General features: G+C 42.4%; 3 protein-coding genes and 1 long non-coding RNA gene across 9 annotated transcripts; 2 read left to right on the top strand and 2 right to left on the bottom strand.

Annotated features, from left to right (window-relative positions):
• The first annotated feature begins 80,001 nt into the window (after nucleotides 1-80,001).
• Nucleotides 80,002-104,979, top strand: NINJ1 (ninjurin 1). Its single transcript, XM_083603161.1, has 4 exons — nucleotides 80,002-80,457; nucleotides 92,204-92,435; nucleotides 98,475-98,630; nucleotides 101,694-104,979. Exons 1-3 carry the CDS (start codon nucleotides 80,383-80,385, stop codon nucleotides 98,618-98,620), a joined length of 453 nt encoding a protein of 150 aa, XP_083459287.1. The 5' UTR covers nucleotides 80,002-80,382; the 3' UTR covers nucleotides 98,621-98,630; nucleotides 101,694-104,979.
• A 4,190-nt stretch (nucleotides 104,980-109,169) lies between these two features.
• On the bottom strand, nucleotides 109,170-146,969 carry CARD19 (caspase recruitment domain family member 19). Of its 6 annotated transcripts, XR_014545358.1 has the most exons (7): nucleotides 146,472-146,969; nucleotides 130,861-131,003; nucleotides 127,001-127,154; nucleotides 123,733-123,869; nucleotides 120,185-120,244; nucleotides 117,652-117,723; nucleotides 109,170-115,292 (listed from the first exon to the last, which is right to left on the bottom strand). XR_014545358.1 is itself a non-coding variant. In XM_083603151.1 (6 exons), the coding sequence occupies exons 1-6, from the start codon at nucleotides 146,485-146,487 to the stop codon at nucleotides 115,177-115,179; spliced, it is 561 nt and encodes a 186-aa protein (XP_083459277.1). In that variant the 5' UTR covers nucleotides 146,488-146,739; the 3' UTR covers nucleotides 109,170-115,176. The 6 variants fall into 6 exon arrangements, 5 of the variants coding, with proteins under 5 accessions (XP_083459277.1, XP_083459279.1, XP_083459280.1 ...); XM_083603151.1 differs by lacking the exon at nucleotides 123,733-123,869 and having other exon boundaries at nucleotides 146,472-146,739; XM_083603152.1 differs by lacking the exons at nucleotides 123,733-123,869; nucleotides 146,472-146,969 and adding an exon at nucleotides 139,658-139,902 and having other exon boundaries at nucleotides 115,012-115,292.
• A 4,338-nt stretch (nucleotides 146,970-151,307) lies between these two features.
• Nucleotides 151,308-204,899, bottom strand: SUSD3 (sushi domain containing 3). Its single transcript, XM_083603127.1, has 5 exons — nucleotides 202,093-204,899; nucleotides 176,154-176,342; nucleotides 172,458-172,605; nucleotides 168,938-169,099; nucleotides 151,308-152,034 (listed from the first exon to the last, which is right to left on the bottom strand). Exons 1-5 carry the CDS (start codon nucleotides 202,358-202,360, stop codon nucleotides 151,818-151,820), a joined length of 984 nt encoding a protein of 327 aa, XP_083459253.1. The 5' UTR covers nucleotides 202,361-204,899; the 3' UTR covers nucleotides 151,308-151,817.
• A 4,747-nt stretch (nucleotides 204,900-209,646) lies between these two features.
• LOC310757704 lies at nucleotides 209,647-213,667 on the top strand. Its single transcript, XR_014545432.1, has 2 exons — nucleotides 209,647-210,063; nucleotides 213,018-213,667. It is a non-coding gene; the product is annotated as an uncharacterized lncRNA (long non-coding RNA).
• The last annotated feature ends 357 nt before the right edge of the window (nucleotides 213,668-214,024 follow it).

Here is a 214,024-nt window from a genome sequence, read left to right as displayed (position 1 = left end):
ATTTTATTACAAGGACCTTGCTGGTCAAATTTGTTACAACTTGATATAATTTGTTAAGACTTGAATACAAAATGGCGAAAATACGGAGAACAATCGGATTTTTGGAAACAAAGTTACAACAACCCCCCTAGAGGAGTTTCGGGACATTACAAAGATGGGCGTAAGCCGGGAAAAATACAACACTCCGGAATTTCACAGAACTGGTTATCTCCTGGGAAAGCTGCAAAACGGAAACTGAATCTTGTCTACAGGGTGTTTAGACTAAAAGGAGACAACAGAATAACTTACTGAAGAAGGAAGGGACTGAACGCAAGTTTTTGTTCCTGAATAACAACAACCCATGTAGAGTTACTAAACTTCTGAATAAGAAAGTTTTAGCAGCGGAACAAGAGGAAGCTGGACTATAACCTTGAAAGAACAATGGGGGGAATTTTATAATTTGACATTTTTAAAGATTTAGGAATTAATTTTTAAAGAAAGTAATCCTAGAAATGGGAAATAATTCTGCAAGGAGTTGGGGGAAAAATGGGATTGATGGACTTAAGATTTCCAGGCTGGAAACATAGATTGGAGGATAAGGGAAATTAAACCGGGGAAGGGGAGGGAGAATTAGAATCCAAAGGCTTGCAACTATTTTCTGAATTGGTTTTCTTTTTTCTAATATATTTTTATTTTTTTATACTTTTATTCTGTGTGCTTTTACTTTAATGGGAAAAAAGGGGGACATTGTGGAAAGAAAAGGGGGTGGGCTATGGGGAGAGATCTTTTGCTTTTTTTTTATCAAGGGTGTTGCATAAGGTTTGTATAAATTTAAATTTGAACAATGGGGTATATAAATTGTGCTTTAAATCAGAAATAGAACTTGTGGAAACAACAATATGAAAGGGGAATACAGTAGGGGTGGGGGAAGGGGGGAGTCCCAGAAAGTGGATGTTTGAAAATAAGGTTCTGAATGTATCTTCATAATTTCTTTTCTTCTCTTTCTGTATTTTGGAAACTTCAATAAATATTATTTTAAAAAAAAAAAAAAAAAGGTTTGAAATGAATAAAGGTAAATGAATAATGGTAGCAAACAATATCTGAGCCAATCTGTTTGAAATGAGGACTGAGACTGGAAGTGACAACAAGGATATTCATTCTCCGTGTAAAAGAAAAAAGAAAAAGAAATGTAACAATCCACTGAACATATTTTCTGAAAATTAAAAAAACCCCATTACCTAGGCAACCACAGCTTTATTTTTCAAAATATACAACTAATTCTTCTTTTTAAATGAAAAACTTGAAGTTTAATCCGACAGATGGCTATTTTAAACTGTGTGAAAATTCTGGTGATTTCTTTGTTAAGAAATATAATTGATGTATTTGATAATGCGGTGTTAATTGGTGCACTGAAACTTGTTAAGGACCAAATCATTTATCATTATTATTTATAATTTAATATGAACCTTTTAAAAATTGTTTAGGCTGCTCCAGAATCCTACAGATTTTTGGTCGTTAAAGTTTGCTAAATGAGAAAATTAAATGCTTGGAAGTCATAGGCTGCCTTTTTCAATCCACTTATATGTGGGTGCTTTCATCCAACTTATATAGTGTACACTGTCTGGAAGCCTGTTTGTCTGCACAGCTGTGTTCTCCTGAACCACTTGACTGGTTTAGGTAAGAAAAGCATCATCAGAACACTGAAAAGAAAGATAAGGCTCTGTTTGGAGGACCTGTGACTTTTAGTCTAGCAAAAAGAGTCATAAATAACCTGCAAACACTCCCTTTCTCTTGGGACTACTTCCATCAGATTAGATATGCATAGGATTGCACTGTCAATCTTTATTTTTCAATGATATATGCTATCCTTGTCTAAAATGGCAGCTCTCTACTCCAGCCTCACTGGGCATAGGGTCACACACATGCCCAAGCATCTATTTTCCAAGAAACAAATAGATTTGTCAATTATTGAATAACTTGCCTGTTCCCAGTGGGCAAACATTCTGGTGGGCATTTCTGTATCGTATCCTGCAAAATTTAGCCAACTTCCTGTAATTTTGCTGAATGGCAATATAGCATTTTATTTTTGCATTGGCTGGAATATTTTCTGGCCTTGGTTTTCACAAGGAAATAAAATGTACATTTATTCACCTGTATTATTATTGCCTTCTCTTTGTCTGCCTGAAAACCCACATGGATGTTTTCATACTTACCTAGGGTTTCATGTGTGGTTCGCTGCAATTCTGTGTCCCTCCTCAGCACTGCTGCTCTCAGAAAGTGATGACTGTTTCTGATTCTAGTTCTGAGCCTCTAATTCCAAAGTTCACTGTGTCTATTTCTGTTTTATGCAAAAGTTTTTCGAGTTTCTGTATAAGATGCTAAAAATACCTAAAAGCTTATAATATTCCTTGCTAAAATTAATTTCAGTCTGATGTATGAATCATAGGACTTTACATATATACCGTATTTTTTGTTCTATAAGACTCACTTTTTCTCTCCTAAAAAGTAAGGGGAAATGTGTGTGTGTCTTATGGAGCGAATGCAGGCTGCGCCAGAAACAGAAGCCAGAAACAGCAAGAGGGATCGCTGCTTTCACTGCACAGTGATTCCTCTTGCTGTTTTGGCTTCTGAGATTCAGAATTTTTCTTCTTCTTATTTTCCTCCCAAAACTATGTGCGTCTTATGGTCTGGTGCGTCTTATAGAGTGAAAAATACGGTAACTCCTTCAACCAATATGTTGGATGGGCTGTTATAACTAATAGGAACCCAAAGGGCTCCTCAAGAGATGCCAAGTGAGTGGATTACATATTGAAGTCATATATATTCCTTATCCAGCCTAAAAAACAGCCTTCATGTGCTTTCTTATGTTGTGACTGGGGAGCAAAATGATACATTACAAATGAAACATGTGGGTTTCTAACCACCAAGTTTCCTCTGTAATGCTCGTGTGGGTATAGGTGGCATTTGCAATGGCTACTTTCCAGTTCATGCTTTCCAATGAAACACCATTTTTAAATAAAATGGATCCAGTGAGGATCTGGGAAATTACAGGCTGCTTAACCTAGCATCTGCCCCAGGAAAACCTGCAAAAAGTATGGTTAAGGTGACATAATCAAGGCATACGGAAGAACGGGCCTTGCTAAAGCAGAGCCAACCTGTCTCATGTTGAGAGTGTCAACAAGGCTATAGATAGTGATGATCCAGTTGACACGGTGAATTCAGACTTTCAAAAAGCTTTTGACAACGTACCTCATGGCAGACCCGAGTAAGCTTAGCGGTCATGGAATAAGAGAAGTCATCTTGTGGATCAGGAATAGGCTAAGGAGCAGGAAGCAGAGACTAGAAATAAATGGACAATTCTCTGAATGGAGAGATGTATGAAGTGCAGTCCCCCAAGGACTGGTTTGGGACCTGAGACATCCAATGAGACTGAATGTGGAAGATTCAGGACAATTAAAAGAAAGTACGTATTTACGTAGTACATAGTTAAACTATGGCATGTGAGCCCACAAAAGGTAGCGATGGTCATCAGTCTTGGAAGTAAACTTGGCTAGGGTAGAAAATGGCCTTGAGGATATTTGTTAAGGATAATTTACCGTATTTTTTGTTCTATAAGACTCACTTTTTCTCTCCTAAAAAGTAAGGGGAAATGTGTGTGCGTCTTATGGAGCGAATGCAGGCTGCGCAGCTATCCCAGAAGCCAGAAACAGCAAGAGGGATCGCTGCTTTCACTGCACAGTGATTCCTCTTGCTGTTTTGGCTTCTGAGATTCAGAATATTTTTTTTTCTTATTTTCCTCCCAAAACTCTGTGTGTCTTATGGTCTGGTGCGTCTTATAGAGCGAAAAATACGGTATTCAATTTATTGCACCAAGCGGTTCAGGGAGGCATACATAGTCCCCTACCTCAGCACTCCCATTTTATCCTCGCATCAGCACTGTAAGGTAATACAAGCTGAATGACTGACCCGGTTCTCTTAAGCTTCATGGCTGAGTGTAGATTTGAACTAGGGTCTCTTTCAGTCCAGTAGTCTAACCACAGCAGCACACTGGCTCTCTATTGCTGAGTACTTACAGGGTTAAGTAGCCCTCTCTCTCACCTGCTGATCTTCTCCTGCATTATATCAGGAAATGTGCATTTGCGAAGGGATATTTGCCAAGATACAGTGTAGTTCTGTCCTGTGGCATGCATCTATTACTATCAGAAACAGTGACCATCCTGAGATGCTGTCATTTTCAGTATCTATCACAGGAAAGGCTACAACATTCTCCCCTAGAAGATCACCTCAATTGGAGATGGAAATGTGTTTGAAATATTTCCCCCTCCCCAGGATATGTATCCTTTATTATGTATTGTTAGCCTCGCTGGGAATTTATTTGAAGGGCAGGGTATAAATTTATCTAATTAATGAATCAAGATCATTCATTGATCACTTAAATACAAGCTTTATTTGTGTTTTCAATCTGGAGGCCAATTTTGTTTTGGCCTGTATCACTGCTAACTTTTGAAGTGGTCTTATCAGTCATCACTTATCAGATGTTCAGCATGCTCTTAGGCAATTTTGTGAGAGTGGGGCATATGCCTCTTGTGTATCAGAGCTAACCGAAGTATATCCCTGGTGTGCATCCCAGTGAAGTTTAAATCCCATATGCTTATTAAACACAAATAATAGATCATTTAATAGATGAGTGACAAAAACTGCAATTTATTTGCCACTTAGCCAGGAATAGACTCAGAGAGATGTATCCATAAGACAATGAGTTGTGACTTGGAACCAATTTATTAGGCAGAAACAATCTTTCTTATAATGTATTGATTGGCTGCAGAGTTCTGGCTGTTACATTTCCTAAATAAAATAGCATAGCAGGTTTAAATATTTGATGTCTTCTAGACTAGGTGGATTTCAAAGTAAAAATATTTCATCCTATGTTCTTACTTTATCTGCATATTCAAACGCGTTTCCGGAGACTCCTGCTGTTCGGTAGATGGCATTGACAGCAGTGGTTCATTTGGGATAAATTTTATTCATTAATTCATTTAAAAAAAATTTTTTTAACCTGCCTTTCAACATAAGGTCCTCTGGGCAGGTTTCAAATGGAACAGAACCAAAGCCAAACAGGTGGGTCTCCTAAGGAAAATACTTTAATTGTTAAATGCCTTTATGGTGAATAACTATGAAAACACCTAGTGATTCTGGCTTACTCAGTGACCTCTAGTGGTCAGGGCCTTGAGCAGGACACCAAAGGATGTCATCTGCAGTAGAGCCAGCCACATTGTTCATCCAGCCAGCCCAGTTCCGCTTGCTCTGAATGGTAACAGTTCTCCGTGGTTAGAGACAAGAGATATTTTGAGTCCTTGTGCCCAACATCCATTGCAACTGAAACTAATCACTAATCTAGGGACTTTGTGTAAACAAAGTATCTAGCGCTAAGTTATATGGTCCTTCCAGTTCTGTCTGCTTCAATGGATTTTACAGGAAAAACGATCCTTTTAAGCAGGGTGAGGATAAAGTAATTTCACGTAGCTGTGCATTATCCACAGGTGAACAGCCGCATTGCCTTCACATGAAATGGGTAGTTCTTCTGCATGCTCAGAGAGATATGCACCCTACATTGAAATGAACAGAAAGCTCTGGTGGGTTTTGTGTGCTTAGGAAGAGCACTAGAGTATTATCCTTGAGCTATGTGCTAGGTTGAATAAAACTGAACGTATTCTGTAAAAGGTTTAATGCAACCTTGAACTGGTCTCCTATATTTTAAAAGATTTTACAAACAGAAATTGTATAGCACATGCTATTTATAAAGCTACAAACAAGGACAAGGCTGTATACCACTATTTTAGTTCCCTTGGTCCTTTAGAAAGTAAAAGCTAGCTTTGAAAAAGAGGTGATCCGGGGATCAGGAACCTGGTTCCTTCTCCATGGCAGCATCATATGCATAGATAATGCCCCAGGTATTTCATATTAGAAGGAAATCAGGAAGCTGGGCTTGGAAAGACCTTTAGCTGAGAGCTTTTGGGAGCTGAAATGGACTATTAAGATCAATTTTGGGCTGTTTTCCATTGCATTGCAATTACATAATTTCATACACACACACACACCCCACACACTCTCGGCAGCTCCCAACAGAATATTATTAATAATGATGATGTTTGATAAAACATCAAACTTTAAAACTTCCCTAAACAGGGCTGCCTTCAGATGTCTTCTAAAATTCAGATAGTTGTTTATTTCCTTGACATCTGATGGGAGGGCATTCCACAGAGCGGGTGCCACTACTTAGAAGGCCCTTTTGCCTAGTTCCCTGTAACCTCACTTCTCGCAAGGAGGGAATCACCAGAAGGCCCTTGGCGCTGGGCCTCAGTGTCCGGGCAGAACGATGGGGGTGGAGACGCTCCTTCAGGTATAGTGGGCCAAGGTCGTTTAGGGGTTTAAAGGTCAGCACCAACACTTTGAATTGTGCTTGGAAATGTACTGGGAGCCAATGTAGGTGTTTCAGGACCGGTGTTATATGGTCTTGGCAGCCACTCCCAGTCACCAGTCTAGCTGCCGCATTCTGGATTACTATTCATGCTGCCAATATCATACTTAAAACCAATTGTTTTGACAATATATTTACATTGGTATCATCAAAAATATCCAGTAGCATTAATTTTGGACCACAAACACTAGTTTCTTTAGTAATATTTATCTGTCAAAATTAAATTCCAGAAACTTTGCATCAACTGACATTTCTACCATCAATGATGCACCAAGTTTATTGCAAGATACGGCAACCATGAGTGAGTTTGCAGATGGATTCCTTTTGTTCTCTTCCCAGTGCCCTCCTGAGTTCATGAATGGCTGTGCATCCTTGAGCGTCTGTGAGAGACTCACAGGTGTGCATCACTATGACAACCAGGTACAGAAGACAGTGGTGGGCTTGTCCCATCATGCGCACCTGCTTGGGCTCCTCTTCAGACTGTACAATGGAAATGCAGGAAGTGGGAGTACCAAGAATGCATCAATTTGCCATGATCTGAAGGTAATCAGGCAAGAAGATCCTAAGCATGTTTGTAAACAGGACTTGCTCTCAAATAAATATTCCAGCCATACAGCGTGTTCCTGTTCACTGTAGGGAAACTGCCCTGGGTCTAATGAGATGTACTCCCCAAATAAGTGTGGGAAATAGATATTTCTTGGGAAATATTTATTGGGAAGTAGATAGGTTACTCTGCATTTCTTAAAGGCAGCTTTCTCGCTGAAGCACTAAGGGACTATATTAAGGGAATAGCTTATTTTCACAAATCCTCATTTGAAATATTAGGGTTGAACTGAAGCCAGTGACACACATGCACGCAGGTTCCATCATGACAGAACTAGTGTCATTGAACACTAGGATTTTGGTATGTTACTGTAAACATAACAGGACAGATAGGATGATCCTGTGAAATATCAGGCTGGCTATTTACAGGCCTCCCCAGAGACTCAAATATTATCTTTTGGTTACACTAAGAAAACCATCTGGAAGTTACAGATTTTTTTTCTCATGACACAGAGTCTCTGAGCAACCAAAGTGTTATTTTTTCTCATTCATCTGTGGACTGACCAGACAAAATTACTATGAAGCAAAGTTAAACCCATAACAAAAGGCAACGTGTTACGCTCAGCTTTTAATCGCTGTAGAGGACAATGCAGGGCTATTTTTCCACCCTCTCCCCCCACCCCCCATATGGATATGTCACTGTGGATAATGACAAGAACGTCACCACCACAGGAAACTAAAGCTGTTTTCATGTTATAAAAATTGCGAGGGGAAATGCTTTTCAATATAAAGTTCCCATAGCAACGCATGCTCTCCACTTCCATTTTATGCCAATTTCCCCCCGCAATGATGTCATATTAGTATTGCGTCAACATACCTCAGTGGCAGAGTGCATGCTTTCTATGCAGGAAGTCCCAGGCTCAATCCCTAGCAGTTGCAGTCAAAAATATCAGGTAAAGTGAAAGACCCAAGGCTAGCAGAGTGGACAATACAGTGGTACCTCAGGTTAAGAACTTAATTCGTTCTGGGGGTCCGTTCTTAACCTGAAACTGTTTTTAACCTGAGGTACCACTTTAGCTAATGGGGCCCCCACTGCTGCTGTGCTGCCGACACACGATTTCTGTTCTCATCCTGAAGCAAAGTTCTTAACCCTGGGTACTACTTCCAGGTTAGCGGAGTCTGTAACCTGAAGCGTCTGTAACCTGAAGTGCCAGTAACCCGAGGTACCACTGTACTGGCTTGGACTAAGAGTATGGACCTTGCATAAGGTAGCTGCCTGCAAACAATTTTAAGGGACAGCCAGTATGATTTACTTTTCTTGCAGACTGATCTTCTCTTGTGTACACCTCTTTCCATATGAACCTACCCGGTCCCTGAGATCATCTTCTGAGGCCCTTCTTCGTGTGCCTCCATCTCCAGAGGTTCGGAGGGTGGCAACACGAGAACAGGCCTTCTCTGCAGTGGCTCCTTGTCTGTAGAATGCTCTCTCCAGGGAAGTTCGCCTGGCGCCTTCATTATATACCTTTAGGCGCCAGGTAAAAACATTCTTTTTTAACCAGGCCTATGGTTGATCCAATTTACATCCTATGCCCTTTTAAAATGTGTTTTTTGTGGAGGGAGGGGGTTATTGGGTTGTTCTTATTTTTATTAGGTATTTTGTGGTTTTATATCTTGATTTTATTCTGTGAACCGCCCTGGGTATAGGGTGGTATATAAATTCAATAAATAATAATAATAATAATAATAATAATAATAATAATAATAATAATATCCATGATTACTAAGAAGTAAGTGCCACTGTATTCCTTGGGTTGGCTTTCAGGTGGTTAGTTAGGATCACAGCTTATTCAGTGATCCTTCACACACTTTAAAAACTTGTGTCATTCTAGTCTGGGTCTAGGAAATCAAACACTAGCCCCACTTTTCTTAGAAAGAATATCTATATACTTGTTCCATCTATACCTGCAGTTCTTGCAGATAGTTTTTGCTTGCTTAATCCATAATACCTGGCAGGGGTTTTTTGGGGGGGTGGCCCACCAGATGTTGCTGGACTTCAGCTCCCATCCTCCTAAACCAGCATGACCAATGGTCAGGGGCGATGAAAGTTGTAATCTGTCAACATCTGGAGAGCCACAGTCCCTACTCCTGCCATAATATTTCTCTGAAAAGAAGGCATTTTTGTAGCTCAGGGTGCTAGAAAGCCAGTGTGCTTGGTAGTTTAGTTCCATGACGCTCGCTTAGCCCAAATATTTGCAAATAAATAAGTAGTTGCCAAAATATCCTGAGTCTCCCATGCTCTGTGTCCCAAAGGAACCTCATTCATTGTAAGCTGTTAGGTGAAGGGGAAACCTGACAGAATATTGAAATGTTTTATACACTTCTTCCTAAATTTGAAATGTGTCAGAATAGGATATAAGTGTGAGATAGTTAGGATCAAATTAATTGTGAAGAGAAGTGATCTTGTACTCAGAAAACAGTGAGGGATCCCTTTGCAAAGTATATGTTTCCTGCAGGGGGAAGTTTGCAATTCTCGTAACCTAGCTGGTGTGAGGAGCAGTTCTGATCTTTGCACTTTAGAACAGGCACCCCCAAACTCTGCCCTCCAGATGTTTTGGGACTACAATTCCCATCATCCCTGACCACTGGTCCTGTTAGGGATGATGGGAATTGTAGCTCCAAAACATCTGGAGGGCTGAGTTTGGGGATGCCTGCTTTAGAAGATTTCAGGCATAGAGCAGTATGGAGTAACCAGGACTGAGTATCAGCTATGTATATGTATGCTGGGAGACTAGAATGATATTTACCTTGTAGATGTTAAGCTGGCTCAGTAGTCCAGTATGCTGGCAAGTCCCTGTTTTCTTTTAGCTTGCTTTGAATAGAAGCACTCAAGACTTTAGAAGAGTACTAAGATGACCGCAAGAAAGGCCAATTGTATGCATGCATGTGCTAGTCATGATGACTATGCTCTCCTACCTCTGGTACCACGTGCTGGGCAACTAGAGCAGGAGAGTGCTATTGTCCTCATGTCCCACTTCTGGGGATAAACATAGACATCTGGTTGGCCACTCTGGGACTAGAAAGGTCTCTGGTCAGATCCAGCAGGATTCTTCTCAGGTTCTTGCATTCTTATGTTCACATATCTGCAGCAATGTGAGCATTAATTATAATAATATCATTACAGAATAAATCCTGTCCAATAGGCTTGTAATGAACAATGAGAGCATTTATGGGGAATGAGATTCATTTATGGGGAAATGAATAAGCCTGGGCATTCCATGGAACAAAAGCGACAGAAACCTTTTCAAGCTGGTTTCCTCCTGGCTTAGGGATAGGACTAAAGAAGATACAGAAAGGACCGATGGAATTTCTTGAAATTGTCGGTGTCACGTGCCAATTAAGTATGAAAGGCCCTGCTTGCATTATCAAGGAAGTCCCAGAGGGAAAACACAAATAGGAATGAAAGGAACATTATGAGTTTTTCCTCTGGTAGCCTCTTTTATGAGAATGTACAACAGCAGATCCACAAAGTCTCTTTCTGAGCTCTATGGAAAGGGGATTGGCCTGGTAAACTTTACTTGAGGGATTCTCAAACTATTTTTAAGCAATGACAATTCCTATAAAAAGAACACATGTTTGCCTATGTTTCCTGACAATGTCCATTATTCTCTGTCTCTTGTACACTGCCTCTTCTGCGATGTCCCTCCTATAGGGCTCTTGCCTCAGATTTAGCCATTTTCAGTAATAAAATCATCCTCATGATGCATTTCTTTGCATAAAAAGCTATGGTTTGCATAGAAAACATCTATTTGCATGGAAAACTGCATGGAACATAGGTTAAAGTGTTTTTTATTATTATTGCTGAAAACAAAGCAAATGCAACTGCCTTCCAGCATATCTCAGCATGCAGCACCTTTTCCAGTGGTCACAGTTTACAGTCGATGTGGCTGCCAGAGAGGGGGAACATTCAAGGGCTTGGGATTGAAGATCCACCTGCTTCATGCAGAGCTCAGGACAAATCATTCCACTTCCCGCTTAATTTCGCAGCATCTCCACAATGGGAGAAAAGCCACCAATAAACTTATTTTTCCTGGGTTGATATACAAATACCTGATAGGTCAGAACACAACTCATTTAGGTGCATTTGGCTGAATGAGTGTTCATGATGGGTTATGCCAAAATGGCGAAGATGACCATGAAGATCAGACACCAAGATGATTAAAATTTAGTCAAGAGTGGGGGGGAAATATAGAATACCTTAAAGACCACTGTAGATTTTTTAAAAAAAAAAATAATTAGCAGGATTGTGATAACACTTATAATGTATTATGATTTAAGGTAAAAGAAAAGAGGACAAAATGGATTAGAAAAATGCAATTAGATGTAATAGAAGGAATAAAAGAAATGGAAACCGGGGGGTGGGGGTGGGGGAAAGCCCAGGGATCCAAGTAATCCCAAATGTGTAAAAACTGAAAATGATTTGAATGTAAAAGAATATTGTTGAAAAAATGAGAATATTATATATAGGGTGTTCACATGTGGTCTAAGGGGAAAGTTTCTTGTGGACCACCAAGTGTCAAACCAATATAGGACATACTTACTACACGCCAAATATTTAGGGAAAATAAACATATTGATTATATGTATATATTGATGCAGTGTATTGCAGTGTTGTTGTTGTTTAGTCGTGTCTGACTCTTCATGACCCCATGGACCAGAGCACGCCAGGCACTCCTGTCTTCCACCGCCTCCCGCAGTTTGGTCAGGCTCATGTTTGTAGCTTCGAGAACTGCAGTGTAGTTCTTTACATTTAAGTTGCATACACTGATAAAACACTTCAGGGTCATGTTGCTGCAATTAATTCTAACAGAGGTGCTTTTTTAAAAAAAAAATGCAGGTCAGAGTGCACACAATGTAGCTGAATGGATGCAGCTGTGAAAGCAAAGCTTTTAAGTCTCCCGACTCTTCAATATAATGGCTAAATTGCTATGCAGAAACATTATATTTTCCCACCTTGACTGTCCTTGATAAATAGATTGGAGTAAAAGAAAGTGCATTTGATGGTGCCATTCAATGGCATTCACATATTTAGCTATAGGACTGCTTGCATGTGGATTATTCAGTGAGAGAGCTCCAGCCAGCGTTGTTCTATTCTGCTCCAAATTTCATTAAGCTCAGTGGAACGTGCAAACGTCTGCATCAGGGATATGGAATCTGTGCCTCCTCCCCCGCCAAGATGTTGTTGAACTCCAGCTCCCATAATCCACTGGCTATGGTGGCTGGGGCTGATGGGAGTTGGTTTCCAACAACATCTGAAAGGCCAAAAGTTCTCCACCTCTATTCTAAATCATTAGGAGCTGAGCAGAGCTGATCCTAACACACTCCACCGAAACAGCCTGATGTCACTGCAGAAGATACTTCAAGTCAGGGAACGGTAAAACATGCCAGTACGTAGTTAAAAGCAAAAACAACAGTGGATGACATGCAACTATAAAAGGAAGAGACCGTGTTGCCATTGTTGGAGGGTTTTAGATGTTGTTGTATTCCCAAGCACAATTAATAACTGCAGCCCAGTTAGAGGGTGTACTTTGAAATATGTCACTGTGGAGGAGGCGGTTGTCTGCAGGGAAAACAATCAGGAGGTATAAACCCACTCAACAGTTTTTGAGAACATGTAATTCCTAACAAGAGGCAATTTGTTCACTCCACTCCTTAATTGTGCTACATTGTCTTCCCTTTTGGCAGAAGATAGTGGCTTCTTCAATAGGTTTCCTTCCTCTTCTTAGTATTATGAAGCAAAGATAGGAATACTACCTATTCCCTCTCCTTCAAGTGCAAAGTAAAAAAAAAAAAGAAATTTGTTGAATAGATCTGCACATTTATCTAGAAAATTAACTAGCCTTCATTAGTGCCTCCCATTCTTCTTCCCCCTTGAAGTTTGGGAAACGTTGGGTAGCTGTGGGCAGATGCATGCCAAGTGCCTCTAATTCATGAGTCCCACCTACGGTTAGCCCCAAAAATGTCCAAAAAAAGAGGCCAGGAAACCCAGATTTGCTCAAAGACATCGGTTGTTAGGGTACTGCTACAGCACAGAAGCTTCAAAGATCCCAAGGGATTGCTATCTTGAGCAGAACAGGATTGGAATGAAAGGAAATCGAGGTAAATCAAGCATCCATTGTAGTTAGGTCATGTAGTGGTGTTAGATCTGCTTCTCCTTCAGTTCAAACCAATCTTCTCCCCACAGAGGCCTTCAGAGTCAGAAGCATTTCCAGGTGAGGGGTGAACAATGGTGGCCTCATTGGATCAAGCTATGTATGTCTCAAGGCTTGGGACGTTGCAGGCTGGCTCCCACTAGTGGGACAACATGGTGTCTGAATGCCTTTCTGTTTGGAGTCCATCCAGTCCTGTCCCCCAGGACTGAGTAAGAATTGACCCTTCTAGCTGGAGGTCCAGCTTGAGATCACATTGGAAAGTGTTAAGACGTTTCCTGTGACACCTTGGAGAAGGTAAACCCTTTCCTCAGCTCTGCTAGGGAAGACTCTGGCTGGGTGGTCTTTCTGGGAGGAAACCCCTGTTTCCAATCCTGGTCCCTGTCCCCCCAGGCTGCAGTCTCCAACCAATATTCCTTAGCCAACACTGGAATATTTTGCCCCACTTCCTAGTTCTTGCAGTTGTCTTCACTCATTGGTACCAGCTGGACTTCTTCCTACCCAGTGGGCTGTCATGCACAGGACAGCCTTGCTCCTCTAGTTGGGCCTCTGTGGTGAGACTGCATTGGCTACCTAAAGGGCCGATCATAGTCTTTTAAAAGATGCATTTCACATGTGCAGAAGGGGCCAAACCTGGCTGTCCTCCACAGACAGTCATGCAGAAAATGGGAATTATTGAAACAAATCCTCCCACTGCCAGCATCCAAATACTTTCTCATTATTTTACATGAAAATGAGTGATAATGGATGCGCCTCTAAGTGCAAGGCATGCTTCTGGATTTTTCCACCAAGAGAAAGGGGTTGATACAAGTGCTGTGGAAATTTCTCATTCCCTTTCGTAACTTGAAATCCGTACCTGGCCTGGTAACATCATCTGTCCATCATTAGAAAAACAGCTCATTATTTTCTCATTATGTATGGAAGGAAATGGCTGCAAAAGACACTAAGGAACCTCTTGTAGTGAAAAACTCAGCATTCATTTGGAGTGAGAAACAATCTGGCCACTTCCTTGCATGCTTCATACCTTCTACTTTTCTTATTTTTGAAAGACTGCCAAAAAAAAAGGCTTGCACAATGACTTGACTTTGTTCCAAGTATGCCAGCCTTAAACCTGGCAAACAATAGATGACTCTTTTAGTCTCCTTATTTTGTTTGTTTGTGTGGACTACTTTAGCTAGTCATGATGTGATGTGTATCCTTCGCATCCACATTTGGTGCCTTGAACAAATCAGGAGAATTAAGAAAAGGCTTGCAATGATCCTGTGCTTCAGTTTCTACACGTTTGTAGCATTAGTGGCAATATCCCCAGTTACGGTGGAGGTGGAGGAATGGGGGGGAAAGAGTGCAGCAAGCAAGAAAGGCATGGAAGCATTAGTAAGAGTGTTTACAGAGGCCAGTGAGTTGCTTAGTTTGTGAACGAGTCATTAGAATATTGCAAACAGGATGTTTGTTTCTTACTTATTGGATTTCCCCCGGAAAAGAGTAAATCTGGATTAAAGGAGGTGATATGTTCTGGCATTTCAGTGCCAATGACATTGCATGGGCACTGCACAAACAGCAGTAACCCCAGTCAAAAAATGAGCCTGAAAGTTGCTGCCTCAGCCAGGCATTATTTCACCTCAGAGCTTTTAGCATTTGGGATACAGTTCATGGCCTCTCAAATATACTCGGAGTCGAGAGTGGATTTCATGCTCTTTATTCAGCTCATAGTGGTGAGGAGGAATCGAAGTTCCCCCACAATATCTGCTTTATATACATTATTTACACAATGGGCTGCACGTGATTGGCTAATTCTGGGATTCTCCTGTAGGCCAATCAGGTTGTGGATTCACTTCCACCTGGAGCTGGATTGGGTGGCTCCTGCGGACCAGTCATACTGCTGCATTGTTCTAGGACCAATCAGACTGCTGCATTTTGGATCCTATTCAACTCAGTACATAACAACCTCTTTCTCAGAATTAAATTGGCCACATTTTGTTTCTTTTCTTTCTTTCTTTGGTTGCATAGTTTTTATTCCTTTTCATCCCTCCAGCTGCAATTCTATGATTCTGTGATCTTTAAACTGTTTGACATGGTTGCATGGAGATGTATTTTTGTTTACATTAGAGCATATGGCATGCAACAATTTCATAAAATTAAAATCAAAACAAAAATCAACACTCAGATAAGCCATTCCAAATATATTATCAAAGTTGTGCCAAAGTGTATATACCAATATGATTGCATTTGTCACAGATATGAAATGGCATATAGTAAAGTGTATTGCTTAGACTGGTCATCATAAGCAGTGCTTTTTTTCTGGGGGTAGGCAGGGGTAAGCATACCTCTGAACATTTTGTGAATCTTTGTACTTTCATCCATGTACTGTATTTATTTTTCCCAATTTGAACTATAAAATTTTGATTTTCTTGAGTCAAAATGAGAGTACCCCTAAACATTTTTTAAAAGAAAAAGAGAACTGAGCATAAGTAAAAAGTAATTTGTATCAATAACTATTAGAATTTATAGGAAGCAGGGAGGGAGGGTAGAAGGAGAACAAAAATACAAATACTTCAAGCACGCCACACTGTGCTGCAGACTATGGGTACTATTCTACCCCTATGCCTCATTATTTGCAGAATCAACAAACTCACACTAGACTACATAAAAATTGTCATGCTTTTTTTGGTCTCTTGCTACTTTTAATTTTTGTGCCTGTTTTTCCAACTGTGCTGTTTGCCAAATGGCATTATCCCATTGGTCCATACCTAATAATCATAATGGTTTGGGCACATTTTGTTGCTATTTAAAACAACAGCCAATATCTGTAGGGAGGAAACGAAATGGTAATTGATGCTACTATAATCCTATTGACTTCAATGGTATGGCATGAAGGTCAGTGCACCAGTGCTCTGTACATGGGCCTGTGCAGTATATACAGCTGGTGCTATAGCTGTTCAAACAATAAAAACCTGCAGCCATAAGGCTATTCCTAACACTTCCCAAATCCCTTTTCAAACAACACTTGGTTATTTCTAAACACTTTTCAGATCACACCTGGTTACAGTATTTCAAAACACTTCTCAAATAACACTTGGTTCTTTGCAACACTTTTCAAAGCCTATGAGAAACTCACCCCAGGCATTCCACAACCTCTCACATCATTTGGGAAGAATGCGCCCCGATGGTCCCAGACTTTAAAAGAACAGATATTTAAGTTCCCTGCATATTAAGGCTGCATTTCTTATCTGCACAGAGTATTTGCTATTTCCCATTCTAGTTATATGCGTATAAGCAATTCATGCAAGACACCCAGTCACTTTAGACTCAAACACTCTTTTCCATTGAGAAACTAAAATAATAGTCACATCGCAGGGAGCTTATTTCCATTTGCAATTTTCACCCGGCATGAAGCATTTAGATTTTAAATTAGAGTCGAGAGTAATAGGATATCCTAATCAAAAAATCCCAATTAAAATACCTGAAGTATTTTATTGATCCTGCCTGGGTATAATTTCTTATATACAAAACCATCTGCTTTCATTTCTCTCTCCTAAATGAAGCCGTTTCTGCAACACTATAGGCAGGGCAGTTTATATAAGTTTCTGAAAGCTAGGTCAAACGTAGCACAGTTTTCTCTCTTGGCCAATTTTTACATTGCACTTCATACTCTGGCATGGATAACTAAGTACAAAATCCACACATCTCTCCCCAAGTCTGAAAGGTGTGGGTGAGTGGGGGGGGTCGCTGGGGGGGTCGCTGGTACCTTTTCAATGATTAGAAGTGGTGAATAGGAAAGAATAGGATCTGAGTCCTTTTGACTTTATCTTGAGCCACATCTTTGATACACTCTCATTTCCTAGCTGTAAGATTCTTACCACAAAGTTGAGTTCATGCCTTTCCTTCAACCCACATTTTCTTCTGGCTGTGGTGAGAACCCTGAGGATCTCTTGCCCTCAAAGGCTTTCTGAAGCTTCAGCACATATTGAATGTTTGGCAGCAACGCCTGATCTACCTGGCATACGCAACCAGTCCAGCACACAGAAGCAGCATGTTGGAAAAGCCAGTATATTTTGCATAATAATGGTTCATAGCACTAAACAGCACATCCACAGCGCCTCCCAAATAATCCAAAGACTCTCCCCAACCACACAGAACTACGCCCTACAAATCTGGTCAAAAATTCAGAAGCGAATCACACACATTTGGAACGCAGAGCTGCACACGTGCACAAACGTCTGCTCTTTCATACACAAACATGGAAGATACAGACAAGATGCACATGTCCTGGTGACTGTGAGGCTTCATTATTCTGGACCTTAAACATGGAAAGGGATAGCTTGAAACAACTATTGTGCTTTAAACTGTTGCCTTTGTTTATTAACCAATGTGTGTGGACTGATTCATTATTGCTAAGATGCTAAGATGGACACCTATGAACTTTCTTCTATTACAGCATACAGTTGTACCTTGGTTCTCAAATTTAATCCGTTCTGGGAGTCCATTCGACTCCCAAAATGGATCAGAAGCAGTGGAAGCCATGTCGGACATTTGGCTTCCAAAAAACATTTGCAAACCAAAACACTCACTTCCAGGTTTGTGACATTCGGGAGCCAATTTGTTTGACAACTAAGGTGTTTGACTACCAAGATACGACTGTACTGAAGATTCTCAGGTAGCCTCTTCTCTAGGCACTGACCAGATGCAGATTTGTTTAGCTTCAGCAAGCAATATTTTACATCATTGGTCCTCAACTGGTGGGCTGAGAAGCATTACTGGGTCACAGCACTACACTATACAAATATATGATAACAAAAAAAAACAGAAGTTGTTCCCAATACATGTTTGGTTGACTCTAAAGATAAGAAACAAGAGAGGTATTGAGAAGACAGAAGTCTACTGCTGTAGGCCTTGTCCTGTTATGGATATTTTGGTCCATATGGAGCTATTATGGTTTCATAATGGGATCATAGTTTCATCTTTTGTATTAATTCAAATGAATATATATTTTCAGCTAATCAAGCACTGCATAGTTATCTGAGTAAGAACCTTCAGAGTTTGACTCATATTTTGCTTCCTAGACAGGGCATTATGACCTTTGGGCGAGTGCCCTATAGTTGGTAACACTGAGAAAGAGAACAGAATTCATTTCTTCAGTTTCATATTCTTATCATGGGTATTTCCACAACAGTCCTGCAATATTTCACTTCACAAAGTCTCGCTTTGTTTGTCTTTGCTCACTGTCAGTGGCCAGAAAGATGGCACGGTATCCTTTCACTTTATTTTGAGAAGGGCTGAATGATACACTACCTAACATGCACAAACTTTCCATTATTCAGTATGGCATTTGATACACAGATAAGGAGGACTGTAAAAAAAGGTGGGTACTCTTCATTCCTTTTTTGAAGGGAAGGATGAATGCATCCTTTCTGGAGCTACAGAAGATCCGACTTTTAGGTGGCAGGCTTTCAGTAATAGGCTGAAGGATGTCTGCTTGATTAGAAGAGCAACGCAACAGCTGCATCACAAGCAATGTTCTCTCCAGCACCCCTTATTCCTTGTCACTCTGTAAAAGCAAGAAGTTTAACCCTAGTTCATCCCAGTGTTGTAAATCTGTTGCAGCTAAGGCAGAACCTCTTATGCTGCTGTTGATTCTCTCCCACAGTGTATTGGTTTACTTTTGCTAACATTTATACAAAGGAAAGAAGAAAATGGCCGCATACACCACCACTCTAAACACAAAAGCCATCTGTTGATTTTATATCTCTCCCTTACTGAGCCTTTATATACAGCATTTTAGGCTGTTGAAAGCAATTTGTGTATACCAGCGATGGGAAGGTTCAGTCCCAGAGGCCAAATGCCTGCTGGCCGGACTCAAAGGTCACAACCTAGGCCACACACCCCACCAACCCTGCACTATGCTCTTCTTGAATGCTTTTGCCTGGCTGGAATGTGTCGTTGAACTGTGATACTGTTTCTTGCTTGCCTGAATGGAAGATGGAGATTATATGTGTGTGTTTGTGTAGAAACCTCCGACTGGCTGGCATGGAGCCTACTGTACAAAGGTTTTGCCTCTGGCCCTGTCCACCACAGGCTTGGAAGGTTGCCCATGAGGAGACCCAGCCCCTGGGCTGCAAAAAGGCTTCCACATCCCTTTGAACACTCCTGTAAGGTACTGTCATACTATATTAATCATCACCATCCCATTTTATTACAATGACATTTGAGTCAGGAACTTCCCAGCTCACACTCATAGTCACTTTGCTGCAATAGCTCCAAAGGAGGCCACTAATTTGTTGAGATAGCCATGTAACAGTATGCTGACAGAGTATACTGTCTTCTAAACCAGGAGTTGGGTATCTGTGGCCCTCCAGATGTTATTAAATGCCAGATCCTATCAGCCCTGGCCAGCATAGCCAATGGCCACTATTGATGAAAGCAGCAGTCCAGTAACTTCTGTAGGGGCAAAGGTTCCTTATTCTGTTATAGACCATCAGTGCTAGAATTCATACAGACTGCAACAAGCAGAACTGTGTGCGGTCATTTCAGAGTTGGTTGGGTTTTATTAACCCTGGAATAGGTGATTTTAAAGGAGGCGGGGAGTGACATTCCTATGATGCCATCATAGAATTTCTGCAAGCAAGAGCAACCTTAGTCTTCCAAGCCACACCTTGACTACACCACCTGGAAATTCCTCTATTGCTTTTTATAGGCTTATCACAGAATGAGAGACCAGATTGTAATTATCAGAACTACAGATTTAGAGGGAATGTTCTCAGAGGAAAATGTGAAATGTTCCCAAAGGAAAATATGCTGGATCAGTATGGTTGACTTAAATTACTTCACCATCTTTAAAACAAACAGGACCACCCCCTTCCCCCCCAAAAAAAGCAGTGTGCAAAGTTCAGTCTGGATTTGGTAAGCAACAGGTGGCTTTTACATCTATGATTTCACTTTTTGTAGTTATTTTCTTTTTTTCTTTTATTTTAATGAACATGATTCCCAGATTGATCTATATTCTGAGAGGAATTCCAGTTCACATTCGCTGAAAATATTTCCAAAAAGAAAACTCCTTATTAAGGAAATGCCTATGGGGTTTTTCAGCTCCCAGATTATCATTATACATACATACATATATCCTAGGGCTGCCATATCGAGCAAGTCAATTGAACTTTAAAAAGCTCAACAATTTTGGGGTATCCTGGGGTTTATTTAAACGGACATCATTGGGATCAAAATCCATTAAAACCCAGGGTTCACCTGAAACAATTTCATCAGTAAGAAAGATATGTAACATTATGTATTTGACCAAATTTCCCATGCTAAACTGGGGGAATCCTATTTTAAAAGTTGGTGGTGGATGTAGTATGGAAGAATTGGATGGATGCAGGTAAACTAACTTTAGACCAAGTGATAGATGAGAATGACTAATTCTATACTACAGGTATATTAAAAGAAAAACACCAGTTATCGCATTTGGCCCAGTGGCAATATTTACGGCTGCAACATATGTTAACATCTTTATTTGGGCCAGTAGCTTTTTTTATATATATATATAAATTTTTATTGGTTTTTTAACACATATTAAAAGACAATACAAGACAATACATAAACAAACAAACAAACATATAAACACGTATAATTTCTTAACATTTTTTTCTTAAACCTTCTTTCATCGACTTCCCCATACCTCCCTTTTCTGCATCCCTGTTTTAAATCTTTCCAGCAACCCCCAATTTCAACTTATAACACTTTTTTTCCTTTAAATCCTTTTTCTCATATCCAATTGTTTGTCCCTGCAATTCTATTTTACATGACCCAAGACATTTTAACACTCATTAATTTTGCAACAGTTCTTAAGATAAGCTTTAAATTTCTTCCAATCTTCTTCCACCGTCTCTCTCCCTTGGTCACGGATTCTGCCAGTCATCTCCGCCAGTCCCATGTAGTCAATCACCTTGGTCTGCCATTCTTCCAGTGTGGGTAGTTCTTGTGTCTTCCAATACTTTGCTAAAAGTACTCTTGCTGCTGTTGTAGCATACATAAAAAATGTCCTATCTTTCCTTGAGACCAATTGGCCCACCATGCCCAGGAGAAAGGCCTCTGGTTTCTTCACGAATGTGCATTTAAGCACCTTTTTCATTTCATTATAAATCATTTCCCAGAAGACCTTGATCCTTGGGCACGTCCACCAAAGGTGGTAAAAGGTACCTTCAGTTTCCTTACATTTCCAACATTTATTATTGGGCGTGTGGTAAATTTTTGCAAGCTTGACTGGGGTCATGTACCACCTATAGATCATTTTCATAATGTTCTCTCTTAAGGCATTACATGCCGTAAACTTTATACCGGTGGTCCATAACTGTTCCCAGTCAGCGAACATAATGTCATGACCAATATCTTGTGCCCATTTAATCATAGCTGATTTAACCGTCTCATCCTGTGTATTCCATTTCAACAGCAAGTTATACATTCTTGACAAATTTTTAGTACTGGGTTCCAAAAGCTCTGTTTCTAATTTTGACCTCTCCACCTGGAAGCCAATTTTCCTGTCCTGTTTGAAAACTTCATTTATCTGGTAGTAATGTAGCCAGTCTCTTACTTTAGATTTCAACTTCTCATAACTCTGCAATTTCACTTTTCCCTCCTCATGTTCTATAATTTCCCAATACTTCGGCCATTTGGATTCCATATTAAGTTTTTTCACTTCCTTAGCTTCCATTGGTGACAACCACCTAGGGGTTTTGTTTTCTAACAAATCTTTATACCGAGTCCAGACATTGTATAATGCTTTCCTGACAATATGGTTTTTAAAACCTTGATGGATTTTGACCTTGTCATACCATATATATGCATGCCAGCCGAATCTATTATTAAACCCTTCCAAATCCAAAATGTCTGTGTTTTCAAGAAGCAGCCAGTTTTTCAGCCAGCAGAAGGCCGCTGATTCATAATACAGCTTTAAGTCTGGCAGGGCAAACCCCCCTCTTTCTTTTGCATCAGTTAATATCTTAAATTTTATTCTGGGCTTTTTGCCCTGCCAGACAAATCTAGATATATCTTTTTGCCACCTCTTGAAACAATCCATTTTGTCCAAAATCTTCAATGTTTGAAACAAAAACAACATTCTCGGCAAGACATTCATCTTAATAACAGCAATTAGGCCCAACAAGGAAAGTCTTAAATTTGACCATATTTCTAGATCTTTCTTAACTTCTGTCCAACATTTCTCATAATTATCTTTAAATAAGTTCACATTCTTGGATGTCAAATTAATCCCCAGGTATTTCACCTTCTTTACTACCGTTAAACCAGTTTCACTCTGAAACTTCTCCCTTTCAACAGCTGTTAAATTTTTGTCCAGTACTTTCGTTTTCTGTTTGTTCAGCTTAAAGCCTGCTACTTGACCAAATACTTGTATTAGTTCTAAAACTCTTTTCGTACTAGTGTCTGGCTCTTGCAAAGTTAAAACTAGATCATCTGCAATATTTGGGCCAGTAGCTTTTAGCTGAGAGATTAGAACAATTGGCTAAATCCACTGAGACTAAAAAGCCAGCAATTGTTTATTATAGATATCTGGTTTCAATTAATCGATTTGATGTATGAAACCTAAGAAATGAATGGAATAGAGAACTGGAGATTCCTATTTTACCCATTCAGTGGGACAATGTTTTAACTTTGGTAGGCAATGTGTCATTAGATTATAAACTGCATATTATACAACAAAAATAGTATTTAGAATACATTGGACTCTACTACGCTTGTACAAAAAGAGACTGTCTACAACCACATGCTGCTGGTGATGTAATAAGGAAAATGCTTTTTTGAAACATGTTTATGCAATGTCCGATGCTTACAATTTTTTGGAGAAAAGTATTAAGATGTATAAATACTACATTGGGGGGAAATTAAAATTGTCAGATGATAATATTCTCCTAACCCACATAACAACTATATGTGGTTTGACAGCAGCTCAAAGTAAATGGACTCTCCTCACCCATAATTCTGCTAAAAGACTGTTGATACATTGGAAAGATAATACCAAGGCCTCCTTTGAACAATGGACAGAAGATATGACTACTCTTGCAACAGATTGCTTTTAGATGTAGATTGTGTGGACAAATATAATGATATTTGGAATGCACTTATGATTCTAATATATGATCCCTTAAACAAAATAAGTTAATTAATATTTAAGCCATGAATTTGAAAAGAATGACAGAAAACTGTGTTTGCATTTAAACCATTGTGTTTAAAATGTGTTATTTAGCTTGTCTATTATATAATGTGGAATTGTTTCTTGGTGGTGGTATTTTTAGAAATAAGCTGCATCAAGCAGTTACTGAGTCAATTCATGATGGGGGCTGCCAATGCAATGCCCTCCAGGATGTTGCTGGACTCCAGCGCCCATCAGCCCCTGTCCATGTGGTCAATGATCAGGGATGATGAGAGCTGCATTTTCCTGATTATGCAATTCCACTGATAGGAACTGGACTTCCTGTACTATTTTTTCTCCCCTAATGCGCAGGCTGATGCAAAGCCAAGACCCTGGAAATTTGTCAAATTATATCTACGGTACCTATTTTCCAGTTTGGAAAAAAAAAAGCTCAGGATTAAGTCTCCTAGTTTATGTGAAATCAGGCTATCAATATTAATCATGGATATGACCCTAGGGCTGAAGAAGGAAAGGGAAACTTTTTATTGCATATTGAATGAGAGATCAATCGTTTGTGAATGCATCCTCCTCCTCAGACAAGCTGGGCTGCAGCCATTGATTATGTCAAATGATGTACACAGAATTTATTATTCACTGAGTATGTAGGTGACCCGCTTCCAAGAGAGACAGAGAAAACATCCTAGTGCTTCACCACCTCTCGTTGCAAGTCAAAGGGCAGGGGTGAGCGACCTTTCAAAATTGTCATGGAGATAGCTTGAGAGAAAACCTGCCCAGGCTTCTCTTCTGCAAACACAACACAGGCTTAACTCTGTGTCAATGAGATTGTCCGCAGCCTGAAGTTGAAAATGTCTGTGTTGGCAGATTCAGAGCCCAAGAGAACAAATCATATAGGTGTCAGTATTATTAAACAATCAGGGCAAAATGTATTACTGGACTGGGCTAGGGTAGATGGCTTATTTCTAGATGAATCTTACGCACATCTCAGTGCATTTGTTAATGAACTGGATCCCAAGGACAGACTGTACATGAATTGTTACACAATGATATACAAGTGACTTCCTAGCTTTTGTTAGGATAACAATTGCAAAAAAAGCATCTATTTCTCACTGAAAATTCACGAGAAGCTGGTGGGATTTAATGTATACATGTACTTGTGTTTTAAATGACATAGCCCAAACCTGCATATGAATTGTCAGGAAGAATCGACATACTGCATAGTTGCTAAAATTTGCTGGCATCGTGAAATTAACAGGGCAGTCAACAGTTAACGAGTGTCACAATGCTTCAGCTGCATTTTAAGCACCGGAAAGAAAGTGGTTTAATTAGTCATTATTGAGATAAGTGGCCTTGAACTCGAGATTAAAGGGATCATTCTGCTTTTAAATGAAGGGTGGTAGTACTGGTTAAAGAAAAGCACCTCGAGCTACAAAATAGGACTGGATGTATATATTCACAGAACTAAAACTGGAATTTGCTTCCTACCACAAAGTGAGTTCTTGTGTTTACCTTGACTGCATAGTTGTAAGTACCAGGGTCTTGTGAATGTGTTGCTAGAGTGGGATAGACTTGAGTGTTTGTATCCAGAGTCTCAAGTTGTCAGGGTTCTAGGAATAGAAATGTCGGCACTGTGCTCAAGTTTCCTCTGCGTATGGTTGGGGAAGAACTGGAGCTCTGTGATACAGCATCTGTCTTGCATGCAGAAGGTCCCAGATTCAAGCCCTAGCACGGGCTTCCTCAACCTTGGCCCTCTAGATGTTTTGAGACTACAATTCCCACCATCCCTGACCACTGGTCCTGCTAGCTAGGGATCATGGGAGTTGTAGGCCAAAAACATCTGGCGGGCCGAGGTTGAGGAAGCCTCCAGATATGCCTGGAACACTGAAGAGCCACTGCAAGTCAATGTAGGCAATTCTGAGCCAAATGGACCAATGGCCTGACTCAGCATAAGGCAGCTTCCTATGTTCCTATGTGTTCTGAAGGAGAGCTGGCCCAAGGCATTTTGTTGTCTGAGGTGGTGCAACAAATGCCTCCCTGCACACATACACATCATGGTGCCTGGTACCTAACGCTGGTCAAGTTATTTTGACACCTGACACAAAACTTCACAACGCCTGGGAGTAAAAATGCAACAGTAATGAAAAGCGAACAAGTTCATGGCACCCAAAATCTGCTGCCTGAGGCAGCTTCCTCACTCTGCCTAATGGTGGTCCTGTTCTGAAGACAGGCTTATTTTCAAAGGTTGCTCCCTTTTTGTGCACTGAGCAGCCTGTCCCCATAGTTTTCCCTCGTCACAGTTGGGAACACTAGCGTGTGTGAAATGAAGTCAGAGTGACACCACTGCATGCTGCATGCTCTATCGTTAAGCGGTGGTCTCTCTGCGTGGAGTTTTATACACCGGCAGTAGTGTGCTGTGATTGGCTGCTGAGCTAAACTGTATCCTACTGCTGTGGTGATATCGAAGAGTAGCTTGTTGACTTGTCGGCAGCTATTTTAAAATTCCCCTCCCACTATTGAAGTTAATGAGGACTGAAATCCTTTGTTCCCATATCTAGAGCTGGTGTAGAGTTACACAATGCTGGTGGCATAGCTGGCATTTCACTGGCATAGTAGGGCTTCCACCAAATCCAATAGACCCTCAGCTTGTGGATCTGGAATGTGAGATTGGACCCGAAGTTACTGATAGCTAAAGCCTTTATCCTAGCCAGACATGCTTACATTATCAATATTGTAATCAGAAACAGCAACAAATGTATTATACTGAAATTGACATGGTGCAGTAGAAGGAAACTTGATTTCCCATTAAATCTGACCCCAGGTTCATTTTCCTCATACAACAGGTGGGCATATAGTTACATATTTACATATTATTTACATATTTACACACATGCATGCATACATACATACATACATACATCAAGTCTTGCGGTTTAACCAGGGGAAGAAAAATTATTAGCAATCATGTGTGGTTCTTAAGCGCTCCAAATGAACTGATTTTGTACTTTCTGAATACCTCCCTTTGTTTTCTTCAGCTGGAACTTTCTGTAAAGGACTGCCCTAAATAAAGGCACATTGCAAATGTATCAAATCCCTCATTATACACTGAAAAGTAGTTAAGTCCACCCGGGCCATAAATCAGTGCATAGCAGAAAGAACTGACCCTTTTATTTCCCCCCCTCCTTTTTTGGCAGACTGTGATAACAAGGCAGGAACCATTCATGGCTACATTTCCAAACAGGGCTTCCACGCAACCAAAAACACTTCAAACATATTTTTAATCGTGGGGATTTACATGTGAAAAATGTCAGGATAACACTGAGAAGCTGTACAGATTTTCAACTGCAAAAAAGAAATCTGTTGCCAGTTGCAAAGTAATAAATAGCTGAGAGCACAATTCTTTTATTTTTATCAGTGACAACAAGGCTTTTCAGGATCATATGCATTTTCATTATGACACTCAGATAATTCTGTAAACTGTGGTTGTATTTTAATCTTGTTTTTAAGTTGTATTCATTCAACTTGTTTTTATTATTGCTTGTTAGCCGCCCTGAGCCCGGTCTTGGCTGGGGAGGGCGGGGTATAAAAAAAGTATTATTATTATTATTGTTGTTGTTGTTGTTGTTGTTGTTGTTGTTATGTTGAACTGCAGGCCTGTGCACTACCGCCTCCCTTCTCTTCCATGGCTTTCTTCTCAATCACATGTTTAGTGCTAACCATAGTTTGTCAGCCATTACAGAGCTGACCAATTGTGGTCAGAAGCCCTTGCTCTCTAAACTAGAACCAGAACCCCACTTCCAAACCATGGTTTCTACTTCTAACTGGTGCAGGGCTAGCACAGGCTCTAGCGAACCAATCACTTTTGGCATATTCAGAGAAAAGCCAAGCACCAAAGGGGTAGAAGGAGAGAGCAGAGATCTCATTTCTGATCTCCAGAACCGAATCTTATTGCAGACTTTAAAAACAAACACCCCTAAAATAAAAATGAAAACTAACATTTAAGAATTGCTCTAATATCAGCTGTAAACCCAGTTAACCAACTTCACCTATCTATTTACTGAGCTATAAACACTATAATTATCTAATAGATACAAGATATAGAAATATTCCTGGTTGTTCTGTCTGAAAATATCTCCAGGAAAGGGTGTGCATTTTTTTATTGCTGGTTTGCTGGCTTAGATAACATGTTTACATAGAAGTAGGTTGGGTCTGTATTGCTTTTCCAGCTTGACAATATATTTCTAGGATAGCTCTTTATTATAACACACACACTCCCAAACTCCAGCTGTAAAGACAAAGCCTTCGCTGCAGTAGAAACCAACTATATGACAAACCACAATTGCTCTCCTACTGTGGACACTCAAATTCATAATAAAGCCTTTCTTTGTGTCTCTTTCTTTATGTTTTATTGAAGAGAATCAGGATACCTCAGGGGACATCCATTCCAGAGATGCCATTTGGGACAGAAAGTGTGCGTGGAAACTTGCTAGCTTACGTAAAAAGATTCCAGATATCAATTAAGAACTCCACGTTTGCATCAGCAGAGAGGATTCAGGGAAAGAAAGGAAAACCTGGTGTCTATTTTCATCCATTAACATACATAAATGCAATTATTAATTAATTAATAATTAATTTGGATCCCTTCCAGTCGGGATTCAGGCCTCATCATGGGACTGAAACTGCCTTGGTCGCACTGGTTGATGATCTCCGGCGGGCTAGGGATAAAGGTGAGAGCTGTTTCCTAGTTCTGCTGGATCTCTCAGCAGCGTTTGATACCATCGACCATAACATCCTTCTGGACCGTCTTGAGGGGCTGGGAGCTGGGGGCACTGTCATACAGTGGTTCCGCTCCTTCCTCCTGGGCCATGTTCAGAAAGTGGGGGGGGGGGATGAGTGTTCAGACCCCTGGGCTCTCACTTGTGGGGTGCCTCAGGGTTCTGTCCTCTCCCCATGCTTTTCAACATTTACATGCAGCCGCTGGGAGAGATCATCAGGAGGTTTGGGCTGGGTGTTCATCAGTATGCGGATGATACCCAGCTCTACCTCTCTTTTAAATCAGAACCAGTGAGGGCGGTGAAGGTCCTGTGTGAGTGTCTGGAGGCGGTTGGAGGATGGATGGCGGCTAACAGATTGAGGTTGAATCCTGACAAGACAGAAGTACTGTTTTTGGGGGACAGGAGGCGGGCAGGTGTGGAGGATTCCCTGGTCCTGAATGGGGTAACTGTGCCCCTGAAGGACCAGGTGCGCAGCCTGGGAGTCATTTTGGACTCACAGCTGTCCATGGAGGCACAGGTCAAATCTGTGTCCAGGGCAGCTGTTTACCAGCTCCATCTGGTACGTAGGCTGAGACCCTATCTGCCTGCGGACTGTCTCGCCAGAGTGGTGCATGCTCTGGTTATCTCCCACTTGGACTACTGCAATGCACTCTACGTGGGGCTACCTTTGAAGGTGACTCAGAAACTACAACTAATCCAGAATGCGGCAGCTAGACTGGTGACTGGGGGCGGCCGCCGAGACCACATAACACCGGTCTTGAAAGACCTACATTGGCTCCCAGTACGTTTCCGAGCACAATTCAAAGTGTTGGTGCTGACCTTTAAAGCCCTAAACGGCCTCGGTCCAGTATACCTGAAGGAGCGTCTCCACCCCCATCATTCTGCCCGGACGCTGAGGTCCAGCGCCAAGGGCCTTCTGGCGGTTCCCTCATTGCGAGAAGCAAAGCTACAGGGAACCAGGCAGAGGGCCTTCTCGGTAGTGGCGCCCGCCCTGTGGAACGCCCTTCCAGCAGATGTCAAAGCAATAAACAACTACCTGACATTCAGAAGACATCTTAAGGCAGCCCTGTTCAGGGAAGTTTTTAACGTGTGATATTTTACTGTATTTTTGGTTTCTATGGAAGCCGCCCAGAGTGGCTGGGGAGGCCCAGCCAGATGGGTGGGGTATAAATAAATTATTATTATTATTATTATTATTATTATTATTATTAATTGGATTTTATATGCCACCATTCATCAAAAGATCTCAGGGTGGTTAACAAGATAAAATCACAAATAGTTAAAACAGAAAAAAACCAAAACAATAACTCCGCATCCCACAAGCACATTTAAAATGTTGTTGTTGTTGTTTAGTCGTTTAGTCATGTCTGACTCTTTGTGACCCCATGGACGAGAGCATACCAGGCACTCCTGTCTTCCACGTGTTAATCAGCCAAATGCACCTATAACCTAGCAAAACAACAGAGCTTGATCTCTAAAGCATAGCATGGAAGTACCTAAAAAAATTGTCTCACCTATTATATACCCAAACAAGCATTGCACTCCTGCAGATGCAATGCCACCAGGACGTCCATTCAATACAATGCCAGAATGGGGCCTTTAAAATGGTGGCACCGATCCTTTAGCACTCCTTCCTGTTACATATATCTGTTGTTGTTTTTCAGTGCCTATTGAAGACCTTCCATTTTCAACAAACCTTTTAAAGTGGAGGATCTTATCTGTAGCTGTGCAGGATTGGAAATTGTTTTCATATAAGTTTTTATTGTTCATATTTATACGGCTGGGTGTTTTTTTTATTGTTGGTCACTGCAGAATGCATCATGGGAAGCAATACCGGCGGCTATTTGGAAGCAGCCGGGGCAGCTTTCCGCCGTTGCTGGAGCAAATGTTCCCTCTTCCCAATGGGTGAGCCGGCCCCCCTGGCTCCAAAGCTGGTTGGCTAGGCAGCGTGTCTAGGAATTCTACCTTTTGTTACGGTGCCAACCAGGCTGCTTTGCCTTTCTGCACATGAAAGGGAATTGAACTGAATTGGGTGGGGTGGAGGGGAGAATGTTCCTACCGCTGCTGCTGACACAGTCAAACATCAAAGGGAGAAGAGCACAGTGTTTTGTTTGTGTGTCCAGAATAAAGAGAAATTGGCACTGAGAAGCTGGGGGTAAACATAGACACCTACAAGGGCTTCTTCTTCTTTTTGTTCCAAGGCTGAAATCTGTTGTTGTTCTTAGCAGAGAATGCTGGGCAACAGGTAGTAAGTTTGCAATGGGAGCAATAGCTTCGGGACTCATTAACTTATTGTGTGCATGGCTGGCTAATGTTATACGCAATATTTTAAGCGTTGCAATATGGAGATACAAGTGTTAGGAAGGATTAACACAATTGGGTCAGGGTTAATCCTAAACATGAAGTTAAACCCCATAGGAATGGAACTTTAAAGTTTGCATGCATTTCGCTTCTCTGATGGATCTATATAAGTGTACGAAATCCTCCAGCTTAAAAAATATGTGTGGTAAATCCCATTGGAATTAATGGAACTTACTTATAACTAAACATAACATAGGATGTTATAAATTAAGTTGACCATTAAATGGATTTATATTTTTATCTCAATTTTGACTATGGTAGTCTCTGTTCTCTTTTTTTCTGCAGTGCTTTGGTATTATATGTCATCACAAAGAGTCTAGAGAAGTTTCCATCTGGTCAGTTTTTTAAATGTAGGGATAGAAATATGATTATATATCACTTCTATGGCAGGCTTTTCCTCCCACAAAAGCTAAGGAACCCTTGGAGATTCATTTCATGGTGACTGATGTGGAATACAAGTAGGCGTCTCAGACATTAATGAGCTCCATAAATTAATTATACATTTTGCAAGAGTTTCTCCTTTCAGTGGTTTTAAATATGATACTCTTCAGTTTCACTGTCTATGGGTCTTTATACCATGAGCAAATAATTTAAGGTGTGCCTGTTCTACTATATTCATCACAATTTCCATGTTAAAGTAATCTCACTTTTATGCTAAAAGTCTTAAAGCCTGAATCTATACATATTTTCTCAGATGTAACTCCAACTGAATTTAATGGGCATACTCCTAAGTAACAGTACAGTTATGGTTGTCATATTTTGAAGAGCAAAAAAGAGGACACTATGACAACTCTCATTTTGAATACCCCTACTATATGTAGGCTATAGAAGCTGTGATATATTGCTGAGGGGAGCAGGAGAAGAGAAGAGAAGAAGAAAGCAAGTCTTCAACTACCAGTTATGTCCATGTCTCATCCAGAAAGTACAGTCTGAGAGATTTTGAAAAATTTAAAAGATCTACCCGGACAGAAATTTTACCCTTGAGAAAGAGAACATGTACATTATGACCTTGATCATTTCATTTTTTAATGACATACCTTCTACAGAGTTAGTGTTTTCTTAATTGTTTTTACACGTATTTTCTGAAATGCATCTCATGGCTCTTTGGAGAAAATACAACTTACGCAGAACATCAAATAACTTTAGGCAAAGTTTAGCAGGTGTTTTCTTAAATAAGATGATTTTCAAGTGCTGCTCACTTTCAAAAGTGGCAGCATGTGGCATGGAGAACAAAAGGCCAAAGCTCCCTTGAAATATACTCAGAGTCGCAAAGTGATTTCATGCTCTTTATTCAGCTCATAGTGGTGAGGAGGAATGAATGAATGTCCCCTCAAAGTATCTGCTTTATGTACATTATTTACACAATGGGCTGCACATGATTGGCTAATTCCGGAATTCTACTGTAAGCCAATCAGGTTGTGGATTCACTTCTATCTGGAGCATGACTGGGTGGTTCCTGCCGACCAATCATACTGCTGCATTGTTCTAGGACCAATCAGACTGCTGCATTCTGAATCCTATTGTTCTAGGACCAATCAGACTGCTGCCTTTTGGATCCTATTGTTCTAGGACCAATCAGACTGCTGCAGTTTGGATCCTATTCAACTCAGTACATAACATCCCTTCTGCAAGGAAGAAAGAGAGCATCACAGTCCTTCGGATCATAGATAAATTAAGTCCCATTGCAATGACTCATGCCATTGGTGGAGAACCTTCAGCCAGGGAGCCCAGCTAGGCCCACAAGACCTTTTATTTGGATTACCAAGTCATTTTGGCCAACAGACCCGCCCTGTCATCATAACATGAGGTGATTGACAGGTGATGGCCCATGGGAGTTGGGGGACCTAAGAATTTGGCTCACCCGCTGAAGCTGGTTCCTGACATATACAATGGCAGCAAACTTTTAATTAATACCTTGTGTTTTATTGTCTATGGATTACTACAAATCTAATTACTGTGAGGAGAGGTTTCATGAGAATAAACTTAACAATATGAAAATATTTTACCTTGGTGCTTAGTTTAGAATGACACAATCTGACTGTGGTTAAGAAAGTGAAATACTTGGGGATTAACATGACAGCAAAAAATGGGAACTTATTTAAAGATAATTATGAAAAATGTTGGACGGAAGTGAAAAAAGACTTAGAAATTTGGTCAAATTTGAAGCTTTCCTTGTTGGGTCGAATTGCAGCTATAAAGATGAATGTATTGCCTAGAATGCTGTTTTTGTTTTAAACACTGCAAATTGTGGACAAGATGGACTGTTTCAAGAAGTGGCAGAAAGATATCTCTAGATTTATCTGGCAGGGCAAGAAGCCCAGAATAAAATTCAAGATATTAACTGATGCAAAGGAAAGGGGTGGATTTGCCCTGCCAGACTTTAAACTTTACTATGAATCAGCAGCATTCTGCTGGTTGAAAGACTGGCTGCTTCTTGAGAACACAGACATTTTGGATTTAGAAGGTTTTAACAATGTCTTCGGGTGGCATGCATATTTGTGGTACGACAAGGTTAAAACACATAAAGCATTTAAAAATCATATTGTCAGGAAAGCATTGTTCAATGTTTGGATAAGATATAAGGATTTATTGGAAAATAAAACCCCAAGGTGGCTGTCACCAATGGAAGCAAAAGCCCAGAAAAAGCTCAATATGGAGGCCAAATGGCCGAAATATTGGGAAATTTTGGAACAAGAGGGAGATAGACTAAAACTGCAGAGTTTTGAGAAACTAAAAAACAAAGTGCGAGATTGGCTTCATTATTATCAGATAATGGAGGCATATAATTTAGACAAGAAAATTGGCTTCCAGGTGGAAAAATCAAAATTAGAAACAGAACTGTTAGAAGCCAAAACTAAGATTTTGTCAAAGATGTATAACTTGCTGTTGAAATGGAACACTCAGGATGAAACGGTGAAATCTGCTATGATTAAATGGGCACAAGATGTTGGACATAACATTATGTTTGCTGACTGGGAACAGTTGTGGACCACAGGTATGAAATTTACGGCATGTAATGCCTTAAGAGAGAATATTATGAAAATGATATACAGGTGGTACATGACCCCAGTCAAGCTTGCAAAAATATTATCATTTGCCCGATAATAAATGTTGGAAATGTAAAGAAACTGAAGGTACATTCTTTCACCTTTGGTGGACGTGTCCAAGAATTAAGGCTTTCTGGGAAATGATCTATAATGAAATGAAAAAGGTATTTAAATATACCTTCCTGAAGAAACCAGAGGCCTTCCTTCTGGGCATTGTCGGCCAATTGGTGCCAAAGAAGGACAGAACTTTTTTTATGTACGCTACAACAGCAGCAAGAATACTCATTGCAAAGTATTGGAAGACACAAGATCTACCCACTTTGGAAGAACGGCAGACGAAGGTGATGGACTATATGGGATTGGCAGAAATGACTGGCAGAATCCGAGACCAGGGAGAAGAGTTGGTGGAAGAAGATTGGAAGAAATTCAAAGACTATCTACAGAAATATTGTAAAATTAATGAATGTTAGAATGATGTTGGATAGAAATTAAGTGGTTTCCAGCTGTAATGCTTTAAGAGAATATGAAAAAAGGGTTATAAATAGGTAAAAACTTAATGGTAAGGATTTGCTGAACCAACAATTTGAAGTGGAATACAAAAAAGGGAGGTATGAGGAGGTCTGGGAAACAAGCTAAAGGAAAATAAGCAATGGAAAATCTGTGTGTTTTTAACTATTTTTATTTTGTATTTTTGTTATTTTTTTTCATTTTTATTGTAATACTTTCAAAAATCTTAATAAATATCTTATAAAAAAAATATAGAATGACACAATCTAGTTCTTCCTACTATGTAAGTGTGTCTATATTTACACAATACTTCACCACTCCATGCATGCTGATCTGACTTAAGAGATAGATAAACAGACACTCACATTCTTATTACATAGGCTCATGAATAAACACTGCTGTGTCGAACTGTCTGTCAGATAACTATATGTTTCAGAGTAACAAACCTTCTATTGGATTATGCCTACCATTGAGGTGGCCATAAAGAGGAGAGAATTTTCTAAAGAGAAGGAAGAACTGGTTCAACCAGTTCCAGGACAGCATCTGCACAGGAGCCTCCTGGACAGCTGGAACGGGGACAAGAGCTGTTCATATGCAACCTGCTTCTTCCTTCTCCTCAAATGCCTTTTTTCTTCCCTTGATTAACACCAGGGAAATGTTCTGCAGAGACAGTTCTTCAAGAAAATGGGTATCCGAGATGGCTTAGAAACTAGACACCCAATTCTTTAGATGCCACCATATCCTTTCTCTAGCTATCACCCTAAACAGTACTTAAGTTCCATGAATAGCCTCTTTTGAGGGACTTTAATTTTACCCACCAGAAAAGCTGCTATCAAAATATCCTGGTTCTTAATAAAGCCCACCCTGTTCAATGCACAGTCAGAGTTGTGGGAGCCCGTAAACAATGAAATGTGCCTTCAACCATAGGCTAATATCTTCAAGAAGTCTAAAAGAAGTATGATGTTCCTCTCCAAGCTAAAGTTCATTTAAAAAGAGCCAATCTGAAAAGCTCTAATTTCCTTGCCTTTATCTATATTTCTGCAGCTGCTTTTGTTCTATTTGTGAGGTTAATTAGTAACTAGTCTCGAAAGGCAGTTTATAATTTGAAACACACTATCATTGCTATAAAACATGCCCAGACTTTTATTACATTTGGGAGGAGTGTGAATCTATTTATGGATAAGCAAAATGATCTGGAGGGTGTATCCAGCAATCCAAACCTTCCTTTAAAAGTAATGTTTTGTTTCAACATTATTTGACACACAACTAGCACCTGTATGTATGACGTGTGACATATACATCTCTCTCTCTCTCTCTCTCTCTCTCTCTCTCTCTCTCTCTCTCTCTCTCAGCAACAAAATGGAGCATTTCCTTACTAACACTGGTTGATATAAATGCTTTTTATAAGGATAACTGAAATAATGGTAAAATACCACTAATATAGGTAGTATTTGGCACTGTTGTACCGAAAAAAGAAAAAATGTAATTTCCACTTCTGCCTCCAGTACTGCATAGTTCTTCAGAAACTATGGCCACCTCCAAAACATCAGGACTTTGTGGAAGGGATTCAAGCACATGCTGGCAAACGTAGCTTCCTGCATTTAAAGTGGATTGAAGTGCTTTGTCACCCTAGTGCAACAAATCATGTTTTAGAAAAAGAAAGACTTTTGCAGTTAGGAAAGTGATGGGGAAATGCATTGGAAAGTGTAGAATGAACAAATGCTTGGCAGAAATACATAAACACCCCACAAACAAATCAGGATGAATATTCATTGTCATATAATCTCCCTGGTAACAAATCAGAAGGAAGGTTCAATAAAGAATGGATTTAATCTAAGCTCTGCATCGGATTTGGGACAACAAAATCAGGATGAATGCTCAATATACTGGCTGTCTGGAGAAGCACTATACCACCCTGTGCATTCTAGCCAGAGGTTTTTACTCTTGCCACGCACACATCCTCCTGTTTTAGATTAACAACATTCCCACAATGATTCCTTATTTATAGCTCTGCTTTGGAGCTTTGATGGGGTTTAACAATATTGGAGGGTTGTGGTGGCACATGCAATAACTTAGCTGGATACAACCTAGTATATTATTATCGTTGTGGTTATTATTAATGATAGAACTTACATATTATTATTATTATTATTTATTTGATTTCTTACCTACCCTTCACCCTAAGTTCCCAGGGCAGGTTACAACAATTTAAAATCCTAAAACAATTTAGAACACATTACAATCATGATGCGTCAAAGGCCAGGGCTTCTCATGTTCTTTCTTTGTTAAGCCTCCTTTTTCAAGTGGTTTTATAGACAAACACATGGACACACACACAAAGTGTAGCCATAACCTGCTAAAGATATGGCCTCCTGGGTTGTCTGGTAGCTGAATAATATCCGTCATGTGGCAGTCTGGGAGAGGGCTTGTAGCAGTGCCCTGTCCTTGGAATGCCCTTCCCTCCAACAAACAGTCAGTGAACCTTTGCTAAGCTAGCCAAAGAAACATCTTTACACCCAGACTTGTGGTTGAGGCCTGCATTCTTCTGTACGCTGCTGTCTGAACTGTGAATAAGTTCTGTTCGTTTTAATGGACCTCGCCCTGTTATCGTTTACTTAGTGGAGAACAGGTGATAAATCCTTTTTAATAAATAAGAGGAAATAAATAGCCTGAGCACGGTGCAAGAGTTCACATAGTCCTTTGATCAGCTTCTAATAACGAGAGGGGTAATTTAGAAGTTCACGCTAAAGGTATTTGCTGCTGGCAAAATGGCATTTGCTGAGGTGGAATGAAGTGGTTCTTTTAAAACACATGATTGCAGTAGGCAAGATGTATTCTCCTTTTTATGGACTATTAAAGTCGCTGGTCTATGACACCGAGGGCCTGAGAATTAAGAAACCCTTTGAAAACCAGAATTCCAGTCAGCCGAAGTCACCTGACCGTTGAAGAGAGCCACTGTGTGGGACACGGTGACCAGACTGCCAGCCTTGAATGTGAGCGAGCCCAGGCTGAAACCGCGGCTTCTCACAGGCACAAACCTCAGTGGGTGGCCTTTGGCTAAAGCGGCCTCCTGCGTTAATTGGGAAGGCAAAATGAGGGAACTCTGTGTACACCAGAGGAGGAAGGGCAGGATATAAACGCGAGAGATAAAAGAGAAGCCCTCATTCCGCATATAGCTAAAGGCTGCAGTCTAAAAGATCATATGCACACCATCTGCTGCTGCACCAAACACCTCTGCTCGGAGCAGCTGCCTCCCACAGAACCACCCAAACGAGGCTTCCTTCTATTTGGACTCATTTCAATAATTTGGATTCATTTCAATAATAAATACACGTCTGTGGTGGCTGCAAGAGAGATTTTGGATTGTATATTGCATTAAATAAAAAAAGTTCTCTCTCTTTCTTTTAGGCATCTGAACTAATAAAAGAAACTCCAGCCTACAGTATGTTTAAAAAAAACAGCTTGGAGATAAAGTGTGAACGTTGCGAAGAGCCATCTTCGCTTTAAGTTTGGGGGAGTTAAAAACAACAACAACCGTGGGGTGTTGTTCCTGGGAGGCAGATGCGGGGGAAACTTTCAGAAAAAAAAAAACTTCTGTTACTTATGCAGATGGAACATACATGCCTCCCTGGATTGCAGCCAATCAAGTCAGCTCTGGTAAAAACATAATTCTAAATTTAGCTTCGGTTGTAAAGAATTAGAACAAGGATCAAAGGAAATGGCAGTTTAATTTGGTCCCTTTCCCTTCCTTCTCAGGCCATATGATCTGTGCTTTCCATCATTGGTTACATGGGAATGGGGCATCGTGGGTGACTTTTGAGGCCAAAATGGCTACCTCTGGGCTTGCCCCCTCAAATATTTTATTGGGATGTGTGTGTGAAGACCCCTCAGCCCCTATGAGTTGGCTCCTATGTCTGAGCCCTGTTTCCCAGGACCCCTTTCCTGCAACCCAGCACTAAAGGAATAAACAAGAGAAAGCAGCTTTGGATTTTTTGTTTCCCAAACCCAGTGGACACAGAACTTATAAAACCTTGTAAAACATTCCTCCTCACATCTCAAGAGATAGCATTAATGACCATGCAGTCAGTACATGGGTAAAGATTTTAGTGAGAAATCCCAGAAAATTGCCTTTGGAAACCAAAGAAGCAAAATGTCAAAACATAAAAGAATTTTATTATGGGAAAGAGGGGAAAGGAAAGTCAACCATTCCTTTCACACACTTCGGTTTGCAAAGAAAATCAGTCTAGCCTAGCTTGCTACATTGTTAGCTGCTTGGGTAGAATATTGGGTTCAAGAGCATGTGCAGAGTTCCTTGTAGAAGAGAAATGCAGAAAGAAAAAGAAAATCTTTGGGTCCCTTGCAGTGGCGTAGCGTGGGTTGTCAGCACCCGGGGCAAGGCAAGTAATTTGCACCCCCTAGCCCGTGGATTTGCGCCCCCTAACCCGTGGATTTGCGCCCCCTAACCCTAACCCCCAGATGTTGCGCCCGGTGAGGTCGGCCCCCCCTGCACCCCCACGCTACGCCACTGGTCCCTTGTCAGTTGTTTGTTTTGTTTGTTTGTTTAACATTATCTAAGGTTGTATCCAGTTCTGCCATTCTGCTCATGCAATGGACTTCCTGCCTGCCCAACTGCCTCTGCCACCAGCGGAGAAGCAGTGCCAGTTTCCCGTGAGATCTTGCAGAAATCTCATGAGATCGCACCAGAACCCACTGCCGCCGCCACTTTTCAGGCACTGCCACACAACCCGGGTATGGTAGGCTTCACAGGGGGCGGGACAGGGTAGTGGCGTTTTCCCATTTTGCTTCAAGTGGGTAAACAGGACATTCCCCCCCCCCCACACACACAGATTGTAGCACATCAGGCCTCCTGGATCTTCACTTTCCCACTCTTTCTTGTTCTCACAAGATACAAGAGCCCTGAAGGGAGAGTGGTGTGTGGAATGAGAATTGAGTGAGAAATCTTACCAGCAGTTTCCCCTGGGATGCTAAATGCATGTGAAATAATTCTGCATACTTTAAGAATATAACAGAAGACAAAAACGGTACACTGTGTGTGTGTGTGTGTGTGAGAGAGAGAGAGAGAGAGAGAGAGAGAGAGAGAGAGAGAGAGAGATTTGGGGTCACAAAATGTTGATTGAAGACAAGGCTATGCCCCCTGCCACTCACTTTTTGATTGTCTCCAGTAGACACAGCCTTTCCCAATCTACATTGGCTGTTTCGTTACATGTCCTTACATGTAATGTGTACTACAGACCTTAGGTTTGGTTAAAATAAAATAAAATAAAAAACAATGCTTGCCCCCATTTTCCTTCTCTGAAGCAAAAAGGCTGAAATGTTCCTTTTGCTGCCTCAGGGCTGCCATTGCTTCCATCAGCAGCAACATTTGCCAAGCATTGTGTCACGAGCGAATTAAGTTGTGCTAAAGGTTATTGATTTTAAACCGGTTATCTTTTTTTAAAAAAAAATATTAAAAGAAGGACGATGGCAATGCGTTGGTTTTTAATAAGGCTCCCCCCACCTTCTCTGCTCAAACCAACAAGGCCAGATTAGTTAAATAAATGGTGAGATGAATTGTTGCCTAGTTCCATTTCATTCCTTGCTATTTAATGAATTATTAATCTTAATAACAGGGGATGCAAAGGACTGTTGGCAGCTTTTGCTGGAAGGTGTCGCAGTTCTCAGCTATCCCTGGTCTAATAATTAAATGGTAGCTTCTGGCACTAACTTGTACTTGAAGTAGAAAGTCCCAAGTTAAAAATATAGAAGTATAAAAAAGCGAGGTATGGGTAAGTGGGTGGGGGATACACAAAATTGACGGCTTTCATTCAGACTGGTGAGTTCCATTCACAGGTATGAGCATGCGAAAATACTCAACCACACAACCACATAGTCCTGATTCTGGAATTGTAAGTGGGTTTTTAAAACCTCTCACAGGTTACCACTTGTGCTTAAGGCTCATGGATTTCAATTGGATCACTATTAGGCCTGGGCAATGTACCCAGAACCGGTTTGAGGGCCAGAGCACAATGGTGTCTTCACTCAAGGGTATATTGAGAGTGGGGTTTGCCTGAGCCTGATTCCCCCCACTGCAAATGCCCAGTGTGTGGAGGGAAGAACAAGCTGCATTGTGAGGCACCAGGATCAAATTGCCCCCACTCCCACTGAGGGAGCTATAGTTTGCTATGGGTGCTGAGAGGTGTCAGAAGACCCCTATTCCCTTCACACAGTTACAGTTTCCAGAATGGTTTAACAGCCAGTCCCTCTTCATGGGAAACTCTGGGAACTGTAGGTCTGTGAGGGGAATAGGGGTCTCCTAACAAGTCTCAGGACCCATAGCAAACTACAGTTCCCATAATTCTTTGGGGACTGTTTAAAGTGGCACCAGAATGCATGTTGTGAAAAAAGCAGGTTCAAAGCTCCATTCACTGCAAAGCTCACAGTGCATGTGACCTCGGATTAATCACACAAGATTGTTACGAGGCTAGGAAGCGGTGGGTGGAAGACCTTGTGTGCTGCCTTCAGCTCCTCAGAAGAAAGTGGGCAGTAAATAAACAATGAGATTCCTCACCCCACCCCTGACTTTGGATTGATGCAGTATTTGCCTTCTTACCATGCTGTATTTGCTTCTGCTTGTCTAAATACAGCCTAGCTGTCATATGAACCATGTCTGGCATATGAACCGTGATGATGGGGTAGGGAGAGTGGGGGGTTCATAGGAAAGAGCAAGCTTCTTTTCTCCCCTGTTTGCTGACTTGAACCGCGGCCAGATGAAGGGATCTGACCAAACCCCTTCCCTCATTCTTCTCGGTTTATTCAGGAAGCAATAATTTGTCAGCAATAATTTGTCACTGGCAAAATGACATAATTGAGGACCGTGCCAGCAAATTCTCTCCGCTTGTGAAAGCTGCAGACTGTGCTCTCTGTGTTACAGCAGCTTCTCAGGGTTCAGAGCGTTAGCATAAAGGGAGAGTCCATCTTATGAACACATGAGGTTTCCATTTAAGCTCTAATGATCTAACGAAGGATTATCTGGAAGAAAATCCGATTGTCTCGAGCCCTTCAGTGTGGTAGGCGTTGAGCCAATTAATCTAGTTTATGTGTATCCTCTTATTTCTTCCTTCACAGACTGGCTTCTTTTTTTAGTATTTGTGCAAAAGAGTGTTGGTTTTGACAACACTTGTGGTCTGAAACGTGCTCAGAGTATCGCAAATGCCACTGCGTCACTCTGCTTGTGCATGAGATAAAATGAAATAATATAACATGAATAGGTACTTACTAAACTAAAGCTTTGTCCTCCCTCTATTCTCTGTGTTAATCCATGTCATGTGGGGATGTATATGCAATCCTTTATTATGCTTATTCAGAAAAAAGTCTTGCTATGCTCAGTGGAACTTATCCCTGGGTGTGTTATTTTATTTATTTATCTAGGAGCTCAAGGAGGCATGCATGGTCCCTCCCCCATTTAATCTCCACAACAAGCCTGTGATCTAATAATAAGGTGAGAGAGGCAGTGACTGGCCCAAGGTCAACCAGTGAGCTTCATGGCCAAAGTGGAGATTTGAACCCCAATCTCTTAGGTCCACTGGTTCACACAAATGTACATATACAAACAAAACCCAGCCTGAACATATTCTAAGGTAACAGTGGTACCCATTGGACATTCTCCAAACCTTATTGGTACCCTGCCCCTGCAATATATACTGTAGCATGCAGAGATAAGCGCCGGTGATTATTATGGGCTGTGATTATTATTTCTTGGAAACTTATTTATTTAAAATAGTTACTACCTGCTGTTCCTTGCCAAGGCAATCCTAGAGAAAGGTATGTTAAAATAGTAGGCTTGTATCCACCCTAAATATAATTCTAGGCTCAGGCCTAGCCCAATGCAGTTTGCTGACTGGCCACGTTATTTTGTCACCTAAAACCAACACAACCAACCAACCAAAAAACCTAGAAGCACCAAGAAATTTACAATAATAAGTAACAGGCAATCTGCAGCCCTTTCATGACACCCCAGATCAGCTGCTTCACTCTTCCTAGTGGCAGGCCTGAACCTGATTTCAGTTCATTTCTTTACAATTCTGGAAGGGGATGCCAAGTTTGTAAGGCCCTGGGAAAGTTGCCATCTCCAGTCACACACATCCCAAGCTTTCCAAAGGAGAAAGAGGGGTGGGTGGGTGCACGCCAGACAACAGGATGGATGAGCAGTGATGACTGTGTGGTCTTCTCCCAGCTTGGTGCTATAAAGAAAAGTAAATAGGCAAGGCACTCACCAGCACCCCTATCTACAGCAGGGATTGTGAACCTGAGGCCCTTCCAAGGCTGCTGGACTCCAGCTCCCAGCATCCCTCACCATTGGTCATGCTGGCTGATGGGACTTGGGAGTCCAACAAGATCTGGAGGGCCAGAGGGTTCCCATCTACATTACCCATAATACCTCTGGAAGCTGACTCCAAAAACCAGCAGGGCCCAAATATATTGGTTATAATGGCAGCTGCATCCACCTGGCCCAGAACTTCCCTTTATTGTAGTGTTTTTCCAGAAGGAAGTCAGCAGGTCAGACCCTCCAACACTTCTCCAATGAAAATAGGGTCGTCCTATTTATGATGATGAAGAAGAAGAAGAAGAAGAAGAAGAAGAAGAAGAAGAAGACCACCACCACTCTGGGCAGCTTCCAACACTTATAAAAACATAATAAAACATTAAAAAAAATTTAAAAACTTCCCTATACAAAGCTGCCTTCAGATGTCTTCTAAAGGTTGTATAGTTACTTATCTCCTTGGCTTGGGGGGTCCATACCCTCCAATATTTCTCTGATGAAAATAGGGATATCCTAAGGAAAAGTGGGACATTCCAGGATCAAATCAGAAACTGGGGTGGCTTCTGTAAATCCAGGACTGTCCCTGGAAAATAGGGAGATTTGGAGGGTCTGAGGTCTTGACATTTGCCTCTGCATTTAGGATGCTGATGGAAGACCTGTCAGAAGCTCTGCAGATTGCTAAAATTCACAGAGAAAGAAAACTGGCTATTTTTCTTTTTCATGTTAATATATTTCAATGCATACAATTTTATACACTGCCCTTCAACTAACATTGAAGCTAATCTAAAAATAAAATGGCTGAGTGACAGAAAAAAGAGAGGGGTGGGGGAGGAAACTGGTTTGGCTGGTTAAAAGCTGGACAGATGAGCCTTGCAACATCCCCTTTCATAGCCTTCCTCTGACAATCAACTTGGCCATGATTTTGTTCTAGTGGGAAAAGCCAGTTTTATTATTTGTTTTACAACAAATTAAAATACACACTATGACTATACAATGAAACAGATTATGCAACAGAAAAGCCAGAGCACAGCAGTAAAAAATTAAATACATCCATAAAACTGAGACCAACACAGAGATCTACAGAGCATTCTCCGAGACCAAAAGCCAGCCTATAACACAGTCAGAGGATTCCCAAAGCCCTTGGAAACAAAGCAGCCATTGTCAGGCATCTAAACACCAACAGGGGAAAAAACATCTCTATTAGAGGAGTCTCCGAGGTTTGGTACCACCACTGAAAAGGCCCTGCCTGCAATAGTCATTCATTTCACTGCTAGACAATTTAGCCAAATGTATATAATAAAGCTGTTTCATTCCCTCCCCGCCCCCCAAAGAAATACAGCCGCAGGAGTTGGACATTTTGAGGAGATGAATGTTGTACCGTATTTTTCGCCCTATAGGACGCACTTTTTCCCCTCCAAAAATGAAGGGGAAATGTGTGTGTTCCCCACTGGTTACTTTTCTTGTAAAATCACCACGTCTGTTTTCCACTCACCATGGTTTCCCATGCCAGACTTCTGAACTAGGCAGGGGAGCTCTCCAGACATGTCAGCAATCCAAGAGTCTAGTGCTGAGCAAGAGAGGAGCTGTCCAGACAACTGCTAGGCTAAGAGCAGGTCTATGAATGCTGTTGTATTAGCAGCTTCCAGGAAGTAACTGAGGAAATGCTGCCCCATCCTCCCTGGCTCCTCCTCCCAAGCAAGACACTAACAAGGGGGTGCCTTATATTGCCATGTGAGTGCTGACTGAGGCTCATTGCTGTTGCTGTTCTTCATGATCCATTGGTGGCTGTGGATCATACAGAGTTGGGGAATGAGCCCCGTTTGGGCGGATAATGTCCTTCAATTTGTCAGCTTCCCTGTGTGTTATTCTCTTAGGGTATTGTCTTAGAGGTTACCTTTGGGTCCTCTGCTTTCCCCTGCTCCTGGTTTATGCTAGGGACCCCTGGCAATTTCCTTCCAGGTAGAATCATAGAAAGTTTTACATACTTGACATCAAGGCTGCAATCCTAAACACACTGAATAGAGTGGGGCGTACTTCTAAAAACACATACAGGGCAGCAAAGTAAGGAAACCAGGGAAGTGGTTAGATTAAAAAGAATGGTACACAGCATAAAAAGCATTAGTTCCAGTAAAACGGGTCATTCAAAGCTTTCTGAAAATTCTTGATCAGCCTAGACAGCTGATCCTCACCCAGCAAGACGTTCCAGAGATGTGTTCAAAATGATTCATTTGCATCGCCTGAGAACGGTTGTGTGGGATACACACTATATTGCCATTTCCCTGTAGCTGCTGGGAAACTGCGGCTGGCTGAAGGATAATGGCTTTGCTGAGATCACATAGCTGAGATAGATGAGCAGATAACATCTCGACAAATATATCACAGTCTGTTCAAACATCCCACAGTCAGGAATGGAGGCAGGATTTCTGTTGTGGTGAATTATTCATCAGTTCCCTCTCCTAAGTCCATACCACCTACCTAGGCACATAGGGCATAAAAAGACAACTCTGACTTGCTTCGTTAGTATTAAAATATAATCTTTTGCAAAGGAGGGAGATTCGCTTCAGGCTTAACACCACCGCCACAAAGCAGAAACTCTGGGTGAAGAAATACACCCATTCTTACTTCTCTCTTGTCCAGGGTGTACACAAGGCTGAATTAATAACCGTGCTAAATATGTTACAGAGAAGGAATTCCCTGCCAATGCTTATGTACTGACCATTCTTCTGTATTGTTCTGTATAGTTCTGCAAACAGTGTATGTTCAGTGACCCCATAATCACAGCTGTGCTCATATTCCTACAGGTTGAAAAATTTCAAGTAGTCAGTTCATGAAGAATTGTGTTCAGTGTGGCCCTTCTGCACAGCCTGTACCATCACAAATGTCTGAGTTTCTTGTTTAAAAATCGCCCCCCAGGTTCCTAAACAGATCTTTTATTTCATTTTATTTCAAAAAAGCAGATTGGGGGAAAGTAAGACTGACATGAAATGAGGGCACCATTCATCAACTCCCTAATACCCCTCCCAATTTGTTCACTCCAGTATTGGTGGATTGGAGAGATTTAAAAAATGGCAATAGTTAGTGTCACTTTCTGAATTGGCTTCATGATGTCTCTACATAGTCAGATCTGATTGGCCACATGGTGTCATCACAAGGGCAATTCAGAATGCTGGCAAGGAACCTTGCCCTCAGTGGATCTGTCTTTTTTATGGTAGACAGACACAAAAGGCGGCTATGGAAATCCAAGCCTGCAAAATTAGACTTAAGACTCTCAATTGGATGAGAGAGAGAAATGCATGTAAGTGCTAAAGTGTATACAAGAATAAAATGCAACACTCATCCTACAAAAGGTCTGAACGTATAATAAAGATATGGATAAAGTTGCTAAAATACAATACAACTGTTCACACACACACACTTTAAACCAGGAGTCAGGAAACTTTTTCAGCAGGGGGCCAGTCTACTGTTCCTCAGACCTTGTGGGGGGCTGGACTATATTTGGGGGGGGGTGAACAAATTCCTATACCCCACAAATAACCCAGAGACGCATTTTAAATAAAAGGACACATTCCACTCATGTAAAAATACGCTGATTCCCGGACCGTCTGCAGGCCTGATTTAGAAGGCGATTGGGCCAGATCCGGCCCTGGAGCCTTAGTTTGGCTACCCATGCTTTCAACAATGTGATAAAAGCATTTAAAATGAATAAATATTTACTGCCAAATTCATTTTGTCTTGCATTATAAGTCTGTTTGAAGAGGTGTGCTGTTTGTCTGTCTGTGTTCACACATCAGCCTGTGCTGGGGGTTAGGGGGTTGGATCCATAATAAGACAATACAGGTCAGCATTTGCTCTTCACAGTGTCTAATGAAGTGCAGGCCATGCCTGTTCAGCTGCTTTTCATGCTTAAGGATCCAACCATCTTGGGAGTTTAATACAGGAAAACAGTATGAACCTCACTGCAGCTTAGCATATTTCTGCTTATATTTATCCACACATGTTCCAACAATGGAGACCGAATTTATATGCAAGTAGGAATGGAAAGATCTGTCAATTTCAGTTCTCTCCATTTCCCTGTTTTCCAGTCGTAAATTCCATTATCTGCTTTACTGCAGCAATTTGTATTTATTTATTTTTTTAAAAGTTCTCATTACCTTTTAGTGCAGATTTTTCCTGAAAAACACATTTATGTATGCAGTTTTGACTAGCGTACACATTTTTGCAAGGAATTTCACCTAATATAATGCATTTTTGTATTTAATTTTCATGAATATATACCGGTATTCCTTTTTATGCACACTTTCCCTAAATATATTCATTTTTTATAAATAAAAAAAATTGGTTGGGGAACTGCCATGCAAAATTCAAATAAGTTCAAATTTTGAAGGATGTCTGTGTTTTGGTTATCATGGTTTTCAGATTGTTTTGGAAAATGTGAATTTGATAGACTGATCATTTCCCCCCCTCCAGCTGCAAGACAAGCTTTTTCTACTGTGAAAAAGATCCTCCTGCAATTTAAATGTTTAAAAACACCAGGAAATTTTTAGTGCTGTCATCGATCAGGGTTGTAAATACTGACAGCTGGGTGATAGATAAGCATCTTTAAAGAGTTTCTGATTACAGCTATCTAGACAAGAGATGAATAAAATACAAAGTCAGATTATTGACAGACCATCTTTTCTAGCGTGGCTGTGTGACTATACTGACCATTGCAGCAGGAGTTTGATGGCTCAAGTAAGGCTTAACTGTTGCAGGATTGACAAGTACCTCCAAGCTACAAACTTAAACCTTCATGAGGAAATGAGACCCCATCCAGAACTGGTCCTATTCCCGGAACAGAAATTCTATTGTACAGAAATGCTATTTTGAGAGGGATTTTCCTTGCTCTTTGTTGCCATTGCTAGAAAAACAGATCGTGATTACCAACCTGATATCTTCTTCAATTCTTTGAACAAATAAATAAGGGGGGGGGGGAGATGCTATTAAGAACTGTTGTCTCTTTCGCATTCCAATCCCTGTTCTCTTCCTTCTAAGAAAATTATATCATGCCTGCTTTGCCAATGCCAATATTTACTTCTAAAGGCCCAAGAAATTCAAGCGGTTTATCCTGACTCTGTTTATTTGGGCAGCGTACCCTTCTGCTGCATAATCCACCTCTCTTCAAATTCTTGGAATAAACAGCAGATTTTAATTTTGTCTTCAAAGCCTGCACCTCCTTCAGTTCCTTGTTCAATAAAAACAATGCTATTTGCATTTGTTTCAAAATGAAATGTTGTGTCACCTGGAGCACCTAATCAGTTCCTCTGATGTTAAACTAGGCTTCCTCAACCTCGGCCCTCCAGATGTTTTTCGCCTACAACTCTCATGATCCCTAGCTACCAGGACCAGTGGTCAGGGATGATGGGAACTGAAGTCTCAAAACATCTGGAGGGCCAAGGTTGAGGAAGACTGTGTTAGACTGTCTGAAAATACATCACGAAAAGACAAAAGCAGCTCCCAAACTATGTAAATATATTTTTAAAAACCTATTGTTACTTAAAACATCCGAGAGAGAGAGAGAGCACTGCTGTCAGATATGCACATTTTTCTAGAATATAGCATTTTCCAGATGTACGGTGACTTCCCCACAAATAATGTAATGCTGACTGAAATATGTCAGACGCAAATGCAGCGTTTGTAACAATTGCATTTTGTGAATGTGTGCATAGTACTAGCTGTATGTGCTTTTTCTAGGACAAGGGATGCCAATGCGAGGTGGTCCCACAGTGTCTTCTCTCATTTCCAAAATTAGGCTTCAATGTTGCGTTCTGTTTGGCCTATAGAATAGGTTGTGGCGTGAACTTGGTTGTGGGTTTCTCTGTTTTGCAAGTTTCTCTGCTTTGCAAGTGGGCGCCCAAAAGTCTGGCAACCTGTGTTCTAAACCTGTTCTTGTTGTCATCCATCTGTCTTGAGAGACAGTGGAGTTGGTCTCTGCAGGTGAAGTCAAACCACTGTGTCAGCAACACCGAAATGGCCTCCCTGGGGCGCAAGCTTGGGCAGTGTGTATGGAGGTCCTGGGCTGCCCCACTCTCACCCTCACTGATGTGGTCCAAAGGAAAGCAGAGGAATACATTTGGCACCAGCTTGGCTGCAGGAGTTGACAGAAGGTGGCATACAAGGTGCTAGTCAACCGTCTTAGGGACTCCACTCTGGATTTGTGCAGAGTTTACTCCTTAACCTTTTCTTCTCCTGAAGATTTTCTGCAAGGCAGTGGAGGTTTAGGATCAGAGTTTTCCTTCTACTAGATGGACTACCTTCCCAGGTTGATGAGCCCCATCTGCCCCATAATTCCCTCTCCAGCATGTGCAGAAACCGCCTTCTTGACCGCTGGACCTACTACTGCTTTCATCTGCTCATTCTGCCGGAGCCTGTCTTTCCATGAAAGGGAAGTCCCTAACTTACCAAGGGCTTGAGACCCATCGGCTACCTTCACCCGGTTTAGCCAGCCAACTAAGCCATTCACAGGGTGTGGCCACTGTCACATGCTGAAAGCTTCTAGGAGCCACAGGTGAGAGCTGAGTGTAGGGTGGGGATCAAAAGCAGACAGACTACCCCAAAAAGAGCACGACGTGTCCCCCACCAGAGGTACTACCCTTCCCTTAAGACCCCATACACCCTGACTATTCTGATAGGATTAAAAATGTCCCCTGATTATTATAGAAAGAATATGGTGCCATCACCTGACTCCTATTGAAAGCAACAGGTCAACATACTGATAAGCAATTTAGGTCCCATAAATTTCAATAGGAAGAGGATGATACCAACATTCTGTGGATTGGAGTCACACTTCCCAAAAACCTAAGAGCCAATTCAAATATGTGATGGAACTGTAGGTCTGCTTCTTTGAAAACATACATATGTGAAAATTGCACCCCTCATTAAACCTTTCTCCTCTCAGGAAGAATGCTTTTAGCCAACTGTCGCTGAACCTTTCTGTTGGTTCTAAGCAACTTAATATGAGAAATCTGTTCATGAAATTGTCCGTAGATGATGGCATGCCTGTCATTCCTCCTTTGGTTACATTTTTATTCCTCTTTCAGTTCATCTTCAGTGATCCCAATTCAATACGGCCCTGCAGGCCACTGCAGACATTCTTTTGTATGGAATAAAGGATTAGCCACAAAGCTCATTTCCATTTCCTCATTATCCTATTGTACTAAAGTCAGCTAATATCAGCTATGGATGGAAGTGAATTTTTTTTTTTTTTTAGTTTATTAGTAACATGTTTTGGGCTGCTTAGGAATGAAAAGGAAAAGAAAGCCAAAGAAGCATACAGGTTGCAGTTAAAAAACACACACAAAAGCACCTCTGTAAGCAAAATCTGAACAAGATTAAAAACCGGAAGTGGAGGCCGGAGAAAAGCAACACAAAACTTTTCAGAATAATCCTATGATTTAACCAAAAATGCCTGGACTCTTTCTTTGTTTATTATTTCAAATGTGTAACCTGTTCGACCTTCCCAAAGTGGTTCATAATAATAAAATTACATTTAAAAAATTCAGAGCAACACTATAATATACAGTGGTACCTCAGGTTAAGAACTTAATTCATTCTGGAGGTCCGTTCTTAACCTGAAACTGTTCTTAACCAGAAGCACCACTTTAGCTAATGGGGCCTCCTGCTGCTGCCGCACCACCGCCGCACGATTTCTGTTCTTATCCTGAGGTAAAGTTCTTAACCCGAGGTACTACTTCTGGGTTAGCGGAGTCTGTAACCTGAAGCGTCTGTAACCCGAGGTACCACTGTACTACAGGCAGCAGCTGAAACCAACAGTGTAAAACAAAAACTCCATAAAACTGCCTGCCACCTGCCTGGATAAATAAAAAGACCTTTAGATGTTTCCTGAATGCAGATGTACAGCGGAACTGCTTGATTTCCTTTGGGATGGAGTTCGCATAGCTGGGGTTTGGTCAAATGAGCAGATTGCAAGAACAGGACAAGCCCTACCATTAGCCAAGGTAGTGAGGTGATTGACTTGGCTTAGCAGGTGCTGAGAGTCAGGCCCTGGGTTTTCCTTCTGAGTCCCCAAACCATACCTCTCTGTTGCCACTTGGCCGGTACTGAGCCTGGTAAACTGGGTCTAAAAAGGTAAGGAAGCATTTCATTCCTTTTTCATCAGAACAAAAAGTAGTTTCTGATTGAAACATAGATATTGTCGATCCAACTGAAAAATAAGGTATTGTAAATCCTGGAAATAATGGTCATTGTTGGCTGTACAATTGAATTTCCAACAGGGAACGTTGCCTAGATACTTGTTGAACCAAAATGTAATTGTTTTGCAGAAAACTACAGATCTGGAAATACTCAGAAGCGACCAGTCTTCGTAGCTTTCCATATAATGGTATAATTGGACTCAACTTCGCTCTGAACAGAAAGCATTTTTCAGACATTCTTCCTATTTCAGCTCACACTTTTTGCTCTACATTTGCTTCAAGATATGTCAGGGCCAGAAAAAACTAGGTCCTTTTTGTTGAAGTGCCCCGTAAGAATAGAATTGCACGGTGAGGGCAAACCACTAAGCATGGGTAGGCAAGAGGCATATAGTAGGCTGCCATCAGAAAAGAATAAAATAGTTTGATAGTTTAAATCAGCAGTTCCCACCACCTGCTTGGTTCCATAAACTCATCCGCAGTACCCCTTCTCTGTGAAAAGCCTTATTCAGAATAGTGGTTTGCATGACCCACTGAGGAAAATAGTAACACAATAAAATTCAAAACAGAAACAATTAATTGCACATTTATTCCAAATCCCATTAAAACTATTTCATTTAATCAGCAAAATTGATGAATTTGATCAGTGATAATCCTGCCATCCCCGAAGTGTGGAGAATCACTGGTTTAAGTGTAAACCTAAAATAGTGGCCACAAATCAAATCCATGCAAGGACTTCCGGGACAAGTTTTGGTGCACGGGTTCAGTGAACATAGGACAAAGTATCACTTGCTAGTAGTGAGATAACTTAGCTTCAATCTGCAGACACCCAGAACCAACCTGATAGCTTCTCAACTGCCCTCTTGCCGAGTATTTATTGAATTAATTCCCATGCTTCCTAAGCAGTCAGATCCATAGTTAGTTTCCTGACTAAAGCACTTGACACATCAAGGACCTGAACATACTAAGTTTGATCTCGCAATACGCAGTTATAGAGACGGACAAATCCATCAATTTCAGTTTCTCTTGTTTCTCATTTTCCCAATCTTAAATTCAGTTCTTCACATTACCGCAGCTATTTATTTATTTATTTATTCGTAATTCTCATGAGAATTCATCAGCATTTAATGTGTATTTCTTGTAATATACACATTTTGTTTTCAGTTTTGACTAATACAAACTTTGCAATATTTTTTGTTTCCCCCCCCAAAATAATAAAACTTTTAACAACAATAACTGTGTACAAGTCTAGTTATATAATAAAATATTCACAAAAAGAAACAATCTTCCATAATATTATTCTATGTGATTTTTCACTAATGTATGCAATTTTACGCATGTTTTCCCTTAATCCAGGCACATTGTTTGGCTGGGCAATACTGCATCACAACATTCTGAGAAGTGTGAATTAGGTAGTTTCTCATTAAAATGCAAACAAAATCAAATTTATCCTCCATCCTTAGTTACTTACCATATCTGTATCTCTTCTAAAAAGCTCAGCATATATCAGATTATTTCCTTTTTATGCTAGCAGGAGCTGGACATTTTCCCAAACTTTTGAAATCCCACACTGAACACAGAACAGTTGTACCTTGGATCCCAAATGCCTTGTGAGTCGAACTTTTTGGCTTCTGAACGCCACAAATCCAGAAGTGAGTGTTTCGGTTTGCGAATGTTCTTTGGAACCCAAATGTCTGATGGAGCTTCCACGGCTTCCGATTGGCTGCAGGAGCTTTCTGCAGCCAATCAGAAGCAGTGCTTTCGTTTCCAAATGTTTTGGAAGTCAAACAGACTTCCAAAATGGATTCTGTTCGACTTCCAAGGTACGACTGTAGTCCTAAAGCGGTTGTCTGCATGCTCTACAATGGGTTCAGGTCCCTAATTTAGCTATTCATGATCCTAATCACATCTCTTTGGGAAGGTTTTGCAACACTGTGACACCTTTTTGGGTGGGGTGGGAATGGCCTTGTAGTAGTTCTGATGAGCATGTCGCTACCTAAACCTTCAATCTATACTGTAAAACAGGGATCAGCAACCTTTTTCAGCCATGGGCCAGTCCACTGTCCCTCAGACCATGGGGGGGGCAGACTATATTTTTGGGGGGGAATGAATGAATTCCTATGCCCCACAAATAACCCAGAGATGCCTTTTAAATAAAAGGACATATTCTACTCATGTAAAAACACGCTGATTCCCGGACCATCCATGGGCTGGATTGAGAAGGCGATTGGGCCGGATCTGGCCCACGGGCCTTAGGTTGCCTACCCCTGCTATAAAAGAAAAACTATGATTGGAAGAGAAGGGTAAGGAGTTCCTGCTATGGAATTATGTGCAAACCATAAAATGTATATCCGAACTGATATCAATTATCATTCAATGGCACTGTCTGGGGACTTATTACCCCATAAAAACAAGCAATATCAACAAAACAGAAAATAGCAAATACTTTTAAATATCAAGGGCAACATCCAGCAAAAGCTATTCATTAATCGACTAAAACCTCAATTGCCTCGCTCTATTTGGAAGCCATGCCTACACAAGGAAGCCTACAAGTATGGGGGCAGGATCCTCTCTCTCCCCAAACCTTCCACCCAATGTCTGGATGGGGGTGGGGACAGTGGGAGGGAGATTTGACAATGGGGCTGGCAGGCTCAGCCCGGTAATTAGAACCACATGAGGAGATAATAACCAATTAAGGCTTCATGTTTCCTGGACTCTGTCCTTCCACCCCCCCCCCAAAAAAAAGTTAAAATAAAATACAATGTCAACATTTGCAGTATGTGTTGTAAAAAAAAAAAAGCATTATATCTGGCTTTCTAATGTAAACACACATCTCCTATTTAATTCACAGGCTTTCTTCAGTTCAAATTTACAGAGTCATGCAGGAAACACATCCGTACAGTTAATTTGTGCCTTTGCCTAGCAACCAGTCTTCTCGGTGCTCAATCCTCTGAAGAATGACAGTTTCATTAACAACTGGGATTACAGTCCCTTTAAAAGAAAAAAAAAATCCCCACCACTGATGACAGTAGAGAAAATGGAGTAAGTGTTCACAGGGAAGGTCATATGAAGTTTATAATGTATTTTAATTGCTGCTGTGTGAACTAAATCACCATGCCGTACTAATGACCTAATCCTCAGTGACATCACCAACTATATAAAAAAAACACCTGTTCCATAGTACACTGTTTTTTATTGCTCTGCATTAGGTCAGAATGAAAGTCTATAATACCAAGTCTCCGGAGAAAGTCATATTTTAAATGATTTGCATTTAGAAATAATGAGAGGAATTCAGAGTCACGTTCTTCTGATTGTTCCATGAGCAAAAACATTGCAGCTTGCCTGTTGGGAACATACACACCCCTTCTCCACCCATGCGCTGCTCTGCGGGTTCACACATTCCCCCCAGAGCCAATTTTGGGGGGTGGGATGAGGGGAAGAATTCCTGTTGCACAAGCAGAAGTCCATTTTTGTAGCTTGAGGTATACTTTTAAGTGTCAGTACCATAGCCTTTTATTCACATGTTGGTATGTGTTAGCCCTGACTCTTGAGAGTTTCCCATAGTTCCGCAGGCAATATAATTCCAGGCACTTTACTACACCCTAAAATAATTTTTTTTTTTACACCTTCTTTTCCTTTATCCACTGCTCTAAAATTTTTAATATATTTGGGCATGGTTCTGTTTTCTGGGAGGGATAGGGAGACATTTCAGCAATTGGGCAAAATTCTTGGCAAGATTAAATTGAAAACAACCAGGATTTTTTAAAAAAATAAATAAATCCCTGCATATGCTAAGGAAACAGCAACAAATTACACCTTCACATATTCAACAGTGTTTTCAAAATGTCTACCTGAAAATACATTCAGTATCTGTACTTTACTGAAATAAGACTGTAAAAATAGATATTATACCTTTTTGAAGCACATGACCACCATATATATATATCATCAGCAAAATTTCTTGTCTAACATTTTCTCGAGGTTTAATACTATTATGTAATCCATTAAAAGAATGCTATTTTTCTAGCAAAGTGGTGCTTCTTTTAATCCTTCCCTCCCGCAGCCATTTACAGAGCAACCCTACACTCCCATTACACCAGATGGAGAGATACTCTGCCACTACGCCAGCACATGGATCTTTTAACATAAGGGCACAAAAACATCAGGATACTGTTGCTGGATCAGGCCAGAGGCCCACCTAGCACACAGCATCCTGTTCTCATATGGCCAACCAGATGCCTATGGGAAACCCACAAGCAGGAGATGATTACAACATTTCCCTCTCAACTTGTGGTTTTGTGGAGGTAGAGCATAGCCATCACGACTAGTGGCCATTTTAAAGAAATCCAAGTTGATTGCCATCACTACATCCTGTGGGAGCAAATTCCATAGTCTGACCCTGTGTGAGGAAGTTCCTACTTTTGACTGCCCTGAATCTTCCAATATTCAGCTTCTTTAGATGGTTTGAAGAATCCTTGGAATGACTGCTGGACCTTGCATGGGTAAGCTCAGCTTGAGGCCAAACTATTGCTGAATAAATATGAATCCTCCACTGACACAGAGTAAAAGCATATGGCAACTTACCAAGTAATAACGTTGTGTTCATGTAACCGTTTGATAACCTCATCGTTGACAGCTTCCCGTCAAGTGGTGAGGAAAATCTTGCTACTCCCATGATTGCTTGGGTAACTGCTGAGATTTCCCTCGCTACGTGGATGGGCAATACAGATGACCAATTTACCAAGCGGCTACATTCTCAGCATGCTAATTTACCACACAGTAAAGCAAGAGGAAAATGGCTGGCCCTCACACTGTCGTTTCAAACATTTCAACTGTCTTTTTCTGCTTTCTGTGCTACCTTGATTTCATTGTGGGTCTAAAGTTGTTGTTTTTTCCTGGCAACATCCCCCTCCCCAGCAGTTGAGTGATTGGTATGCGGTTGTGACATGCTCCTGATGCAGAAAATCTTAAGAGCTGCCTGGGCTGGAATCTGTGGTTGCTGTTGGGTTCTGAATCTCGTCACTCCCCATCAGGAATGAGGGGAGTTGTAGTCCAACAATATCCGGAAGACCACAGGATTCCCTCTTCTGTTTCAAGCCATAAGAAAGCTCTCAAAATTCACTCATGTGTCATCACATGCAACCTGGAAAGGTTATATGCCCATATTCATTATAAATTTCTCCCCTGGTTTTAACAGGCCTGATAGGACTTGGTTTTAGGATTAGGCCCAGGATGTGTGTGTTGTGGTTTTTTGTTGTTGTTGTTGTTTATGTTTGTTCATTTGCTTTTTTTGTTTGTTTGTTAATAGCAGTGATGAAGATAGGAAAGGGTACTGCAAAAGAAGAGGTGTAAGAAATGGTGAAAAGAAAGGGAAGATAAACAAAAGGGTGCAGTCACACAGAGCCATTTCCCTGGGCGATTGTTCATTGGCACTGTAGCCTTTGCAGGAACTCCAGATAGCACAACATCTTATTGACAGCACCACAGTGTGAAGGCAGGGGGACAGCTCAGTGCAACTGCTTTGAAGGGGATGCTGCTGCTGCTGGGGCGATATACTACTGCTGTCATCACTAGCAGCAGTATAGGATGGAGTTGGAAATGGACTTGCTGTCAAAAAGCAGGTGTGCTTCTCTTTCATCTGAATATGAGAGTTTATGTCACTTTGCTTATGCTCAGCAGTCTGAAAATTATGCACATGTTGACAGAGGCATTTGCATTCTTTGACTGAGAGAGTTTTGACTCACTTGGTGGTATTCAAGTAAGTTTTGCTCAGAGTTAGATCTGTTGAAAGTAATGGACTTAACTTGGGGCTCATCCACACTTGTCATGTGCCTAGAAAGCACAGGTTCAAGCGGTTTTCTGTTTGTCCCACTACTTTCCCTGGGGAAACCTGCTCATTTGCTCCAATTCAGAGTTAAAGAGCAAGTTTTCCCAGAGAAAAGCAGCAAAACACGTGCTAGTCTGGATAAGGCCCCAGTCATGTTCATTCATTTCAGTGGGTCTAACTCTAAATAAAATTTGGTTGAATGCCATCCTCTTTATAGATATCAATGACACACATAATGTCCTTTTTCATAGCTCATTTGAAAATACAACTATTGATGGTGTATTTAAAAACAATCAGGCTTGTGATGTGCTGTTTGGCCTTTTCTTTTTATGGATCTATTGTTTAGGAACTGCGGTGATCCAAAGGCCTACAAAAGCTATCAATATGAAAAATTGCCCCTTTTTTGCATTTTTATTCATGGGTTATTAACCTTAAAGGGAGGTACATTTGTAAGCAACAGAGGAATCTGTTTTCCTCTATTAACAAAGCACGCACACACACCAAGTTGTGACAAAAACATGTCCACAGACTGCAACAGCATTGTTCACTCTCCACAGATAACACAGCTGCGGAATAAGCTTGAAAGGATTATGGACTTGTTAGCACATTGGAGACAAAAATTGATGGAACAATGGAGCAGCCAAAACAATGATAAGCAGAGGCGCATTCACAGGCAGCTAGAAAGAATCAATTCACACACATGATCATATTGCCATAAAAACAGAATAATGAAGCAGAGGATTTGCTTCCCTTCCCCACTTTCCCTAATGCCAAAGGAATCTTGTTTTTGTGTACAGTGAAGTAGAGTAGACTTCACTGTTAGGACTGATAGTGCTTCCTCAGCAACCTGCCAGAAGGAAGAGGAGGTTTGTACATTTGAGGGGAAAGTTGTTGTTAATATTACAGTGGTACCTCAGGTTAAGTACTTAATTCGTTCCGGAGGGCCGTACTTAACCTGAAACTGTTCTTAACCTGAAGCACCAGTTTAGCTAATGGGGCCTCCTGCTGCTGCCACGCCGCTGGAGCACGATTTCTGTTCTCATCCTGAAGCAAAGTTCTTAACCTGAAGCACTATTTCTGGGTTAGCGGAATCTGTAACCTGAAGCATATGTAACCTGAAGCGTATGTAACCTGAGGTACCACTGAACGTTTATTTGTGTTAGAGCTGGAATGCTAGTTGATTCATTAGTCAGTTAATGAATCGGAATAATCAAGCAAAGCTTTTTGACTAAAATGGTGCCCCCAATTAATGGATTCAGACTCTTGAGTTTTTGGTTCCCCTGAAGGAGATATGGATGCAGACTTCTTGTTTCAGCACAGCGGAAGTCATAGAATCATAGAATCATAGAGTTGGAAGAGACCACAAGGGCCATCGAGTCCAACCACCTGCCAAGCAGGAAACACCATCAGAGCACTCCTGACATATGGTTGTCAAGCCTCTGCTTAAAGACCTCCAAAGAAGGAGACTCCACCACACTCCTTGGCAGCAAATTCCACTGTCGAACAGCTCTTACTGTCAGGAAGTTCTTCCTAATGTTTAGGTGGAATCTTGTTTCTTGTAGTTTGGATCCATTGCTCCGTGTCCGCTTCTCTGGAGCAGCAGAAAACAACCTTTCTCCCTCCTCTATGTGACATCCTCATAAGGCATCGTTTCCAGGCCTTTGACCATTTTGGTTGCCCTCCTCTGGACACGTTCCAGTTTGTCAGTGTCCTTCTTGAACTGTGGTGCCCAGAACTGGACACAGTACTCCAGATGAGGTCTGACCAGAGCAGAATACAGTGGCACTATTACTTCCCTTGATCTAGATGCTATACTCCTATTGATGCAGCCCAGAATTGCATTGGCTTTTTTAGCTGCCGCGTCACACTGTTGGCTCATGTCAAGTTTGTGGTCCACCAAGACTCCTAGATCCTTTTCACATGTACTGCTCTCAAGCCAGGTGTCACCCATCTTGTATTTGTGCCTCTCATTTTTTTTGCCCAAGTGCAATACTTTACATTTCTCCCTGTTAAAATTCATCTTGTTTGTTTTGGCCCAGTTCTCTAATCTGTCAAGGTCGTTTTGAAGTGTGATCCTGTCCTCTGGGGTGTTAGCCACCCCTCCCAGTTTGGTGTCATCTGCAAATTTGATCAGGATCCCCTTGAGTCCATCATCCAAGTCGTTGATAAAGATGTTGAATAAGACCGGGCCCAAGACAGAACCCTGTGGCACCCCACTAGTCACTCTTCTCCAGGATGAAGAGGAACCATTGATGAGCACCCTTTGGGTTCGGTCAGTCAGCCAGTTACAAATCCACTGAGTGGTAGCATAGTCAAGACCGCATTTTACCAGCTTCTTTACAAGAATATCATGGGGCACCTTGTCAAATGCCTTGCTGAAATCAAGGTAGGCTACATCCACTGCGTTCCCTTCATCTACCAGGCTTGTAATTCTGTCAAAAAACGAGATCAGGTTAGTCTGACATGACTTATTTTTCAGAAATCCATGCTGACTATTGGTGATCACAGCATTCCTTTCTAGGTGCTCACAGACTGTTTGCTTAATGATCTGCTCCAGAATCTTCCCTGGTATTGATGTCAGACTGACTGGGCGGTAATTATTTGGGTCCTCTCTTTTCCCCTTTTTGAAAATAGGGACAACATTTGCCCTCCTCCAGTCTGCCAGGACTTCGCCTGTTCTCCAGGAATTCTCAAAGATGACTGCCAGTGGTTCTGAGATCACATGTGCCAGTTCTTTTAATACTCTTGGATGCAGTTCATCTGGCCCTGGAGACTTGAATACATCTAGACTAGCCAAGTAGTCTTGTACTATCTCCTTAGTTATTCTGGGCTGTGTTTCCTCTGCTGAATCATTTGCTCCAAATTCTTCAGGTCGGGCATTGTTTTCTTTATCGGAGAAGACTGAGGCAAAGAAGGCATTGAGGAGTTCAGCCCTTTCTGTGTCCCCTGTTTGCATTTCACCATCTTCTCCTCTGAGTGACCCCACTGTTTCTTTGTTCTTCCTTTTGCTACGAACATACCCATAAAAGCCTTTTTTGTTGCTTTTAACCTCTCTAGCAAGCCTGAGTTCATTCTGTGCTTTAGCTTTTCTGACTTTGTGTCTATACATGCTGGCTATTTGTTTGAATTCCTCTTTGGTGGTTTCTCCCCTTTTCCATTTTTTGTACACATCCTTTTTTAATCTTAACTCAGTTAAAAGTTCTTTAGATGGCCACCCTGGCTTCTTTAGGCACCTTCCATGTTTCCGTCTCATTGGTATTGCCTGAAGTTGTGCTTTTACTATCTCCCTCTTAACAAACTCCCAGCCATCATGAACTCCCTTTCCTTTTAGTATTACTGTCCATGGGATCTCACCCAGCACTTCCCTAAGTTTTATGAAGTCGGCTTTCTTAAAGTCAAGAAATTGAGTCCTAGTATGCTTGGCTGCTCCTTTCCGCTGTATAGTAAATTTCAGAAGAGCATGATCACTCGCGCCTAATGATCCTTCCACTTCTACCCCACTAACCAGGTCATCAACATTGGTTAGGACCAGATCTAAAATGGCTGTTCCTCTTGTTGCTTCTCCCACTTTCTGGACAATGAAGTTGTCTGCAAGGCCAGTGAGGAATCTGTTTGACCTTATGCTCTTGGCTGAGTTTGACATCCAACAAATATCCGGGTAATTGAAGTCCCCCATTACTACTATCTCCCTTCCTTTTGCATGCTTGGCCATCTGTTCCAGGAAGGCATCATCTATATCCTCCGTTTGGCTTGGGGATCTATAGTAAACTCCCACAATGAGGTCACTGTTATTCTTCTCTCCCTTAATTTTGACCCAAATGCTCTCACTTTGGCTTTGAGGTTCTAAATCTTGGATCTCTTCACAGGTATACACATCCCTGACATATAACGCCACTCCTCCTTTCTTGTCTGGTCTGTTTCTCTGAAATAGATTGTATCCCTCCATTATTACATTCCAATCGTGGGACTTATCCCACCAGGTTTCAGTGATGCCTATTATGTCATATTTAGTTTGCTGTACCAAGAGCTCAAGCTCATCTTGTTTATTTCCCATGCTTTGCGCATTAGTGTACAGACATTGAAGTCCATTAATCATTCCCCCGTGTCTCTTATTTAAGGATTTTTTCCTCCCACCACTAGGTCTGCGTGCTGCTTGCTCCATTTGGTCTATGACATTTGGATGATCATCTTCATCAATTGATAGACTACTACCTTCAGGAGCACTGTCTCCCTCCCCCACATTAGTCAGTTTAAAGCCCTCCTGATGAGGTTTCTGAGATTTTTGGCAAAAACATTCCTCCCAACCATTGTGAGGTGCAGCCCATCGCTTGCCAGAAGTCCATCTTCAAGAAACTGCAGTCCGTGATCTAAGAATCCAAACCGTTCCTGTTTACACCATTTGCGAAGCCAGTTGTTCACTTCCACTATTTTTCCCTCTCTCCCTGGGCCACGTCGTTCAACTGGGAGGACAGATTAGATGACAATTTGTGCATTTAATTGCTTCAATTTCCTGCCCAGAGCCTCGTAATCTCTTTTGATCTTCTGGAGGCTATTGCTTGCAGTGTCATTGGTTCCCACATGAACCAAGAGGAAGGGGTATTTGTCAGTGGGTTTTATGATTCCTTGCAGTCGTTCAGTTACATCTTGGATCTTAGCCCCGGGGAGACAGCACACTTCCCGAGACATCTTGTCAGGCCCACAGATCACTGCTTCTGTTCCCCTCAGTAGGGAATCCCCTATCACCACTACACGCCTCCTCTTAGGTCTGGTCGGGGTTCTTCCATGAGCTGTCCGTTCCAAGGTCGCCTGCACATTCCCTGAGGACTGACTTTGCTGCTCGTCTTCATATACCTGATCGACTGTAATGAGGGAGAGATCCTCAAATGGAGTCTGCTCTTCGTCTTCCATGCTAGGGGAGAGGACCTCAAAGCGATTGTGTATTTCTAAACAATCAGAGCGAACCCTGGGCCTCCTACTTCTTTGAGTCACATTTCTCCATATATTTGGCTCCTGTGTTGGTGAACTAGCCTCCTTCTCAGGGGAGTCCCCTGTCTCCTCCTTGGTGGAGACGGTGTGCTCTGTTGCTTCCAAGAAGAGCTCCAGCTCTCTAATTCTTTGGAGCGTAGCTACACGTTCCTCCAGTTGCTGGACTTTGTCTTTTAAGAGGGCAATCAACATGCAATTGCTGCAGGTAAAGCTGCCTGCAACCTTTGGCAAGATGGCAAACATTGCGCAGGAACCGCAGGCGACTGCAGCTGTTCCCTCACCCTTCATCTTAAGAACATGTCGTTGGGGGTGACTACAGTGGTCCTCCATCATAAAAAGCATGAAGACAGGACAAATAAATCCCCCCCAAAAAACCTAGGTCTCCCCCAACAAACGTTTGAGACTAGCTCCCCTAAATCTAAAAGATGGATCAAACTGCGCGTGCCGCTAGGCGCGCGCCGCTGCCCTGCAAGCTCTGATAAGCTCCTCCCACAGCTAATCACCTACCTCAACAGAAACCCTGCCCCCTCTGACCTTTGCACAGGGAGAGCAGCTAATCAGCCACAAGAAACACACACAAGAAAACCTTTCTTCAGCTGCTGCCTTGCAAGCTCTGATAAGCTAAGCTCTGATAAGTCTCTTCACTGGAGCACTGGTGTCCAAGTGTATCGGATAACCCCTGCCTCAAATCGGCTCTTTGTGCTTGTTACTACAGTCCATCTGAAGTCAGCACACAATAGGCCCTGTGGTAAGGCTAGCTCTGTATGATGCCTTGTTCTTTGTTTTGCCTTCTTCAAGGCAGAGTTTCAGGGTTTTGTTTTGGAACTTGATCCTGTAGCACCCACAGCACTTGTATAAGACACAAGGAAGGCATCCAGAAAATAGTACCTTAGTCACTCTATAGAAAATTATCACTTGGGGGCAAGGGATGGGCAAATCTGTCAGTGTTGGTTTCTCTCAGTTTCTCATTTTTCCAGTCTTAAATTTGATTCTCTGCATTTCCACAACATTTTGATTTATTTTTTCAAGTCCTCGTGAAAATTCATCCCATTGTCGCATGCACTTTCCCCTAATATACACATTTCGTGCAAAGTGGTTTTTTTTCCTTATGTAAAGTGTTTTTGTATGTTATTTTCACTAATATATACATTCACATGAACATTTCACCCTGGTTTATGCATTTCCGTGTACGTTACTTGGCTGGAGAATTGTGTTACAAAATTTGGAGAAATGTGACTCTGGAATGATGGCTGTGTTTCAGTCGGTGTTCTGTTTCAGAAAGTGGAAATTCACTAAGTTTGCCTGTGAACTAGTTTTTCCACCATCCTTGTTGGTGCACAATCCACCAGCACAGGTCCCATTGAAATACATGTGCAAGAGGACCACCATGACCTACCCGTTACAGAACCTACCCTGACATTCTGTAACGCAAGATGCAGTGCAGTAAATAGGACCTGTACGAAATGTCAGTTCATGGAGCAACTTTAAGTTTTTGCTTGTATTTGCATGTTTATTGAAAAGTATGTATAGTCTGCTTTTCAGTTTAAATACATTCTTGCAACCAAAGACAAATCCTTAAAATATACTGAAGGCAATAAACTATAACAATATACCAGCCTTCGCCAACCCGGTGCCCTTCAACTGTTGACAGGGGCTGATGGGAGTTGTAGTCCTAAACATACGGAAGGCATCAGCTTGGCAAAGGGTACAATACTCAAGAGGAAGAAATGCAAACAATACATGTAAGCTTTCCTGTAGCTTTTTTTAAAAAAAACCTTTACAAAAAATTCTTCCCGTATATATATATATATACTGCAGCTTGGCTGCAGGAGTTGCTGGAAGGAGGCGTACAAGGCACCATCCAACCTTCTTAGGGACTTCACTCTGGATTTGTGTAGAGTTTATTACTTAGCCCAAGTACACAAATAAAGAGAGTAAAGAAAATAGAATTATCAGGCGTAAGACCCATACCAGCAATGTAATGAACATTATTCATGGCATTAATCACATTGTTTGCCCTTGGGTGCAATATTTTTCTTTCACAAACAGAGCCAGAGTCCCTTCCAGATCAGGACCTTGGGGTGAGAAGTAAAATCATCATTTTTACTCAGTGTATTTATAGACTTCAGGATCACAGCACAATTTTCAATCTTCATATTACAACAATGTTGTTGTTTAGTCGTTTAGTCGTGTCCGACTCTTCGTGACCCCATGGACCAGAGCACGCCAGGCACCTCTGTCCTCCACTACCTCCCGCAGTTTAGTCAAACTCATGCTGGTAACCTCGAAAACACTATCCAACCATCTCATCCTCTGTCGCCCCCTTCTCCTTGTGCCCTCCATCTTTCCCAGCATCAGTGTCTTCTCCAGGGAGTCTTCTCTTCTCATGAGGTGGCCAAAGTACTGGAGCCTCAGCTTCACGATCTGTCCTTCCAGTGAGCACTCAGGGCTGATTTCATTAAGAATGGATGCATTTGATCTTCTTGCAGTCCATGGGACTCTCAAGAGTCTTCTCCAGCACCATAATTCAAAAGCATCAATTCTTCGGCGATCAGCCTTCTTTATGGTCCAGCTCTCACTTCCATACATCACTACTGGGAAAACCATGGCTTTAACTATACGGACCTTTGTTGGCAAGGTGACGTCTCTACTTCTCAAGATGCTGTCTAGGCCTGTCATTGCCCTTCTCCCAAGAAGCAGGCGTCTTTTAATTTCGTGGCTGCTGTCACCATCTGCAGTGATCATGGAGCCCAAGAAAGTAAAATCTCTCACTGCCTCCATTTCTTCCCCTTCTATTTGCCAGGAGGTGATGGGACCAGTGGCCATGATCTTCGTTTTTTTGATGTTGAGCTTCAGACCATATTTTGCACTCTCCTCTTTCACCCTCATTAAAAGGTTCTTTAATTCCTCCTCACTTTCTGCCATCAAGGTTGTGTCATCTGCATATCTGAGGTTGTTGATATTTCTTCCGGCAATCTTAATTCCAGCTTGGGATTCATCCAGCCCAGCCTTTCGCATGATGTATTCTGCGTATAAATTAAATAAGCAGGGAGACAAAATACAGCCTTGTCGTACGCCTTTCCCAATTTTGAACCAATCAGTTGTTCCATATCCAGTTCTAACTGTAGCTTCTTGTCCCACATAGAGATTTCTCAGGAGACAGATGGGGTGATCAGGCACTCCCATTTCTTTAAGAACTTGCCATAGTTTGCTGTGGTCGACACAGTCAAAGGCTTTTGCATAGTCAATGAAGCAGAAGTAGATGTCTTTCTGGAACTCTCTAGCTTTCTCCATAATCCAGCGCATGTTTGCAATTTGGTCTCTGGTTCCTCTGCCTCTTCTAAATCCAGCTTGCACTTCTGGGAGTTCTCGATCCACATACTGTTTGAGCCTTCCTTGTAGAATTTTAAGCATAACCTTGCTAGCGTGTGAAATGAGTGCAATTGTGCGGTAGTTGGAGCATTCTTTGGCACTGCCCTTCTTTGGGATTGGGATGTAGACTGATCTTCTCCAATCTTCTGGCCACTGCTGAGTTTTCCAAATTTGCTGGCATATTGAGTGTAGCACCTTAACAGCATCATCTTTTAAAATTTTAAATAGTTCAGCTGGAATACCATCACTTCCACTGGCCTTGTTATTTGCAGTGCTTTCTAAGGCCCATTTGACTTCACTTTCCAGGATGTCTGGCTCAAGGTCAGCAACCACACTACCTGGGGTGTACGAGACATCCATATCTTTCTGGTATAATTCCTCTGTGTATTCTTGCCACCTCTTCTTGATGTCTTCTGCTTCTGTTAGGTCCTTACCACTTTTGTCCTTTATTATGGTAATCTTTGTACGAAATGTTCCTTTCATATCTCCAATTTTCTTGAACAGATCTCTGGTTCTTCCCATTCTGTTGTTTTCCTCTATTTGTTTGCACTGCTCGTTTAAGAAGGCCTTCTTGTCTCTCCTTGCTATTGTTGTAATAGCAAGGAGATTACAACAATAAAAACATCCATAAGCTAATAACTAAACCAATTCAACAGTTAAAAACACTGTGTCAAATGCAAAGCAGAAAACAGCGTTTCAGTTTCATTGAACAACTCAACTCAACATGCCCCCCAGAGGCCTAAGTGAAATGGCAGGTGTTAAGGCCGTTACAAAACCATACTAACTAAGGTATCCTATGTAGGCGGATGGCTCGAGCTGCTGTGGAGAGTAAGTGGAGGATGAAAGGGATACAAGACAAGAACATAATGTGCACATTTTGCAGCTTCATAGAATAAAAATGCCCTTTATAACTTACCAGAGTTGCCCACTTAAGTTTCCATGAGATCAAAGGACCTGGCATGTGAATGGAAGAGGGGACTGTTGTAGAGGGAAGATGAAGAGTGTCTGGTGTGGTGTCTTTGATGGAGTACTGCCCGGTCCCCTGCACAGGCAATGGTTCACTTGGCTGCAGGCCTCAGTGAGTGAGTGGCCACTGCCAAATAAAACACAAATGTCCACATGGGAAGAAATCTATTTTCCTGCTGCATACAGTCTTACGTGCAGGTTTGCTCCATCTGCCCAGTGCCAGATTTTCTCAGTCACGCTGTGCATCAAAGCAATCCATTAATTTTCAGGTATACACCAGCAGTTCTGTATGACGAAGCATTTTGGGTTCTGCAATAAGCAGGAGTTCAACTTGCTATTGCAAGTAGAAAGGTTTCAACCTTTTGCCCCTCCTGCAGTCCTGGTCCAGATCAGGCCACTCTCACCTGCTGCTTGCATCGGGGAAGGGGGTAGTTCAGGTGAGGGAAGTTCCCAACGGGCAATGTTTTCCCATGCAAACAGCAGGCATGAGGGATCAGGATCTGGAATAGGATCACAGTTGGTGCAGGGTCTAGTAGAGGGTCTCGGTCCAGATCAGGCGCCCTGTGCTGGCTGCTTGTGGGAAAGAAAAATACTGCATTCAAAAACAAGCCACATAATTAATGTGGCATGGAGCTTGGTCCTGAGTAAGGCTACATTAAACCTAACAGTAAGAATAAGAGTAAGGCTGACCTAGACAGCATCTTAAAAAGCAGAGACATCACCTTGCCGACAAAGGACCGTATAGTGAAAGCTATGGTTTTCCCAGTGGTGACGTATGGAAGTGAGAGCTGGACCATAAAGAAAACTGATTGCTGAAGAATTGATGCTTTTGAATTATGGTGCTGGAGGAGACTTTTGAGAGTCCCATGGACTGCAAGAAGATCAAACCTATCCATTCTTAAGGAAATCAGCCCTGAGTGCTCGCTGGAAGGACAGATCCTGAAGCTGAGGCTCCAATACTTTGGCGTGCTCTGGTCCATGGGGTCACAAAGAGTCGGTCACAACTAAACGACTAAACAACAACAAGGCTACATCCACACCATGTGTTCAAAGCACACTTATGCCTCTTTAACAATCATGGCTTCCTCCAAAGAATCCTCCAGCCAGATGGATGGGGTATAAATAAATTATTATTATTATTATTATTATTATTATTATTATTATTATTATTATTAAGCTACAGTTACCAGCACCCTTAACAAACGGCAATTCCCATGATTCTTGGGTGGGGGAAACCATGACTTTTAACCTGATTTATATCAGTGCTTTGGTTGTACTGTTGTACCTTGGAAGTCGAACGGAATCTGTTTCAGAAATCCGTTTGACTTCCAAAACATTCGGAAACAAAAGCACAGCATCTGATTGGCTGCAGGAAACTCCTGCAGCCAGTCAGAAGCTGCGGAAGCCCTGTCGGGTATTCGGCTTCCAACAATAGTTCGCAAACCAACAGTCACTTCCAGGTTTGCGGCGTTCGGGGGCCAAAACGTTTGGGAACTAAGCTGTTTGAAAACCAAGGTACGACTGTATATGATTCAGGACACTCTCTCAGGTGATGCTATGGCATAGTTTCACCAGTTGCCCACAACTGTGTATACAGGATCTGAAAACTAACCCAGGCTGCATCCTCAGCAGCACTGCTATGGATGCTGGACTGCCCTTCACAGATGCCACATGACTTCGCTGGCACCCCTAAACATACTGTCCCCTCCTCGTGGAGTTGCTGAGGCCTGGCTTTTGTTTTGCACCCTCCTCTCCTGAGGCTTGTGCCCTTTCATTTCCGCTGCCTCACAAAAGCTGCTTTTTAATCCACCAGTTTAATCCACTTTGGCCCAAGTTATTTATTTTCTTAAAGCTCTTCTGAAGGAAACTGTAGAAACCTTTCTGAACGCCTAATTAAATTACTCACGCCAAGTACCTCTTTATCAGCTGATTGGAAATCCTACCAAAAAATGTTAATATACTCAAAGAGTGTGCTATGCTCCCAGTTATGCTACTTTGTCACCCTCCTCTTAGGTTTATTATGCAGCTATTCGAGCCTCATGTTAATCTCTTCTATATTACACGTTTAATCAATTTCACAAGTGGAGCTAAACAAACTGCCCTGACAAGCAGGAATCTTAACTGTAACCAATGCAAGCCCAGGACCCTTAAGCCAGTTTTATGACACATCATGGTGAGTCTTGGGCGGCAGAAGAAACTATTTCGGTACCAAAGAAAGTTGTGAAATTATGGATGGAGGGCAGTTCTTTCCTTCTTCCCATCAGTGAGAAAATGCCTCATTTTATTTTTATTTATCAGGGACAGAGCCATGTGTATGAGCCTTCCCAGCCTTCAATCAAGTGGTGTATAATTTTTATGAAACAAACAAACCTGGTGCCCTCCAGATTTTGACTGAAGCTAATGGAAGTTTCAGATCAAAATATCTGGAGGGCACCAGGCAGGCAAAGGCCACCATCCATGGAAAAACACACCATCCATTACCACTTAGTACGCATCCGTGCCCTGATTTTCAAGGGACAGTCCTGGAATTACAAAAAACCATCCCAGCTTCTGATTTGATCCTGGAAAGTCTACTTTTAAGGACTGAACCCTGACAGGTATCCTGACATCTTTTCCTTTTGCTAAGAGGTGCTGTGGGATGTGTATGTGTGCATGTGTCTGATCTGGATTGGGGCCATGGTGCTGGGAGAGAAGGAGTCCAGCATTGTCCCCTGATGCAAATTACTCCGTGAAGTTGCTGTTAACTGTGGAGGGGGGAACATGCAGACATAGTAGGAGTATTTGCATCTGTCCTGAAACTACTGTCATTCGCTTTCATCGGTGCTCTCGTCCTTTGCACCATGCATCATTTTATGAGCCTTTATCACATTATTTATTTACTTTCTAAACTGAAAAGCCCCTGGTGCTTTAGCCTTTCCCCATGAACGTAAGGGAAACATGAGCTGCTCTGACCTAATCTAAAACAGGAGCAGTGTTACACTGACACTGCATAGCACAGGGCAGTCAGGACTACGTATGTGAGGCCTATTGCAAGTGCTGTCTTCCTTGCTGCTGCAAGTTTATTCCATCAGTGCCATCAACGCTTCTGTGGCATTATTTCCGCTCATTATGTTAATTACACATTAGACGGGCTAGAGGGCGCTATGTTCTTTAAGCTGTTTTGCTAGCACTGCAGAAGACCTTTTACAAAACAACGGGGGAGAGAAAAAGAAAATGTTTTAAAAGAAATGAAAAGCATGCTTTTAACTTCCTCATTCTAGCGGGCCAGCTGCACAGTTGCAGGCTATCTAGTGTTCATCATGAAACACAAAGGCAATATTCAACCTAATAGTTTGTCAATAAAATTGGCAAAGCTCAGTCTTCCAGAGACACAGAAAAGAACAGCCAGCTTTTTCTAAATGGGTTCCCACTCCTCAGACACCTCTAGAATGACAAGACTTCTCTAAAAACTTGGGCGATAAACACAAAGTGCTGTTTGGGACTCCAAATATTTAAGCGCCAATTTTAAACCTTATAAATAGGATTGACTAAAACCCACAGTGAAGGAGATATCTTAGTTGCACACCCTCCAACATTTCTCTGATGAAAATAGGGACGTCCCATTCCATAATGAATTTTTTTCTATTTATACCCTGCATATATTACTGAGTTGCCCCAGCATTCTGGGCAGCTTCCAACATATATAAAAACATAACAAAACATTAAACATTTAAAAAACTTCCCTATACAGGATTGCCTTCAAACGGCTCGAGGGTCGGATAACTCCATACCCTCCAACATTTCTCCAATGAAAACAGGGACATCCTAAGGAAAAGTGGAACATTCCAGGATAAAAACAGAAACCGGGACAGCTTCTGTAAATTAGGTATGTTCCTGGAAAATAGGGACACTTGGAGGGTCTGTAGTTGTAAGGGGCAACTAGAATGTCACACAGGAGTGGAAAAGATTTTGAGGTCTCCAGAACTTTTCTTCAGCTGAATGTGAAGTCAAACAAGTAGGCTGGGAGAGTGAAAAGCCAGGAGGCATGAGGTGAAACCTCCACACTTTGCTGTTTTGTAAGAGTCCTAAGATGGTGGGTTGAGAAGTTGAATCCATTTCACATTTAAGGGAGAATCAAATTTAACACTTTCTGAAATAATAGGGAAACCAAAACACTGCTGTCCTTCAAAATTCATGCTGCTCTGCATTTTTCAATGTGGCTCTCGAGCCAAGTAATGTTGACAAAAATTCATATAGGAGAGCAACATGTGCATTAAAATGCTTATATTAGTAAAAAAATAACATTCAAATGCATTAAATTAGGTGAAACTGCCTTGCAAAAAAATGGATGTATTTGGCAAAAATGCATACAAGCCTTCGAAGGCATTTGATGATGATTTTTCATGAGGACTATTTAAAAAACAAAAAGCAAAAACCCAAACTGATGTGAGCACCCCCAGGGCTCTGTGCCCAGTGCAACCAAACCAGTCACACTCCCCTAAATCTGCCTCTGAAGCTATGCAGAGATGGGCTGGCTGTCAAGAGACTGCAGTTTTGGTCCAGGGTAGGGGCTGAGACAAAAACATGTCCCTGTTCCAGCTACTAGGTCACATAGTGGCTCACGTGCACCCTTTGTGTACACGTCTATGTTGCCGCCATTTGTTCCTATGTGGAAAAGTAACGTACTGCACTTGAACACAGGGCTGAAACCATGCCGCTTCCCACAATGACACTGACAAGGACCCGGCAGGGTGGGTGTGCACTGTATCGCTTTGTGCAGAGTGCTCAGGCCACCCTCAGGGACTCCCCCCAAATATACCTCGCTGCACATCGCCTGCCCCTTACAATGCTGGTTTGTAAACAAAGAGCCTGACTAGCAGAATACTTTTGCCAGCACTGCACAAACGCCCTTGTTTGCCCCTTGTTTGCCACTGCTCTCTGACCGAGCATTTTCCATCCCACCCACCCCCCCTTCCCATTTTGTTGATGTGAAGTGGCTGTTGGCAGACAGCTGAAAGAGACCTTTTCTTTGAAACTAATGAAGGCTTGGATGAGCAGGCACTCTTCCCCCTCTCCTTTCAAAGTGAGACTTGAGTCCAGCTGATGATTTCTCCCTGAAATCCTCAAAGTGCTTGGTGGTGGTGGAGCTGTCTGTAGCATTGTCAAGTGCCTTCTTTTCACTGGCATTCCTTCATCCTTAAAAATGTGGAGCAGTCGAAAGGCTGCGGTGGACGGATGGCTATTTATATATAGATATGCACTATCAACATGATGGCCCTCACAGAAACATGCTGTTGATTAAAAGAGAGCAAAGCCCAGGGGATAGAGACAGGCAAGGCAAGCACTAATGTTTGCAGGAATGCAAGTTCATGCAAGGACAACTTTCCCGGGGCAATGGCTGCTTTTTTGCTCGGAGAACAGGCTGCATTATATTGTCCTGTTAAATAAATCAAAAAGGCAGCGTCGTGAAGATAAAACCCCTGCATTCGTCAGCTTTGCCACAGATGGGTCTTCTCTATATACCTGGACAGTTCAATCTGATGGGCTACTTCTGGTTTATAAAACATGTAGCATGGTTCATTTGCTGCCTGCAGATAATGGCATCGATCCAACACAAGCTGAAAGACTAACGTTGCTGGGGGCAGCGATGGGAAAGAGAAGAAGCAGAATCGCGACCCCTGTGGGTATGTTTCATTTGTATCACCCATCCTGGGAGGAGGGTAAAGAAAAGACTCAGTCCTCCTGATTTTTTTTTAATTTTTATAACACAAATGAATGGTTATATAACAAAATATCTGGGTATTGTTGGAATGTAGGAGAGCTGATCCTTTGTCCATTAGTCTTCTTTTCAGAAGGCCAGCAGTTTGAAAAATAGACAGGGAAGAATCCATTTTATGAGATTGAGACTTTGTCTCTAACATTTAAGCACCACACTCATCCCAGTTTGAAGCTGTAACTTTCATTTTATGTTCTCAACACAATTTGATGTAGTGATGCTAAACACAACACGAGAGAGAGAGGTTGCAGGAACTTGTCCCAGTAGCAAGTCACAGAAATGTATTTTGTGGATTCGTGTGCTATTTAGTGATCTTCTCCTGATTATTCTGTCCACACCACTTCAATTACAGCATATGATTTTTTTTCATTTACTGTTCCAACTGCAAAAAAAAAAAAACAGAAAGGAGGAAATAAGATCCGGCTTTACGTTTTAAGCAACAGCAGGAAACCCCAGTCAAGCCGAGAGAAAGGAAGGAAAGGTTTGTTGACCAACATAGCTTGGCTTTTGCTACGGAGTGTCACAATGCATTACTATGGAGGAGGAGAAAGAAAGTGCTCCCAAAAATCCCACACCAGAAAAGCACACAGAGGCATGACAGGAAATCCATTAAAGCAATTTGTATTCATACTCTTACAGCCCCAAGGATATATAAACTGAACTGCACAAGTGCAATAAATTTCAGGGAAAAGGTGAAAGCCCTGAAGGAATGGCAACAGTTACTGACATCAAGCGTTGGATTTGTAATCTCTGTTCCCATGTGAATCAATGCTCCCCTCCACTTTCTTTGTATATCTATTGCTTTGTTTCTGTTGTGCATGAATGGGTGACATCCGTTTTTCCAAGTGAGAGAGAGTACTGTATCACATCAAGTTTGTTTAAACTTGTGCACTTGCTTGGAATCGCCAACTTATGTAACAAGCTTTTATAATGACCACCTAGGTCAACTTTCAACAATGTTCTTTTCATTTTGGGAATCTCTTTAGACACTTTCTCCAGCCGCAGACGATTACGATTTAAAGAAGGTTTTAAAGAAGGTTTTCAAAAAGGAATAATTGGAGAACTATTTTTACTACAGCACCATTTTCTTCCCACTAAATAACCTGTCCTTTCATAAGAACTGTTGTCTTCATTGAAACCTCTTCCTCCCCAAACCTCAAAAGCAGATGCGGAGAGAAGAAAAATGATGGTTTTAAACAAAAGTAGATGTTTGAGTAAAGCAGGGATGGAGGAGCCCAAGGCATAGGAACAACTGCTAGGCTTTGGCCCCCACAATAAAATATTGAGGGAGCTGGGGCCCCCCAAAGTTGATGGGCGTTCCAATTCAAATAGAGTGTGCGCGCTGCATCATGTGATTGATTATGTGGGGCAGGGCTTACCTGGGTCCCCACAATATTTTTTTTCAAGTTGGCACTCCTGCCCCAAGGTGTTGGTTTTTTTAAAAGAAAACAAAGAAACCCGTTTTAACAAGGAGAGCTAGAATAGATGGGTATAGCATAGAAGATAACACAGCAGACCCTTTCCAACTCCCTTCTCGCTGTACAGTGGTTCCTCGGGTTAAGTACTTAATTCATTCTAGAGGTCCGTTCTTAACCTGAAACTGTTCTTAACCTGAGGCACCACTTTAGCTAATGGGGCCTCCCGCTGCTGCTGCACAATTTCTGTTCTCATCCTGAAGTAAAGTTCTTAACCCTAGGTACTATTTCTTGGTTAGCGGAGTCTGTAACCTGAAGCATATGTAACCTGAAGCGTATGTAACCCGAGGTACCACTGTACTCAAATCTTGTTTAAAACTGCTACTTCCCCCCTCGGTGTCACCCCTGCTCGCTCTATGCAAACTCCCGCAATTGTTTAAAATTGCCACTTTCCCTCCTGTCAGTATCTTTCCATTCCTGCTTTACTCAAACCTCTGAGGTTGTTTAAAAATGCCATTTTCCTCTTAGTGTTACTCTACCTCTGCTCTTCTCAAACTTCTGCCTTTGTTTTAAACAGTCCCCCCCCCCTTTAAGTATTTGTCCCTTCTCACTATACTCAGGTTTCTCTGTCGTCCATTCCTCAGCTGCCAAATGTGAGGGAGATAATAGATGCAAAGCCCTCAGTATTCCATAGTGCTTCACTCAAACAACTGTTGTTGATTAAAAGCATCCTTTTCCTCTCAGTTCTTTCCATCCCTGCTATACTCAGATATCTGCCATTGCTTTTAACTACAATTCCCGCCCCCTCTCAGGGTTTCTCCTTTTTTAGTCCCATGCTATGGCCACTGCTGCTGTGCCTTCACTCTTGCTTCCCTGCCCTACCCTGATTTCATGCAAATCCAGAATTGTGACACAACAATGACATTATTTCACTTTTATTAAATAGAGAGAATTCCTCTACTATTTCTTCATCTGATCTTGTAAAGCCTCCTTCTTCCTTTCTTGGAAGACTTCTTTTCAGCTGTTAATCTAATAATCTAATACTTACTAGCCCATTCATAGGTTTTGTTTCATCAAGTTGAGCTTTCGATATGCTTTATGTTTCTAATTAACTGAGTATGTATATATATTCAGCATTTCAAATGCTATGTTAGCATTTGTTTCATATGCTCTTTTTTTCTAATTTATCAGCTTCAGTTTGTAGCACTTAACAGTCCCCATACCCCCTTTAAAAGGCTCCAGTCCCCATACTCCCTTTAAAAGGATCCGAAAGAAATCGGATGTCCCTTGATAAATGTTTTGCTAGTATCTGAAACTACGCCTTCTGATACCTCCTGAGAATCATTTATAAGAATGAGTACATTATAAATGGTTTCATTTATAGGAATAACTTCTGGGTTCATTGATTAAAAATATTCAGTTTCCACTGGCAATCCCTTCCTTCTCCAAATAATTCCATTGCTACAAGGTTATGATCAGCATGTGCACCTGTTTCAATACTGATGTAATATCACTGATGTAACCCAGATCAAATCAGCTCTTGAATACAAATCATGTAATATTGAGTGCAATGTATAATCTCTCTCTTCTGTGTTAAAGTATCTCCAAGAATCTATTAGCAATCAATCTTTCATGTTTATACATGCTTTTTTTTTCGGGATCCCAGCTTGTTTATGTTTCCTTACAGACTTTCTCTAGGCTCTGTGATCTGTCTACTTTAGGATTTTAAATGCCATTCATATCTCCTGCTAATAGGTTTTCATGTAATGCAAACTTTTAAAATTTAGTTTGATCATTATTCATTATACAGAGCACAAATTCTGCAGTAATCATACCCAGGGATAGGCAATATAACATATATCTTCCTTCTGCATTCTTCTTTCCATTCATTATTTTGCAAATATATAAAAACAAGTCTCTTGCTTCTTTTGTACCATAGGCTTTGGATTCTGTTCCAGCTATTCTATTTTAAAGTACATGGTCCTTTCATTTTCTTACGTGTCTCCTGTAAGCAATGTATAGCTGTATTTTTTAATTTCAATTTAGAGTATACTTGCCTCCTTTTAATCATATCATTAATACCTCTGTTGGCAAAACAACCACCTTATTTTATACACTTTCCCTTTGTTATATACACTTTCCCTTTGGAAAAGCTTCAGTGACAGAAATTCCTAATGTTAGAGATCATTCAGGCAATTAGATATTAGATTAGATATAAATGAAGATAAAGCAGCTTTAAATTAGTTAGGATGCTTTTTGTTGGCTAGAATGGTACTTTTATAGAATTGAGCTAGAAAGGTAGGGTAACAATAAGAGAATGTGCTGACCTACTAAATAGTTCATTCTCTCTTTGCTTGGTGGGATGGTAAGCATCCATGAGTAGAAAACATTGAAAAGAGTGTGTGCATGCAATGCTAGATTTATGCTTTTTCAGAAAACCAGATATTATTGTACCAACATCCTGGATTTTTTTTTTTAAACAAAACAAAAAACTCTTTCATGTACCTTGGGTTACAGACGCTTCAGGTTACAGATGCTTCAGGTTACAGACTCCGCTAACCCAGAAATAGTACCTTGGGTTAAGAACATTGCTTCAGGATGAGAACCAAAATTGTGCTCTAGCGCTGCGGCGGCAGCAGGAGACCCCATTAGCTAAAGTGGTGCTTCAGGTTAAGAACAGTTTCAGGTTAAGAACGGACCTCTGGAACGAATTATGTTCTTAACCCGAGGTACCACTGTATACATCTTTTAACATTTGATGGACCACACAGAGAGTTTGTACTAAGGAAAGTTTACCCAAGCACAAGAAGTGAGAATTGGCTCTATGACTTCATTTAAAGACTGGTGCCTTTAACCTTTTTAGTAAACCATTTAAAACTACAAGTTAATACTCACATGTGGACCAGAAAGATAAATGTTTGGTTTTAGGAATAGTTGGAAAGTGGAAACTATATTTAACCCTATTTTCAAGCAGCCCTGTCTCTATGTAATGAAAATCCTAGCACATTCACCTCCAAGAAAACTTGAGACGAATCCACTTGCAAGGTGCAGAGAATAGCTATTTATCTGTTTATGTGTGTGCTTTGGGAAAGATTTGTGTGATCTTAATGATGTCAGAGTGTTAAATGTCAAGGTTGGAGACCTTCTGCTGTTACCATGTTGTCACCTTGGTAGCTGCTTAATGACAGGTTCTGGAAGGCACTCTCTTTTAGTATACAGTGGTACCTCAGGTTACATATGCTTCAGGTTACAGACGCTTCAGGTTACCGACTCCGCTAACCCAGAAATAGTACCTCGAGTTAAGAACTTTGCTTCAGGATGAGAACAGAAATCGTGCAGCAGAGGTGTAGCACCAGTGGTAGGCCCCATTAGCTAAAGTGGTGCTTCAGGTTAAGAACAGTTTCAGGTTAAGAACGGACCTCCAGAACAAATTAAGTACTTAATCCGAAGTACCACTGTAGTAATAAGAGCAGAAGCAACCCCCATCAGCCACTAGGTGGTGCTGTTCTATATTCCTAGTGCTTAGCTAAGGTTCTTCTTGGTGTGTTGTCTTAGAAATGCTCCCATAAGGATCAGTGTTGCGCTAGAAGTCTGTGCTGTCAGTTTATCTGCCAGATAAGTAATAAAGTGTTTTGTTCCAAGCCAATATCACAGTATTTATCAGGGCCGGATTTAGGTTTGATGAGGCCCTAAGCTACTGAAGGTAATGGGGCCCTTTATATGTCCTGCTGTCCTTTGTCAACAACAAATTATTGCTGTTTTTGTGCTGAATATATGTTATAGGGTAATTTATGGACCTAATAGGTATCAAAGCCATTTGCAAATAATAATAATAATAATAATAATAATAATAATAATAATAATAATAATAAATTTTATTTATACCCCACCCTCCCCAGCCAAGGCTGGGCTCAGGGCGGCTAACAAGCAATAATAAAAACAAGTTGAATGAATACAACTTAAAAACAAGATTAAAATACAATATTAATATTAGATAACAGGTACAACAGCTTGACCTACATTCAACCGTGCTGCACTGCAGTCTGCAGCTACATGCTACATGTTGCCATGCAACTAGTCCATGCAGAATGTAGGCACCATATATATAGAAATGAGCAAAGCAGTGATATTTTAGGGAGCAGGCCAGTAGGCAGGGCCCATTACTAGGGGCCTACACAACACAAAACACTGTTGCTATATGTAGGTTTTATTTTATTTGTTTTTTATCTTATATTTTGGAAATGTACATCCAGGTTTTTTTCCCTTTAATTTTTTTTGGTGCCCCCCCAATAGAGTGGGGCCCTAAGCTATAGCTTGTTTAGCTTCTACGTAAATCCAGCACTGGTATTTATAGATGGGGCCTATGATTTAGGTGGACTCATTGTTATTGGTCTGGGAAACAACAGATTCTGGCTGGCTGGAGGTTCTGCTACTATGTGAACAGTAAACTCAGCCGAAGTCAGCTACAGATCACATGCAAGCCTATTGGTAACTCCAGATATGGTCCATTTACCCGAACCCTACACCATCCTAAAATCAAGGACGAGTTCCCTAAAGTTCAGCATCCCTTTATTAAATACATTTAAGTAAAGGAACGTGATTGGCAGTCGCTCTATTGTCATGGATTCCTTTGGGAAAACATTTGTGCTTGTGACGGAAAACTTTCTGGAACTATAATGCTGCTTTGGGAATACTACCACTCCTTCCTTTCTCGCACCCTTCCTTTCTTGCTTTGAACTTTGATCTTTATTGTTGTTATTACGTATTGCTTTTTGTTTTAGAAAATGAAAACAATTACAGAAAGAAAGAACAGTAAATGGAGGTAAAAAAAAAACAAAAATACAAAAACCATTCAGTTTGTTGAAGATGGAGGTGTGAATTAAAGACCAGGGAAGTGAAGGTGGGTAGCTGAGGCCTGAATATTACGCAAGTTTAGGGTCACCATTTGGCCATCGTAAACTCTGTCTGGATGGAAATAGCTGAAATGTCTGCTCTTGGAGGCAGCTGTGAGACGATAGTGACGATGACGGGGACTTGAATGTATGGGAAGCCATGTCTGTAGTGTACTTTTTCCTGTGAATTTGCTTAAAAATAGCTCAAAATCTTCATTATAGATTTTTGAGATTTCACAAAAAAACTCAACAACTTTGGAAAAATACCCAAAGAAACTTTTTTTGTCCTGATTTTTGCCTTTGGAAATATGGGAACCCTATTTAAGCTATTCCTTCCCTGTGCGATAATCATACTTTGTTGCTGGTGATCAGAAGGGGTGGGTGTGTTAGGCTAAGAGGCTTTCTTACCAGAAGAGTGCACAAGCAGGCTTTTAAATGCAGGCCTTTCCCTTCCTGCCATTCGCCCACTCAAAATCACCTTGCCCAAGCTACTTTTCTCCCTGCAAAGACAAAGATACGGAGATCCCATATTTCTGGGATGCTGCCTCACATCTCTGATATGCTAAGCGAGCTGTAATCCAACAGACTCCCATCACTTCATGTGTTTAGGAAAGCCCAGAAGACCTGCTGGTCCCTGCCTTCTGCTGATGGCTTTCATTATTGCATACTGTAGTTTGGTAACTTTTGGGGTACAGGATGTTCATGGTTTATTTTAAGTAGCTTTTCGTGTTTCTGCTGTTGTGGAATTGCATTGTATTTTCATTGTACGCTACCTTGGGAGTGTTTTTCTTTCTTTAACAATGTCATTATAAACGTTCAACTAACAATTAAAAATAAAATAGGGACGCGGGTGGCGCTGTGGGTTAAACCACAGAGCCTAGGGCTTGCCGATCAGAAGGTCGGCGGTTCGAATCCCCACAATGGGGTGAGCTCCCGTTGCTCGGTCCCTGCTCCTGCCAACATAGCAGTTCAAAAGCACATCAAAGTGCAAGTAGATAAATAGGTACCGCTCCGGCGGGAAGGTAAACGGCGTTTCCGTGCGCTGCTCTGGTTCGCCAGAAGCGGCTTAGTCACGCTGGCCACATGACCCGGAAGATGTATGCCGGCTCCCTCGGCCAATAAAGCAAGATGAGCGCCGCAACCCCAGAGTCGGCCACGACTGGACCTAACAGTCAGGGGTCCCTTTACCTTTTTTTAACAATTAAAATACATAAATAAATACATGAAACAATTAAAATACATAAATAAATACATTTCCCCCCCCCCCCATGCCAAGCAAGCAAATTGGCAAATTGTAGGTACTTTTGACTGGACAAAGGGCAAGAAGACGTTCAGCTAAGAAGATCATCCCACTGCTATTTCATCTGCTCCCTTATCAACCTCTGATAAGGGTTGATTCAAAGTGTTGGTGCTGACCTTTAAAGCCCTAAACAGCATCGGTCCAGTATACCTGAAGGAGCGTCTCCACCTCCATTGTTCTGCCCGGACACTGAGGTCCAGCGCTGAGGGCCTTCTGGCGGTTCCCTCGCTACGAGAAGCCAAGTTACAGGGAACCAGACAGAGGGCCTTCTCGGTAATGGCACCCGCCCTGTGGAACGCCCTCCCACCAGATGTCAAAGAGAAAAATAACTACCAAACTTTTAGAAGACATATGAAGGCAGCCTTGTTTAGGGAAGCTTTTAATGTTTAATAGGTTATTGTATTTTAGTGTTTTGTTGGAAGCTGCCCAGAGTGGCTGGGGAAACCCAGCCAGATGGGTGGGGGTATAAATAAATAAATAAATAAATTATTATTATTATTATTATTATTATTATTATCTGAGGCTGCTTCTCAAGTAAAATAAAAGGTGGGAGGAACTGTGTGTAAATGTGTAGCTAGGCACTATGAAAAAATATCCAGACAAGAATAAGCAACATGTCAGGGTGCGTGTGTGTGTGGATTTCTTCTTGAAGATCTAGTCTGAAGAAGAGCCCTGTGTAAGCTTAAAGCTGTCTTAATGCATTGTGAAACGTGAATGGCTACTTTGGGACAGAATATACTTTGATCTACTGTCAGGGTGTCTTCCCATCTCGCCATGTGGACTGCAGCATTGTTAAAGAGCGCGCAAAATCCACTAGGATGATTAGGGAGCCAGCTGTCGTCTCCCGCCTTTGTTAGACGTCGAAGGGCTTAGCCGCCATCCTCTGGCAAGGAGGGCGGGCCGCTTTCCTGGAAAATAGGTATCGCCGCCGGCTGAAGTCATTCCCTGGCAAGGAGAGCCCGACGCGCCAGGCCCAGGCTGCACCAACAGCAGCAGCAGCAGAAGAAGAAACTGCCCTTTGCAAACAGGAGCAGCGCGCCGTCGGCGCCGCCCCAGCAGGCGAAAGGGAAGCATCGCGGACCGCTCCCCATCTGCAGCAGCGCCCGGCCCTCGGAGGCGGGACGGGGCTTTCCTCCCTGCAAGTCTGCGAGGCGGGAAGGAAACCCAGCGCTTCAAAGTGCCCGTAGCCCTCAGCGCGAGCGGAGCTCCCGGGCCTAGCAAGGCGGAGGCGACGTCCCGGGTTTGCGGCTCCCATTCCAGGAAGGAAGGCAGGAAGGCGGAGAGGGCAGCTCCCGCAGCAGCAGCGGCGGCAGCGACATGGGCTCCCCCATCGACACCCACGAGATGAATGGGCTGACCGCGGAGAACGGCGACGCGACGCCGCCGGAGCAAGTAAGGAACGCCCCGGGGGAAAGGGAGAGGAGTGCGCGCGCGCGGAACGGCTTTGCAGTAGCCGCGGGCTGTTGAGCGCGCTTGCCGCGAGTCCGAGGGAGAAGAGGAAGGCAGGCGACGGGGAGCTGGCGTTTCAGACGCCGTGCGCCCTGAGGGGCCTTGTTTGTTTCCCGGGCGGCAAAACGGGCAAAAGTCCGCTCTGGGAGGCAGCTGGGGGGAGGACGGGGACGTAGAGGGGACCTGTCTTGCCTGGCCGAAAAGCCTTTAGGAAAGCGGTGAGGTCAGTGCCAGCCTGGCTGCTGCTTGGCAGGGATTTCCCGCAAATCTCAGCCGGCCTCCCACAAATCTCGGCCTCCAGGGAAGGGCAGGGAGTAAACAGCGAGGGCGGCTTCTGGGCGACGGAGGAGGGAAGGAGCCTCTGGGCCCAGGCAGGCAGTAGATTTGTGTTCCCTAGTTCTGCTGCGCTCACAGCTGCTTTTGCATACTGTAGCTGGGGCAACCCCGGCAGACGAGTGGGGTACAAATTATTATTATTATTATTGCCCATCACTGTCACAGTGAAGAGTGTTGGAAATGAAAATAGCCCTAAAGATGAGGAGCCAGAGGATAGCTTTCTTCTACTGATCTACAAAATAATGTAAACAAGTGATCAGGTGACATGTAGACTTCAGAATGAGCAGGGAAATGCATCAGGCCAGGAGGAATTCATGTCCTTAAGCTGAGGGCTTGCCAACTGGAGTTTACTTGTGTCTCCCCCATGACCCACCCAATTACCGCCTTAGAGACAAAAGGTGTGGAGCGGTATACGTGGCAACAGAACCTGATTTCACTGAAAGTCTGTTTTGAAGCACTGGCCCATCCTCCTAGATCAGGGGTCAGCAAACTTTTTCAGCAGGGGGCCGGTCCACTGTCCCTCAGACCTTGTGGGAGGCTGGACTAGATTTTGGGGGTGGGAAATGAACAAATTCCTATGTTCCCCAATTAACCCAGATATGCATTTTAAATAAAAGGATACGTTCTACTCCTGTAAAAACACACTGATTCATCCATGACAGGTGGCCATCCAACCTCCAAGGAAGGAGAGTCCACCATGTCTCGTGGGAGCCTGTTCCACTGCTGAACAGCTCTTACTGTCAGAAAGTTTTTCCAAATGTTTAGTTGGAATTTCCTTTCTTGCAATTTGAAGCTATTGGTTTGAGTACTACCCTCCAGAGCAGGAGAAAACAAGCATGCCCCCTCCTCCATGTGACAGCTCTTAAGTTATTTGAAGATGGCTATCATATCTCCTCTCAGTCTCCTCTTTTCCTGGCTAAACATACCCAGCTCCTTCAAGCGCTCCTCATAAGGCTTACTTTCCAGCCCCTTGATCATCATCGTTGCCCTCCTCTGCAAGCATTCCAGCTTGTCAACAAATTTTATTATATTACATTGGTACTGTTTGCCCTGCCCTGCTCATTTTGTTTTGATTTTCATACAAAAGCTTGCCCTTCCTCTTCTCAAATTTCCTTAGATCCAATTTCAGTTCCCCTTTCCCTCTGATGTGAGATATTGCTGGATGGGAAGCTGGTATCCACTTGTTCATTGGAGCTGTTTGTCCTGCCTGAAAAGGGCAGGAGGTCCTTTGTGCTAGGGTGCACCAGGGCTCAGCCCTGGCATTTATTTTAAGTGCCACAGCTCAAAGCAGCACACAACAAAGGTGGAACAGATTCAAAGCCATAGATTCCAAGGCTAAGGCTTTGGCTTCCTAGTCAGCTCCTGCTCCCACCACCAACTTCCTCCCCTCACCCAGTTCCACTGGCAAGTGCAGAAGACTTGGGAGAGGGAGGTGAGGATTTCTCTCATTTGTGTTGGATTTTAGAGAACATCAACAAGATGTTCTCTTGTTCAAACCTTAGAAATAAACCCCTGTTTGTCTCCCAAGTCATCTGCTTTTGCCCTAGAGTTTGGAAGAGATTTTGGGGTTGGGGGGTGTTTCTCATGTTGTTAGAATAGGGTAAGAATACTCCAAGGAGGGGATATGTGCTGCTGGGTTCTCTTCTTCAGAAGATTAGAAGCATTTGTCCCTGGTGATTTGTTGAGTAGATTTGTGGACACTTGAAAATGCCTCTAAGTCACAGAATGCATTTCAGTTACTACTGAGCAACTACTGAATCCCCCCTCCCCCATCATAGATTCAAGAGAAGGGCTTTCAGTTCATAAGCGTGGTGTTTCAAGACAATCTCCTCTTTGTCTAAGAAAATTTAAGCAAAAGCCTATCAGAGTGGGAGTTCTCATCATAACCGCCTTGAAAATGGATTATTGGCTGGTGGCGAATCCTCAAATTTTTGATTGGTTTCTTAGTTCACCTTTTTTGGGGGAACATGATTGAACTTGTAGTTTATTTTGCAACTATAAGCAACTTTGGGTGGTAGACATTTTTTTGATATGCTTTAGTCTGGTTTCTGGTTTGGCCCTCAGACTGAGATTGCTTTATTTGCCATGGTGAATGAGTGGTGCCTGGAGGCTGAGGAGTAGTAAAATGTTTTTGGTTTTAATGGACCTGTCAACAGCTTTTGATCTAGAAGACCATGGCATTCCACTTGAGTACCTGATCGACCTGCCAAGAGTTAGGGGACTGCTTTTAAGTGGTTCCACTTCTCTCTGATGGGACAGTTTCTGAAATAGCCACCGGCCAACTGTTATTTTTAGTTCTCTGCAACTATCTGCACTTAAATGGTTTTATCCCAGCCATTTTTAACATCTGTATGAAGCTGTTTGTAGAGAGAGCCTGAAGTTTTGGAGTGCAATGTTAGCAGCATTCTGTTGACACTCACCTCTATATTCTTCACACCCAGGAACACCAGTCTTAGAGCATAAAATGAGATTTGGTGGTCATGGAAAATTGAATGAAAGCAAATAAGCTGACACTGAATTATTGCAAAGAAGAACTAGAAGTAGTGATGGTTTGAGAATTCTAGAATCTGTGGAGATCCACTGGTGAGCACTAGAGTTGTAGCTCTGGTAGTGATCAAGTACAAAGCAAGTGTCATACTGCAGATCATATTGTCCTAGGATAAAGAAGTACCTGTTCAGCATTCCTGAACAATTTACAAGGTCCGTGGTACTTTAGGGATCACCTGAAACCTTATATCCCAGCTCTGTTGCTGAGATCACTGTTGATTGTGTCCTGAGTTGGGGAGGCTCATCTTATGTCGATATGAAACCAAGTCTTTGTGTTATCATCCCAGTCCTGTGGAAAACTCTTCCAGTAGATATTCGGCAGGCACCTTCTGCATTAACTTTTAAATGTCTGCTGAAAACTTTGTTATGCTGCTAGGCTTATGCAGACAATTAGGAACAATATTTTTTTTGGAATAGCTAGCTAGTAATTTGTGATTTTAATTTGTGAGGGGATTGTGTGGTTTTATTTACAACAGTCTGTATAACAGTTGAAAACTACTTTTTAAAATTAAATTGTGGCATATAAGTATTTTTTTTATAAACAAACTAATTAAAAGGCAAGGGTCAAACTGGCAAGTGGTAGCCCACATATCTCTAAGCACCCTGTTCACACCCCCAAGCTCATTTTTCTTCCCCTGCCCCACATGAGTGTTTGGTATGAAAGTAAAGAATGGACAGAGTGAGTTAAATATATTACTAAATAAATAAATAAATAGGAAGGTTTAGTTTTGCGTTCCACCCACTCCCCCCCCCACCCCGCCCAATACTGAAGGCCAGTGGTAATATTAGTTGGGCCAGAAATGCATACTTGCATACCAAATTTATCATGCAGAATTAAACAATTAGGCTTACTAGCTAACCATTTTTATTATATATACATTTTCATAAGGCAGCTGCACACAGTTCAGTGGTTCTCATTTGTATGAAAGCAATCGCTAGCAGCACAGAACTGCTAGTCTGGTAGAATGTGACTTTCAGCTAATTACTCCATGCGTGAAGGCATTAGAAAATGCCTGTGTGTCATAACATTAATCCCATGACTCAGATCCCTGTTTATATTCTGAGCTTATGCAAATGTAGGTCTATGTGCAGGCATGAGTACTTCTGCAACATAATAGTATGCCCACAAGCCACAGCAAGATTCTGCTGGATATGATTTTTTTGGAACATCTTCCAAGAGAATATTCCTGAGTAAATTAAGACCTTGACATATAGACAGGATATAAAATGTAAAGGCCATATTTTGAGAAACTGCCATTCATCTCAGAAAGTCTGACCCACAGATGGGAATGTTTTCACATGTGGATCTACTATAATGCAAGGACACAACTGCACTGCTGTGAGTGTGAAATGCAGCAGTTTCCCTGCAAACCTTTCCCTATTTCTTAGTACAAGAGCTTCAGGAGTACTGTTTCTGGAGTTTGCATAATCAGGATCCAAATCTCTGAATCCTTTAAAAAAAAAGGTTTTGTTTGCTTGAAATTTGTTTCAAAAAAGGAGATTTTTAAACATGTACTTTTAACGGAATGGCACAAGTCCTCGCTATGTTGAATCAAATGTTTGTTATAACAGGGTGGGGTTATTCATTTAAAACCACTGAGCTTCACATTTGAAGGCCAGGTGCAGCCTTGGCATAAGCAAGTCTGCAGCTTATACTTTTCCCCATGAGGTCACACATGCAGGATTTTGGAGTGAGAATGTCTACATGTTACCTTCCTTATAAAACAGAAGCTGGAAATGGTCTCCATGTGATGGGAGTCTTCATGTACTGTGTGCAATCATCCATCGCATAATTATTCTGTAGTGAGTTTCTGTCTCAGCACCGGCCATAATAATGTGTTGCTGGCATAGAAACTCTCTGTGTGATGTGAAAGAATCAAAAGATAGTTAGGTACTGGTGTGAATGGTCCATTGTGTCACAGCTGCTTCTATGTACCTTCTTTGTGATGAAGCTATTTTGTAGACAAGTCCTCTAGAGTGGTTCTGCACAGTTTTAATGGCCTAACTATCTGTTACTTTAAATCTATGGTTTGGCACAGCATCAGCGTTACAACCATTAAACGTGGAAGTCTCCATGGGGACCATGTAGAGAAGCGGGGAAGTGGGGTATGGTCCACATTTCTTCTAGATTCTAGTCAAATATTTTAACAGGCTTTATTTATAAATGAAAATCTTCTCATTGTAGTATTTTTCCATGTATAAAACTAGGTTTTTCCCTTAAAAATAATGTCAAAAATTAGGGGGAGTCTTATACATGGATACATCTCCTCACATTTTCTTAAATCTGAGTCTCCAAAAATGGGGCATCTTATAGATGGAAAAATACGGCATTTAAATCATACTTTACCATAGGCCTACTAGCTTCCCTAGTGCAAATTCCTATCAAGAGTCTTCTTGTTGTTGTTTAGTCGTGTCCGACTCTTCATGACCCCATGGACCAGAGCACACCAGGCACTCCTGTCTTCCACTGCCTCCCGCAGTTTGGTCAAACTTATGCTGGTAGCTTTGAGAACACTGTCCTCTGTCGCCCCCTTCTCCTTGTTCCCTCAATCTTTCCCAACATCAGGGTCTTTTCCAGGGACTCTTCTCTTCTCATGAGAATTGGAGCCTCAGCTTCAGGATCTGTCCTTCCAGTGAGCACTCAGGGTTGATTTCCTTTCAGGATGGATCGGTTTGATATTTTTGCAATCCATGGGACTCTCAATAGTCTCCAGCACCACAATTCAAAAGCATCAACCTTTTTTATGGTCCAGCTCTCACTTCCATACAACACTACTGGGAAAACCATAGCTTTAACTATACGGATCTTAATTCTGGCTTGGAATTCATCCAGTCCAGCCTTTCGCATGATGAATTCTGCATATAAGTTAAATAAGCAGGGAGACAATATACAGCCTTGTTGTACTCCATTCCCAATTTTGAACCAATCAGTTGTTCCATATCCAGTTCTAACTGTTGCTTCTTGTCCCACATAGAGATTTCTCAGGAGACAGATGAGGTGGTCAGATCAAGAGTCTTAAGCATTACTTAAGAATACAAAAAAAGATCTAAATAGAATATGGATGTTAAAAGACATGTATTCTGGGAAGCGGTTTATTGTGGTAATTAAATGTTTGAGATTTCCAATTTAATTCTAATAAATTTGCATTTGCTACAAGTGAATTGTTTCTTTATGTTGATCTGTACTATGTTTTTCAGACATGCTTTTGGAAAAAGTCACTGGTTTCTGAAGAGGCAAAGAAACACATAGCTAGAGTTTAACTGTACATCTTAAAAGCAGTTCAGGTCTTGATTCTGTTTAAGCCAGGGCTTAACTTATAGATGACAAATATTACACAATGCTTACTTAGGGCCATACTACCTTGAGGAGCCATTTCACATCCCAATAATATAGCTCTGCCTTAGCTCTTAAATGCTCGAAGTTGGGAAAGTGAATAAGAAGCAGATGAGCGTGATAGTAAGAAAAAGCTGCATTCCTCTTTTTCTTCCAGTGTGGAATGGCAGTATTAAAGAGGGAGTCCCCTTCCCCCTTTTGCTTCTTTACCTACATTTAAACAAATTTATTGGTAGAGTTATCAACCAAAGACAGTGTGGAATTTTGAAAATACTAGAAAGTAGTGGAACAAGGGGGAGGAAGGTGGGAAAATTCCTCCTTGCCCCCCATCCCCCCCCCAATCCAATGCATGCTTCTTATATTTTTTAAAATGGGAAAGCTATTTTCAACTCAATGAATGATTAAGATTTTTAGTGTAGAAATGATCTTGTGAATTAACTGCACATATTCCTGTGAGTGGTTCAAATGAACACATTTCATTTAGGTTTTTGAAGGATCCGATGCCAATTTTATTAGATTAAATGTTTTTAATTCTATCCTCTTAGAAAACATATGCTTGATGGGAACAGAGCATAAGATGCTAACCAGAACAATACCCACCCACATCCCAAGATTAAAACACCACTTTTAAGTGCTTAACAGATGTAAAGCTTTTTCTAGAAGAAAAAGCAAGTTAAAAAGAGAACAAGGAAGAGCCAAACAACACAGATCACAGTTTCAAAGCTAATAAAATAATTCTGTACATCTCATGGTTCCAAAAACATTATAAGTAAACAAGGTGTCTAATCCACCAGAAAAGCAGTTAGTATTAAAATGTATGTTTGCTAATCATAGGCTTATAATTGTGAAGACCAACATACAGCCCCAAAATAAGGAGTGGGAAATGATTTTCTTTCAGGTTGAAATGGGCAGCTGCATTGGAGCTGCAGGGAGGCACCTCGTCCTACACTCGAGTAGGACCCTGGCACAGATACATGCCCGACTGGCATATTCTCTCCCTCCTCCCTGTAATATCTCCCTCAAACAAAAGTCTCAGTTCTTTCCCCCACTACCCCGCTGTTTCAGCAGTTTTGATGCAAGCAATCAGAAATGAAAACATTTTCCTGTTCCGGGAATTAGGCAGGAGGGAGATGCCCAGCTCTGCCTCACTTCCTAAAAAAAAAAAAAAGTATCTCAGTGCTGGACTTTGTTGTTTGCGGCATTTAATTTTATTTCACTTCTTGTCCAACAGTTAATATTTTCTTCATGTATGCACTTGTTTATCCCAAAAAGACGTCAGAAATGTATATTCCTGATAGAAACCTGGATAAATACTATGAAGGGTCATTTACAGATCTCTAAAAAAGGCAGGGCAGATTGTGTTCATGAGCCCAGAGGGGGCAGGAGGAAAAGTCAGTGTGGTGCAGTGGTTAGAGAGTTAGACTAGGGAGACCCAAATTCAAATGAGACCTACTTTGCCATGTAGCTTAATGGGTGACCTCATCTGGCCTAAGCCATCTCACGGACTGTTATCAGGATAAAGTGGATGGTGTATGCTGTCTTGAGCTGCTTGGACAATGTATAAATATACTAACAAATCAAGGCCCCTGACCTCATTTTAACAAGGAGTATGCCCCACCCTACACCATCCCATATGCACAGATGTGCAAAAAGATGGTATTCAAAATTAGGGGAATAAAAAGTGGGTGTATTTGCACAAAAACCAATGTAACTTGAAAAAAAGTTCTAATAACGGGGGGCGGGGGGCAGGATGGGGCAGTAGCAGGGAGGTGGGGAAAAATGCATTTAGTTATAGCAGGAGCCAGCAAACTTTTTCAGCAGGGGGCTGGTCCACTGTCCCTCAGACCTTGGGGGGGCGGACTATATTTTGGGGGGAAATAAGAACAAATTCCTATGCCCCACCAGAGATTCATTTTAAATAAAAGGGCACATTCTCCTCATGTAAAAACACACTGATTCCCGGACCGTCCGCGGGCTGGATTTAGGTGATTGGGCCGGATCCGACCCCCAGGCCTTAGTTTGCCTACCCATGGTTTATATTAACAAGAAGACTTGTACCTCTTTAGTGAGGCAAGAAAGCAAAAATGAAGTGGAATGCTAATGGCTGGAAAAAGACAATATATTTTCCAGATGGCGTCATAGAAGCTTTGTTGTCTTCTGTGTTGTGTCACCCTCATCCACTGCTGTCTGTTCACAGATTTTAATGTTTTTGTAATGCTTCAAAACTCTGCAAAATCTGTTTCACCAGAGTCAATAACGGAACAAGAGAATTTCTGCATCCTGTTCCTATGAAACAAGATAACATCTGATTTTGTCCAGCTCCTAAAACTCAACCATAAAACAATATTCTTTTCCCCCCACAAGTTCTTCATAGGCTTGAAATGTTCAATGAGATTTTGCTGATCTAGGGCCAGTGTTTACCAGATGACAGTAGGATGAAAGTACTGTACATGCTGCACATATGTGTATCTTGGAAATATATATGAAAGTTTTCAGGGTCCGGATATTGGGGTCCCCTCTTAGCCTTAGATATTTTGATTGCAGGGAAGGTCTGCCCAAGTGTGTATATTCTGCAAAAAGGTCCGAAACCTGTTTATTAAGTAAATGTTGGGAAATGCTTGCCAAAATATTGCACATTGAAGTTCTACTTCCCCCACAACTCAGAGCTTCCTTGCTGGAGTAGGACCAAAAGTTCACATGGCACAGCATCCTGTTCCCAGCAGTCTCTGCTTCGTAAACGCCCACAAAGTTCACCACTCCAGCTCTGTTCCTTTGGCATTAAGCTCTCCCATTCCTCCTCTCTGCAGAGCCAATATAACTGCTTCTAATCATTTCCTGTCTCCTCTCCTAGCCCTGTCTTACCCCATCCTATTCCATTCCACCCATCAGGAGGTGTGTTGGGCAGGAAGAAATGCAAAAAAGAGAGCTGTAATGACCAGAGAGCTATTGCTTCTTTTCCACCCAGTGGCTTGCATGGGTCAGGGGAGGTACATGTGTACTCCTTCTCCTACCACATATACCATTCCTGTTTTCCTGGCAGCCATGTTCTTCTTCCTTAGACTAAATGCATGTGGTCCATAGGGTGGGGTGGGGCACAGGAAGCAAGTGAAGCCTCTGCCTGCCCAGGAAAAGATGCACTATCTGTCCATGCCTTTAAGAATGTGTGGGATGTTGCTGTCCTCATTCATGGAGGTCTGTGTGGAACTGACCCTTGTTTAATGGCAAAAAGATCCACTGGCAGCAGATAGGCTTCCCTCAGGACAACTTGGCTCCCATGGTCCCCTCTCCTCTCACACACAAATGCCAAAGTTGTTCCCGCTTTGGCCAGCTGCGCATGTGCACAAGAGTGCTAGCGTGATGAAAGTCATACGTTTTTATGTATTTAGGAAGATACTCTGAAATTAGGGCAAATTTACCCTATTAAATCATCTTTTTTTCCATTAGTGTGAAACACTGACATCTTTTATGTTTTGTAACTAGTCATATAACTTCTTTCTGCACAGAAAGTATGTTCTTGTAAACTGAAAAGCATGAGTCATACTGGGAAATTTCCAAAAACACACACACAAAAACCCCCCTCACTGCACATTGCATTGCAGCAATACTGAAGTGTCACGCTTCTCAAGGAGAGTTCCTTACCCCTAATTTAGAGCTCAAATAAAAGTGAAAGAAAGGAGAAGGGGATGTTGGAAGTCAGCAGGAAAAAAAACCCATCAAACTGATTTATGCTGTTAGGAAAAATCTCCAACTACATTTTACTGCAAATACATGATCTGTGGTGACACAATTAACAAGCTTACTGGATGCTTAATTGCACACCTTGTTAACTTTTTGCTTGGTAAACTGAAATTTACCAGCTCATGATGGACAGGTCAATGTTCCATTTCCCATGAGCACCTTCCATGCCACAGTGAGGGAAACCGCATTTGCCTCAAGCAGGTTGCTGATGTGTTGGTGAGGCCCACAATATCCTTTGATATTCAGATATTCAACAGGGGTAGAGGAGCAATGATTTGTGAGCAAATGCTTCTGATCAGCCATTGTTATTTGATAGGAAGTCTCTCATTCAACCTGATTTTAATTCCACCCTGTGCCAGGAATTAATTTACCATAAGTATTAGAACAGACCCAAACTACAGTTTCTTCCAAACAAATGTCAAGACACTGGGATAGGGAAAGGATGCTGACATGACTAGTTATAGGAAGCAGCAAGGTGGCATAGATGCTGGGGCATAGAAGCACATGAGAGAGGGAAGGGCTGGTGCTGCAGCCCGACACAGACATGGAGGGGGCACTCTTCCCTTTGGAATAGGCAAAGTGAGGGGACAGCGAAGGAAGGGCCATCTGTCTTGGCACCTGGGATGGGACGAGCTGACAAAGGCAAAAGTGAAACCACTTTGTATGTATGTGGGGGTGGTTGGGCTCACCACAGATTGGCTGGCAGGCTGAGGGCATCCATGGCGCAATGTGTGGCTCTTTAGAAACCCAAGGTCTGATGAAATGTATAACTTAAGGAAGATTTCATCAAATATCTGAAAGGACAAATCTCAACACTAATAGGGTTGCCATACATCCTATTTGGCATACTGTAGTGTCTGGGCTGAAATCGGCAAAAATGTCCAGGAAAATCCGGCCACATGGCAGCCCATTAAAATTGCCAAAAAAAGGGAAGTTTTCGCCAGAAAAGCTTGACAACTTTGAAAGAAGAAAAAAGCGCCACAACTTTTCTGTCCAGATTTTCACTGTTTGGAATATGGCAACCCTAACTAAACTTGTTAGTGTAAACCAAATCGTGGTAATAAACTTCATTCTGCTATTGTGATATAATAATAATAATAATAATAATAATAATAATAATAATAATAATATTTATATCCCGCCCTCCCCAGCCGAAGCCGGGCACAGGGCGGCTAACAACACTAAATAGTGCAACATTATAAAAACATTATAAAAATTAATTAAAATCAAAATTGATGGCAATTTTGGGGCATGCCAAAATTGATGATGATGGGGCATGTTTGGTGATTTAAAAAATAGCTACAGGCAGCAGAGTATAAAACTTATCTTTGTCAAACAGTGCAACTTTCTCCAAGTAGTTTTGAAGCTCTTACTTCCTACAGTTTAACCAGGACTTTACACGAATGTCCATCTTACTCACATTTTCCTAGAACATAACTTTTCAAACGGTGAAGGAGAGCTGCTCTCAACCATGAAACAACCATGACCAGTTGGTGTTCTGTATTTATGTCACACTGTCCTGCCAGAGAACACTGAAGAGCTTATATGGGGTCTCCCGTCTCAGCACTGCTCAAAGCCAGGCCCTCTTTCTTGCTTAGTTGAAATGTATTCTGTGCAACCTGCTTCCCATCCAATGTACTTTTAAACACAGCTGTAGCTGATAGGAAACAGGGTATTATCACACTCTGACTATGCTGCCTGAATCATGACTCTTTGAAATGTTGTGCCTTTCAGCCTCGAACACAATGGCTGCAGAGAAACAGACAAATCAACATCAACCATTATGCCAATAAGAAGAGTGCGGCAGAAAGTATGTTGGACATTGCTTTGCTTATGGCGAATGCATCCCAGCTCAAAGCAGTTGTGGACCAAGGACCTACCTTTTCAACCTATGTTCCACTTGTTGTCCTCATCGGCATCTCGCTCTCGCTTCAGATCATAGTAGGCGTGCTTCTAATATTCCTTGGTATGTATAGTCACATGAATTTCTTCTGATTTTGTGCCATGTATAGTATTCATTTCTCTGTTTCAAAAGAGGCATGCTCATATTTTACAAAAAATAATTGTTACAATCTTGGTGTTCATTTTTCTATTTTAAAATGGGCATGTAAAAAGAAACGTCTTTTAAAAATAGCTATATCCTACTCTAATAACAAAGTTCCTTTAAATAGTTCCATATAAGTGGATGGGTATATTATTATATTTTATTATTATTATTATTAGTATTAGTATTTTCTTATCAGATTCTGTGCACTACATGAGAGACAAAATGAATACATATAATACATGAATAAATTCAATATAGGACCAGTTCTCTTTGAAGAAGAATATTATTGATTAGCCCCTTTCAGGTGTTATTGATGTTATTGCAATTGTGTCAGTGGGGAAGGTGGAGCCAACTGCTAGCCTAATCCACAGGTCCCTCACAGGTCGTATCCCCACACTTTGTGAAGGACATCAACAAAGGAAAGCAGACTGTATGCCCTGTGTGATCAGGTTTCCCATTCATAAAGAAAATAGGCTTCCATCAGACCACGAACATGTGCAGGTTAGGAAATATACCTATGTGCAAATGCTACAGTAACTTTTGTTGGGTTATTTTGCAAGGCTGCCATGGAATTACTTACATGAAATATTTACTGAAATAAGATACTAAATATATTCTTTTCTGAAAGCTTTCCTGAATTTTACCATTCATGTTGTGGAAAAGAAGTATCTAAAGACTACAGTTATGACATTTGTTTCTGAGGAGTAATTTTTAGCTCAAGAAGTATATAGGAACTGTCCTTCCAAACCCTGAATTTATGTAGCCTGAACTATACTTTTCTTCCATCTGAACTATACTCTTCTTCCATGCTAAGGAAGTCATACTCAGTATTTTAACTACTCTGTCATTTTCTCAGATCTATAAATAGTTTTATTTTGGCTTATAGCATTACAACACTATAGTCTCATTAGGAAATAAAAGTAATTGCTTCAAAAGCAAGCCTTCCAAGGTTTTGAAAAGGAAAGTAGTAAATATGGCTTGGAAGCCAAGGACTTGTGACTGGAAAACTCCAAAGCTTGTATAGCCTTTCACCACAATGGGTTTATTATATAGGATTCCCTTGGGCATCTTATCAATGGCACAATAGTTTTCTATTACATAATGTTCCAAGGTACTTACGAAAGTAGCTAAATGACATTTCTGCTTCTGCAACAGGAGATAATCAGTCACTGACCACATTTTGCTTTTACTTTTAAAGAATATTTATAAACCACCAGCTCATAATAAATATCATGAAATATCATAATTAAAAATCATAAAATATCATAATTAAATAATTATAAAACCAAAAATGCACAACAAGTGACCAACACTGAATAAAACTCATTCTCTAATGAGGAAAACGAAAATGTTTTAAGCAGGCAACAAACTATCCGGATTGTAGATGCTTGTCTGATTGCAATAGGAACATTGTTCCAAATTACTAGTGCTACTATGGTTGGTTTACGCAGAAATGAAACAAATGTTCATCTGTTTAGAAAGTGTAAACATGAGGTCAATTTATAAGGAAGAAAAGCAGCTTAAGATGCTGTCCCCCTCCATGTCAGCTGGTCAGGAAGGGGATAATGTTTCTCAGACACCTTGTGGAACGTTGAGTTAGATTCAAATTTGCTCAGAGCAGACGTCTCTGAACTAAATGCTCCCAAGAGCAAAAGCAGAGAAGGCAATATCTGGCAATTCCTCTTTCTCCATACAGCCACCTAACCTCCCTAACCGCCCCCCTGCCAAAAATCCACTTTTCGCAGAAGAGTGAGTCTATACCCAACCAGAAGTTTTCATCAAATGCTGTGATTTTATATTTTGTTTGTATGAAATGAAAACATGTTGTGAGGGCTTGGCTTTAAAAAGCACTTTTACACTTTTAAAAAAATAGATTTTAAATAATGTTGGTGGAGTATGAGATTCTTAATCCTGGCATCGTGGGTTCAAGCCCCACATTGGGCAAAAAGATTCCTGCATACCCATCCAGTACAAAAGGCAGGGTTGAAAACATTGGTTTATTGGCAGCCTCAGTTTCACCTCAAAGTTTGCCTTCCGTAATAATTTTTCATGATTCAGGGTAGAACTGGGTAGTCCAAATGTTGGGCTACTTTTTCCCCTACCCACACGGGGAGGGGATATTGAGAGGTTTATAGGAGCAGCTCACTTTGCTTGTTATCAGGCCTGTTCATTTTAGGGCAGAAAGGGAAGGAAGGAAGTGGTCAGAGAGCCAGAGAGATGTTTTGTTCCAAATGTGGCCTGGCAGCTTCTCTTGCCAGATTCCAGGCCTATATTTTAGCAGTAGGACTCTTCCCCTCCCCCTTTACAGTGGTACCTCAGGTTAAGAACTTAATTTGTTTTGGGGGTCTGTTCTTAACCTGAAGCTGTTCTTAACCTGAAGCACCACTTTAGCTAATGGGGCCTCCCGCACCGCCGCTGCGCGATTTCTGTTCTCATCCTGAGGTAAAGTTCTTAACCTGAGGTACTATTTCTCGGTTAGCGGAGTCTGTAACCTGAAGCGTATGTAACCCGAGGTACCACTGTATCTGTCTTTTAAATTGTGAGAGCCAGAGAACTTTAAATCCTTCACCCCTGTGTCCTGTATTGCCATGCTGCAAATGAGAGCCTAAATTTACTTTCCTTGCTCCAAGTTGAATTGGGAATTGAGCTAAAGCGAACTATTAACCTGTTTTAAAATGCCAAGATTACCTGCCCAGATCACACTTTAAAAGAAAGAGAGAGCAAACGCTCTGTATGTGGAATGTCTCCTTTTGGTGGCACTGAAGTTCAAATTTATTCATAAGGCAACCAAATACAGACATTCATCCCATAGATTCTGTAGTACCAAAAACCCTTTTGTAAGACCTTTTTCATTGGCAGGGGGATGAAATAGATTAGGCTACATGAAATGACAGTGGGATTGGATTACTATAATAAAATGCTTAACAATACCTGTACTTAAGAATGGTTTCAAGTTTAGCTCTATTGTGCAGTACTACAATAATGAAATAAGATTACTGCAATTCCCTCTGAAAGCTCGGAGCCTGGCTTTGTTAATAGACAGTGTTGCATTTTAAAAAAAATAATCAAACCCATGCTTTATATCTCCAGTGCTGGTGAATCATCTGAAACTGGGTGATATCTGAATGCATAAACCAGAGAGTTACACCCTGAGCTCACTGGTTTCTTTCCTGCCAGCAGCCCACCTCATTGATTAGAGCATTACAGTATTATTATTTTCTAACAGCTGTGTCAGCTCTTAAAAATCATGTTGTGTAATAGCAGTCACTCTGGACTGCTTGCATTTCTTGGAATCATATTATTGGGATTTTAGAAGAAAGAGGATAGCATCCACATGATTGAGTCTGTACACCAAAGTTAATTTTAGGGCACGCATTTCCCACAGAGAGCAGCTCTTCCCATCATACAAGATATTGCTTTTGAAATTTTGGGGAGTTTCCAAAGCTGATAGTGATGTAATATGGGAAGTCTTCTGTTCAAATAAAGAAAAAGAGATTTCGTTGAACCTGCACATGCTTCAATCTGGCATTTCTCAATAGGTTCTTTGAATCGTGGTTCATATCATATCAGCTGCAAACTTTATTTTGAAAAGTCTGGATTTAAAATTAAGCATTTTTTAACCCTCTCCAGTCGCTTCATGGTGCTTTTCTCTGTCTCAATATGAGGCTATGTTACCCATCCTACCTAATGCTTTTGAAAAAAGTATCTTGCTCTTCGTTGATTGAACTTTGTTACTATTTTTTTTCATAGTACTCTGCTCTGTAATAAATTGATTGTGCTGTATCAACAGCTTATCACATCTGAATACTGAAATAACCGAGCCTCGTTTCTCCCTTATTACTCCTAATTCCTCATAGAATGCAGTGTTCTGGCAATTAGGAGAGCCTGGTCTGTTGCATTGTTAGGAATTTGCTTGTGGAGAAATGTGGCCGGGTTTAATTTTGGAGGACCAGGAGGTTCACATCATATAGCACCCATGGGTCATGGCTCACTGATTCTTTAGATTCTGCCTCATGTCTGTGCAAACTTTATTTTTAAAACTCTGAATTGAATATTAAGCAATTTTACATTGTTTCCAGACAAGTGAGAGCATTTTGAAAAGCAGTATTTATAAAACATGAAGAATCTGTGTAGTTGGAACTTTTATTGTGCTTCTTATTTTGTACAGGCCACCTTAAACAATTCAAAATAAGAGGAGACTTTGGTGCTAAGTCTTTGCTAATGCCAATTTCTCCCATTCATATTCTCACAATAGTTTCTGTCTCACAAATTTCTGTGGTAGGAAAAACAAGACAAAACCATCACTGCTCAAGTTGCCCTAGTCATCTCCTGCCTTATGGAAAATCTGCTCATAGAAGGTCGTCTGAGGAGAGCCTTCACTCTCTCCAAATGTGGAGCAGTTCCTTCAGACTTCATGCAATTCCATACAAGAGCATGCATATTTAATACGGCCCATTTATACATTTTTCAAAACCTGGAAGTAAAAATAACACGATGCAAATCCCATCTCTCTTTTCATCCTGCTCTCTTTCCACCTCAGCCACTCAGGCAAAGAAAAAATGCAAGAAAACAGCAGGTAATTGTGATTCACACAACTGAAGCCCATCGCTTGCAAGTCCATGTCATTTAGTTGAGCAGGCATAAATGTTTTCTTTAGTAAAAAATAAAGCAGTAGGAAGTAAGCAGTGAGCTCATTTAGAATTCAAAGGTTGGGGAGAGGAGGAAGAAATCTGTGGTAGAGGCTTTTAAATAATCTTAAGCAGCACTGCCTCTGGTAACAAGGTAGCAAGAAATGGATAAAGCAAAGCAAATGACAAAATGTCACATAAAATTAGGGAAACTCTAGAAACATTATAGCTTAGGATAGAAGACCTCAGGCCTGGTGCAGTGAGGTTGAGGGAACATTCTTTCATATGTGGTGGCCCTGTAAAAGGGTAAAAGAGTATTGGGAAATAATCCATAATGAATTGAAAATTTAAAAGTACTTTCCCCAAAAAACCAGAGTCCTTTTTGTTGGGGATAACTCAGACGGAAATTCCCAGGTGTCAAAAAAGGTCATTTATGTATGCCACTACTGCGGTCCGTGTTTTGTTAGCCCCAAAACTGAAAATGAGCGAGGTCCCAACTAAAGAAGAGTGGCAACGTAAACTCATGAAAGATGCACATCTTGGTGACCTAACATATAGAATGAGGGGACAAGAAGAACATACATTTAAAGAAGACTGGAAAATGTTTATTGAATATATAGGGAGGAATTGTGTACACTTGAAATCGTTGGCAGCATTAAGATAAACTCAACAGTGTAGACAAGTTTTGAGGGATGTAATAATGGAATACTGAGTGGTTAAGTTTATGTAAAATTTGCAGAGATTTATGATATGCAAAATGAACCATGGAAAGAGAAGGGAAGTCACTGATATTTTAAGGTTTTTAAATGAATATTTTAAATTGTAAAACATTTGATGTTCTCTTCAGGCCATGTCCTGTCAAGCCACACCTCCTCACTAGGCCTGTTCCAAGAGCTTGAAGGTGTCCTTGAACTGTGGCAATGCTTGCCTGAATGGAGAACAGGGACAGGTGCATGTGTGTGAGTGTGTATGTGTAGAAACCTGGCTTTTGTGGCTGGAATGTAGCCCACTTATGCAAAGAAAAGCGCTCCAGCAATTGCTCCACCCACTTTGCCTCTGGCTTGTGGCCTCTGAAGATTGCCAACTAAAAAATAATGTCCCTCAGGCTGAAAAAGGTTCCCAAGAATAATGTTTTTTTGCTTTTTTATTATTCAAATAGTTGGCGCACATATCTCTCTTGAGTTCTAGTGGCACACAAATTTTGTTACCTTCCCTTGCTGATATCTCCCCCCCCCCAGCAGAATTCCAATAATAACAACAACATATCTCTCATAGTTGTGCTTGTTTCTCATTGGTAATATTTCTTTTGTTATTCCCCCCCCCCTTGCAGTCAAATATGACCTTAATAATCCTGCAAAACATGGCAAGCTGGATCTCCTCAATAATCTGACAACTGGACTGGTGTTTATTATAGTGGTTGTGAATATCTTCATTACGGCCTTTGGAGTTCAGAAGCCAATGGACTCAAAAGTATAGGTCAAAGAAGGTGAGTTCCTACCCATAATATAGTTTCCCGATTATTTTTCATCTGTGATGTGGGCCTCTGTGTCTGAGGAACATGGAAAAGTCCCCAGATCTGAGGCGCTGAGGGAGCCCCTCCCTTGAATGGAGCAGCCCGTATTTCCTCCTCTTCTGTATTTTCCTCACGATTTTCCTGCCACGGTTGTGGTAGGCATGTAGTTTAGCATTCCATGCACAAACCTGAGGCTTCTGGGCTTTCTTTTCCCACAATGAGACTAGAAACTTTCCCTTCCATTTTCAGCTACCCTTGGTTTGTTATTAGGGCAAAACCCTAACAACAGAGTTGTAATTATCCAAACTGTGGTTTAGGGAAACAAGACAGGCTTGGAAATTGTGCCTTGAGGGTGGCTTCTTTCACTAAACCGTAGTTAAGTTTGACTAGTGTTGTCTGGGTTCACCCATAACAACAAGCTGCAGTTAGTTGAAAATGGAAGCAAAAGCTTCTGAACTGTTCACGGTCCCACCAAGTTATAAGTCTGAGGCTCGTTTGTGTAAGTTAAGCTATGGTTTAGCATTGTGTTCGAATGCAGCCACTGAATCAGGATGTGGATAAAGATTTAGAATGCAAAAAGGAAGAATAACTAGTGGTCTTTTAGCCCCTCTTTTTCCTCCCCTTGTCATAAATGACATTCTCTCAGAAGCAGAAATGTTTTCTCTTCACTGTTGCCCATGAGTGAAATCACAGTAGAATTAATGTCCTCTGTCATTATATTATAATAAATAACCTTTTAATGCAGTCATGAATTTGCATTAAAACACATCTGTTTTATGGGAACAGTCTTTATATGGAAGACTAATTCTGACGTAACCTAAATATGCAGTTTTAGACTGGACAGTGTTTCCCCCTGCTCAATACACTTCACCTCGTCTCTACAGGAAACCCAGCCTAGGAAATTCTGAACCACAGTTTGAACCACATATTTGTGGAAACTTAGAACTGTTTGGGATTTTTCCTCACTAGATCACTTTAAGAAAACCAAGATGCCTCAAAGCACCACCCTCCCCCCCCACCCCGCTTGTAAAGGGTCAAAGTCAGTGCCTGGTTAATATAAGAAATCATTATGGAAATTCACACCTTCCACAAATACTCATTTACTACCAGCGCTCCACATTTAGCCCTTCCAAAGGTAGCAGAAAGGCAGAAGTGCAGAGCAGGCAGCGAGCTGATCAAGTATGAGAATGCTAAAGGAATGGAGTCAGCAAATTGTTAGAAAAGCAGAACCCAGCACTGTACCACTGTGAAGGAGGAAGTGGGACAAGGGGGTGGCGGGGATGTAGACAGACAGACAGACATTCAGAGAGAGAGAGCAGCCATGAGTGGAAAAGACCAACCAGTGGAAATGGGTGGCTCCTTGCTTACACAATCTTCTCATTTACAGGGAGCTGGTAAAATTTGGGCTCCTCCCTTGAGGGACTGTGAAGGGTGTCTCCGCACCCCTCACCCTTGTTGACACAAACGTTAACAAGTTCAGGTTATTTTGGAGCAAGATGGAATTTCTAGGCCCTCTGACAGTACACGTACTCTCAAATGCCACATTGCCTTGTCAAAATACTAGCACCAACATTTGCTGACACCATCTATCAAAGTGACAGGAGGAGAAACCGTATTTCAGGTAGCATGTTATCTGGGAGACATTAGCTTATATTAAGGCAAATGAGTTGTAAGGAGCTACTGGGCCACCTGGAGAGCTCTGCATTCTGGGGTGTGCCAGAAAGGGTGTGGCGAGGCTACATGCAGGAAAGAAGAAAGACATGTAGTCACCAGCCAACCTGGTAACTGCCTGAAGCAAAAACACTAGATACAGAAGCCTGGTCATGAGATAGTATCCTCATCTGAGGCAGCAGACTAATTTAGAGGGGTAGGCCACCTGCATGCCCAGTATTAGAACATAAGAAGAGCCTGTTGGATCAGGCCAATGACCCATCTAGTTCAGCATCCTGTCCTCCCTGTGGCCAACTGATGCTTGTGGGAGCATGAAAGCAGGACCTGAGCTCAACAACACTCTGTCCACCTGCAGTATTCACACTTCCTCTGACAGTGATGGAACATCACGGCCAGTAGCCATTGACAGCCTTATCCTCCGGAAATTTGTCTAATCTCCTTTTAAAGCCATCTGGGTTGGTGGCCATCACTGCTTCCGTAGTTCCATAGTTTAACTACCCATTACATAGAGAAGTAATGTATTTTATCCCATCTTGAATTGTCAAACATTCAGTGGCATTTGGATGTCCATGAGGTCTAGTGTAACGAGATGGAGAATAGCTTTTCTCTATCTGCTTTCTTCATAGGGGAGTTGTTCCATCCCCTTGATCATTTTCACGGGTGACAAAAAAGATGAATGACTGGGGAGGAACAGCTGGAGGCTGTTGCCATTCTCCCCAACATCTGTTGCCTGGGGTGCTTGCTTACTCTGTCTAATGACAGGTCCAGGCCCAACAATTCTGATTGGAAGCTCTTCCTGTAGAGACCTGTTCTCTTATACTTTGTAAAATGGCATGCCCATTTCTAGTTTAAGGAAAGTGGTGGTGTCACTCCTGCAATCTATTGGGGAGCACAGCGTGACCTAGTTGTGGGTCATGACTCACCAACTGAAGGTCAATAGTTTTATATACTTATCCTCGTATTTAGCATACTCTATAGAACAGTAGGAATCAAAAAGGACTGGAAGGTCATATGGGAATTTTGGGGTGAAATGGTGAAGTGACTTCAAAAGGGAATGTCTGTTTTACAAAATAGTCACCATTCTGATAATAATAATAATAATAATAACAACAACAACAACAACAACAACAACAACAACAACAACAACAATTCATTATTTATACCCTGCCCATCTGGCTGGGCTTCCCCAGCCACTCTGGGCGGCTTCCAACAAAATATTAAAATACTGTAATGCATCAGACATTAAAAGCTTCCCTAAACAAGGCTGCCTTCAGATGTCTTCTAAACGTCTGGTAGTAGTTGTTCTCTTTGACATCTGCTTGCATCCTTTTAACTACTTTCTTTTCTTTTCTTTTCTTTTTACAGAGACCCAAGATCTTAAATGTTGGGAGATAAATGTTACGAACTTGAGCCAGTATCTCTTAAATGGAAAACATGAAGAACCTGAAGCAATTCAAAAAAGCATTATTCTCTTTCAATTGAACTGTTTCTCCAGGAACTGTTATCCCATGCCTCCACTGGCAGCTCAGAATTCCTTGCTCTCTGTGCCTTATATGTTGAACAGAGAAAGAGGTGATTTCTACACTTGAAAGTATGGGCTTCACAGAAGTAGAAAGACAGCTGAAAATTCTGCACTAAAGGAAGGCAAGTTCATCTTGCAAAACTCAACTTTCTGATCCCAATATTTAACACAAATGAACTAATTTTTGTAATTTTTTCTTTACATAATTCTAGCCATAAAATGTCTCGTATTTGGAGCTTTTTCTCTTCTGCAAAGGCCATTATACCTCATGCTCCTTCAGAACTCAATTGTTCCAAGAAACAAGGCTTCAGCCCCCCAGTTCTTTTTAGAAATAATTTGCTGTACTTCTTTCTGAGTCCTTACAGAAGTGTTGGCGTAAACTCTACTGCTTTGAGAGCAGTATCTTAAAATACAGCCCGTAGCATACACTTCTCAGTGCAATCCCAGCTTATGATCAGTCATTTAACAGTGTTGATAGATAATAGTAGCATACTTAGCTGATCACAGCTCTAAAGAGATATCCCCAGCCATCCTCTAGATTTACTCTAAGGACTGCACACATCACATTTATAAAGACATGTATGAGGGAAAATGTGTACCCTAGTGCTCTGTTGGATGTGAAGATGCCACATGGTTGTAGACTCGTGCTCACTATGGACATGGCTTTGTGGTTTTTTTACAGCAATGTGGGAGGATATTTATTTGAATTTATAGTTTATCAGACTTGAGGGCTCAGGTGGCCACGAGTTTCAGTTCTGTAAAAGAATGACAATAAAAACAAATGATATAAGGAGATCCAGAAGGAGAGAAAATTAAAAAGGGGGAGGCAATATTCCCAAACCCTCTCTAAATATATATAAATATCATATGTCAAATAACCCTTATTGGGGAGGAGAAAAGGCTAAAGAGTAAATCCAAAGTGGTCCCAAAGGCAGTTGGATGGTGTCTTGTATGCCCCCTTCTGGCAACTCCTGCAGCCAAGCTGGTGCCAAATGTATTGCTTTGCTTTGAACCACATCAGCAAGGCCAAGAGGCGGGTCTTGTTGTCTGGGCAGCCCAGGCCCTCCATGCAAACGGCCCGGACTTGCACCCCAGAGAGGTTTCCTTTCAGTTCTTTATTACAATAACCAAAAAGTTTCAAATTCAGACAGTGATTCTAACAATGTCGACTCATTGAAGGCTTATTGAATTCAATGGGGCTTACTCCCAGGTAAGTGGAGTTAGGATTGCAGCATTATTCAACATTAACTCTCCACTGAAAGGTCCTCTGTCTTTTGATAGCACTTCTCATATGATCCTTGTTGTACAACGATTTTCGCAGAGGACTTCTTAGAGGAAAGTCTTAAAGCTTTCCTTATTTTTAGTACTTCAGGGGGGAAAGGCCAGAGAATTTTCATTCCCTGACTCTGTATTAAAGAGGCTCTGTTCAGACCTCTTTGATTCTGCAGTGATGTACTTGAGACATCTACTTTTATTTGAGTTAACTCTCAGGTTCACTCTACAAAAGCCATGGTGCATTTATTCCAGACTTCCAAAGGTAACTCTCAAATTGTAAGCAAAGGTCATCTTCAGTAGGAAAGACAGTTATGCATGCTTACCCATCGAAATGGGCTTTAGGGCTTCTAACTCTCTGCTGGACTATCACCATTCCCCCCCCCCCCAAAGTGATTTCTTATTTTCAGTGCTTTTTCTGGGTAATTCTGCATGAACACAAGAAACAAAACTATTCTTGAATATATACTGCTGCTGGCAATTGTATGCATCACACATATTTTCTATAAGAAAATATATTCAATATTTTTCTTAATGTACTGTATGTTAGAACCTGCTCCTAAGATATGGCTATGTAATTATTGTATTCCATTATTGTTTTCATTTATTATATGTATAAATATTTAAATGTACATAGAACTTAAGGTAATTAGTCAGAAAGTGTGGCATTTTCATTTACCATTTCAGTTGCTATTTTCCCCCACTGATTGTAAGAATAGCAGATTATTAGGGACTAATTTTTGGAGCAATATTCAATGGTAGGCATCCTCAGAGTAGACCCACTGAAATTTGTATACTTACTTAAGGTTATCGATTTCACTGTGTGTACTTTGAGGATGACTGAAGTTGGCTATCAACAAAAGAATTATTATTATTTTTCTGTTTTGCCAGTAGGAAAATAGAGAATAAGAAGAGCACAGATGTCTCTTTGAGATGAGGTGGTTCTATTTCAGTGAAAATGGTTGGATTTTTCTAAAACTGTATGTTAGTGAGAAGAAGAATGTGTCGTAAGACATGCAATGTGCAGGTTCTTCTTGTTAGAATATAAATGTTACTTAAAGGGCTGCAGAATTAAGGAGTGGTTTGGCTAACATGTATTGTGCTTTCTCATCCATTTCAGCTGCTTAAATAATGCAGCACAATATTCAACCCTTGGGGCGCAGTGAATGGTGCAATAAAATAAGATTTCTCTTTTATAGAAAAGTGCAATGCTTTTTTATGATCTCTTGAGGTAGTGCAGGTTTTTTTGTGAACTTTTTCAAGAACAGAACGTATAGCACTGATTTTACAGATTTTTAAAGAAAGCTTTAGAAATATAGTTACTTAAACTTTTGTGGCATTAAGGATGCAATCTTAAAGAATACTTACTTGGAAGAGACTTTTAAGCAGATATGCTTAGCATTTGCCTTTGTCTTCCATGCTCCTGGTTGCTTGCAATTAATGTGGAGTGGAGTGCATTTATTCCCATAAGCTTAAACATGCTTTTTTACACAATATTGTGTTAAGGCTGTAAGTCCTGTACTGTAGTCCTGGACTATTAAACTCAATGGGACTTTCTTCTGAGTAGACATATAGAGCATAAAACATATACATACAATTTTTAATAATGGGAGAAATGTGCAGGGGAGGAAGGAGAATGCTAATGACTTCTAAGCCATAGAGGACCAGATTTTTCTATCCTGAGTGCCTCATCCCAAAGCTTGTAAATGCCCACTGCTGGAGGCAGGAACTGCAGTGCTTCCGATCCTTCTTCTCAGGTTGGGATCTTTATTTTTTCACTGCCGCTGAAACATGTTTTCCAGTGATGAAGATGAATTTTCTTTCTCTGATAAATAAAGCATTTTTGTTCATTGTGTATATCATTTGTTTCATTTCATCTGCACTGACCCTCTGATCTATTTGCAGTACTTAAAACATGAATCTGGTGTGAATGAGGACCCCTGTGAGTGCAGGCGGAAACTCAGTTGAGTGCTCCAGGCATCTCTCTGTCCCTTGCAACTCTCCCCCGGCAAGACACCCTCACTGACCCTGCTCTGCACCCTCCTCAAGTGTTTTTGCCTGGCTAGAATGTGCCATTGAACACTGACAATGCTGCTTGCATGCTTGGATGAAGAGTGTGGGGTGGTTGAGTGGGTAGAAATTAGCCTACTGTACAAATAAAATGGAATGTGCTGCTCTGCCCACATTAGCCCCTAGCCCTGCCCACCACAAGCATGTTCCACCCCCCCCCAAGAATGTGGCCCTTGATTTGAGAAGGGTTCATAATGCCTGGAGTCCAGTTTTATTAACCTTCCTATTAACCTCATCAGGTATTCAAGGAACTGGCTCTTTCCGATCGACTTTCTCCACAAAGTGCGGTCTGGTGAGATAGAAACACATTTGGTGAGGAGAACAAAGCTTTAAAATGCTCTCATTTGTTTCCCATTCAAGGAATTATTGCCTTGCCTTTACCCTGTAACTTCTCCATTCCCCCCACCCCAATGCCAGAAACTGTGCTAATATGGCCCACTGAAGCATACCTTTGTTCTTTTCTGTAATCCCTTCTCAGATGACCTTGCTGACTTTACGCATGATCACAGAGTTGGGACTTCAGACTTCATCCAAGCTGCCCTTGCTTGATGAAGGCTGCACCTACAGCATCCCTGATAGGCAGCCATCCAGCCTCTGCCCAAATACTTTCCGTGAGAGAAATCCCAGCACCTCCCAAGGCAGCCTGTTCCACAGTCCAACTACCTCCTAATGCTTGAGATTTGCCTCCATGTAATTTCTGCCCTTCCTTTTAACATGCCCTGCGGCTGGGCCTTCGATAGCAGGTTGATCTAGGATATACAGCAGTTAGCAAGTCGCTCTGTGGTTGTGGTTTTCTTTTTTTTATCTTCCTATTATGAAAAGCCTCATCGCCTGGTGGCTGCAGTCTGTTGTAGGCTGCTCCCAGCTCCCACCTCTTAGTGATGCCATAATATGCAGTTGTGAATGTTTCCTACACAAAGACCACTAGCCTAGTACAATCCCCAAACTTACCTTTATTTAAGCCAGCAATGGACTGGGCCCTGGAGCTGGCACAGAGCTGTGTTGCTTACCTCCCTATGCACACCTGGGAGAAGAACACAGACAGGTGCCTGCATGCACCTGGAACCACTGAAGCAAGAATTGGGAAATCTCTGTTACTAAGCTGGCAGTCGGACTAGATCAGGTATGGGGCTCCTGTGTCCCTCCAGATGTTGCTGACAGCTGCCATCATCCCTGGCCCTTGGCATGCTGGCTGGGGCTGATGGGGTTGTAATTCAGCAACATCTGGAGGGCCAAAGATTCCCCACCTCTGGGCTAGGTAGCTGACAAAGCCCCTCAAGCCCTTGTGATTTCATATGGCGAAGGTGACCAAGATTATAGGATTTGTTTCATAATCCCCACTTCCCGAACGAGCACTAAAGCAGCCGCAATAAGCTGCTGCTAACACTGCTAAGAAACCTCGTTTTACAGGAATCTGCACAGTAAGTGACTTAAGGGTTGTATTGTTTTGCTTCCCTTTACAACTTTTTTTTTGTTTAATCTGCTCTCTACATTATCGCTGTTTCCACATTTGCGCCATTCCTGCTCACTATGCCTATCTCTCATGTTCCGTTTCCTTATATCTCCCCAGAATATCCCATTCAACGCCTCCCATTTCCTTTGCGTGGTCATTTGAGCCTCATAAAACGAAATTCCGACTATGAAGAAACACGATTACCCAAAAGGAAGCACGTTTTTCTTGTCAGCATTTCCTGCCTCAGGGGTCAATGTCCTGGTTATGGGAGACACCATTTAGCACTATCTCTTGACAACATGAAGTACACAAAAGTCACTATACATTTTCTTCTATTTAGTGCCAAGCTAAAACTGGCCTAAATTCTGCACACAAACCCCAGAAACATACATTTGTAAATTGGCGACAGGGAGGAGGATGCTATGGCATACTGCAATTTAGGAGCAAAATCTACAAATCCTTTTTTAATGTTGTAAATTGTTTTAATATTTTTATCGATAATTGTAATATTTCTTGCATACCGCTTAGGGTTTTACCACAATTAGGCAGCATACATTACTTTGGTTAAATGCAATAAACATTTTTTGTTTAGGCAGGCCTTCTCGGTAGTGGCACCTGCCCCGTGGAACGCCCTCCGATCAGATGTCAAGGAAAACAAACAACTATCGTGACTTTTAGAAGTCATCTGAAGGCAACCCTGTTTAGGGAAGTTTTTAATATCTAATGTTTTTCCATTTTTTATGTGCTGTAAGCTGGCCAGAGTGGCTGAGGAAACCCAGTCAGATGGGCGGGGTATAAATACAAAATATTATTATAATTATGATTATTATACAAAAACTGAGGTGTTGACCTGTTTCAAACGCTTTCACTGTTAATTTTATTTATTTTCAAATGTTTTTAAAAAACAAATTTAGCATTTCTTGTAAACTGCTTAGAGATTTTGTGACAATCAAGTGGTATATAATTGTGCTAAATCACTCAATAAAAATATCAGATTACTCTTATATCCCATTTAAAGCCTGCATAAATAGGCATTCTTAGTTGGCATTTCAACACCACGAAAGAGAGCATTTTGGTGACTAGACATTTTTTGTGGGGTGAGGGGTGGAATGCCACAGACAAGGTAACACAAGTGTAATGGGACCGTCCCTTACGACCAGCCACCTCACTTCAAGGGTGGAGAGCTTTAATAGTAAGGCAGATTCAAATGGGAACAGATACCCCAATCTCAAGCTATTTAGGGCTTCATTGGTCAAAGTCGCCACAGCGAATTGTGCCTGGACACATAAAATGGAGGTCAGCGAAGCTCTTTTAAGTACTGGCAGGATACAAGCCCTGTTGCCAATACTACTTAACAGCTTTGCCACTGTGTCCTGAACGAAATGAAGTTTTGAAAACAAGTCTTCAGAGACAGGGAAGTGCCTTGCAATAATTTAGTCTAGATGTGGTGAGATCCTGTCTTGAAAGAAACAGGAAGCCTCAGCTGGCATAAAAGGTAAAGGTAAAAGGACCCCTGACCATTAGGTCCAGTCGCTGACAACTCTGGGGTTGCGGTGCTCATCTTGCTTTACTGGCCGAGGGAGCCGGCGTACAGCTTCCAGGTCATGTGGCCAGCATGACTAACCAGAGCAGCACACGGAAATGCCGTGTACCTTCCTGCCAGAGCGGTACCTATTTATCTACTTGCACTTTGATGTGCTTTCAAACTGCTAGGTTGGCAGGAGCAGGGACCAAACAATGGAAGCTCACCTTGTCGCAGGGATTCTGATCAGCAAGCCCTAGGCTTTGTGGTTTTACACACAGCGCCAAACTCCCTAAAGGTATTACAGACCATGGAGAATATGCAAGAACCCATCTGTAAGGCTGATGATTACCTAAGATGACTGGGTCTTCACCCATCCTTGTTCTCAGTGAAATGTTGGGAGGCTGTTCAGTCCCCTCTGATGCTTGCTCCAATGCCTCTTACTCGCCTCCGCGTCTTCCATTCAGCACATATGTGCTTCCAACCCCTGAGTTTGTTATCCTGCCACAATTCAACCACCTCCACCTTTGCCTGTCCCCCCCCCCCTTTTATTCCCTTCAAACTGACTAGGCTTTATTGTCATTCCAACAGTGGAGAATTATGGCTTGCATCCATTCTTTCAGATCTCTAGCTTAAACCCGACTCCCCAAACCCAAGCCCTAGTAAACTTTAAATAAATACATAAATAAAGTAGTCAGCCCTGTATGAAAAACCTGCTATCCAGCAATGCTATTAAATACAACATTCTAAAAAGCAGATTCCAAAGAGAGATTATTTTCAAGATTGAGACATTTTTATTTTGCTTTTAACACAAATGTTCTTAAAGCCACACAACCATGTTCAGTCAACAATGCTTTTTTTTAAAAAGAAAGAAGCATTTTATAGTGTACATTACACAAACTTGGTTTTTGTTTTCTTTCGCTCATACTGGCCATACACTTAAGAATGTCATTATCAGAAATAAGTAAAAATTCCAAAGTGTCAAATGCTTTGATTATTATATTTTGGAAATTTGTGCACACAGAGACCCAAAAAGCTGTATAAGTGATATTTATATCTAAGGTTTCTTGGGTGTGTTTTTTTAAAAAAATAGACATAACCCTGGGATTCATTTTAAGAAATGGAATCTGATCCCCAAAATCAAGTCAAATACTGTAGGAGCTGCAGCAGATACCTGAGAGAATCAGAATCTGAGAGTGAAGATACTCATAACAGTGAGGCTTCCCTGAAAACTGCATCACTACATTCACTTAATTTATACTCAGTCCTCCTTAGGGTCCAGCTCAGGGGGAGAGGCTCTGCAAATTCCAAGCAGATGAGCCTGTGATGTCACACAATCATATAATTTTAGTGTTAGAAGGGATCCCAAGGGTCATCTAGGCCAACCCGCTGCAATGCAGGAATCTCAACTAGATCATACGGGATCACCTTCGCCAAGAACACTCCCCAATCCCTATATTAAACATGAACAAATAATAGGTACAGGAAGGTTCACATGGTACTTTAATAATAAATAAAAAGTGAATACCCTAGGTGGAGAAAATAAGAGGATCAAATATAAAGGCTGTGCCAGCATTTGATTTGCTAGCATGCACACCTATCATTTCGCTGCGAAGGCATCCTTGCAGAGCTACTGGAGAACTTGCTGTGAATTCTGTTTTTATGTTATGACTATCTTCACCACTAGCATATTTATTGATAGCGAAGACATGTTTACATCAGCGTAGTGCCCTTATTCAACCTGAATTGGTGCAAATCCAACTGTAGGCCTGCCATTTAAACATTATTCCCTTTGCATGTTCATCATGCCAAACCATCTATTCATATGAGCTTCTCCAAGTCAGCATATACAACTAATATGTGCTGAGAATGCGAGTTGAACAGCCCTTTGGGCTGGTCTGAAAACACCTTAGGCCAACAACGAAGAGTCTATACATGATTGATTCAGTTGAGTAACATTTACCACACCCACTTCCAATGCACTTAAAGAGAAGCTTTAGAACAATGTGGCAAATATGAGTGGAGAAATAAGCAGGCAAATAAATACTGCATGGTGAAGGGATGGTGCGAAGCTTCCTTAGATTTTTGAAACCCGCCACCTTAACACACCAATTTGGTTGTGTGAATTCATCTTCTAAAGCTCTTTACTGTCCTCTAAAGGATTTTGGTTAGAAGTTGTTGTTCTTCTCCTTTGGAAGCAAGTCAGTCGGGGAAACAATAGCCCAGCATTGTGAGGCACTTTGATTGTTACATTAATAACAACACACAACATTTTGTACAGAGCACCGCTAGCGGTCAAATCACGACAGTAATCTAAAATTTAACCAGGGACAATGCGATTAACAAAATGAGTTGGTTTGGACCCTGCCTTCATCCTGCTTGAATGCACACAAACACAAGTCAGTGGCAGTGCTCCTCCAGCAGCAACATGCAAGACACGGAAATTGTGCCAAGAACACAGAGCTGGCAAGCATTGCTGAGCAGCTATTCCACAGAGAATGGAGAAAGGGTAGCTATATTCCAGGAGTACAAACCACAAACTGAGCAGAATAGAAACCTTGATGCTATAGGCAAGAAAGCCTTCCTAGGGTGGCCACTTGCTCATTAAAAAAAAAAAAAAAAGCATCACCAAAACAAGCCAGATTTGCATAAAACTGGAGAGGGTAGGGTTTTCCTTCCCCAGCAATGGATGGAATAAATTAAGAAAGCATTCACCAAAATCAGTATTAGTCCGTAGTTATGACAAAACTATACAATCAGAACATTTTAAGGTTGTCACTGACATCAGTGAGGCTCCATCTTGTCGTCTGGGCAACCCAGGCGTTCCATATCTACTGCCCATGCTTGCACCCAGGAGATGTCACTTCTAAGCTGCAATTGCAGTGGTTTGACTTCATGCGCAGAGGCGCATTCTATTGTCTTGAGACAGACAAATGCCAACAACGACAAGCTTTTATGGAGTGCAGTCCACTTCATCAGATGCAAATGTTATCCTGAGTTACAGGAATATATAATTGGGGCTGGTGGGGGGAAGACTTGAGGAAATGAAATCCAGAAAGTATGGACCTTTCTGCTAGGTATCATTTCACCTAAAGATTGAACCATGCATTTTGGCATCTTACTTGCAAGTAGGCTACAGAAACAACATGTTAAGTGAACCTCTGTCTGACACAATGCATAAAGGACCCAGGCATTTCTATGTACATATACAACATCAAAATGCTTTATTCCCTGTCCCTGCAAGTAGTGTGCGTGAGAGAGAAATCCAGAATTCTACCTGCTCTTTAACGCTTCTCGGTATTGCTCAGAGAGAAAAATGCAATTTCTCTTTCTAGATGCTTCTAGCATGATGGCGTGAGTTGTTTACTTTGGAGCCGGTTGATATATTGGCCACATAGCCAGTGTGACACTTTAAAACTACTTTCAATCCTCGCTGGAGCCATAGCTTAACTTTCAAACCTGATTTATTTGTCTTTAACTTTGATACTAAAAGTAAACTTTGAAGCTGCTCGAGATTTCTAAGAATTCTGAGGTACACACTGCCCTGTCGCAGCCTCCATTACAGCATGTTCTGAAACGTAAGTAAGTAATACCCTTTTTCTAAATAAATCCCCTGACTTAACTCCTAAGGTTCCACTGGTGGAAGAGTCCTGTAAGCAGCCGTCTGCTTACAAATTAATCCTATTAATTGAATGGGGGTGCAGTTTTCACTTATCTTCCTTTTTAACTGCAGCTCTTTTGTCCCTCAAATCTTCTGGGTCTCTTGGGAGCGACATGAGAAACGGAACAGGGAAGTTAAGTGAAAAATGCCATTCTGCCACAGGAGCCTCCACAAGACCCCAGTTTCCCCCGTGACTGCAAGAAGCTCTTTAGTTTCCAGATGGTCAAAATCTTTATTTCCAAAAAGTTAGGTGGACAATATCCTTTCCACACTAGGAATTAGATACTCCTATCTCAAAACTGTCGATTGTCTTTAAAATGACTAACGGCTAGGCACTTGACTCCTACTGCTGTGTAGAATATAAGTGGCTGATGCCTCGATTTAAAAGACATTATTTTGTAACTAAGACTCATTTATTTAATTGGAAAATCCAGGTAGCAATCAGAAACACAGCTCAGTTGACAGGTCTAATTCTTACTTTATAACATGGGGAGTATAGGGAGATAATTTTTTAAAACTCTTCCATACAGATTGCCTAAATCCTAAGCAGTAATTGAACTGATGTTTCATTTTAAATTATACTTGCTAACATTAAATTCAAGTGCCTCTCTGTTGGCATATCTGAAATCTCTGTGTTCTTTTTAATCCACACAGGAAATCCTAGAACAGGCATAGGCAAATTCAGCCCTGCAGATGTTTTGGGACTACAGCTCTCATCATCCCTAGATAACAGGACCAGTGGTCAGGGATGATGGGAGTTGTAGTCCCAAATCATCTGGAGGGCCGAGTTTGCCTATGCCTTTCCTAGAACATAAATCTGATGAAAGGAACATGTCTAACTAGAATTCCCCAGCACAGACACAACGGTGCTTCTCTTAGCCAAGCTAAGAACAAGACTGAATTAACAATCTAGCGTTTTTATACTGGCCTCTCTTGCTGTGTATGAAAAAGCTGTGTTATTGCAAAGTAATTCACATACAGGTTGTGGTGCTCCTGCTCCCTCTCGTGGTGATTCTAGGAAATGCATGTAGATAAAGCTGCTGCTGGGTGTGGTCTCAGCTGTTTTTGCTTAGTCTCTTTAGGTGGCCGTGATGCCTTAAATCTGATATATCTGTAAGGTAAACCCTGAAAAGAGGCTACAGCTATAGCCATAAAGTCAAATGCCTGTTCAAGTTACACAACAGTGCAGACATCTCAAATGAAATAAAACAACACAAGTGAGGCTAAATAAAAAAACAAAGTATCTATCCATCATAAACTTGATGATGTCATTTTAACTTTAAGCAATAGTGAAAATTGGTAAGTAAAAAGTTTTTTTGCACCTATGAATGGTGTTCTGATTTAATTTATACAAACAGCATGAAAAGCCTAATCCCACAGCCCCAGAGCTTCCTATGGCCATTCTCCACCTTCCCACATTTTATGGCCTCAACAATTACATGAATGAGTCTCAGACTCATCAGCTCGCCATGAGGAAACCAGAAGCTTCCACTTTCATTCATAACGATGGTTTATTGAAACAGGCAAACTTCAAACTATTGCTTATGAAATTAGTCTGTATACTTAAACCATAAAGATTAGCCAGATCGTATCAGAGGGAAAGCGTTAAGGGGGGGGGAGCACCTGCACGCCTAAACATGTTCACATAACAGTAAACCATAGTTTAGCATTGTGTCAGAATCCGGCCCTTAACAAAAGAAAAAACAACAAGGTGTCTACAATTCTATGATCGTGGCACATTAAAGAAAACAATGTATTTATTATAGCACAAGGTATCATAGACTAGAGTCCATTTCATCCGATCATGAAGTGGGCTCTAGTCCCAAAAAAGCTTAAGCCATAAATAAACCTGTTAACGTGCCACAATACCTCTTACTGCTTTTGTTTCAACAGACTAACGTAGCTACTTACCCTTCTGGAAGTCGAATGAAAACAGTCCTTAGAAACCTACACAAAGAAGGTGGAACCTAGCAGGGAATCATTTAGGGAGGATGAGAGAATATTTGCATGTACGTACGTACACACACACACACACACACGTTTCAGACCACAAGTTATGCTTTAGTAATCTTTCTATTTCTGGCCAGCTCACTGGTTTTATATGAGTTTTCACAAACAATGAAATGGTGCTATAGAATAGGTACACATTCCAGAGGCACCAATTAATCTGGGTCCCATCCAGCTTCAAACAAGCATGGGGGGTGGCTTTGGTTTAGGGTTGTGGTGGTGGCTGTTGTTGATGTTGTCTTACTAGTAACACTGTTATAGGTATCATGAGGTACAAAAACAAAAGCTCTTAAAATGCACAATCCACCCTCCTCAAATTAGCCTTGAACATATGCAGGTCAGGATTTTTGACCCTGCTAAATTTCTTCCCTCTCCCCTCCTACCTTAAACAGGGCACCTGGAATCTCTGGCCTAGGATAGGCAGTAAATCTTGCACAGATGGACTAGCAAACAAAAAGGCAGGCGTTTGTTTTTTGAATTCTTGCATACAAAGTACAGAAAGAACATGTGGTCTACCATTTAAAACAAAGAAGAAGAAGAAGAAGAAGAAGAAGAAGAAGAAGAAGAAGAAGAAGAAGAAGAAGAAGAAGAAGACGACAACCTCTATATCTTAAAAAGGTTTGGGGTTAATTTGTTTCAAGTGTTGCTCTAAAGTTAGCATTTTTTAAAAAAAGTTCCCTTGTCTGAAGCCACCTGAGTTTACAGAGGATCTCCCACCATTGCTAATGGATTAACTGATGCACCAAGCATGATGTCTTCTGGGGAAACTTCAACCAGCAGTAACACAAAGTTTACACTGATATTCAGGGGAATCCTTCTGTTTGTTCTCTGTGAAGCAGGGAAACGCAGAGGCCTTCTATGTGGATTTCATAGCTGTCTGGATAAAGATCGCCCGCCCCCCGCCAGCAGGTATTAAGGGTTCAAACACTGAGCAAAAGCTCTCTGCCCATCTTGGACAGGGAATCACTTTTTGGTAGGCCTCTAGACCAGAATAGAATACAAATACAGGACATGGGAGGACTTTTAAGACTTTGCAATGACTTAGGGCACATGTTTAAAAGCTTGCATTAAAAATTATTATTATTTTAAATTCAAGTGATAAATAGTTTAAGCTTGTACAAAAATAAAAACATCCACTCCCACAAGTAAAAGGCATATATAGCTGACCCTTGGAAAGGCATATAAAGCTGACCCTTTGAAAGCCCTTGGAAGCAGCAAATATACACTGCTGAAGCCACAGGTTGGTTATATCTTTGGTATAAGAAAATAGCATATCTTTTGACAATGTAGCTCTTCCGCCGGCAGGAAAATTTCATGCTAGACTGGTGAGCCAGTTTATGCTTATTTGTTTCTTGGTGCGTCTTCCATGTACAACATGCAAATATTCCTAACATGTCTTCCTATGATGATTGGAGAAAACCCCAGTATTTTCTTGGCTCCTCCTAGGACTTTTGAATCTAGAATGAAACATGAACAGGGGGAGGGGATGGAAATGAGAAAAAAGCTGAAGTAAGTCAGATTTGCAGCCATAATGGGTTTTGTTTCCACAACTGATATTTGACACACACACACACAAAAAAAAAACTTGCCGGAATTTTGGCCAAGGAGAATTGCTCTATTCTATGACTTGCAAATTATGTCACAGAAGAAATTGTGATTTGTAAAAAGAAGAGCTCTTCACCTAATTTTGAGTGACTGATTATTTTTGTCATGAATAAAATATTCATTCAAATCAAGGCTTCTGCTGAAGTCTACAATTAGCTATAAATCAACTCTGCAGCTTTGACAACCAAATTGTAGGGATAATAAAAAGTTTTCTGCATGTTTTATACCAGCCAGTTGATTTTGTACTATGGAGTATCTTTCCCACTGGTCTTGCCTCGTCAGGTTTGGACCCCAAAAACGCTTCATTTTCCATATTACCAAACTCATACAGAAAGCTTCCCAAGACTAGCAGTACAGGATTAAGGAATCACTGCAAAAAAGCCCAAATAATAAATGGGTCACAGGGTTAAACAAAAAAGGAACACTTCTGTTTACAAGGCCACACACGGTAGAGCAGAGGCAGAAAGAAGTGGATTGGAAATAGCTGGTTGATCCCTGTGTAATCTTCAGTAGATCAACAAGGGTTTCTGTGACTCCCAACCACCCAACAATAGACAAAAACTAACACACACACCCGCCTCCCAAGATTAGGTTGCTGAAAAATAATAATTGTGGGAGGAAACCAGGACCAGGGATTTTGTATGAAAGAACTTCCTCAGCTACTAGAGGAGCTCAATTCTATCTAGCACTGATCACCAATGTAGTGATCCTTAGCATATGTCCACTTGGTTGAACCACTAGGTAAAGGTAAAGGGACCCCTGACCATTAGTTGTCCAGTCGTGACCGACTCTGGGGTTGCGGCGCTCATCTTGTTTTATTGGCCGAGGGAGCCGGCGTACAGCTTCCGGGTCATGTGGCCAGCATGACTAAGCCGCTTCTGGTGAACCAGAGCAGCACACGGAAACGCCGTTTACCTTCCTGCCGGAGTGGTAACTATTTATCTGCTTGCACTTTGACGTGCTTTCGAACTGCTAGGTTGGCAGGAGCAGGGATTGAGCAACGGGAGCTCATCCTGTCGCGGGGATTCGAACCGCCGACCTTCTGATCGGCAAGTCCTAGGCTCTGTGGTTTAGACCACAGCGCCACCCGCGTCCCTTAGGTTGAACCACTACTTAGCACTATTTCTGCTTCAGTTTATTAACCCTCCTCCATTCCCTCACTTACTGCAGACACTGGTCCAAGACTTACACTGCCTCAACTTATTCAGATGTTACAGAGAGGTAGAGCTGAGTGTCATCAGCATACCTGTGACAACCTTGCCACAAATAGGTTTCATGTAGGTGTTACATAGCATTAGGGACCAGATGGCACAACAGCACAACTTTTGGGGGCATGAAAGACAATCACTGAATGTAACTACCTGAAAATAACCTGAGAGTTAGGATCAGAGCCAATGCAAATCAGTTTTTAAATACATTTGTAAATCACCTTGAGATTCAGGTAAAAGGCAATCCATTAAACGTATGCATGTATGTATGTATGTATGTATGTATGTATGTATAACCCAGTGAAAGATTAAGTAAGAAGAACAGGGCCCCTCTCTCAATAATGATCATTCATCAGGGAAAGCGAGGCCGATTCAGTCCCCATAACCAAATCTGAATGGATCAAGATAATTGGTTTCATTCCAGAATACTTGCAACAGTTGTGCCACAAATGTTGGGGGGGGGGTACTTGTTCTGGCAAACCAGAGTGGGACCTAGATGGGCTTTTTCAGAAACTGTCAGATCACCACCTCTTTCAAAATGTCCAGGGCCACAAAGATGTGTTGACCACATCCTGGATCTCCCCCAGCCATACCCCCTCAGCAAGCCAGGATGGGTAAGTGTCATCTGTTGGCTGTGTTGCTGTAGGCCCCTTGTAGACACCATCAGGCTACATCAACTGAAACTAATCCCATGACACCACACTGGAAACTGCAGTGAATGCACACGTAGTGTCAAGGTATATGACAAGAGTCATATCTTCCTCACCCAGTTTATATTTCTGACTTCCAGGCAGCTTATGAAGAACTTGTCAGTCTTGCCAAAATGTGTAGCCATTAATTATATAGCTGGGCCCCCACACATCAGCCTTTTCTGGTGTGTTCTTTCATGATCCTGATGCAAAAACACTTCCAAAACATGTTTTATGCCAAGATAAACAGGTTAACAAGACAACTACTAAACCTGTCCTCTCAGAAAGAAAAAACAAACGCAAGAGTAATTTACCTGAGTTACAGCAATACATGTAGAAGGCTAATCCTGCGGCGATGCTGAAGCAGGCAAGGAAGAATGTAGGACCTAGAGAATAAAAAACCGACAGAGGATTAAAATTATATGTTCAAATTAATGGTTCATCAGTTATCATTGTTGTTACTGTGACTACAGTGATTCAGATGTAACTGGCACAATTATGTTTGTTTTGGGCTTCATCTACTATAATATATAATCACCATTTCCTGCAGCAATTATTTTTTATTACAATTATTATTACCATTGTGAAGGCTTCTATTGCTTGTAGCCCACTTATTTTTCTTTTTTTGAAAAATTAATCCTTATTAAAAACTTGCAGGGCAAGAGAAGAAATTTTAGGGTGGCATTTAATAGTGTCCTTGTATAAATGGAGCAGAATTCCACCTGAGAATTGGAATTTCCCCTTCCTCTTCTCCTGTGCACATCTCAAAAGTGCTCTGAAGGGTTGTGAGGAACCTCTGGAGAACAACTGGTGAGATGCAGTGAGAGGAGAGGAAGGAGAAATTCTGCCTGCTCATGCAACAATGGATATAACCCAGAAATTTTAATATCTTTTAGCCTTTAAAATTAAATCAGGCTTGTCATTAGCTACTTATGTGTATACAGTATAATAATTAAAACATTATTCAAGCAACCAAATGATTCCTACAGAAATACCACAGGGCTTCTCTATGATGACCAGAGGCTAACTCAGTCAGTAGAGCACGAGATGCTTAATCTCAGAGTAATGGGTTCAAGCCCCACATTGGGCAAAATATATCTGCATTGAAGGGGGTGGCCTAGATGATCCTTGTGGTCCCTTCCAACTCTACCATCCTGTGTTTCAGTCTTTAGTTGTTTCTCCCTTCGCTCCTCCTTAGCCTCCCTTCTACCCTTAACTATGTGAGTTTTGTGTGCAAATACTATAAGGCATAGGGACATGGGTGGCGCTGTGGGTTAAACCACAGAGCCTAGGACTTGCCGATCAGAAGGTCGGCAGTTCGAATCCCCGCAACGGGGTGAGCTCCCGTTGCTTGGTCCCTGCTCCTGCCAACCTAGCAGTTTGAAAGCACGTCAAAGTGCAAATAGATAAATAGGTACTGCTCCGGCGGGAAGGTAAACGGCGTTTCCGTGCGCTGCTCTGGTTCGCGAGAAGCAGCTTCGTCATGCTAGCCACATGACCCGGAAGCTGTATGCCTGCTCCCTCAGCCAGTAAAGCGGGATGAGCGCTGCAACCCCAGAGTTGGTCACAACTGGACCTAATGGTCAGGGGTCCCTTTACCTTTATCTTACTATAAGGCAGTTAAACGCCTGCTCTAGCAGTAGAACAAAAAGGGATTCTCTCTTCCTAGCCTAAGAACCCCTAATATGCTATTTGGGTACAAATGAGGAGTCCTAGCGTTGCCCTCCACATGCTTAAAGGCACCCTTTGCACAGAAACTACATGCGTGCACCTTTCATTTCCCAGGGTCCTGTGTCATGCATACCTGAGCCTTCAGACATATGGGTGTGCACATGTAGGCTCTGTGAAAACAGCATCTCTAAATGTGTAGAGGTCAAGGCAGAGTCCATGGGAGCAGTGCTGATAGTACCCAAAATTTAACTTAAAATTAAAAAAGGAGGTTTTAGAACAAAAGAACCAAGAGCGTGCAGGTGATCACTGCACTCTGTATTTCCACGATGCAACGTTAACCGTAACCGTATGCCTGGTGTCCCGCCCTGCCTTCTGGCTTTAAATGTGCACAATGAGAGCCAAAGGGAGGAAGCAAGAACATTAAGAGGGCGGAACAGCTCGGCTGAGTGGAGCAGGCATCTTAAATATTATTTGCACTGCTGTCTTAAGCTTATCCACTGCACAGATCTGCAAACTCAGAAGCTCCACAAAACAAACCCAGTAGCTGTACCAAAATCATGGGCGTGGGTTAACATTAATATAGACTCGCCACTTAAAGGTAGAAACTTACTGAAGCCTATGCAAATGTTTAAAAATGCCAACACAAATGTGATGTAAAAGGCTGTGCCCCACTGTAGTTAGTACTTTAGAGATCAGGGACAGTTTTCCTGTGCATGCCCCAGTGAGATAAATGGGGTCAACAAGCTCTTGCACAACGCCTATTAACTGCAGTGGTGTCTAGATTGTTTCCTAAACACATCCCTAGAAAACTTTGGATTTTATATTATATAAAATGGAAAGGGGTTGTGGGTTTTTCTTTGTTTTTGTTTTATTATGTATTTTGTATTTTTATGTTGTGAACTGCCCTGTGTTCTTCGGATAAAGGACAGCAAGCAAATTTAATTAATAACAATAATCATCATCAGTTTGAACAACCCAGAAATTACTACTGGGGGAAAAATCTTGATTATACATGCATATCTTTCATTTATTAAAGCCAAAGCACATGCCCAGAGCAAACACACTTAGAATTAGTATCATGACATTCAATTGCAACATATATTTATATATATTTTCCTTGTTAACCTTACTGTCCAATATTGATTTAGCCAACAATACTTTACACGCATTATTTACCCCTGTCATTTAGAATACATTTCTCCTTCTCAGGGTTTATCCCTGTGGAATCTGAGGTTTCTAGAAACAAAAGCAACACACCAAAGAGTTAGTGTAATATTCAGCGCAACACACGTCTGAAGCACGTCATGCACAGTGGGAGGAAAGCAAGGACCAGTTTTCAAAGTACCGCATTTACTCGAGCCTAATGCACCATCAGATCTAATGCACACCTCAATTTTCAGAACCTTGAAACAAAACAAAACAAAGTATTTGCTGGCGAATGTCAATGTGCCATTGGGTCTAATGTGCGCCTTAATTTTCGCAACATATTTTGGCCAACAAAGATGAGCACTAGATTCGAGTAAATATGGTAATACAATAACGCAACATAAAATGGCTGCTAATTCCCCCATCCCAACTTTATGTGACGTTAGTGTTCAAATTATGACAGGAGTGGGGGTGACCTTAATGTAAGGTTACCAGATTTTTTTCAATGAACCCAGGGACACTATTCTACTTTCTGCTAAACAGATGGATTTTGTCAGGGGACTGATTTGTAAATCCGGGGACTGTCCCTGGGAAATGGGGACATCTGGTAACCTTGCCTTAATGACACCCGCAACCCATGCTCTCCCTGATTCCCTCCAGTTTTAGCCAAATAATGCTGTTCTCGAAGAAGCAAGCGGTTGTAAAAGGCGCCCATGGGTCCTGCCCCTCTCTAACTCACTTGAAACTGAGCAACCCATTCTACCCCGAGGGAGCCAATTGCACACAGGTTTGTCTACCAAGGGACTCCTGCACAGCTGACATAGCACCCCTCAGTGCGGCAGAGGAACAGCGAAGACAGAGGAGTATTCTAGGGGGACACTCCATTCACATCAGGCTCTGGGTAGGCTTCACCACTGGGTTTGTAATCCAAAAGTGCATCTAGATCACATCCAATATACCCCCTGTGGTTGTGCATTCTCGGGAAAGCTCAATAATGTCGGCTACTATTGATCTTCTCATTGGGTAACCCATGATGAATCAAAGGGGTCTTCAAATACCACTGCCATAATTAGGGCCATTGACATATGAACAAAAGGCAGTGGTAAAATACGTCAGCTTAAACATTTGTGTAGGTTGGTTTGCAAACGCAGGGCCAAAGGTAACCAACTTATCATCTTTCTGCGTTTCATATACAAAGTTGGCGAATAAACAACATTTCAAAGTGGGGTGGTAGAGAACTTTCATGAGAGGCCAAGTATTAAACCTATCTATTTTCTTTCCATGCTAAATAAGTTTTAATTACATGCAATGCCATTGTTTAAGTGAACAATTGTTGTCTTCCAAGGTCACTCAAATCTTTGTGCTCTTTACAGTCAATTGACAGCTTGTGGTATTTTCCAAGGACTTTTTCTCCTTAGTTGCACCTGCAGATCAACCTTCATGCTGCTCTCAGTAGAAGCACTGGAGTGCTGCGCACCAGCCTGCCACGTGGATCCCACCCTGCCAATTTCTGAAAAACGCTTTCAAGCACACTTTTCAGCCAACATCAGGAACATCTGGTGAAGCAGGTTGCTTGGCACGACAAAGATTAATTTAGCTGCAATAACGTGAGCGCTGATTTTTCATTCCACTTTCACCCAGCTCATGTGCAATGCAGACATCTCAAAAGTTTATGTGCACATCAAGGGTAGAAGATGCATAGCGGGATAAATGCCTGTGTTTAGAAGAATCTTGAGCAAACCTGTGTTTTTTGTTTTCTCTCAAACAGTTAAGCATTTTCCTGGCACGATTTGATAATACACTGGTTTGAATGTAGCTGGAACGTGCAATTTGTGCATCTCTCAAACATTTGTTTAAACACCAGTCACTTTCCCCATAAACTCCTCTTCCCTCCTACTTCTTTTTCCATGCATTTTCCCAGACCCAATTTGGCCAGGTAAACATGAGTCTGGAACGCTATAATACTAGCAAGGGTAAAATGCAGTTATGAGTGTGCATGCGAAATAGTATTAAAGGGAAAATAGCTGGTGGGAAGGGATCCAGTGTTCCTCAAACTTGGGTCTCCAGCTGTTGTTGGACTACAACTCCCATCATCCCTGACCACTGGTCTTGCTAGCTAGGGCTGATGGGAGCTGTAGTCTAACAACAACTGGTTTATTTGATACAAGTGGAAAATGGCCTAGAACCCAAGTTTGGAATGAAGCTACTTCACCTTAAAATATAGCCAAAAGTATCTGTTGCGACTGATCTTTTCACTTTCTTACTTGAACATGCTGCCCCTCAGCTACAGATGGAATCAATTAATGTTTGTGTTCTCACAAAGGCTAAAGGTTTCCAGTACTACATAGTTTCTGAAAGTCAGAAAAGCAGAGTTCTGGAAAATATGCCAGCTTTTGAAGACAGTTAACTTCTGGCTAGTTCAGCAATGTGTAATTGGCACAAAGGCTATCGCTGAAGAAATATGCCCATTAGCTGTCAACTATGGTCTTCAATTTGCAAACTGGGTTGCTAATGTATTGAGTCAAAGATTCAGATTAGCTGACACCATCCAGTCCGTGATATATTTCTAATATGGGCCCTTGGTGCTAAATACATTGTCAGCTCCTGAATTAATCTTTCCCATGACACAAAGAAATATATTTAGTGAACATAACTAGGTATTTTATAGCCACCGGTGTCAAAGCCAATGACTGATTTCTTCCCATGATACCGTGGTTCAATTTCATGTACAGTGCAATCCTATGCATGTCCACATAGAAGGAAGTTTCACTCAGGTCTGTAAGACTTGGGGCTTATCCACATTTCCCTTTCATCCACACTTTCCAGGTGCTTTAAACAAAACCTGAATTGTCATCTGTTGTGCTTCAGCTATAAAGGGTGGGTTTTTCTGCTGGGGGGGAGGGGAGAGTGCTCTGACATGGAGCTTTAAAAGCATGGACCAGTTCCTAGAATGTGCAGGGTAAAAGTTAAGTGTGGATAAGCCCTTACTCCCAAGTAAATGTGCGTAGGTCTTCACCTTAACTGCCCAATCCTATGCAGGTTGACTTGGAAGTAAGTTCCACTCAGCTCAATGAGGTTTGCTCCCAGGTAATTGTGGATACGATTGCAGACTTATAGCACCATCACAGTACAAGGTGCTTTATCAGAGGGGTGGCCAGCCTTTAACTCTCCAGATGTTGTTGGACTACAACTCCCATCATCCCTTTCCATTGGCCATGCTGGTTTGGAATGATGGGAGTTGGAGTCCAACAACATCTGGAGGGCTGCAATGTAAACAGAGTTACAAAAACGGGAAAAGCCAGTCTCCACAAGAAAGGCATCATAATTCTGGCATGACTTCCTTTGTTCTCCATGTCTGGTGTCAATGGCTAAGGAGCTGGGCTGGCAGAGGGGAAGACCAGCTTCAACTTTCTGTTCAGAGATGCCTCTTCTGTTAAATTCTTAGGCATAAACCTAAAACTTAAAATGAAGGGCACAAAGTATGTTTAGAAAATGAAGGTACTGTGCAGATATGCATATAAAAGGCAGCCAAGACTGGCTGCAGCTCCCTGTTAACACCTACACCTAACATCACAAACCTGAGTTTGCTGCCACGTAATGTGTAGAATGGCCCTGGGCTCACTGGATAGCCTTGGGCAAGTTTCTCTCCCTCTCTGTCTCTCTCCCTTTCTCTCAATCTTGCCTGCCTTACAGTTGTTGTTGCTGATCTGAATTCCTTGGAGAAAGGACAGAATACAAATATGATTATTAAATCCAGCTCTGAACATATTCAGCATGTCTCAGTGCAGGAGAAAGAAAGAGCAGTCCCAGAATGTTGTTATTTTCTTGCTGTCTATACAAGTGTTATGCGCTCTACTGTACAACAGAAAAGTATTTCCATGTAACCCAGTACATAGGGACATAATATAGCAAGGATTGGTTCCTATCCTCCCCCACTGCCTTTCTGGTAGAGCAACCTGGTACTACTAACCTTGATGCCATTTTAGCTAAAGAGGTATTCCAGGAACTAAGTCTATTTGATTCATGTTTTGTCTTAATCACCACAGGAGAGGGGAGCTGGTACAATGTAGTATGTGGCTGCACAAGAGGAAAGGGCACCAACTGGATGGTAGATACTGGCTTCATTCAGATCTAACACTAAACCATGGCTGAGCATTGTGAGAACAAATCTCCACAAACCTTGGGATCACATATTCCTCCCCACTCCAATGGTGCAGCTTGAGGAGATTAGAAGTTTCTACTTCCATTTTGAATTACCCAGTTTATGGTTCTATTTATGGACATGCTAAACTGTGGCGAATCTTAACTATGGTTAGATGAAACAAGCCTGCTTTATAAACTATGATTTGAAGTTAGTTTGCTTCAACAAGCCATCACTACGTTTCACCATAGATTGGATGACAAAGCGAGCTGAAGTGAAAATTTCCAAATTCCTCCTTACAGCTATGGAGAGAAGGAGAAAGGAGGGGGAGCACGTAAGGCAAAGGTTAATTCTTTTGATGCTAACCCATGGTTTAGTGCTGAGTCCAAATGAGACCATGATAGTGCTTCTTCACTTTGCCTGCACCATTTTGTGAATTTATTTATTTTTTAAAGACATTCTTTAGAGCAGGTGTAGAAAATCTGTGGGTCTCCAGATGCTGCCTCACTACCCCTCCCACCTTACCTGGTCACTGACTGTGGTGGTTGGGGCTAATAGAATACACTTGGGTGGGGGCTCAGTAAATCAAGACCTCCAGGTATAGGGCAGTATATAAATTGAATAAATAATGATAATGATAATGATGACATCCCCTGCCCCTTTCTTTTATGCCTGCTGAAGGCCCTCTGCCCCACTTTTTATCATGATTAACTTGGGCCTGTCCTATTCCTTTCCCCAGAATGCCTCTGGGCCCCACATGGAAGAGGACAGGGCTGTTGTAGGCCTTGGCCTTGCTTTCCAGCAGGCTGGCAACCCCAACTACCCTAAAAAGGAGGGGAGGGTGCTTCCCGGTCACTGCATGACAGCAGTGTCCTTGGAGGTTGGGTGTTCTTTCACAAATTGTCAGCATCCCCCCCAGTACACATAGGAACGCCACCACAGGGGTCTACAGGGGCTTTACCTCTTTGCCTGCCACAGTAATCTGCATTGAAGTAAAGGTACCACAGAATGGGGACTTTTTAAAATGCAGCTGCAGGGATGGGAGCCTCTAACTGGATCAGGGCCACAAGGGGAAACAAAGGGTTGCAGCCTTTCCACCCCTACATGCTAGGATCCTAGGATGAGACAGAGACACAGAGGCACAGAGGTTGTAGGCAGACAGTTAAGAACAACAGAACCCTGTCAGGTCACACCAAAAGCCTGTCTAGTCCGGCCTGCTGTTCTCACAGTGGCCCACCAGGTTCTTATGGGAAGCTTGTAAGCAGGTTCCGAGCACAACAACACCTTTCTCACTCATGATTCCCAGGAACTGGCATTCAGAGGTAGACTGCTTCTAACACTGGAGGTATAAGATAGGCAACCTTATCCTCCATGACTTTGCCTAATCTTCCTTTAAAGCCATTCAAATTAGTGGCTGTCACTACATCTTGTAAGAGTAAGTTTCATAGTTTAACTACGTGCTGCAACTACTTTTTGTCTGTCTTGAATCTTTCAGCACTGGATGCCCCCCGTTCTAGGATTAGAAAAGAGAAAAACACATCTCTATCCACTTTCTCCACACTGTGCATAATCTTATAGACCTCGATTATATGTGGCTCCCCCCGCCCCTCGCTCACTCACCTTTTCTCTAAATCTGTTATCTTTCCTCCTAGAGGAGTTGCTCCAGCCTCTTGGTCATTTTCTGCACTTTTTTCCTCACTGTGGTTTTGTTTGAGGAGTTTATGTCCCCACGAAACAGTTTTGCATGTTTCCAAATGCCCCCCCCCCCCGAAGAATCATAGGGCAGTTTCAGCAATGCAGTATGCCTAGCATTAACAACACACATACACAACCGCAAAACACTCTGAAAATGGCAGAACTGTCTAGGCCAAAAAGGACTAAATAGATTCCAGACCAGTCTAGATATAGCTGAGGTAAGTATGTCTCTAGTTGGCCTGTAACCATTTATCTTATTTGTCCAGAGTTGAACAGAGCACTTTCTTGCTTAACTTTCTGTCAGTTTAGAAACAAGGGTGATGCAGGACTATGTATTTAAATGTAACTGGCTATTACTAATGACTCTCAAAGTTGAAGAACTGATTGCAACTGGCTACCAAGCTGGGTAAAAACAGAAATCCCCCTGAAAGTTATTGGGAAATGATGTCAACCTCAGTTGATTATATGACTGGCTGATTATTTACGTAGCTACATTTGCCTTTAAAATAAATATTAACAGAAAACAAAAGCCTGGACCTTGGAGATATCCCTTGTGGAAGAAAAGTTGGCCACTGAAGTTTTGAGCTGACTACATAGAAAAACAAACTGGACTCAAAATAATCTCACATTGATCCTGTGCAAAAGTGGGAGAAAGACCCTGGATAGAATAAAAACACTTCAAGCCAAGCACTGAATCACTTTTCCTGGGCAACACCACCACTTTTTAGTCCGGAATCCAGCCTTTGCAGCTCATAAAGGGAACACAAAATATCTGAAAAGGTTGCAAAGCTGCCAGATTTATTATTCATATATAAAACAAAGATTCAAAATTGCCAGATTGGTGTGCAAGTACAGCTGCAGCAGCTATAAATAAGCATTTGTCTGCCACATATAATTTGGTCAGTTTTTAGGTATATCTAAGAAACAGCACACAGAAAGTTCCATTTAGTCCCTGAAGAGGCAGCATTGTAACAGGGCACCCAAAGAAATCTGTTAGCACTCTGACTTACTTAGAATTCTTCTGCTTGGCAAGTTGTTATACAGCTGTTCAGCATTGATCTGCAAAGCACGGTAAAATTCTTGACAGGGTTTGTCACCTTCCTTCTGCAAGTGGGCTAGAAGGTTTGACAGCCGACTATGAAGAGAAGCTTTGGGATTTCGGAACTGCAGGGAGGGTGGGAACGCATTTATTAGCAAGGATGTAAAAAACAAACAAACACCAATCTTAAAGCAACCTCTGCCTCCCTTCGATGGTACGTGAAAGAATACAAATGTAGCTTTATATTTTTGTTTAAAAGTTCTTTATAGCAGAGCGTAAGATTCTATCACGAATGTTTATGGTGCTTCTACGTCATGAGAGTTAGCTATTCCAAAGGAGAATAAATAACATACTTTCTCCATTGTACACAATAGGACAAACAAGCAGTGGTGTCCGTCTTTCTACTATTTGCAGAAGATCTAAAAGGCACTAAAGTTCAGCACTAAAGTGAAATCACATATGAATATTTTAGATTTTCTTTTAATCTCATCGGTCTTTGTTGTATGTGGCTTGTGCAGAGGGTGGCATATAAATAATATAAATAATATACAAATAAGCTTTAGAAGAGGATCAGAGGTCAGATGGACAGAGAAGGAATGGTGAAGACCGTCTCCCCAGCCTGATCCTTCTGGAGAAGAAGGCAGTTCAGAATTACAACAGGGGTTTGAGGGAGATCACAGCTCAGAGGAAGATGAGGGGGAAAGTTTGGAAATAATGGGAGAGGAGGAGGCGGCAGAGGCAGAGCAGCTGGCTGACATGTTATCACTAGAAAGCATTCCAGACCCACCATCTCCTAGAACTGGCGAGCCTTAAAAATAGGAGAGCAAAGGGCTCAGAAGCAAAGGGCCCTCAGTGCCAACCGCAGAAGGGGTGGCGCATAAGGAAGTGGGAGAGAAGGGGAGGGAAGATTTACACCATTATTCCAAGAGGCTGCCTTTCTAAGCCTCTGTCTGTGAACATTGAATAAAAGGCAATTGGCAAGAACTTCCTTGTCTTATCCATTAGAGGCAACCTCCCATGGGATTTGGATCCTCTGACGCTTGACATCAGACAAATTAATGAGGTGTATGACTACCCATGGCTACTAAGCCTGAGGGCTATGCCTTACCTGTACTGCTGGATGCAGTAATACTTCTGAATACCAGTTGCTGGGAAAATGCAGAAGGGGAGAACGTTGCTGTGCTCATGTCTTGCTTGTTGACCACTGTGAAAACAGGACACTGGACAAGGTGGGTCACTGGCCTGATCTAGCAGGGCTCTTATGTTCTTTTTTTATGTTCTTACCAATTCCAGTTCCCAGCAAGTCAACAGCTGCCTATGAAGAGCCCTACTGGATTAAATCAAGGGCTGCATCTCATTTCCACAATGGCCAGTCAGATAGTGCCAAGATTGGTATTCAGAAGTATTCTGTGACCAAGCATAGAGTCCGCATAAGGATGTTCCATGGACTTGATGTATACCGATCTATGGCACAGTTCAGCCATTTCCTTAATTCCAGTTTGGGTACAAGAACTTTTTGGTGATCTTGATCAATGCCACATGCTACACCTTCCTGCCTCTTTAACAGAAATTCCCAGATACACAGAGATCAGTCTAACAGGCCACAAATTGGACCTGCTCAGAAATAAGAATCTAAGATCGCGGCGGCGTCAGTCGTAAGCATTCACATTTGGAAGTGAGAAAAAGATTTATCTGTCTTTACAGCGGCACACTTTTTCTTAGGAATCCAATAGTTATTTCATTAGTGTGAAAATGCGTACTTGTCTGTGAATGCAAAAAGAGATAATTGAATCTGGTGAGACAGACAAAATTCTGTTCCTAACGGGATGTTTGGATTGCAAATAGAGGACTACACTGCCTCATGAATATGAATGAACACATGGAAATGTTTACTGTAATTTCAGAAGAAGAGTTCAAACGCTGTGGGTGTACGATCACAGCATTTTGAGACCTGGGGCTTGTTTACATAAACGTTTATGGTTTGTCTTGACAAAACAACTTTAGCTTAAGGTATTATAATAGGGATCTAGGAAGTGGGTGCCATTTTCCACCTTCTGCATAAAATTCCCTACCTATTTACGGATGTCCCTGGGCTTCATCACTCCTTGGACTGCAGATTGTAGCTACTCGTTAACTCTCTCCTCAAACAAGAGACAAGCATTACAACACAGAGCCCTCTTGAGATCTTCCCTCATTCAGATTTTAATTCAAACGAAAGAAAAACTCACATTTCTCTCCTTAACCCCCACCTGACCCTCTGTTCCAGTTCCACTCATGGGAGGAAGGAACCACAACAGCCTGTGAAGTGCCAGGAATGCAATAATTTTTTTCTGGAGCAGTGGAGAAATGATATTTCCAAGTTCTTCTGGAACTTGGCTTAGCAGTGCAAGTGCCAGCGAGCAGGGAGGAGAGGGAGACCTCCTCACCAACAGAGCTGGAGCCACAGCTGCTGCTGCTGCTGCTGCTGCTGCTGCCGCCACCCCCATAAGCAAAGTGGAAGAAAGGAGGCTAGAAGGAAGCTGGTGCAGCAATTGGACCTTATTGCAACTGATGGGATCCAGTTTAGCGCAGAGATGCTTAGAATTAGCCAAGCTATTTGCCAAATGGGAGACGGTTGGAACCATTCAGCTTATTCTAAGAAACTCTGAGAAGAACCAGGGGAGAAAGCAGTTTGCTCATTCCTCTCTCCTCATTTGCCACTGCATTTTGCCAAGGAGCTGATCTCAGAAGGATTCTCTATTTTTAAAAACCTAAATTATTGCAGCTATTTTTATACCACTTAATCACTTAAGTGTCTAAGTGGTATTGTAAGACCTTGCTGTTGGAACTGGTTTTAAACAACCAGAATTAAACAGATGTGGGGGATTTTTCTCTGCTCAGGTATACGTGTGTGTGCACATGAGAGGGAGTGCTACGCAATTATCTGCATAGGTTCGCTCACTGGCCATCAGCGTTGGTGTTCCTAAGCTATAAGAGGGTATAATCCTATACACACTTACTTGGGAGTAAGCCTGCTTAGATTTAACTGGACTCCCCTTTGATTGGTTTCTACAGATGATAAAGAAGGGGTGCTGGCATTTAGAATTCTCTGCAATGCCTTTACTGATTAAGAAGAGCTGCCATTTCCCAACTTCCCTGGCAAAAGAGACTGAGTGTTAAATCACTCTGAGAGTTCATAGAATCATAGAGTTGGAAGGGATGCCGAGGGTCATCTAGTCCAACCCACTGCAATGCGGGAATCTTAACACGCGATCCCCCATCCAATTTGAAACCATACTGGACTCTTGTTTAGCTTCACAAATGTGCTAGCAGTTGTAGTTCTGTGAAGGGAACGGTGGTCATCTAACCATTTTCAGCAACAAACTACAGTTCCCAAGATTCTTTGAGGGAAATTGTGGCCGTACGATACTGCTTGAAACGTATAGTACAGTCGTATGGGAAGTGTTTTCTGTGTGATTATTCAAGCGTACACTTCACATGTGGAGTCTAAACTTGGCTCATTTTCTTATCTGCTTGAACTTATCAGGTCCACAGTTTTGGTGTGGTTTGTGTTAAGAGGAACGTTGAAGAGCAGGGAAGGGCTGATATCATGTGCGGAGAGGATTTTAAGGAAGCTCAATGCTGTATACCTTACAGTTTTTCCTCCGGTTCCCATTGTCAGTCCTATTAGAGAAGACCCCAGAGCTGCCTTTGGCTCTCCTGGGTGCAACCACCCCTAGACTCAATGAGGTACCAGAAGTTTTGCATTTAAAAAACCAGCAATCCTAATCCTGGGTCAAATGAGCTACAGCAATAGCAAAGAAACACTGCAGGTGGGATTCCTTCAATTACCTTTTCTGCTTCTTTATTGGTAAGAATTTGAGGGTAAACTCTGTTCAGCTGAAGGATAATTTTGTCAACCAGCTGCTCGCTCAGCCTGCCGTTGCTCGTTAGGAATGCCATGTCCTGCCGTAAACGATCACAGTAAGTCGGATCTACAAAACAGAAGCAATACATTTAAAAACAGGCCCCTGGTTCCACAAAGACCAACTGGATGGAAGTGCCATATAATTCACATCAGCTACCAAATGTTTCCTACTAGGACATGAGCTTCAGGAACATCCTGGGAGCGCCATAAATGCTCTCAGGAACCATTAAGAGCGGCTGACATTCATGAATATACCGTATTTTTCGCTCTATAAGATGCACCAGACCACAAGACGCACCTAGTTTTTGGAGGAGGAAAAGAATAAAAAAAATATTCTGAATCTCAGAAGCCAGAACAGCAAGAGGGATCGCTGCGCAGTGAAAGCAGCAATCCCTCTTGCTGTTCTGGCTTTTGGGATAGCTGTGCAGCCTGCATTCGCTCCATAAGACGCACACACATTTCCCCTTACTTTTTAGGAGGGAAAAAGTAGGTCTTATAGAGCAAAAAATACGGTAATAATAATAATACAAATACTGAGCATTCATAGGGTGTATTTCACATACAATGCAATCTTTACACGTTGCGTAGTACAAGATCTCAGATAAAACCAACAAGCCACGAGGTCTCATCAGTGACAGTCCACCAAGACCGTGTGTGTGTGTAGCGAGGCATTTCCAAGTGGTTTAAATTTCAACATAGCAGCCCTCCCACTGCACTGCAAGCTACTCTCCCATCCTGCTTGTGGTCTCATGAGTTCCTTCACGTTCCTGAACTCTATGTGTGAACTCACCTCTTCCTTTTCTTTTCAGAGCCAACCATGGTCAGCATCATAGTTGCAGTTTTGCAACCATGATCAGAAGTGAGTTTGCAGGGGGCTGAGCCAGGCATCCCCAAACCTGGCCCTCCAGATGTTTTGGGACTACAATTCCCATCATCCCTGACCACTGGTCCTGTTAGCTAGGGATGATGGGAGTTGTAGTCCCAAAACATCTGGAGGGCCAAGTTTGGGGGTGCCTGAGCTGAGCTAATGGTTAGAAAACAAAGCTGCATATAAGCCTTGTTACCTTTGAAAATGAAAAGATACAGAGGAACACAGAGAGGGAGAGGGAAGACACAGACAAGCTCAGCAGAGAAATAACAGAACAGAGTTGGGGAGCTCCTGATCTCCTATACATGTTTAGGAGAATGGGCAATATCACATCTGAACAGGCCTCAGTAAAAAATGCATTTTTTTAAAGTTGGAATGCTCAATTTTTATATCTGCCTTCAAATCCTAGCCACTAAAAGGGAAACTGTGCAGTCTAACCTGACCTCAGAACAATTTCAATTGCTGTATTTTTATTGCTGCATAGCCGAGCATGGGATTTGTTTGCTAATCAGTGCTTCAAAATCCAGAGATTCTGCTATAAAAACAGCGGGATGGCCTTAAAAGAGGATGATTTTGCTGTTCAGCTTTAAACCTTTCATTGCCTTCAGATTCTGTCCTCTCTTTTTAAATAATGTGATAGTCCCCCAAAAATATTCATAAAAACCTCCCATGATTATTGTAATAAGCAAAGGCTTTTTGAGAGCCTGAGTCATTCCCATTAAAACGAAAAAAAGAAAAGCTTTCTACTGGCATTGCACAACTTTTGCAATTCCATAAGTATCAACTGGATTTCCAGAAAACTGTTACCATTCAACCCATAAAATTAATGGTTCAAATGGCAAGCGAAGCATCTTTTTCTGCATTGTCTCAATGCACCTCAATAAAATCCATGTGCTTCATTATACTGTTTGCTAAAATTCTTTTCCAGTTGAGATGTTATATAGTCTTCTTTTGTTTCAAGATGCTATGAGAAAGGAAGATTGAAGAGGGCGGAAGTCAAGAGCTACGTTTTGAAAGATGTACTGAGAATACATGGATGGGGATACGGAGAAACCGAAGACAAACATAGAGATGGTGACAACACAGCATATTAATGATTAGGGTTGTTTCACATAGGACATTTCCCACAACTATATTCTGTCCCCAGGGTGAAATTAGCAGTGGCTTGCAAATTAGTCATCTCCTTCCTATGCTGTCCCCTCACCCCTTGCCCACTTTGAAACCTAGGACTCAGCTACATTATTCAAAAAACAGTGTTTTGAATGCGTTATAAACAGACGCTGTAGAGTGTGTTTTTACATAGTGTTTTTTTTTTCTTATAACAATTTATGAATCATTTTTAGTGTTCCCCCCCCATGTGTAGACCCACCCCTAGACTGTACACTTCTGGAGGCAGGGAACAGCCTTTTTTCCTTCTGTATGTCAAAGTGTACAGTACCATTTCAGGAAACCAAGAACACCTGATTCTCCCCGTCAGAAACTTCCTAACATAATGAATGAAATGTCTTTGAAAGAGGCTTCACATGACATGACACAATTGTCCTTCCATATGAACTCCTCACAGAAAAACTCCGTCAAGAAAATTAGACATCGAATTCATGTAATTTTCCTGCATTGGGCATCCAGTGAGGTTTTAAAAATGAAACTCCTGCCATATCACAAACTTCATTTGACGCCACTCTAAGTTCCCTAAGACATTTGCTGTGCTGCTTAAGAAATCGAGGCCAAGGTACTCTTAAGAGTCTGGAGTTCTCTAGTTCCAAGGTTTACCTGTGAGAATGTCCCAATTGTAGAGGTAGAACTTGTGTCTAAGGCTACATACATACCACAAAGTTAAAACACATTTAATGCACATTCCCTCTTTCAAAGAATCCTGGGAACTGTGGTTTGTTAAGGGTGCTGGCTACACTGCCATTCTTGGGATTCTTTTTTTGGGGGGGGGAGCAGGGAGGAATGTGCCTTAAATATGTGGTGTGTATGTAGTCTAAGTGCTGTGAATGAACAGGAAAGCAAGGCGAGCTCAGGCTGGCTTCCCTCTCTTGGCTCTCTCCAATGTCTTCTGCTACAAGTCACATATGCAACAATATACAAGAGCATATTAGCAGCGAAGAGAGTTTACATCAGTTAAGCCTCTCTGTTTTTTAAAAAATGTATTTCAGTAAACTGGAATTCTGCCTACAACTGCAGCTCTTTAAATTATGCCTCCAAACAACTGTTATTATCTGCTTTGTGCTGACCCATACAAATCTTGTATTTTATGCAGCACACATAATTATGCAATGTAAGCTTCTCTGGGATTTTAGGCAAGGCTCCTTTTTATTTTCTTCAATCAATGGCAAATGCAAGGCAGCATTATGTAAAGGGCAAGTTCCCCTCCCCACTACGCTACCTTTCTATGAGTTCCGTCTGCTCAAAATCCTTACATGCAATTAAAATGTGTTAACCTTAACCTTGAAGCATCACGATAAATGTATGGTAGGGGTAACTAGCCTTTTCAGGCCAGTGGACACATACAGAATCCTGAAAAAGTGCTGTGAGCACTTGCTCTGTCCACCATTACTGATCTTCCTGTTGCAAACTTCCAAGGAACTCTACCTTCCAAAGTACAGAATTTGGATGTTTCGACTAAAGATGTTTTGACTAAACACACCCCAGTCCCATCAAGTGTGCTCCTGGACCTTTCACAGTTCCTTCAGAAATAGCTCTGAGGGTGTCAGTTACTGCATTAAAATCAAGTTTTGTCACTGACTTTATCTGAATACATCACAACACACAAGACAGTTTGCAAACAATGGCATGCCTAACACTTGGAAGATTTCTAATCAGTCTCTTATTATTTAGGAGCGCACAGAATGCAGAATCTCAAATTGTAAATAGGACTCCCATTGTACTGTTTTTGCCTATTGTATGTGCCAACAGCTAAATAAAAATGTGTTGTTGTTAAAAATCATTGTAGATCAACTATTTCATTTTTCTTTCTTTGACAACTGCTCTATCACCATTAACAAAATGAGTTTTTGAAAATATCCAGCCCGTAATCTTTTAATCCGGCCCTAGCTTTATTCCCTCAAGCTGTAACCATAGAAGATCACAGACTCTGAAATCGCTAGATGCTGAAATGAATTCAGCCTTATCTTGGACTCCACCGTGGAAACAGATATGCAAGGTAGACTAGACGTATTTCAATGAAACTTGACTGACATATTTTTTTTTAAGGCACTGGTATTTATTTATCAGAGAAAAAGAAAACAGCCTATAAAAATGATGAGGAAAGAAATTCAAGGCAGGAAGAAATATCAGTGTTTCATTGCACTGGAGAGACGTATACAGTCCAGTACTTTCCATGCTTCAGGAATGTTTACAGAATTGCTAGCTACAGACCTGAGTTTTGTCCCGCAGCAGCCTTACCAATTGTCAATGTTTAATGCTTTGTTCACTTGTCTTATTCTCCCATCTGCTGCAGGCTCCAGGGAGTAAAATGCCAGCAGTGAGCCCAGGGAATGCCGAGGTCACTAGTGCTGCACAAGGACCTGTCAAACTGGAACTATGGCTTCTCAGGACTTCCTTTCCCAGGGAAAAGCTTGCATCCACTTTGCTCCTAAACTCCGCAAAGCCAAGGTCTGGCTTAGAGTGTTGCCTGAAGGCAGTACAGTGGTACCTCGGGTTAAGAACTTAATTCATTCTGGAGGTCCGTTCTTAACCTGAAGCACCACTTTAGCTAATGGGGCCCACTGCCGCCGCGCAATTTCTGTTCTCATCCTGAAGCCAAGTTCTTAACCCAAGGTACTATTTCTGGGTTAGCAGAGTCTGTAACATGAAGCGTCTGCAACCCGAGGTACCACTGTATCATGGTAAAACTCATTACTGCTTAACCACAATCTGTAGCCAAGTTTTGTTCTTGGTTAAAGAGGACAGAGCACCAGAGGACACACCAAGTGAAACCTTGGCTTAGCTTCTATGGGTGCTAAGAGGACCCAGAGAAGAGCAAAGTTGGCACCAGGAGGTTCATGCTAAGCCATGGTTTGCCTTAGTGCTACATGCAAACATGGCCCCTGTTGTCATCACCCTGGAGCTCTTAAAGATACACACTCTGGTAGAATCCACATACATATAAGAAAACCGCTGTGAAAATGGCTTTTTTAAAAAAAGTTTTGAAAAATGCATTGAATTTGGCATAGCTCACTGTCGCCATCTAGTGTCACATTTGTATATTGCACTTTGTTGTTGTTTAGTCGTTTAGTCGTGTCCGACTCTTCGTGACCCCATGGACCAGAGCACACCAGGCACTCCTGTCTTCCACTGCCTCCCGCACTTTACAACACATTTAAAATACTTTATTTGCAGTTGTATAGCTGAGTCCACTGTGTCCAAGGCTTGCACTCTCCACCATTAATGCTTAGCACTTTCCTTGGCCAATTATGGCAAACTGGAGATATATATTGTATGTATATTACCATAAACACATTTATGTTTGGCATGTGTAAACATGGCATAGTTACCGTATATTTGGCATGTGTTAACATTACACTAAATAACTGCAGTATTGCCACACACAATTTTTTAAAAAAACACATGCAAAGAGCTCATTCAACATTTAATCCAAAGCCTATCCCAAAACAAACCACATCCCCACAGTTTACATCGTCAAAGCAATTCAGCAATACAGAAAACAATAATGCAACTATTTTAGTACACCAAACAACAAGCAATGCTAACAAAGCAAAATGCTCATCATTTTGGCCTTCAGGCAGATCATAAAATGAGAGAAGATTACTCTTACCACAAAGCAGGCAATTATAGCACTAACAATGATTGCTGAATGACCAGGTCATTATGATAACTGCAGATGGTTTAAAGCTTTCTCCCCACTTCCATTCATTCTGTTCTTGGAAAGAATCAAACAAATCCATAGTTTGGTGCAGATTCTGCAAACAGACTGAGGATTTTATTGCTGCTGGCAGCCAAACATAAAGAGGAGATCATTTTATGAAAGTAAGATGTTACAAAGCCATTAAAATTCAGGAGGTTTTCCAGATATAGATTTGGAGAGCACTCTTTGTTTTTTGTTTTGCCTCATTTATGTCCTATCTGCATTTTTTTTTTTTGGGGGGGGGGGGTCTCTCACGATATCCAGACACTGGAGGCAAGCAGTGGGGAATGGCTATCTCTATCTTGCTTGACTTAGGAACTGGTTTCCATTCAAGATGCTGGTATCAACTTTTAAAGCATCTTGTTTGGTTGGTGTGTTGCCTGCTTTTTTGGTCTCGTGTGTGTGTGTGTGTGTGTGTGTGTGTGTTAGTAGGGGGGATCTGAGCATCACCAGCTTTCCTTCTGTAAAACTTTTTTTGTGGTGTCCACAACAGTTTCTCAGGTTTCCAAATATGCCCCCAAATCCAAAAAGGTTGAAGACCCTGAAGGGTAAGTGTTCAGGGGTAAACACCTGAGGGAATTCATAGAGGTGCAAACTAGCTTCCCAACTTTCATTGGCTCCTTGGCTTCCCAACTCAGGGGTTGGTGGGGTTAGCAGACATCTGTTCTTGGAGATACAGTTCAAATGCTCCACAATTGCTTCGCATCAGGGAACAGCCGGCAGATGCTGATAAGTTTCAGTCTCCAATGATCTAAGCTGGATTTGAAGTGATGCCTTCTAAGTGAAAGGTCAAGCAACCAGCCATGTGAAACACGCAGGCATTAGCCTCTGATCATTGCAATCTTACGTCTGCTTAACTTTTGTCTCACCTTCACACAAGAGCTAAAATAAATGTTTCCATCTCAAGCATCCGCATGTTCAGATTCTTCTAGCATGAGCAACTTGAATATCACAGCTATTTTTGGAAAAGTAGTTTCTACAGTCTATTATACTAACCTGGCTCGCAGTAAAAGCTGCTGTTTAATATGTATATAACAGGTTACGTGTGTAACTGTCTCAAACCTTTTACATACACAACCAAATTATCTTGTTGTGTTTATTTACAAGATCAATTCCACCAAAGCTTCCTGTAGCTGTTATTGTGTGTGTTTTTGTACATCTGCGCAACAAGTGAGTAGCAAGTAAAATATTATTATTGTTATTAATGGCAATTCTAATGCTTTAACCAGTGGCATCACTCTAGTTGCATGATGACCAATGGCTATGTAAGCAGCATTGCAAAAAATAATGAATATGCAGCACCATTATGTGCAGAGCCTACTCCTGATTTAAATGCCACCCCCCATTTACCACATTTTCCCGTGTATAAGACTAGGTTTTCCCCCCTTTAAAATAGTGTCAAGAATGTGTGGGCCATCTCCCCCCCATTTTCTTAAATCAGAGTCCCCCAAAATAGGGGGTGTCTTATACATGGGGGTGTCTTATAGATAGAAAAATATTATATAATTATATATTATATAATGCAATTATTCATTGGGCATCTTGAGACCAAGCAACATACTGCTCAACAGATGATACCTCAGTAGTAGGGTTGGGGAAAACCAGTGGCACTCTAAATGTCGAATGGCTTTAAAAGAGAATTAGACAAATTCAGAGGAGAGGACTACTAATGGCAACTAGTCATGATGGCTATACTCTGTCGCCACAGTTCAAGGCAGCAATGCTTCTGAACACCAGCTGGCAGAAGCCCCAGGAGGGGAGAGTGCTCTTGTATTAAAATGCATTTTGTTGGTTTCCCACAGTACCTCCGGTTACAGACGCTTCAGGTTACAGACACTTCAGGTTACAGACTCCGCTAACCCAGAAATAGTACCTCGGGTTAAGAACTTTGCTTCAGGATGAGAACAGAAATCGTGCTCTGGCAGCGCGAGGCCCCATTAGCTAAAGTGGTGCTTCAGGTTAAGAACAGTTTCAGGTTAAGAACGGACCTCCAGAACGAATTAAGTTCTTAACCCGAGGTACCACAGTAATCTGGTTGGCCACTGTGGGATGCTGGCCTGGATCACTAGATTCACTGATCCAGCAGGGTCTTCTTAGGTTCTTATATTATTAAAGTTTATCCAAGTAGTATATACTTGCTTGCCCACAGTGTACTACACAGAGGCTGCCTGTTACCGGGGCTGATGACTCAGGCGGAGAAGCTGACTCACTTGGCATCAATTACTTCCATCATTTGAAACTCCTGCTCTGAAAAAGTGCCCTGCCTTGCCCATTATGTTATGCTGTTAGCAAGAGAACTCGACGTTTTTAAAGCGGGTGACAATCAAGTAATTCTAAAAAACACAAAGCTTGTAAACAGCAGCCGCGAGCAAACCAATGTCTAAAAGCAACCGTAACTGTGCAGTCCCATTAAGATCGACGCGGCTGGTAACAGGGTGTAGGACTGCAGACTTAAGACAACAAACAGAAATGCGGGTTTAAACAACTTCCTTCCACGGGAGAGGCATCTCCCCTAACATACTGAAGGCTGCCTTTCAAAGGGAGGGTGCAAAGTTGTGCAGGGCACATTCTTCCGTCGCCTTGCAAGGCAGTCGTGTGCTGATCTCCGCAGAGCTTACTTCTGAGTAAACATGTCTAAGATCGGGCTGCTTAAAAACGCACCCTCGAAGAGAAATGCCCCGAGCGAACATGCACAGCGGGCGGAGGCACTGCACGTCTGCAACCTCGCGCACGCTTCCTCGGAAATAAAACGCGAGCCAGCACCCACGGACAAGATCGGGATGCATAATGGTAAGAAGAGACCTCGGCTCCGGTGCATGCAAAAGCGGGGCTAAAGTCTCCTCTAGCAGCGCCTGGGGCTTCCTTTGATAGGCACACACACCCGCCCTCCGAGGTGTCCTTGCCGCCCTGCTCTGTGCGCCCCCTGCAGCCGGGACTTGGCGGCGGCCCGCCGTCCTCTCCCTCCTCCGAGAGGCGTACGAACCTGGCATAATGGCGTCCAGCGGGAAGGAAGGCCGGCCCGGCGAGGTTGGGAAGGTTCCTCGAGCTGCCGCCGCTGCCAGTCCCGCCCCTGCGAACTCTGGCGGGTGCGTCTTGCTCCTTCCTCTCGGGCAGGCAAGCAGGCAAGAGGCCTTCCGGACGCGCCGCTGCGCTTGCAGGTCGGCCTCGGCCACGCGGCGCTCGGGCAAAGTTGCCAGAAGGACCGCCGCGGGAGGAGCCGCCGCCCGGCTGACAAGGGGGGCAAGAAAGCGGCTTCTCCCTCGCTTCTCCTCGACGGAAGAGTCGCGCGCTTTCCTTTCTCACTTGTCTGGACAGGAGGAAAAAGAGCTGCCCCTCCATTCCCGTGCGCAGCGAGGAGCAGGGAGCTGCACACGCTGCTGCGATCCCAAGTGCTCTTGTTGGGGCCCGGGGCGCTGGGCTTCCTTTCTCCCAAGCGCCACGTTTTCCTTGGGAGTTCATCATGGTGCGGAGCAAAAGGGCAAACGGTGTGGTAAACGTAAAAAAATGAGCCTGCGCTGGATTCAGGCACACAGGGCGCCAAGCAAAATTGAGATGATAATAATAATTTATTGTTTATACCCTGCCCATTTGGCTGCGTTTCCCCAGTCACTCTGGGCAGCTCCCAACAGAATATTAAAAACAAGATAAAAGATCAAACATTAAAAACTTCCCTAAACAGGGCTGCCTTCAGCTGTCTTTTAAAAGTAAAATAGTTGCTTACTGCCTTGACATCTGCTGGGAGGGCGTTCCACAGGACGGGTGCCACTACCGAGAAGGCCCTCTGCCTGGTTCCCTGTAACCTCACTTCTCGCAGTGAGGGAACCACCAGAAAGCCCTTGGAGCTGGACCTCAGTGTCCGGGCTGAACGATGGGGGTGGAGATGCTCCTTCAGGTGAGAAGATCCATACCTGAGAAAATCCCATTTGGGAACTCCAGATTTTGGCCTCGCACAGCCACCATAATATGAAAGATGACCAAAGTCTGCCCCTGTATGAGCTACTGAGAAAGCCGCCTACTACCCTGTTTTTGATAAACTACCAAAAAATGTGTACGGTAAGTCCCCAACGTAGGCACATTGTGCACATTCAGCTTTATGCACTTGGCAAAAAGGGGGGGCAGGCGTCCAGGGAAAAAAGACTTCAGCAATCCCACCCACTTTAGGCATGGTCCCCAGAACGTAACCCCTGCCCATGGAAGTTGTGGGCTTACTGTATTGAGTTTTTGCTTGGGGGTGGATGCTGAAGTTAGGCCTGAGCCTAAGGGTGCTTCTAGGCTGTTCCTACTTTCAGGTGGGATTGTACTGGCAAATCTAAGTTGTGTGATCAAAGTTGATTTTGAGCTCTCGTGCATCGAACCCACTTCCTTGAAAGATCAAACTTTTTGCAGTAAGCAAAGTAAGGGAGAAATGCGCTGGAAAGTATGGGATAGTGCGTGCCTGCTTGCTTTTGGCACATCTCGCCTCCCCACAAGCAAATCTCTAGTGAATGTGCATTAAATCTCCCTGCAAACAAATCAGGGTAAATAAACAGATTGTCTGGAAGTGCCTCTGTTCTTTCTCAAGAATAGCAAATAAATGCTTCCTTAAAAATAAAAATAATAAACATGTCAGGGAAGAATCTGATAACATGTTGTGGTCTCCCAGTCTGGATAAATCAAGTGCCTCCTTCCAGAAGCAGCATCCATCTACACTTCCTAGATCAGGGGTAGGCAACCTAAGGCCCGTTGGCCGGATGCAACCCAGTCGCCTTCTCAATCCGGCCCACGGACGGTCCGGGAATCAGCGTGTTTTTACATGAGTAGAATGTGTCCTTTTATTTAAGATGCATGTCTGGGTTATTTGTGAGGCCTGCCTGGTGTTTTTTACATGAGTAGAATGTGTGCTTTTATTTAAAATGCATCTTTGGGTTATTTGTGGGGCATAGGAATTCGTTCATTATTATTTTTCAAAATATAGTCTGGCCCACTACATGGTCTGAGGGACAATGGACAGCCCACAGCTAAAAAAGGTTGCTGACCCCTGTCCTAGATAGCTGGACCCGAGCATAAAACTTGTACAGTCATACCTCTTGTTACATTCAGTTTAGGTTATGTTCTTTCAGGATATGTCCCGCGGTGACCCGGAAGTAATGGAATGGGTTACTTCTAGGTTTCGCCGCATGTGCAGATGCTCAAAATGACATCATGTGTAGAAGCAGCGAATTGCGATCCGCGCAGATGCGGGTTGCGTTCTGCTCATGTTGCAAACGGAGCTCCGGAATGGATCCCGTTCGCAACCAGAGGTACCACTGTAATGCTGTTAAAATGAATTGGGGGCAGAACCGCACATGCCATACCAGTCCCAATTGCCACAGCCACTACACAAAACCTATGGTCACATGCAAGCACGGGGGGGGGGAGCTCCAGAGGTGTTACAACCACCCAAAAACACTGAAACAAATCATCTTTGACTCCCAAGTGAAGTGGTTTAGAGCCCAATTCTCCCCAGTTTATAAGTTTATCCCCATAATTGGGTAAACCTGAATTTACAGGGGGAAAGCATGAAGACTGGTGTTTGAGGGTAACAACATCTGGATTACCCAAACTAAATAGGAAGGCAAACGCTGTAGGTCTCATTGAAAGCAAAAGGTTATAAATGGCCAGTGTCGGGTTCAACCTCAAAGAATTTGCACCATCTGCTAGCAGTGACCTTTCTTATATAGGGGGTCCTCATGTGTGGGCTATGTCCAAAGTTGCTCTAAGTGCACTTTCATAGAAGAAAACTGGAAATCATGTGACTGCGTTTCCCAATGGCATATGAGGATTTATTCAAATGTGCCTATGGCAGGGATTATAATCTCTACATAGGTATCCACACACACATAGGCTGTCACAAAGTGAGCCACTTCAGTGCAATGGATGGAGTATTTGATTCATTGTCATTCTAAGTCTCCTATGTACAGTGCTTTTTTTCTTTAAAAATGTTTATGGGGTACTCATTTTCCTACTTATCTTGAAATACTGCTCCTCAATGAGGCCAAACTTAGATTCACAAAATGTTTAGGGGTATGCGTACCCCCAGAAAAAAGCACTGCCTATGTGTATTTACTTCCCAAGTGACATGCATGGAATTGCCCTGTAAAACATTATCTGTAGTAATAATTATTTCTTTCTAATGGTACAATTATCAAAGCTCTAAAAGGTTAAATTTGTAACCAATTTGAAATGCTTAGATAGGAACAATATTGAACCGAAGGACAAAATTCTGTCAGCGTTTCCATTTCCATTTCTTGTCCTGTGAATTGAAATATAATTCATGACTATAAATAAGAGCTGATGGCACATTTAATTTTCTTGTAGTTTGAACAGTGAACATAAATTTAGAGACAGAAAATTAATTGCCACTTTTGGAAACAATTAATTGTACAATTTCAAACAACATAATTTATTTTTTCACATAAGTTCTCAAATTTAAAAAATTCTACATTTTTCTAATTTGCATATGCAGTTTATTATTTTATTATTAGAAACATGAGCTCATCCATTTGTGTGCTGCTAGGAAATAAAATGCATTTTGATACGTTTTGTAGTATAAAAAAGCACTTCCCTAGCTAGGATTTGATGCTGCGATCCCAGGCCTCCCTTCTTGTAAGTAACCTTCATTACAAGTAAGCAGGGTGTAATTCCATCTGCACCAGTGTCTCTTTAGATACACACAAAGTTTGCAAAAATGCAGATAAAAATAGAAACTTAAAATACAAGTTTGTAAAATAAATCCGTATGGATTATGGCGTATATGAAAAAGTGTTGTGTAAGCATTATTTAGTTATTGCTAAACGGTATAGGCTGTGATCATAGTGTATATATGCAAACCCACAATACTCCACTGTCCGCCAAAAATATACATGCATGTATCATTGGGGCAGTGCCCCATAGGCAACAGTGGCTAAATACAGATCTAAGATTGAAAGCAGAAATCACACTGATCCAACACTCTAATTTCCCATCCTGGGCATCTGATTAGCACTGTCATAATTAGATCAACATTAAAGATGAAACTAAATATTATTTTAACTGCATAAAATTGACCTGTTGCTGACATGATTGACAATCTACAGCTCAGACCTTAGGGTAATAAAATCAACTGTTTCTTAAGAAACTAGGCATCTATATCTTCTCACCTGGGAGTAAGCCCAATGGAATTCAGTGGGACTTCCCTCTGAGCAAAGAATTATTCTATAAGTCTGCTAGGGAGTGCAACGTATTTGTCTCAGGGCTGGAAAGCGATTTGTGATAATGAGGGATGCATAACTTGGTAAGGAATGATTAACATTTGCTCATCTTCATTCTTCAAAATGAGTCCTGAATAAACTAACCAAATGAACCACCCTGGTTGTGAGTCCTTTCAGCTGAGAAATCCTCAGAGCTTCTGAGAACCCTAAACCATTAGGATGTGCAGCAGAAACTATTGAAGGCCCAGCAGCCAATTTGGGGGCCATACGTGTCACCCAGGCCATTTGTATTTAAAAATTGTCATATAACTAGAGCTATACATGCTTTGCACTCTAAGGGATCTTCATTGGGGCACAACAAATTTTTGGACATATAATTGAGATATTAAAATGTTAGGGCAGTATCAAACTAACATACCCCCATCACTGCAAGGATTTTTTCTGCTTGCACAGCTGGACTCATCATCTCCCTCTGTGTACACTCTGTGTCCTTCCCAAATCTGCTCCGGAAGGTTGGCAAAAACCCCTAGAACTGATTTAGGAGGCACGTGGAGGGAGGAGAGGGGGAAAGTCCCACAGTGCAGGCAGAAATATTTGAATGGATGGGACAAACCTGTGCTACTTTGGATACAACTCTTGATATGTTAAAAACCATACTGAGCAGGTAGTTAGACTTGTGTTTCTTTGCCAAGCGAAACAGCTTTCCAGCTTATGACTGCCAGGTGTATGTACCCAAGCATGGGCATAGCCAGGATTTTTGTTAGGGGCGGCTGGACTTTGGGGATGGGGACAGAATCAACGAGATTGGTCAGTTAAGTATTTTTATTGTTTTACATGATGGGGAGGCAGCTGCCCCCTGCCCCCCTTGGCTATGCCCATGTCCCCAAATGATTAGAGATGTACTTCTCTTCTTTTACACCTCAATTGTTCTTGGCAGAGAACTCTGAATGTTCCTGAGCTGGCTCAGAGTTGTGATTTGAATATTGGGTTGCCATGCCCAAACACAACACGGACAATTACATCACACCGGCAATGTTTTCATACTCATTCCCAGCGTGATGCTTGAATTGTTGCGCATTAAAATAATCGGTCCATTTTGTGCTAAGTTTATAACTAACCCCTGGATAAACATGGTTGCTACACACGATTTGAACCACCATCCTCCCATCACCCACAGCCAAAGCATCAGGAGGGCACAAGGGTGAGGAACGCTGCCCTTATTTCAATCATGAATCATTTTTTAATATGCATAAAATGAAAGGAAATATAGGTAAAGATCAGAGCCTGAACTAATTGGAAGCTCTCCTCACTTTGGCATAACTGACCATGGGAACAATGCCAGGCTTGTTGTTTCAGATAGAATGAGTTGGGTGGAGTTCACAAAATGAAATGGCAATCAGAGTTGCACTAGATATTAACCCGGGCAACAACCTTAGAAACAAATAACCCTCTGTTGTGCCTGCATTTCACAGACATTCTTAGATCAACATGGTAGGGCGTTGCCTTATGGCTTATGCAGTCCTCATGCTGAGCTCTCACTGTCTCTGATGCACCAGCGGGGATGAGGAGAAGCAGTGGGAAAGCATTGTTGGGAAGAGTGTGATTCATAGATTTTTGAGTTTTTGTCTATGGTGAAAATGCTTTTGCTGGGGGGTGGAAGCAGTACAGTGTGATGCTACTGCTAGTTCTGCAACCCAGATGTCAAAAGGTCTAGAAGCAAGGAATTACAAACACTCAAGGGACCCCATTTAGTAGCCAATGTTTACCATCATTATACTAGCAACCAAGGAGTTGTTGCAAACTAATCATGTCAATCCATGTCCTGGTGAATTGATAAGGTGGCTAATGTGGAATAGGAACTAAGAGCAACATCTGAAGCAGCCTTGGTATGGCAGATTATGTAAGAGGACCCTTAAAGTTTGCCATTGCTAAGGAACTGTGTGTGCCCCCCCCAATAAATCCTCCATTTTACAGAAAGGTCCGGGAAGGTGCTTTTTTTGGGGGGGGGTACAATTGTACTTCCAAGCTGGAAGGAAAACACTAATCTAAATAATTTTGAAAGCAAGCCCACAGCCATCGCATGATAATATTAGTCACAGTAGCAATTCTGGAAGAATGTGCGTCTATTTTTGATCCGCAAATAAAATTATCAGTGTGGAAACCTTTCCCTTCAAGCATAATGTTTCATTGCATGTCCTTATGATGTGCTAAATATATACTAAAATATTATGTTGCCAGGTGTAGAAAACAAAAGCAGAAAGCTTTATACTGAAGAACAAGTCCCAAAATATTATTTTCAGTTGAAAAGGGTTAGCAGACCATATGACTACTATTTTCCTATCATCGCTGTACAGACAGATTCTTTGTTAAAGATAATGAACAGGAAGAATGACATATCCCAGCAATAAGAATGCAAAAGACATTCACACAAAAGCGACCAAGTCTGGGTGAATCAGACATGCAGACAGGCACTCCCTCCCCCCCCCCCCAAGTCATTTATAGCTGCTCTTGTTTTAAAAGCAAGGCTTTTTAAAAATCCCACCTCTTTATGAACATAAGCTTTAGGAAAAATAATTCACTATGACTTACATTTTCTGAAGAGCATTGTCCATGGGTTTGGCAGCTTTTCCTGCTATGGCTGAAAGAAATCCATGAAATCGGCCAAGTTGAAAATCTGTCCCCTTACTGAAGTTGCTGTCAGGAACGGAAGTTCAGTGACGCCTTCGGGAGGGCGAAAAGCGAAAGTAAAATCTGAGAGCCACCTTAAGGCTTTGGCCAGCAGAGGTCTTCATTCCGCCCTTGGAAAATAAATGGATGCCTACTCTGTAAACGGTTCACAACGGAAGAAAAGGGTCACTGTGACCTGATCACATTTGTCCTTTAATATCAAGCAGCGAGGCTTTTGCAGTTTTAAAAACACTCGAGTAAAGCTATTAAACATGTACGCACACAATCGCTTCTATTGAACTTCTCCAGCCTGTTCCAACACTTGCTTCTGCAAAAGCTGCCTTAAGTGCTTAAAATGGGATGTGCCAACAGGTGTACTGGCACACACTGTAACAAAACATTGCATACTGCCCACAGTAGTTTTGTGTTCCTGGCAGAAACATTTTAAAAAACGACTGTGAAACCTTTTTACAAATTTTCCATGGCATAGTTCCAGGCATCTAAATAGCAATAGTACAATGTTTAATATAACAGATTAATCAGTTTTAAAACTATTAATCAACCTAAAAGGTGCCCCAAATTAATAACTGCAGCAGTTTTTCAAAAAATTAAAAAACTATACATTTAATACTTTTAAAAAATGAAGGTGGCAAGCACCATATTATTGAGCTTGCTGCTTTTTTCTCTTATGTGGAAAGAAACATCTCTTCTCAGAATATCTCAGCCATGACTAACAGACACAGAATCTTAAAAGTTGGAAGGTAGACGACTCCTGCCCACAGGCTCAAACACCAACCTTCTGGTTAACAGCCAGGTGCCCTGATCCACTGCGCCACTGGGGAGGTCTAAGCATCTAAGCTTGAAAAAGTACACTTCTTGCTTCAGAAATCATGTTTACCCATATGCAAGTTCAATGAATAGATTAACCATGAATGATTAAATGCATTACTTACTCCTGAGGTGGGAAGGCTCTGGCCCACAGCCTAATTAGGTTTAGCATCAGCCCCTGATGCAATAGTACCCCTTTATAGGTCTGGTAAAACCACAATGTCCGATTAAACCATAAATGCATACAAACCAGAACTACCTTAGATAATAATGGGCCATCCAGGGTAAAAGATACCTGGGTAGCCTAATCGTACCCTGGAGGCCTTTGCCCTACAGAATCAAAGATTGTAGAGTTGGAATGTATCCCAAGGGTCCAACCCATTGCAACGCCCCCCCCCCAAGAATCTGGCCAGAGAGCACTAGTGGTGTTGAAGGTGGGCCAGTGGAAGTCCTCATTCTAGAAGTCCTCATTCTTTCAGTGCCTTTATGGACTTATTTGGGCTCCTGTTGGCTCGCCCTGTTAGGACCAATAGAAAGCCAGTAACATCTTGTACAGATTGTGTAGTGGGAGCTCAGAGATGGAGACTTCCCTGGAAGGATGGCTTGTCCAGGACTGAATGCTCTTTTATGCTGCCACTGCAGAAATGAACCCACAGGAGCTGCCTGCCGAAGTTCATTAGATTGTAAACACTGGAAGAGGTTACTCTCCACTGCTCTCATCTTTCTCATGCACTTCTTTCTGATGATAAGTAAATTTTACATGAGCAATAAAGCAAGTTCCGGGGGGGGGGGGGATAGCTATCACAAACAAAGCATATTCGCAGGCATCGCCAAATGATCTGAGTGCAGTTTATTTATATAGCTGTAACTCTGCAGTTAATAGTACCAGATTGTTTAAATAAATTACAGTGTTCTAATATTGTCACTTCTGTATACACACCTATTGCTTCACATTAGTCCTTATCTCTTGCTCCAGCCATTTCTTGCCTGCTCACAAGGCACACGACACATGCCCCAAACCTGTAGCAATATCACCACTCCTGCCATCTTCATTCTGGGTTTTTCCATCTTACTTTTATGATAACTTTTATGGCGACTTGCATTGTTCTACTGCTATGGCTTTCTATGTGAACCAGCTGGTCACTATTACTATTACTGCTATTGTTATAGGTTTTGGGGAGGATGGGATCCCCCTAAACCCAAGAAATTAATAAATGGTAAGATTTTGACCATTTGGGATAAGATGGGAGAAATTCTAGTTGCAGAGGAATTCCTGGGCTAGCCTATACAAAGTGACCTGTCCAAGCTAGAACCATTAAGAAACAATACAGGCTACTGAGGGCCATTGGCAATTCAAGAGAACAGTCCCCCCCCCCCGCCCTGAAGTGTAAACAGAGACAGGATTTGGAAGCTTGCCAGGGTAACTGGGCATGTCATATGAAGAGTTTGGGGCCTTTGGCAGAAAACTTGGGATAGCTGAGAAGAGCCCAGAACCATTTTGGCAGGTTGGCTGAAGGCAAGTAGAGAGAGAGATGCCTTGGATTCCACCTGCTGCACTGCTGTGGGGAACAAGCCCCTCTTGAGATGACCATGTAGTAAGATCTGGACTCCCTCCATCTAGATTCAGGTGTAAATATGTGAATAAATCATATTTTTTAAAGCTACTATAGCCTCCTCTGCATTCTCAGTTCTCCAAAGGAGCACAGACACTAGTTGGGGGTCAAGACCCCTGGAATCCCGTGGACGAGTGGCCTGTTACACTATAATTGGTGTGCATAGATTTGATCCTGCAGAGCTGGTTCTACACCACTCTCATCTCAGCACAGCCAGATTTAGGGCAGTGAGGGCAGTTCTCCTGCACAGGATATAATAAAATTAGTAGTAGTAGTACCTACTCAAAGTTGGGGGGGGCACATCCAATTTTGTCCTCTCTCAGGGCAACACATTACCAAAGTGCCCCCCCCCAACTTCCCATCTTCAGCCTTTAACTTTGAGGATGGAAGGTGGAAGTGAATTTGTAGGTATGAGGTTTATGTTCCATTTTACTCTCAACAACTGGACAGCCCTCCTCAGTTTTGTTTAATGCTTCTTCTCAATGCCATGTAGATATCCGTGCTTAATTTGGAAGCTCTTTCCCCTGAACCTTCCATGTTAACTGGGGGTGAAGCTACACTTGTGATTGTGTGAGGAATGTGATTACGCGGGTAGTACGGGTTTTCTGTAAACAGTTGGTGGGGAGGGAGAACCTCACACTCTCCAGTCAGGACCCTGTTACCCCAAGTGTCATTGGGTGTGGGCTTCTCCTCCTCCTCCCAGTTGTTAATGGGGCCGAGTCTCTTCTTTTTCTATTAACTCCCATTGGGAAAGGGCACTCTCCCCATAAACTTGCAGGCAGAAGGGAGATGATGATGTACCTCAAAAACAGCTGGGGTGGGATTTTCTTCCCCATACAAGTTAAAGTAGAGATCACACTCTCCATTAACTTGCATTAACTGTCAGTGCACATAGGGTTTTTAAAGGTGTCCTTTCAAGCACCACCTGATCCCCACGTGACTTAAGGCCCTGCTCCTTTTTAGTGCCCTTTGCATGCATTATAAGCAAGGCTGATGCCGTGTAGTATGTATGCTGTGCCCCATGAGCGGCGATTCATTCGTGCAAAACAGCAGCACAGCAATACCTCTGCCACCAATGAAAGGGGCTTCATGTGGACCATACCTTACCTTTTCTGTATCGGTTCAGCCAACGAATCATTTCCGTTTTGAATTTCCCATTTAGAAGTATAATATGTTATAAGCATCCCTGTAGCTTCCCCCTCTCTGTTCATCACTCTGTCTTCAAGTTCCTGTGGAAGAGCCATTCGATGAGCAAAAACCCATCACAAACACTTCCCCTCCCGTGGTTTCCAGCCTATAAGCAGAGCCTGAACACAGCAGCACTCTCCCCTTCTGCTGTTTCCAGAAACTGGTGTTCAGAAGTACAGTGCCTTCAGCAGTGAAGGGAGAACATATCCATCGGGGTTAGGAGCCACTGATAATCTCTTCCTTCACAAATTTGTCTAATCCTCTTTTAAAGCCCTCCAAGATGGTGGCCAGCAATGTCTCCAAAGCTTAGTGTGTGAATAAATACCTACTTTTGTCTGTACCGGTATTTGCATCCCTGAGCCCCCTAAATGAGTCCATTTGAACACAGATAACATAATGCCTGAATTATTTTGAGCATCTGATGAAAGCTTTTGTTCACCAAAGGCTTTCAAGGGTTTGAGTTTATGAATAAGCTTTCATTCTATCCGAAGTGACTGCAGCTTTTCGTTTGATGTTTTAGTTTGATTTTTGCCTTCAAACTGTTGTTTTGTTTTAATTGTATGCCAACTGCCTTGGTAAAGGTAAAGGTAAGGTAAAGGACCCCTGGACGGTTAAGCCCAGTCAAAGGCAATTATGGGGTGCGGCGCTCATCTCGCTTTCAGGCCAAGGAACCCAGTGTTTGTCCACAGACAGCTTTCCAGGTCATGTGGCCAGCATGACTAAACCGCTTCTGGCACAACGGGACACTGTGACGGAAACCAGAGCACACGGAAACACCGTTTACCTTCCCCCTGTAGCAATATTTATTTATCTACTTGCACTGGCATGCTTTTGAACTGCTAGGTTGGCAGGAGCTGGGACAGAGCAATGGGAGCTCACCCCGTTGCGGGGATTCGAAACGCCGACCTTCCGATCAGCAAGCCCAAGAGGCTCAGTGGTTTAGACCACAGTGCCACCCGTGTCCCCAGCTGCCTTGGACAGCCATATGTGGGAAAGGCAGGATAGAAATCTTTTAAGTAAATGGATGCCTTTAATATGGGCTAGCTGAGGTATGAGAAACTAAAAATAAAAGTTAGAAATGGAAGGTTTCCTCAGAATCTGAACAATGAAATCACATCTAAATTTGACATTTTTTTCTTAATTAAAAATCTTTATTATAATCCCCTCATATTTATTGTGAAAAAATACATTTCATGTATTATCTGATATGCTTATAAAAACAGAGGATAAAATAAATTCGCAGTCATGTGCATTTGTCCTTGTTGCTGTCAAAAACCTTCACAGGCAGCAAAAGTACAAACTGTTAAGAACAGGGATACAGAAACATATACCGGATATACGTGCTTCCTTGTTTTCATGATAGGATCACCTTCTTTTTGGGAAAGCAAATTGCAGAAAAGGTTTGCTGTTAAATTCTGAGATATACTGTTTAATTTAATAACAAAAAAACAGAATGCATTTTCAAATAACATTTGTCAGATCTGTTAAATCTGTTGATATTCTGACGTTTATTGTAACTGATACATGGGAACAATGCAGTGATTCATTTCTATACAGTGTTTTAAGGCACATTCAGCAGGTATCTCTATTCACATTTGGCTTTGGTCCAGCAAATCCTTCGTTGCGTTTATGTGACTGCCTATCCAGGTAAATGAGTATCCATTGTCCCCTGCGGTTCCTTTTCATGCCCATAGACCTCGACAACATGTATCGTACTTATGGTATGTATGGCAACGTTATGCCCCGGTCCCAGCTGTCTACCAAGTGAACTGCTGGGTTTGGCTGCTTTGCTGTGTAAATCGTTTTCTCCAAAACAGTCGGTCTCTGTGATGCCTCCAGCCCATTCGTCATGGAAGCTGGAAAAGAAAAGAAACCTTTTAAAAATTTAGATAAAACTATAGCCTTGATATAGTATTGTCATTGGATTTCTCTCCCCTCCCCCCCCGCCACCGCAGTAAAGAAGTTGTCAATAAATAGCAGAGCAGATAAAAATCTAGAATACCCAATAAATAAAGCACGCCTCGCACCAGGTCTGCCAACCAAGGCCTGTTGTCTGGTACCACAAGACAGGGAGTCGTCCCTTCCTTGGGAAGTTCAGTTACCTCCCTCACTGTTTAGATTTGCTTATCATATCTATACATAATTTTTATTAAGTTTTCTGTTTTACAATTTAAAATACTCATTTTACATCCTTTAGATGTCAATGACTTCCCTTCTTCTTTTTCCATGGTTCATTTTACATATCATAAATCCCTGAACGTTTTACAAAAACTATACCACTCAGTATTCCATTATTGCATCCATCAAAACTTGTTTACACTGTGTTGAACTTATCTTAATGCTGTCAGCGTTTTCAGCTGTATACAGTTATTTCCCATATATTCAATAAATGTTTTCCAATCTTCTTTAAACGTATGTTCTTCCTGCTCTCTTACTCTATATGTTAAGTCTGCAAGTTGTGCATATTCTGTCAACGTAAGTTGCCATTCTTTAGTTGGGACCTTGCTCGTTTTCCATTTGGGGGCTAACAAAACACAGGCCGTAGTAGTAGCATACATAAATAACCTTTTTTTTAATTAAAAAAGGGGGGGTTGCTTATCCACTCTGTCTACAGCAGATCTTACCAGCTTGCTTATTCATTTGTTTATAACATTCCTAGATCTTGTATTTCCACCTTGTGGAGCTGTTCCTAGATTACTTCCAGGTCTGGGGACCTTTTTTCAGTCTGAAGCCTTATTCAGTTCTGGGTACCTGGTGGGGGGGACCACACCCCAGTGGTGGGAGGTGCCAGAGGCAAAAGTGAGTAGAGCCACTAAATTTTACCTTTGTACAGGTAAAATTTTACATCTTTGCATGTTTCTACACATACCTCTGTATCCTCCATCTCAGCAAGCAAGAGACATTCTCAGAGTTCAAGGACACATTCCAGCCAGGCAAAAACCACGCAAAGAAGGGCAAAGCAAGGTAGTGAGGAATGTGACCTGAGGAGAAGCCTGTAGGCTACATAGGGAGGTCTGGAGGACCATGTGTGGCCTATGGGCCTGAAATTTCCCACTCCTGTTCTAAATGGAGATTTTATAAGTTTCTGCACAGGTGGACAGTATACCTTTAAAAACACACACACATGATTTTATGGCAGACAATTTGATGCCTTCATAAAAGCTCAATATATTTTTTAGCTAATACAGTCGTACCTTGGTTTTCAAACAAAATGGGTTCCAACAGTCTGTTCGACTTCCGAAACATTCGGAAACCAAGGCAATGCTTCCGATTGGCTGCAGGAGTGTCCTGCAGCCAATCGGAAATTGCGCCGGACATTCGGCTTCCGAGGCAAAGTTCACAAACCAGAACACCTGCTTCCAGGTTTGCGGCGTTCAAGTTCCAAGTTGTTCGCGAACTAAGCTGTTCAAAAACCAAGGTACGACTGTACTAGACAAATACAAGTCTTTTTAATAATAATGATAGGTGTGTCATGAAGGCTACTGGAACCATATTAGAGATCCCTGAAGCTATTTCTCAGAAGAGACTTCCACTTTTTTCTCATATTAGCTTAGCACAGCCAAAGAGGAAATCAATATATTTCAACAGGAAGTACTGTAGAGATGTGCAGATTGCTTAACAACTGCCGTTCAAGGGCAACACGTTGTAAAATACACGGTTCAAAAGCAAGTACTTTGAGAAGCCACAGAAAAATCAAAGGATAAAGATTTTACAATCAAACGTTGGAAACCGACATCCAACACAAAATGTTATTGACCTAATTTTTGACTTATAGGAATCAGCTTTGGAGGAGGGGGAAGGCTACAGCAGTTACAGGTAACATTTTCCTTTATCCCGTATGTTGTCAAAAGCACGTGCTTCCCCTATTGTGTCATATACAGAATTCAATTTTCTTGAGGTAATAATACAAGTGGTTGCAGGTCAAAAGCCAAAGTGATATAATGACAAGGGAGGAAAGGAGGCAGGAAGATAAAGATTACTTCAGGGAAAAGGTGTGGTTGCTTTCTGCATTTATATCTGATTGCTAGATATCAGGTGATACATAAAAACTACTTTTATTTTCACGGCCTCTGTGAGGAGGAGTGTTTTCAAAAAAGAAAAAACCCTTCCAGATAGAAGCATTTTTTTAAAAAAAAAAGTTACGTTCTCTTTACACTACAGTTGCTTTCCAACTTCTATAATTGATCCCAGAGTGATAGTGTTCTCTGAAGCTTTATGTCGGAGTGTTCAAGAGTCTTTTGGAGAGTGTCAAAGAAAACAAACGATATCTGGATAAACGATGCCCTTTGCATCTGGCTAGATAGTGTGCAAATGCCACCAAGGACTAGATATGAAAGCCTTGATAAATTCAAATTGACTCAAATAACAACGATCTGACTCAGTATGATTTGTCCACTGCAGGTATAGACGCTGGAAGTTGTGGGAGAGGAGGGAGATAGGAACGTGTTTTCACAAATTTTGACCCCACCACATACACACAAAATCTTGTTTCCCTCAGCCATATCATTGGTTCCTTTTACTGTCAACTCTTTATAGCAATCACAATGTAGTGTACAATTATATTATATGCACTTGCATTCTGCTGAAATCAAGGCCACTTCTGCACATCAAACTCAGTGCCCGGTTCTGCTCAGTTTCTAAAGGAAATTGCCTGGCCAAATTCTTCACTTGCATCAGCATATAAAATCCTAGTAACAATTTCATCTGTTAGAAGAAGAAGAAGAAGAAGAGTTTGGATTTGATATTCCGCCTTTCACTCCCTTTAAGGAGTCTCAAAGCAGCTAACATTCTCCTTTCCCTTCCTCCCCCACAACAAACACTCTGTGAGGTGAGTGGGGCTGAGAGACTTCAAAGAAGTGTGACTGGCCCAAGGTCACCCAGCAGCTGCATGTGGAGGAGCGGAGACGCGAACCCGGTTCCCCAGATTACGAGACTACCGCTCTTAACCACTACACCACACTGGCTCTCGAGGTTAACAAACTCCCCTGACATCATGGGACATGATTCTGCTGAAGAGATAAGCAACTAGTTGTGCATTAATGTCTGGTGCCCAAGTTGCACATCCCCACTGGTAATAAAAAGGAAATGTCTCCACTGTGCTTGAAGGGGTATAAGGCTCATGGGATTAATGGCACTTGTAGAGAGAATGTGAACATGTGATAAGATTTGGGGGCAACATGAGAGAGATCATGAAATGGCAGGCTGGAAGGACTCATATGCCAGCTCTTTAAAGAGAGGTGCATGTATTGGATATTGTGAAATACTGCCACACCTGGTGACTTTCATAAAACATGGCATCCCTTTATCTTCCATCAGAAGGATGGTTTCTGTTATGTACTGAAGTTCTCACCCTGGGCCAGCAGGGGGATACTGTGGATAGTTATGCAAATGAAGGATCGAAAGTGACGTTCAGTGATTGGATAGTTTTAGAAAGTCGCTACAGTTACGTTGTTCTGGAGCTCTATATAAGCAGGCTGACTGAGCTCTTCAGTTCAGTTCTGTTCCAGCTTACAAATAAAGAGCTGCTTTGGAAGAATCGCTGTGTCGTCTGATATGTTCACCCACAACTTAACAGTTTCTGTGTTCATAGACCACCACAAGCTTGGATACTTGTATGAAAAGGAACTCTAGGATTTCTTTTAAAATGCCCATGGACACTAAGAGGGTGGAAGTGCTATATGTGATGTATTATTTGCACTCTTCGGTCACTCTATCTGATTGATCATTGTTCATTCTTCTCAACACTTTGATAAGTCTATTTGGTTTTTAAGAATGCCTTTCTCCAATTCATTAGTGTTCTGATGAGAATCCACATGAACACCCATATCAGCAAATGCATGCAGAAGGTTGCATTCATAAGCAGTTCTGTCTTGCTGGATCAGCGGGAGGCTGTCTTATTTTGTTGTTGTGTGCAGCTTTGATCTCAGTTTGCATCCCTCCATTCATTATACAACAGACAGAAAAAGACAAGTGATCACCAGTTGAGTTCAGAAGAATCAACTTAATTCCCCTTTGTGTTGTTCCTAATGATAATAATGCGAACAGGACTTGCAATAAAGACTTCAGCACTGTAAGACATAACAAGTATGCTCTTCTGTTTCCTGATTGACATTGGAAATTGCTTTGCACGGGAATTTCTTTTGAAAGGTGGTGGGTAGAAATTTTCGCTTGTGTTACAATGCACAACATTTTGGTGGGAATAATGCAGCTGTTGTGGAAACAATAATGGCTTGAATATGACAAAGCATACAGAGTACAATGTTTGCAACAAGATTTTATAACATAATTTCATGGTTATAATACAACTAAAATTTATCTTAATGAAAGGGTTTGGGAAGAGTATACCAAAAGCCCTATTTATTTTGAGCTTTTATCCTGCATTTTTATCTTGTGAACCACCCTGAAATACTTGGGTGAAGGGTGGTATATAAATTTAATGAATAATAACATGATAATATTAATATCCAGAGTTCAAATCATCCACATTTCACTAGGTGATGGCATAGCCAAAAGAAGTTCTCCAGCAACTCACAGGGGCAAATGCTCCTCCAGATTATGGAGTCCCAAGCCGTTTGGGGCTTTAACACAAGCACCTTGAATTTGGTTCACTACAAGTAGCCCGTGCAGATCTTTCAAGCACAGTGTTCTATGATTTCATGCAGCTGTGCTGATCAGCAATCTCTCAGCTGCATTTTGCACTACCTGCAATTTCGGAACCCTGTTCAAAAGCAATCTAACAAAGATCACATTGGCATAGTCAACCCTGGCACATGGATTACTGTACTAAGGTATCCCTGTCCCTGAACAGCCAGAACTAGTAAACCAGCCAAACTGGGAAACAGATGCTATGCACCACCACAGCCATGAGCCTCCAGCAGCAAGGTTCAAGGAAGAACCCCAGACTACGCACCTGATCCTTCAGGGGTATGCAATGCCATCCAGAAGATCATTCAAATCTCAGACCAGATCTACAACACCTCCATCTTGTCAGAAGCCAACTTCAGTTTATTGGCCCTGATCCAATTCACTGACACCCCAAACTCTGACTTAGCACTTGAGCAGCTTCTCCTGACTCTTACGGAAAAGGGAGCTGGAGCTGGATGTTATCAGCATACCAATGACACTTCATCCCCAGTCCCTTGATAATCACTTCAAACGGCTTCATAACTATCATAAATAAAACGAGCGGCAAGCTGGATCCCTGTGAGACCCCACAGCACAATTGCCATGGGGCTGAGTAAAAGTTCCCAAAGCTACTCTCTAGAATTGGTCCTGGAGCTGGAGGCAGAACAGCCAGAATCTCATGTCTTTTGATTCCCAGCCCACAGAGCCAATCCAGGAAGATACTATGATATTTAAGTCTGTTGCAAGATGAGGGGAATTAGCAGGGTCACACTCTCCACATCCTTCTCCCAATACAGACAGATCATCAGTCAGGATGACCAAAGCTGTTTCATGCCAAAACCAAGTCTGAAGTTGGATTGAAAAGCATCCAGCTAATTGGCCTCCTTTAAGTATGCCTGGCACTGAACAGCCACCACCCTTTGGAGTTTTGGGCCTTCAAAGGGGATATGAAGGCTGGATAGCTCAGCTGGTGAGAGCATGAGTAACTGGGTGGAAGTTGTCACACACTTCTGGGTCCAGAGACTGCTTCTTAAGGAATTTATCTGGGACTAAGCCCTGTTTTGTGGAAGAAAAGGAGAATATATTTTTTGAGTAGAAGCAATAAAATTAGAGTCTGCAGCCATGTTCATGCCCAGCTGGCTGCCCTCAAACAAGAAAATGCTTTTGAACATAAGAAGAAAGGAAGGATGCTGCAATGCCCAGCTGCAGTGACTAGTATCTGCCCGAGTGGGCCCTCTTTTGTCCATGATGGCACAGATGTTGCTCCCATCATCTGCCAACTTCCTGAGATCCAGCCCCAGCTGTGCTGCAGCAGACTTTGGATGTGCCTAAAAACAACTGGGCAAGTACCATATTTTTCGCCCTATAGGACGCACTTTTTCCCCTCCAAAAATGTAGGGGAAATCTGTGTGCATCCTATGGGGTGAATACAGGCTTTCGCTGAAGCTTGGAGAGTGAGAGGGGTCAGTGCGCACCGACCCCTCTTGCTCTCCAGGCTTCAGGAAGCTAGCAGCAAGCCTGGGGAGCCCGCGGGAGCTCCCGCAGGGCTCCCTAGGCTGCGGATAGCAGCCTGCCGCCCGGCGCGCGGGGTGCCCTGAAGCAGAGAGCCCCGCGCGCCGGACAGACATCCGCAGCGTGGGGAGCCCTGCGGGAGTTCCCGCGGGGCTCCCCACGCTGCGGATAGCAGCCTGCCACCCGGTGCGCAGGGCGCCCTGAAGCAGAGCGCCCCGCGCGCCGGGCAGACATCGGCCAGCCCCACAAGCTCGGGGGACAGCGGGGAGGCGCAGCGCCGCCATCCCGCTGTTCCCCGACCTGGTTTTGGGGGGGAAATAAAGGGAATTTTTTTCCCCTTTATTTCCCCCCCCCCCAAAAAAATAGGTGCGTCCTATGGGACGGAGCGTCCTATGGGACGAAAAATACGGTACTTGGTGAAGGCAAAGGACAGAATCATCAGGTTAAAAAGAAATCCCCTTGCCTTCTAGGAACACCAAGTAGCATCAAGCCTTAAAGGTCACCAGAAGACAAAAAGCTTCTGAACACAGAGGAGAAAAGAGAATTTTGACATTTGATGATAAAAAAACAAAATTTTAAATGCAGTTTAACTTTCTAAAGTTAACTTTCCAATCTTTTCACTTACAGTACACCATCTTGAAAAATACATTTGACCCTATTTCACAAAGATTGCAACCTTTACAAAAAAAATTAACTTGCTACCAATTTGACAGCCTACTCCCTCAATTTGCCCCCACAATGCTGCTAAGTACTGAGGTGTTGAAGCCTACTCATAGCACTTTAACTGTCATATATATATATATATATATATATATATATATATATATAGTACATGTAAATGCTTGGTTAATTTATGAATTTTCTGCCAAAGGATACATCAATGGCCACCAGCTTAGATGCCTTTAATAGCTGACTAAAACTTAGTGCAATCCTAAGAACAAAAGATCTGGCCAAAGGCCTGTCTAGGCCAGCATCCTGTTCTCACAGTGGCCAACCAAATGCCTATAGGAACAAGCAGGGCCTGAGCACAACAGGCCTCTCCCCACTTTGTGGTTTACCAGCAACTGATATTCAAAGGCTAGGCCTACTCAGAAGTAACTCCCTCTTCATCAGATATAACCTGTACAGTCCTATATACGTAGTTTGGGCCAGGTTCGACTAAATAGCTGTGTTAGTGGGAGCCACTGCAATGAGTCCCACTAGTGTAATGGGACTTTCCACACGTCTCACTTCTGTCCCCCTGTTTCCTCCTTGGGAAGGTCAGGAGATCTGCCCAGAACACCCAACAGGAAGGAGGAGAGAGGAGATTGTTCTATCAAGCAAGCAGAAACACTTGGGCTGATGAAACCATCGCCTTAGTGTCACATTGAATTCCACACTTTATATTCCTACCATAAAAATAAAAAACGGGGAGATCAGTTCCCTAATCTGACTTTGCACTTCTTTTCCCTAAATTGTGGCTATGCTTAGCTGTGACAGCAAAACATTCTTTAGCTCTTTAAGGGACTTGTGTTGCTGTCTGTGCTAAAAGCACTGTGTAGATACCCTGGTAGCATGTTCATACTCTCTGTCAGTGCAGGGGTTTCACTGACATTTGCCCACAGTTAACAGACAAGAGTGTTTATTTGAGGAGCAGTAAAACAAATCCAAAGTAAACTGAAGTGTGGGATGAATTAGTAAGAACTACTAATCTCTGAAACCTATTCCCGGTCAGTTAATACCTCTGCTTCCCACCCTCTCCATCTCTTGCAACAGTCCTCTGACATAAATTCCAACCATCACTCCATCTGTCATTCTATTCTCTCTTTCGTTTCCACCTCCCACTTACCCCTAATCTTCCATACTCCAAGTGATCTCCACCCTCTGACCCCAAACATGGTCAACTCACTTATTTTTTGCATAGCCTCTCGCAGGCAACAGCCCATTTCATTGTGTACATTTATTCCTTCCTTTCCAAATGCAGCCAAGATATTGCTGTTTTGTTTTTGTTTTCCCCCTGGATGCTTGCTTTGCTTGTTTTTGCCAAACAGGCCACTTGGTTGTTAAGAGATTTTCCCTTTTTTGTTCATAACACACAGCGCTAAAGCATTCTGAATCAACGCTTCAGAAAAGCCACAGCATCTCAGTCCTTCAGAGGCAACTTCTAAAAATACCCAGTAAATACTTCTTTAGGAGTGCACCAATTAGCAGCCCTACAAAAAAAATGAAAGAAAGATTTTTCATGGAAATACACGCCAGCTGCTCCTAATGGAGAAAACGCAGCCTCTTACACCTAGAGTCAAATGCACAGCCTTTACAAGTCACCCAGCAATTAGTTCACTGAACCAGGGCTTTTTCCCCATTAGCATTTCAGCTAGATAAAATTGTGGCAAAGTGGGGAATGTTGAGCCTTTGAAAAGTGGGGTGATGTGCAGTGCGTGTGTAGCATTCAAATCTTCTGAAAACAATCATGCCAGAAAATATATAAATATAACAATACTCAGCATCTATAGCTCTGAAGGCCAAACTAGATTAACATTCCTTCAGTTTAGGAAGCTACTTTAACATAAATTTTTATTGGTTTTCAATACATTCATACCATTTATCCAAATTTTACCAAATTTTACAAAGTTCAAATTTTGGACTTCCTTCAACTTCCCTGAAAATCATCCATTTTTACCCTTTAATACGCATTTCTTTAACAGTTTAGGAAGCTACTTTATGCCATCAGATGATTTACCCATCTAGTCCAGAATTATCCACTGTTGAGGGTCTTAAGCAAAAATTGTTTACACCATCATCTGCTTAGCTGGTCCTTTAAAACTGGAAATAGTAAGGACTGGACTTTGGGCTTCTTGTATGTGATGCATAGACTCAGCCACGGAGCTATGGCTCTGCTCCTAAAATCTTTCTCAGAATATCTCTTTACACGCTTTGGTTAAAAGTAGGAATGGCTGGGGCTCTTGTCTTACCCACCTCCTCTCTTCAGCTAATAGAAGCTTTGGGACACAATTTCCACTGGAATATCCATTGGAGTGGGGAGAGAGATAAATTCTTCCTGCCAAGCTCCAGCTCTCAAATCCAAATCACACCTGTTCCATGGCTGCTTTGACCAAAGGGGAAGAAAACATGACATTGCCAGTCTCCCACATCACACTAAGTTTGGCCCTTTAAAAAATGCATGTCTCTTACTTGAACAGACTGGATGTCAGATGCAAAACATTTTCTTTAGGTTCTTGTTTGCATTTGCCCCACATGCTCAACAGCCATTGCCTCAAGAGGTAATGGAAAGAAGAGCCATTTCTGAACGCTGGGCAAGGAAAATGCTTTCGGTTTGTCAAGGGCAGATATGGGCCCTCTCTATCTGGCTCTTAGAACTCTTCCCACCCTGGTCCTTGAGTGTTTTTGCCTAGGTGGGATGCATCCTCGAGCTCTGATCATGCCTCTTGCTTCCCTGGATGGATGGAGGGGCATGTGAGGCTGTATAGGAACTAGCCTACTGTACAAAGGTAAAAATCACATTTGTTGCTCCACCCACTTTTGCCTTTAGCCCTGCCCACCCCTGGAAAGTGTCCCTTCAGGTGAAAAAGGTTCCACACTCTTGGTCAAGGGGAGCTTGGCTAGAAAAGGGAAGTGTCTGACTTTCAATGTAAGAAGTCCAGTTCAGTCTTTTCAGAACAGCACCGCCTGTAGGCCCAGGGAGGGATTTCCTGCAGTGAATGAATGTGCAGCCAACTCCATAACATGAGGCTTTTTCACACGACAGCCTTAGATTTCAGTGGCACAACCATGTTGTGAAAATTAGAACCGAGGGAGGGAGGACAGAGACCTTGAAAAACAATGTGTTACAATGACACTTCATTTGTTGTCTTCCAATTTCATTTGTTATATAATGCATTACAAGGCTTCTTCAGACTGCACTTACCCTGCAAATTCCTCTTTACTGCCTTGCTATTTGCAATAATTTATGTGTTCAGGATGAAGAAGAAGATTTGATTCTGTCTAATTCATTACAAAACAAATGTCCCTTAAGTGATGCACAAAGCTGTCACCCCATTTGTCAGCTTCAAGGCATGCCACATAATACATTGGACCCATGGCTGTAAAGTCATTTAGTGAATATAGATTTGCATTCAAGAACCTACTACATTGCCCAAAAGAGTTAGGCATTTTTGATTAATGGGCCATAGGCTGGCCCTACCATTAGGGAAAATGAGGTTCCAACTCAAGCAATGAAGTAAGGGCAGGGTTTGCAGCAAAAGGCTCTTGTCCAGTCTCCTGTAGGCACCTCCAACTATTTCTGTCCACTAGAACCACCACCATCTCCCAGGGAATCACCTTAACAGAAGACCTTAACAGACTAGAGAACTGGGCCCAAACTAACAAAATGCATTTCAATAGGAACAAATGTAAGGCTCAGCATTTAGGCAGGAAGAATCAGCTGCACAGATATAAGATGGGGGACACTTGGCTTACCAGTAGTACATGTGAAAAGGATCCACGGCTCTTGGTGGACCACAAACTTAACATGAGTCAACAGTGTGATGCAGGAGCAGCAGCAACGGGGGGAGGGAGGTAATGCAATGCTCCAGGCACCTGGCATCTGGCCCCCAAAATATTGCACAGATGGAAATGTGGCCCATGGACTGAGGTCTTCCCACCCCTGGTTTAAGGCGATATACAAACCAGGGCAAAGTGTGCAGAGCATGGACTCAACCTCAGACATGCCTTTCCATAACACATGAATGGAGCCACAGGAGAATGACAGAATGGAGCCAGGAAGTGTGGCCTTGCTCATCCCTTCATATCCCTGAAACTGAGTGAGGGCTATAGTAAAACAGTCTGTGCTCCACAGAGATTAGCACAGAACAGAGACAGAGCTGTAACTGGGTGATCTTGCGCCCCTAGCAGAACTGTCCAGATTGCACCCCCTAGGGAATGTGGCACAGAAAAAAATAGGGGGAAACAGGGCCCCCACATATCGTATAAATACACTCTATTTAAAACATTTTCTTAAGAGGCAATAATTGATATTTTTATTTATAGACATATTTATGGAAATATTTTTAGCAGATTTTGCTCCCCCTCCTTGCCTGTGCCCCCGGCGGGGGCCTTGCTCACCACCCCCTAACTACGGTAGAGATTCTGAGATTTTAGTGAAACAGACGGTTGCATACCAAGTATTTGCTGCTTTATATATTTTATTTGTGTTTAAATTGAAAACAACTGTCCTGCTTAGTAAACAAAATGGTACAAATTCCAGAAATGTAAATATGGACTGCATATTGAACTAATCTCAGCACTTCATTACATGCAGGTGTCTAAAATTAAAAGCAAGCTCTTAATCCTTTTGACGAAGTGCCTTAGGATATAATCACTGTGTAATTAGCTTTTTAAGTATATGTAAAACCCCTCAAAACTCAAAAATTGATTAAGTAGCCACTAGACCTTGTACCAAACGTACCATTTCCCGTGTTTTTTTACAGGTGCATCACACTAGTTTAAAGCTCGCGATAAACTATACAGTAATTAATTGAATTTGCTGTGGTCAATCCTGCACTCTTTTAAAAGCCAAGCTAATGCTTACACTAGAATCTGCTATCAAAAGTAATTTTAAAAAATACCTCACCACCATATGAAACGAGAAGTTTTAATTTATTTGTTTATTATTTTGCTTATGTTATTTATGCACTGCTCAATGACAAAAGGTTGTCTGAGATTTTAAAGGGTCTACTCTGAGTATGATTTAGTTGGCTATCCCCAATATAATACAATAAAAAGACAAGAATGTAAAATGAACTTCAGGTAACATCAGGAGCAGAACAGAGAGCAAAGAATAAAAATCAACAAAGCTAAAATAGAGTTGAAAGTGACAAGATTTTTTTTAAAAAAAGCAGTGGCACCCCGTTTACAAAGACCCTTTCACTTTTAGCCACCTGCCAGCTCAGTGGGCTGAGACCTTTTAATAAAGGCCTCAGGTGAAGACCTCAGGTTTGGGCAAGGAAATATGGGCTTGCAATACATAGCTCATTTCTGTTTTTGTATGTTAGACAGAAATGGGACACGTCCATGCCCCAGTCACAGATTTGATCCTAAGGAGGGAGCTAAACACTGGAGAGTTGCCACTGCAGCCATTCACACTGTTGAGGTCGCTGGCATCCATTTGTCTTAAGAGGCAATGGAGTGTGCCTCCGGGGATGAAGTCTTTTTTTTTTAAAAAAAATAATTTTTATTAACTGGCCAATCACATCAAATTAAATCACATCACATAAATTCCAAATTACAAAGCCAAATTTTTAAATTTTGTTGGGGGAACCCATACTTCAAGATCCAAAGGGGGATTCAGATCATCTTCTTATTACTGCGTTAATGTCCAAATCAGTCCCAATCAGTCCAGACAAAGTTCATAATTCTATCCAGTCTTATCTTGGTGTTTCCACATCATATCTTGTTCATATAATTTCTCTTTTTCCTTTACAATCTCTTCTGTTAGTCTCCTTAAGCCGATAAGCAAATATAATAATCCTGTGTGAATTTCCCGTTCCTCCAATCTAAGTCCAGATGGTTTCCATATATCTCCTTCGTAGATAACATCGCTCTTTCCATCATAAATTAGGCATTTGTCACTCTTAAGTCCCACCGAGGAGTTGATCCACGATATGTAAACAGCTCTATTTCTCTCTTTCTCCTCCCAGACCCAAGAGCTCCAACAATGCCTCCCAAAATGGCGACGGCATTTTTAACTGCGTCATTCCAAAACTCTTAGCTTTCCAGCTTTGTCTTGAAACATTGCTTTGGTTCGAAAGTTTATCTCCACACAGCCTTAAATCCACAGCTTAAGTCCTTTTCTGACTCATTAGGGGAGGGGATTCTTGTTTAATCACATAAAAAAAGGAAAGGCAGGTTCCCCCCCTCCCCCCTCAGTCATTTGTCGTACCGTATCTTGACGTATCTTCCCATATTTTATTCTTGTTTTGTTATCAGAGATCTCTTCTGTCAGCAGTCTTTACTCCCCCTTTTTCCTTGAAGTATGTGCAATTTATCTCGTCCAAATTGTTTCTTTTGAAGATTCTTGCAACTAGTGGCGCGGATCAGGGACGGCATCCAGGAGTGCCGGAATCCCACAGGAGGGCTTTGTGCCTAGTGCCCCCACCCCCACAAATTCGGGGGTGGTATAGGGCACAGCAGGGCCGTTCCCCCCCCCATAATCCTGGGGGGGTTAAGGAGGCTAATTACCCCCATCATAGCCTCCAAATTACCTCGTGTGGGTCGGAGAGATGTTAATGTCGGCCATCTTCCGATGCGCCACCTAGTGGCCCCCCGGAGTGTGCCTCCGGGGATGAAGTCAAACCACTGCGTTAGCAGCACCAGGCTCCAAGCCTAGGCAAGTGTGTATGGAGGTCCTGAGCTGCCTAGATGACAAGAAACCCCTCTTGGCCTCACTGATGTGGTGCGAAAGAAAGCAGAGCCCGTGGCACCAGCTGGGCTGCAGGAGGTGCCAGAATAATGCATACAAAGCGCCATCCAACCATCTCAGGGACTCCACTCTGGATTGGTGTAGGGCGGGCATAGGCAAACGGCCCTCCAGATGTTTTTGGGACTACAACTCCCACCATCCCTTACCACTGGTCCTGTTAGCTAGGGATGATGGGAGTTGTAGTCCCAAAACATCTGGAGGGCCCAGTTTGTCCATGCCTGGTGTAGGGTTTACTCCTCAGCCTTTTTTTTCTCTCCCAATGAAATCACACAAGGCAGCAAAGGTTTAGGATTAGAGTTTTATTGACTGTTGGACCCACTATTGGTCTCGTCCACTCAATCTGCCAGAGCCTGTCTTTGCATGCAGGGCAAGTCCCTAACTCACTGAGCATTTGAGACCCATCGGCGACCCTCACCTGGTTTAGCAGCCCAGTCAAAGCCATTCCCAGGGTGGGGCCGCTATCGCACGCTGGCAGCTTCTGGGAGCCACAAGTGAGAGCTGAGTGCAGGGTAGGAATCAAAAGTGGACAAACTATCCCAGAAGGAGCCTGACCTGCCCCACACCAGAGGTACTACTCCATCCCTAACACCCCATACACCCCACCATTCACACTAACCACATTTTAAAAAAGCAATTCCACCAGAAAAAAATGGGGGCCTAATAGGAAAAACAATATGCAGTTCCAGGGATGGCTACTAGAAAACAGGAATGGTTGGTGCATGGTGGAACCTAGCAGTAGGGTTCCTGCTTTGCAATCAGCAGGTCCCAGTTTTCATCCTTGGCATCTCTAGTTAAAAGGATCAGGCAGCAACTAATGAGAGAGACCTGTGCCTGAGACCCTGGAAAGTGGCTGCCACTCACAGCAGGCAACAGATGGAGGAAAAAGTCTGACCTAGTACAAAGCAGCTGAAGTGGTACTGCTGATGCCAAGATGACCTCCAAGGAGATCCCCAACAGCTTAAGAACTGTTAAGAGAGCTCCCTGTGCTATGCAGACCAGAGTCTGCAGGCTAGGGGATTTCCTGTAAAATGTTGCAGTGCGTGAACACATATGCCTCCCTCAAAGTACTTTCCTGTGCTGCAGCACAAGGCTGTGCTGAGCAAAGCAGTGGCCAGGATTGGCCTATGAGTCAGAACCAGGCATCCGTCAAAGCAGGAGCTGAATTGAATGTACCGTAATTTATTTGCATTATCTCCTCTGACCCTCTCAGCCTGAGTGTTATTGCAACATGCATCTGCCATTTAAACTGTTCGCTCTCCTCCAGCTACTAGCAGCAAAAAAAGCAGCAGTAATAAATTCAAAAACAAAGAGTGGAATATCTGACAATAAAAACAATTGCTATTATGGGGTAGCTTATAGAGCTCAGCTCCCCGCTGCTCTAAATAAATCTCCTTCCCAGAAAAATTGCAGACTGCGCCTACACTCTTTATTCAACCAAATAAAACCTCCACAACAAGTAAAACGACTCCTTTAAAAACCCTAAATTAGGAGTAGACACACTGCCTTCATGGGCAGCCTTCCAGGGGCTGCAAGCCAGAGGTAATGGGGTAGCTGGAGACAAGGAAGTGGGCATGGCAAGGAAGGGGACTCTGGTTTTTGGATAGGGGCTGCATTTGAGTCACGCAGGTCAGCAGTTTCTACATACAAATCTCTCCATCTGGGCAAGCAGCAGGGACACATTGCTGCCAAGCAAATTCACTTCAGGATGGTGTGGAGCAGAGCCGGTGAAGAATGTGGCCTAGGAAAAGTGCTAAAGACCAGTTAATAAGGCTTGGCAGGATGGAATTGGCCCAAGATTCCCCACCAATGCCCTCAATGGAAATGAAGGCATTGCCCTACTATTGTTATCACTCAGGGGCACTAAAGACTGGTCTGCCTCCTTAGCCAAGAATGGAAGAAGAGGCAAGTGACATTAGTTTTTTAAAAATATATTGCTTTAAGTTGGGGTCATAGAATCCTAGAGTTGGAAGAGTCCACGAGGGCAGGAATCTTTTGCCCAACATGGGGCTCAAACCCATGACCCTGTCTCATGCTCTACCAACTGAGCTATCCTACATTCCCTCATAAGCAGTCTTCTGGTGGCTGGAAGCCAGAGGCAAAAAATGGTGAGAGCAACAGAGGTTTCCATACACCTCTCTGAGAGGCATTGCCAGAGTTCAAGGAGACATTCCAGCCACGCAAAAGCATGAAAAATGGTTTGTGAAAGGGCATGGCCTGAGGAGAGTTCCACAGGCTGGGCAGAGATACCTGGAGGGTTTCATTCAGCCCAGGGGGCTGAGGTACTGTTTCTCTCCTTTAATTATTCTGAAGAGATAACCAGTTGGCTGGTTAGTGCTCCTGTAGGACAGATAAGTATGGAACAAGGAGATGACCCAAATGAATGCAGTGGCCTCAGAGAGATATCAACAAAAGTTTGCCACCACCCCACAAAAAAGAATCTATCCAACTTTGCTCTATCAGATTTTGTATTCTGATTTAACCAGATTTTGATTTCCTCCCAGGAAGGGAGAGAAGCATTGAGTGAAAGGGTGCAGATTCCATCAGCACATACACCTCGAATGGACTTTGCATCCCATGAATTGGGTGTGCCCATGGCCCAGTGAAAGCAGAATCTGATGTGTATGCAAGCATCAGATGACAATGGTGGTTACAAAAGGTAATACGGCTGAACTTTCTGTTACTACATCCAAATCAGTCACTGACCAGTTCGAATTACATAGCCCCAATGTATACACAATCAGGACTATAGCTTCATACTGTGTTCTATGTTGCATTATCCCAAATAAAACTGCATCACGTAGGTGATATATATTAAGTTAAACCAGTGAATCATGACATGTAGACAAAGACTGGAGGCACGATGCCAAGAATGATCAAAGGTTTTCATTTTGAACTGTGTTTTTTGTTTGGAGAACAGAGGCATTTTATCACTATCTGAATGGAGCCCATACAGTCAAACAATGTATATGATAAAGGGCTTTGTATGAACACCAGAGAAGTCAGTCATTTGCCACTGTCTAGTACAGGGGTCCACAGACCTAAAGAATTGGTTCAGACTGATTTGGCAAACAGCCTACCTCAGTGCAAGGTACTTTGTAGACTGTTCAATGTGTTAAATAGTTTTGGTCTTGCAAAGCTGCATAACCCAGTACCCTGGGCTACCTTACCTGCAGAAGCCTCGGTTGTCATACGCCATATTACTACCATCATCAAATACTGGCTTATTCTTTATTTTGTTATTGTTGTTATTTCTGCCTTTAAAACCAAAGTAAGCCGCTTGCATGTTTTCCAGTTCTTCACTTCTGAGCTGGTACCATAGTTGCATATCCCTGTAAAAATGGATACAGAGGAAAGGATAAACATGGGCGGCAGCAGTGTTTTTAGCCAGGCAGGTGACTGAGCTAAAAAGGTTTCAGTAGCACAGGCAAAGAGCAAAGCAGAGTTTCAAAGGAAGGACACCCAAATATGAAGAGCACCCATGAAAAGAGACCACGTGACATCAACAGGCAGAAAATAAATAGGAAACAGTATTAAATCTGCAGGGGATACTTTCAATTTTTTATTTTTACTGCCATTCCTCTTTTTCTGCTACTGCTTTAGAAAGTATACACCCATCATGTAGACACGTATGGGACTGTGAATGAGTGACAGGGGGACAGGGAGCTTTTCATGCTCCTTGAGCTCATGGTAGCTTTTGACACCATCAGTCACACTATCAGGACTTCTGGAACAGCTGTGCAATTTGGATGTGGGTGGTTTTATTGTGTGTATTTGCAATTGTAGCAAACAACTAATAAATCTGGAAAATAATAATGCATATTATTAAATAATATCAGCGTGGGTAAAGGTGCCATTTGGGAAGCAGGAAGTGTTTAAAATATGGTAAGAGCTTGTTGCTCTGTCCCAGCTCCTGCCAACCTAGCAGTTCGAAAGCATACCAGTGTGAGCAGATAAATAGGTGCTGCTGCAGCGGGAAGGTGAACGGCGTTTCTGTGTGCTCTGGTTTCCATCACGGTGTTCTGTTATGCCAGAAGTGGTTTAGTCATGCTGGCGACATGACCTGGAAAGCTGTCTGTGGACAAACACTGGCAACCCTCGGCCTGAAAGCGAGATGAGTGCCACAATTCCATAGGCGCCTTTGACTGGACTTAACCATCCAGGGGTCCTTTACCTTTCACCTTTTAAGAGATTGTGAACATGACAACCGCTGGGAGCAGAGCAAGTTGCCACATGCATTAACAAAGTGTCATTGCAGACAGACAGATGGGACAATTTTCACCAGAGTTCCAATAGCCACATTTAGATTACTTTTAGAAACTTTTACTGCGGTTTTCTGCAATAAATGCAGGAAAATTGCCATCACAAGACAAACTTCTGATTTTGAAGCAAAACAGTGTTTTGTTTTGTTTACCTTTGGCATACAGACTAAACCCACCCCCCAAAAGAAGACCTTCATGTGTGTGAGGAGGCTGCTTGTAGTGGATAAGAATGGGAAGGATCCAGCAGGGTACTAAGGATCCTTAGTATCTAATCCACTAAATGCTTGCATAAACAAGAATTTGGCATTTGGAAAGTCCAATACAATTCTCAGGAGATGTAAGAACAAAAGACAGGAGTCAAAAACCCTTCAATTATATAATATGGAAGCACTAGTATTTCAGAAATTAAAGTATAATTGCCATTATCTGCCTTCCTGAACAGCACTTATATAAACAAGCCGTGCTGCTGTCACTGGCTGTTTCCAGCTAAAAAAATAATTTAATTGGTTTCATGGCTTTCCTTCTTTTACATTAAAGCACTGACAACCCACCTGTTGCCCTCTCACCACAGGCCATATTTGCAGGACATAATACTGATTAACTTCCTCCTCATACATAATAGTTAAATCTTTAACAAAAGGGACACATCTCTCACCCCTCCACGGTTCAGTCAGGTGATAGAATTAAAAGTCTGTTCTTTTTCTTGGTAATATTTGTGAGTTCTTTGCTTCTGCCCTATCTACATTATTTAAAAATCAAGGTGTGTTTGTGGCCTTTGTACGACCCTCACAAATAGCATTGGAGATTATAAGAAGCTGGGCTACACATAACATTTGCCAGCTGGAGATGCCACTGTGTTTCCCTCCCCAGCTACAAAAATTGTATACAGAAATTACACTCCACGTCTCTTGAAGAATCTCACACCCCTCCTCTTTCCCAGGCCATACCCCTGAACTCTGGGCCCCTCCTTGGGTATTTCTGCCTGGCTAGAATGTGTTATTGAGCTCTGATAATGGCTTCTCCTTGGCTGGATTAAGGATAGAGAGGGGTTTGAGAATAATTTGGCATATATTGCTCCACCCACTCTTTCTTTTGGTCCTGCCTACCACTTGAATGTGGCCCCCAGAAGGTTGCTTAGAAGGGACTGTGGCCCTCAGGCTGTAAAATGTTTTCTGTCCCTGCTCAAGAAGTTTCTCCTGAAATTATTCCTATTATAAATTAAATTTGTTACTCACTTCATCTTGCCCAGGGCAACTCATCTGTCCCTTTTTTTAAGCCAGTTCCTCAAGAAAAATTGTGTGTGTGTGTGTGTGTGTGTGTGTGTGTTTAGGGTTGTCATATGTCCTCTTTTTCCAGGACACATCCTCTTTTTCATGGGTAGAGTCGTCATACCGATCCATAGTTAAAAGTAGAAGTCGGCAAATATGTCCTCTTTTTTGCTCTTCAAAATATGGTAACCCTAGCAGAAACTACTGTATAAAAGGAAAGTATACATTTGTTGGTCCAGCCACTTTTGTCTCTGGCCCTGCCCACCACCTGTGTGTGGCCTCCAGAAGGGAATGAGGCCCTCCGTCTGTAAAGGGTCGTCTGGCCTAGTCTAAAATTTGTTACTACAGGACTCAGCTGCTGCTACATCAGGGCTCAGAACCATTCTGTGGAAATGAAAATGGTAGTGGTTATTGCAGTAGTTTGCCATGCACTTCTCTTCACAGTGCCAGGCTGAGTACTGCTGCTCTCCAAATACATATATTAATATGTATTATATTAAAGGGAAGTCAGTGACCAGCCTCAGCTGCAGTGGGAGTCCAACATTTGCTTCCCTAAGCCCAGTCCTAATGTCAGGCCTGCTCTGTTCCACTGACCCTGCCTATGATTTTTCAGCATGGTGTAAACATTGTTTCCAAGGCAGCAGCAGGAGAAGAATGGCTGCTGATATGGCAGGGAGTGTTGCACAGATTGGACGAGTCATGGCTTCCTTGAGGTATGCTGCCTCTCCCTAGACACAGCAAACACTGGGGTACCATCACTAGAATCAAGCTGAGAAGCTGTCAAAATCAAACAATGCTTTAAACACTTGTTTTGTTATCAGTTATTTCAGTTTCACAGAGCCAAAAATGATGTGCAATGCTAGCACATAACTGACTTTCTCCCCCTCAGCAAAGTACATCCCCAAATTTTCAGACACCGTAGCATGGGAAACCAAGGGAATCTTCCATTTTGCATGTCCATACTACACCAACAACAACATTGCAGAGGGTTGGACTAGATGGCCTTTGGGGTCACTTCCAACTCTACAAAAGTACAGCAAAAGTCTCAAAGAAAATCAGCAGTAGAACAATAACATGCTGTCTCTCCTATAGTTGAACCTTCAAGTTAACTCTCTTAAACCTTTCCCCTGAAACGACTTTGCCTGTCAAACATGACATACCTTTGAGCTCTTCTTCTCTCACTTTTCTTAACACACTTGATAAGACAGCAGGTTAAAAAAGCCATCGACATCAGCAGAATAATGGCGCAGCTCACAATGGAGGCAATGACGGCAACTTTAAATCCAAAGGTTTCGTATTTGGATACAGCTGCAATACAGCAAACACAGTCAGAGATTGACATCCGCCCTGATATCTACCTCCTTTGTATTCCTGCTAATGAACCCCTCACTTTAGTATGCGCTGACAAGTGGAGTGTTTTGGCTTCAGTTCAACCTGGGAGCATCTCAAGGCAGACTATTTAAAAGCGTCCTATTTATAAGTGAGCAATGAAATACTCACAAGTAACTTGGCACAGTAACTAATCCTGCAGAGAAGAAGAAGAACGGAAAAAGGAGGGAGAGGGAAGCACTCTGTCTATATGCACAACTTGTGGCACAGGCCTGGCGCCAGGGACTGGCATTGTCAGGCACTCTGCCCAGAACCATGCCTCAATAAGGGTCCTGTCGCCAATTCCTGGAGTCTCCTGGTTGTGCTACTACCCTTCTTCCTGCTGCTGAGTGTTCACCTTCCATCTCCAAGAAAGCAAAGAGTATGTACCTTGTCTTCTTCCTCTAGAAGGCAGTGCTGATTGGGCCCAGAGGGAACAACCAACCAATCAGCAATAGCAGCAAGAAGAGGAAGTTAAAGTACTCAGCGAGGAGGGGACTGATAGCATATTTTCCACTATAGCCCATCAAATTCAGAACCGACACGGCCAGGGTTGGCCCAAGACATTTTGCTGCCTGAGGCAAAAGGCAAGAAGCCTTTCCATGAACAGAAGTTGACTGGACTGGCAGCTGAATCTTACTTCGGCACTGGTGATGGGATAGCATCCCCCATACACCTGAAGCAGCAAGTCAGCGTAGGCAGTTCATGACAAACATATATCTCTGCCTTCTGACAGAGCAGAATGAACAGGTGGCTCGGGAGAAGCAGGCAGCTGCTGCTGCTGCCCCACAGCACCTGCCGCCTAAAGCAGTTGCCTCATTTGGCCTAATGGGAGGGCCGGCCCTGGGCGCTGTTGTGGCACGCCAATCCAAACACAGTCTACCGGTTAGGTCTTTGCAGCCTGTTCAGTGCTAGATTGTTTCTTTATTCTTTCAGTCCTAGGGAGGGTGGTGGTGGGGACACTAGGATGCTTATGAAGCCCTTGGTCGGACACCACATAAGTGGGTCGCATGCTGTACAGTCTTGATTCAATACAACGCATGCATTTGAATTTTTAAAGGAATGACATTAACAAATCCTAGAGCTACCAAAAAAAATGGGTGGGGGGGATGATGGGAGGCAAACCTTTAAAGAAGTTAATGGTTAGGACAGCTCTTTAATTTAATTGTATACTTCGCCTGGCAGCTGATATTTAACGGGTTATGTTTATGGATAACAGTGTCAGGGTTCATCTTCCCAGCAAGCAAAGCTATAACGCTGCCCAGGGTCACACTTTTTCAAGTCTAAGGAGGAGCAAGAGATTGTCCGTCATCAATGCAATATTGGTAGACATACTTGCGATGCTTCAGCACACCAAAGAATAGGGAGGGGGAAGGATCAAGGGGCAAACAATAAGAAAAGTGATACTCCTAATATTAGAAAGGAACACGTGTGGTATTTAACAGGGCTAGCTGTGAGGCACAGACAGGTAAGCAGCAGTCATTGTCTGCTGTGCCATCCCGCTGGCAGTTTCACATATTACATTAAGGTAGAATAATTTCTAGGGCTGTTTCTATCTGCTAGCTTGGATCTAGGTAGATATCAGGCACATGTGAATAATCTTTGGTTCTGCTATATCACCTGCTGCATCCGCTAAAGTCAGCACACAAAACTAGGCACCCTTGATGGCTTGTACTAGGGTCAGTGGCATCGCAACAGGAGGCGGTGCGCCCCAGGTGCCATGTCTGGGAGGGTGACAAGACGGCACCCCACGGGGGCTCGCGGTGGCGCGAGCAGCCATCGCGCTGCCGCAGCCACATATGAGGATCCCGGCTCCGGCAGCAAACCACTATGTACAGTGCATGTGTGGCGTCGCTACGTACGGTGCATGCACATGCACATACAACGTCGCACATGCGCCCTACGTAGTGACATCTCGCCCCAGGTGTCACGACACCTTCATTCGCCACTGACTAGGGTGGCCCGGTGTGCTCTCTCTGAAGGGCTATCAGATGAGAATCTTCTATTTGATGGGCTGTCTACTCCAGCTGTGGTTTGATGTTCAAGAACCGTAAGAAAGGAGATCCAGGGACATGAACATATTGGCCATCAATAGTGATATCAGACTATTGCTGTACAGTCTTGAATCAATACAATGCATGCATCTGAATTTTTAAAGGAATGACATTAACAGCCCACAATCTACAGGTACACCAGAGTGCAAAGAAAAGGAGGAACAGAACTCAGTATAATGTGCATATTGATTTATTTGAATAATTCGATGTCAAGACTTTAACATGGGGCTCAGATATTTAGGTAATATCTTATTAAGACACCTTCCAAAGACGGCTTTTATACTCTTTAGAGCAGCTGTTGCTGCCAGTGTCTTGCTGTGATTGGAAACACAATTAACCAGGAATGCACCACTGTAGTTCAGCTTTGCAAGCAAATTTCAGATGAGTGGGCAAGCCACGCAGTCCCTTGTCATTTTAAAATTAGATGTGGATGCACTTCCGGTCTATTTAGGATTGATAGCAACTTGCTGAAATCCTATGGCTTGGCTGCAGCCTCTTTTCCCCCAGTTGGACCATTACCACTGGTGTAATAAATAAGAAAAAGCACAGAGTGAAAAGGGGCTAATATTGTTGCCATTTAAGGCCCATTGTCAATGTGACAGCCTCTTCTTTCTGCTATCTACCGGCAGTAGCCTAATTGCGCTTTACAGAACTATCCATATTTTTAGGAGATGAATCAATTTTTTTTTCCAAAAGCCTAGCATTAAATTAAAGAGAGCGAGCGAGAGCTATTCACAGACAAGTTATATAAAAAATCAGCCTGATTGGTCAGACCTGCAGTTTTCTGAGAAAGGGTACAGAACACGTCTCACAGTTGCAAAAATGAAACAAGTACAAGGGTAAGCATTTATATCCCTCATAAAGCTCTCAACAAGCCTTTCTTTGATGGTAGCTGGTAATATCAGAATGTGACTCAAGTATTCTTGCATATGGTAGTACCATATTTTTCCATCTATAAGACGCCCCCTATTTTGGGGGCCTCAAAATTTAGAAAATAGGAGGGATTGAGCTTTTGGGGAGGATTATTTGGGGGGGGGAGTGAAAATGGCTCACCTGCCAGAATGCAGCACACAACCGCTCGCGTCACTTACAATTGCTGCTTATGATCTCGGGCACGCACTTCGTTCTGACGGGTGTGCGATTTTCAGCATCTCCCCCCCCCCCAACAATCAAGCGGCCAATCGCTTACAATCTCAGGCTCGTGCCAAAAAAATCATTCGCATGTCCCCCGTCAGCACTACCCGTGTATAAGACGAGCCTAAATTTTGAACCTCATTTTTGGGTCAAAAAAGCTCGTCTTATACATGGAAAAATACAGTAACGATCATTCATTGTTCCCCTACACATCCATCATCAGCTTTGCCAGTGTTATGGATCAAGTCGGAAAAGATAAGGTAAAAGAATTGTCCAAATCAGTTGGGGGGAAATACTTACGTTTACAAGAGGGAATGTCTGCTGTCCACTGTGTGCTGTTTCCTTTCCAAATGCATGTGACAACGCCTTGTCCAATCAGCTGGTGTTCTGCAGAACACTGGAATGTTATTACTGTGCCAACGGTGGTACCATTGCCATGGATTATCTGTGATGTGCCAAGGTGAGGTGGGAATATTCGGCTGCATTGTCCTATTAAAAGGAGAGAGTAAATAGATGCTATGCTTTTATCAGCGTGTTCCTTCAGCAGACCTGAAACATCTTTGGCATTAGCCCATTCCCGTATTACCATCAGATTAAAATGACCATTGATATCTGGTGCAGAACAGTGAAGACACATATGTGCACTATAATTCCAAAATTTCTGCATTCAGATCAACTCAATAGCACACACACGTGTACATATAGACACAAACACTGGGTGAGGCTAGCCTCTCAGCCTCAGTTTCCCATTTGCAATAGGGAGATAATGTGCTGCCCTACATTACAGAGTTGGCAATAAAGATTACTCAGATGATGCATAGAACTGCTTTACATGCTTGAAATGTGCTCTATAAATGCTAAGTAGTAGCATTAGAATATCAGAGATGAGGGAGAAGATTTACTAGCTCTCGATCTCAGCTACGAAAAGCAAACAAGCTAACTGGATTGTAAGTGCATAGCTGTCAGACTCTGACAATCTCAAAAAGATAAATGGTAGTCCCTCTCTTCTTCAGCAAGAAGCCTGGTCCCTATCTCATGCTGAAAACAAAGCCAGGTACATTAAGTCAAGGATTTCCATATCTAAATTAAAGCTTTATTCTTAGAAGCATGTTCAGACACAAAGCAATTTATAAACACTTCACATTGTTGTATATGTTAAAGCTAAAAAGTATGCTGACATGCTTTTCATTGACTAATTAAATAAACAACCAAACAATACAGGCGCTAAAAGCATCTAGTCTTAAACATACCACTACAGGATGATTATGGCAGCAATCCTATACACGGATTCCTGGGAATAATCATGTGCATACAGGGATATGTTTCTGAGCATAGGATTATGCTGTAATTCAGTTTAATTGAATGCAGTGCTTGGTATAAATACTATATTGTAAAACCACGGCATTTATTTCAAAGGTTTCAGCAGTATTGCGGCATTTTCTTCTATTCTGGGATTCACTTGAATAGCAATCCCTTTCATTCTGTACATATTAGGCCCGTTTTTATGAAGACTAGGGTGCTCAAGTCTCCAGCTGCAACAGCAGCATCTTCATCACCAGCAAAATAAAAATGAAAGACTGGTACAGGAAAACCATTAGGAGTGTTAGACAATTACATCCAACTCATTTCCCAGTTTAAAATAAGTCGTGATCTTCTCGTTCCGTTTAATTAGAGGACACTTATCAGTAAAATTGATCACAGCAGTGCAGCGCATTCAAAATGAAGATACCATTAGAAGCGTTTTGCTCCCATGAACAGTTTTACACCAACACTGCCAGCCAGCCCCAAAAGAGCAGCCACTGCAACAATCCACCCCTTACTCTATGTCCTTGGCGTCACTAGTAAGTACACTGTTGGCAGCAGTCATGGCCATTACTTCAGCTGGAGAAACCCAGGATGGAATTTATCACTACATCAAATCTCACAGGACATCTGTTTACTATACTACTGAAAGAAGAAGAAAAGGCAGTTATAGAGGGTGGCTATGACAAATGGGATCAACCAGTTTATGAAGGAAATCTTATGAATTTTGATGGAACTTGATCCTATGTTCAATATAAGCCACATTATAAAATATATATTGGGGGGGATAGGTGTACACATAATGTGAGGTCCCACAAGAGTTGTAGGGTTGTGTCTATATAGGTTTCTTCAAGATGAAAGAAGTCCACAGCCTAAGGAGGAGTCTCCAATCACAGGTGGGGTGGTGTCAGTGAGGACAGTGGTGACAAGAGATATGATATCTGATGAAAGAAGCAAGATTAGCCGTCACATAGCAATCCAAAAACTCAAAAAGGGGAGCAAAGTGTGAGTCTAAGACAGGCTGGAAAGGAAGAGGAATTAAGAGTATTCTTCTAGGTCAGATCCTCAAAAGCTGTTCAGACTAAAGAACTGAGAAGCATCATGGATGTCAAGAATCAGACCTGCTGGCTCCAAACCAACAAAAGCTTCATAAATCGGCCACACACATTCCCTTTCATTAGCCTACATCTGACAGGAGTGGGGTGGAGGCCACTCAGGGTGCTGGTTCTGAAGAAAACCTCACTCTCTGCACTCATTTTCTGGTTGTAATGCACAACCAGGCTGAGTAGGACAAAGTAATATGTCGACTGGTCCTAACAAAGAAAGCTTTAATGATTTGAGGAATGTGGAGTAAACAAAAGGGAAAGACAGAAATCAGATGGGTGGACAAAAAGAAATTAAAAGATTCCAATTGTTCTTCCTAGGGCTGATTGCTGTGCAGAAAATCTTGAATGGTACTGATTTAGATAAATGTAGACAACACTCATCACAACATATTAAAATGACTTGTCAAATGGCAAATTAATGTCTGGAAAATGATGTCCATGAGGTGGCATGCTTGATTTTTTAGTCTGTTGTCATTTACCTGCAGTCGTATTTGTAGAGTAATTAAAAAGTATTGAGCTTGTAGGCTTTTCTTCCTGAGCCGTGTATTTTCAAACGTTACCTTCTCCTGATCTCTTCAAAGAGTGCTTAGGACTAGTCAATCGAGGGCCCATTAAGCTACGTGTCCTTTGCCTGACAGGCCCTTCCTGTCTTAATAGTATTATGTCATTACTACTTGTATGTGTGGACTAGATTAAAAGGGGAGCCAATTTGTCATGAAGGGTATGTTTTCGAAGATTTAATATCTGTTTTCAAAAGAGCATCACAACATTTAAACGTCTATCTGAAAGGTGTTCCAGTGACTTAGCTCTCTGATCTAGAGAGACAGCTTAGAATCTTCCTTGATCAGACTCAGTGTTTCTTCCCTGGGACTGAGTTGGATTCAAACACGCCAATGAAGACGCCCATGTGTCCTACTTTACAGAGGGCAATGCTCTCTTTGAGGGACTTCTCTCTGAAGGCTTGTCTAGTCCAGGTCCAACTGAAAGATAAAGGACCCTAAGATGAGAGAGTAGGGAAGGACCTTGAAGTCGCCCATCAATATCTCCATCTTCTTTGCCATGGTGAGATGTATTGTATTTCTGCTAATTGTCAATAACCGCTTCTAAATTTGCATAGATACATACATTGCTTTTTTTCTTTAAAAATGTTTAGGGGTACTCTCATTTTGACTCAAGAAAATCACCATTTTGTAGTTCAAATCGGGGGGAAATAAATACAGTAAATTACACAGCTGACAGCTCACAGTAACTTCCACATTAGCATGAGGTTGTGTGCACTAACATCTTCCCGATTCTTCTGCTTGTGTCTGAGACTCAGGAAACACCAGGCAAGGAAATGAAACTGCCATCACAGGTGGAAACCACAAAACTGACCAATCACCATGCTAGATTCCAACTCCTACTTCACACACTAAACGCTCGCTTCCGTCTGAGACTCAGGAAACACTGTGTCAGGAAATGAGGCTGCCATCAGGGGTAGCAACGGAACTGATGATTCACTGTGCTAGAGAAGAAACTAAAAATTTAGGGGTTTTTTAGTTTTTTCTCCCGTTAGATTCTCAAAATGTTTCTGGGTACATGTACCCCTATGCCCCCTGAGAAAAAAAAAAGCACTGGATACATATAAATTAGCAAATTTAATGCAGTCCAGTGCCTCATTTGCCCTCTTCTTTACTGGTACAGTTCCTCTTCCTTGTGGTTATCCTGAATCCAACTATCCCTGTTTGTCAGGCATTGTCCCTATTTATTAGTCCCTGGTAAAACACTGTCTCAGCTTTTTCCTTTTTCGCTGTCTTTATCTTCTGTCTGCACTTCACAAGAGCTGTCATTTTTCAGGTTTTGGTTTCCTCCCCAGGGTCATCTCTAGAAGTTATATATCCAAGTCGGTGAATGAAGACATTTTGGCTTCAGCTCACATGTAGGCCAATGGGCATGCGTGAATACCAAGGCTCCATGCAGTGCACAGCCAGACTTACACAAGCACACACACACACAGCAGCTGTCTTGAATACTGATCACATATGGTAGAAAATGTGTTTTCCCAAGTATCTCTTTGACACCTTCCTGAGTTTTCTCTGGTGGAACACAGAGAACTGCAAAGAGAATGAAGACTGAATAGAGAAAGTGGAGGAAAGCCAGGAAGGAGAGAAGGTAGCCTGGGCAGTGATCCTTGGGAAGTGGGGTGTCACAAGGATGTCCCCATTTTCACCTGTGACATATTGGAAGGTATATACCAAATGCTACATCAGCATATCTTTTGCACTGGAATCTCACGTTATGCTCAAATTTATTTTTCACTGAAATGCTACCAGGCGCAAATTTGAACAGGAGCACATGATGGGAAGAAAGGATTAACTATTCCCATCACCATTTGCCCTTCCAAATGAACTGGCAGCTGCCATGGCTTGTATTTCAAGAAAGGAAATACTAGGAAGCAAATCCTTGGGTCCTGTCATAACATGGGGGGGTTGTTTTGAACCTCTGGCTGCTTTAGTTGGGTAATGAGAAAATCATTTGACAAAACGTTTGCTAAGCAGAGTCATTGGACAGAATCAGTTTTCCATAAAGGCTCACATTTTATGGTTGCTCATTAGTCTTAAATGATTATATATTCTTGGTCATAGTCTGAAAAACCAGCAAACTTTGCTTTGTCTGTTAACACAAGCCTAAGCTTATTCTAGTTTGAAGGTTGAATTGACACTTAGGTAAAGGCAAAGGGACCCCTGACCATTAGGTCCAGTCGTGACCAACTCTGGGGTTGCGGCGCTCATCTCGCTTTATTGGCTGAGAGAGCCGGTGTACAGCTTCCGGGTCATGTAGCCAGCATGACAAAGCCGCTTCTGGCGAACCAGAGCAACACATGGAAACGCCATTTGCCTTCCCGCCGGAGTGGTAAATATTTATCTACTTGCACTTTGACGTGCTTTCGAACTGCTAGGTTGGCAGGAGCAGGGACTGAGGAACGGGAGCACACCCCGTCACGGGGATTCGAACTGGCGACCTTCTGATCGGCAAGTCCTAGGCTCTGTGGTTTAACCCACAGCACCACCCGCGTCCCTTGAATTGACACTTAGGGTGTTTTTAAACTTGCTTTGTGATTCCCCCTACACACACACATTCATTTGCATCCAAAAAGGCCACTTTAAAATAGATGGGGCCAGATACAATTAGCCTGCAATAAGGGGCAAGCTGAAATGCTTGCACTGATGAAACAGTCTCCTTAGCGCTATGCTGAATTCCACCCTACAGTTTTATACAACAAACTTTCAAGATACCAGAGTAAACATCCGTAATATTGCAATCCGATGGATGTATATTCAGAAGTAAGCACCATTGATTTCAAAAGTTCTGAGCTTGAGACCAGGTTACTTTAACAATCCCCTTCTCTCACTTAAATCTCCCCTGGATCTCCCCACCTTTAAACATAAATGAGACCTTTGGCAGGGTCTTTACAGTTGTGGCACCACACCTCCGGAATGTTCTCCCTGAGACTTGCCTGGCACAGACTTTAATTATTATTTTTTTGCCTTCAGATAAATACCTTTTTAAAGTTTGAATCCAACTCACTGTTCTTGTTTTAATCTCTGCTGCGAAAGATTTTGTAATGTTGTACTTACATTTCAGATTTTATTAGCTGCTCTAAAACTTCATTTTTAAAAAACCTAGAAAAAGGTTTATTTTAATCTGAAAAGCACCATGTACATTTTTCAAACCAATAAGTTAATAAATAGATTATAAGTTATATATGTGAATTTTATATACCCAAAGAAGGAAAAGTTAAGAATGAGCAGAATTTTAGGGGGAATGCCATATATATTCCAGATACTGAAAAATGAACAAATGAAATCTACCAGGACTTAAATGAGCTCAAAACATAATCTCATCCCGTGCAATGCCTGTATGATTTGCATAGTAGGAGGACTTCTTAGAAACACTTACCATATGGTTTCGCTGCTGGTAAGCTGTGGATTTAGCTTTGTTGATGAGAAAACAAAAGACGTGAGAGCAATTTCACAATACCTACCTATAAAACATTTGTATGGTACCAACAAAAAAAGGGACAGAAAAAGACAAATGGAAAATTCCTTTAAAAGATGGGCAGTTAATGGAAGAATAACACTAATTAAAATCCTAATTAGTTTGTGGAAGTTTAATTATAATAGACACAATAGGTTGCACCCAAAAGTTGCTGCTCACAGAGCTGATCTTCCTAGACTTTCCTCTCTCCTTCAGTCCTCATATGCCCTCTGAAAAGTATATTCTAGGGGGAGGACCCACAGAACCAATGAGGAGCTGAACAGGCGTTTTATTCTTATTACTGTTATTAAATTTGTATACAGCCCTTCATCAGTTGATCTCAGGGCAGATTCAGTCCAGTCTGCAACCCTCTCAGCTTCTCAGTAAGCGAATATCTGTGTTGTTTTAATTTAACGTCTTGAAGATATGTTATTCCAATCTGACTTTAGCAACCATCGCTCAATTACCAAATTCCAGGCCCTTAAAAGATTATATCTATGGTGCACTTTTGTGGATTAGAGCCCAAGCATCCCCTTAGCTGGTAGCGGGGTGCGCACACACAGATAAAGGAAAAGTAATCACTAGGTGTTGGGGAGCAGAGACTCTTAGTAAAAAAAGTAAATCCAAAAGGCAAGGCAAAAGGTGTAAGTATTATTTGCACGCAGAGCCCAAACACAGAAAAGACGAGAACAACCCACTGATGATAATGCTATCCTACTCAGCGTTGCAGGACCAGTTCTGTGGAACTACCTCCTGGTTGAGATCAGACAGGCCCGCTCCCTGTCAAACTTCAGGTGCTTCATCAAGTCCTTTCCATTTCAGCAGGCATTTTAAGGAAGCTAATAATGATAATGATGATGATGATGATGATAATAATAATAATAATAATAATAATAATAATAATAATTCATTTGTGCCCTGCCCATCTGGCTAGGTTTCCCCAGCCACTCTGGGCAGCTTCCAACAAAGATTAAAAATACATTAAAATGTCACACATTGAAAACTTCCCTAAACAGGGCTGCCTTTTTTATTTTATTATTACGTACCGTATTTTTCGCCCTATAGGACGCACCGGCCCATAGGACGCACCTAGTTTTTTGGGGGTGAAATAAAGGGAAAAAAAATATTCCCCTCCCCCAGCCATGGATATCGGCCCAAAGCGCGGGGCGCTCTGCTTCGGCACGCCCCGCACTCCAGGCAGCAGGCTACTATCCGCAGCCTAGGGAGCCCTGCGGGAACTCCTGCGGGCTTCCCAGGCTTGCTGATAGCTTCCTGAAGCCTGGAGAGCGAGAGGGGTCGGTGCGCACCACGCTTCAGCGAAAGCCTGCTTTCGTCCCATAGGACGCACACAGATCTCCCTTTCATTTTTGGAGGGGGGAAGTGCGTCCTATAGGGCGAAAAATACAGTAATTTTAAATTGGTTTTATCCACCGTATGCTTTACATAACCCTTCTGAACACCGCTTAGAAACCCTTGTGCCCCGTGGCATAAAAACAGCTGAAATAAACAGACAATACATTACGCCACCACTGAGCCACACAAATTGCACGGTTTTCATGGATAAAGGTGATAGGGGCGAACTTATTTGCTTGTGCAACCTCAAATAATTAGCTGACTCCTAGGATTCGCCACAGTTAGAAGGGTACATGCCCAGCTAGCATAGCCCCTTACGGGAGATGTTATTCACCAGGCACTCCTAATTTCACTGGGTTCTACTGCTGTTGGCATAAACACAATTTCACGCAATAGCACAGTTTCATATTGTTCTTCAACCATAGCAAATACATTGTATCTATGCAGATAATCCTCAAATCACATCGAGCATTATGAGGAAATGTTATCCAGCTGAACCAGCAGGTGTTAGGTAGGCTATACATCTGAGCAAATAATTAAAAAGTTATCCTCTCAAGACAATTTACTACAACAGGGAAATCTCAATTCCACATCCACAACACAGAGGCTGTGTACACACTAACCATTTTGTAGCACAAAAATGTATTTATTTATTTTTTCTCAATCCCGACGCATTCACACTTGTCCTCAACATGCTGTTTTCAATGTAGATGGATTCTAGAGACTGCCTTCCACAAGGGTGGGTATGGTTTCTTGACCGTCATTTGAAAATCCTCCCCTTGATTGGGTTATTCATGCCTTTCCCACCCTGTGCATGGGGAATGAAGAAAAGAGTGGCAACTGCAGACTTGGTATATGCCTATTCACAACATCATTGGGTAGAAGTGGACACTCATACACACATCCCTATTGCCAGTACTGCCTACATCTGTTTTCAATGCAATGGATCATTGTAGGGTAATGCAGAGTCAATCAGAATGAAAACAGTTTCTCAAGAAGTGTTTTTGGGGGCCAAAAAATATGCAGTAGATCTCTAGATTACATGAGCGGACTAGGTAAAACAAAGGAGTGCCCAGTTTCCATTGACTCTAGAATAAAATGTAATAGGTGTACACATCCAAAATCTTTGGGGCCTGTAGGTTACTTAGTCTAAGTCAGGCATAGGCAAAGTCGGCCCTCCAGGTGTTTTGGGACTACAACTCCCATCATCCCTAGCTAACAGAACCAGTGGTCAAGGATGATGGGAATTGTAGTCTCAAAACATCTGGAGGGCTGAGTTTGCCTAAGCCTGGTCTAAGTCCACAACTGATGCAGAAAATCCAGAGTTAGAGGAATCCCATCATTTGGCTGACCCAACTTTTGCTTGAAGACTTCCAGCAAGGCTGAACCCACTACCACTCTAGGAGGTAAGTGGTGTCATTTTGGAAGAGCTTGCCCCTTCAAAAACAAAAATGGGTCTGGAAAACCTCAAGCCCAGGGGCTGCATGTGGCCCTCCAGGCCTCTCTGTGTGGCCCTCTGAACTACCCTCAGGCTACATCTCTCACCATTCCTGCTTTGCTCCATCCTTGAGTGTTTCTGCCTGTCTAGAATGTGTCCTTGAACTCCGTTAATGCGTCTTGCTTGACTGGAAGAAAGGGTAATGAGGGCTATGTGAGTAAATTAGTATTTCTTGCTCCAACCACTCTGGCTTCTGGCCCTGCCCATGTGACCCCAGAAGATTGCCTAGAAGGTCCTGTGGCCTTCAGGCTGAAAAGAAAGTCCTACCCTCCCTGCTGTAGAAGTTTCTCCCAATGTTCAGGTGAAATCTGTGCTTGTAAGTCTGTTATGAGCTAAGAATCTCCTAAAGAAATTTTCAGTATTTCAACCGAAAGAGAGACTAGTGCATCTTCCTTGTCAGAGTATGTGGAATCTTAACAGGGAGATTCTTTCCTGTGTCTTTTATGTTACTTTCTGAGGAGTGGGTTTGTTCCTTCCAGCTGCTAAGTTTTATTATGTACATCGAAGCCAGATGTTCAATAAGATGTTGTTCTCTGTCATGGAGCAGCATGGAAACTGAATCTTCCTGTCCTTCCTTTGCTGAATTCAACCGTTTGAAGAAGAAAAAAACAGCCAGATTAGTCTATTTAAAGATGAAAACCTCCAAATGCATCAAAACATCCACCAACAGCATAGAAAAACTGACTTATAATAAAACACCTCAGATAATTACAGAGATGGTCTAATTAAAGGAAATCCAAAAGGTGTTATAGAGTTACATCTTGACTGTTATTTTCTAGTTAAAAATAGGCTACAACGGGTATTGTCGGAACAATTATGCTTCTTTGCAATGCCATCTGCAAATCTGAATTACTCACAGAAGAGATGTAAAGTGCCCATTCTTTCATTCATTTCTTTTGCAATTAACATATATCACTAGTTGCTAACTCTTGAGTTTTCTTCCTTTGCCACTGGGGACAATTTAATCATGTTATATACTTTCAGTCATTCCACTGCAAAGTAAATAGAGAGTAGAAAGATGAAGTATTTACCGAATCACTTAATTTCTGTGCTTTTAAACAGAAAGTCTAAAGAGGATTGAACTGAAAACAAGCTCTGAAAGAGAAGAACACGACTGCTTGTTCATCATCCTAAGAACCAGTACATGGACTTAAAGAAGAAGTATTTTCCCCACCCCAAATATCAGCACAGTCTAATAGCCCAATGAGGTTGACTAAATACTGTGCGCAGCCATCATGTACAGGGCCATTGAGATGATGGTGGAAGACCGCAACCTCACTGCAACCCATTGATTGTCCACAATTGATTGAATGTCACAAGAGTGGACCTTCCTCTTCCTCCTCCTTGGGTTCCCCAAGCCTCCAGAGCAGATTAGGAGTTGTGTGTGTGGTTCATAAGGGACAGAAAGAACCAGATGTTGCATTCAATGGGCAGTAGATCAAGGGGCTGTAGCAAATAACCTATGATGGAAGGTTATAATTGTGAGCCTTAAGCTCCTGCAGAATAAGGCACCAGTTGGAGTAGACAATAGTGGGTTGGGTGGACAAAGAAAACAATCTGACTTCATATAAGGCAGTTTCCTATGGTCAAGTGTCAAACAGGAGCCCCACCCCTTGGGATTGTTTTTTCCAGGGATCACTGCAAAAGGCAATTAAAGTGTTAATGGGCCAGTGTGATCCTTGATTGGTTAGTATTGTCTATATTGCCTATAATCTATATTAGAAGTGCTCCCCCTACTTCATTTGCCCTCAAAGACATCAGGATATAGCCAAATCTGATTGGATTACTAGCACGAAGACATCACCACCCAGTGTCCAGTTTATTTAAGGCTGCCATACACCCAGAATTTTCGAGACATAGCTGGTATCCACCCGTCGAAAATGGCATCTGGGCAGAATTATCTGAAAGCAGCAAAAATGTCCATATTGGAAGTGTTGATTTCTTTTTGCAATCCCCCCCCCCAAATAGAAGAGTTTGGATTTGATATCCCATTTTATCACTCCCCTTAAGGAGTCTCAAAGCGGCTAACAATCTCCTTTCTTTTCTTCCCCCACAACAAACACTCTGTGAGGTGAGTGAGGCTGAGAGACCAAAGAAGTGTGACTAGCCCAAGGTCACTCGGCAGCTGCATGTGGAGGAGCAGGGAAGCAAACCCGGTTCACCAGATTACGAGTCCACCACTCTTAACCACTACACCATGCTGGCTCTCAAAAACAGGCAAAATACTTCTCTCTTTTTTGTTTTTGAGATTTTGCAGAAAAAGCTCAATAACTTTGGCCAAAAACAGATTTTCACTTTTTGAAATATGGCAAGCCCAGTTTATTGGATAATGCCACTCAAGAAGAAATAAAACTGATTATTTTTAAAATATATATAAAGTGGCACTGAAGCACCACGAGAGAATGGAAACATATAAATTGCTACTAGCAACCATGAAAAAATGCAGTATTAAAGATTAAACACGGGGATAGGGCCAGACACCCCAAATTTCTGCTTCTGAGGCAAAAAGCAAAAAGCAAACCAGAAGAACATTTGGCTCAGCCCTAATCATTATTCTCTACCTGTACTCATGAATAGCCTCTCATTTGTTAAATGTGTGCAGCCAACCATGCTACTTCTGGAGACAGTGCCAAATGGTACCTATTAACTACAACCCATATTTTCGAATGGAAGCAGCAATGAAGAGAAAAGTTAACTTTCCCATGCCCTTAGTGAAGCCGACATTATCTGGGGATAATGTTTAAATAATGTTCAACATTTCCAATAACCGTAAAAGAGTTCCATTAAAAGTGTCACAGCACTCAATACAAAAAAAGGGGGGGAAATCCAGTCTATGCATTTGTGAGGCATGTATAACTTTCTCATAAAAATTCTAATCTTAACCTCCATCTAAATATCTTGCTGGTGTATGAATCAAGCCTCAACAGAGAAACAAGGCTTTTCACAGCGAATCTATCATTAGTTTTGGTTCTATGTGCGCAGAATGCAAAAGTGGCAGAAATCCTTCACATTACTAAATATGTTTGCATGCATGTGTAATTAATTCATTATTAATTAATAAGTTTGTTACTTAATTCCACAGGAAGCAATTAGCAAACAACAAACCTCAGCAAAATCCAGCTACAATTAAACACTTTGAATTCCCATTGATTTCAACGAAAGAGTTAAGCGCACACTTAAATCTCTCTCATTGAAATAAATTGAAAACTAGAGTGTTTAACTTCAATTTTCAAACTGTATCATATTGAACATGCAATAAATAAATATTACGCAGACCCACATCTTGCCAGCTCACCAAAAACAAAGCACACCTAGAAATGAAAAAATTAAGGACACACACTTAAATATCTCCCATTCAAAGATATTTCATGTTAGATCCTCTTTCCAACCTGTACAATATTCCATGTACAACAAACAGACAAACATTACAAAGGCAAACAGATCAATCTCCAACTTGCCAGCTCACAAAAACCACAGTATTGGGAAGAAAGATGTCAAGAGACTGAACAAGAATGTTGAGCGTCCTACACTCATTTCACAGGAAAACATATTTGATATGTGTGGGGGTGGGTGTGTGGGTGCCAGAGGCTCTGACTTGGTCCCCAGACTCTGGGTGCCCAGCAGCACACGTGCACAACATAACATCACAATGACATCACATCACATCACATCTGCCTCCACTGTGGGGCTTATGTTGGGGCCCACTGTGGTCGTGGATGTGCTTCTACGGTGGCTGGGAGGGAGCAGAGCATGGGTACCCAGTCCCATGGAGATGGCTTCCGCCACCCCACCCCCTCCCACCACTGCAGTGACCAGGCTAAGGCCTCCACTTAGGCCACACACACACCCTGGGCACACGTCCGTTGCCACAGTAGGCCCCAACAGAAGCCCCGAGGCGAAGGCCCCGGCCCAGTCACCACCGTGGAGCCAGAGGTAAAGCAGCAGGTAGTGGCGATGGGTGGAGGCCAGGCACCCACAGTGAAGATTTTGTAGGTGCCCAGGCATCCAGGGGCTCCTGGAGTTCACACACACACACACACACACACACACACACACAGTGATTGCATACCATTCTTTTAAGGCACATCATTCCATCACGCACGCACAAAAATTTATGGGAACTGCAGTTCATTAAGGGTGCTGGGAATTGTGGCTCTGTGCTAGAGAAACTACAGTTCCCAGGATTCGGGGGGGTGCTTTAAATAAATGCATAGTGTACACAGCCCCAGGGATGCTATAAGGTACCTAAAGGGAACACTGCCTATCATAGGAGCCAAAGAACCTGCCTTATACTGAGTAGCACTATTGGTCCATTAAGCTCAGGGAATCCTGACTAGCAGCAGTGCACCTGATTCCAGACCGGGAATCTTTTTCAAAACTACCTGGCAGTGCCTAAGACTGAAGCCAGAACCTTTTCTAGGCCAGGCACATGCTCTGCCACTGAGATGCATTTAAAAAATGGCAAGGCAGCTAGCATGTCAACTTCCTTCTTCTATGCTACCTCTTAGTCCAGGCATGAGGATCGCTGATACTCACCTAGGTCATATCTCCAGTATTCAGAACAAAGGGTAACCATAGCACCTTCTCAGTAGTAAAGGAAGCTACAACCATGGGGTTTTGGATCCAGACTTGCTGGAGACAGGGAGGCATCAATATGCCTTAAATTAGTCATGGTTTCATTGGGTGTCCTCTTAGCATGACCAAGTCTAGAGCTGCCCCATTGTCCAAGGTTGGTTTAAAGGACAGAGGCAAGGAGCTCAGGATGGCTGAAGGCCGGCAGACCCCAAACTGGAGGATACTGAAATCCAAGAAGGGACAAGGAGTATTAAATGGGGGTTTAATTGGCGGAAAGGGCCCAAGACAGCATCTCAGCAGTAGCTTTAGGGAATTTCCTGCCTTTTGTTGCAGCACACACACTTTGTATAACCAGCATTAGCAGACAAAACAATACTTCACCTCCCCCTCAGAACTGTCAAAGCAGGGAGGTGTGGACATTTGTATGGAAAAGGCTGCCCATTTGCCAGTCCTTCTTTGAGCAGACATTACCTTCATAAATTATCCAGCATTTCAAACCAGAGCATGGTTTATGTTCAGGTAGCTCACTGAACATGCTCAGCCAGTTTGGTCCAGAGGAGATTATATATTTTTAAACATTACATTTACTAGCTGCTTGGCACGTTATCAAAAAAAGCTGTCATAGTCATCAATTTGTGCTGTCCTGCAAGAGGCATATTTTGTTGTCACAGTGCTGTGCTTAAACTAAATCTCAGCCACAGAAAAAGGGTGTGCTGGAGAGAAAAAGAAAAATATAAAGACAAGCAACAGACTATTGATACCAAGTGGATGTTCTGTCTCTATGAAACACAAATATCAACAGATGCATTTATTCCACCCTCCATGCCAGTTAGAGCCAGCTGTTAATCAGAGTCTAGAGACTTACAGCAGGGATGAGGTCCCTGTGCCCCTCCAAATACTTGCTGCACTACAGCTTCCATCACCCCTAACCATTGGTCATGCTGGCTGGGGCTGATATGAGCTGGAAGGTCAAAGGTTCACCATCCACATGATTTAATATTTGGAGGGTCACAGATAACCCACACCTGGTTTAATGTATGCAGTACTGGGGCGAGTGACAAAAGGAAGAACAGAAAATATTATCTGAACACACACACTGTGAAAACTTCTAATAGTTTGCATTTGTTTTGCTTTAACCTGTAGACCTTGGAGTTGCAAAAGATGTACGACATGAAAACAACAGAAGATCCCAGTTTTAAGAGCCAAGCTTCTTTCTTTCTGGAACAGAACTAGTAAATCTTACAAGCCCACTTACTAAGAAAAGAGTTCCACAGGGCTTCCTTTTATTTCAACTTTTTACAACATGGAAGCTATTATATTCGAATGCTGTTCAGCACCCCAAATAACGCCCATGGTGCATCTACAGAATCTCACAATGGCAACATGACCATGCTGAAGCAAGAGTGACATGACATCCGTCAGACTGGATCGTGCCAGACGAGGGAAACGTTCTCTGTGGGAGGAAGGTGAAGATGTAAGCCAGTTTTTCGTTTCTGAATTTTCAAGCTGACCCAGCTCAAGGCTCAGCGAGGCTCATTCTTTTCGCACCATTTTGACCTCCATTACAGAACCGCTAGAACAGAAATGTACTTTACTGAACCCAGAGGAGGCAGTCACATGAATTCCTGCACTAAAACCATTAAAATACTGGAAGCACAGGAGTGGATCAGTTCATTTTATGACAGAAACCAAAAAGCTTCACCAGGACAGGTAACAAGAGCTGTACTTTTCATCGCAAAGAATTAGTAAACCTATGGTCTGTTCTTCTGAATGATCTGCAGTAGCCATTACTGGGTATCGTGATCAATTAGTCAGCCATTCCATCTTTTAATATGAACAAGAGCACTTGTACATATTTATTTACTGTGCCATTTATACCCTACAGTTCCTCCAAGTTGTTCAGAATGGTGTACATTATTCTTCCTTGCCTTCTATTTATTCTCACAACAACCTTTTGAGGTGGGATAGGCTGGGAGGTGGTGATTGATCTATTAGTACCACAGCACTAGCACTATTCATACAATGGCTCTTCTTACTACTACTATGTGGGGGGGGGGTTCTTTTTGCACTATGCATACAGACCCTTCGTGTTTACAGTTTGCTCATGTAAGAATCATGTAGGCAGTCAGTTGTATTGACCAGAGAGGTGGACATCCGGCTGGACTCCTGCCCACACATCTACATGAAATGCTTGTACATGCAATAATTGTGCAAATCATATACACTTAAGCTTGTACAATTAAGCAGATATCATTTCAGCTCCCATCAGCCCTGCCCTACGCCTATAAGATGGGATCATAATTATACCATCATCCAAAATAATACAGACAATGCACGTTCAGGTGATCCTACCCTGTTGAAAATCGCACACCAACCTTGGCAGATAAATGTCGTGGCAAACACGCAAACACTGTTGTTTGACAAGGCAGGAATATGCATAAGATAACCGGGAAGCCTTTGCACATCCTACAAATGATTAAACTGCCGTGCCCAAGCTTTTGCTCCCCTGACCCTGGGGGACGAGGGGAAGATGACAGGGATCAAGTACAAGTTAAGCTTGTTTATCACTGTAATGAAAAGAATGGCAAAGCAAAACGCCGCAAATTAGTTCTAACAGACTTCCTCGGTTAATGTAGCAAAGCAGAGATGGCCCTCACCTTTTCAATCAATATCAGCACATCTGCCTAGAAAACAAGAGAGGTAAACCCAAATTGTGTCTGATTACTTGCTCACTACCAATTCTAACGTCATGTTAAACTTAAAAGATAGCTAATCTAATTCTTAAAAACAAACAAACTAAGAGATGGCGAGAATATGACTTTTGAGCACTAGCGAGCATTGGGGTGCCATCACTCAGCTGACTCTGGTTGGACACATCACAGCTGCTTAACAGGAGATAAAGAGAGAAGGGAGGTGGATGTGGTGCAAACACACTGGCAGGAGTCTGGACTGACTCTGCAGGCGCATTCACACTGTGCCAGACTCACCACCACCTCCCTCTGTACCTCCTAGTAAGCAGCAGCAAAATGACCAGCCAGAGGTCAGGTGTGTAGTGCTGCCTCACCACCCCATCCACAGCTGCTTTCTAGGTGCTTCTCACAGTCGAAATTCAGACTACTATCACAGAGTTTATTATATATTATGATTTCAGCCACCTACTCCATGTTTGGGCCTTGCTCATATGTCCGACTCTGACGGTGCTTCACATGTGTATGTGATTATTCCTGTGTTCGTGCAGCATGTGATTTCCATGAGCAAAGTGGTCGTCATCGGCCAAGCACCATAACTAGAACTTTCCAAAAGCTTCACAGCATCTGAAGCATGAGGATTTTCACACAACTCTGTCAAGCCAGCCCTTCAAAGCACCCCACTTTTTCAGTTCTCAAATGATGATAAAGTAGAAAGACAAGTTTTTCATACATTGTCTAAAGAAAGTATTGAAGAGTAAGGCTAAGGCAGGCGTGTGTGTGTGTGTAATGGAACTTGTGACAGAATGTTGTGGTGTGGACTACTTCTATTCTGCCATACCTCCTTCCAGGATACACCATTCCATTCCCTCACTCCTCCATTTTCGGCTTCCCACCAGCATCACCCAGCATTCTGTGGCCGCTAACCATGTGTTCAGTCCTTATTGAGATGCCTTTATTTATTTATTTGGTTTTATTTCACAAACTGTATATACCACTTCATTGTAATGAAATGTCCAAGTGGTTTTTCCAAAAGAAATAAAATATAGTGGTACCTTGGGTTAAGAACTTAATTCGTTCTGGAGGTCCATTCTTAAGCTGAAACTGTTCTTAACCTGAGGTACCACTTTAGTTAATGGGGCCTGCTGCGCCACCACCGCGCGATTTCTGTTCTCATCCTGAAGCAAAGTTCTTAACCCGAAGTACTATTTCTGGGTTAGCGGAGTCTGTAACCTGAAGCATATGTAACCCGAGGTACCACTGTAAAATGATTCTAATAATATAAAATTATCAGTAAAAACAACTATTTAAAACATTAAAAAATAATCAAAATCAACAATAAGCTAAAACCAGGTTAAAACGCATTAAAATGTTCAATATGTCTGGATTGGCTTGCCTAAACAAAAATGCTTTTAGCAGGCATTGAAAAGAGTACAGTGAAAGAGCGTGCTTGATGTCAATAGGCAGGGAGTTCCAAAGTGTGTGTGTTGCCACATTAAAAGACCAATTTCTTACAAATGTGGAAAAAGTATGATGTGACGCTTGCAACAGTGCCTGTTTTAAGGCTTTAAGGCTTTTTTTTCCCCTTCCCATATCCAAGCCGGCTGATACTGCCCTCTTGTGCATGCACACATTGCACAGTGCCATTTTCATTGCATAAGGATCCACACCTGGCGCACCAAAGTCATGTTAAGTATACGTTATATTAATTCTTTCCACACAGTCAACTATCCTTTATGGCAGATTCTAGCTGAAGCAAGGATATGCAGCCCGCCTGGTGTGCTCGCATTTTATATTGCAGGTAATATATTACTTATATCCTGGCTTTGATCTCTTTGCTCGGAACGGGGAGGACGGACATTGCTAGAAGCACAGTTCCCTTGACCTTTTCATGGCTGAGCAGCAGGCAGCTTTTTAAAGTGCAGATTTGCGGACCATTGCTTCTGGAAACACTGATGTCCGAAAAGGGATTCACAAGGTTGCTCGGGTCTGACTAAGGCAGAAAGGTAGGCAAGCGCCTTGCAAAGTGAATCTTTGCTCACCCCCACCTGCCCACACTTTATCTCTAAGCATTTCCCACAAAGTAACATCACTGAAACAAATCATTTACAAGCAGCTGGGCAACACAGAGAGACACCCTGTCCTTTATCCTTTACCTATTAATTCTGAATCGCTGACAAAGCCCTCTTCCTGTGAAGAGGAGGCCCAGTTTCAATGAGAACCATTCCCATCACCTGATGAACTTTACTCAAGATACTCAATGGATGCAATGAGCATAGAATGGACTTGCCTGGTTTTTTGTTTGGGGGCAGAGATGCTATCTGCCATATTGGTAGGAAGACATCCTTGCCTGTGACCCTGAGTCTGCCCATTGATCTGTCCAGCTCAGGACTGTCAGCACTGACCGGCAACAGCTCTCCAAGGTTTCAGAGAGGAAGTCTCTCCCAGCCCTAACTGGGATTGGACCTGGGAGCTTCTGCACACAGCACAGATGCTGTGCCATTGAGCTATGGCTAGTGCTGTGGAACCAGCCACCACATCAGCCTATGCCCCGAGAGAGAGCCAATTTGGCTGTGTTCAAAAGATATCACAAACCCCTTTGGTCCCTTCACCTGTCTTCGTACAAACACCGCTGCAGAACTTTGGAAATCGCTGCCACTAGATGCAATGGTGGCCACCATCTTAGGCGGCTTTAAAATGGGATTAGACAAATTTATGGAGAACAACACTATCAATATAGCTGCTAGTCTTCATGGGTCAGAGGTAGCATACCTCTGAATGCCAGTCACCGGAGGAGCCATAGTACGAGAGGGATATTGCTCTCATGCCCAGTTTGTGGACTTCCCAAGAGGCCTCTGGGAAACTGAATGCTGAACTAGAAAGGCCTTTGGCCTGACCCCAGAAGGCCTCTTGTTATGCTCCAAAATGCAGAACTCCGGTGTCCATTAGTATGCTGGCTAAAATGGGAGTGCCTGGGAATTATTAATAGTTTTCCAGCCAGATTAATTACCCTGCTTCTACCTCAGGCCTCTGGTCTGCCTAACTAATAAAAAAGCAATCAATGGTGATTGTAGAACCTTGAATTAAAGACTGACTGAGACTTACATTCTCTTAATTCACTCCAGGGTCTGTGTCTGAGGGGAATAAAGTCAGGACTCAAGCAGCTCCTCTATAAGGGAATATTATATTGTTTTACTCAGTGTTTTTCTTCTAGAATAAAAGGTGCCGGTACTCACAAGTTGTTACAGTACGTGCCATGCTTTTAACCAGTGCCTTTTCTTCTAGAAAAAAAGGTGTTGGTACTGTGTACCCTTGAGTACTCCAGAAAAAAGCACTGGTTTTACTTCTGGAGACTGGCAATTTGAACGTCTTTGCCTGCTGCTATGAGTTCTCTAGTTAAATGACTGGTGATTTCTGGGAGTGATCGTAAAACCATGGAGCTGGAATGACCTCAAAGGCCACCTCATCCAATCCCCCGTTAATGCAAAAATACAGAAGCAATTTTTTTGTGCTTTTAGCTTTTGGTCAGTCATTGTTTTGCAGTGAAATTGGGTCTCTTGGCAGTAATGGCAACCATAAGGTAAATGGCCTTTGCTGTAAGCTGAGAAATGACAGGACTATGACAATTATGCCTATACGTAAAGTGGGGACGCTAGACCTTTTGCGCAACTCAGCGCCAGGAGGGGACATTTAATGCAGCCTAAGACAGTGCAAATGGGCGCACTTTTCCCTCACTAAATTCCTGTCCAATCTGCTTTGTCTATGAATAAGAAATTGTTTTACATGTGTAAAATTTCTGTTATAAATGGTTTTCAGATAAATGAAGTTATTTATCAGCAGTAAGCATTTCACACAGAGAAGCTCCCATGCAGTCCACTTCAGGGATACACAAACACATTTTTATGGCTCTGCGGGTCTTTCCAAATAATAAGTCCACTCCAGGATAATCTGTCTGTTCACCCAGCCCCTGAGCAAAGAGAAGCTGAATTTCTAAGTGTGCTCTCAATCCTGACATGATTTCTTCTATCGTTTTATGACAAAAAGATTTGAGCATCTATCTTGACTAGATGCCATAACTGTATTTGGCAAGGGAAATCAGAGGGCCCAGCCCACTCCCTGTATACAGTTTCTTTCAAATTCCTCATGGCAATTCATTGCTATTGGTTTTTACAATCCAATTCACATGGACTGAGCTATCACTGTGGACTGCCTTAAGGCAACATGGTGCTTCCCCAACGTTGTTGGATTGCAGCTCTCATCATATCTGACCTTTGGCAAAGCTGGCTGGGACTGAAAGGAGTCCAACAAAATTTGGAGAAAACCACACTGACTACCCATGTCAATATGCAGGGGGCAGAGTCTTGAACTTGACAAAGGGGTGTTAATAGCCTGGGGTATTCTGGCAATGAGTCTCCATTGGAGATAATTGTTAGAAGACTGCTTCTTGATGCAAGACCACTTAGGAATGTTCTGAATAGGGAAAGCTGATCAGAAGAGGGAGCAGGCAGGCATAGTTTTCTCCCTAGGTAACTTTGATGCAATATAGGTCTCCATAGATGTGTACATCTATGAATTGATTTTTGGAGACACACAGAGAGAAAGACAAAGAGATTAAGAATCGTAGAACCGTATAACTGTAGAGTTGGGACCCCAAGTGTCATCTAGTCCCACCCCCTGCAATTCTACACGCGGTCACCCATCCAGTTCAAAACCATACTGGAATCTGCTTAGCTTTGCAAATGTGCTAGAAATTTTACTGCACTATTAGAGGCTGTCTATAAAGAGCATTCTGGAATGCTGAATGCCTTTCATTTTTATTACTTGATTTATTGCCTTCTATTACAAAGGTCTGAAGACGACTTACAGCAATGCAATAAAGTAAAATATGAACATTACAAACAGTAGTGCCCGAGGGCCACAATCCCTTCTGGGCAAGCTCCTGAGGGCCACATACCAATGGTGAGCAGGGCCAGACACAGACAAAAATACCTAGTGTGTGAAGAAATGCCAGAAGCCTAGAGAGAGGGTGTATGATCTGGGTAGAGTCCTAAGGGTCAAGTCTGGGGGACCTCATTTCACACACACCCTGGCCTGATGTTTACCATCCACTTGAATATAATAAAAAGCTCTGATGTGAGGTAATAAAGTTGGCTGTTTTTGGAGTTCAACCTGTATACTGGTAAATAAACCCAAACACTACAATATGCCATAACCCCATTCTGCATGACACCAATGCTTGGTAAAGCAGCACATCTGAACTTCTCATCCCTTGAAGAAGTTGTATGAGCGTAACATTATGGACTGTCGTCACAGCCCTGCAATAGGCTACTTAACTACAACCAGCAACAATTCCTTCTAGAAAAGCATGGTGCATTGCACAAACCACCCCTGATACACAGACACACATCATCTATGACCACCAATGTAAGCTGTTTCAAAAGGCTGACAAGCAGAAGGGCAGCCATTTTCTTAGCAGAATTTTGAGGCAGCTGACAGGAAGAGCTATGGACTGCACTCTCCTGGCGCCACAACATATTTAAGGGGTGTGTGACATTTGTTGGGAAAGGGAAGCGTGCCCACCACTGTACATTTCTGTTTGAATAGTTTCGTAAGTGAGGGTAGAACAGCAACATAGGAGAGAGATGCCACTTTTCATACAGATCACTCTGTCACTTCAACTGCCAGCCTCCCAGCACCTTTGACTGATAAGCTGTATGGGTTCAGTGAGGCAGCCAACCTGGAACAGGCCGTTCTTCTTAGTGTACGGCTCCCTTGGTGGTCCATTACTGTACCATAAATAGTACAGCAAAGCCCACAGAATCAGGCTTTATGTGAGCAAAGTAGATTACATTTCTAATAGCCTTGCAACAAAACATACAAGTGAAAAGAAGGACGGGAAAGACAGGTGCACTCAGTGCTGCTGCTCCGGGAGCAAGAGATTTAGACAGGCAACTTCTGCCACTGGCACAAACGTTTGGGCTGTAAATGGGGAACAGAAGACTTCCCCGTTCATATTTATCTGGGCTGCAAGAATAAATGGAAGCTATCTATCTTGGTAGCGTTACATTTTTACGTGATCAGGGACCTGTGGATTTCTCCAGCAATATATACTTTTAACGTTAGAGAATATGCATTTGCAGCTTTGCAAAGATGTACATCTTGCAAAGCTCATTTATAAGTCTGAGGGAATTTTCTGAACTAAATGATGTTGACATGCTCCCCTTCTTTTCCCATAGCCTTTCCTCTAAGTAGAGTCTTGACAGATTTTCAGTACAATTCTACCAACACAAGTGAGCCTTTTCAAAAAAAATATGGTACAAACGCCAGCTGCTAAATAGCCATTATGAAATGACAAGTAGAACCTGCAACAAAACATTGCCGTGTGGAGTGCTGCTGTTCGTTGTTCCAGTCAAGCCAGCCATGCCCCCCTTCACAGCACTCCATTCCACTGCTTCTCCAACATGGTTTCCCATCTCCTCCTGTCAGTCAGCATTCAGTGACACCACCCAGTCTTCACTGGACTGCTTTTGGGGTTCCCCACCTCACTTTGGGGTTTTGCCCCAAAATAGTTTTATAGTTCTGCAAACTTGGGGGCTTTCCTGACCCTGCTGATACCTCCATCTTGTGTGTGGCCGTATTGGCTTCAGAACATCAGAAAAAGATGGAATGTTTGCTTCAAAACTGAAACTGCATTAAGGAGAGCATCATTTGCAAAAGGTATGTTTGGTTTTAGCTGAAAATATCGAGATGGCTTCTGCTAAAAGAAAAGGACTAGCACATCCTGTACCCGTTCATTTTGATGTTCAGTGAATGCTTAGCATTGCACTCAAAATTCCAGATAGCAATAAAAGCAGGGAAACTGCTTTATTTTATCATCCTCATCATGAACTGCCCAGCAGGCCATTCCTCCCAGTTCCAGATTTTGGAAAGCGCAATGAATCCTCCGTTTTAGCTCAAGGGGATAGGAAATAAAGTTTACTGCTGCCGTGAATGGATGACTTCTCAAGAGAGCTGCACCACAGCGTCAGTTTCATTTTCTCCTAAGTATAAAGGAACTCATTATTGACTTTCAATACGTACTATTGTCCTATTCTCCGTATCACGGTGTGTCTGCAAACACATTCCACTAATGACCACTGAAAGTGTCCTTGCCGAGAAATCCTCGCTCTGCGTGAGGCCAGCTTATTGCATGACCTCAGCTGACATCACTTCCCTCTTTACGGTAAGAATTGTAAAGGAAGCAGAAATGAGTGGTGCACCAGCAAGAGGGAAGCGAAGGGTACGATTTTAGTCTCTTTCAAAGGATGTGCATTCTGCTCTGCTCAAACTGAGCTGAAATCAGCAAGTCAAAATAGGTTTCTCTTTATTGCCTCCTCTACTAAAAGGCAATGGGCAGCATTTGTTCTAGACACTAACAAGCTGAGCAGCAAAATTAAATCAGGGCCAACTACATGTCACTTGGAAGCATGCCAGTTTTGTTTTCTTTTTTAAAAAAAATAGTAGACACAAGAGGGAATTTTCATCCAGGAAGAGCAACAATGGGAGCTTTCCCAAGGCTAACAGCAATGGGGCAGGGAAAGCTAGTTTCATTGGGACTGTGGCTGGGAACTGAAAAGTTAATCCTTACCTACCTACACCTGATAGCCTCAGTGGAAATCAGTGGGGGGGGGGGCATGTTCACTGTTACATTTTTAAAAGGAAACCCCTGAGATGCATCGCAGTAATGCATTTACTGGGTAGTTTGCCCCTTGGTTATTTCTTAGTTCTGAATAACTGTCATATCTGGCCAAAGATACACACGTCCGAGTCCCTAGATGTGCCTAGATTTCCCCTATCAAAAGCAATGAATCCCACCCCACCCCCAATCTCTCCTGGTATATTTAGCATTGAGTATATCACTTTAGGGTGCCATCATGATGAGCATATATTTTTAGGATATTCTGAAGGGTGCCCAAATCAAAAGTAAGTTGCTTCCTCTGAAGATGGGAAAAAGAAAAACCCTCTGTAGGTATACTAAAAACAAAATAGACATCACATGAAAACTCTATTATTAGATTGCCCATCGTCTTTATTTATTTATTTTTTTTTTGCATTAAAGCAGCTGTGGGGGCTTCACATTTGACTGGAGCAGTGTCAGTGTTGATGATTTTACACACACTCACTCACTCACCATTTTCTCATTCTAAATCACACTCAACAACCTGCTTTTAACTCTAGAGGGGAGATGTATCTGCAATTTCTTTCCTCCAGTGGGCTAACAGCAGCTTGGTTATCTTTTTTTATTATTTTTTTTTGAGATGGAAAAGGTTAGATCAGGAAAATAGTGGAAGGAGAAAGCTTCCACTTTAAAGCAAGAACTGTTATGGATTTCTCACATAATGTGTATTTTTGGCCCTGAAGTCAGCTTCATTAAATCTGAATTTAAATTCAGAAGCTAGTTCACTGGTAGCCGGATTGGGCAAACTACAGCACAGGCAGATATATTATCCTGTATCTTGCTTTACTACGCCTAAGTCACTCCTCTGATCTGATATGGGTTACCCAAAAATACAGCCTGAAGTGCATGTCAGATTTGGGGGCCTCTTCATAGGTTCCAAACACCCCCACCAAAAGCTCAATCCAACATTTATTTCACTGCAGGGAAATGTTTCCCATACAGTAGAAGAGTCGTGCAGGATACATACAGCAGAGGATACCTTGAATGCCTTTGAAATCTGCATCCTGATCTCTCTGTGACTCTGGAGGTGGTATTGCAGACAACTCACTGTCTCTAAACTCCTCCTTAAGTCTATAAAATAAGAAGGTGGCCTGTCTCATGAGGATGGGGTAAATGAGATAGAAACAAAAGGAGCTACCTTATACAGAGTAGTACCTTTGAGAACAGTAGCAGCTCTACAGAATTACTTCCCAGGGTTGCCTAGAGAAGCTTGGGATTGAACCTGGAACCAAACGCAAAGTAATTTGCTCCTCAGAAATGTTACAGAGTTTGGTTAGGCCCGTTTGAGGATGAAAGACCCCCGCAGGGCTTCAGGAGTGAGCCTCTGAAGGATCTTCCTGACCACTAGCAAACTTTGCATTGACTCTGCCCGCTGGCCAGTGCAACCCAGGACTGTGTATTCTGACAGGCAGCAGTTCCCCAAGGGCTCAAGAAAAGATCTTTCCTACCAGCCACCTCTGAACTTTTAAGTGGCGCTGATGGCAGAAGATGAACTCGGGAGCCTGTTCCATTCATGGCTTGCGCCTTAGCGGTGGCTCCTCCGCATCACGGAACAGAAGCAGGGCTCAGCCCCGGAACCTGTTTCGGCGCCAAGGTTGGAGCTTAGCAAGCAACGCTCCAAACCAGAGCGCCTCGAGGCATCTGCAGAGTGCCCATCCTTCAGCATCGTGCAGTCATAAGGACGACAGATCCTCGGAAGAGCAACCCTCCCAAACGAAACCCGAGGCTTCGCTTTTCAGGGGGTTCATCATGCCTACAGGGAAAATGTGCGGGCGGGAGTTGTCTCTCTCGGGGTACCTGCCCAAACCCAGATCCCACACCTGGCTGGGCTTTCCCACCCATACAATCCAAGACCTCTTCCCTTGCCCCCCCCCCCAATTTTGTGTCGTTGCGCCCATCTCAAGCGCCAGGCAGCGCAGCGCAGACCCCCCTCCCCGCCCCCCTTCCAGGCGACCCTCAGCTGCCAAGACGGCTCTTTCCTTACCCGTGTAGTTATTCTGGGCATGGTTGCCGTCCTCGCGGATCACCACCGTCCTTGAAACGTCGAGGATCGAGGCAGTCGCCGTTTGCATCTCTCCCTCTCTGGACCCTTCGCGCGACCCTCGGGGCGCCCAAGCTAGAATGTGTGCGTGCGTGTGGTGGGGGAGGTAGGAGGTAGTACTGCCCAACGGTGAGTGCAGCAGCTTCAAAGCGGAGGTCCTCCAGCCCGCCGGCCTCTGGCTCTTCCTCCGGCAGCCGAGGGATCCAGGCATGCAGGGGATTCCGAGGAAGGGCTGGCGGCGTCGCGCCCCGCTCTTGCCGGCGGAGGATTCCGCGAGGGTGCACTGGCAGGGACCCGATCCGTTCCCCGCGACTTCTCGCCGCCCAACTGCCGCCTCGCACTTCTCCAACGGCGTCTGGCTCGCAGCGAGCGAAGGACGGTGCTGAGCACCTGAAGACCCCGCCCTCCTCCTCCTCCTCCTCCACCGCCGCCGCCACCCGCCTCTGGCCCGCTTCCCCCAACCTCCTTAGCCGAGATCAGCAGCGCGGAGCTGCAGATGGCAAGATCGGCTGGGCTTCTTCCACTTCAGCCACATGCTCAGGGGCTGCGCGGGCAGCGGCGACGCCTCTCCTGGCCGGAGAGAGCTGCCAGCAGGCCTGGCTGGAGGAGGAGGGTCGCTGCCCCGTCTGGTTCCACTACTAAGGCTGCCCGGGGGAAACGCATACGGGTCGGGGAGTGAGACAAACACGCAAGTGCCTGCTGGGCTGAATGGATCATGGGCGCTCCGTGGGAAGGTTGCCGGGCTGATCTGGCGCAAAACGCAGACCTGCCCGATCTTCACACGTGGCTGAAGTTTCTTACTCGCGTGTAAGAATATCATGTGTGAAGACATCAGGAGAAGGCTTCCATCAGGCACGTGTCTCTGTGTCTGGGTATTTACAAAAGCACAGATTTGTACTTTGTGCTTATACTTTGCACTTCCTTTTGGAGACTTGGCTTTCAATTTAAATTTTTTATGCATATATTAAAAACGCCCCAACGTTAATGAGTGAAGGGTGCTGAGATCCTTAAATGTGCACCTACTCGCACTTTAGAAAACACCTCTGTGCAAATTACTCCCCAATTTGTGGAAAGGAAGAAAAAGAAAGAGTCAAGGGCAAAGAAAATGAATGAGGGGAAAGTCAAGAACCAAGGAAGATAAAAATGGTGTGCAATAAAGAGGAAACATAGGGAATCTCACATATTTCTCTCAACCTTACCCAAGAGAGAACTCTTAATGAATTTGTCATTATTAATTCTGAGCCTTGGAAATGATAGCCTAATCCCCGCCTGGTAGCTTTTGCCACCAGCTGACTGGCTGGCTGGCTGCAGGAAATTAATCTGATCTGGGCTGGGCTAAGTCAGGGCAAGGCCATCTGTTTATATTCCTGTGGCCTGATGATCTGCAGCCAGAAGGGTGCAATTTTCAAGGTAGAAGCCACCTTTCGTGAGAAGGAGGCCTTATCAGATCAGCAAGGAAGTGGTGGGAAAGAATGCAGGTTTAAGCAAAAGCACCAAATGTAGCCACAGGCACGAATGCAGGCGAGGCGTTGTCTTTGGGAATCCCAAATCTGCTGTGGCCCTGTGAACTGAAAGCAAGGTGGAATTCTTGGGTTATTAAGTGAGGGGCTCAGACGATTTGACAATTTGGCTAGAAGAAGGGGAACCTGGTTACTGAAAGAGCAATCTGCTTTTTGTTATTGTTGTGATGGTTAGATTGTGGTAGACTGCATACAGAGATAGCGAGCAGTCACAGAGAGAAGACCCCCAAATTGTCGCATGGGTGCGTAGCCTATAGTGTAGATGGTACAGTCTCCATCATGTTGGTTAGTGTGGCATTGAAATAGAGGGAATGGTGGTCTGTAGAAAATCAGCTACTTAGGAATTTCAATCTTAAAATCAGCACTATGGATTGCTTCTGAAGCAGTTACACATTTCTGTTGACAGATGCCATGCATGCTTGTGGGCACAAAAGCATGCAGATGTCTTAAGGCCAGAATAATACAGATTGTCCTGAACAACCACAACAAGTTAATAATAATAATAATAATAATTTATTATACCCCGTCCATCTGACTGGGTTACCTCAGCCACACCGAGCGGCTTCCAGCAAAATATAAAGAAACAAAACATCAAACAAAGCTAGATTTAATCTGAGCTCAATTTGCCTTCCATTGTGCTCCTGTGACATCACCAAATGCTCAGTTATAAAAAATGAATGTGTATGATTTGTGTTGATGGTTTTCAGTCACTTAATTTCCTACTAAGATTCTGTGTGGTACAAATTCCTTCTTCCCCTGGAGACCCTGAGGAGGCTGAAATCCTGACATTTCAGATCCAAACCCTGAGACCAAACTGACCTATTCCTTATACTCATAGCCTCTTTCCAAGCCTTCATTATACAAAAATTCGCAGAAGATCAACACAGATTCAGCTAGCAGTGCTAAGTTGCCAGTTTTGAGGGTAAGCACCAATTTGAAGTTTTACTGCAGTTCCCAAAGCTCATAGGAAGTAGAGTCCTTAGTCCATCTATCTCAACACTGCTGACACTGACTGACACAGCAGCTTTCTGGGGTCTTTCTCAGCCTTACCTGGTGATGTCAGGGATTAAACCTGGGACCTTTCCCATGTGCTCCAGCAGCAAGCAATAGTGCTTCCATACCTGAAAGAAGAAAGGATTGTAGTCTTATTAGGATGCTGTTGTTTAAAAGCACTGCTAGCCACTGGTACCACCTGAAGCACGAGGCAATGAGAAATTTAAAAATCCTTCCCCACCACAAATGAAAAATATTCTTACAGATAGAAGTAGTTTTTGTATGTTTGTTATGGTTGGCGTTTCATAAAAGCGCTTTTAAAAAATTCAGCGAAGGAGTACTGTCATTATTAATTCCAGTGGCGTAGCGTGGGTTGTCAGCACCCGGGGCAAGGCAAGTAATTTGCGCCCCCTAACCCGTGGATTTGCGCCCCCTAACCCGTAGATTTGCCCTAACCCCAGATGTTGCGCCCGGTGCGGCCGGCCCCCCCTGCACCCCCCACGCTACGCCACTGATTAATTCTGTTGCCCCTCTCCCACTTTTCCTTCGAAGACCTCAGGACAGCATATGGGCTGGGCCTGGGCCCAATTGACCCTTGTGTCACACCTGTCAGGTAGGTTAGGCCAAGAATTGGTGACTAGACTAGAGCAAAAAAAAAAATTTTTTTTTTAATTGTCCAGTAGCACACAAAGCTTATACCCAGAACTTCTTAGTTGGTCTCTAAGGTGCTACTGGACAATTTTAAAACAAGTTTTGACTGCATCAGACCAACACTGCTACCTTCCTGACTAGAGCCAAGTCACTCACAGGACAGAGATGGGGAACCTCATGTTCTGGGGCTGGCTATGGCCCTCCACATCTCTTTCCCAGGCCCTCCTCATGCCACATATCCTCCATTTCTCTCCTGGATGGAGAATAGAGAGGGGTTCCTGCTGTACAAAAGCACCATTCACATTTACTTCTCTGACCACTGGTGCTTCTGATACCACCGACCACTGACATGAGACACCCCCAGAAGATGGGCAGAAAGCAATGTGGCCCTCACCCCCCAACACTGCTGTAGGAGATTTGAATGCTCCCATCCAGCTGTAGGAAGTTTATGCATTGCTTTCCCAAGGAAATAAACATTGTTTGAAGGGGCTTAGCGTTGGCTGGGATATGCCCAATACAGCCACCACCCTTATTAGACATGGCCTGAAGGCTGCAGCCCAAACGGTTGTAAATTGCCACACTACCTGCACACTGAGATCCATTTGCCTCATCACCACAATGCGTTTGTCAGCTTTCTCAGCCTTAGGTCATCAGCCCTGTGTTTAGTGCAAATTGATCCCAGAGAGCCTGTCATATTGAGGCAAGGCTGTGACACACAGCAGCAACCTTGGATGTTTGGGCAGGAGAAACCAAGCCACACGCTCCACAGGTCCAAAGCCAAAGGGAGACAGAACTAGTTATGAGCTGGAAAGATCAATAAGCCTAAGCTGCCTTTTGCTCCTCCATCACAGCTACAGAAAAAGGCCTTTAATCTCTTGTAATTGGGATGTATAATCCCATTGAACATTACAAAAAAAAATGAGCAGACACTAATAAACTATCAAAAACTTCATGGGAGCAGGTGAACAGTGTTTGTTGCTCCCGAAGGAGCTAGTCAGGAGGGGCTGCCAATACATTTTAAGAACAAGACAGTCCGTAACACTCATCCGTGCTCCCAAATTCTGTCTCATGTGGGAGCCGCCCACCATGGTTCTTTGCCAAAGCCAAGTAACTAGGTTTGTGATGGTCCTATAATGCTGGCAGGACCAGATAGGACAGAATTTGAGAGTGCTATTTTTGACTTCCTGTTCTTTCCTTACTTCAGCTTGTCTCTCAGGGTGGGTAGGTGTACTATATATTTAAAGCACATTTGGTAGCCTGGTAGTCACTTGAAAACTTGCAGCACTGGCTTGTACTCCCCATTGTAGCCAGTGCCACTCAGAAGACTGACAGTTTCCCCAGACAGCTTCTTTACTGAGAGTTCATCCTGATTTGATTGCAAAAATACCCTACATTTAAAGCACATCTGCCCTACATTTAAAGCTCATCTACACCTGCTGAAAGAATCCTGGAAACTGTAGTTTGCCCCTCACAGAACTACCATTCCCATAATTCTTAACAAACTACAGTTCCCAGGACTCTTTGGGTGGAAAATGTGCTTCAAACATTTGATGCATATGCAGCCATAGTTTGATCTGCCAACTTATTCAAGATCCTGAATTCCTGCTACATGAAATGTTGACTTGCAACAATATCATTCTGCAAAAAAATGCTGTGTTGTCATTTTTCCTACCAAAGAATAGTGACATTTTAAATACTGAGCATTGCTGAAGGACCAGTGTCGTTTTAGGAGCGGCTGTCAGCGATATAAAAGAGGCTGTCTTTCCTTTCTTATTCTTTCTCCATAGAACAATGTGAGGCTAGCCGGCTGATCAAAGGCGCCTTCTTTCACATGTAAATCCAAAGGGATGGGAGATTGGCAGTACTGCTTCTTACACAGTGATTTCCAAACTGGGTTCTCCGGACTTTATACAGTTATGGGTTACAATGAAATGTAACTCATTGTGTTATACAAATCTTTGGCACAGCCGCATTTGGAATACTGTGTGCGATTCTGCTCACCTCACCTGAAAAAAAAGGATATTGCAGAGTTGGAAAATGTTAATAATAATAATAATAATAATAATAATAATAATAATAATAATAATAATTTATTTATTTGAATCCCACCCTCCCTGGCCGGAGCCGGGTTCAGACTAGCTAACATATAAATAATACAATATGCATAAAAACAAGCAAGCAATTGATTAAAATGCATCCCAAAATTAATTCAAATAAATTAAAGTTAAAACTGAACAACAGTCGGACATTGTCGTAGTAACGTCACAGGAAACAACGTGGAAGGTCAAGTCCACCACGATAAGGACAGATGGAACTCCTATCTTCAATGGATAGAAACTACTGGAACAAAAGACATTCGATGGAAACTAAAGACGCTATGCCTGTGGCTGAGGATAATTGTTTGAACCCTTCCAATGGATATGGGGGGGGGGAGGAAAAATTGTACGGGAAATTTAAAAATTGGAAGGAGATAATATAATGTACGTAAAAATCCCGAAATAAATTTTTTTTAAAGTTTTTTTAAAAAGTTAAAACTGAACAAATGGCAATTCTCAGGTTAAAATTGAAAGCGGTTAATACAACCAGAATTATCAAGGAGATGGAGCAAGCAAAGACCCTGTGAAGAAAGGTTGCCACATTTGGACTTGATTGTTTATAGAAAAGACAAGTAAGAGGTGACATGAAATAAGCTTAGAAAATTATGCCTTGCATCTAGAAAGTGGCTAGAGAATAGTTCTTCCTCTCTGAAAACACTAGAACTCATAGACATCCAATGAAGCTGAGTGATTCAGGACAGATTCAGGACAGATAGAAACAAGAACCTATTCATGCAGTACATATTAAAACTATGGAACTCACTCCCACAGGAGGTTGTGATGGCTAACAATCTGGATGACTTTAAAAGTAGATTAGGCAAATTCATGGAGGATAAGTCTATCAATGGCTACTGGTCATGGTGGAGGCAATGCGTCTGAAAACCACAGGAGGGGAGAGTGTGCTTGTGATCCAGTCCCACTTGGAGGCTTCCCACAGGTATTTGACTGGCCACTGTGAGAACAGGACCAGATGGGCTATTGGCCTAATCCAGAGGGGTCTCCTTGTGTCCTTATGTGACCCTGAACCAACATAAAACCCATACAAACGTTTAAAATTTGTAAAAGACTTTGACAAACATACTCAGCAACCAGCAAATCCCCATTTAGGCACAGTACAGTGCTTGCTAGGTGATTGTGGGGGAGAACAAGCAGTCACCATTACATAGCCTGACCCATCTCACTGGGTTACTGTTATGAGGATGCAGTGTGGAGGGGGATAATGATAGCTGCCAGCCTAGGCTCCTTGGAGGAAGAGCAGAATGGAAAAGGCATTTTAAAAAAGGTATATGAACATGCCTTTTTCTGCAAATCAGTGACATTATATGTTCCAAAACAAGCAATGCAGACTGCTTTATACTGTTTACTTTATTCATTTTGGCCCCTTGTCCATGATCAATGGGGGGAATTCTGCTACATAGCATCCGTCTTTGCTCCCATCCGACCTCCCTAGAGGCATCCCTTTTGCATTCCGTTTTTGCCTCCGTCATCACTTCTTAAATGGTAAAATATTCATCCAAGGCTTTTCTCACTTCCTCTAGATTTTCATTTTGGGATTAGCACCTTGACTGGCATTTCAGAGGCCTGCAGCACATTAAGGGGAGGGGGGAATAATGTGTGTGTGCGCACACACACACACACACCTTCACCATTTGGAATTGTGCAGCACACACTTTTGGTTTTGAATGAGAAAGAGGAAGCAGGAAGTGTGGAGGTGAAAAGAAATGGAACATCGACCTAGGGTCTTGGGGAGCCATTGCTGATCAGAGAATACAATCTTAGGCTAGATCATCTACAGAGTATGGACTAAAATTCCTATTCACGTTAGCCAATGGTCAGGGATGATAGGAACTAGAGTCCACTTTTTAAGATCACCATGGTGGCTACCCCTGTCTTGATGGACCAGTAGCCTGATTTGGGGGAGAAAACTACTGGGGTTGTAAGTTGTTCATTTATCAGCACCAGAGTACCTGTCTTGGATGCTGAAATCCCAGTTTCAATATCTCCAGCAAAATGGGCAGCAAGGATGGAAAACACCAGTACCTGAGATTCTAGCAAGCCACTCGTCTTCAAAGAATTTGATCCTGGGGTCATTTATTAGTTGAATTTATATTCTGCCCTTCCTCTTAAAGGAGCCCAGAGTGGGGGAAATGTCCATTTTTTAAAGTGTTCCAAAACATCTAAAACATTCTAAAAACAGTTAGAATCATAAAATCAGAGAGTTGGAAGGGATCCCGAGGGTCATCTTGTCCGATCGCTTGCAATGTGAAAAACACTGAAAAACAATTACAGCTAAAACATTATTTCAGCCAGTGTTGTGAGATTGAGAGGTTTGAACAGGGGAGGGTTAGCAGAGTTAGAATGACTGCAAAACACTCCTAGTAATTAGTTGGCGAAGGGGAGGGTGACGCTGAGGTTGATAAAGCCAGTAGAATACAGCTTCATCTGATCAGCCACTCATTGAAAAAGCAAACGGAAGACTGTGCTTGCTTGAGCTCTGCAAGGAACTGAAGCAGCCATTGGGGTGGGATGGAACCACTACACTTGCTTACTGGTTGGTCAGGTGGAGTCAGGTGACAGGGAGGGTAGCATGATGCAAACACACCAGTGGAGCCAATCTGGCGCTCCTGCCAGGGCAACTGCATGCTTCTGTCAAGGTGAGTGTCAGGAGCAGGTCAGCAATAATTCACACGGTGTCAATGAAGTTAACTCTCTTTTTTTCAAAGAAATAGGAACAGCTCAGGATGCCAGGCCTTGTGAGCATGGCAACATTTCCCAGTAGGTCTTGCCCCAGTGAGGCAGCTGCAAGGACTGAAGGTCCCTGCCTTCTCACAGCTACCTAAGTCTCCTCCTTCCCCAGTTCCTTCCCAAGCAATCTGAGACTCTGATGCCTTCTCTGTCTTTGCCTTGCCCTCTTCATACCTCTACTGGTCCAGCAGCCTGCCTCATCTCTGCCTCTCCCCCCCCAATCTCTCAAGCCTCCACTTCTGCCTCTGATTCTGGACTGCTCTCTGCTGCTGGGTGAGATCCCATGGACAGTAATACTAAAAGGAAAGGGAGTTCATGATGGCTGGGAGTTTGTTAAGAGGGAGATAGTAAAAGCACAACTTCAGGCAATACCAATGAGACGGAAACATGGAAGGTGCCTAAAGAAGCCAGGGTGGCTATCTAAAGAACTTTTAACTGAGTTAAGATTAAAAAAGGATGTGTACAAAAAATGGAAAAGGGGGGAAACCACCAAAGAGGAATTCAAACAAATAGCCAGCACGTGTAGACACAAAGTCAGAAAAGCTAAAGCACAGAATGAACTCAGGCTTGCTAGAGAGGTTAAAAGCAACAAAAAAGGCTTTTATGGGTATGTTCGTAGCAAAAGGAAGAACAAAGAAACAGTGGGGTCACTCAGAGGAGAAGATGGTGAAATACAAACAGGGGACACAGAAAGGGCTGAACTCCTCAATGCCTTCTTTGCCTCAGTCTTCTCCGATAAAGAAAACAATGGCCGACCTGAAGAATTTGGAGCAAATGATTCAGCAGAGGAAACACAGCCCAGAATAACTAAGGAGATAGTACAAGAATACTTGGCTAGGCTAGATGTATTCAAGTCTCCAGGGCCAGATGAACTGCATCCAAGAGTATTAAAAGAACTGGCAGATGTGATCTCAGAACCACTGGCAGTCATCTTTGAGAATTCCTGGAGAACAGGCGGAGTCCCGGCAGACTGGAGGAGCGCAAATGTTGTCCCTATTTTCAAAAAGGGGGAAAGAGAGGACCCAAATAATTACCGCCCAGTCAGTCTGACATCAATACCAGGGAAGATTCTGGAGCAGATCATTAAGCAAACAGTCTGTGAGCACCTAGAAAGAAATGCTGTGATCACCAATAGTCAGCATGGATTTCTGAAAAATAAGTCATGTCAGACTAACCTGATCTCGTTTTTTGACAGAATTACAACCCTGGTAGATGAAGGGAACGCAGTGGATGTAGCCTACCTTGATTTCAGCAAGGCATTTAACAAGGTGCCCCATGATATTCTTGTAAAGAAGCTGGTAAAATGCGGTCTTGACTATGCTACCACTCAGTGGATTTGTAACTGGCTGACTGACCGAACCCAAAGGGTGCTCATCAATGGTTCCTCTTCATCCTGGAGAAGAGTGACTAGTGGGGTGCCACAGGGTTCTGTCTTGGGCCCGGTCTTATTCAACATCTTTATCAGCGACTTGGATGATGGACTCAAGGGCATCCTGATCAAATTTGCAGATGACACCAAACTGGGAGGGGTGGCTAACACCCCAGAGGACAGGATCACACTTCAAAACGACCTTGACAGATTAGAGAACTGGGCCAAAACAAACAAGATGAATTTTAACAGGGAGAAATGTAAAGTATTGCACTTGGGCAAAAAAAATGAGGGGCACAAATACAAGATGGGTGACACCTGGCTTGAGAGCAGTACATGTGAAAAGGATCTAGGAGTCTTGGTTGACCACAAACTTGACATGAGCCAACAGTGTGACGCGGCAGCTAAAAAAGCCAATGCAATTCTGGGCTGCATCAATAGGAGTATAGCATCTAGATCAAGGGAAGTAATAGTGCCACTGTATTCTGCTCTGGTCAGACCTCACCTGGAGTACTGTCCAGTTCTGGGCACCACAGTTCAAGAAGGACACTGACAAACTGGAACGTGTCCAGAGGAGGGCAACCAAAATGGTCAAAGGCCTGGAAACGATGCCTTATGAGGAACGGCTAAGGGAGCTGGGCATGTTTAGCCTGGAGAAGAGGAGGTTAAGGGGTGATATGATAGCCATGTTCAAATATATAAAAGGATGTCACATAGAGGAGGGAGAAAGGTTGTTTTCTGCTGCTCCAGAGAAGCGGACACGGAGCAATGGATCCAAACTACAAGAAAGAAGATTCCACCTAAATATTAGGAAGAACTTCCTAACAGTAAGAGCTGTTCGACAGTGGAATTTGCTGACAAGGAGTGTAGCGGAGTCTCCTTCTTTGGAGGTCTTTAAGCAGAGGCTTGACAACCATATGTCAGGCGTGCTCTGATGGTGTTTCCTGCTTGGCAGGGGGTTGGACTCGATGGCCCTTGTGGTCTCTTCCAACTCTATGATTCTATGATTCTTACTGCTCACGAAACCCTGCTACCTCTTCATCGTCGTCCCACCACCAATCCCCTGGGGGATCGCCTTGGCCCTCTGCCTCTTCGTGAGCAACAGCAACCCACTCAACAAGCTACTTCTAACAAGGAGCACAGAGATTTTTCAACACCTGTTATTCCTGTTGGGTTATTTATTTATTTATTTATTTATTATTATTGTTAAATTGGTTTAAGCTGTTCTTAATATTGTGTTTTCATATTAATGATTTTTTAAAAAATGTAACCTGCCCTGGGACCTTTGGATAAAGGGTGAGTAATTAAGAATAATAATTTATATTCTGTGACTTAATACCATAATAATGAACAACTTGGAATTTTATACATTTTAGTGCAGTTTCTCCCTTTCTGTTGCAAAGAAAGAATTTATGCACTTTTACTAGGTTAAAAATTGACCTGCAAAGGTCAATCTTCTTCCCCCATGTTTAATTTCTTCTGCTTTTTTTCTAGGATGGAGAGCACATTTCTAAAAAAAGCATGTGAGCCTTGTCGCCAAACTAGATTTCTTACCACTTGCATGCAAATTATTCTCTTCTGGTAATACAGAAATGGATTTAATTGGTATGCTATGTCTAAAGAAGACAAGCGCTCACAACTCTGACCCTTTGCTACGTCAGCCCATGAATAAGCCACGGTTCTCTAGGGCCCTCTATCAATGTGGATCCATCACTCAAAAGGTTGTGTCAAGGATGCTCAGGGGTCAGAGTCATTGCATAGATATTGCACATGGCGCAGAGACAGCATGAGGAGCTGCTAGGAGGATACAGGAGAAGTGTATGAGATGGGCAAAGAGAGAGAGAGAAATCTGCTTTGAGATAATAAGGACAACTGTAATCACCCCAATCCTTATAATGAAAAGTCTTACTGATTTTTAGGAGGGCTGAGCAACTGCCACCGTGTTGTCTATTTGAAAAGAAGCTTTGACAACAGTTGTGCAAACTCTCTCTCCAGAAACATTTGTCCTTTTTAACCTTCACTTGAAAGAAATGTTTTGTCCTGTGAGATAAGTAGCTCCATTTCATCCAAGCCTAAAAATACCACGTTGTTTACTTAACATCGGTTTATTCTGCAAAAAGTAAAACATAAATCAATACCTGAAATTGTTATCTGCAATTTATTTGTACATTATGTTCTCTAGACTTGAGAGGTACTGCTGAGTAAGTATATGAAGAGGCTAACCGTTTCCCTGGGGATCTAATGCAGGAGGAGTGGACTTTGGCTGTCTGTTAAAGTGCTAAGTTGTGTCTAAACCTAGGCCAACCTCTACATTTTTAAAGAAATGCAAATACTTTAAAATGACAACAAGCCCCCAGCAAGAGGATGTGGCATTTTAGGAGCTGAAACTTAATTTCTGCACATTTCTTTGGTGAGGGGGTCTTTAAAATATGTTTTGGGGTGTGAGGAATTCAAATCTGCTGTTATTTTTTTTTGTGACTGGACAACATTTAGCTTGGTAA

The sequence above is a fragment of the Podarcis filfolensis genome (assembly GCF_964270895.1).
Source record: "Podarcis filfolensis genome assembly, chromosome: 2".
NCBI lineage: Eukaryota > Metazoa > Chordata > Lepidosauria > Squamata > Lacertidae > Podarcis > Podarcis filfolensis.
The sequence above is the reverse complement of the archived record's forward strand: the minus strand, read 5'-3'. Positions and strand labels throughout refer to the sequence as shown.

Coding starts and splice junctions, on each gene's coding strand:
- CARD19 (XM_083603151.1), bottom strand. Junction 120,245..127,000: donor GCCAAGCAGAAGAATTCTAA/GTAAGTCAGAGT, acceptor TTTTGTTTCTAG/AAACCTCAGATTCCACAGGG. Junction 117,724..120,184: donor ATGTATTCTAAATGACAGGG/GTAAATAATGCG, acceptor TTTATTCTCTAG/GTCCTACATTCTTCCTTGCC.
- SUSD3 (XM_083603127.1), bottom strand. CDS start 202,360: ATGCCTGGATCCCTCGGCTGCCGGAGGAAGAGCCAGAGGCCGGCGGGC. Junction 176,343..202,092: donor TGCCCAGAATAACTACACGG/GTAAGGAAAGAG, acceptor TCCTTTTAATAG/GACAATGCAGCCGAATATTC. Junction 152,035..168,937: donor GACAACCGAGGCTTCTGCAG/GTAAGGTAGCCC, acceptor TTTCTTTTCCAG/CTTCCATGACGAATGGGCTG.
- NINJ1 (XM_083603161.1), top strand. CDS start 80,383: ATGGGCTCCCCCATCGACACCCACGAGATGAATGGGCTGACCGCGGAG. Junction 80,458..92,203: donor ACGCGACGCCGCCGGAGCAA/GTAAGGAACGCC, acceptor TGTGCCTTTCAG/CCTCGAACACAATGGCTGCA. Junction 92,436..98,474: donor CGTGCTTCTAATATTCCTTG/GTATGTATAGTC, acceptor CCCCCCTTGCAG/TCAAATATGACCTTAATAAT.